This window comes from Halichoerus grypus, chromosome 2 (assembly GCF_964656455.1).
Source record: "Halichoerus grypus chromosome 2, mHalGry1.hap1.1, whole genome shotgun sequence".
NCBI classification, from domain to species: domain Eukaryota; kingdom Metazoa; phylum Chordata; class Mammalia; order Carnivora; family Phocidae; genus Halichoerus; species Halichoerus grypus.
The window spans coordinates 121,067,529-121,355,886 of record NC_135713.1 but is presented as its reverse complement, the minus strand read 5'-3'; the positions used below and the strand labels follow the sequence as shown (position 1 = coordinate 121,355,886).

At 40.0% G+C, this 288,358-nt stretch overlaps 4 protein-coding genes, 1 long non-coding RNA gene and 3 pseudogenes across 15 annotated transcripts; 7 read left to right on the top strand and 1 right to left on the bottom strand.

The window, feature by feature from the left end:
• The first annotated feature begins 9,823 nt into the window (after positions 1–9,823).
• On the top strand, positions 9,824–10,708 carry LOC118530436 (folate receptor alpha pseudogene; annotated as a pseudogene).
• Positions 10,709–47,237: 36,529 nt separating this feature from the next.
• On the top strand, positions 47,238–48,497 carry LOC118530423 (glyceraldehyde-3-phosphate dehydrogenase pseudogene; annotated as a pseudogene).
• A 26,825-nt stretch (positions 48,498–75,322) lies between these two features.
• Positions 75,323–76,846, top strand: LOC144380983 (uncharacterized). The gene is made up of 3 exons (XR_013445367.1): positions 75,323–75,376; positions 75,769–75,886; positions 76,790–76,846. It is a non-coding gene; the product is annotated as an uncharacterized LOC144380983 (long non-coding RNA).
• A 1,542-nt stretch (positions 76,847–78,388) lies between these two features.
• Positions 78,389–103,549, top strand: MYOT (myotilin). Of its 3 annotated transcripts, none has more exons than XM_078067470.1 (13): positions 78,389–78,526; positions 79,718–79,741; positions 80,716–80,835; positions 80,930–81,167; positions 88,387–88,953; positions 93,762–93,936; positions 95,048–95,152; positions 97,770–97,816; positions 98,391–98,523; positions 99,754–99,961; positions 102,024–102,189; positions 102,612–102,745; positions 102,928–103,549. In XM_078067470.1, the coding sequence occupies exons 4-13, from the start codon at positions 80,974–80,976 to the stop codon at positions 103,098–103,100; spliced, it is 1,902 nt and encodes a 633-aa protein (XP_077923596.1). In that variant the 5' UTR covers positions 78,389–78,526; positions 79,718–79,741; positions 80,716–80,835; positions 80,930–80,973; the 3' UTR covers positions 103,101–103,549. The 3 variants fall into 3 exon arrangements, with proteins under 3 accessions (XP_077923596.1, XP_077923595.1, XP_077923597.1); XM_078067469.1 differs by having other exon boundaries at positions 97,767–97,816; XM_078067471.1 differs by having other exon boundaries at positions 97,767–97,816; positions 102,612–103,064.
• On the top strand, positions 100,978–101,401 carry LOC118530497 (mitochondrial import inner membrane translocase subunit TIM14 pseudogene; annotated as a pseudogene).
• Positions 103,550–105,128: 1,579 nt separating the features above from the next.
• On the top strand, positions 105,129–145,884 carry PKD2L2 (polycystin 2 like 2, transient receptor potential cation channel). Of its 3 annotated transcripts, none has more exons than XM_078067477.1 (14): positions 105,129–105,159; positions 105,886–105,987; positions 106,938–107,071; positions 109,530–109,786; positions 112,121–112,342; positions 117,644–117,872; positions 119,774–119,944; positions 120,245–120,426; positions 127,189–127,309; positions 128,003–128,104; positions 129,575–129,639; positions 130,247–130,301; positions 141,825–141,937; positions 145,833–145,884. In XM_078067477.1, exons 1-14 carry the CDS (start codon positions 105,129–105,131, stop codon positions 145,882–145,884), a joined length of 1,836 nt encoding a protein of 611 aa, XP_077923603.1. The 3 variants fall into 3 exon arrangements, with proteins under 3 accessions (XP_077923603.1, XP_077923604.1, XP_077923602.1); XM_078067478.1 differs by lacking the exon at positions 145,833–145,884 and adding an exon at positions 142,368–142,471 and having other exon boundaries at positions 117,644–117,871; positions 119,839–119,944; XM_078067476.1 differs by lacking the exon at positions 145,833–145,884 and adding an exon at positions 142,368–142,471.
• FAM13B (family with sequence similarity 13 member B) lies at positions 142,722–287,357 on the bottom strand. Of its 7 annotated transcripts, none has more exons than XM_036083623.2 (25): positions 287,228–287,357; positions 205,314–205,480; positions 203,866–204,057; positions 203,234–203,446; positions 202,068–202,245; positions 201,621–201,762; positions 197,897–197,992; positions 195,335–195,495; positions 177,694–177,735; positions 176,832–176,987; positions 174,913–175,045; positions 164,957–165,021; positions 162,713–162,761; positions 162,149–162,299; positions 159,289–159,354; positions 157,676–157,886; positions 156,825–156,954; positions 155,906–155,987; positions 153,969–154,198; positions 152,126–152,209; positions 151,798–151,893; positions 149,022–149,105; positions 148,777–148,940; positions 147,422–147,523; positions 142,722–146,089 (listed from the first exon to the last, which is right to left on the bottom strand). In XM_036083623.2, the coding sequence occupies exons 3-25, from the start codon at positions 204,020–204,022 to the stop codon at positions 145,966–145,968; spliced, it is 2,916 nt and encodes a 971-aa protein (XP_035939516.1). In that variant the 5' UTR covers positions 204,023–204,057; positions 205,314–205,480; positions 287,228–287,357; the 3' UTR covers positions 142,722–145,965. The 7 variants fall into 7 exon arrangements, with proteins under 7 accessions (XP_035939516.1, XP_035939512.1, XP_035939539.1 ...); XM_036083619.2 differs by lacking the exon at positions 287,228–287,357 and adding an exon at positions 223,173–223,489; XM_036083646.2 differs by lacking the exons at positions 159,289–159,354; positions 287,228–287,357 and adding an exon at positions 223,173–223,489.
• WNT8A (Wnt family member 8A) lies at positions 263,046–268,616 on the top strand. The gene is made up of 6 exons (XM_036083871.2): positions 263,046–263,113; positions 263,213–263,246; positions 263,478–263,616; positions 264,780–264,905; positions 265,901–266,043; positions 267,160–268,616. Exons 1-6 carry the CDS (start codon positions 263,046–263,048, stop codon positions 267,703–267,705), a joined length of 1,056 nt encoding a protein of 351 aa, XP_035939764.2. The 3' UTR covers positions 267,706–268,616.
• Positions 287,358–288,358: the final 1,001 nt, after the last annotated feature.

The window sequence follows — 288,358 nt, the reverse complement described above, 5'->3', positions numbered from 1 at the left end:
ACATGATGTAATATCTTAAAATTTAAAAGATGACTGGCTGCTCTATGAATCGTGGACTGCAGGATCGAGGCAAGGAAACGAACAGAGGTCTACCATAGTAGTCCAGGAAACAGATAATGATGTCGAGAACTAAGCTCGTAGAAATGAGAGAAAGTAGATAAACTCAAATACACTAGGGTGGCAAGGGACTTGCTCAGGGACTTGATACAGGGTATAAGAGAACAGGAGGAATCAAGAATGCCTCCCAGGCTTCCGACTTGAGCAACGAGGTGGACAGCAATTCCATTTACTGAAATTTGTAAGACTGGGAGAGGAGGCAGGTCTCCATGGGTGAAAACCACAAGTTTTGTTTTGGACATGTTAAGTCTAAAATCCCTATCAGACATCTAGGAAGAGTGATTAAGTAAACAATTGGATAGAGGGGTATGGACATAAGTGAAGTGTCAGAGCTAAAGATAGAAATTTGGAAGCAATTTTCACATAGTATTTAAAGACGTAAGACAAGATGACATGGTAAGAGTGTATAGAGAAGATATCTCAAGAAAGAGCCCTGGGGCTTTCCAACATTTAATACCCTGATGAAAGAAAAGGAGAATGAAGGGGAAGATGAGGTAAACACACAAAAGAGACTGAGAAAGAGCAACAAGTGAGATAGAAAAGAAAGCAGGAAAGTATAATGTCTTAGAAGCCAAAACAGGAAAGTGTTTCAAAAATGAGGGCTGCTGTGGGGTGCCTGAGTGGCTCAGTCGTTAAGCGTCTGCCTTCAGCTCAGGTCATGTTCCTGGGGTCCTGGGATCGAGCCCCACATTGGGCTCTCTGCTCGGCGGGAGGTCTGCTTCTCTCTCTCCCACTCCCCCTGCTTGTGTTCCCTCTCTCGCTGTGTCTCTCTCTGTCAGATAAATAAATAAAAAAATCTTTAAAAAAAAAAAAAAACCAACAGAAATTTATTTCTCAGAGTTCTGGAGGCTAGAATTCTGAGATCACATGGCTGAGAAAGAGAGAGCCCTGATCTCTTCATCCTCTCATAAGAGAACCAAGCCCATCATGCGGGCTCCACCCTCATGACCAATACAAATCCTAATTACCTCCAAAGGCCCCACCTCCAAATGCCATCACACTGGGAATTAGGGTTTCCATATATGAATTTGAGGGATGATATAAACATTCAGTCTATAGGAAATTGCTACAATATAAAAGATAATCAAATGTTAGTAAGGATGTGGAAAAATTGGAGCCTTCGTACATTGCTGGTGGAAGTGTGAAATGGTGCACCACTTTGGAAAACAGTCTGGGGTTTCTTTAAAAAGCTAAACATAGAGTTACCATATGACCCAGCAATCCCACTCCTAGGGATTTTTTCAAGAGAAATGAAAACATGTCCATGTAAAGTTAAACACAAAATGTTCAGAGCAGCATTATTATCATAAGAACCCAAAAGTGTAAACAACCTAAATGTCTGTTAACTGATGAATGGATAAATAAAATGTGGCATATAATGAGATATTATTTGGCAATAAAAAGGAATGAAATACTGGCACATGGTACAACATGGATGGATTTTGAAAACATTTTCCTAAGTGAAAGAAGTCAGACACAAAAGACCAGATATTATAGGACTCCATTTATAGGACATGTCCAGAAGAGGCAAATCTACAGAAACAGAAAGTAGATTAGTGGTTGCGTAGGGCTGGGACAGACAAGGAGGGGGAAATAAGGAGTGACTGCTAATAAGTACATCGTTTCTTTTAGGGGGGACAAAAATGTGCTAACATTAGACAGTAGTGATGGCTGCACAACCCTGTGAACATACTAAAAACACTGTATTGTACGATTTAAACTGGTGAACCGTACAGTATGTAAATTATATTTCAATAAAGCCATTAAAAAAATAAGGGAGACATTACCTAAAGCAAATACTGCTGAGAGATCAGCTAAGATTAGAAAGAGACCACTGGGTTGGGTAGGAGGAAGGTGATTTGTGATGCGGACCAACAAATATTTAGCGGAATGATGGAGACAGAAGACAAAAGGGGAGGACTGAAAGGGAATGACAAATGAAGTAGCATCAAAGAAGTTTTCTTGTGGGGCGCCTGGGTGGCTCAGTCTTTTAAGCATCTGCCTTCACCTCGGGTCATGATCCCATGGGATTGAGCCCCGCATGGGGCTCCCTGCTCCGCGGGAAGCCTACTTCTCCCTCTCCCACTCCCCCTGCTTGTGTTCCTTCTCTTGCTGTGTCTCTTTCTGTCAAATACATAAATAAAATGTTAAAAAAAAAAAAAAAAGAAGTTTTCTTGTAAAGGGCTGCAGAGATGGGGTGATGGCGAGAGAGGGATATAGAATAAAAAGAGGGTTTGTTTTCATAAGATGACAGATAATAGCTCATGTTTGTTGATGCGAAGGAATCAATACAGTGGGAGAAACTGACAATGAAAGAGAGAGAAGGTCTGCTGTTGAATTAAAGTCCTCGAAATGCGGACGGATGAAAAAGCACTAATGGAAAGGCTGGTACGTGTTCACTTCACCAGGAAGGAGGCAGAGCGCCCAGGCACCAACTCCGGCACACCGCACACAGCGTTAGGAAGATGAGAAAGGGCTGCTATTTTCTCCACGGAGTCTCAAGCAAGGTGATCAGCTTCAAGTAAGGACGATGGAGTCTATCAATCACATTGCTATAAAACAAAATCATCCCCCCAAACCTTAGCAGCTCATGAGATCCTGTTTTCCTCACAGTTTCTCGGATTTTCATCTTTGCCCAGAAGCCAGTTCTTAAACTTAGCCTTGTTTGCTTTCTGAAGATGCCAGGAAATTTTTAGACTGATAATTCCTGGTTCTTTTGTGTTTAAACATCTTTTCTTTAACAGGTCTCTCTCTTCCCTCAACATTTTACCATAAGCAGAAACTATAAGAAGAAGCCAGGCAGCATCTTTACCATTCCGCCTGGCGATTTCCTTAGCTAAACCACCCAGTTCTTTATGGACATTTGCTACTTTCCACATGAACACAGCTGACAGACAGTGTTGCTAAACTTTCCACTTCTGCACAAAAAGGATCCCTTTTCCTTCCATTTCCAGTAGTATGTTACTTTCCTTTAAGCCTTCCACCCACAGTCTCCTGAAAAGCCAGGAAGCTTCTTCTCACAGACTCTTCAGGATGCTTCAATTTTTCTCTAACATTTTCCTCAAAGTCCTTTCAGCTTCTGCCTACTGCTTCGTTCCAAAATTTTTGGAATTTTTTAGGTTTGTTATAGACGAATTCCACTTTCAAGTGCCAAGATCTATAGTAGTTACCTATGACAAATCACCCCCAAACTCGGCAGCTTGAAACAACAAACAGTTATTATCTCATAGTTTCAGTGAATCAGGTATTTGCAGAAGGCTTACCTGGGTGACTGGGGTTCGGGGTTTGCCAGAGGTTGTCATCAAGATGTCAGCCAGGGCTGGAGGATCTGCTTCCAAGACTGCTCACCCACAAGGCTTTTGGCGTTTGACCTCGTCCTTCCCACGAGGCCCTCTCCATAGAGATGCTTTTTACATGGCAGTTGAATTCCTTCAGGGTGAGTGATCCAAGAGGGACAGAGAGCAAGGGAAGCCACAATGCTTTTTATGACCTAGTCTCAGAAGTCCTACGTAGTCACTTCTTTTTTTTCCAGTTTTGTTAAGGTATAACTGACAAATAAAATTACAATATATTTAAAGCATACAACGTGATGATTTCATATATATATGGTCACTTCTGCCATATTAGTTTGTTTGAAATGAGTCACCAGGTCCAGCCCATATTCAAGGGAGAGGGGACTTAAACTCCACCTCTTGAAAGGAAGATTATTAAAGAATTTGTGGACATATTTTAAACCACCATAAAGAGGAATGAAGAAGGCCTGTGGAGAGAGATGAGAAACAGCTGTTTCTGAGAGTGGTGAAATGAATGTAAGATTGCTAGAAAATTTAGGAGTATTTAAAGAAAATTTGGAGTTCCCAGTTACGATCTGTGATAATGAATTAAAAGGATCAGTCAAGCCCCCTGAATTTGTTAGCCAGATTAGATGCCTCTATCCCATGCTCACTCCTATTGCTTTTATCAGACAGATTTGCAGTATTTGTTTACTTGTCAGTTTCCCCCACTAAATTATGAGACTTTCATTGTCAAGGACTGTGAACTCGCCCTCACATGACAGACATTTAATGAATATTTGTAAAATCATTAAATCTGTTTCAAACTCCTGCCTTTAGTCAAGAAAAGAGGAGGGACAAGATGGAAAAGGAAGCTGCAACACAGCCCAGAAACAGAGGAGGGTGGAAACAGTAAGGTAGATGGGCACTTGCAGGGTCACAACATAACCTGGAAAGAGAAGAGCATCATTAAACTTGCCAAAGAAACTAGGTTATTACTAACCAGTTCTCTAGGTTTGCCACTAGATAGAATTCAAGCTAACTCTGCACTCCTCCCAATCCAGGCTTCGAGACCCAATTCTAATAAAATATGGAGTGTTTTCTATCATAGTCATAACAAATTACCTCAAACCCAGTGGCTTAAAACAACACAAATGAATTATCTTCCAGTTTTGTATGTAAGAAGTCTGATGCCAGTTTCACTGGGCTAAAATTAAGCTATTGACAAGGCTGCATTCTTGTCTCAAGGCTATAGCGGAAAGATGGTTTCCTTCTAGAAGCCACTCACATTCCCTGGCTCATGGCCTCCTCCCTCCATCTACAAAGCCAGTCTAGTTTCTTTCACACTTCAAATTTCTGTTCCTTTTTTCACTCCCATCTATCAATCTCTCTCCCCACTCCCCTTTCTCTGACTCTGACTGCAACCAGAAGAGGGGCCCTTATAATTAGAACGTACCCACCCAGATAGTCCGAAATAGTCTCCCTCTCTCAAGGTCTTGGCCTTAATCCTATCTAAAAGCACTTTATGCCACATAAGGTACCAATTCACAGGTCTGGGGATTAAGACATGGGCATCTCTGTGGAGGTTGTTATTCTGCCTAGCACACGGCTACAGAGATAGAAGAGGAGATGATGCCCAGATGGGAACTAAAGGACACCATACACTCATACAGGTCATAAAACCAACAAGGATTTAATTAAGTGCAGAAGGAAATTTTTAACTTTGATTACTCAGTTTACTTAGCACTACACAGGAGGTCAAAAATTCTAGATGGTGAAGCAAGGCACAGGAGGTAAAGAGAAGAGTGGGTACCAAATCCGGAAAATACCACAGACAGACAAATTTCTGTGCCCCAAAACTATTGCTGCGATTTGGTGGTTTCAAAGTTAAACACAGACAACCATATATTGCTTCTCTTCAGTAAGTTACATATCTCAAAATAGCTCAAATTCCTTGTTTTCCTGCCAAATGCAATGTTCCATTCACAAGCCACCAGATGGCAGAGAAGAGTAGAAAAATAAATTCTTAAATCCAATAATTTTTTAAAAAACCAAAAAACAACTTTTCTTATACTTGGAAAAATCCAGCCCTCTGGAGGTGGGGGGGGGGGGGCAAACGCAAACATTTTAAGGTAGAAAGGCATCTTACTTTTTTTAAAGGCTTCCAGAGACATCAATTTCACAATTTTCCTCCAGGTGATACTGGAAAAATCTGTTAAAAATGTGTAATCAAGACAGTGTAGCCAAGATTAGCTCAAAGTAGTTAAGCAAATGTGTAAGTTCAGAAAAAAACTAAGAATCACTTTAAACTTAAGAAGAAGCTCGCAAAACCAAACAAACAAAAAGGTCAAAAAAAAAATAAATAAAAATAAAAATAAAAAAATAAAACCCACTGCCTTGGCCACGCGTCTCCCTGAGGAAACTCAACAGCTGACCCCTGGTCATCCCCACTCAGTTATCCTTCAGACACCTCACATTCAACTTGTCCCACACAGGGAACTCACCATCCTCCTTCCACACTTCCTCTTCCTCCTGTTGCCTACTTCAGTGAAGAGCATTATCACCCACCTGGTTGCCAAATTCAGAAACCTGTAGGTCATCCTTCTTGCTTTGATAAACTTCCACCTGCAAACAGTGAGTATTTTATCATTCCTTTTTCTTCATCTACTGGAAATAATCCACTGGTTTTCCTCTTTCAGTAGTTATCCCAGAAATGACTGTGTGCATACTTACTTTAGGAAAGCCAGTATCTTTACCCTATCTTCAGGTGATACGAGGATCTTTTAAAATGCATTGTCCCCCTCCTGGATTAAATTATGGCTGTTGTTACTGTTGTGTATTTTACTTATTTAACCATCCTGGGACATTATTATTGCTGTTTTATAAAATCAGTGTTTACCCATACATTTGCCACCTTCTTTGCTCTTCTTTCCTTCTTGTACCTCAGCTCCTCCCTCAAGAATCACTTTTGTTCTGTCTCAAGTACATCCTTTAGAATTTCCTATAGGTAGCATCTGCTAGAGATCAATTCTCTCTGCTTTTTGTTTGTCTGAAAAAAAAAGTCTTTCTTTCACCCTCATTCTTGAAAGATATTTTTAGGGGCGCCTGGGTGGCTCAGTTCGTTGGGCGGCTGCCTTCGGCTCAGGTCATGATCCTGGAGGCCCTGGATCGAGTCCCGCATCGGGCTCCCTGCTCGGCAGGGAGTCTGCTTCTCCCTCTGACCCTAACCCCTCTCATGTGCTCTCTCTCATTCTCTCAAATAAATAAATAAAATCTTTAAAAAAAAAAAAAAAAAGAAAGATATTTTTAATCCCAGTTCTACACTGGCAGGTATTTTACGTGAGCCCTTTAAAGATACCATTCCACGGGGCGCCTGGGTGGCTCAGTCGGTTAAGCGTCTGCCTTCGGCTCAGGTCATGATCCCAGGGTCCTGGGATCGAGCCTCGCATCGGGCTCCCTGCCCAGCGGGAAGCCTGCTTCTCCCTCTCCCACTCTCCCTGCTTGTGTTCCCTCTCTCGCTGTGTCTCTCTCTGTCAAATAAATAAACAAAATCTCAAAAAAAAAAAAAAAAAAAGAATTTAAAGATACCATTCCACAATCACCTGATTTATATTGTTGCTGTTAGGAAGTTAACTATTAACCCAACTACTGCTCCTTCGAAAGTCATCCACTCTGTTCCTCTGATACTTCCGAGATTTTGTTTTGAGTTTCTATAATATGTCTTGGGTGGATTTCTTTTTATTGACCCTATTCGGGATTATTGAGCTTCTTTAATTCATTCTAAAAGAGTTTCAGTCATTACATCTTCAAATATTGCCTCTGCACCATTCTTTCTCAAGTTTTCTTATGTAACCCCAAATAAATCCTCTTACTCTACCCACCACACATCTTAATTCCACTTCCATGTTTTCCATCTTTTTTGTCTCTCTTGAAAGCATTCCTGATAGTATCTACAGATCTATCCTCTAGTTCATTAATTCTCTCTTTAGCTTTGATCAATCTTCTGTCAAACTGTTAAACTGAATTTTTATTAGGTTATATATTTATCATTTCTAGAAGCTCTATTTGGTTCTTTTTCAAATATTTTCTGCTCCTTTTTATAATTTTCTATTTCCTGAAGATAATTTTAGGCTTGTATTTTATCTTTTTAAATATTGTAAGCATGGTTGTATTAGCCATGGAAGACTAAGTTATGTGGCAACAATAAATGACTCAAATATCTCAGTAGCTTACAACTACAAACATTTGTTTTGTGCTTTCTGTGCTCACTTTGGGTCAGCTGCAGTGCTGACCCACATCTTCTTTGCTATGGGACCAAGAATAACAGATAAGCCATTATCTGAAACATTAATGCCTGTCATGGGAGAAAGCAAAGAGACCTATGACCAAGCATAATGTAACCCTTAAATCTTCTGAAAGAAGCAATATACGTCACCTCTGCTTATTTTGAGTACAATTCTCTTGTAAAGATGGGCACCAAATTCCATGAATAATATTAAAAAAAAAAAAACCATCACAGCCCATGCTTCTTATTATTAAATATTAAATATTCAGTTCCCACCCCATCACATACAAAATACTTACCTCCTCCCCAAGGGAAAAGACCAGTCCCACAAAGTCACTGCTTTGAGCTCAAAGTCCAAGATCTCTGATATGTGTTCATTTCGACATCAGATCTAGAAGAGGTTCATTTTAACCTAGATACCTGTTAACTAGTAATCCAAGTTATCTGTTCCACCCCACTCCAAAATATATACATGATAGTAGAACAGCGTCCGGCTAATGACAATAAACCCTCTCATTTGGAAAGGAGAAAGATGGAAGACACAATTCTAAATCCCACTGGGCAGACAATTATAAGCGTTCCTACTCTAGGAAAGTGGACTATTTCTTGAATGGGTCTTGTTTTCTCTATAGAGTGACTCCCTAAAACACTGCTCACTGTGGCCCTTGGTTCTGCCCTCTGGCAAGGTGTTCCTTTTCAATTATTATTAGTCATTCTGAAGAGAGCCCTGGAAAATATGCCCTGCTTGAGGACTTAGCAGCTTTCTCTACATGTTTCCTTCCCATAGAATTATGGGGCCAACAATTGCAGACTCTTTGAATGCAGGCTGGTGGTACTTTTGATGAAAAATTCTTTCTCAAAAACATACTTGATTTTTTATTTTATTTTAATCAGCTCCCTATATTAATAGCCATACCCATAAGTCCTTTTTTTTTTTAAGATTTTATTTATGGGGGCACCTGGATGGCTCAGTTGGTTAAGTGACTCCCTTCGGCTTGGGTCATGATCCCAGGGCCCTGGGATCAAGCCCCACATCAGGCTCCCTGCTCAGCGGGAAGCCTGCTTCTCCCTCTCGCACTCCCCCTGCTTGTGTTCCCTCTCTCGCTGTGTCTCTCTGTGTGAAATAAATAAATAAAATCTTAAAAAAAAAAAAGGCGGGGGAGTAAAAAAATAAAAAAATAAATATATATATACATATGTAAGCGCTTGATAAATGACAGAGATGCCACTGCAAAGTAGTGGGAGAAGATGGTCTTTTCAATAAAAGGTTCTGGGATAATCAAGTATCTATGAGAACAAAATGAAATTATACTTCTAACTTACACCATAAAAATATCAATTTCAAATAGATTATAAACCTAAATGTGAAAGTCAAAACTGAAAACCTTTTGGGGCCGCTGGGAGGGTGGTGCGCCGTGATCGTATAGTGGTTAGTACTCTGCGTTGTGAAAACCTTTTGGGGATCCTGGGTGACTCAAGTCACTTAAGCGTCCGACTCTTGATTTCAGCTCAGGTCATGATCTCAGTGTCGTGAGATCAAGCCCCATGTCGGGCTCCATGCTCAGTGCAGAATCTGCTTGGGAGTCTCTCTCCCTTTGCCCCTCCCTCCACCATGCATGTGCACGTTCTCTCTCTCTCTCTCTCCCAAATAAATAAATCTTAAAAAAAAAAAAAAAAAGCTGAAAAGCTTTTAAAAGACTGTACAGCAGAATATCTTCATGAATTCAGGACAGGGAAGAATTTCTTAAGCAAGATGCAAAAAGCACTAAAGATCGATCAGTTCAACTGCATTAATGTTTGTTGAACTTAGAGGTGAGAAAGAATATAATGAACCGAATCAGAAAATTACAGCAAAATAAAAGGTTAAAGGGGTACACCTAATTGGACTGAAATTCCACAAAGTTGGAAAAGTGATCTGAAATGGCAATGGGGAACTTGAGATAGATAGATAGATAGATAGATAGATAGATAGATAGACAGACAGACAGACAGCTATAGCTAAAGCCAATTCCATTAAGTGCAATAGTTATGCTCTACATATTTGCCATGAACAGTGAATTAGTGAACACTAGGAAAAACAGTTGGATTCTTGTGAGTCTCTAGTCACGTTTTTAACATCAATCAATACATAACCTTGTTTTGAATTTTTGTTTAAAGATACTTCTGTTTAGCTTATAAAGCCAGAAGAGAGCTCTGAGGGGTCCAGTGGTCCTTTACCTGCTGAGGTCTTTGGAGGGCTTAACCCTCCCTGGTTGTCACAGGATTCAGAGACTGACATGGCCCAGCTGGTGATAACACAGCTGCTACTCCTTCGGGTGGGGGTAGCCGCAGTATGGGCAACCCAGCCCAGGACTGAGCTTCTCAATGTCTGTATGGATGCCAAGCCCAGCAAGGAAAAGCCAAGCCCAGAGGACAAGCTGCACAAGCAGTGCAGCGCCTGGAAGAAGAATTCCTGCTGCTTTGCCAACACCAGCTGGGAAATCCATAAGGATATTTCCCACCTGTACAGATTCAACTGGGACCACTGTGGACAGACGGCACCTGCTTGCAAACAGCACCTCATCCAGGACACCTGCCGGTATGAGTACTCCCCCAACCTGGGGGCCCTGGGGCCAGCAGGTGAGCCACAGCTGGCACGAAGAGCGTGACCTGAACGTGCCCCTGTGCAAAGAGGACTGTCCGCACTGGTGGGAAGGCGGCCACACTTCCTACACCTACAAGAACAACTGGCACAAGGGCTGGGACGGACATCAGGGTATAACCGGTGCCCAGTGGGAGCTGCCTGCTACCCCTTCCATCTCTACTTCCCCGCACCTGCCGCTCTGTGCAGTGAGACCTGGAGCCACTCCTACAAACTCAGCAACTACAGCTGAGGGAGCGGTCGCTGCATCCAGATGTGGCTTGACCCAGCCCAGCACGACCCCAACAAGGACGTGGCGAGGTTCTATGCTGAGGCCATGAGTGGGGCTGGGCTCTGTGGGGCTGGCCTCTCCTGCTCAGCCTGGCCCTGATGCTGCTCTGGCTGCTCAGCTGAGCTCCTTTTACCTTCTGATACCTGCTCAGCCCTGCCCTGTTCAGCCCCATAGCTCCCAGCTCACTTCCTGTTCCTTGGGGGCGGGGCTCTGACTGACAGTTTGAATAAACCGGACACCCAACATGTAAAAGACAAAAACAAAACAAAACAAAAAAATAAATAAAGAGACTTCTGTTTAAAGATACTTATTTAAGGGGCGCCTGGGTGGCTCAGTCGTTAAGCGTCTGCCTTCGGCTCAGGTCACGATCCCAGAGTCCTGGGATCGAGTCCCACATCGGGCTCCCTGCTCCGCGGGAAGCCTGCTTCTCCCTCTGCCGCTCCCTGCCACTCTGCCTGCTTGTGATTCCTCTCTCTCTCTCTGTGTCAAATAAATAAATAAAATCTTTAAAAAAAAAAAAAAAGATACTTATTTAATACACTCATGCAACAGCCGTATAACTCACGCCCGAATGAAGCTTATCTAACGCAGATACTTAATCTGTAAGGCACATTACAGCCTTCCTGCACTTGGGAATACTGGACAGCACTCCAGCACTATAGATGGGGGACTATTTTAAACAGGGAAATCACCAACAAAAAGCATAAAAATGTGAAAAATATGGCACTAAATAGACCACAAAAAGGACACTTGAATACAGTATGAGAGCTGAAACAGAGAGTCAGAATAGTTACCTTGTTCAGCGTGGTGCTCACTGGGTGATCTGAAGTTTTCACCACTCCGCATATGTCCACGAACAGCCACTAAAGCAGGGTATTGGATTTGGGGGTTACAAATAAATTTTAGTGAACAAGTGAATTCACAATATGGAATCTTTGAGGATCAACTGAATGTACACGATCTGTGAGAAGGACCATGTGAAGTTCTGAATGAAATGGGCAAGAGGGTCTAAGAGGGGAACAGTACCTGCAAGGCCTTGCATTGTGAGGAATACCCAAGGACGAAAGAGATGAAAGGAATATTTGGAATTAACTGACCCCAACATTTCAAATAAAATTCTAGTGAAAGTTCTTTTGGAGGTTTTCATGCTTTGCACATTTATCCGCCATACCATCACAGTACACTGTTTAGGCCTGGATATGAGGGTGTACCCAACATGTCCAAACATCACTGTGTCCCAGACTGTCACTTCCCTAGGATAATTCCTAGAAATGAATGTGGGTTAATACTGACTCACAAATGAGGTTGTTGTTGATAATGTGATACTGTTTGTAATGGGGGTAGACCATCAAGAGGAAATTTGTTAAATTATGTTTTATCCGTAAGTTATTATTATCAAAGGAGTAGTTTCTTTGAAATATCTCCTGGCTAATATTACCAATTCCCACCTCTACTTCTACCCTCCCTCACCAAACCTGATCAGCCATCATGAAAGAGAGGTAAGAGAAGGTGAGATCCGATCCTAAGACAGGTATAAAAGTGAGCCACCAGCTCAGAGTTCCTGTAGAGTAAAGAGGATCCCACTGCTCCCTACTAACACTTCTCTCGAAAACTGGAGTTGGGAGGGGTGCCTGGGTGGCTCAGTCGTTAAGCATCTGCCTTTGGCTCAGGTCATGATCCCGGGGTCCTGGGATCGAGCCCCGCATTGGGCTCCCTGCTCTGCGGGGAGCCTGCTTCTCCCTCTCCCATTCCCCCTGCTTGTGTTCCCTCTCTTGCTGTGTCTCTCTCTGTCAAATAAATAAAATCTTTAAAAAAATAAAATTAAAAAATTAAAAAAAAAACTGGAGTTGGGAAGAACTTGATAGGTCGTGGGGAAGGGGAGAGACACAGAGATATGAAATAAAGTTGGAGAAGTGTTTAATCTATATACCTTGAAAAAAATTTTTTTAAAAAAGTGTAGAGCTATGATTTTTATATGACTAAAAGTTGACAAAATATCAAAGACAACTGAATTTAAGTATTATTGCACATGTCTGGATATAATGTTGATAAGCTGGCAATGAATGGATAAATAATAAAAATAAAGACACACATAATGCATAAATTATGGTATGTTCCAAAAAATGTATTTTTCTTAACTTAATTTCATTAAAATCACTAGTTATGTTGTTATAAACAAGATTTTCTCATGATTTGTGTCATATTGCCAGTAAGTATCTAAAGGATTAAAAATAAAATATAATTTATTCAAAGTATACAAAATTTGAACATACTGTCATCGAAATATATATATTAATTGTGCAAAATCAAAAACTAAAATTATTTTTTTAAAGATTTATTTGTTTGAGAGAGAGAGAGCACGAATGGGAGGGGCAGACGGAGAGAATCTCAAGCAGACTCCACACTGAGCACAGAGCCAGACGTGGGGCTCTCCATCTCACAACCCTGAGATCACGACCTGAGCCAGAACCAGGAGTGGGATGCGTTTAACTCAATGCACCACCCAGGAGCCCCTAAAATTATTTTTATATTTGTTTTCAAATGTAATCTTTTTTTCTAAACTGCCAAAAATTACCTATAAAATTAAAAGGCAATATACAAATTATAATTAACAAATAGCAAATTTAAATAAAATTATTATAATAAAGTTGAATTTTTTACGTAATTTAAAAAAAAACATATTATAATCCTATTATGTATTTTTCTTTCTTTTTTTTTTTAAGATTTTATTTATTTTTTTGACAGAGAGAGAGACAGCAAGAGAGGGAACACAAACGGGAAGTGGGAGAGGGAGAAGCAGGCTTCCCACAGAGCAGGGAGCCTGATGCGGGCGGGGCTCAATCCCAGGAGCCCAGGATCATGACCTGAGCCAAAGGCAGATGCTTAATGACTGAGCCACCCAGGTGCCCCTATGTATTATGTGTTTTTCAAAAATAGAGCTACTCACAAGTCTATCAAGTTTCATCCATTGCTAATGTCAACAACACATGTTTTATCTGGACTTTCATATATAAAGTTTAAGAGTAATATGAATTGCTTAATATTGCAAAATATTCCTCAGCTGCCATGGACCACTGTTAAAAATATCAACCTAATTTTTAAGTAGAAACACAACCTGGAATACAAAGAGAAACAAGAAAATGGATGGTTAGCAGTACTGGAAAGTGATTAATTCATTAAGCAGGAATTTACCGCATTTATGTTAATTAATTTGTCCTTTCACCTAAGAACTTCTGCCACTCTGACTCCTCGCTACATACCAAAGCAGCGTCCATAACCAGCATCAAAGCCCATAACTTTCATGACATTTGTTTCAAGGGCATCAGGGCAAGTGATGAAGAGAAGTGTATCTGGGGGCCTGACAGGTGTTAGTCACTAGAGTAAATGTTTGGATTACAAATTGCTCTACCAGTGCTGAGTGCTGGATCCCAAATGACACTTACTTTTTTAAAGTTTGTGATATCTGGGTCGTCTACATACAAGATCCAGGAGAGAGAATCCTCTCGCTCAGGTCTTAAGAGAATACTGTAAGCTTCAGGGAGTAAACAGGTCATCTAGGATCTACTGAAATCAAAGGAAAAATCAATTACTTCAACTTATCATAATGAGAGAGCAGTTAACAGAGAGTCCTTGAAAGAGGTAAAGATAGCTGCAGCAGGGTGAGGAAAAAAAAGGAAGCCTTTCTTTACCAAGCTTCTGTTATAATATTTGTAACACAGATGACTGGGACTCTGAGTTTAGATTCTGCTCCTTTTATTTTTCAAGATACTCCTCAATCTTGAGTTCCCCTAAGCTGGTGAAAGTACGGGGTCAGAGAAACACCTACTATATTAATTAATGCTTATCAAGGTATAAAGACAATAAAACATGTTTTATAACTAAAAATAAAGTATATAATATAACAAGAATGCAAATATCAAGGCTGCAGGGCTCTAGAGAGATGGGAGAAATCAGAGGCTTAGTTCTTTCTTTGGATACTTCTATCAACTTTAATGCCTGCTGTCCAAGGCTATTAGTCTATAAACTAGCTTCTGCAATTAAAACAATGAATTTTAACTGAGGCAAACAAAACTCTAATGCTCACTAAATTTTCATCACCAGTAAGGACAGGTTTATACCAAATAGCCCCTTAAAAATTAAAAAATAAATAAATAACAACAACTCTGGTTTCACCATTTCTCAATCTCTCACACTCATTCTACTCTTTCTTTGGAAAGGGGTGTGGGAATAAAAAACAATTAACTCTGCTCTTAACCTGGATCATATACTTGTACTAAGAAATACTATAGAAAACAATAATATAAACTACCACTTACTGAATATCTACTATGCAACAAAATAATCCTGCCAGATAGACGGTAATGTTCACCTTACAGAAAAGGACTCAAAAGCTCAGAGAGAAGCTCAAGGTGACTCAGCTAGGGAATACAGGAGAATCCGGGTTCAGAGACAGGTCTGTCCAACTCAAACTGCTTTATCTTCACCAATATCACAGACAACTGTGAATTAAGATGATCTCTTAGTTTCTACCAACCGTGTGGACACTGTTAGTTTTTGCCAGTATTCTATGCATGGAAAAGATACTTGTTTCTGAATAAGCCTTACACTCTTCCAAAGTTTGCTACTCTCTCAAGTATAAACAGGTAAGTAAGTACCAGAATACCACTAAAAAGTGACTGGGAAAATAAGAGGGATGCGCCTTGAACCACTGTGACCACATCTGCTTTTCAAATTCCTACAGAGGAGGAGACTGGCTTCCACTTCTGTCGTGGACATCCCACTCCCTGCCACCTACTCCAACCATCCAGTGACCTGGCGGGGTTCTATAAAAAACAGATACACAATATCAAGGCTGTTAACCACTTGGGAATTTCAAGTTTCATGAATTCGGTGAGGAAACAGAATTGATTGGCATAGCTTGGTTTTAAAATTTGGGGCTCCACTGGGAGAAGATATTTGCTAATGACATATCCGATAAAGGGTTAGTATCCAAAATATATAAAGAACTTATAAAACTCAACACCCAAGAAACAAATAACCCAATTTAAAAATGGGCAGAAGGAAAAAAAAATGGGCAGAAGATGTGAACAGACATCCCTCCAAAGAAGACATCCAGATGACCAACAGACACATGAAAAGATGCGCATCATCACTCACCATCAGGGAAATGCAAATCAAAACTACAATGAGCTACCACCTCACACCTGTCAGAATGGCTAAACTCAACAACACAAGAAACAACAGGTGTTGGTGAGGATGTGTAGAAAAAGGATCACTCATGCTATTGATCACTCATCAACTCACTGTTGGTAGGAATGCAAACTGGTATAGACACTGTGGAAAACAGTATGGAGGTGCCTTAAAAAGTTAAAAACAGGGCAACCCTTTCGGGTCCCCTCCCTCTTCAGGAGCTTTGTACTATCACTTTACTATCGCTCAATAAACCTTGCTTTGCTGCCCAGCACTCTGTCTGGTCTACCTCTTCATTCTTCTAAGTGGCGTGACCAAGAACCGCGGGCACTGAAGGAGGAGGAAATCCTGTAACATTGCCAGTCTCCGTAACTGCAGGAGCTAATCCTTTATATTACATCTCTTATATATATATATATATATATATATATATATATATATATATATATATATATATACATACACACACATATATATGATATGTTTATTAAATATGTACTATATATATAATATCCAAATGGCTCTGTTTCTGTGGAGAACTCTGACTCATACACTGTCCTTTACCTATGAGAAATATATATTGCTGTTGTTTCTAAGATTTGTAGAAACAGATACCTTCTTTCTTTTTGACTTTGTCTTCTCTGGTTTTGGCCTTTCAACTATATTGTGGTCTGGGAAAAAAAAAAGTTAAAAACAGAACTACCCTTTGATCCAGCAATCACACTACTATGTATTTACCCAAAGAATACAAAAAAACATGAATTCAAAGGGATACATGTACCCCTATGTTTATTGCAGCATTATTTACAATAGCCAAATTACAGAAGAAGCCCAAGTGTCCATCAGTTGATGAATGGATGAAGAGGGTGTAGTGTACATATATACAATAGAATATTACTCAGTCCTACAAAAGAATGAAATCTTGCCATTTGCAGTGACATGGATGGAGCTAGAGAGCATGATGCTAAGTGAAATAAGCTCATCAGAGAAAGACAAATACCATATGATTTCAGTCATATGTGGAATTTAAGAAACAAATAAGCCAAGAAGGGAAGAGGGGGTGTTTGGCTTGGAGAGGCAGCTCACCAGGCATCTTGTGACAGAGAAACAAACATAGAAAAATAATCATGGAAATGAAGAAGGAAAACCTGTACAAGATGAAAAGAACAGCAATAGCACTAGAAATTTCCAACAGGTAAGAAACTGGGAAACAAACCTCTAAAGTGCCAAAGAAAAATCTTGCAAATGTGTTTTTCAAATGTTCATTTCGTGTTAAAATAATCCAGTTTTAAAATGTGAAGATCATTAAAAATTAGAACTGTCATGCTTTGAGGCCTAATTATACCAGATGTCTTCTTGCTTATGTGATCTTAAAAACAACCCCACAGCTTTAGAATGCACCACTGTAAGAAAATTATCAAAAGAAATCACTTAACGGTAGTACTGGCACAATGCAGTTTCAATTACTTTCTGTTTATCTGTTTGTATTAAAAACCTGGTACACATACCTTTATTGGCAGAGTGTAGCTCTCCTTTCTTGATACATTTAATATACTGTTATTTTAAAAAATTAAAAACCTCAACATCCCTATAATGACAATCCAGTCATTAACCTTCACAGAAAATTAAAGCCAATTCAGACAATCTGTGTTGGCTTGACTTTAAAAGTAACTGTTAGGCTTTGGGAAATGAAATGTGTATGTTTTCCAATTACACTTTATATGGACTCAGGCAATTGTCAAGTTTCAGGAAAAACAGATAAACCATTTCCAGCAGAGAAAATCAAAATACATGTAATAAAAGAATGGACGAGTCAAATGTTATCCCCAAATCTTAAAACACAGCACACATTTCTGCAATAGACAGATGTGAAATTTTATTTTTTGGAATGGGTGAATAGTCGAATAGGAGTTTGCATGGTCTAGAATAAGCAGGCCAATTACTTTTTTTTTTAAGATTTTATTTATTCATTTGAGAGAGAGCGCACGTGCAAGAGAACACAAGCAGGGGAAGCAGCAGAGGGAGAGGGTGAAGCAGGCTCCCCACTGAGCAGGGAGCCCGACAACAGGGCTCCATCCCAGTATTGCAGGGACCACGACGCAAGCTGAAGGCCAATGCTTAACCGACTGAGCCATCCAGGCACCCCCCAATTATACTTTTTAATAAGGCTGTGAAAGAGTAGGCATTTGTTTCTTGATGCTTCTTGTGGTTGGTTAATACGGTACTTTGTTCTTAGGGAGAGCTCTAAGACGTGTCTTTACAGAGCTTCTAGTTCTATTTGTTTTCATGGAATGCAAATGATTAATTTGATTGATTTTCTTTAAAATGAAATGACCAGTAAACTAGAAATATTGCTTTGGGTATGGTTTAGAAAGTAGAAGTCTTCCTCCTGACTCTGCCACTAACTATGCAACCATGAGCAAGTCCCTGGGTCTTGGCTGCCATGTTTTTAAATCAGAATTAAAGTATCATTCCTATCTAGAGTACATGACTGCTACAGAGCTCAAATAAGACAGCCCACTTTGTCAACACTTAAATTCTTGAATAAATTAATGAGTGCGGTAGTACTTTAAAATCGTCAAGCCCTAAACAAATGCAAGATGTTATCTGCACCAACACAGCAGCACAATCTGTATTCCTAAAGGTTTAAGGAAAAAGAGAAAGAGTTCTACGGGGGAGATGCTGGCAGTGTGGCCCTGACCTATTCTGGGACCCCCACATAAACACTTGGGGTGTGCAGGTGTGTGCAAAACTTCACTTTGCCCAAGGCCACACGCTCCCTGAAGTTACATTAAGGAAACTGTTTGAATATAAAAGAATTAGAAATGTTCTACTCATTTACTTTTAAAATTAAAAATAAGAAAAACAGAAATTTATTCAAGAAATATGAAACAGGGGCACCTGGGTGGCTCAGTCGGTTAAGCGTCCAACTGTTGATCTCAGCTCAGGTCCTGATCTCAGGGTTGTGAGTTCAAGCCCCACAGTGAGCGGGGAACCTACTTAAAAAAATAAATAAATAAATATAAAACAGGAGGCAGCAGAAAATAGTGGAAAGAGCATGGAAATCTGAGAGCCAGAAGACTTGGGCTCTGGTCCCTGTTCTCCCAGTAATTAATTGCAAAACTGCAACCAACAAGTGTCAAATGAGAGGGGTCTATTAGAATACCTGTAGTGTCTTCTCCAGGTCAAGACACCATAGCACCAAATGAAATATAACACATAGTCTAAAATACGCTTCAATTTTTCTGTGTTATGGACAATTAAGGGAAAGGGGGAAACAGAGGAGACAATGCGACAGGTATCACAAGAGGAAGACAATGAAAGGTAAGGAAAAAGCACAGAGACCAAGGGGCAGTCACACACGAATTCTGCTCCCAAACCCCCACCAAAAAATAAGAGTTGCATGAAGAGAGAAAAAGAGAAAGACACACTAATTTAAAAAAAAAAAGTAGATACAGAAATGAAGGTGCATAGAGATACTTTGGCAGAATAACGCTCTTATTTTGTTCATCCTAAAACCTTTAAACACAAAACTATCAAAAATGTGTAATGTTGTACTTCTGCATGAAAAGGCACACATGGCGCCAGTTCAAGGCATGTGCTCCACAAACCAAATACAGTCAAGTTAGAGACTGAAGATTACCTACCTCTGCCATGGCCTACTCATATTTTTGGGCAAAATGTGACTCGGTAATTTGAGATTTCACATCTCTGGGTCACTTCCAACCAAACAAACCAAAGATGAACTTTCCTAAAATAGAAATGTATCCCAAGAATTTGTTTATGCATCAAAGCTTAGCTTTGATCCTGCTTCCAGATATGCAGGATTTAAATACTTTAACTTAATAGTTACCAATTATGTAAAGTGTAAGCCCCACATTGCCATTTAACATCCATACTGGGGATTTTCCTGTTAATCTTCTCTGTCTTGTGTAGAGGGCAATGGATAATGTAACTCCAGCACTCCCCTTTGAATTCCTCCCAGATGAGGCCCATCTGACCTTCTTCTGGCTTTTCTGAGCTTCAAGCCTCTATAGGAACTTATAGACTGGGGAGTTAATTTGTACTTTGCTACTAATCAACACAGGAGCATAGACGGACCTCTGCTAAGCTTCAGACCAGCTGTTGCAGGGTGGTGAGTAACCCACCATTCACTCGGCCCAGACAACCCAGATCAAACAGAACAGGCAACACAACAGGTTCCCAATGTGTATTCCCATCTCTGTTACCAATCTGCTAGGAACTCTACAAAATTGTATGAATTTCCACATAAGTAAAGAGGAAACTGTTATTCACACCTTTCTCTGAAGGATTCATAGGAAGCTTTCCTTTCTTGTGGACAAAAAGAACTGGGAAGAAAACAAGCACAAGATTTTGCTGGTCTTGTTTGGCTTTAGCTAAGCCCTTAGACCCTTCTGTAGTTTGATTTCCATCTATGAAATGGAAATATAACAATCCCACCTCTTTCCAGCAACCGTGATACTGGAGAAATAAATAGTACAGTGGATAGGAAAGCACTTACAGCTCTCTAGAGGATGGGGGTTAGATCAATTCTGTCTGAAACATTCAACAAGTATAACAGCAACAACAATAACAAGCATGTGGATTTGTACAGTGTTTAATAGTTCATAGGATGTTTTAAATATATTATTTCATTAGCCCTGGAGGCCATTTTTTTGTTTCATTTGGCAAATGAAGAAACTGAGGCCCAGAGTAACCGAGTGACTTGCCCAAGATCAAAGAGCTAGTTGGCAGCAGAACATGTCTCCTGATAGGAAGTCTAGCACTCACTCCAGCAGATGTGCACCTGTGTATGAAGTTATCGCCTACTTCCTTTTCATGCCTTTCCTCCTCCAAGTAAAGCTTGCTTAGGAGAAGGTATCTTAATCAAAGCCTTCTAGGTCTCATTTACAGTTCTAGTCTGTTATAAAGAGCTTAAATCTGTCTTCACATTCCCCTTCAGCCAATATCTGTGAACTCTAGGTCTGCTGAACCCCTGAATCATGCAAGCCTTAAAACATGTCAATACCACTGTTGATCAATTTCACTCTCTCTACTTGCCACCACATCATATCTGAGCCACAGGTCAGTTCCTTGGGTCTTTTACAAAATATACTGTCTTAGTCCACAGTTGCTATCCATCCATGACATTTTTATGGTGTTCCTCATTGAAATATCTATTGTTAAAACCACGACAGACGTAACAAGTATTCTTAAGGTGATTTCTTTCCAGTAAGAATCTGCTAAGGCTTTGAACTCAGACAGATGTGAGAGCAGGCCAGGGTAACTTCAAACAGCAAACAAACATCTGTTCTCTTTTTTTTCCTACTGCTCAGCTTCCTTTATCAATGTTATTTATGCTGTTTTCCTCAAATTCCTAAAGAATAAACCAAGATGAAGGGTATTTTTTTCCCTTTGCTTTCTTTCAATTTATCCTCCTTGGGTCAGAAATCTCAGCACTTAAAATGGTGGGGAGTTCATCATGCCTGTTGTATATTCTGGTCTGAGTAATTCCACTGAATATAACCACCCTAGGCCATGCTGAACCACAGGATCAGGGCTCCCCTTTCCTCTGGAAGTCAGAGGAAGGGACCCAGAGGAAGGGAGAATGCTTCTTAAATAAAGTTAATTCTGAGGAGTGGCTCACTAGGCAAATCTGGAGATACTCGCCTGGATCTCCAGAATCTGAGCATCATACCCAGAAACTCCCTGTGCGGAGTATGGGTTCAGTCCCAGAGAATATAACTAGTACAAAGAGGAGACAGCATGTGCTACTCCACAGCAGGCATGATTTATGATTCTAGCCTCCAGACTAAAGGCTGTAGACTAGCTCTGGGCAGTGGAGCTGACAAATTTTATTCAGGACATAAATACTGAACACTACTATGCTCTATGTTGGGGCTAAGGGACAAATCCAGTTGCATGATCTCATTTAATCCTCACAACAACTCAGACACTGTTTATTCCCATTTTACAGATAAGAAAACTGAGCAGGAAGAGGCACCTGGGTGGCTCAGTTAGTTAAGCATCTGACTCTTGGTCTCAGCTCAGGACTTGATCTCATGGTCATGAATTCAAGCCCTGTGTTGGGCTCCACACTGGGCATAGAGCCTACTTAAAAAAAAAAAAAAAAAAAAAAAAAAAAACCCTAAGCAGGAAGGGCAAGTGACTTGTGTCAAAGTCACACAGACACCAAATAGTGATGCTCCAAATTGAAACTCAACTCCAAACCAAACATAGTACTCTGGCCTTCATAGCTGGCATACACACACATTGACACACACACCCACACAAAACACAGGAGGTGACAGGAATGGAAACATATTTGGGCAACCTTATATAGTTAACAGGATGCTATCACATTCCCTTCCTTATTAGCTCTAAAGACTAACGGCTGGGACAAATAAAGCACCCTGAGATGAAAAGAGGGCAAGGGCAGAGAGATCCATCTCTCTATGTCCTCTCAGGGACCCTGTTCCACTACAGACTTGTCCAGGTTGTTAAGAACTTGCACTAATATTCTGGGTTCTCTTTAATTTTTTAGGATCTCAGGCTGATACTCAAGTCATTGGTGCATTTCCACTGAGCACAGATAAAAATCAAGGAAGATTAAACCCTACTAATTACTCACTGGTAGCCTCAGAGTCAAGTGCTTCCCGAGAACTGATGGCCAAAATAAGCTTAGAAAAAGCTCTTCTTACAATACTAACAAAATGGAACTTTCTCTAAACTATCCAGCATCTAATAAAACCAATGCCAGAAAGCAACAACTCTGCATTTCTCTACGTTGAGGCCTACTGACCCCCTTCTCTAGCCTTGCTCCTATTCCTCATAGTCTATAGTGTGGTCTTAAGAGTGAGCCTTTTTGGGGCACCTGGGTGGCTCAGTCGTTAAGCGTCTGCCTTCGGCTCAGGTCATGATCCCAGGGTCCTGGGATCGAGCCCCACATCGGGCTCCCTACTCAGTGGGAAGCCTGCTTCTCCCTCTCCCACTCCCCCTGCTTGTGTTCCTGCTCTCGCTGTGTCTCTCTCTGTCAAATAAATAAATAAAGTCTTTAAAAAAAAAAAAAAAAGAGTGAGCCCTTTTTGTAAACCTTTCTCTCACCATTACACTGACTGCCTCCTCTGACATCTTCCTATATGTAATGTGCATACCTTTTACTGTCATCTACACTCTGATGGGCCACTGGATATTTGGGGATACCATGTGCAAACTCAGCAGAGTGTCTCCATCCCTATCCATAATTCTCATTTGTATTAATTGCTGTTGAAAGGTATCCACTGGTGTGCCTGGGTAGCTCAGTCAATTACACATCCAACTCTTGATTTCAGCCCAGATCATGATCTCAGGGTTGTGAGATCAAGCCCCACATCAGGTACCCCACTCAGCAAGGGCAGAGTCTACTTGAGATTCTCACTCTCCCTTTCCCTCTGCCCCTACTCTCTCTCTCTCTCTCTCTCGAATAAATAAATAAATAATCTTTTTTTTTTTTTTGCATTTATTTTTTTTAAAGATTTTATTTATTTATTTTGACAGAGAGAGAGACAGCAAGAGAGGGAACACAAACAGGGGGAGTGGGAGCGGGAGAAGCAGACTTTCCACTGAGCAGAGAGCCCAACTCGATCCCAGGACCCTGGGATCATGACCTGAGCTGAAGACAGACACTTAACGACTGAGCCACCCAGGCGCCCCTCGCATTTATTTTTTTATTTAAATTCAATTAGCCAACATAATAAATAAATCTTAAAAAAAAAAAAAGGTTTCAGATGACTGTGAACCCCTATGGCTGGAAACCCAGTGTACCTCATGCCTACTGGGGTATTACATTGATCTGGCTGTTTTCTCTTCTGTTGTCTATGCCCTTCTTCCTGTACTACCACCCACCAATGAGCCTTTTCAGAACCTCTCTCTCCCCAGTGACCTCTACACCCACGGTGTGGCCTGCATAGAGAACTGGCCCTCCAAAATGAAGCAGCTCATCTTTACCACCTTCATGTTTATGGCCCAGTACTGTGTCCCTCTGAGCTTCATCCTCATCTGCTATTTGAAGACTATTATCTGCCTCCACAGGAGAAATGAGAAGGAAGACAGAAAGAGGGAAACTGAGAGCCCGCTCAGTGAGAACAAGAGGATCAACACAATGTTGATGTCCATTGTAGTGACCTTTGAAGCCTGCTGGTTGCCCCTGAACATCTTCAACGTTATTTTTGATTGGTGTCATGAGGTGCTGATGAGCTGTCACCATGACTTGGTATTTATAATTTGCCACTTGATTGCTATAGTTTCCACATGCATAAATCCTCTATTTTATGGCCTTCTCAACAAAAATTTCCAGAAGGACCTGGTAGTGCTTATTCAACAATGCTGGTGCTTTCCACCTCAGGAAAGATATAGAAAATGCTGCCATCTCCACTATGCACACAGATGAATCCAAGGGATCATTAAGGTTGGCTCTTGCATCAACAGGTATATAAAAATTGTTAACAATGCTAAAAATGTTCCTGAATGAAAGATTGAGAGGCAATGGCTGGCAATAGGACAAAATGCACAAAAAAGAAACCAGAACCAAAAAAAGAGAGCAACTTTATACTACTGAGTTTTGCTTTAGGCCAGACCTGTCTATGCCATATATCTGCCCAAAACACAGACACAGACACACACACACATGCGCGTGCGCACACACACACACCAGCCCTTTTCTCTTAGGAGAGTAACTCTTAATAACTCAACCTCGGGGCGCCTGGGTGGCTCAGTCGTTAGGCGTCTGCCTTCGGCTCAGGTCATGATCTCAGGGTCCTGGGATCGAGCCCCACATCGGGCTCTCTGCTCCGCGGGAAGCCTGCTTCTCCCTCTCCCACTCCCCCGCTTGTGTTCCCTCTCTCGCTGTGGGTCTTTCTCTGTCAAATAAATAAAATCTTTAAAAATATATATATATATAAAAAAAAAAAAAACAACTCAACCTCGCTGCTTAGGATAAAGAATAACAGCGAGAAAGCCACAGAAGTAAGCAGTGCTGCTGGCTGGGGAACAAGGTCCCAGATGCTGCTGTTCAATGGGACACCCACAAAAGTTATTACTGACCATATGCCTAGTAAAAGCACTGCTATCCCGCTTTAGTGTTAAAGAAATTTCTTTTTCATATTTGGGAACTGTAACTTTCAATCAAGTAACCATTCAATTAATTAGCAAAATCAGAAAGCCCGCATCATAATTTATTAATTACCCAACAAAATAAGTTTGGACTGGAAGTTGAAGGAATAGTTTTAACTTCACATTAAAACCAAGTATTGTAGGGGCACCTGGGTGGCTCAGTCGGTTAAGCGTCTGCCTTCAGCTCAGGTCATGATCCCAGGGTCCTGGGATTGAGCCCCGAATCGGGCTCCCTGCTCAGCGGGAAGCCTGCTTCTCCCTCTCCTTCTGCTGCTCCCCCTACTTGTGCTCTCTTGTTCTCTCTCTGTCAAATAAATAAAAATAAAATCTTTTAAATAAATAAATAAATAAATAAATAAAAGTATTGTAATTATAATTACCTCCCATGCTTGAATCTGATTCTGTAGTTTATGGTAACATACGTTTTCTTCTCTAACAATGCTATTAGCACCACTAGAAATGACCACAAACTCTTTAGCACTCCAATGATGTCAGAAATCACATTAACTTATTTTTTTTAAGATTTAGTTATTTATTTGAGAGACAAAGAGAGTGGGCAGAGAGAGAGAAAGAAAATCTCAGGCAGACTCCCCACTGAGCATGAAGCCCACACAGAGCTCAATCCCACAACCCTGAGATCATGACCTGAGCCAAAACCAAAAGTTGGACACTCAACCGACTAAGCCACCCTGGCGCCCCCACATTAACTAACTTATTAATGGCCAATGTATATAGACCTTTAATTATGAAATGGCTTTTTCATCCCAAATTCTCTACGTGTATTAAATAGGGGTTATGATGCATCTATTATTGAGTCTGAGGGACTTCATCAGTAGCACTTTTATAATTAGCTCCAGATTTTTTAAACCTCTCATAAATCTTATGAGTTTTAAGTTTATGACTTAAATTTTAAAAAATACTGCTCATCCCCACAGTGTCACATAGAAGAATCAGACCGTTTTCAAAAAGAATACTAAGCTAGTGTTCAATCACCATTAGCTCAGGGATTTCTACTAAATCATGACCAGCTTTATCTCTTCCTTGGATAAATCTCCTTTATACTATCACATTTGAGCTACAGCTTATGTATCTGTTAAAAATGTAACTGTATCTTCTTTCTTTTGAATAAAAGGTAATATTTCTCTGAATACCTGTGATTTTCCTATTGTATTTTTTTTTCTTGCACATTAGCCTTTATGTTTTCCCCTCCTGAAAAATGTCTCCCTTCTCTCTACCTCTTCCTCTCCCTCCCTCCCTCTCCCTATCTTTTCCTTCCCCTTAGGATTTCTATTCTATCATTTGAAAAAAAAATGAACAACAAAAGCACTGCAGGACACCCAAATGGAAAAAAAAAATGTAACAGTTTCACAGAATCAGCTGCAAGTAAAAGCTCTTGTCTAAAAACCAACTTCAGGGGCACCTGGGTGGCTCAGCCGTTGGGCGGGCGTCTGCCTTCAGCTCAGGTCATGATCCCAGGGTCCTGGGATCGAGCCCCACATTGGGCTCTCTGCTCCGCGGGAAGCCTGCTTCTCCCTCTCCCAGTCCCCCTGCTTGTGTTCCCTCTCTCGCTATGTTTCTCTCTGTCAAATAAATAAAATCTTTAAAAATAAATAAATAAAAATAAAATAAATAAAAACCAACTTCAAATGGTACAGCTTAGAATTTTAAAGGTACAGGACTGTGACCTCTTGGCCCAGAAAATAGTCAACTCTACCTAGATAACCCCTTCTATCTCTCCTGACAGATAGTGGTTAGTCCTATAATTAAGATCTAATAGGTTATTTTACTTACTTGGTAAAGACACACTAATTCTAGTTTCCATTACTAAAATGATTCTGACCAAACCACTAAAAGCAAAAAAAGGCTTTCATCAACTCTGGTATCACCCCATCCACTCATCCACACACATGCACTCAGGCTCCTCTAACCTTGACCCCCACCACACTGAGCATTCAAAAGAGATCTCCAATCTATGATTAAATATTATGGTGGTATTTCTGGCTCCATGCTAAGAGCTATTTCCTTCTATTAAACTGTTTTGTCTTTCTTCTAAATTTACCTTGAGCTTTAATGAAACGAAAGTCACTAATGTATAACTGTCAATAATAGTTTTTCCTGCGGTTATTTTTACCTCAAAAAAGTAGTGAATTAAATGTACTTTTTAATGCATGCCTTTCCCCTTAAGGGCCTTACATTCTGCAAGTAGGACAGGACAGGTCTATAAGCAATTACTTAAGAAGGTATGATGGACAGGGAAATGCAAATCAAAACCATAATGAGATATCACCTCATACCTATCAGAATGGCTAGAATCAAAAAGACAAGAAATATCAAGTGTTGGTGAGGATGTAGAGAAAAAGGAACCCTCTTGCATTGTTAGCTGAAATGCAACTTGGTGCAGCCATTGTGGAAAACAGTACGGAAGTTCCTCCAAAAATTAAAAAGAGAATTACCATATAATACAGTAATTCCACTACTGGGTATTCACCCAAGGAAAACAAAAATGCTAATTCAAAAAGACACACGCACCCCTATGTTTATTGCAGCATTATGTACAATAGCCAGGATATGGAAGCAACCCAAGTATCTGTCTATAGATGAACAGATAAAGATGTGGTATATATGCACCATGGAATATTACTCAGCCATAAAAAAGAACGAGCTCTTTGGGCACCTGGGTAGCTCAGTCAGTTAGGCGTCTGCCTTGGGTTCAGGTCATGATCTCCGGGTCCTGGGATTGAGCCCCGCATTGGGCTCTCCGCTCAGTGGTGAGTCTGCTTCTCCCTCTCCCTCTGTGATCTCTCTCATTTTCGCTCTCTCTCAAATAAATAAATAAAATCTTAAAAAAAAAAAAATGAGATCTTGCCATTTGCAACATGGATGGACCTAGAGGTTATATATAATGCTAAGTGAAATAAGCCAGAGAAAGACAAATACCATATGATTTCACTCACATGTGGAATTTAAGAAACAAATGAACAAAGAATAAAACAGCTAAACAAACAAACAAAAAAACAGACTCCTACATACAGAGAATAAATTATTGGTTGCCAGAGGGGAGGTGGGTGGGGAGATGAGTGAAATAAATAAAGGGGATTAAGAGTACGCTTATCATAATAAGCACTGAGTAATGTACAGAATTCTTGAATCACTGTATTATACATTTGAAACTAATGTAATAGTATATATTAATTATACTGGAATTTAAAAATAAATGAAATTATTTATTATTTATAAAATTTAAAATATACATATATATGTAAGTAATTTAGATAATTCCAACAATTACGTGAAAGCAAATGGTTCATCCTTCAATAAATGTATTTCTGGCTTCTTTGTACTATGAAAAAAAAGAGTATACCTATCATAATAAGCACTAAGTAATCTATAGAACTGTTAAATCATTATATTGTACACCTGAAACTAATATAACACTGCATATTAATTATATTTCAATAAAAAATACATTTTAAAAAAGTAAAATGTCCAAGTTATAACGTGTTACTGAATAAAAAATAGTAAGAAATAAAAAATAAAGACAAAAGAAAGTATGATGGAAGTATAAACCAAGAGTTGTGGGGGCCCAACAGAGGTAAAAATTGTTTTTGAGAGGAAACAAGGAAAGATTTCAAGAAAGTCAACTTCCTGTTTTGTAGTATTTGTAGATCTGGTCCATCAGTCTGGTCTATTGTTGAGCCACTTGGTGAATGAAATAAGGCTTTCTTTTCTCACATGCCTGATGGGCCTGTATTCTCCCTTCTAGGAATCTGAGACTGGAACCTCATGATGTTTGCCAGACAGCCTTGGAAACACAATGTCCTCTGGTCGATGATCCAAAAATCCGCTCCTCCATCTCCTGACCGCAAATCATTCTGGACTGAGAGTAATGTTTCATATCTTTAATTGTTTCCAGAAAAGATGACTATCAGTGAGATGAATACTTATGCCCTCAATTACTAAATTAACTATTCTGAATGTGTCTGTCCAGTTCACCAGAGTTGAATGGAAAAATGCTAAAACATCCTTATAACAAGTCCCCTAAGTTTTCTCTCTGCCTATTTCTAAAGATTACCCCAGGAATAATACCCAAACAATCTCTAACAGAGAGAATCAACAATATAAATAACTCAAAATAAAGAATACCCCAATGTGGTTTAAATGTGTATGGTGTGTACTTCTCTGCAATGGAAAATATGATATTCTGAAAAAGGTATAAATAACGTGACAGAGCAACATGCATGAGGCTTCAACTCAAAGAAGCTGCTTCCCCTCCCACTCCATGCTGAAGAGTGTATATATATATATATATATATATATATACACTCACACACACACAATGGAAAGTCCTTACTATATACTTAGCACTGTGTTAGATATAAAAAGAAAGTGTAAGAAACAGCTTTAAAGAGTTTACAATCTAGTTGAACTGTCAGAGTTCAGAATACAACAGAGGGGTAATTTGGTGTCTTGGTTCTGAAGGCTTTCCTTCTGGCTAAGGTGAAAGCTGCCTAAAGGAAAGTAGAGAGTCACTGAAGGCAGACTTAATAATAACGGAGCCCTCGATTTATCTCTATACCCCTAGTGAGAATATACTGGGCAAGAGAAGAGTAAGGATCCCCCGTGAAGGGAAGGGGGGAGTATGTCAAGGCTGAGATTCTCAGGAATTCCTACAATCCTCCCTGAAGTCATCTATGCCATAGATGTGCTTGTGCAATAAACTGGAGAATGAAGATGACAGATAATTCCAGTGGGCCAATGAAGGCAAGCAGGTCTCTTTCCGCTGTTTCTATGCCCAAATCAAACTCCTTCTTGAAGCTGGGATGGTGTTTCCCCTGCTGGACAAGTGAAAGGATGCTGGTGACAGGAACACATCCATCTGACATCTGGTTGTGGACTGTTTGCTGGGATTCTCTATTTTAAATCTGTTCTTCTAACTGGATTGGGAACATTCACAGACCTTGGCCTACATCCATTATTCCTCCTGTACCAGCAGTCTACTGCCACCTCAGTATTTAAGATAGGACTAGGCAAGAAAAAAACATTTAATACGTATAGATTTTATTCATATTTTTTAAGATTCGATTTATCCACTTGTCAGAGAGAGAGAGAGAGAGAGAGCGCACGCGCACAAGCAGGGTGAGGGGCAGGCAGACGCAGAGAGAGAAGCAGGCCTCCTGCTGAGCAAGGAGGGTGGGACTTGCTCCCAGGACCCTGGGATCATGACATGAGCTGAAGGCAGACAATTAATCAGCTGAGCCACCCAGGCATCCCTAATACATACAGATTTTAAAAGTTCTTTCTTAAAAAACCAGCTAGGCAGTAATTACTCACTTAATGAATACCTGAATATTTTCAAACCTATGTTTTATTAATTATCCAATGAGAGTAGAAAGACATAATCCTAATTACACAGAGATTATGGTAATATCAAAGAACTGCAAAATCCTGAGTCCTTCGGGACTCCGTTTAAAATGTTAGGGTTGTGAGGATCCCCTAGTCACTGTTCTCATGGCACCCCATGCATCTCTACCATGCAGAAGCCTGAAGGCCTATTTACATGTGTGCCTGCTCCACAGGACATGAACTCCCTGAAGGCAGGGACCAGGTCTTATTCACTGTAGTAGCTCCAGTGTCAACTAGAGCATCTGGCACCAAGTGGGGAATCAATTAATATTTGCAAACGGTAGGAAGAGAATAAATCTGAGGATAATAAATCTTTGCTTGGAAGTGGTATGTGGATCTGAATGGTATATGGGGCCTGTACTCCCTGGACTCAGTACCTGGAGAAGCAGAATGCAAAACTTCCATATGAACTATAATAGCCAGTGCTCAGAACTATGCAATGGCAAGAGGACAAATACAAACACACCTTGGTTCCAGGGGAGGCTCAAGGGCAAAGTGTACTTATTCGTGGCTCAAATGTTATTTGCCAATAACAGTTATGCCAGTAAGAGTCAGCTAACTAGGCAGATGCTAGGACTGAAAGAAAATGTTCTATTAACTTCCAATTAACTAAGTTGACAGGTTCTAGGAGCAAACACTTTTAAGAAATCAAAGGCCAGGCTTCCGGGGCAACCAGGCTCTTGGATAGTAGGCCCCATTATGACTCTATCAGAAGAAAAAAACAGACTCTCTATAAAAGGCCAAGGCAGGACAGAACTTTGTCTTTTTCAGTGAGTCAAATTCTTCTTCTCCATTAAGGGAACATAGAATCTAAAAACAAAAGCTACTGAGTTATTGATTTGGAGGCAGTCTTCCTCATCCAGACACCTTCTGGTTTTCTACAGCAGGAGTCCTTGACTCCCAGACACTGTTACAAGACAGCTATCTCCTGGTAATTCAAGTTTTACACCTTTCTACTTCCTGCAAAGTTTCTCAGTTTAAAAACAAAGACAAACGTGTGTGTGTGTGTGTGCACACATTTATGCATGCACCTAGAAAAATGTCTGAAATATTCCAAAATGTTAACAGTGTTGTTGCCCAGGTGACAGGACTTTGGGGTGACCTATCTCTACTTCTTTCTTCCTTGTCTCATCTTGCCTTCTAACCTCTCTTCCTCTCTCATTCTTTTTGCCTATTTGCTTATCTATATTTTCTAAATATTCTACAAGAAACATGTATTATTTTTATAATGTTTTCAAATGGGAGATAAAAAAACAAGCAAAAACCAAAACACAAGACAAACAAAAAACCTACGAATCCAAATCCAAAGTGCTTGACCATGAGGCAGCTGTTGTACAAGAAGTCAAGAAACAAGGGTCTACTGTGTCAGTAAATACAAGAGTGAGAAAGACTGGCATAATTCCCTGCCTTTGTGGCAGTCTATTAGAGATGATACTTTTTTAATTTTTTATTTAAATTCAAGTTAGTTAACATAGAGTGTATTATTAGTTTCAGTGATAGAATTTAGTGATTCATCAGTTGCATATGACACCCAGTGCTCATTATAGCACATGCCCTCCTTAATGCCCATCATCCAGTTACCCCATCCCTTCACCCACCTCCCCTCCAGCAACCCTCAGTTTCCTATAGTTGAGTCTCTTGTGATTTGCCTCCCTGTTTTCATCTTATTGTATTTTTCCTTCCCTTGCCCTATGTTCACCTGTTTTGCTTCTTAAATTCCAATATATAAGTGAAATCATGTATTTGTCTTTCTCTAACTGACTTATTTTGCTTAGCATAATACCCTCTAGGTCCATCCACATCATTGCAAATGGCAAGATTTCTTTCTTTCTTTTTTTATTTTTAAAGATTTTACTTATTTATTTGACAGAGAGAGACACAACGAGAGAGGGAACACAAGCAGGAGGAGTGGGAGAGGGAGAAGCACACTCCCCGCAGAGCAGGGAGCCCGATGTGGGGCTCAATCCCAGGACCCCGGGATCATGACCTGAGCCAAAGGCAGACGCTTAACGACTGAGCCACGCAGGCACCCCAAGATTTATTTCTTTTTGATGGCTGAGTAATATTGATACTTTTCTAAAAAGTAAATTATGGCAAGTAACAGAAAAAAATACAATATTACGAAGGCATTTAGCAGAAGAAACTAATGTCACCTGGGAAGAATGGGGACAGAAAGAAGATAAGGGAATCTTCCTGGAAGAAATAGTTTTTAAACTGAGATCTAAAGGATGATTAGGATTTAGCCAGGGAGAGATGAGGCTGGTTATGCCCTTAAGTGTTTTGTGATTCTGTGATTCTGTGTTCTAAGCTGTGTTACTGAATCACAGAGTCCAAAGGACCATCTGCCACTCATCTTGTCTCTCTACTCATTAACTCACTTACTCCTAAAAACATTCTTGTGGCTAGATAATGCTACTTCAGTTTACAAGTGAGGAAAGTATTAGTTAAGCAAGTTGCCTGAAGCTACACAGTGGTAAATCCTCATCTATCTAATCTAAAATCCCATCCTCCTTCATTCATCATTCAATTATCATTTACTAAGTACCGCCAAGTTCCCTGCTAGACACTGGAGATGAATAGAACAGTAAGACTAAATCCTTGCTCTTGAGGAATGCACTGTTTGAGGGGGGACTGTAAGTCGCCAATTACAACATCGTGATGTGTTTAGAAAGAGGCAGAGTGGGACTATGCCTTTTCAACAGAATCAAGTTCCCTAGCTCCCCTAGGAAACCCAGGAGGTACATGATCACTGACAAACACTATACAAATTGGGAAATTTGCAAAGCTGTAGCTGAAGCCCAGCATCCCTGACTGGCACTGACCCACAGCTCTGTCTGCTGTACCATTAGGCCCTGCCACTCTGTTTAGTTGTAAATCTTCCAGGGGAATGCATGTCCAAATGGTATCCAGTCATCTTACTATGAAGAATAAGCATGCTCTCAGGCATCCCAAACTGATGAAGAACTTCAGCAGTAGCATCACAGGCTCCTAAAAAAGACATGCATAAGCTAAATAATGCCTGCTGTAACCATGGGACACTTCCTGAAAATTTTCAGACAAAACCTCCTTACCCCAATGTCATCTGAAGAACACCCCTCTCTCTGATTTCTGGGAATTCAGAAAAGAAGTACAAAACCAAAATTTCAGAGTTGCTCCTGGAAAAGCTTCAACCAGGAGCTCTCAGAAACAGAGAAACATTTTATAATGTTTTCAAATGGGAGATAAAAAAACAAGCAAAAACCAAACATTATAGAAACATTATAGAAAATTATATCTAATTTTGTAATCTAACAAAAATGCAAGGTATCTAGCTTGCTAGAATTACTCTGGGATATATCTTAGAATAATTCAGTAGAACCTAGACCTACAGCACTGTGTAGAGGAACCTCAATTCCTCCACAGAGCAAAAGAGAGAAAGAGCTCAAAGATCTCAGGTGTTTACTCATCCCTCTGAGAGGCCACAAGACACATCCACTTGCTCATACGTTCAGACCTACAATAACATTGCCTCTGTGTTGGTGGGACATGGATTGTGAAACAATGTCCCTGGAAGCCAGGAGTCTTGGGACTTTCATCTCAATTCTTTCATGGACTTATTTTGTAACCCTAAGCATGTGCACTCTTCTGTGCCTCAGTTTTGCCATCTATGAAAAGGGATTCCCGCTATCCTCCTTTCTGGAAGAGATGTAGAGATGATACTGGAACAGCATTCCCTCTGTACCCCCATGTTCCAATAGTTACCTCATGATATTGCTTGTAGGTGGGGAGAGATGGGCAGGAAAGGGAAACACATTATCCAAGCATAGTGGGAAAAGTTCAGGTTTTGAGCCATCCAGTGTTGGGCTTGAATCTTGGCCCTACCAGATACTAGCTGTGTGAACACAGGCAAACTTCATTAACATCTGTGGCCCTAAAGTTATATCCATAAGAGAGAGAGTAATCCCTGCCCTGCAGGACCATTGTGAAAACTGAAGATAATGTATGTACAGCAGCTGGACCAAGAAGGGACTAAAGAAATAGCAGCAATATTAAAATCTCTGACACCAACATAAACCTTGAGGAGATTGCTCTTCTATAAATTTACATGCATTAGACCCAGCCCACAGATCAGAGTTAGGCTGAAAATCTATGGAAAACTCTAAGTTCCTAAAGATAATAGGAGAAAAACATGAGATGATTTCAAATGCTTTCAGCATCCTTCCTCAATCCTGGTCATGTAGAAAAATATTCTCCAGCTTCACTCAGCCAAAGCCTTGGTATCGTTCTGACAGGAAATCTCTTGTCACCCCCATGGGACCTGGCTTCACAACCTGACTACAAAATACTATGGGGAAGGGGGATGTGGATGGTTGGAGGAAGGGCTTGCAATTTTTTTTTTAAGATTGTATTTATTTATTTGTCAGGAGATAGAGCACAAGTAGGCAGAGCGGCAGGCAGAGGGAGAGAGAGAAGTAGACTCCCCACTGAGCAGGGAGCCTGATGCAGGGCTCGATCCCAGGACCCTGGGATCATGACCTGAGCCAAAGGCAGACGCTTAACTGACCGAGCCACCCAGGCGCCCCAGGGCTTGCAATTTTAAATGTGTGGTTCAGGTGGGTTTCCCTGAGGTGACAGTTGATCCAAGACTTGAAGGAGGTAAGGAAACAAGACATGAGGACAGCTGAGAGAAAAGAGTCTAGGGAGAAGGTACAGTAAGTTCAAGGGCCCTGACGTAGGAGTGAGCCTGGTGGATTCAAGGAATAGCAGGGAGACTGACACAGTGGGAGTGAGGGGAGAATAGAGGATGAGGTCCTAGAGGTGAGAGACCTCACAATATGGTCTCTAAAGTGATGGTCCTCTCTTAGGCCTCAGTTCTTCCTTCTAAAAACTAGGCAGAACTACTGAGTATTTACCCCAAAGATACAAATGTAGGGATCCGAAGGGGTACGTGCACCCCGATGTTTATAGCAGCAATGTCCACAATAGCCAAACTGTGGAAAGAGCCAAGATGTCCATTGACAGAGGAATGGATAAAGAAGATGTGGTATATATATACATTGGAATATTATGCAGCCATCAAACGGAATGAGATCTTGCCATTTGCAATGACGTGGATGGAACTGGAGGGTATTATGCTGAGCGAAATAAGTCAGAGAAAGACATGTATCATATGACCTCAATGATATGAGGAATTCTTAATCTCAGGAAACAAACTGAGGGTTGCTGGGGGCGGGGGAGGGATGGGGTGGCTGGGTGATAGACATTGGGGAGGATATGTGCTATGGTGAGTGCTGTGAAGTGTGCAAGACTGTTGAATCACAGATCTGTACCTCTGAAACAAATAATGCAATATATGTTAAGGAAAAAAAAAAAGAAGAAGATAGCAGGAGGGGAAGAATGAAGGGGGGGAAATCGGGAGGGGAAGACGAACCATGAGAGATGATGGACTCTGAAAAACAAACTGAGGGTTCTAGAGGGGAGGGGTGTGGGAGGATGGGTTAGCCTGGTGATGGGTATTAAAGAGGGCACGTTCTGCATGGAGCACTGGGTGTTATGCACAAACAATGAAGCATGGAACACTACATCAAAAACTAATGATGTAATGTATGGTGATTAACATAACAATAAAAATTTTTTTAAAAATAAATAAAAATAAAAACTAGGCAGAAAGAGAATACTCAAGAACAAGGTACTTGAAAAGGGTAAAACAAAAAGACGACACAGTGAACAAATTAATGGACTGGGAATTGGAAGACATGAGTTCGAGGCCTGGATCTAACACAAATGAGCTATGTAGCCTTGCAAAAGTCACTTCACTTCTCCAAGCCTGTTTTCTTACCTGTAAAATGGAAGGATCCAGGCTAACAGAGATTTTTTTAATCTGAAAAATTATATATAAAGTATTCTTCAACAAATAGCTGGACCAACTGGATATCCATATGAAAAAAAGGGGGGGGTTCATTCATACCTCATACAATATAAAAACTGAAATGGATCATAAACCTATATGTAAATTTTAAAGTCATAAAACTAAAAAAAAGAAGACCAATAGACTTGCTTGAAAATGCACTATGAAGCACAATAAAGCAAAGTGCAATTAAACGAGGAAAAAAAATAAAGTTATAAAACTTACAGAAGAAAATACAGGGCAAAAAACACTGCGACCTTGGGTTACACAAAGATTTCTCAGATATAACACCAAGAGTATAGGCCTTTAAGGAGGAAATTGATAATATGGACTTCATCAAAATTTAAAACTTCTGCTCTTGAAAGACACTAATAAGAGAATGAAAAGACAAGCCAAACAGGGACAAAATATTTGCAAAGCATATATCTGATACAGGACTTGTAATCCAAGGGGCGCCTGGGTGGCTCAGTCAGTCAAGTGTCTGCCTTCGACTCAGGTCATGATCCCAGGGTCCTGGGGTCAAGCCCTGAATCAGGCTCCCTGCTCATCTAGGAGTCTGTTCCTCCCTCTGCCTCTGCCCCACCTCGACTTGTGCTCTCTCAAATAAATAAATAAAATCTTTAAAAAAAAAAAAAAAAAAAGGATTTGTGTCCAAAATATATAAAGAACTTTCAAAACTCAGTAACAAGAAAACAACCCAATTTTTTAATGGGCAAACAACTGAAAAGACATTTCACCAAAAAAGACCTGCAGATGGCAAATAAGCACATGAAAAGATGCTCAGGCTCATTAGTCACTAGGGAAATCTAAATGAAAACCACAAGATACTAACTACTACACATTTTATTAGAGTGGCTAAAATTAAAAAGATTGACACATACCAAGAGTTGGCGAGGATGTGGATGAATTGAATCCTCATAAGATGCTGATGGGATCAGAAATAACACAACCACTTTACAAAACAGTTTGACATGTTCTTACAAATTAAAAAGACACCTACTATTTGATCCAGTTACTCCACTCCTAGGTGTTTACCTGCCCAAAATAAAAGCATATGCCCACACAAAGACTTGTACATGAATGTTCATAACAGCTTTATGTGTAATAGCAAAAACCAGAGCAATCCAAGGTCCATCAACAGGCAAATGAATAAATAAACCATGGTATATTTATATAATGTAATACTACTCAGGAATAAAACAGAATGAGCTATAGATACTACAACATGGATGACTCTCAAAATAATTATGCTGAGTAAAAGAAGCCAGACACCCCCCCCTCCAAAGAAAATGAAGTACAAACTGCATGTGTCACTTTTATAGAATTCTAGAGAATGCAAATTAATCTCTAGGGACAGAAAGCAAATCTGAGGTTGTCTGAAGACAAGGGTGGGAGGATATAAGAGAGGTATTACATAGGGACATGAGAAAACTGGGAGTAATGGATATGTTGATTATCTTGATTTTGGTAATGGCTTCATAAGTACATATACATGTCAAAACTTAATTATACACTTTAAAATATGCAGTTTATTGTATGTCAACATACCACAATAAAGCTGTAAAAAAATTTTTTTCAGATTGATTGATTTGAGAGAGTACACAGGGAAGAGGGGCAGAGGGGGAAGGAGAGAGAATCTTTTTTTTTTTTTTTTTTTTTTAAAGATTTTTTTATTTATTTATTTGAGAGAGAGAGAATGAGAGAGCAAGCACATGAGAGGGGGGAGGGTCAGAGGGAGAAGCAGACTCCCTGCCGAGCAGGGAGCCCGATGCGGGACTCGATCCAGGGACTCCAGGATCATGACCTGAGCCGAAGGCAGTCGCTTAACCAACTGAGCCACCCAGGCGCCCAAGGAGAGAGAATCTTAAGCAGACTTGATCTCAATGCGCAATGCAGGGCTTGATCTCGAGACCCCAAAATCATAACCCAAGCTGAAACCAAGAATCAGATACTTAACTGACTGCACCACCCAGGTGCCCCTATAAAAACTTTTTTAAGAAACACAAAGTATTTACTCCAACTCAAGTCAGCAAACTTTACTAAGCATCTACCCTGCAGCAAGAGCTTTGCCAGGTACATGAGAGGCAGAGACAAATGAGACCAGGTTATTGACCTCAAGGCACTGACAGCCTCGAGGGAGGAAGCTTTAAAGCAATTTCCCATGCACCCTGCACTATCACCATCCTATGTGGAAGGGAACAAGAACAGCCTCTGTGAGTGTTAAACACGGATCAGAGTTAACTCTCTTCCCTCTCTCACCCTAGAATCTTCAACCCACAAATTGAGAACATTCTTACTCTCCCCTCTCAGAACTTTAGAATGTCAGGGCTAGAACAGTTTACAGAGAGGACTGAGGCTCAGGGGGAAAGAGACTTGCTATCTACCACAAAGCTAGTCAGTAGCAGAATTAAATGAGAAGGCCGGTGAGAAGTATTTTTAGAATACGTTACATTAAGACAATATGTATTCTCTAACTGAACTGACAGTGATTAATGGCTGACGATTCTCAAATTCACACAGAGGCCTCAAATGAAATGAAGCTGCATGAGCTGACTTCTTCCTACGTAGTGAGTCTTCAAAGAAATTCTATGAACAATCAGCCTCAGAGCACGTGAAACTTCAGCCTTTAAAGCTGACCATGGATTTAACTGTCAAGCTTTCCAGAACACTTTCCTTTCAGCTCGGTCACCACTCAAAGCCTTCTCAGGGGAAGGCCTCTGCAGGTAGGTCAAGGGATAAACATGGGCAAATCTGTGCAGACAGCATTTGTGGCTCGTGATCTCCCCAAGACAGACCATAATACCCACAGAGATGATGAACAAACAACAGATCTCTCAGTTTATCCCTTTTTTCCTCCTTCTCCTGCCCTCATGACACATACCAGCAATTCTATAATCACTATTTCCAGCTAAATCCACGCTCTTCTCCACTCCCTCCCAAACATACCTATACAACTCATTCACCCCACTCCCTAGGAGTGAATACATGCATCTTCTAAGTCCCAAGAATGGAGAAAAGAATAATAAGAGAAATGAGCAGGAATGGTTATTTTGTCCACATAGGCTAGTACTTGCTATGGTAATAAACAACACCCAATCTCTTAGGACTGGGCCTGGGATTCGGGGGAGATGGGGAGGGGTCTGCTATAATTACTCAAGGATCCAAGATATTGAGCCTCTGCCATCTTGTAGTTATACCATCTGGAATACACAACCCTTTCAGTTACTAAGGCAAGGATAGGAGGAGCTGAAGAGTCTCACAGCAGCAGTTGCTTAGGCCTGGGGCACCTGGGTGGCTCAGCCGTTGGGTGTCTGCCTTCAGCTCAGGTCATGATCCCAGGGTCCTGGGATCGAGCCCCACATCGGGCTCCCTGCTCAGCGACAAGCCTGCTTCTCCCTCTCAGACTCCCCCCTGCTTGTGTTCCCTCTCTTGCTGTGTCTCTCTCTGTCAAATAAATATATAAAATCTTAAAAAAATAATAAAAATAAAAATAAATGCTTTGGCCTGAAAGTGACATACACACCATTTCTGCTCACAACTCATTGGCCAGAAATATTCCTATGTGCTTACCTAAATGCAAGAAATGGGAAAAATACAACCCAGTAGTGTGCCTAGAAGAAGAGAAGCAGATATGGGTGAACACCAGAAGTCTCTACCACAAAGAATCTGAAATGTTTAGTATCTTGATTCAGACAAGTCAGCTCAGAGCCTTTACAAGGGACCGTGAAGGGCTTTACAATACCTCATGATTATCATTCTTCATTTTCTAAGAGAAAATGATTATCACTCTATCATTATCTGAGTATCATTCTATCATTTTTCATTTTCTAAAATTCCAGGGATGACAGGTTTGTTGTTCAGTCCTTAAGCCTTGACTCTTCTCATAAATATGTTTGTTCCAAGTGACTCCCACTCTGGTGCCCATAGGACCACCAATTAACTGACCAAAAGCATTCCCTTACAGCTTCTTCCTAACATAATGAAAAAGCTTCTTTCTATCCTATTATTCCTCTTTGTCCTCCTACCTTCCCAGCACAGCAATACCACAATCACACACTCCTAAAAATGGTCAAGAAAAAGATAACTAAAAATAAAATTCACTATCCTTGAATCTGGGCCAGAAAGCCAGAACAAGATGATCAGGAACTATGTGTTTTTAATGGTCTACACTATGTGTGTGTTAATGATCTTGTATTTTTAAAAAACAAAGCAAAGCTCACCCCTTGCCCTTCCTAAGGTGGCCCTTCCACTCCAGTTAAGACAGTCATTTATTTTGTCCACAACATATGGTCACTGCAGTCTCTGGGCCTTTGCCCACCATCTCTTCCTCTGGTCTGGAAAGCAACCAGTTTTGATCCATAATTTCCTTCGTCCAAGACTCACCTTCCCTAGAGAGCCTTTCCTTGGCAGCCCTGACTCACACTGTGTCTCCAGTCCTGGGCCTGCTCAGCACATGTGCACAAAGTCATCTATTCCCGCTGCCCACCCCTTCTCCATTTCTACACATACTACTGTACTTCCAGGCCACCATCCTGTCCCCAACAAAACTGTGAGCACCTCACTCACAGACTCAGGCCTTTACATCTCGCCTCTCGCTGAGTGACCAGCACAGGGCCAAATCTACTTAATGAGTAAAGATAAGATTACTGAGAGACTTTCTATCAGCTAGAGAAAATTAACCTTCAGAAACTACCCAAATACCTCAAATCATAATATATAACAGGAATGAGGGGCACCTGGGTGGCTCAGTCAGTTAAGTGGCTGCCTTTAGCTCGGGTCATATTCTCAGGGTCCTGGGATGAAGCCCCGAGTTGAGCTCTCTGTTCAGCGGGGAGTCTGTTTCTCCCTCTCCCTCTGCCTCTCTCTCGCTCTAATAAAATAGATAAATACACACACACACACACACACACACACACATATATATATATAAAAAAACAGGATTGAGAATCCCTTTGTCCTATGAATCTTGCCAGAGTGAAGAAATTGAAGATTAGTAACCAAGAAGAAAACAAGAAAATAGGTGTTATTTATTTATCTTCTCGTGAGTTTACATACAGCATCTGTTTTCTTACACATTTCCAAACAGGATCGCATCTTACTGGCTCACATCATCACAGGATAGCCCGCCTACCTACTGCAACTGACATTGTTAACCACTGCACCAAGCCACTCACTGTGTGAATTGTTTTAAGTGCATTATCTCGAATAATCAACGTAACACTAGGAGAAAGCTCCCTGCTGCTTTTCTAACCATACCTAGGCACAGAGCGCATGGTTGGACCTTCATGGAATATATGACAGCCCCTTTCTGGCTCAATTTCCTGATCAGCAGAATGACAGCTATGCTCCCACACTCTGCAGGTCTTGTCTGATGAAATGAGACAGGGCCCTGACAAAAGACTGTCTCCTGGATGTAAGAGCAGCTGAGAGCAACAGCACCCTATGCAGTTCACACTCGGGAAAGCCTTCCAGAAAATCTTGCAGAGCAGAGAAAGAAGGAGACAGATCATTTTCAGCCTTCCCAAAGCCTCCCAGATTTATCCTGAGGGGCTTCAGGTGGCTTCATCAGACACCTTCAAAACGGCACCAGGCAGGGGGTCCCAGCTCCTCCAAGAGTATAGGACATTTATCCTTGAAATCCATCCACCCAGTTGTGAGGAAGCTCAAGCCACATGGAGAAGCCACATCAAAGTGTTTTGGCCTTAGCTAAACCCCATCTCACAGTCACTGTCAACAGGACAGGAGGAGAAGAGGAGTGTCCTTGTGTCCCACCCAGGCTTGCAGGTGGTCTGTGGGGGAGGTAAAGGATTTATGGCTCAAGGCTGCCCACCAAGGTGAATACCAGCTCTCCACTTTCTCTGTCAGCCTGGACCAGGCACCCCACTCTGACCCTTTTACCTTTGTACACCAAGAGGAAGGGATTGGTCATGGTCAAGGGCCTTTAATGAGCCCCTAGCTCCACAACATGGAACCCAACTGGGACCAGAACCCAGAATCTCACAGAAAGTGGTAGCCCATGTCACCTACTTCAGAAGCTAGAACAAAACAGGTTGAGGGCCTTTGAGTGTTGGAAAACTTCCTTGCAAGTTCATCAAGGAGATTCACACAAGAAAGTCATATATATTAGTTGACCAAGGAAAACCATGCTGTTAGAAAGGAAGGCCCTGGAGGTGATGGCTGGCTCAGTCAGTAAAGCATGTGACTCTTGATCTCAGGGTTGTAAGTTCAAGTCCCACTTTGGATTACTTTAAAGTAAAATTTTTAAAAAGAAAAGAAAGGAAGGCCCTGGAGAAAAATAGCCCAAATGTCTTTGCACCAAAAATTAACTGACTGATTAATTAATTCCAAAAAGCATCACTATTTACACTTAGTAAAAACTAAAACCTAAACTAAAACTAAAACTAAAAATCAAGTAGATATACAATATTTTTACTAATCATTTCTGTAGTTAGATGTTTAGATTGCCTCAAAGTTTTCCATATTATAAGTACACTGTGATAAAATGACACTGTGATAAAACTTTGTACTTTGGATTATTTCTTTATGCCAGATTCCTAAAAGTGGATCTGTCAGGTCAAAGGTTATAAACATTTTTACTATGCCTGATATTCTTGATGAATTCTTCAGTATCTTTTGGCTCTGGGGTATTAGAATTCTACTGCTAAAAATGGAATCCCCTCCTTGTAAACATTTTTTAAGGCAGATAGATTAGTAAGAAATAGTCAAGAAAGCACACTCCAGAAATCCCAGTTCTATCACTTGCTTACTGTGTAGACATAAACAAGTTACTGAACCCTTCTGAGACAATGTACATAAAGCACTGGGTCTGGCACAAAGTGAGGGCTCAAAAATGCTAATCACTATTGCCTTTAGATTACTAAAAAGGAGATGAATCATAATTCAAAAAGCCAAGCATTATCCTCAAATAACAGAGTAAGAATAAACATAAAACAAATGACGAAATAATATTCTTTTACCTAGATTATAAGTAAGCAGGTTCATTTACTGTGAATACTATTCACATCACTGTGGTTATTACATATAAATAAAAATAAATACCATTTTAATGAGTGCTTATTCTCTTTAAAAGCTTTACATACATGGTCCCATTTAAGACTCACAACAACCCTATATGGTGGTAATAACAATAACAACAACAGCTAATACTTTCCAACTGCTTACTATGTGTCATGCATGGTTCTAGGTAATAACATTAATCCTTATACAACCTGTGAAAAGGGACTTCTCATTTTACTATTATTCTCATTTTACAGACAATATAATCAAGGTACACAAAGATTAAATAACCTGTCCAAGGTTATATAGCTAATAAGGTAGGTATCATTATGCCCATTTTATAGATAAGAAAACTGAGACTTATGATAATTACCTGTAAAGGTAAGTAACTAGGCCAGGCTTTGAACCAATATCTGTCAGACCATCAAGTCACAAGCTCTTATTCTGCCACCTTTATATGGATTCCCTTGTACAGAGAACGCCCTGCACAAGATAGCAAATGTTTAAGGTTGGCTTCCCTCATTCCCGCCTTCTTTTGCCTTCAGCCGTGGTAGACTAGGAATGGCCTCATTTGAACATTGCCTCTGAGAAGAATATAATTGGGAAGACAACCCTCATGCAAAAGCCCATATAATGAAATGTGTCCTTTAAGCGGATTCTTTCCCTCTCCTGACACATTATCTGCTGCAGTCCTAGCATGCATCCCTCAGTTTCTAATGCCTACCTTTCGGATACTTGGCGATTCCTAATGAGGTTCTTCTGGCAAAGCTGCTTCAAAAGATTTTTGGAGTGGATGCTAGAGGGTCTCATGTTTCCCTCTGCCTCAGAAAGCCCTCAAAATTCTCACCAGTGGGAGAAACAAAGCTGTTTCAAGCCTCCCAAAACACCTTGAAAATATTCACATTTGCAAAAGGACTGAACCCACAGGAAGAAAGCTGGATTAAAGTCCTAACTCTTGAATGAACTAATTGTTTAATCATGAACAAATTATTTCCCTTCCCTGTGCCTCAGTTTCCTCTCCTGTGATGAGAAGTTGGATTAGCTGGTTTTCCAGGGTCACTAGAGCTCTGATTCAAGGAAGAAAACAAACGTGAACTTGGAGTTTACAGCAGTGAAATCCCAGGAGGGCAAGAGTTATATGAAAGCCCAAAGCTCAGAATAGATTTGCAACCATTAACCAAGACCTGCCAGGGCTGGATTAACTCCCACAGTAGGGGAAGTGCCCTGAGATTCAGATTTAAGAATGTGAGTCCTTTGAGAAATTATTTAATGGGGAGTTGAAGGATTCGGTGGAGTGAGAAATGCAGGCAGTGGCAAAGGAATAAATCCTGTTCACCTTTGCAGAGCAGAGCTAAGCAGCATCCAAATCCCTTTCCTATTTTTTCCCCCTATGCTAAAGACAGGAGCAAAGACAGGATCCTGCTGCCACCTTGTGGCACACTGGGCAGTTTAGAAAGAAGGGTTTACTTAATCTGGGTCCCCCAGTCTAAATGCCCCTCAGGAGACCACATCCTCCTCCTCCCTTACAATTACACAGAGCTTGATAACTCATGGAAACACTTTCAACCCTATTATCTCATTTCATTCTCCCAACAACTATGTGGAATAGCGGAAAGGAGGTAAAGCTCCATTTTAAGAAAGAAGAAACTACATCACTTGCCTAAAGTCACACAGTTACTAACAGGTAGTCAGAATTTGCACCCACGCCTCCTGACTCTGAATCAGGCGATTTGTTGACTCCATTGTACAGGGTGGGGATGAAACAGGTTTAGGTATGCTCTCTCTAGGACTAGGAATTTGAGAGAGGGAGGTTTACAAAGAGGAAAGCTCAATTTCTTCCACAGACAAAACTGGCCAAAGACCATAATTAGGCTGCATGTCTATAGAAAAAGGCATCCAAATAAGCCTGGATTCCTGCCTTCCTTCCTAGTTAGCACATTCTTGGCTAACATCTCTAGGCCTCTCCAGCTGCTCTGCCTTCCTCGGCTCCCCAGCCCAGACCAGCCATGGCGGCTCAAGACTTATTTATAGCTAAAAGCTGAACACCAAATGGATCCCAGTCAAGGAAGCCACAACACCCAGAAATCCACAAGAACTACTGGGAGTGCTGTTCTGTTCCTGTGTTAGAGCTCATAATATTGGTGGCTCAGTTCAAATTTTCTTGTAAGTTTCAGAGGGAAGCCAAATTGGCTCGTCCCATAATGGTGTCATGCTCACTGAAACCTGAAGGGCAAAGTTGGGGTTGTAGGATTCATCAACTGGCATATAGGTATGGCCTCAAATTAATCTGAGACTTTCCAATTTCTCCAAGGCAACCATAACTTCTTTGATATAGAATTGCAAAGCCCAGGGGCGCCTGGGTGGCTCAGTCGTTAAGCGTCTGCCTTCGGCTCAGGTCATGATCCCAGGGTCCTGGGATCGAGCCCCGCATCAGGCTCCCTGCTCGGCGGGAAGCCTGCTTCTCCCTCTTCCACTCCCCCTACTTGTGTTCCCTCTCTAGCTGTGTCTCTCTCTGTCAAACAAATAAATAAAATCTTTAAAAAAAAAAAAAAAAAAAGAATTGCAAAGCCCAGTGCCTGAACTTCCCACCACCATAGATATTCCTTTAGTTTCACTCATTTATTCATTCACTGAGTAGAGCACATTCACTAAATGAAAAGGACACTGTGACAAACCCTTTAAGACTTTGTTGCCTAGTGGTGAAAAGAGGGAAATAAGGAAAGAAAATCATTATAACTGCATGTGAGATGTAAATATTAAGTGTTTGAGGGGCACATGGGTGGCTCAGTCAGTTAATTGTCTGACTCTTGGTTTCGGCTCAGGTCATGATCTCATGGGTCCTGGGATCAAGCCTGGTGTCCCGCTCCGCACTCACTGGGGAGTCCGTTTAAAGATTATCTCCATCTGCCTCTCCCCCACCTCCCTAATAGATGAATCTTTTTTTTTAAAAAAAAAGGGGGGGGTTGTGAGAGTCAAGTGATAGAAATGTATGCAAAGAACCTGGCTTTGTGCCCAACACATAGTAAAGACCTAATAAATAGCCACTGATATTCTTATCTCTATGCCTTTGATCATGTTTCCTTTGCCAGACATTCCCTTCACCTTCTCAAACTGTTTTACCCCAATTTCTCCTTTAGAGCCATCACAAGTCTCTTCACTTGAGTGCCGCAGGTTATGCTAGCCGTCTCCCTGTGAGTGCTCAGAACTTTTGTTCACATCTCCTTTACTGTATTTATGTGATATCAATTTGTATTTGTTTGTAAGTCTGTCTTTCAGGTCTGAGAGACTCCAGAGGACAGAAGCTAGGCCTTACTCATTCTTCCCTAGCACCTAACAATAGTATATGACTCAGTATATGAAATTACTATTAAATAAAAAATTGTATTTGAGCTAAACCTTAAATCAATAAATAGCAATTAAAGTATATCTTTGGATGGCTTTCTGAATGTGAATACTAACTTATTAATGTTGTACATGAAATTACTGGAACCCATGAGGATTGATTATCAAGGATTAACCTCTAATATGAACTGACTGGACCAAAGTGGGTCAAAATTTCATTACAGGAGGCTGGGGGTGGATGTGTGGATAAATGAAAGGATCCCGGAACCCAGGTGACAGCTCAGGAAATGGGTGCAGGACTTCTTTGGGTAGCCAGGGACATTTTGGGAGCATTCAGTGGGGAAGTGAAAGGAATCACTTTAAGAGTAGATAAGAGACACAGGGCACCTGGGTGGCTCAGTCGGTTAAGTGTCTGCCTTCGGTTCAGGTCATGATCCCAGGGTTCTGGGATCAAGCCCTTCATTGGGCTCCCTGCACAGTGGAGAGCCTGCTTCTCCCTCTCCTTCTGCTGCTCCCCCTGCTTGTTCTCTCCCTCTCTCTCTGTCAAATAAATAAATAAAATATTTTTTTAAAAAAGAGTAGATAAGAGAGGCTCTCTGCTCCTCCCCATTCAAAGACAGCTACATCTTCTGGTGTAGAGCCAACCACATCCCTAAGACACAATGGTGGAGGCTGGAGTGAGGGGATTTAACTGTATTGGGCACCTGGTCACCAGGGCTAGTTTTAATTCTGGCAAAGTGGGTACTGTCACCATCAATGACCCATTCATTGTCATCAACTACATGGTCTACATGTTCCAGTATGATTCCACCCACAGGAAATTCAATGGCACAGTCAAGGCTGAGAACAGGAAACCTGTCATCAATGGGAAGCCCATCTCCATCTTCCAGAATCGAGATCCCACCAACATCAAATGGGGTGATGCTGGTTCTGAGTATGTTGTGGAGTCCACTGGGGTCTTCACCATCATGGAGAAGGCTGGGCTCACTTGAAGGGTGGGGCTAAGAGGGTTATCATCTCTGCCCCTTCTGCTGATGCCCCCATGTCAGTGAAGGGTGTGAACCATGAGAAGTATGACAACTCCCTCAAGATGAGCAGCAACGCCTCTTGCACCACCAACTTCTTGGTCCCCTCTGGCTCCCCATCTATGACAACTCTGGCATCATGGAGGAACTCATGACCACAGTCCAAGCTATCAATGTCACCCAGAAGACCGGGGATGATCCCTCTGGGAAGCTGTGGTATGATGTCTGAGGGGCTGCCCAGAACATCATTCCTGCTTCTACTGGTGCTGCCAAGGCTGGGGCAAAGGTCATCTCTCAACTGAATGGGAAGCTCACTGGCATGGTGTTCAATGTCCCATCCTCACCATGTCAGTAGTGGATCTGACCTGCCACCCGGATGAAGCTGCCAAATATGATGACATCAAGACGGTGGTGAAGCAAGGACTGGAGGGCCCCCTCAAGGGCATCCTGGGCTACACTGAGGACCAGGTTGTCTCCTGTAACTTTAACAGTGACACCCACTCTTCCACCTTTGATGCTGGAGCTGGCATTACTCTCAATGACTACTCTGTCAAGCTCATTTCCTGGTATGACAATGAATTTGACTACAGCAACCAGGCGGTGGACCCTATGGTCCACATGGCCTCCAAGGATTAAGAGCCCCCGGACCACCAGCCTCAGCGAGAACAAGAGGAAGAGAGAGGCCCTCAGCTGCTGGAGAGTTCTTGCTCCAATTTATCCCCTAACACACTGAGAACCTCCCAACCTCTACCCAGTTTCCATCCCAGACACCCTGAAGAAGGGGAGTGGCCTGAGGGGCCCTAACTTGTCATGTATCATCAATAAAATATACTGCACCCAGACCAAAAAAAAAAAAAAAAAAGAGTGGGTGAGAGAGATCGAAGGATGGAAAAAAAGAGGAAGATAAAAGAGAAACATCACAATTTTTCCATTAAGGTCCTAAAAGGAAGGCAATACAACCTCTCATGTAGAAGGTCATCATGTACTCTAAAAGGGTCAATCTAGATTAGAGCTTTCTGCCTGCTGGTGATGAAACCATTCTTTATCTGCTGAGAAGCAATTTTATCTTTCACCACAACAGAAAAAGAAGTCTCCAGATCCTTTTAAGGTACCTTTATTCCTTCAAATATTTTTCTGGTGTCACTGACCTTCTCCAGCTCCAATTACATGATATCGTCCCACAGCTTACTAATGCTCTATTCATTGCTTTGCTTTGCCTTTTTTCAGTCTTTTTTTTCTATGCTTTATTTTGGATAGCTTCTATTGTTATGCCTTCAAGTATCTAATCTGTTTTTCTACTGTGTCTAATCTATTAATCCCATCCAACATACTTCTCATCTCAAATATTTTTATTTCCTAAATTTGGGTCTTTGTTTTATAGCTTCCATTTTTTCTCTTTGTTATGCTCACCTTTTCTTCCACCTCTTTAACAAGTGAAGCATTATTTATAATAGCTGTTTTAATATCTTTGTCTACTAATTCTATGCTCTAATCTCTGGAATTCTGTTTCTATTAATGGAATTTTATCCATGTTATGAATATATGATCCTGTTTCTTGGCATGTCCTGTAATTTTTCATTAGAAGCCAGACATTATGTCATTTCCTTTCCTTTAGAGATCACAATCATGTGATACCTGTTGTCCAATGTCTAAAATATTGTTTTATATATCTTCTTGGGTTTTTTTTGGTCATTTAAGGTGAGAAGTAAATTCTCTTCCTGATACTCTGTCATGGCTGGAATTGGAAGGCCTTGCAACCCTAAATAAATTAATGCATTAAGCATCAATGACTGCTAATATCACAATAAATTAGATAATCAGAAATCTTGTGCCTCCTGATGACACATCATTTATGAAGTAGTTTTGCAAAAAAAGTATATATCAAATTTGAATCTTATCAAGCCTCTAGATATAACTACCAATTTATAGGATATACAGAAGACAGAGGAATATCTTAAACTACACCACAATGATACAATCAACAAAATCAAAATTGCAGGAAACTCTGTAGAACAACCAACCAGGTTTTTTTCAGCAATTTAAATTCTAAGAAAACTTAAAAGGTGGAAATAAAGCTATAGGTTAAAAGAGACTTAACATATCAATGTAATGTGTGGACCTCATGTGGATCCTGATTCAAGCAAATGAACTCTGAGAAAAAATTAGGACACTTATGAAACAACTGGAAATTCATATTCAAACCAGACAAGCTAGTTGATGGTATTAAAGAATCATTATTAATTTGTGGTAATGGTATTCTGATTTTTTTTATTATTTTCTCTCTTAGAGAAACATTCTGGCATATTTATAGATGAAATAATATGATGTTTAAAAAGCAGGTCATATATGGTAATCATAGAAGCTGACTGATACATACATTTGAAATTTTCTATTATAAAAGAATTTAAAAATTATTCAGGAGTTATAAAATTGAGGTATGGATTTTAAATTTGGCTCTGACACCACTCTACTCTGTGCCTATGGACTACTCACTTCTCTCTAGGCTTCAGGTCTCTCTATAAAATATGACATATAAAACCCATCCCAATATACTTTCCATTATATCCACTTATGACCTATGCGATAGGGGAAAGTTACTTAACCTTTTTAAGCTTCAGTTTCCTTACCTATAAAAAACAATGAAAGTGGTAGCAAATTTTTAGGGCTACTATGTGGGTTAAGTTAGGTAATGTATGTTAAAGCCCTCATCATAGTGCCTGGTACAAAATAAGCACTCAGTAATTATCATCTATTATCATTATTAGTATTATTATTATCTTGCTGCGTCTAAAAGATACTAATGGTTGAATTCTGTACACTTTTTTAAATTACTCTATATTTTACTTTCTTATCCCTTCCTTCTCCATATCTTCTTTCTGAAACTTTCCCTCTAAAATTCTATAGAACAATGTGCCCAATGGCACAAGCCAGGAGAGAAAGAGCTTGGCTCTCCTTCCCAGGGAGAGTCACTGCTGTGGGTCTGGAAAAACGGAGGCGCCACTTTCATCATATTCAGAATATAGTATGCAGCTGCTCTTCTGGTATGGCACACATCCTGAGGTTGCTCCCAAGGGCTAAAAACAGAGCTCAGGCGATCAGCTCATTGCAGCCAAGATCATTCTTTTTCAAGGTGGCCCCATTTCAAATAAAATGGGCACTTTATATGTATCCCTTTTCTAACTAAGAGTTGGTCTTCCCTCCCAGTCTGTGGCCTACTTGAGGACAAGGACTGTGTCTAGTTTATCTTTAGAGCTTATGCTCCTAGCAAAGTATCTGGGACAGACCAGGTACTCAGTTCTTGCTGCATGAGGAAATTACTTGTCTTTTATTTGGAGTGGGGCAGAAATGGGAAAGGAACATGGATAGACATGCAGAAAACCAATGTTGGGTGGATCTTTCTAATAGTCTTTATCAGGGGGTACAAACTTGTTCACAACTTCCAATTCATTTCTTCTCTTTATTTCCCACTACTCATCTTCTCATAACTTTCCTCCACTCCCATGAACTACTTATAGTTCCCCAAATATATGCCAAATATTCTTCCTTCTGATGGTGTGTTCAAATTATTCCCTCCACCTATTAATATCCCTCCCCCAACTCCCTTACCTTCACTCTTAACATGTACATCCTTCAACACTTGGTTTCAGCATCCCCTCTCCCATGAAGCTTTCTCAACCACTGTAGCTGAAAGGTTATCTTCTTGATTTCCTTTAACACTTTACATTTAGCTTGAGGTATTTATAATATTCTATCAGACGGTGTGTTGGTTTATAGGTTTCACAACTTTTACAAGGTTGAGGGCAAGAATCATATTTGAATTTCTTTGGCATCCAGCAGAGTGCTTTGTAACCACCAGGCAACTAATGAGTGTTCGTGCACTTATTGGCTAAACCTGGCAGAATAAGAAGTATAATCATTCAACCAAATTTAAAATATAAAATAAGTGAGCCTTTAAAAGTGTGTTTTACCTGTAAGATTTTTTCCTCAAAAAATTAACATATTGTTTTGAAGTTTCGCTATTATTATCTGTTTTATTAGACAATATCCCCTACTCCTAGAAACCTAAGGAAAAACTGTCATGAGGCATATGTATTTTTTTAATGAAATGAATTCAAGAGAAAAATACACAATATTAAAAAAATAGTAATTTGACGTTTTCTTCAAATTCCAGGGTAAGACAGACTGGGGTATTAAAAAAAAAAGATCAAGACTCACTAGACAATTGTATTAATATTGGCCAAGCCCTTGGTTTTTCCAAATATCCCCAAACTACTTCTCAGCAGACTTACAGGACACGAAGGAGAGGGAAGTGTTGAGAAACCATAAAATATTAAATAACTTCAGGCTACTATACTTCTCAAAAGTAAGGGCCAGGATAGAAGTAAATCTCATTTCTTAAAATTAAAGATGAGCTGAGGCTTCCTTGCTACTTGGATAATTGCTTTATTTTCCCTTCTAGATGATACACTCTAGCACCGTCATCGTATATTTACCACTTTGTGGCCCTTTCCTCTTCTTCATTCCTTCTAGATCAAAGATTAAGATATATAAACCAATGACATCTCTCACCACCCACCACCCCATCCCCAGCAAACAAGTTCAAGGTGGCCTTATCCATGCCATTTCTTAAAGTTATCATATTTTATTGCCGGAACTCAGTTAGATCATCTAGCCCAACCTTTCCATTTTACGCATGAGAAGGACAGTCTAGAGAGAGTGTATTACTTGTTCAAGGTCACCCAGATAGTGTCAGACCCCATAAAAGAATCTCCTTTTCTTAACTCCCAGTTCTCAACATTATACCCAACAAATGTCTGGGCACACAGATGGCCATTAACAAATATTTTCTTGAAGTGAAGTGTATTTAATTTCTTCTTCTTTGACAGAACTACCTGGCCACTCCGCATAATGTGGAAGGAAGGGGTTAAAGTGCTGTTCTGAATGCTATGGCTTAAAAGGCAGTGTGGTGTGGACTCTGGAGTAGGCATCTTGAGTTCTGATTTGGGCTCTGCCATTGCCCATCCTTTTTTATTTATTTATTTATTTATTTATTTATTTGACAGAGAGACAGTGAGAGAGGGAACACAAGCAGGGGGAGTGGGAGAGGGAGAAGCAGGCTTCCCGCTGAGCAGGGAGCCCAATGCAGGGCTGGATCCCAGGACCCTGGGATCATGACCTGAGCCGAAGGCAGACGCTCAACAACTGAGCCACCCAGGCGCCCCTGCCATTGCCCATCCTTATGACCTTGGGAAAATTGCTTTACATTTCTTAGTCTCAGCTTCCTCATTCGTAAAATGAAGGTAATCACAGAAACCACCTCAAAGGGTTTTTTATTCTTTCAGTAACATTGGTTCAACGCTTGCTCTTAAGCAGGTACTGTGTTAGATGCTGGGGATATAACAACAGACAAGAAATAAAAGATCATACCCCGAGGAGCTAACATTCTATTAGGTTAAAGGATATATCCAAATAAAATGCCCGGTACAGAGTCTGGCACCTAAGAAATGTTCAATAAATGCTACTTGTTATTATCATTATTATTAAAAATGTATCGTATATCCACATTTAAAAAGCAAATCAGCAAATAAATCTTACAAACTGAAAGCTCCAAGCAAGATTTGAGGGTATAAAACAGCTCACATGGCAGTGTTTCACAAGGACAGATACTATCACCATGGCAATATTTTTCTGAGTTCCTTAAGAACACTTGCGGGATGCTGTGGAAGGTTCAGGCATGGTCTTGAAAACACCGTGTAAAGGGCATCATATAACAGGTGGAGAAAATCCTCTCCAGTTTATGTCCGAAAAAGATAACTTCCTCTATAGAATCATTTGATAAAACTTAATGTACAAAATCTTAAATCAAGAAACATAAACTAGGAGATAATTACTTTTATTACAATGGGAGTCATCTTTTCTTTTCAATGGCCAGCTTTCCTAACATATTAAAAAAATGATGTACCACATGATTAACAAGCACATGAAAAGATACTCAATATCCTTAGTCATGAGGGAAATGCAAATCAAAACCAAAAGGAGGTACCACTTCACACCTACTAGGATGGCAAACAATTTTTTACATGGAAAGTAACAAGGTTAGAGAGGAGGTAGAGAAATTGGAACCCTCGTATGTTGCTGATAGGCACATAAAATAGTTGAGTCTCTGTGGAAAACAATTTGGCAGTTCTTCAAATGTTAAACACAGAATTACCATATAAGGTTGCAATTCCACTTCTAGATATAAACCAAAAAGAACTGAAAACAGGTACTTCAACAAGCAAGATGTACATGTATGTTCAAGGAAACACTATTCACAGTAGCCAAAAAGTGGAAATATCCATTAATGGGTGGCCCAGTGTCCATTAATGGGTGAATGATAAAGAAGATGTGGTATATACATACAATGTAGTATTACCCAGCCATAAAAAGAAATGGATTACTGATATATGCTACAACATGGATAGATCTCCAATATGTTACACTAAGAAGCCAGATACAAAAGATCACACGTACTGTAAGAGTACATTTATATGAACTATGTAGAATAGATAAATGCATAGAAAAAGAAAGCAGGGCGCCTGGGTGGCTCAGTTGGTTGAGCGACTGCCTTCGGCTCAGGTCATGATCCTGGAGTCCCAGGATCGAGTCCCACATCGGGCTCCCTGCTCAGCAGGGAGTCTGTTTTCCCTCTGACCCTCCCCCCTCTCATGTGCTCTCTCTCTCTCTCATTCCCTCTCTCAAAAAAATAAATAAAACCTTTAAAAAAAAAAAAAAGAAAAAGAAAGCAGATGGGGTAAAGGCCAGGGGCTTCGGGGAGGGCAGAATAAGGAGAAACTGCTTAACAGATAAAGGGTTTTACTTTGAAGTGATAGAAATGTTTTAGAACCAGACAGAGATGTAGTTGTTCAACATTGTGAATGTGGTAAATGCCACTGCATTGTTCACTTCAGAACAGTTTTATAACCAACCTTCCAAAAAAATAAAAGGTTAGTTTTAGGTTACATGAAATTAATCTCAGTAAGTTTAAAAAAAAAAAAAAAGATACTGTCCACGTGTCCTATAAACATATAAAAGTATATGGGGGACCTGGGTGGCTCAGTCAGTTAAGCATCCAACTCTTGATCTCAGCTTAGGTCATGATCTCAGGGTCATGAGATTGAGACCCATGCCCTGCGTGGAGCCTGCTTAAGATTCTGTCTCTCTCCCTCTCCCTCTGCCCCTGCTTGCTCTCACTCTCTCTAAAGAATAAAATAAAAAATAAATGTTTTTTAAAAAGCATAAGAAAAATATTATAAGTGATTGTTTAACTGTCTCAGAAATCCATGTAAATAGGGCCTCTATTTATTCACATTGAAGGAAGGAAGAGACTGTTCTTACTAAAATCCTGGCTTCTTCCTGTTAAAGAGTAATTTTTTAAGGTAAAACTATGACTGTCATACACATATAAAATGAACACATGTCAAAGATTTTTACTTAACTAATTAATTTAAGACAGAACCAGTAAGACATTAAAAACTGGTTCAAGAGGCAAGGAGAAACACTGAAGTATATTTGTTAATAGATAGAAAACTAGCTTCTTAGGGTGGAGGCTGGGGGATGATCAACCGCATCTCCGCAAAACAAAATTTGACAGCTTTTCTACAGACAAGAATAGTCTGCATTACTCCCAGTTTTCTACAACTTTACAGAGTTTTCAATAGCTCAAAGATAATGAAAGATAAACCAGATAACTTGGAAGGATGCACTAGTCAATGCCTCGTGTTCTAAAAGATACCTAGTGATTTCTTCCCCCTAGATTTCACAATTTTTCCTGACATTCTTCTGGCATTCAAGGTAATTCACTACCTTAGCAAATGGCTTCTCTTTCTTGGACTTCAGGTCCTTGCCTTATTTAAAAAAAAAAAAAAAAAAAAAAGAATTGGCTTGGATGACCTAATGCCTGTCTTGATCCTTGACAGCTTGATAACAACCAACTTCTAAAGGCCAGATGCTGAGTCAGAGATTCCTACAGGTAACAGAGCCCTTTAAGCCATCAGCACTCAGAATCACATCGCATAAATTACTTCTCTTCTTATGGGACATGCCATTCCTCCATGAAGGAGACCATATTTCTAATGAACCACTCCAGGACAATTTGCCTTTTTACACTATTACTGGAAACACGATTATACTGAATTCCCCCAGGTTCTGTCATGACCAACGAGCATCATTTAATTTTTAAACAAATGACTGAAACCAGAGTGAGAAGTAGTCTGGACCTATGAAACAAAACAAAATAGTTGACCTACATGAGATGTCAAAAAAAAAAAAAAATACTGGTTGAGTTGAATGGCTTTTAAAATTTTTCTGTCACTGGCGGGGAGGAGGGACTGTGATCACTTACACTTAGTTTACTGTATTACAGCAATGGTGCATTACTTACTTAGGAATTACTGACTCAGGGAAACTAAGGATTACTAAGAATTACACTGATGACACACTTAGTTTACTGTAAATGCAGTATGACACGTCTCTTTTGCAGCACTATCCAGCTGCCCAGTACTAGGCACACAGTAGGTCCTCAAAGCTTGCTTAATCATAAAGTTAATTACAGAGAGTGGAAGTCTATACTTGTCACAGAAATATTCTGCTTACTCATGATAACATCAAGTTTCTCTATTCATTGGACTAAATTATTTTTACTATATTTAAATGTATTGATCAATGTAGCACAAAGAAAGCACATCTACCAACAGTGTGTAAAACAGAAGTCTTAAGCTTCCAAGAAAAAAAATGTGCTGTTCCACATAATTTTCCATAAAGATCTACAATCCTGCACAGATCTTCTACCAAAGCCAATGCCAAGATTAATATTAGATTTCTGAAATCAGTAAAACTGTAATCCTGACCCAAGCAACTGTGAGCTACTTCCTGTCTTCTGGATTGAGAGAAAGGGCAGCTTGAATTTCCCTGAAATGCCCATACCAAAATTCTTTACATTCCAGCTAAAAATGCCTTGCTTACCATAAGACTTTGGCTTCTGCCCTGCCTTTTTCTCCTCATTTTCATTTAGATTCAATGTGTAATTATTAGTGGTTAGCTCAGGGTCATGTAATTTTTGTCCTTCTGCTGGGAGGACGCGCATAAGCATGCGCACTCCCCAAGTGTGGTTAATTGAAAGCCAGGGCTGCACCAAATAGAGCGGAATAGGGAGACCCTTCCCCATCCCTTCCAGTTGATAGCCTAGCCTCTTTGCACACAGCTGTCATTCCAGTTTATGCCCCTCCTTGCCAGAGAGCAGGGATCTACCTCAAACAAACCCAGCCTCGAGGGGCGTTTTCTGTGAGGACCTCAGGACCTGGAAAGCCGACAGACAACGTGGAAGCTGTGAGTACCTTTCACACCAACGCTGCTGGTTGGCTGGGTTTTCTCATAGCATGGTGACCCTACAGATAAGGAAAACCAAAATTCTTTGGGTGCAGGACAGAGAATACACTCCTGGTGCTTTTAATTTATAGGAAGTGAGTACAGTGGCTTCGCACCTCTACTCTCAGGACCAAATACACTCACTCACATAAACACACTCATCAGTTAACACTTACCTAATGTCAATTATTAAAGCACTAAACAAAATGCAGGAGGGGATTTAAAGATACACTGTTATTTACTATTTCCTGGATCCAAATATCTGGAGCTGCTAACGTGCCTGCACTTGGCAACACTCTTCTCTTTGGTCAGATGTACCTTCTGAGTGCCAAGCTGGGTACATGGGAGACTCGAGAAAGAGCAGGCCTTTCATTCTCCTCCGTGTTCTCTGAGCCCTTGACTCTGCACAAGGGAAGCCGAGCAGAATTTGAAGAAAGATCTGCAGGAAGTGCTGCTGGTGATTTTAAGACAGGAAATGACATGTTGCAGGGAAAAAATCAAGAGAAACTATACTGAAAGAGCCACAAGGAAAGGAAATAAGCTTTGTGGGGGGAAAAAAGAGTAACAGAAGAACAGTGAAGAGCTGACCTCTAGCAGGGATGGCAGTGGGATTTTGGTTCAGCTTTTAGAGCTCAGCTAGGAAGGTCCAGAGTCAATGCCAAGCTACCTGTGAAGTATCCCCTAGAGGAGGCTAGACTGAACTATCTATGATACACATTATGCTAAATGCAGGGAAACAGAGAGAGACAAAATAAGCATTACTGAAGACCTATTTGATCTCTCCTTCCATCTCACAGATACAGTTAATAACCTAAGTAAACCCAAGGAATTTGTTTTTGAGTACTTAGATCTGTGGCTGATTTTTTGCTCTCACCTCTCTGCCATATTTTCCAACTTTTCTGTAGTTCGAATGTACTTTTATAGATATATTTAAATAAATTATCTTATAAAAATAAAACAAACCTCCAGATTTGGGAGAGAGGGCCCTGGTCAGTTAGACATTGCTGAGTGGACCAAGAAATCCCAGAGCTCCCAGGGCTTAACACCAACTGCTGCCAAAGTCTAAATCTGTTGGCTTTTCTGAGTCCAGCATTTAGCAAGGGGATAATAACATCTGCCTTCCTTAGAGACTAGTTCTGAAGGTCACAAGATAAATGTGTGAAAGTGTTTTGTGAGTATCACGCACTTAATCAGTATGAGACAGTATTATTCCAGTTAAAGGCAACTTTCTAGAAAACTAAAAAAGGGTAGGGATAGACATAAAGAAGGTAGGTATTTAAATGTATTTCCCCTCCATTCAAGTTCCAATGAGATCCATAGATTAATTGTGACTGGCAAAGGCACTCTGCTCAGGACAGATTCTAAAGCAACAACAGAAACTGAAATTCAGCAGTAAGAATCTTTACTCCATATCAGGTTAACTTCTATCGTTGTGAAATCTTCAGGTCCTAGAAATGAGCTCCTGAGAGATCTTCCTACCTTTCCAGTTCTGGTAAAATCTGACCTCCTGGGGGAAACACTGAAACCCAACTGATGTGAAAAGACCTAGCAAAGATATATTTGAAACTAGAAGATATCAAATGACTTCCCCTGAGGTTGGTCCCAAGTTTGGTTTCAAGTTCTCACCTTGATGTGTTTAGCTACTTCCTAGAGGAGCTGGAGGAATTAATTACCTGAGCCTGACAAGAACCAACAATAAGTATATCCGGACAAGGCTACAAACTTTTGCCGACAATAGTTCATGGCCAAACCTGTTTCTCACTCTGGCTCTCATTTGCACAGAGCATTAGGAGAACAGATGATGTCAACACCAGTCGAGAAGACAAGTTATCTCAATACTCAACCCTGGCAGGAGAACTTGTGCCCTGATTTATTTTTAGTGCTTTTTTACCTCAGTAATCCAGTAAGCTGACGAAAAGCCAGCAACCTGACTATTCTCTGAGCTCACCACCCTTATTTATCTCTTAGCAATCAGCAAGACATTTAGTCATCTGGGGGAGAACCTACTAGGAGCTTGGGGTCCCATCATTTGCAAACTTTCAGAGACCACACAGGATTATTTTCCCAACCCAAGTAGAAGCATGGTAGTAATCATTGGTGGCAATCTTTGACTCAAGGGAGAAAGACAAAGAGAGGTTGCTAAAAAAATAGGTCTATCTACAGTCTACCATTTTTATCAGCAGGGTAGAGGATAGGGTAAAAAGCAAGAATTCAGCTTTACCTTTCATGAAATGTTAGATCTTAAATTAAGGCACACATTCTGCTTATCTTAAGCTTCAGATAGGACTGTTGCAAGGAATTCACAATGAATAGAGAGTATTTTCACCCAGATGCAGAAAGTGAAATATCAAAATATTCATCAGACATTTCCACATTTTTGCATTTGGATTTAACCCCAAATATTTAATTTTATTTCAACCTCATACAGCTTGTGAGGACAGATTTATCCAACACCAGCTGTCCTCATAGTTAAAAGCTACACCACAAAGATAAAATTAGAATCGAGTCAGGATCATATTTCTCTGCAAGAATTCTGCTCTATGTCCCACTGATGCCCTGAGCCACAACTGACAAACCAAATACCAGCATTATTCTTGTTTTTCTTGAACAATTCCTAAGCAGCCACAGTGTGGTGGAAACTGCATATATCACAAAAAAAAAAAAAAAAAAAAAAGGCATGAACCCTAAACATATAGAATTATACCCATGGGTACAAACTTATTTCCAAGATTATTTCTCACCCAAATGGGAGGAAAAGTATGTACTGTTTCAACAGAGCAAGGAGTAAGTGAAGTCAACTATCACAACTCTACCACCACCCTTTTATTCTGGAATTTTCCACCATAGGAATTTTCCAAACACACATGAGACTCAAATTAGACTGAAGTCTGGATAAGGTATGTTCATTAAATCAAACAGTAAAGACCAAATGTCATCATTTCAGTGTGAGATATTTGGGATGACAATGTGTTACGTAAAAAAAATAATAATAATAAGGAAGAATAATCTCAAGATTCTAAAAGATTATTTGTCAAATACTCACCTTGACTGAAATCTAACTGTAACAGTGTAGCTGTAAAAATACATTGCTAACATTCTATGTTCAGTTTAGAAGATCGTACTTCTCAACAGGCATTTTATAAGAGGAAAAAGCAAAAGTGATCAATAAACACACAAAAGATGTACAACCTCATTTATGAATAAAGAAATACAAGTCTATAAAATAATGAGATACTATATTATGAGGATTATAAGGAAGTTATTTTCAAATAACTATTGAGAATGTACTATTTCACGAAAGGGCAATTAGGCTGTTTAACTATTAAAATATAAAATGTATGTGCTTTATTCTCCCTTATAATTCCACTGCTACAGATATACTTATAAGAAGATGCAAAGGTGTATTTATAAAGATGCTCATTTAAGTATTGTTTTTAACAACTCCCATATTCAACAGTGAACTGATAAATTATTATAAACCATATAAAAAATTCTATGTAGAAATTTAGAAGAATAAATTAGATTTTTATGTGCTGTTATCAAATGATGACCCAGATATATTAAGTGCAAAAGCAAGGTATAATATATATAGTATGGTTGCATTTATGAAATAATAAAATTATATACAGAGCTATACATGTATATAACTATATATCCGGAAGGATATTAAGAAATTGTTAATAGTAGAAATTGGAGACTGGAAAGGGCCAACTTTGACTTTCACTTCATACCTTCCTTACCCTCTGAATTTTTAGAATTTTTGCCTTAAACATCTGCTACTTTTATTTCTAAAAATCTCTGGCAAAAAACAAAAATCCTGTGGCATTCATAAATTTGTTTCAATTTTCTGGAAAATTCATTTGCATGGAACATCCCAAGTCCCTAAAAGTACTTTATGAATCAAAAGAATTAAATTATACTCAGAGTAGTTTATAACACTGACTGTATTTTATTGTATTTTGTTTCTCTGAAAACTGGTAATTGGCCAGAATTTGGTTTGGTTAAATTGGCCAGAATTCCATTCACTTACTATGACAGATAACAAAAAGGAAACTGCTTTCACACATCTCTTTTATTTTGAAAATAGATTTGACTTTCCAGGATATATTTCTTCATACCTGGGTGTCATTTCAATGATTTGGAAAGATTTAATGCCATACGATCTAATGTTGGAAGAATATTAAGTATGACAATACTCTGAGAACATTAAATTCCTCCGAGACATTCATAAAAAGGACCTCTGTGGCAATAATCAATTTGTTCTCTGTATTTACAGGTCTGATCATGCTTTTTGATAATTTTTTTAGATTCCATTTATGAGTGGAATTATATGGTATTTGTCTTTTTCAGTCTGACTTATTTCATTAAGCATAATACCCGCTAGGTCCATCCATGTTGTCTCAGATGGCACAATCTCATCCTTTTTATGGCCGTATAATATTCCTCTGCGTGTGTGTGTGTGTGTGTGTGTGTGTGTGTGTGTGTCACATTTTCCTTATCCATTCGTCTATTAATAGACACTTAGGTTGCTTCCATGTTTTGGCTATTGTAAATAATGCTGCAGTAAACATAGGAGTACATGTATCTTTTTTAGTCAGTGTTAGTGTTTTCACTTTCTCTGGGTAAATACCCAATAGTGGAATTACTTGATCATATGATATTTTTATTTTTAATTTTTTGAGGAACTCCTATACTGTTTTCCACAGTGGCTGTACCAATTTACATTTCCACCAACAGTGTATGAGGGTTCCTTTTTCTCCACATCCTCGCCAACATTTGTTGTTTCTTGTCTTTTGGATTTGAGCCATTCTAACAGGTATGAGGTGATGGTTGCCGGAGGGGAAGGTGGTAAGAAGTTGGGCAAAATGGGTGAAGGAAAAAGGGAGATACAGGCCTCCAGTTATAGAGTAAGGAAGTCATGGGAATAAAAGGCAGAGCATAAGGAATACAGTAATGATACTGTAATAGCAAAATAATGAGACAGATGGTAGCTACACTTGTGGTAAACATAATGTATAAACTTGTCAAATCCTAAGTTGTATACCTGAAACTAATGTAACATGTCAACTATATGCAAATGAATGAATGAATGAATGAATGAATGAACATAGGAACAAACAAAGACCTCTGACCTCAGGTTCAAGAATCCAAGGAACTAAGACTGAGTAAATGACAAGCAAGCATGTTCTGATGTGGGAAAATACTCTGTAATGGATGAGAAATTTAGCTTAGTAGAACATCAGTATATTTGCTAGGACTACGACCTCACCTGATCTCACCAAACCTCAGGCTGGAGATAACTACTCAAATTATCTGCATTCTGACATACCGCATAGAAAAGCCTTCCACAGATGTAGGCTGAGGTGGTGATTTTAATTTCCTTCTCTTAGGATGGATTCTCCATGATACTACTTTTGAGTATTTTAAGTTTGCACATGTAGATTTTTTTTTAAAGGGACCTCAGCTGCATGACACATATAATAATTTACATTATGAATGGTACCTGATCGTCCTCTACTTTATTTCCTGCTTCATTTCCTTATTTATTTTAAAAAAATAAAATGAATCCTGTGAACCCATCACTCAACCCAAGAACTGGAACAATACCAATAACTGACAGTATCTATGTGTTCCTCCCCTAAATCTAACCCCTACCGGCCTTCCCTCAATTTTAACCACAATCCTTTATTTTGTGTTTTATCATATCCTTGTTTTTTTTTTTTACATAGTTTTATCAAGGGTAGACTATGTTAACTATCTTATGTTAAAATGCCAGAATTAAACAGGATGAACATTACAATGATGTTGATGAAGGGCAGGACCCTGCATCAGACACTGGGAAAAACAAAGATACCTGAGAGAGCAAAGCACTGTACCTGGCACTCAATACATTTTGGATGAACTGAATCTAGCAAAAAAAATTTACCAAGGACACAGTTTATGACTGCATCCTTAAATAACAAGGGATTTCTTAGAATTTGAGCAGACTAAAGAGATTTGTGATCTAAACAACTCCCCCAGCTCCCACCCAAGGGCCACTCTGTAAAACAGGTCACTTCCTGGTTGCCAGCCCCCTCCTCTCTCTCCTTTCTGCAACTTCTTCTCATTTGGCATTAAGGACCAGAAGTAGAGTCTCTGCTACTTGATAGTTAATACAAAACTTCTAACCCACCTGTCCTACACATGATGACAGATAAATCTCCCTTAAGTACAGGTCCTGTCATGTCATTCTATACCCAGTACGGAAACCCGCAATGATTCCTTAACACATATATCATCTAAATCCTTAACCTGGTGCTCAAGGCTGTTTGAGATCTGATCCTAACCAATCTTTCCAACCTTCTCTCTCCTGTCAAACTGACTTACTTGCTATTCCCTATGCATGCCTCACATTTTAGCCAATGTTAAGACTCTGCCCGTGCTATTTATCAAAGTGTAGTCTGTAGACAGGCAGCATCAGTCTTATCTGGGAGTTTGTGAGAAATGAAGGATCGCAGGCCCCAACCCAGACCTACTGAGTCAGAATCTGCATTTCAACAAGATTCTCAGGTGATGCAAATGCATGTTAAATTTTGAGAACCACTATAAAGCTATCAAATGCTTTTCCATGGTGCTTGAAACTGTTATCATTATTTATCTCCCTACAGAACACGTGAGCACCTAGAAAGCAAGGGGCCATCCAAAGTATGTACCTAAGATATGCTACTGAACCCTCAGAAACAAAGGAATATACTAAGTGGATACTCAACAAAGTTCTACAGATTGACTAATTTAGTTTCAGTTCTGCAGCTAAAAAGATAACTAAAACCAGCAGCCTTCACTCTATGGTCTGACAAATCAGAGCAAACATAGACATCATACCCACACAAGCATACATGGGCTTACACAGTCTTTTATGGATAGGATTCTTAACAGGAAAGAAAATTGTAAAAGAAAGTGATGTTCAGGGTGCCTGGGTGGTTCAGTCGGTTAAGTGTCTGCCTTCAGCAGGGTCCTGGGATCAAGTCCCGCACTGAGCTCCCCACTCAGTGGAGAGTCTGCTTCTCCCTCTCCTGCTGCCCCTCCCCATTGCTCATGTTCACTCTCTCAAATAAATAAATAAATAAATAAAATCTTTAAAAAAAAAGAAAGTGATGTTCATGCCTGACATAACGATCCAAACTATTTTTGGGTCAACCAGACAATCACTCTAAGTTCTTTTGAACTAAAACTGAAGGCCTAGCTTTACTTGATGGGCTCTGATATTTTGGACTCTAGTATTTTGGACTTTGGACTCTAATTTTTGGACTCTAATATTTAAGGATTCTCTGACTCGAAGGGATATCACTTCTGCACTGTCCCAGAAGCGACTGGACGGACCAGGGAGAGCCCTGAGATTAAGTCTGAAGCTGCAAAGCCTGACTTCCTCTCTCCGTTCTCTCTAAACCCCAGCTTCTCCGTAACCTCCCTGAAAAGCTCCTGCTCTGCACATGTGTCTGCTATCATGACCCCTGCCCCCCCCACCTCCTGGCACTTCAAACTGCCCCTTGCCTCCATGAGCTTGTCACTGTCACACTTCTCTCCCCTAGTCTGTACTTAGCTTCTAAGTCTTTCACACTGCCAAAGTGACAGTGAGCTAAATTAAACTGTGCTAAAAGAAGAAAAGACAGAAAGATGTCCCGCTAACCTGTCTTAACCATCCTCTTCTCCTTCCCGTGCGTAATTCCTTAGGAACTTTCTGGAAAGAAGTGTAGTGGGGTATCATTATATCATACTCTAGAGTGAAGGGGCGGGACCTAGTAAGAATCTGCCCTTTGGATCTGTTATTTTCTCACTGAACACACTTTCAGTTCTGCCTCTGCCAAGGTCTTTGATGTGGGTCTTGGAGGCTTTGACCCAAAGTTATTTCACATCTCAAAAATGCAATCAATATAGTTACCACACATCTCTCTCACATTTTACAGAGATTTTTGTACACTGTCCAGTTCAATTTATTTCAACACCACATATATTTTCTAATACATCTAAGCAATAAACAGAAACCACTGTCAGAGTTACGTTTTTGACCCAATGTCCAGGGTATGAGAAGATTATTCGTGAACATTTCGGTTCATATCCTTATAAGGTCCCTCCTGAACCCAAAAGCTAGTTATAAAGTTAACTTCAGGCTTTCCCTTAGAACCTGGGTACCCTTTCCTCTGATTTCCCAAGAAATACACAGGTCAAGGAAGTATATTTCTTATAACAGAGGTAAAAGGCTCTCTGCTCTAGAGATGGACTATGTGGATTTTATTCCTGGCTCCACCACTTACTAGCTATGTGACTCTGGGCAATTTGGGTCACCTTTGTAAGCTTATGTTTCCTCATTTGTAAAATGAGAAAAACAGTATCTCTACATCTTGGGGTTTTTTGAAGAATCAATGACAAAATGCATATAAAGTGGTTAATACAGTGCCTGGGTATTAATCTCATTTTATGGTTGTTAAAAATCAAAGCTCAGAGAGGACTGTACGTGGTCTTTTTTGTTTTCTTTAATTTGCAAAGCCTGCTTAATGCTACAAATTCTCCTCTCTAGGACTCTTCTAGCTACAGAGAGCTCTAGCACATGCTGCTGTCCATGTGGTGGGTAACCTGACTCCCAGCTAATGACAGTGTGTGGTCTTAGCTGTCCTGTGCACACAGTATTCCTCTCGGCAATAACTCTACATGTACGCGCAGGGCAAATAGAAACGGAACACTTCTAAAAATCAAGCATGATCTTATAACATAAAAACTCACATACTCAAGCCAGTGGCATCAAAAAAGACAAATATCCTCTATTTTAGGGTAAATACCAAAAGGGAATGAAAGTTTTAGGGTTAAATACCAGTCTCTTCTGAACTTAGCAGGATGTGAAAGAGATTAAGAGGAATCTCATCTCCCCTACCTCCTAGACGGCTTGCCAACGTGCTTCAGAGTGCCCCCACCAGAAAGTGCGTCATCTGGGTTGAAGTAATGGCTCTTACTGTTTAAAGACAAAAGAAGGGGCGGAATACATCCATGGACAAATTGGTGTCTTTGTCTGAACCACTCTTTCAGAGGACTAACATATATAAAACAAGCCAGTTTTGATGTGGGCTTGAGGACGTGATAGCTTTTGAGGGTTCAATCTAAACAAAGAAAACACCGTACCTACGGGAAAGGTTTCTGGAGAGCAAGAGGGTGACAGAGGTGGGGAGAGCTTACAAAATACAAACTTTCATCAATTTGGCGGTTCTGCCTAAAGTTGGAATGAAGGTGGTTTATTGCTTCCAAGACAGTTAACTTTTCTCCTGGCATCTCTCATTAGCACAGTCACTGCCAGGGCTGCAGAATGAGACCGGGAAGGAGTAAAGAGTATTTTCCTAGAGTCTAGGCCTCTGCCACCACTGCTCCTTTGCCACAGGGCTAGTTCAAGTTCAATATCTTAAGCGCAGGTCAGAAAAAAAATCTGCTAAACCCGATCCTGAGCTAAATTCGAAAATTCTCTAAAAAAAACAAAGTAAAAAGTAGCTTGCCACAGGATTCAAACCAAACAGCTGTTTATCTTGGTATTTGAGCCCTAAGACCTGAATTTTTTATAAGAAGAACTGTATCAATTGGGTCTTTGGCAGGTAGTTCCTGTACTGCCATAGCTGAGGGTCCAAGAATCACAACAGAACAAAGTAAGAGAAGTTTTCCTTTATTTTTTTTTTTATTTTTTTATTTTTTTTAAAGATTTTATTTATTTATTTGACAGAGAGAGAGACAGCAAGAGGGAACACAAGCAGGGGGAGTGGGAGAGGGAGAAGCAGGCTTCCCGCCGAGCAGGGAGCCCGATGCGGGGCTCGATCCCAGGACCCTGGGATCATGACCTGAGCCGAAGGCAGACGCTTAACGACTGAGCCACCCAGGCGCCCCGAGAAGTTTTCCTTTAAAAGAGAAAGAATATTATTGGAATACTTGCTCTTCGAGCCCTAGGCCTCAGGGTGAGAAATCCAACTACCCTGAGGCCACTGTGGTACAAAAAACGAAGCCACATGGAGAGGCCCTGGAGAATGAGATACCATGTGGAGAGAGAAAAATAAAGACAGATGAACACCAAGCAGCATCAAGATGTCAGGCATGTTGGTAAGCAAACCATCTTGGAAAAATGCACTTTCTAGGCCCAGTTACCCCAGATGATCAGAAATGAATTAAGAGCTCCTAGATATGTCCCGCTTTTTTCCAAGCCCACTAGGATCTCAGCATCAGGGAGAGGAAATAGTGACATTCCTAATCAAGACCAGGCATCCTATCTTTTGACAGAGAGGCATCCTGAGAAAGGCCATGCCCAATGTGGACTGTGACAACAGGAAAACCAGTCAGTAAAGGTTGAGACACATAGATACCCAAACAGAAATCTGTATGCCACTTAGAATATAGCAGTTATCTTTTAAAATAGCTTTGTAGATAGATGAATGGATAAAGAAGATATGGCACGCGTGCGCGTGCGCGCGCGCACACACACACACACACACACACACACACACATCACACATGATGGAATATTACACAGCCATAAAAATGGATGGGATCTTGCCATTTGTGGCAACATGCATAGACCTACGGGGTATTATGCTAAGTGAAATAAGACTGAGAAAGACAAATACCATATGATTTCACTCATAAATATATATATAAATATAAAAAAAACAAACAAAAAGCAGAATCAGACCTACAAATATAGAGAACTTCCCTCTGACTGCCAAAGGGAAGGGGGGTGAGGAAATGGGCAAAATGGATGAAGGGGAGTGGGAGATACAGGCTTTCAGTTATAAATTAATTAAGTCATGGGAATATAAGGGACAGCATAGGAAATACAGTCAACGATATTGTAATAACATTATATGGTGACAGATGGTAAATACATTTGTGATGAGAATAGTATAACATATAGAGATGTTATATAGATGAATCACTATGTTATACCCTTTAAGCTAATGTAACATTCATTATATGTCAGCTATAGTCAAATAACAGTGAGTATTTTATTCTAACATAGAGAGACATGACTGATAATGTCCTTGATACAGATCTCCTGCTTGGCACTGTGTAAAATCAAGAAATTTGACAAACTCTGGGGAAGAAGCAAAACATTAAGTATGATCAAATAAATTTTCTAGTCATATAGAAAACAGTAGTCCACCTATCACAATAGTTTAACTTGTTGAAAATAAGAACAGGTTATTTCTTTTTTCTGAAAAGCAAGAGAAAGAAGGAAAGAGAGAGCCAAACATGAAGGTAGTATGGTAAAGCATAAAGACACCTGGGAAAAATAAAAATCCACTGTTGCTAGAAAATGGTCTAGGGATGCCTGGGTGGCTCAGTCAGTTAAGCGTCTGCCTTCGGCTCAGGTCATGATCCCAAGGTCCTGGGATCGAGCTCCGCATCAGGCTCCTTGCTCAGCGGGGAGCCTGTTTCTCCCTCTGCCTGCCACTCCCCCTGCTTGTGCTCTCTCTCTCTCTCAAGTTCTGACAAATAAATGAAAGAAAATAAAATAAAATCCTTAAAACAAAACCAAAAAAAAGTGGTCTAGAAAAACTGGGGAAGAAATGATATGGTGCATTTGTAGAACTCCCTATATACTAAAACTTCCTTAAGAACTTTTCAAAACCATCATCAAAATACTCAGTTGGAGTACCTGGGTGGCTCCGGTGGTTGGGCGTCTGACTCTTGGTTTCAGCTTGGGTCATGATCTCAGGGTCATGAGATCCAGCCCTGCTTGAGCTCCATGCTGGGCATGGAGCCTGCTTGAGATTCTCTCTCTCCCTCGCCCTCTACATCCCCCAACCAGCTCATGCACATACTCATTCTCTCTATAAAAGAAAAAAAAAATTACTCAGTGGATGTCATATATCATCTTCTCTTAAAATCTGAGTATGTTCACAAGTCAAATTCATTCATTTTCAAAGGGACTGACACTGGTGGGCCATAGAGAGCAGAAGCTCTTGCCTTGTTCAAAAAGTGATAGAAATCATCACACATACGTGCAACCCACAACTCTTTTTCTGACTGAACTCATGTACTTCTTTCCTCAACTAGTTCTTCTTCCTCTTGCTGTGTTAGGTATAATGCGAAAACAGTGTCTTCCACAGTATCTCGTGCTTTGTGGACAATGCGAATTAATTAGCTTTCTGTGAATATAGGTTATTTAGTATGGCATTTGTTATCAAGCAAGAGATAAATATTTAAAACAAACACTAAATCATAAAATAGGCAAACAAAAGAAAGCACAATAAACTTTCCCATCAACTCAAATAAGTAACACTTAATAAGGATGCACCAACTTTAGCTTATTGTGTGAATTTTCTTAAGTTTTCTCACTATAATGTGACATTTAAAACATTTGAGGGGCACCTTGGTAGCTCAGTTGGTTAAGCATCTGACTCTTGATTTAGGCTCAGGTCATGATCTCAGGGTTGTGAGATCGAACCCCTTTTTGGGCTCTACACTGGGCATAGAGCCTGCTTAAGAATCTCTCTCTCCCTCTGCCCCTCCCCCACAACTCACATTTTATGTTGCTAACCTGCCTTACATCGCTTCTCGTTCCCCAATTTTTGCCTAATGGAGCTACTACCAGATTCTTCAGTTGTTCACTTTTAAATAGCTCTAATGTTCTATTTTGCAGACCACTGAACCTATATTATATCCATGAAGCTAGTATAACGCTGCAGACATCCTAGCCATCCAGGCAATGTTATAAGGACATCAGCACTGTTCATTTGTGTGATCTCTATGTATCTTGTAATCTTTCCAGGGTAAGACTGCCAAGGTCTTGGACTCTTCATTTGGTGCAGTCTAATTCTGTTCTCTTTACAAAGAGCTAGGGTTACACTCAGCAAAGGTTACCATTTACGTGAGCCATGAAGCCTGCTAGCATAACTCATCATGAAAGTAAAATCCCTAGCTATTTTTTCTCTCAAGGACATCCCGAGTGCTACCTAAAATCAAGAAGGAACACTTCAGGACAGGTCACATTTTCATTCTGATACTTTGGAGTGTAGAATTATTTCACAGCAGTCAAGCTAAGGGTTATTGTTGTTGTTGTTGTTTTTCCTTTGAAAACCTCCTTTTCTATCCCCTAAAAAAAATACATGAGAATTGAATGTAAAGAGTAGAGTAGCTTCAGCAAGAGAAGTCAATATTCTAAAATGAACTTTTTTTTAGAAATTCTTCCCTTTCTTAGAATCATGAGAGACGATGGACTCTGAAAAACAAACTGAGGGTTCTAGAGGGGAAGGGGTTGGGAGGATGGGTTAGCCTGGTGATGGGTATTGAGGAGGGCACGTTCTGCATGGAGCACTGGGTGTTATGCACAAACAATGAATCATGGAACACTATATCTAAAACTAATGATGTAATGTATGGGGATTAACATAACAATAAAAAAAATTAAATTAAAAAAAAAAAAAAAAAAAAGAAATTCTTCCCTTTCTTAAAGTGGGGAAGAAGTAGTGGTTCTCACCTTTGGTTTTGTTTTACCACTGAACCAATGTGAGCTCTAAAAGGTTTGCTTTCCTAAATAAATAACATTTTAAACTGTTTAAGTAATTTCTAAAGCTCAATTCATCTTTCAAACGTCAGGGTGCTAGAGCAGCCTAAGCACTGACCACTTTTGCTTTTAGGTCCAATGTCCATCTTTCTTTCTCTTATCCTCTGAATTTCATCTGCTCTGGAAATTACAGAAATCAGAGATTTTTAAAGCACAGACTCTGAGAATTTAAAAATATTTAAAAAGAGCTAACAGACCTAGAAGAAATCTTAGGGACCATCTCCCTTCTCACTTCTCATTAGATATGCGATAACTGAGACCCTAAAGGATCTTCCCCAAGGTCATATAACAAATTAATGACCGATCTAGCATCAAAATCTAGATTTTCTCAATCCTGAATTAGCACTCTCTCTCCCAAACTACCTGGCCTGTCTATATTTTCATCCTTTTCTTTATGATCTTCAGACATAGATTGTTTAATTCATGCTAACCAGTGGCATGTCCAAAGTAAGATGCAGGGTACTTCTTGGTTCCATTAGTTACCACTATCTCCTTTCATTGGCTGGAAGATCAGGGACAGGACAGAGGAAGTCCTGCCAGGCCTCCTCACTCCATGGATTAAGTGACAATATGAGCTGTCTGGCGCCTTGCCCAGGAAATTTGATTGTTCCTACTTACAACAGGAGGCATCTGGAATTTAGAAGGCCCAGTATTACCTTTCCTTTATAAGGACTGGATCTTCTCTTTTTTGTTCTCATCAGCCTCAGGATATCAGGCAGTTTCAAGGTGGGCAAAAACCAAATCTCATCCACCACCAAAACTATTCTGTTGATATTTTCCGGCTTCTCCTTTGACACACGCCAAGGGGCTTAGAGGAAACTCTAGCCTCTTGAACCAACTGACCTTATATTTATTTATAAGGTATGTTTCTTCCAAGAAGTTCCAAAAGTTTCATACATACTCTCTCACTTGATCCTTCTCTTCCCATGAGGGGAAGCATTTCATTTTTATCTTCCTACCACAGCCAGAGTGTCCCTGATGTATACAGGGTTTCTCTCCAGGGTCTAACACTCCAAGGTTAGAATCTCTAGAAGCCACACAAACATTCTCAACTGAAGTCTCAGCCGACTCCACTATACTAGGCACTAGGGATACAAGAGTGAACAAAACAGACTAGCTCTGACCTCATGGAGCTTACATACAAAGTAAAAGGACTGTTTCATTACCCACTGAATTCAGAACCATAAATACAATGTATCCTGATAAAAGAAAAAAATTACTACAGTCTCAACTACTCAGACTAATATCCACAGTTTTACATTTATCTGGTAATACAGAATCCATTTGCTAGAAGTATATATGGATTGCAGTAGAAGAAAGGAGATCTGTATTCTAATCCTGACTCTTGTACCAACAGACTGCATGATCTTGAGCAAATAATAGTTTTGTTCTTTGAAGATGTTAGACAAGAATTCCCAAGTCTCTTCTTGGTCTTCAGTGATGGGTGATTGGTTAACACCACCTAAGATGGCTGGTGTGGTATGAGGACTTCCTGCCAACATCAAAAGAGGAGGAATCTATTTCAATTGCTTTTATTTGTAGGATGGGATTGAAGGAAACAGCACAAAACAACACACATCTCCTAAGCATTAATCTATGAAATCAATCATCTCCACACCTACTATGTGTTGGACACTAGACTAGATACTTTGAGGATGGGACACTTTTGAAAAGATCCTTAAACTTAAGGAGCTTCCAAATGAAAGTACACAATAATAAATAATTAAAAGCCTATGAAAGAGGTTTTAAGTGCAAAAGAGAAGAAAGTCAAAGAGAGCTAAATTAGAAATCTCTGAGGTGGGGTGCTTGGGTGGTTCAGTCAGTTAAGCATCTGCCTTCAGCTGAGGTCATGATCTCAGGGTCATGGGATCGAGCCCCACATCAGGCTCCCTGCTAAGGGGGGAGTCTGCTTCTCTCCCTCCCTCTGCCCCTCCCCCTGCTTGTACTCTCTCTTCCTCTCTCTCTCTCCCTCTGAAATAAATAAAATCTTTAAAAAAAAAAAAAAAAGGGAAGGAATGAACCAACCAACCAACCAACCTCTGAGGAAAGGTGGAAATTCACCTGGATCTATATATAACAACCACAATCACAATAATAATAGCAGCTAACATTTACTGAGTGCTTGATACATGGCACATGCATGCATTAAGTGCTTCTGTGGACTATCTCGCATAAACCTCAAAACAACCCTAGAAATAAATACTATTATTGTGCCTATTTTACAGAATGGGACATGTGATGCTTAGAGGGAAGTCTAATATACTTAATAAATGGTAAATTCGGACATTCTGATTCCAGGGTGTTCCTCACCATTGAATGACTATGGGATGCTTTCCCCACGTGTGATATAAAGAGATCAGCATAGTATCTGGCACACAGCTTAATGTTCCCTAAATGTTATTTACTTCCTTTTTCTATCCATGCCCCACCACTATTCACCCCACCACTAATAACTCCCATCCCCAACTCACAAACCTACACACCTCTGAATTTTCCAATTTTAACATTGTTCTAAGTTCAGCTGAAGGTCAACTGTGGGCAGGAAGTTTTCCTAGACCAGTCAAGCTTCTGTCTCCTTCGGTCATAGCACTTATTTCTGACAGCCTATTGGGTGATGATGTGCTGTCTTGTGATGTCCCTGGCACTATTTAATGTCTATGATGTTAAAGTTTCTGATGTTTTACAACACTGTTGAAGTAGTTTCTATATTATTATTATGTGTCTTTTGCACAACTCATCTGTTCATATGGTTTCATTTTGTCAGCTAACTCTAAAACCCTTTGTGTTGCTCCTGAGGACCTGGCAAAGGAGACATCAGGAAGTGTTCAACAGTTCAAAAGCTGAGGTATTTGTGAAGTTTTCATTCATTAGAAAAATGATTCAAGTCAACACTTCCAAGTTTGATTCTACCCAGTTTAGAGAGTCTGTAGGTATAGACTCTCTGCCCAATTTTGGACATAAAGGTAATCTATGCATGTTTGCAATTCCTTTAGCATATGTACACTGACAGAACCTATCTTCTTCTGAACTACCGAAGAATAATTCTATCTGTACTTTGAAAATAAAAAATACAACTACCCTTAAAAAGGGGGGGCAGTTCCAGTTCACAGATTTTTTTAATCTTACAAATTATGAAATACTATACACATAGACATGAGTAAATATAATGTATTTGGGCATTTTATTTTTTTTAAAGATTTATTTGAGAGAGTGTGTGTGTGCACACATGCAAGCACATGTGAGGGGAGGGGCAGAGGGAGAGAATCTTCAAGCAGACGCCCGCTCAGTGTGGAGCCAGATGTGGGGCTCAATCTCACGACTCAGGAGATCATGACCTGAGTATTTGGACATTTTAAATAAATAAAACATACATTCTGTAGCCACTGTCCACCTTAAGAAATGAAGCATGAAATAGTATTAGCAAATCTTTTACATGGCTGAAATTTTAGCCTAAGGCAAATTAAGCACAAAATGGTTATGAAACTTCAAGGTAAGGAAGTTTTTAAAGACTGAAAAAGCCACTAAGAATTATGAGATTATATACTAAGATTAAAAGATTAGATAAATCTAATCCAAAAGCATGGTATCAAACACTGTATGTAAAAGATTTAAGTAGGAAATAATTTTTTTTTCATTAAAGCATTGTAGTATAAAGTGACGCTAGAGACTGGGTTTCCTGGAATATTTACAATTTCAAATACTCTATTTCCATAAGACAATGGCTTTCTGAAAATTATAGTATTTTGTTATTCAGGCTAATCTATATCTTCCAATCTATCTCTTCTACCTGGAAATAACATAAAAGTTTTTCATGGGGTCATGTGATCTAAATGTTGGTTTGGGTAAATAAATCATCACAGACATAATGTGGAAAAAATATCAGGTTACAAATTTAGGAGATCCTGACTCCAAACTCTGTTGAATTTCTGGCTATATAATGAGGACTAGACTTTCAAATACCTAACATAGAGGAAATATAATCAATACTAAGATTTGTAGTATCTGTGAGGAAAAACTAAAGTTGTAACACAGAAGCCCGATTATTCTTTTTTTTTTTTAAGGTTTTATTTACTTATTCAAGAGAGAGAGTGTGTGTGTGCACAGACCTGCATAGGTGTAGGAAGGGGGAGAGAGAGAACCTCAAGCAGACTCCACATTGAGCGTAGAGCAAAACGTGGGGCTTGATCTTACAATCCTGAGATCATGACCTGAGCAGAAGCCAAGAGTCGGACGCTTAACTGACTGAGCCACCCAGGCGCCCCCTGATTATTCTTGATACTAAGAACTGAGATAGACTTCTCTACTAAGTACTCATAGAGATAATATGAAGATTGACAACATCCTTCAACACATCCCTGGGTCCTGATCCCGGGGTCCTGGGATTGAGGCAATGTGTCAAAAGATTTTTTATTATAACAAATATGCTGAAGACTTCCGACCAAAACACAAATTCACAAGACAACAATATCGGCCCTATAAAGTATTGTTTTTGGGAAATGACTCAATAGCTCTTCTGGGTGCAACCACTATAGCTCTGTAAAGGTAAACGTCTGGATTTTTTAAACTGAGAATATTAAAGTAGTTCCACGCTTAGTCAAAAATTCAGATGTTCTGGATTGACCTGTTGCCCATAACTAACTAATTTGCTAGTCCTACTGTGCATACAATACAGGCGAACTAAATTTTATTAAATGCCAGTGAGATCTAGACAGAACTTCTTTTTTCTCTTTCTTACAAGGGAAGAGGAAAGAAAACATTTCTCTCTGTGATTGTGCTTGGAATATGCTACAGAAATGTCAGAGTAAGTACAGAATGTGCATGTGAATGTGCATTTGTTGCCATATGAATATAGGGGAAATTCTACTTTAAAAAATACACCAAAAAAAAACCCCTAAAATGTTCCAAATTTTAAAGTGATTATTTGCTTTATAAATTATTTCTTCTGCATAAGTGTTTAGTAACAGCTCACTGATTATCAGACAAGACAAAGGAAATTTAAAGCAAAACTATCAGGAGCCATAATCCACTAACTGATCAAAAGGAAAAAACTGAAATTATTATGCAAATCAAGAAAAAATAAGGTTTAGAAGTAAAAATGTGATTCATGCCAAATGAATACAGTGAGGCATTTCTATCAAAGCTGACTCTAATCTTTCTTTCACTGGACTGTGTTTGGTTTTGTTTCCACAACAGGATAAAGAAGAAAACCACTAGAGTTTCTTTGACCATCAGTTCCCTGGTTAACGAAACCTCCAACATCAGATCAAGTTACTCTACCTTAGTTCAACCATTGTGTATTGACCCCCAAAGGGTATGTTCAGTCTTAAAAGCCTTCTTAGGGGCTCCAGTGTGGAGACACAGGCCCAGAGAAAAAGAATCAATGCAACTTTCTTGAAAGTATACATGAGGAGAGCCTACAATTGCATAACCTCAAATAGAACAAGAAAAGAAATCCATGGGTCTCAGAAATAACTCCATGGTAGTTCTGTGGGTTGGCCATTTGTCTGTGTGCCAAACCATAGCCACAGTTGGCTTCTAGGAGTTCAGGCCCATAACAGAGTATTCCAACTATCCACGGAATGAATTCCCTTTTAATTAAAAAGGGGGGGGGGGGAGATGCTTTTACAAAAACCTAACAGACAAGAGCAACTGTATAGAGAAGGGAAAAAAAAATCTAGTCAGTAAAATTTACAAGTTATTTATGCGTTTTATATACAGTCTCTAAATAAGTGTCAAAATTCATCTCTCAAGTGTAATTGCTTGGTGCTGTATTTCACCATCTCAGCTGATGGAATGCTGGAGGACAGAGGAAAAAAAAGGGTGGCATTGGAGCAGATACCCAAAATGACATTTAAATTAGAAGCATTAACCTTTTTAAAGAGGACACTTGGGGTGTGGTTGGTAGCACCTAAAACTGATTGTTGGTTCACGGGCACCATGCTTCTAGGTTTCAGGGCCTTGGCAGTATGGATGAGAGTGTCTCTTCTAGTTTTTTTTTTTTTTAAGATTTTATTTGAGTGAGTGAGAGAGAGCACGTGTGCAAGAGAGAGCATGAGTCAGGGGGAGGGGCAGAGGGAGAAGCAGACTTCTCGGACATGGGGCTCAATCCCAGGACCCCGGGATCAGGACCCGGGGATCATGACCCAAGCCGAAGGCGGACGCTCAACCGACTGAGCCACCCAGGCGACCCTGTCTCTTCTATTTCTTAAACCAGATGCAGAGTCCCTGCAGCAGCCTGTCCAGACCCACCTGTGTTGTAGCCCCTGTGTTCACCAAGGTAACCTATCCATACTGCATGGTAGAGTTAGGATTTTATAGATAAATTGTAGATGTCATCATAGGGGTGAGAAGGAAAAGGGGAAACTAAAAAGAACCTCAGAAATTATTATTTTATGTATGAGAAAAGTGAGTCCCAGAAGGGGTGAAATTACTGTTCAATGTCACAGAGCAACTCAGGGTTTCCTATACTCTTTAGACTTTTGCTCTACACCAATCTCCAGCTCTCAAGGGCAATGCTCAGACTGTCCTGTCCAAGTAGACTATGCTCTACCTGACCTCAAGGTTCATCTGATTCTCCTAACTAGTCATAAGATGCCCTTCTGACTAAGCCAATAAGCAAAACAATATCTATTTCCTGCTTGGGTAACAGAGAGTGATCAGGATTAAGAAGGCTCCCGTATTATCCACTGGAGAGAGCAGGAATCAATCAACTAGGTCAAACCAAACTAAGGTTGAAATCTCTGGGCTCATTGTCGCCCAGTTTCCAAACCTGAGAGAACTGGAACCACTGCTTCTTGCTGGCCCAAAGTATGAGAAGCAGGACAAAGATTTAACCTGTACCAAGTACAGGATGGGAGTCAGGAAAAAATGTCATTAAGAATAAGGAGCCCTGCTATAGATTCCAAAAGCTTGCTTGCAGCCCAGGCTGTCGGCTACATGGGTCTATTATTTCTACAAGTTTCCTGTTGCATTCCTTCCCGAAGATATGTAGCCCTGGGCATCAGGCCGCAAGGGCTGGGCTGGTGGTCACTGTGTCTCACCTGATAGAAGGACCTCAGATACTCCCTCTCAGCCAAGTTATAACTTGAAATGTAATTCTAGATTCTAGAGGACTCTAGCTGAAAACAGGAGAGAAGGGAGATCAGGGTTTAAGGGGGATATTTACTACAAATGCCACCGATTCATCAATGCATGGTGACACCAAACCACCTATTTTTATGCTTTTGATATAACATTATAACTCTTCACTCTTTAAATGTTCAATTTATCGGAAATGAGCCTCAAAACCTAAAAAAAGGCTGAGCATTTTGCTAGCCCTATTTCACAGATAAAGTACCTGAGTTCCACAGAGGTTAAGAGTTTCCAAGTTCCTACGATCAGCTTCAACCAGTTAGTGGCAGAGTTGAGATTCTGGTCCAAGTCCTCTAAGTCATGATTCAGAATCCTTAAAAAATACAATGCTGCCCACACTATCTGACTGATAATAAAGATTAAATCTATTGACTTTCCATGTACTCAACAAAATCATATAACAAAGATAAGAGTTTTCAACTACTCTGTTTCCTATTTTGAACATGGCTCTTGGCGAAGTGAGCAACAACTTTATGAAATTAAGATAAAAATAACTAACACATGACTGTAAAGCACACTATAAAGCACAGAAGAATCCCAGCAACTCCTCGTTTTGATTAAAGTACAGTCAGTTGTCAATAATTATGACGAAAAGCATACTTACTACCAATGGCATCCCAAATCATTGCATATGGTGAAAGTTTCTTCCATTCTGTGAATTCTGTATTTGTTCTTCAGCATCTTCAAGACATTTCGACAACCAGCGGTCAGTTTGTCGCATTTGAATGCCGAGTCCAGGCAACAACCACAGTTCAAATTCACTGGTACAGAGAGAAAGAGCAGATAGCAGACTCTGAGGACTTCCAGATTCTGAGGAGAAGTATTGTGATAAGCTTTTCGATTTGCTTTGTATTTCAATTAACCTTGAAATCTAATACATGTTTCAAAGTTTAATAGCTGACTTGTTACAGGCTCAGAAATTTTTATTGTTAAACAATTATGATTTCAAATTCAAATGATTCCTCGAAACAAACAAAAAAGAAAAGATAGCTGTTTTTCTCTGATGAAACAATAGTTTTAATAGCTGTGAAAAGACTGGTTTGTTTTCATAAATTATCTTGCTAATGAGTTCTTGGCATACAAACAAGAAAAAAATGTGAGAATAAACATATTTTTTAAAGAATAAAACAAATTAATAATGATGTACAGCTTTCTAAATACTTTATTATTTGTTTCCTACCAAATAATAAACTCAGGGAAGGGTAACAAGTATGATGATCTACTTCATGCTAAACACTGAGTTTATAAGCAACCTTTCATTTAATCCTCACGTCAACATTTTGAAGTGTGCATTGTTATTTCCATTTTATAAGAAAACTGAAATCAGAAATACTAAATGCCTTGCCCAAGGTTACAACGTTAATAAATGCCGCAGCCAGAGTCCAAGCCCAAAATAGTTCTTGCCCCAAGCAAAGAAAATATATTTAAATATTGATGCAGCACAAATGAACACTTGCACATCACATCCAGGAAGAAAAACCTCTATTACATAACGTGGCATTAGCATAAAGAAGAAATTTTAAATCACCCATATCCGCACCACCCAAACTATTATCCTTTTATGTGTTTTTCTACAATAATACTATAGTATGTTTATAATGTAATATTCAACTTTATTTTCATTAGAGAGACTAAAAGAAAAAGACTTTCTTGGGAGAAAGAGAGCACCACAGGACCAGGGGTTCAGTAATGGTTCCCATTCAGAGAACAGATACTTTCTTCATGTTAGAGATGAAGAACTAAAGCCCAGAGAAGAATTTTCACAAAATCACAGAGCAATTCAGGGCTAAAGAGAACAAAAATACAGTTCTTCTGGCCCCCTGCCAAGTGTTCATTCCATCATGTATCTTTTCTGGGATTCTACAGAGTTTATAGTCTGTGACTCCACATTACAGTCAACCTTGTATGTGCTTTATTTATTTAAGTTACTTATCATATACACATGGCCCCTTCTCCCAATTAAATTAACCGTCATCTTTTAAATTCTCTATTCCCTTGTTTTATCTTCCAGAAGCTTCTTTATCATCCATTCCCGGTAAGCACAATTTTTCAACATCTTTATTTTTAAGATTTTATTTATTTATTTGAGAGAGAGAGAGAGCTCAAGCGGGGGGAAGGGGGCAGAGAGAGAAGCAGACTCCCCGATGAGCAGGGAACCCAAAGCAGGGCTCGATCCCAGGACCCTGAGATCGTGACTTGAGCCGAAGGCAGATGCTTAACTGACTAAGCCACCCAGGCACCCCCAATTTTTCAACATCTTGGTAATAAACGATTAAATCAAGATTACCATCAGAAGACTGTCTCCTAAATCACTTTTGCCATCATGAGCGGTTTTGAGGCTACCGTGTAACAACTCGAACTGACAGAACAAAAGCAGCAAGATAACTGGGATTTGTCAGTGTGTTTATTCACCTATTCATTCACTCAACATAGTACAGACAATGGCCACGTTCCATTCTGGGCACTAAGGAGGTCCCTGCCCTCACAGAGCATGCATCCATCCTCTGATCTATGACTCGTGAGCTCTACAGAGAGGCAGTAAGGAGGCGTGCTGACATCGAACATCCAAGTTGTTGACTGTCCAAGAAGTAGGTGTAGTGCCCGTCACAATGTGGCTATCACTGCACTATTGAACTATCCTGGCAATGGTAACTTTTAGGTCAGCTCAGAAAATCTGTCTATAGGAACCTGATGCTAAGCACTAAAGCTACAGAAATCTAGAAGTCAAGGAATAAAGTGTAATCCCTGCTTTCAAGGAACTCACATTATAGCAAAGAGATGTGTCAAAGAGACAGGTGATAGGGACTCTGCTGGGATTATTTTAGGTTGCATTTTTTATTTATCTTCAGGAGCCCGCTCAAAGACAAAAAGTCTAATCTGATGGATTGTTTAAAAATCTCAGAAATACTCTTTATTCCTAGTACCGACTTTCCCTGACATCCTCCCACACTATTTGTTAATTTGGGATCTCCCAAAACTCTGGTCAAGTTGAATCTCTTGCCTTTCCAGAGGAAGTCTGCACCTTGATTATCACAGAAGTATTTCCTGAAGACTCTGGGGAATTCAAGTGCATTGCAGAAAATGAGGCTGGGACTGCAGTCTCCATAGCAAGACTCTTTGTTTCCCCAGGTAATTCTTTTCGGGATCTCCCTGCTCCAGTTCAGCCAAGAGGAGGAGGAAGATTCTGTTTCTATCTGAGGTGGTAAATAATTATATTTTTCAGGAGGAAAAGAAGTGGAGAAGTCAGAGAGTTCTCCAAAGTTACCCATGAGTAAACTTTCTCCAAAACTGGCCACCTTTCCCTGGAGCAGTGATAGCCACACAAAGGACAAAAATCCAGATGACACCCCAATGAACGTTATTTCAACTATTCCCGAACCAGCCCGTCACAATGAACATGAGATCCAGGTTCCAAAGGAGGATTTCTGCAATGAAAATTCCTCTGAGCTACAACCACAATGGTAAGGGCAGACAGACTTAACACTTGCTCATTCAACAAATGTTCTTGGTCCTGCACACAGAACAGTGAACATGACAAAGTTCCTGCCCTTAGGGAACTTGCATTCTGAGGTGAGTCACTTAATTCTGTCACTTCTCCCTTGCCCTCCATCATATCTTTCACCAGAGCTGAAACAGTAAACCAAGCGCTTAGATCCACATCTAAAGGTTTGTTAGAGACATTGAAAAAAAAAAAAAATCAACAATGCTGAAATGGCACAAGATTTTGAAGAAGCAGAATCTTTTCCACAGAAGAATTCAGGGTCTGATCTCAATGTAAATATAAAAAACATTGTGATACAGGTTTCTTCTTGTTGTCTTAGAATACAGACAGAATTTTCCTTGCATTTAGAAGGCAAGTGTATAAATGGAAAGATAACTCATTAGGTGAATTTGCCAACCAGGCTATACTCAAAACAAAATCTGCCATCATCCCCCAACCCCCAAACACAAACCTCAAACTAAAATAGTCATGGGGGGGGGGGGACTAAAAACTGATACTTAAGGTCATTTAAATTTTTTTACTTTACTAATATCTAACAGAGTCCACTAAATATTTTACAAACCTAAAGTTACCTTTAGGTTAAATTTAGGTTAAACACCTTTAATAAAACTTAATAAATGAACATTCTTGACTATTTTCTAGTTTAAGTAGCCTCTGTTAATTACAAAATAAAAGATATTGAAATCTCTTTTAAGAAGAGATTTCTTGAGTAGTATTTGGGTCTATCAAGTGAATAAATTTATCATATTAGAGATGGAAGGAATCAGAGGTCACCTACATGAAGTTCCTCATTCTACAAATGACTGAGATTGTAGATGACTGACCGATATTGTTGAGGGCTGCTTCCTCATGCTTCTATGACCCTGGGATAGGTACTTCTCCAAGAGTTTCTTACAATGAAGACAGTGAAGGAAAGAGTTTAAACGTATATATTAACAGACCTGGAACAACATATGTCAAGTACATAATAGGAATTCATAATAGTGGCTATTACTTCACTGCATTGTTTTTTCTTAGAATCAATGTATCTTCAATAACAGTCTATGACTGTAATTTCTCAATTAGTCTTCTGGAACCCCTTTAGCTTCTGGGATCTCTAGTTACCTGGATACAGCTACCCTTATAAAGATTTCTCATGAGGTCAAAGAACGGGTGTGTGGGACAAAAGACTGCAATTTATTCAACAAACATTTATTAAGTACATCCTATGTGTTTATGTCGGTTTCTGTGGGAGACTTCCCTGGGGAGACAGCCAATACAGATATCTAAAACTTTTCTCCATGAGTACCTATGTTTAGCAGTGAGCCTTTAAGACTTAAAAAGGTACTGAATTTATAATACAGTATCTTTCACAGGAGATTACCATCTTTTTCATTTAAAAAATCATCTTTGAGAAAAATTATTCAATGAAAGTTCCACAAAAGTTAACAAGTTTTTACTGAATGTCAACTATAAGCCACAATGTCCCAAAGATAAAAAATAAACAGTCCCTCCCTCAGAAAACATTTAACTTGGTTGAGGAGATAAATGATACCATGTAAGAGTCCATCATATGATTTCCTCTGATTAGGTTAGTAAAACAGATACTATCTTCGTTTTTCAGTTAATTATTAAAGCTCAGAGAGATTAAGCAACTTGTCTAAGGTTACACAGCAAGTATATGGCAGAGTGGGCACTCACACTCAGGTCTCCAAAACAGATAATAAGAAGGTTAATGTGTCTACAAAGCTATAGAACATTAACCAAATTAATGTTATCATTTTTACTATTTGACTCCAAACCTAGTGGAATGTCCATTATTACTACTCTCTTGAAAAGAATATAAGACCGAATTAAGCACTCAAAAGGAGATTTCAAATTACAAGTGCTACAGTGGGACAGAACTTCAGTAATCATTGTGAATTATGCATAACCTGAAAATAAATGAAATGTTCTTCACTCGTTAGTCCTTCCATCCTCAATGTGGCATTTGCCTTCTCAGTTGATACAGCAGAAATTAGCTTCATCACATACATCTGACATCAGATTTTAGACAAAGCTCACAGCACCATTTTACAACAGTATACATAGTTTACATTTTTAAAAAATACAAGAGCTATAAATGAAGAAAGGATGAATGAGTGACAGCTAAATAGCCAAGTCACCCTTCCACTGACGACAGGACAAGAAAGAATTCCCCTAACGTGCAGCAGGAAATGGTTCAGTGACATAGTGGGAAGTTACCCTCATACTGTGAGGCACTAGAACGATTCACCAGAGGCCCTTACTGATAATTTAGAGAAATAATTGGAAAAGCTGTCTTTGGGGACAGGTTGGAATATAGTTCACTCACCTGCCATCTTATGGATTCTTCCAGTTTTAGGAAAATTTTTTTCAAATAAGCAACTAAACCATTTGAATAGCTATATGTGTGAGGAAACAAAAAACACCATTCAAAAAAGCAAACCAAACATTTAAAAGTAGAAAAGTAGATTCATAATAGATTATTAAATATAGACTATTAACTTGTGACAATGGGGCCAGGAAAGAAGACCTTCCTTTCCTTTCCAAAATCAGCCCTTAATCCCCTTACTGGGGCAAGAACCTTTGCCTTGATGTACCACGGAACTACTACACTGTAACCAATGTTACATCTTACAAAGGCATAGGAGAGAAAAGAGATAAAGCTTAAAGGATAAAAAATAAATGGAACTAAAATTCCTCCTCAACTATGGTATGTTTAGAATCTGCCCTAGGCAAAATTGGGGACTTCATAGTTTGTCCTGGGCATCTTCCCTACTTTCCTGGTAGGATAACAACTTAAACTTTTAGGTATTAAGAGACCTCAAATCTAGTATCTCCTTTTCCTTGCCCTAATCAAACCCTGTTCTCTGGAAGAACCAAGTATCAGTCACATATACCACAAATTTAAAGTGCTTAGAATAGAGCCCTACTCATAGTAAATGCTATACTTGTTGGTTATTCTTGCTACTTTTATTGTCACTTGCATTTATATTTTAAGTCTCCATAATTTGGATTAAAAGGCTTTGTCCCTATTAATGGAAAGTGAAATATCAGTGAGCAGATGTAGAGAAATACTTTGGGAAATTCCTGAAATAAGACTTGGTAGGCAAACACCTACTCATCCAGTCTAGTATGCCTTTTCCACCAAGTAATGGCTGTGTGCCCAGGAAGCAATTATCAAACTTTCTCTGAACACCAAAGGAAGATACATGTACATGGTCAGCTGTGAAGACTTTTATATGGCTCATATGTGCTCAAACATCTATTGGATGGACCCTCATGTATATGGTAATTAAATCAATATTGGAGCACCCATGAAGGAGGGTAATAAATAGATACGCTTTAAACAGGAGAAACATATCAATACTGAAACCACTAAATGGTGGTAATTCCACTCAATTGACCTGATCCTCAGGCCACCTACCCCTCTTTATTACTTCTGTTGTTGATTTGAAGGTTTCTTCCTCTGTAATTATTTAGTTCCCTGCACAAAAATGGAAACCTAAATACCAAGACAGTCTCCTTAGTGAAGAGAAAGGAAACTGTGTAACCGCTAAGAGTTAAGGGAGATGAAGGAAAGAGTTGACAGTATAAAGCCCTAAATGTACAGAATGTTTATTTGTCTGGTAATTTCTTAAGTGTTTCAAAACTCTTGAAGAATAAAAGAACAAGATCAAAGAGGCATATGCCATACATATTCAGAAAACTTGCTAAGAAATCAAATCATGTTTTTCCACCTCCCCACCTTCCCAGTGACACGTCACCATCACCCTGCTCTCCTGCCTTTGCTGAGACCACACCCTGTCTCCTGAAACAAACTGCTTGGACTCTGCTCCACCCCTACTTGTATTTGGCAAGAGGAGGAAAGAAAAAAAAAAAAAAAAAAAAAAGCTTCAGAGAACAACTATCCAATACAAATCAGTTTGGAACCATCAATCACTGGTCTTATTTCTGGAGAATTTTTATTGGATAGAACATCAGTCTCAGAATACAGTTTCCCTTTTAGTCCTTTCTTAAACAGGAAAAGATTCCAAGCCCCCACCTCGATAAAGAAATTGAGTTTTCTATATACTTTTTTCCATTTCCCAACTCTTTGCCCTTCCTCCTGCATGAGCTTACAAAAGCTTACAGTCAAAATTCACATCTAAAATAAAGAGGCCTGTAAGAGAAGCTCATGTAATCCCACTCCTTAAATATCACTAAGACATCTGAGATATTGTTTAGATTGTAGACTCTTACTTTGACATGCCAGCATAGGTAGATGGACAGGCAAGCACATCAGATGTCACTGTTTGGCAGCTGATAAAAGTCAGTGGTGCTATAATACTAAGCACAGAGCCACTAGATTAGTCTGTGAGGGAAGGGGATGCCTTTTCCTTCCCTTCAATAGTGGGTTAAACCCAGCTGGCACCCTCTGGAACGACGGGTAAGTCCCATCTTTATTTCTGCTACAGTTTTGGGTTTTGTTTTTGTTTTTTGTCCAAATCAGAGGAACGTGTACAAAGATGATCTTCACATAAAAACTTTGAAAGTCATATCATCATGTTATTATACCAAGATACGACGAGAAAGTAACTTACTTGTTCCACTGAAACTGGAAGGCATTAGAGAAAGGGTACAAGGAAAGATGGCTGTGTGTCAATATTTTTAAATCATCATTTTTCCTTGAAAAGGCACACTTGATCTGATTGTAATTGTGGTAATGTCCTAGAGCTTCAAAATATCCTCAATCAGTTTTTTGTGCAAGTCTGTGCTATGTTAGAGACAGAAAGAAAAAAGTTAAGATTTTTTAAATAGGAACCTGCATAGTATTTTACTTATAAAATCTTTGTAAATTATTTAACATTATTTGGAATAAAATATTAGTGTCACATAAAAGAATCTATTATAGAATTAAACTGTTGGACAGTAACTACAAACACGAAGAAAAACTTTTCAGAGTTCTCTATTTGAATAACTGTATAAAATTTTGTTGAGACATGAGAACAATGAAACTTGAAAGAACATATTTTCAATTGAGCTTTGAAAAATAACAGTAGTTGTTAACCATGTAGGCTGATACCAAAATGTACAAGATAGTTGATATTTTGAAAACATATGTAAAGAAAAACAGAACGTTTTGGAAAATATCTACTGGCTATTTGTTAAACAGTTTATTCCTTGCTATATTAAATGAATCTGAATAATTTGCCTTCCTAAAAAGGAATTTAAGAACGAAATTTGGATTCAATTCTGCAATGGAATGAATAAGCCCATAACTACAAAACTACTTGCCTTGAAATAGAGTCCTTTTTTGAGAAGATCTAATTAAAGCTCCTTCTGGATGTTTTCCTCCAACAATTTAAAGGCCTAATATAGTTAATTACTAAAATGCACTCTAGTTGAACAAGCTTGTGTTCATAAACTTGAAATTAAGGAATACGTGGCTTTTTAAGTGTCCTTTTTCAACAGAATCTTTCTCTTGGCTGTTTAGTAGTATTTGTTCTTTCCTAAAACTGCTAGAGGTTTGTGTGTATGTGTGTGTTTTAAGATTTTATTTGTCAGAGGAAGAGAGAGAGCACAAATAGGGGTGAGCGGCAGGCAGAGGGAGAAGCAGGCTCTCCGCTGAGCAGAGAGCCCGATGCGGGACTCGATCCCAGGACCCTGGGATCACAATCTGGGCCGAAGGCAGACTTTTAACCAACTGAGCCACCCAGGCGTCCCTTTTAACTCTAAACTACATGCACAGCCTTGGGATAAAGTTATTTGGTCTGAAATTTTTTCATTAAAAATGATACATTCTTTAAGATAGGAAATTAAACAATTTTAAGATTTCATTTTGATGATGACAGTTTGGGTAACTTTATCAATTAATAGTTTGATTTATCATTAACTCAGAGCTGGCTTATACTAAGTAAAATTAAATATATTTTGAACTAAATTACCTGACATTTTGAATAAAGACAGAACCAATGCCACAATTCATAGGGCTAGTCTGTGTGTAAATGTCTGTATATAGTTCTGCTTAGATTTACCATACTAATGGGAGAATCAGAGGCAAATATAACCCTTCAAGGCTGATTTTAGGGGCAAAAGATTCATCTATGGAAAACTGGGATCTATTATAGGAAGTCAGAAGAACCAGTGCAGAGCTAAGTAAGAGAAATGGCAACCATCTTTTCTGGTAAGGCATAACTAGCTTCATACTGCCTTACTTCCTTCTGTACATCCTTGTCTGCCATTTCAAAAGAAAAAGAGAGAAGCTAAAACAGTTTCAAATTAATCCAAAATGCATATGAAATATGAAAAATAATAAAAAGTAAAACTCTAAGAGAATATCAACACCAATAACTAGATAGTATAATCTAAAAATAACAAAAAATTTATATATCACTCTGGAATACAGTCAGTAACATATATACACACAGAAAGACACATATACTTCTTAATTATCATCTGGTTTGATACTATGGTGAATTTGGAATCAAGGGGAAAAAAAGAGACAGTGCATTGAAAGGTTAAAAAAAATACACTCACAGTTGACAACAATGATTTATACATGTTCCCTCTACTTTACGAAATTCTGAAAGGTTGAAGGAGTAAATGCAGATGTTCACGTTCTTTATTAAAAAGCATAGTGTACCCCTTGATTTACCAAGATATCATTCATCACCTATCACCAGGACATTAATTAACTGATGTATATTAGCCATTCATTGGTTTTTATTAGCAATGGGAAGAATTCAGATAGAATGGGAGCTGACATGTTAGATATTTAACTGCTAATAATTTAAATCATTAAATCTCTCTGGTTAATGAAACTGTACCCTCTGGGCAAAAGCTAATCTTAAAACCATTAAATTTTCACACTGAGCAACATCACAGAATTTCTTTTCATAAGTAACTACTTGGCAAACTCAAACTTCCCACTCCTGTATCTTGAAGCCCCTGGGCATGCCTTAAGAATCACCCAGAGGCAAACAAACACTAATGAATCCTTTTTTCTTGTTCTCAGGAGAAAAGTCATTTACACAAAGACAGAGATAAAGGAAGAAATCTAGAAGCCAGGAAAGTTCCACCTTGAGGTGACCTTGAAAGCATATAAGGCCAAAAAAAAAGCATATACACTCCTAAAGATGTTAAACAATACTGTTTTTTATGCAAATATTGTAACTGAATCATTTTCTCGTTTGAAGGAACAATATTCTTCAAGAGAAGGCCACTCCATCAAAGACAGAAGCAAAGTATTCCCAAGATCTCAACAAGGAGGGGCAGACCAAGGTTGCTTCTGATTCCTTTGGACCTTCTGTGATTCCAGGCTTGCCACCCCAAATTCAGGACCCCACCCTTCCAGGAGCAAATCATTATAGTAATAAATTGCCTCCATCTTCCATATACCAGCTAAGCATGTTTAACTACGAACGTCCAAAACACTTCCTTCAATCCCAAAATCCATGTGGCTCCAGACTGCAGCCTCCCGGACCGGAAACCTCCAGCTATTCTAGCCAGACCAAACAGTCTTCCATTATCATCCAGCCCCGCCAATGCACGGAGGAAAGATTTTCTGCCTCCTCAACAGTGAGCTCTCACATCACCATGTCCTCCTCTGCTTTCCCTGCTTCTCCCCAGCAGCATGCTGGCTCCAACCCAGGCCAAAGGGTTACAGCCACCTATAACCAGTCCCCAGCCAGCTTCCTCAGTTCCATATTACCATCACAGCCTGATTATAGTAGCAGTAAAATCCCTTCCAATGTGGACTCCAAGTAAGTGAATTTTTTATATGTATAACTATATACTGTATATACACTGAGCTTTATCTGAGGAGTGGGGGGGGGTATGTCCTAGTTCACTATTTACTATCTAAACAGGCAATGTGACCTCAGGGTCTCTTCATAATTCTAAAACACCTTGAACATGGGTGCTGGCAGTAAGAAGTCATCTGACCCATTCTCTAGTGTCCACACTAAGAGAGACTCAAATCACCTTTTATCACATACAATTACTTACCTATTTTTTTCCATCTTCAAAAAAAGATATCTAACATACCCAAGAACAATGAACTATTCTCCCAGTTCTAAGTTAAGGTCCTCATGCTATAAATTTAATTGCTCTGGTTCTGGGCTCAGCTGAGATGAAGAGCAGCTGTCTGCTCTTCCTCAGATAGGATTTCCTCTCATATAAGCAGAGGCTATTAAATGTCTTCTCAGTCTTAGTCTTTTCTTCCTATCCATTTTCCCCTCTTACCCTGAATATCCATTTGGCTAAAAACAAAACAAAACCAAAAAAACTTTTTTTTTAATAAAAACCTGGGATTCAGATGCTGAAGTGTATGAATTTTCCTTACTATGATCAGAAGAAAGGCTTGAATAAATAAATGACCTTAGGGTTCCCTTTAGTAATTAAAACCCCACACTTTCTCCAAATTGGTTGAGCTGATTGTTCTGTCTAAATAAAGAGAATACCTGGAGCCTTATGCAAGCATGTACTATTTCCAAAGTCCTAAAACTATCCTAGGAGAACCTGATATGAATAAGGACACAGTGGTTGCGCTTTTTTTAAAACATGAACTGAATACTTTGTGCTTATGCAAGCCTAGAGCTATCAATTTTCCTATCCGTTGGCTGGCTAAAACACCAGAGAATTAAATCAGAGGCATCTGAAAAACTGTCTGATGGAATACGTTTTGTTGCAGGCCTACCAACAGATTTGCTAAGATTGTCGATAATTTCTCTCAGTCTTCTCTGGAGGCTACTTTTTCTAGGGATTCCTATTGTTGGTGACAACTCTGGACACTTAGTTGAACTGACTACAGCAATTCAACCTGCAAAGAGTACTTTTCAACATTTTAAAAAAATCAAAATAAAGCCAAAAACACATGTTAGAATCCTATATATACTAGGTTGAACCACTTGAAATGGCTGATAGTCAACTATTTTTCACCTATGAAAATGGCATTCATAAGTTTGACCTAGTATTTTTTAAAGATGCCGTTAAGAATTAAGAGCCCTCTCTCTCTTCCCTCCAAAATTCCCATTATACCCATTATCACACATTATAGATTTTTCTTGTTACATTTTACCCAGATGATCATTTTCCATCTAGCTTTCCATTATTTTCAGGTTTCCTATATGAGCATTTTTAAATCTAAAATAACCTTTTCTGGGAGCCCCAGGCCAAGAACAAATATAGTAAGTAAAATAAAATAAAATAACCTTTTCTGACTATACTACTTTTCTTGGTCTTTCAACCCTATTCCAAATATCTGACCAGAAAAGAAAGCCACAAATAAATATTAAAGAACCTCAACCATGTTCCTGGCTCTGTGCACAGAACTAAGAGAAAAAGGCAAAAATGGAGAGTATAAGAAATAAGCATAGGAGGTCCCCAAACCAGAGATCAAAGATCCAGCTTTAGCTGTTCCATTTGCAGCAACCATAGATAACTCTTTTAATCTTCCCACAGCCACTTGATACCCATTCGGTGTCCAGCTGCACAGGGTGGAAAACTGTCCCTTTGAACATTTGTGCCCAACTCCCTCATTGTTATGGTGGGCTTAAGTTTGCCCTGCCTTCGAAAATAATCCCTTGGATTCTGACCTAGATTGCTTTGAAAGCTTTATTTAGCTTTTCATCAGTAGGAAACCCTTAAGCAAACATGTTACTCAGTCGATCAAACCACAGACTGGAAATTGAGAACTCTAATTTTAATTATTCCATTCAAAAAGTCTGCTGTGTGACATTCAGCATGTGTGCCTTACCTGCTCAGGGATTCAATTTTATGATCTGTAACAAAATTAAGGATTTGGGTGATTAATGATGGGGGGGAAAAAAGACCTATAAAGCAGAGTGCAAGAAGAATATTAGCTTATAAATATGAGCACGTATCTAGTCTTAACACTTAGGCCATCTAAACTGAGAAGGGAATTCAGTGAATAAATTGACTAGGTCACATACATATCAGTGATTCTCAGGCTTGGTTTTGATAATCCTTCAGGATTTCTCAGATATATTACATTATGACAGTCTAAAAACAAAATTATTTAATTCTAATTCACTTTAACAGGTGACTTTTATAAAGATGGTAGGCTAACATTAAAAAAAAAAAAAAAAAAAGGCTATGGGGTGCCTGAGTGGCTTAGTGGGTTAAACATCCAACTCTTGGTTTTGGCTCAGGTCATGATCTCAGGGTCATGGTCTCAGGGTCGTAAGATCGAGCCCCACATCAGTGCAGAGTCTGCTTAAGATTCTCTCCCTCTCCCTCTTCCCTCTGTCCTTCCCCTCACTCACTCTCACCCTCTAAAATAAATAAAATTAAAAATAAAATTAAAAAAAATAGGCTATTAAACTTCATATAGTTAGAATAATAGGAGATCCATAAGACCAAAGGAATTTTACCACTTTGACATGAGAATTCAATCGTAAAAAAAAAACAGAAACAAAAACAAAAAACACACATACAACTCACTATTTATTTAAACACTTGGTCTGGCTATTTACTTAACTGAATAAATCAGACTTTAGTGAAGCATTAATATAGACAACCCTGAATACCTGAAATGTAAGGGGGAGAAATGTGTACCATCAAGTTTCAATACAGAGCATCTTGAATACAAATAAAAACAGTCATTCATTCAGCTGATAGAGTAATGCCTATACCAAAACTCCATGTTAGTGAAAATAAGTATTACAATGGTGAGTAATAAGCCATCTTTTTTACTTCAGAATGTTTATAATCTACAGATTACTAACCAAGTCCCCAAAGTCTACAAGAATTGAAACTCTGGCTCCTTTCAGAGGAGATACATTTCCACTCAGCTTATAAATTCTTTTAGTGACCCTTGAGAATATCTGAACAGGAACAGGTCAGAAAAGAGATCCAGGGGCGCCTGGGTGGCTCAGTCGGTTAAGCGTCTGCCTTCGGCTCAGGTCATGATCCTGGAGTCCTGGGATCGAGCCCCACATCGGGCTCCCTGCTCAGCAGGGAGCCTGCTTCTCCCTCTCCCTCTGCTGCTCCCCCTGCTTGTACTCTCTCTCTCTTTCTCAAATAAATAAAATCTTTAAAAAAAAAAAAAAGAAAAAAAGAAAAGAGATCCAGCCTGCCTCATCTTGATAACTGGAGAACGTTTATTATGATAATGCTAAAATACTCACTGAGGGCAGTGACCAGTTATCCTGCATTAAACAGATATAAGCGTGTACCTACAGGGCCCTAAATGAATAAATTAGGTGAAATCTGAACAAACAGCTGTGAAAGTGCGAGCTACCTAACAAATGTAATAATACAGGAATCCCTAAATACTACACCTACACTCTGTCACAATCAACAGGGGAACATGGGGAGCGGTAAGAACATTTTTCAAGATAATTTAGGATTAGAACTTGAAGTACGGATTTAAACCAAACTCTTCAACTACTATTCAAATTTGCTTTCTTTTTTTCCCCCAGACCCCCCTTTGCATTCTAGTTACATTCTCTTTCCTCCTCTAAATCATTCCTTTCTTTCTCTAAAAATCACGTCAGCAATGGTAAAGAAACGACTGTTACTGTAAAAGCTATTTATTACATAGTACCACACTTGAATTGTGTAAAACAGGAAATTAAAAGGAAAGCCAGACTATGTCAACTGTAGATTCCATTCAAAGCAATAGAATATTCACTAAATCCTAGTGGTTATAGTAGTAAATGTTTAACAATCAGCTCTAGAGAAAGCAGCGAGGATTTGTGGTATTTACCAACTTCCCTGGTGTACATATTCCCATCACCACCAATTTCAAACTATCAACATGAGATCACAGGGCACTGAGAACGGTATCCACCCATAAAACAAACTTACCAAATTCAATCATAAGACTGGAAGAACTCTCAAGCTGCCAGTAACTAGACTTACTCTCTTTCACTTCTTTAGGAAGATCTTTGAGGAAGGACATCCTCCTTATGCCTAATCTAATTTGTTCCTCCAGCCACTAAATTTTAATTTGCCAAGAGTTAAAAAAAAAAAAAAAAAAGCTGGTAACCATTCTTATTAAATTCCTCTTCATTGTTACCAGGAAATTTTTAATATTAATGTTTTTAATAACACTAATAGTACTAAGTTTAAGCAATAATACTATTATTAATCTACTAGATGGGTAGATTCAACCTATCTAAAGGTGACTGACAGAATGAGGTCAATTCTATTTTAGTACCACATCTTTCTCTGAAGATCTTTTTTTTTTTTTTTAAAGATTTTATTTATTTATTTGAGAGAGAAAGAATGAGACAGAGAGAGAGCATGAAAGGGGGGAGGGTCAGAGGGAGAAGCAGACTCCCTGCCGAGCAGGGAGCCCGATGCGGGACTCGATCCCGGGACTCCAGGATCATGACCTGAGCTGAAGGCAGTCGCTTAACCAACTGAGCCACCCAGGCACCCTGAAGATCTTTTTTAAAAATCTTTTTTCTGGGGTGCCTGGCTGGCTCAGTCAGAAGATCATGTGACTCTTGATATCAGGGTCCTGAGTTCGAGCCCCACATTGGGTGTAGAGATTACTTAAATAAATAAAACCTTTTTTAAAAAATCTTTTTTCTTTTTAAAGCTATCAACAACCTTCATTTGGCCAACCTGTAAATGCTAGACCATCCCAAAGTGCAAATGCTAAGCCCACCCCAAGGACTCCTGACCACGAAATACAAGGATCAAAAGAAGCTCTGATTCAAGATTTGGAGAAAAAGCTAAAATGCAAGGACAGCCTTCTTCATAATGGAAATCAAGTAAGCAAAAAGTCTATTTTGCACAAAAAGCCAATTAAACTATAAAATCTCAGTAAGAAAGTTCTTTCTGTCTCACAGATCTATGTCCATAAAATCTGCAAGGGATAGGATTATCTAAAAAGAGGGACTATTTGGATCCAATACCAAATACTCTGCATGAAAACACCTTGTGGTTTTCAGTAGCAAAAGAATGACACAAAAGAAGTAAAGAATGTAAAACAAAGTAAAAGAATGAAGCAAGAAAAGAAAAAGAAATTTGAATAATTTAATGAAAATTTTGTTTTAAGCATTACTCCTCATAAAATATGTCTGATGATCAAATAACCAATAAGAAATACTCTCAGTCAACTTTTTCACATACTTTGGTATATACTACTGATGGATACATAGCTATGAGATTTATGACATAACTCTTCTGTACCCACTGTATTAGTCACTTATCTCTTAAACAGCACCATATGCCTTAAATCCAAATACATTTAAATACCAGTTGCACGGCTTTCAACCAGAAATTAAATATGATATTCAATGTTCATTTAATAAAAGTTATTTCTCCATGGGAGATTATGCAGTACTATATTCAAAGACGGAGCCAATGAGAACATGCAGAACAAATAGGAAGGTGAAGAATTTCCCCTTACTTGGGATAGCCTTACATAAGGGTGATTATGCCTTCCTTTCCCAGGAGCAAGAGGAAAACAGATGAGGGAAGTGGCACTAGAATGGAAGGGAAATGCTTTGAATAAAAATTAAAACATAGTATATGGGGCGCCTAGGTGACTCAGTCAGTTAAACGTCTGCCTTCAGCTCAGGTCATGATCCCAGGGTCCTGGGATTGAGCCCCACATGGGGCTCCCTGCTCAGCACGGGAGCCTGCCTTTCCTTCTCACACTCCCCTTGCTTGTGCGCTCACACACACCCTCTCTCTCTCCTGTCAAATAAATAATAAAATCTTTAAAAAAAATAAAACATAAAACATAGCATATACCTGTAATTCAATAGGCAGAACCATACTTCTTTGGTATAATTCTTGGTGGTTTTAAGGTAAAGGTATACAAACAACTTTTATTAAATCTCATTACTATCTCCCTAATGAATGACTTCTTTAAAGCGGCTAACATATGAGGAGAAGATGGCCCGCAGACTGCTAGGACCACAGAACGCAGCTGCTGTATTTCAAGCTCAAAATGACAGTGAGGCACAAGACTCACAACAGGTAAATTATAGTAATCTTTACCTAACTGGAATATTTTTCTCTCATGTGATTTACAAATGTGTTTTTCCAAATGCTGATAAATACAGCTTGAGGCAAAAGTCAATCACTTCCATGCTCCATTAGGTATAAAAAGGAGAGGCCACGATGAGCTAAAATATATAGAGAGAAACTTAAAATTTTACCCCATTTTCTGGTGTTGTAATATCAGCATATGAAATGTCACAAAGACAAAACACCAGAAGACTAACAGTGTCACTTTTCATCTGGACATTTAGGGGTCCGTTACACCTAGAACTCTTTTTCCAATGTCAGAAGGGATAGAGAATTTTGAGTTGTAAATCTTTAATAGGACAGAAGTTAAAACTTTAAGCCAAAGTAATTATAACTTTTTCTCAGAAGCTGTTAATCATTTCAATGTTTTAAAATATAATTGTGGGACTAATAAAACATCCAATTCCCTTTGTTTCTGTATTCAAAAATGCTTATTAAAAACAAAACAACAATAAAAAAGCCTGAGTAATGGCTCTAACATTAACAAAAGGACCCTTTCCAAGAACGGATAAACTTTATGGAGGGCATAAAGTGAATATCCCACAGGCTTGTTTCTGGTCAACTTCATTCTAACAAGTAAACTTAACCCTGAAGAGAAATACAGAGTTGGAGAAACACACTGAACTGTTAGAACTGTCTTCCTTCTGTAGTTACCTCTCGTATCTTTTCAAAAATTCCAAAAGAAACTGGAAGCCAATGGGATGAAACTGGACACCCAAGAACTCTAAGCTCCTAAGCACAGGAAGCTGAAAATAGGATTTTTGTCTCTGGTAATGCAACTACTAAAAAGATGGAGCAGGGTCTAAAGGTGCAACTAATTAGAAAATTAAAACAGAATTTGAATCTCTCTTTGGCTACTCAACAGTTCATACATTCATTCAATGAATTATTTTATATGGAGCACCTACTGTGTGTTGGGCTCTGGACTGGTACAGATTACAGCAAGAAGAAGATGCGAAACTACCTCTATTAGTAGAAGTAACTCAAAACAGTGTTATAGTGATGGTTTATGTTATAAATTCAGTGTATGATTTTGAGGGCAAAGATCTAACAGTTTTCTCATTCCTCCTTTAAAAACATTAAAATGAAGGTCATGGCACCAAGAAAAAAGAGAGCAGCAAAACATACCATTATGAAATCAGAAAAGATAAATCCTAGGTTTTTTTTGTATGCTTCAAATACTCTAATAATCCAAATGTCATCAGATTACATAAAACTGAAATATTACACCTCTGAATATGAATATATACATACTCAAACCACTACTACAGGAAAAGTTAAAAACTTAATTTGGATATTTGGGGTTTAATCGGATTATTTTTATTTTTTACCAAAAAGTTAGTTGATTTAATAAATCAATTTTTTTTGACATGTGGCTAAGAGAACCTTAGGACTAGCCAAAAATTGTTACAGTTGTAAGAATTTTAAAATGACCAAATACATTAAACATATTCATCCCAAAATAAATTATTTGTACTCAGATTTGCTGCATTGCTATATAGATGTTTTCCAGATATTTGGATACAGATATATTTTTCACTAGTCTCCCCTACTGTGCCAAACACTAAAATACACAAAATAAGCACTAAGTATTTGATCAGTTAATTATGACTTCCATCAATTTCTGGTTTTATTCTCAAATGGAAATAATTTTCTGGTGCTCAAATATAAATCCTAAAAGATGTTTGCTTAAATATATCTTTATTAAGCAGGAAGTAATTAATGTTGTTTTTCAAACCTTCTCATAGCTCTACACATATCTTCCATGGTGTCCATCATGATTTTGTGCCATGAGCTAAAAAGAGAAGTATTTTCCAGTCTAGTATGTGTTAATTGCTGTTGGTGCACTTTTGAGCAGTGGGCATAATACCCTTTATCAACTGCCAACACAAGTGACTTCATGTCTATTCCTGATTTACTAAAGGACAATCTGTACTATGTGTTCCCATTTCAAATACACCAGGCGGACACATCACCCTTTGTTGTAATACAGTCATATGAAAAATGAACCACCAGGAATTCTAAGGCTAGCTAGTTTTCATATATTATACCTGTTGAATAGTCCTACTAATTCTGGGGATTTTTTGCTTAAGTATTAGAAGGTCAGTGCACTATATTTTAGTTGCTTAAAACAGTTAACCCTTGAACAACGCAGGAGTTAAGGGTGCTGAGCCCCCCCATAGAGTTCAAATCTACATATAACTTCTGACTCCCCAACTTTACTATTAGCCTACTGTTGACCAGAAGCCTTACCAACAAGTAGATTAACACATATTTTGTACACTATATGTATTACATACTATATTCTTAAAATAATTTAGAGGAAAAAGATGCTGAGAAAATACATTTAAAGTACTGTACTGTATTTATCTTTAAAAAAAAACTCATATATAAGTGAACCTGTGCAGTTCAAACCAGTGTTGTTCAAGGATCAAATGTATATGGAATTAACCATGAGTGCACAAATACAGTCAACAAAGGAATGTTCAACTACGACTACTTAATTCTGCTTCATTTCAAGCTAACAACCACGTTAACATTCTCACTTTGTTTTAATTTCAAGCAGCACAGCTCAGAACATGCACGACTGCAAGTTCCTACATCACAAGTAAGGTAAAAAAAAAAATTCTCAATCTTAAAGAAACATTTTGCTACCAAAAATATTTTCAGCTTAAAAATGTAATATTTATAAAGCCTTCAAGCCTCCTATACCTTTTATAAAAAACAATGTGAATTTTCTAAAGTCTGAGAGGATGGTAAAAATTTTTATCTATTAACTATCAGAACTATCTCAGAGGAAGTTTTTTATATGCTTTCATCAAATAAGCCAGGACCACATGTCCATGTTAAGCAACTTTCTCATAACTGAAACCCAATTCCAATTACTAAATCATTGTACATGATAAGAACTGTCCATGAGGTACTCTGCATTTTAATCAGTTTCTTCATCAATTTATAGCATTGTACAAAAGACACAAAGATGTAAAATTTGTACCAGATGTTTTTAAATTGCTACCATTTCTAATAGTCATTAAATATGCCATGTCCTAAGGTCTCTTTGTTATTACACTAACACATAAAACAGTATAGACTCTGGGGATTCCAATACAATGGCTTAACTATATTTGTGTAAAAGGAAGAACAATGACAACCTTCCTGCAGAGTAATTATTAAAATATTTTTGTAGAAGTAGATCGTCTTCAAGGGGAGATGTAAATGATCAGGATGCAATCCAGGAGAAATTTTACCCACCTCGTTTCATTCAAGTGCCAGAGAACATGTCAATTGAAGAAGGAAGATTCTGCAGAATGGATTTCAAAGTAAGAGTTCAAAAATATTGGCGGAAAATTAACAAGATACTATGTTTTGAAAAATGTCCTCTTCCTCTTCATAACTTGCTGCACACCTGGGGTACCTGGGTGGTTCAGTCGGTTAAGTGTCCAACTTTTGATTTTGGCTCAGGTTGTGATCTCAGGGTTGTGAGACTAAGCCCCATGTCGTGCTCTGCGTTGGGCATGAAGCCTGTTTAAGCGCCTCTCTCCCCGTGTGCCCCTCCCTGCTCCTCTAACAAAATAAATAAAGAAGTAACTTGCTGTACACCTTAACAAGCAACATGGATAGTGGATAAGAACAAAAATTCTGGAGCTAAGCTTACCTGGGTTTGAATCCTGGCTCTGCCACTATCCAGCTGTGTAACCTTAGATAAGGCAGTTAACCTCTGTGCTTTCTGTCTCATCTGTAAAATGGAGTAACAAATGTACCTACCTCATAAAGTTGTTACGGGGATTAACTGAGTAAACAGGCGTAAGGTACTCGCAATAGTGCCCACCCCCTAACAAAGACATAAGTGAAGCTACCAAAACAATAGGATTTCTAAAGCAAAATACCTCTTTTAATTCTTCTCCATTAAGAAATTCAAGCCAACCTGCTCACTTGGCCTAGAAGAGTTCTTCAAGCTCGAAGAGATCTTTAGAAAGACCTACATTTTTATTATCCTCATTTTGGAATCCTTTTTTTATAAAATGTTTTTCTGGATTCCTTATGAATGAAAGTATATGGATTTAACTGTTGAGGGTTATAGAAAAACACTTAACAAACTGGCATTTAAATAGAATTACAGCTCAAGAGCACTCTGTTTTGGTAAAGCCATTCATTAGATCTGCAATCATGACATGTATGTCCCTCTGGGACTTCATCTGCAGTCACCATTATCGAAAAAACCCACAGGACTTCATATTTCTTGTGGAAACGTATATAACATAATGTTCTAAATATAGTAACTGAGAGATCTTAAGGAGCCTGAGGTTACATGCGAAAGGGCTAGATGTGGTTTGAGGCAGTCTGAAAATATTAATTTCAAGAGTTTTAATTTCCACTGTTTTTGTTAAAAAATTGTTGAAACCAAATACCTTTTTAAGCTCTTCCTTTGCATTTTGAATCACAAACCCACTCAGATACTGGAATTGTTAAAATTTGCAAACGGACAAATAGGTTCCAGTGATGATATAATTTAAAATTCTGTTATCTCCTTCTTGTGTTTTCCTTCCCAGGTAAGCGGACTGCCAGCTCCTGATGTGTCATGGTATCTGAATGGAAGACCAGTTCAATCAGATGATTATCACAAAATGATAGTGTCTGAAAAGGGTTTTCATTCACTCATCTTTGAAGTGGTCAGAACTTCAGATGCAGGTGCTTATGTGTGTGTTGCCAAGAATAGAGCAGGAGAAGCCACCTTTACTGTGCAGATGGATGTCCTGGGTAAGCCTTCAAAGAGATCTTGAAGAGTTCCTTAATATCCAGCAGTATTTTTAAAAGCAAGTGTTAGAAAAGCCCAGATGACTTCATATTTAAGGGTAATGTCTACACAACCCACTAGAATGCCAATTTTTATCTAAAAGTCACAGGATGGTGGGGAGAAGGGGAGGGAGCATTTTTGAGGGAAACTCAGTGAAACTTCAAGGACAGACCTACAACCAAAGCTTTTCAGTAAAGGAAATAAAGAAATGATGCAATTTTGGGCAAAACAAATAAGGCAGTACAGGTGACCCTTGAACAACATGGGTTTGAACACCACACGTCCACTTACATGCAGATTTTTTACAACACAGTACTGCATGTTATTTTCACTTCCTTATGATGTTTTAAATAATGTTTTTTCTCTGGTTTACTTCACTTGAAGAATATAGTATATAATACATGTAACATACAAAATATGTGTTAATTGTCTGTTTATATTATCAGTAAAGTTTCCAGTCAAGAGTATGCTATTAGTAGTTAAGTTTTGGAGAGTCAAAAGTTACATACAGATTTCTGACTGCATGTGGTGTGGTAGGAGTGCTCCAACGCCCCACATTGTTCAAGGGTAAACTATATAACCATTTCTAGATGTAACTGAAGGATCTTAAAGTGGAAAACGTTAGTCTAATCATATCTCTGATCTATAATCCAAAATAATCTGATTCTTATTTTTACAGAATTGTCATTATCACACATAATTTAAAATGGAGGAATAAATGTTAACTTTTAGCCTTAGATCATGATCTGGGAATCAAAAAAAAATCTAATTCAGGTGATTAAGCTCTGGGCAAATCTTTTTGTGTCAATAGCTCGAGAAATACTCTACTGTTAGAACTAAAAGAGGCCTTGGAAGGCATCTGTCCAATTTCATTTCTCCTTGAGAAAAGCTAGGGTTAGAGTAGTGTATCATTTCCTCTTTTCCTTCAGGTAATTAAAGAAATGACATAACAGGCTGTCTGGTAGAGGAGTGGGAGTTGGTAGCTGCGGCCTTTGGGCTGGGATGACCCGCGCTCTGGCGGAGGCCAGGGAGCCGAGCCAGAGCCATGGCCAGTACAGTGGTAGCAGCTGGACTGACCATTGCTGCTGCAGGACTTGCAGGCCGTTATGTTTTGCAAGCCATGAAACATATGGAGCCGCAAGTAAAACCAAGTTTTTCAGAGTCTACCAAAATCTCCCTACTGCCAATAAAGGAAAAATAAGAGATGCTCATCAACGAATTATGCTTTGAAACCACCCAGACAAGGGAGGATCTCCGTATATAGCAGCCAAAATCAATGAAGCTAAAGATTTACTAGAAGGTCAAGCTAAAAAATGAAGTAAATGTGTGATGAATTTTAAGTTCTTGTTAGTTTATGTATACAAGTGCTAGCTTTTTATAATAAAATGCCTCAAAGCTACAAATTTTAAAAATGATTTGGCACAAACTAAAAAAAAAAAAAGGAAAAAAGAAATGACATAACAATTACAGATATTTGTATACTATTTTACAGTTTACAAAATGCTTCTTCATTCATTATCTTCAACTACTGATCCTCACAGTAGTTTTGAGTAGTAGTGGTAGGTAGAGCAGTCACTATTACCTGTATTTATTTTATAATGGATTTTCTATTTATCTATTTTACGATAGATAAAACTGAGCCTCAGAGAAACTAAACAAATTTTTCCCAATTTGGCATGGCTGGTGGGGCAAATAGACAATTTGAACCTAAGTTGTCTAGTCTTGCCACCACTCATGATGCCTCCTTATTGAAGAGACATAAATGAGAATATAACTTAAATTCTTTGAATGAAACATGATATAAATTCAATGCCACATAACATTACTGTTTTAGAACTCTAATTGGCATAATACAAAATAGTACTACTGTATGTTGTTTTAACTAATGGTAAAACATAAAGCTTCTAATCATCTTGAGTGTTTTTTGAAACTTTTTTATCAACATACAAATTTCATAATACCTTGGTTTGACTTATTTTCTTTTTATAAAATCTCAAATACTTGATTTTTTTTATTAATATGTAGCAAAAGAACATAGAAGAGCACCAATGTTTATCTACAAACCACAAAGCAAAAAAGTTTTTGAGGGAGACTCAGTGAAGCTAGAATGCCAAATCTCAGCTGTACCTCCACCAAAGCTTTTCTGGAAAAGAAATAATGAAATGGTACAATTCAACACTGATCGAATAAGGTAGGATAAGTATTTTTAGACATAACTGTAGTTTATTTGGGTGAAGCCAGCTGTACTTGAAATGCATTATAAATGGCATGCGTTTGTAATCTCAGTTTGTCTAGTTTTTAAAACATGTATAGAAACACAATAAACCTCATTAACCCCGATTCCACTAATCAAAAATTTAAGGCATTAAGCTAGGATTTACCTTTTTACTAACAATAAAGAAAGATGGCTCAAGGAAATGATGACACAAAAAATTAAAGGGGAGGAATTAAACTCAATAAAACCAATAGCTATTTGGCATTAACTAGGTACAGTCTCGGAATTTCCAAATGCTTCGTTTTCTTACAGTCTGACCCTCTGGGTCAGAGGCATCATAAAGTTTCACAGGAAAATTAATATCTACCCTTCATTTTTTTATTATTGTTTCTTTTCAGTTTGTATCATGATAACTCTGGAAGAGTTACTTTACTGATAAAAGATGTAAACAAGAAAGATGCTGGGTGGTATACTGTGTCTGCAGTTAATGAAGCTGGAGTGACGACATGTAACACAAGATTAGATGTTGCGGGTATGTCACACTATCAACCCAAGGACTTAATCAGAAAGATTTAGTAAGAAACACAAATCCCAGAGTAATATAAAAATAATCAGTTCTGACTTTTTTTTTTTTTCCTGTCTGATACTAAATACCTAGGGCAACCCATTTGTTTAGAACAGCTTTTCTGAATTAATCTTTTTTATCTATTTCAGTCCGTCAACACCAAACTCTTCCAGCTCCTAAGCTGTTACGTGTTCGACCAACTTTCAGCAAATACTTAGCACTTAATGGTAAAGGTCTGGATGTGAAACAAGCTTTTAACCCTGAAGGAGAATTTCAGCGTCTGGCAGCTCAATCTGGACTTTACGAAAGTGAAGAACTTTAATGAGGTTACCAACATTGAAAAACACAACTACATTATTAGTAATATGTTCAATTAAATTTTTAAAATAAATCCATAGCTGTATTAACAGATTATGGTTTTAATTAGGTAATATAACTAATATATATTTGTAATATTTATCCTTTGACTCTTGCACATTCTGTCTTCTCTGGTTTGCGAAGCCCATGGAAAATCTGGGCATATGGGTTTGTAATTGTAGAAGACTATCTTAAAATGTGAGATTTTAACATTTAAGTCATACACATTTAACAATTACAGGTTATGAATATCAACTTTTTAAGCACATCTAATGCTTGTAATAAGGTTTACTGGTACTGCTTTCTAAATACTGTTTTACCCATTTTCTCTTATAGGAATACTAACATGGTATAGATTATCTGAGTGTTCCATAGTTCAATGTCAAAAGAGAATAAAAGTTCAAATATTTAAAACAGACTGTCTTCTCTTCACAAAAGTCTAGATCTTTAAAATAAAACTTCTGGTTTTTATATACAACACTTAGCAAAACCTAAGAATAACAAGTTCCAAAAAAGCAACAATATTATGTTCTAGAACTGTCTCAATGAAGCTCACTTACAGCTCAGTCAATTCCTCCGGAAATTAAGCTAGACTTTCCATGGTTTGCACTTCAAAAGCAAGCAACAATAACTAAATCCTGACAGAATCTCTCCTGAAATGGTGATTTTGTTTTAACCGAAAAAGTCCCTAAGTCTTCAAGACCTTTGAGTCTACTGAGCTCAATGGAATATGAATAGTCTGTAAAGTCATCTGCTTAATTCTTACATTTCATATAAATTTGAACGCGGGGGGGGGGCGGGCCTCCTACATTTCAAGTTCAGATAACCTATTACGTTAGAAAGCCAATTTTGTGAGCATCTGAGGGTCTAAGTACGGGAAAGGGAAAATCCTTTTAATTACACTATTCCTTAAGCTAGGACACTAGCCCTTTCTTCTCAGGCCTCCTGTCCACTGGCCATGGCCTTTTCCTAGGCCTCTCCTGTATCTTTTATCCTTGGTAGTCTTTGACCCTCGCTGCTGTGTGGCCTCGGCTTGTTTTTTATCTACACATAAAATAGCATTTATCAACATCACTCGACATCTCTTTCAGGGAAATAACAAAAGCGGCTTTATTTTTTACTTCCCCAACAGTTTGATGGTTTTCTTTGCTGGCTGCCCTGGGGCCTTTCTACTGAATTCCGTTTCATTTTCCTTTTTTCCAACATGAGACTCTCTCCTGTCTCATATCCTGGCAGGGTTTTGGATGCCTTAATTTACAGCCAAATGTCTTTGGTTTACAAACCTTCCCATCTTTGCAAAGCTTCTGGGCCAGATGTGAATCTGGGTTCCCAAGGTCTGTTTGGCCCACTCTTCCAAATAATCACTTCAGAGCTGGATTTTTTTAATTCTACTTTATCGTTTTCTTTAGCCACATTGGGTGGCAAGAGGGGTGGAAGCTATTTCTAGCAGCAGCTCTCGGTTAACGAGAACCGATGTCTGCCAAGCAGCAGCGGCAGAGTGGGCGCTTGGTTAGGCACTCGGGCTCTGGCGTCCAGCAGACCTGCCCCGACCACCTGTGCACTTCGGTAAGTCACTGACCCTCTCAGCGCCTCGGCGTCTCCAGACCTAAAATGAGGATAAAACACCTACCTTTCGAGAAGGGGGGATGTGAAGACTAAACAAGCCAATAAATGTAAAAGGTGTTCAAGACACAGTAGCCCGTTATTATTAATTACTATGATTTTTACGACCAACCCCAGGCCCCAAACCAAGTTCGCCCGAGAGGCCGGCCCTCCGCCAGACAAACGCCGCAATTCCCAGCCCCGCCTCAGCCGCCGGCTTTCCAGAGCGTCCGCGGTGCGCACGCGCGCTGGCCACCTGTAGCACGGCTTGCGCCGGTGCAGGACCGTGAAGACTTGCGCAGGCGCAGGAGCCAGGTGGCGCGCGTCGCAAAGTTACGCGCAGGCGCGGCAGACCGGGGAGGTCGAACGGGCGTCGTTGTCCAGGTCGGCCATGGCTGAGGCGTCACGGTGGCACCGAGGCGGTGAGGGGTCATCCTAGGGAGTTGTGGGCAGGGCCGATTTGGAATTTACAAGTACCGTGGAAGGAACTGTGTAGGCCCATATCTGTTCATGAAAGACAGCACGTTTAGCCCTCACAGTCTCCCCTTGAGAAGGGGTGGATAGGGGTCCCTTTTCACAGATGGGAAAACTGAAGCCTTAAGGCGATATGGCACCCGCCCCTTGCCCGAGGCTCGAGCCGGGGTTGTTAACTTGATGCACAGATACCGTCACTAGGCCATTCTGCGAAGCCCATAGTTGACCTAGGGAGTCTTACCTCGACAGAACCCCAGGCCGAGTCATTTTCCCCCTCCAGCGGAAGCCAGTCTTCCCAAGAAGCAATATAGAAGGTAGAGAAAACGGTTAGGGACAGATGAGTGATTTTTTTTTTCTTCTCTCTTTTTTTTTTTTTCTTTTTTGTATTTTGCTTTTTCACTTTCAGACGGGATTTCTGAGGAAACGTCCGTGTAATATATAAAATTCACTAGTGTTCAGTCAAAATGACTGCCCGCTCACCCCCCCCGCCCATGGGAAGTGTTAGTAATTATTCCTCCTTCGCAAGAGTGAGAATAAAAAAATAACCAGAAGCCATTGGAACTTTCCTTCACACAGTGTATCAGCTAAAAGTGGCTGTTTTCCCATCATCGTTATTTATATACATTATAAATGGCATAATAATGTAAGGAAACAATTTGTTTTGTGTCTCACAGGGGCTCCGAAACATAGCCTGCATTACAGTAAGGAAGTAGAAATTAGAACCACACTTCAGGAGTTGGCACTCTACTTTATTTTTTTAATAAACCTATGTATATGTAAGTACACAGATGTAGATGAAGACACTGTTTGAACTAAGAAGTTATGTGGAGGTGAAAAAAAACGTACTTTATAAACCATAGGCTCTGGGACTACTAAGACCTCTAAAAAATAGTGACACATTTTAGACTTATCTTAAATTCATTTAGATCGACACTATTTCCATTTCTTAAAGGGCAAAGCTTTAGGTCACAGGTGTAATGAAAAGCTTTCATAGTCAACATTGATTGAATCAGTATATCCAGTGAAATACATCATTGGTATATACAGTGAAATAATATGGAACGTTAAAGCATGGCATAGGCTCATGTGCCCTAGAATCATGTTGAAGGTAGATAATTGGTAAACACTAAAAGTCTGCTAGCAAAAAAAAAAAAGAGAAACATGTTTAGTCATATTAAAGAAAGACCCTTCTCTAAAATCTATCCACCCACCCTAGAAAGAGAACAAATACCAGTTAATATTTTTAAAAATTCTTATCGTGTGCCAAAACATGGATTTAAATGTTCCACATGCATTATCTCACTTCTGCTAACAAAACTGTGAGGTAGGAGATGTTATCCCTATGACGGGACTCAAATCGTTACTTGTTTGAATTCAAAATCCATAGCTTTATTCACTATATTATATTGCCTACTCTCAAAATAGAGAAAAAGCTTGCAGAATAGTATGCATAATATGTTCTCATTTTTGTAAAAATAATTTTCTTTATAAATGTGTAGGCCTATAGAAAAATCTGAAGAATATGTGCTAAACCTAATTCTAGCAGTGGAATTACAGGAAACTTCTTCCTGTTTTGTATATTTCTATTTTCTTTTTTTTTTAATTTTATAATTAGTCAAGAAAAAATTTGAATTTTCAAAACAAAATTGGGAATAAAATTTAACTGTTAATCCTGATAAACTGAGTTTTTAAAAATAAATTTTTAAACAAAAATTCTTCTCCTTAGTGACTTTTGGGATGGTAAACCCACATATGTATTACTTAAACAAAGTTATGTCATCTCTATTTTTGGACACTTCTGTGCCTGGTGACGAAAGAACCAACTTTAAGTCTATTCGCAGCATAACTGATTTTTGGAAGGTAAGGCATCGTGATTGAGAATGAAGTAGCTTTTGGTATTGCATAAACAAACTCATGGCACACATAATAGGCACTGGAGACATATTTGTTGAAGGAAAGAGTAAAAGTGAATATTTCTTTAAACTTTTAGAATCAACCCATCAGTAAGTGTATATTGAGAACCTATGCTCTCAGTGTGATAGAGTTCTTAGAACTTTAAAAAAAATTATACTTTTTTAAAAGATTTTATTTATTAGAGAGAGAGAGAGTAAGCAGAGGGAGAAGCAGACTCCCCGCTGAACAAGGAGCCTGATGTGGGGCTTGATCCCAGGACCCTGAGATCATGACCTGAGCCGAAGGCAGCCACTTAACCAATTGAGCCACTGAGGCACCCCAAAATTACACTTTTTTAAATTTTTTTTTAAAGATTTATTTATTTATTTATTTATTTGGCAGAGAGAGAGACAGCGAGAGAGGGAACACAAGCAGGGTGAGTGGGAGAGGGAGAAGCAGGCTTCCCACCAAGCAGGGAGCCCGATGCGGGGCTTGATCCCAGGACCCTGAGATCATGACCTGAGCCGAAGGCAGACGCTTAGTGACTGAGCCACCCAGGCGCCCCAAAATTATACTTTTTTTAAAAAACATTATCATTGCATTTGGAAAATAGTAGACTTGCTGCTTATGTGGGGTTAGGATCCATGTCAAACTGTAATTTCGTATAATGAAAATTATTCTTAAAAAATCCTTAAATGGGGGTGCCTGGGTGGCTCAGATGGTTAAGCGTCTGCCTTCGGCTCAGGTCATGATCCCAGGGTCCTGGGATTGAGTCCCACATCGGGCTCCTGACTCAGCGGGGAGTCTGCTTCTTCCTCTCCCTCTGCCTCTCCCACTGCTCATGCTCTCTCTCTCTCTCTGTATCTCTGTGTCTCAAATGAATAAAATCTTTAATAAAAAAAAAATCCTTAAATGGGGGCGCCTGGGTGGCTCAGTTGGTTGAGCAACTGCCTTCGGCTCGGGTCATGATCCTGGAGTCCCGGGATCGAGTCCCCCATCTGGCTCCCTGCTCAGCGGTTGAGTCTGCTTCTCCCTCTGATCCTCCCCCTCTCATGCTCTCTGTCTCCCATTCTCTCTCTCAGATAAATAAATAAAATCTTAAAAAAAAAAAAAAATCCTTAAATGGGGGTGCCTCGCTGGCTCAGTTGGAAGAGCATGCAACTCTTGATCTTGGGGTTATGGATTTGAGCCCCACTTTGGGTGTAGAGATTACTAAAAAAATTTTTAAAAATCCTCAAATGGCCCATAAAGTGAAATATATATAATTTTGGTATACAGCCTTGTACTGTGTGTATTACAGTAATGTACAGTATATAATCAAGTAAATAATAAAAAGTACATATGCAAAATATAACTTTATAGTGTTTTTAATTATGTGAGAGTACCATTCCTTCAGCTTTGGAACAGATTTGTTTTTTTCCATTACATTTAACTTATCAAGATGCTCACATTATTAGGAAAGAACAATTAAGAGAACAGAAGTTTCAGGTATCCCAAGTCACAAACATTGGGGCATATAAGGAAGGTTTTCCAGAGGTGATGACAGTTCACTTGCATTTTAAAGGATGAGTAACAGGAGGGCATTCTAGGAAGGATAAACAATATGTGCTATAAGTAATTCTACATATGGAGCTATGTTTGGCATTATAGGAATATAGAAGATGAGGTGGAAAAGGCCAAACTCTGAATTGAACAGAGGTCAATCATGAATACCATGCTAGGAAACTGAAATTTATGGAAAGGAGACAGGGTCACTTCCCGAGAGAGAGGGGAAGTTTGAGATGAGAGCAGATGATTAGAGGTCATTGGTATAGTCCAGGTGAAATATAAAAGAAAAAGGAGATCTTCCCTGAGACTAGAAGTGCAGTTCACCCTATTTTTTTATTGTGCTATCTTGAAGTATACATGGCCAATGGCAAAGAAGACAAAAGCAGGAAAGGAAACACCAAACCCAGGCTTGGGGATCTCAGAATGGCAGAGCCAGGAAGTAGTAGCAGTCAACACTGCTGGAACTGGTGGGGAAGGAGAACACAGACAAATTCGAGGGCAAGTGATGAGTTGTGGCTGTAACAACCATAAGTGTGTGGCTATGGGTTTATATACTCATGTATTAGGGGACAGTTTTCAATATACCCCTCATATAAGAAAGGGAAAAGAAAAGTTGTAGAATTAAATGAATTAATATTTGTAAAGTGCTAGAGCAGTGCATAGTACATAGTAAGGGCTCAGTAAATATTAACCATCTTCATTATCATCATCGACATCATCATCATATCTTTAATATTAATGGTGGCTTGGTTAGTAATTTTCATACTCCTCAAAATCACTGATTTTTATGTTCTTAAGGTAACATTATGAACGTAGATTCTGTTACACAACTGACATGAAAATATTTTTCCCATAACATTTATCTTTCTATATGAAGTTTATGGAAGGACCCCTTTTGGAAGGTCTGTACTGGGACGCATGGTACACTAACAAGACGTTGTATGATTTAAAGAACACCAGTCGCATCTACTATGAGAACATACTTTTAGGAGTCCCCAGAGTCCGTCAACTAAAAGTCCGCAACAACACATGCAAGGTCTATTCATCCCTTCAGTCTTTGATGAATGAATGTTATGACAGATACACTTCTAAAAATGAAGACCTGGCTGATTTTGGCCTTAAAGTGGAAACTGAGTAAGTAATATAAAATTACATGTAACTTTTCCTAGCATCTTACCATTGTATCTTTAAAAAATTAGGAAAATATGTATATTTTCCAAATAATACCAACAGTGGTCTGGCAGGTAAGGAGACTATTTCAATAATAGTAACAAAGGAAGGAGCAGTGTTTAGAAAAGTAAGAGTGAACCTGTTATTTTGTTTACCAAAGGATATAAAGAGTATTCTTTTTTTCTAACTGGGGTATATGAAGTGCTAAGTCATTTTGAACATAAGGTAAAACATCCATTTCTGCTTTTACGGTACTCAAATCAGCTTTTCTGTCTCTGACCAGACTCCCTCAAACACATCCCAAAAGCTTCTTGGGACCCTTAGGGAGTGTGTTAGGTGTGCTCTGTCACTTTCCTCCTTTCTCACTCTTACTTCAGTGATATCTTCTGTTATTGCCAATATGGAAAAGGAGCAGTTATGCTCTGGAGGCACCGCATCTGATGATGCCTGCCAGAGATATTATAGCAGTGTTCTCCAGATTGGCTGAGGCTAACGCTGGTGTACACTCATGTCTATACTGAAGACAGGACACCCAAAGCCAGAAGCTGCTGGTGTCATTGCTTTTACAGTCCTATGAAAATCACAGGGGGCAGAGAACACATTTTTCATTTAATATTTATCAAAATGATACAAATACAATTCTCCAGAAGCAGCCTCTTTGAGCTCTTTTAGTTGTTTCTTCTGGTGTACTTTCTAAATAATGTGCTTGTACTGCTATTACTTGATTTTACGGTTTTATGTATCTGTTGTGTCTGTCATGTGTCCCTCCCTCTACACACACACTTCCCATTTCCCTTAGCCTGTTGTTAGATCATAATTTTTGTTAATCATTAGTCAGTGTTTATATTATAAATATGAGCAATGATTACATTTCTTTTTTTCAACAACCTCTCCTGTAGCATTAAGATTAATCACTGCTTTACAGTTTTTGTTGACTTTTTTCTTTGTGTAAGTTTTTGGTTATACTTTAGGATAGCAAAGTGCTCGTATAATTCTTAGAAATCTGATGAACTCATAAGTATGGTGACACAGTCTCTTAGATATTACTGAACTGTATACTACTTTTCTTTAAATGAAAAATTACAAAATAAATCAGTTAATCAATTGCACATTTTAAATTGGAATCTAAAAACTAATCTGTTAGGTATTCTATTATTCCAAATTCTCATAACAACTAAAAGTAAGTTAAATACCAAAATTAACACTACAGACTTGGAATTATAATACTTGTTATTCCCTAACAAAATAAGAATCAATCTGTGCTTGCTTATCTATCTAAAATGTAATATTCACTAATTAAAAACATCATAAAAAATTGGAAGTAGGAGAGGATTGGTGTAACAAATGTTCTTGTTTCAGTTTAACAACCATGTGGAAAACACTCAAAAATACAACAATGGAATTTTCATTAAATCTGAGTATTTTTTCTTAGTGGTATCACTTTTCCCCCCTCCTGAAAACAAACAGTATTACTAACAGAAAAACAACTCTAAGCAGTATACCTTTGGATAATCATTCAAATCTGTCTGGGGAGGCTGAACAGGGACTGAAATGAGGAGTCAAAACTTTATTTTTTGATATTCCATAATTAAAAGTTGAAAGGATGGGGGTGCTTGGGTGGCTCAGTTGGTTGCGCGTAGGACTCTTGATACCGGCTCAGGTCATGATTTCAGAGTCGTGGGATCGGTCCCCACGTCCCGCTCCATGCTGAGCATGGAGCCTGCTTGGGATTCTCTCTCTCCTTCTGCCCTTCCCCCCACCTTACATGTGCTTGCTCGCTCTCTCTGTCTCTCAAAAAAAGTAGAAAGGATGGAAACAAAATTCAGTTAAGCACATTTTACTTTGATTTATAAACTTTTGTAAAATAAGATACCTACTGGGGCACCTGGGTGGCTCAGTCGGTTAAGCGTCTGCCTTCAGCTCAGGTCATGATCCAGGGGTCCTGGGATTGAGTCCCACATCAGGCTCCTTGCTCAGCGGGGAATCTGCTTCTCCCTCTGCCCCTCCCCCTCCCCTTTGCTTGTGCTTTCTTTCTCTGACAAATAAATAAAATAAAATCTTTAAAAAAAAACCTTTTCTCATTGCATCTAGTCCAGTATGTTGCCCACACTAAACACTAAAAAATGAAAACATACTAAATCTTTGTCCTTTTAATCCTTAACTCATTGTCTTGCTTCAAAGTTACTATAAAACTTATGAACTTAATACTGCTTTTTTTTTTTAATGTTAGCTTAAATTCTTAGAATACATCTTGGTCAGGCTTTCTCATCTCTTCATTATTCTTTTTATACCTAACAGATGGAAGTACGCTACTCCTGATAGTACCTCCCCTTGGCACTGGGGATTTGTTGGTGTTTACCGAAATGGGGGATTTATTTTCACTTTATCAAAATCAAAATCTGAAACAAAAAACAAGTTTATTAACCTTCAACTGAACAGCTGGATCACAAGAGGGACTAGAGTTATTTTTATTGATTTTTCATTATACAATGCTAATGTAAACCTGTTTTGCATAATCAGGTAAGTGACTCAAAACCTCTTTATTAGTGTCTTGAATTTAAAAAGCCTTCAGAGGGGCACTTGGCTGGCTCACTCAGTGGAGCATGGGACTCTTGGTCTCAGGGTCATGAGTTTGGGTCCTACATTGGGCATGGAGCCTGCTTAAAATGTATACATACATACATACATGGCATCCAGAGCCCTCATTAGGGTTTCCAGTTTGTGCGTGTTTATACTGAGATTAAAATCATAAGCCTCGGGGCACCTGGGTGGCTCGGTCAGTTAAGCATCTGACTCTTGATCTCATCTCAGGCCTTGATCTCACACTTGTGAGTTCAAGCCCCACGTTGGGCTCCACGCTGGGCCTGGAGCCTACTTAAAAAAAAAATCATAGGGTTACCTGGGTGGCTCAGTTGGTTAAGCATCTGCCTTCAGCTCAGGTCATGATCCCAGCATCCTGGGATCAAGCCCCACATTGGACTCCTTGCTACTTGGGAGCTTCTCCCTCTGCCTGCCGCTCCCCCTGCTTGTGCTCTCTCGCTCTTGCTCTCTGTCAGATAAATCTTTAAAAAAAAAAAACAGGCCTCAAAATAAATATAAAGTAGTTATGCCAATAATGAATAAGATGGTAAAGAAGCATCATATTCATTGTTTCATTGTTTTGGAATATATTCAAGAACATGGAGAATTACTTAACATACAATATGTTTTATATTAAGGATATATAGTCTTATTCTGCAGCTGCACAGATCTCACGTTTAGTCTTGATTTCTACCTCTAAATCAGATCATTTAAATCTGTTGATTTCTTTTCAGAATGAGCTTCTTTATTAAGTTACTAATTTTTGTCTCAAGAATGAAAAATTTATATTTCAAACAATATATATCTGTAGCCAGCATCCTAGAAATGATTAGAGCCTGTGGTGATTTGCAAAAATGGCCCCAATTCTTCACATCTTTGCCATGTAAGCTTGCAGCGCTCTGCCACCCAGGGTTGCGTGCATTACCCAGCTCCTGATGTTAGGCTCAGCCTTGGTTTTTTTTTGTTGTTTTGTGGTTGTTGTTTTAATTTGTTTAATTTAAATTTAATTAATTAACAATGCATTATTAGTTTCAGAGGTAGAGTTCAGTGATTTCATCAGTTTTATATAGTACCCAGTGCTCGTTACATCACATGCCCTCCTTAATGTCCATCACCCAGTTTCCCCATCCTCCCAACCCCCTCCGTCCAGCAGTCCTCAGTTTCTTATGATTAAGAGTCTCTTATGGTTTGTCTCCCTCTCTGATTTCATCTTGTTTTATTTTTTCCTCTCTTCTCCTATGATCTATTTTATTTCTTAAATTCCACATATGAGTGAGATCATATGATAATTGTCTCTCTCTGATTGACTTATTTCGCTTAGCATAATACCCTCTAGTTCCATCCACATTATTGCAAATGGCAAGATTTCATTCTTTTTGATGGCTGAATAGTATTCCATTGTAGATATACACACCACATCTTCTTTATCCATTCATCTGTCAATGGACATCTGGGCTCTTTCCATACTTGGCTATTGTGAACATTGCTGCTATAAACATTGGGGTGCAGGTGCCCCTTTTGAGGACTACATTTGTATCTTTGGGGTTAATCCCGAGTAGTGCAGTTGCTGGGTCCTAGGGTAGCTCTATTTTCAACTTCTTGAGGAACCTCCATACCGTTTTCCAGAATGGCTGCACCAGCTTGCATTCCCCACCAAGAGTGTAAGAGGGTTCCCCTTCTCCGCATCCTCGCCAACATTTGCTGTTTCCTGACTTGTTCATTTTAGCCATTCTGACTGGTGTGAGATGGTATCTCAATGTGGTTTTGATTTGTATTTCCCGAATGCTGAGTGATGTTGAGCATTTTTTATGTCTGTTGGCCATTTGGATGTCTTCTTTGTAGAAATGTCTGTTCATGTCTTCTGCCCATTTCTTGATTGGATCATTTGTTCTTTGGGTGTTGAGTTTGATAAAGTCTTTATAGATTTTGGATACTGGCCCTTTATCTGATAAGACATCTGCAAATATCTTCTCCCATTCTGTAGGGTGTCTTTTGGTTTTGTTGACTGTTTCCTTTGCTGTGCAAAAGGTTTTTATCTTGTTGAAGTCCCAGTAGTTCATTTTTGCCTTTGTTTCCCTTGCTTTGGAGATGTGTCTAGTGAGAAATTGCTGCGGCCAAGGTCACAGAGGTTGCTGCCTATGTTCTCCTCTAGGATTTTGGTGGATTCCTGTCTCACATTTAGGTCTTTCATCCATTTTGAGTCTATTTTTGTGTATGGTGCAGGAAAATGGTCCAGTTTCATTCTTCTGCATGTGGCTGTCCAATTTTCCCAACACCATTTGTTGAAGAGACTGTCCTTTTTCCATGGGATATTCTTTCCTGCTTTGTCGAAGATTAGTTGACCATAGAGTTGAGGGTCCATTTCTGGGTTCTCTATTCTGTTCCATTGATCTACGTGTCTGTTTTTGTGCCAATACCATACTGTCTTGAAGATTACAGCTTTGTAATAGAGCTTGAAGTCCGGAATTGTGATGCCACCAGCTTTGCTTTTCTTTTTCAACATTCCTCTGGGTATTTGGGGTCTTTTCTGGTTCCATACAAATTTTAGGATTATTTGTTCCAGCTCTGTGAAGAACGTTGATGGCATTTTGATAGGGATTGCATTGAATGTATAGATTGCTCTAGGTAGCATAGACATTTTAACATTATTTGTTCTTCCAGTTCATGAGCATGGAACATTTTTTCCATTTCTTTGTGTCTTCCCCAATTTCTTTAATGAGTGTTCTATAGTTTTCTGAGTACAGATCCTTTGCCTTTTGGTTAGGTTTATTCCTAGGAATCTTACAGTTTTTGGTGCAATTGTAAATGGGATTGAATCCTTAATTTCTCTTTGGGCTTAGCCTTGTGACTTGCTTTGGTCAATGGAATGGGAGCAGGTAAGATACAAGCAGAAGTTTGAAATGAGTTTGCCTATTAAAACTTGTTCTCTAGGGGCGCCTGGGTGGCTCAGTCGTTAAGCGTCTGCCTTCGGCTCAGGTCATGATCCCGGGGTCCTGGGTTCGAGCCCCAAATCGGGCTCCCTGCTCGGCGGGAAGTCTGCTTCTCCCTCTCCCACTCCCCCTGCTTTGTGTTCCTGCTCTCACTGTGTCTCTCTCTGTCAAATAAATAAATAAAATCTTTAAAAAAAAAAAACTTGTTCTCTGGCATTTCTGCCATTACATGAGAAGGACATGTCTGGGTTGATGTGGACCCAGAAGGATGGTAAGAGACATTCCCTTATAAGGAAGAAGAGGAGGCGAAGGAGGAGGAGGAGAAGGGGAAAGAATCAGCAGGCAGGGGAGAGAACCCTCTAAAGAGAAAAAATTCTTTCCATTATTCTGATGACCTTAGTGCATTTGCCTAACCTGGACCATGCTAATTGGCTTTAGGCTTGTGTTCTAGAATCACACACTGACAAAGAAACAGGATTACCGTGATTGAATCTGTCTGGGGATTGAATCAGCTTCCTCTGAGTGATCTGGGAATGAGTGGATGCCTGGTACAATCAGGGTTCTATTAGAAAGGAGGAATGGAATAATGACCACAGACAAGCAAAGAGTAGTATCCACTAAAATCTCAGTGAATCTTAAATCTCTCTCATGAGTCTTACTTTTCTACCCTAAATGGAATACAGAATTGGTGTCTACTCTGACTAGGGGATTTTGCCCTTGTGCAACAGTGACAGTGAAACCAACCATGGCCTTTAAAATCTGGAAAAATGAATAAAACAAATCTATTGTCTTAAGTAGCATGGACATTACACCATTTCTTTCATAGTTTTTTTCTCTTCTTTCAGGGAATCAGAGCTTTTTACCAACATTAATCACTCTTTCCAACAGTTCTGATCAGGATAAAGAATACAAATAATTTTTATGCCTTAAACACGAGGAGAAACATTGGGATAACTGGCTTAAAATCATAAGGAGAACTCCTTGTTACACTAGACTAAGTCCAGATTTCCTGTCCCTGGGGTTTATGCTTATTCTGTTACCTTTTAAAATGTTACTTTTTAGAAACTAACAAATTTTATTTTTTAAAAAAAGATTTTATTTTTTGACAGATACAGGGAGAGAGGGAATACAAGCAGGGGGAGTGGGAGAGGGAAGAAGCAGGCTTCCCATGGAGCAGAGAGCTCGATGTGGGGCTCGATCCCAGGACCCCGGGATCATGACCTGAGCCAAAGGCAGATGCTTAATGACTGAGCCACCCAGGCGCCCCAAAAACTAGCAGATTTTAAAACTTTAAAATGGTGGTATATCTAATCAGTAGTTGTATGGGAGCACATTACTTAAGACCTTACCCATGTACTTTCCTTTTGTAAACATATCTGGCAAACTAAACTGAATACTGTTCTTTTTTCCCTTTTTACTAGTGTACACTTCAGATCAAAATATTGAGTTTCTTTCACTTCACTCACTTATCCAACATTGCACACCTACTACATGCAAGGCAAAACAAACAGTTCTGTTTTCTGTTTAACTGGTTTTGGGTTTTATTTTGGCAGCACCTTATTCCAGTAGCAATAATATTTGCTAATATATCTAAGTAGGAATAATTACATTATGATAGAGATACTGGGTTCCTTAAATTATTGCGAATTCTTAATTATCTGAAGTTGTAGAGAGCAGTAGAAATACAGTGAACAACCTCAAAATCTTTATTTAGTGTTGGAATTAATTTTTGTACTTCTCTTTGCATATAAATCCTTGTATCCAACATCCTGTGCCTAAAGTAAACAGGAAACATTTGTTTTAGTAGACCACGTAATCTTGACATTTAGAAGCAAGAAGTATCTCTGATAATCTAAAGGGGGAGAGTGTATTTTCCTTCTCTGAAACATTCAAGAATTATGTATTCTGGGGGGAGTACTGATTAATAACAGTAACTAACAGTATAGCATTTCTTGAACATCATCTCATTCTCTTGTGGAGATAAAGTGGTATTCCCAGTGATGATCAAGAAATCTAAACACAAAATAGAAAGAATGTCTGGCTAACATCATATCTTACTTTCTCAATGACATTGGTCTTTGACCACTGTGAATATCAGAGTACAAAAAAAGTGAAGCCATTAAAAAATAAGTAAATCCACTAGAATTTCTTTTAAATTGAACACATGACCCCAAGAAAACATATTTTCTATAAAATAACTGATTATTAAAGTACACATCATCACAAATTAGAAACTTCACATTGAGTTAGGTACTGAAATATAAATGCTTGAAATAAATGAACAGTTACTTTCACTAACCTAATTTTACAGATTGGTGGCAGAATTCCCTGCAACTGGAGGAATAATTACTTCATGGCAGTTTAACTCTGTGAAGCTCCTCAGATATGTTAGCTACTATGATTATATTATTGCTTCCTGTGAAATCACATTTTGTATTTTTCTTATTGTCTTCACAACACAAGAAGTCCAAAAAGTTAGAGAATTTAAGTCTGCCTATTTCAAAAGTGTTTGGAACTGGCTAGAATTACTACTTCTGGTGGTAAGTATACATTCATATGTATTGTTGGAGGGAATCAAATCTGAATGCACCAATGAGGGAGGTGTAAAAAGCAAACTTTTCATCTGGCAACTAGCTAAGGGGCAGCTCCGTCTCTCCCTCCCCCGTCCCCAAGTCCCAAACCCCCACCCCAACCCCTCAGCTCTTCAGGAGCCCAGCTGGTACAATTTCAAAGCTGCAAGTATCAATTATAAAAGGAACTGTCATAGGGCATACTAACGGTGGGCCTCCAAAAGTAAGAAGTCTATTTTTGGGGGCGCCTGGGTGGCTCAGCTGGTTAAGCATCTGCCTTCAGCTGGGGTCATGATTTCGGGGTCCTGGGATCGAGCCCTGGTGTCGGGCTCCCTGCTCAGCGGGGAGTCTGCTTCTCCCACTCTATCTCTGTGCTCTCTCTCTCTCTTGCTCACTCTCTCTAAAAAAAAGAGATTTTTTTTTTTCTCTGATTTGGTCCTTGAGAAAACCAGCATAAACTTAGAATAGGTGATTTTATAGGTATTATTATTTAATGCACACAGTAGGTCTCCCCTCACTCAAAAAAAATGTGTTTCTTATAAGGCGTCATGTTGAAAATCATGGTTATTTTTGTACATGTACTCTTCTATGGTGCCTCTCTGCTTTCCTCCTCACACTGAATTTTGAAAGAATATGCAAAATCAAGCCTAGGAAGAATACTGAAAGGGGGGGCCGGGGAGAGTGAGCAGCCAGAGGGTAGCTTGTGGGCACAGAGAATACCAGGATTGGGACTATAGTCTCTGAAAGAAATTCCAAAAACTGCCAGTTCTTGTCAATGGAATGGACTAAAACAAAGAGGTGGGCAGGGCGGGACAAATGGTAAGAACTTGGTCTTAGAAACAATGAACAAACATTTCTGGCTTATACACCCTTACTGACCCTTAGTTATAGCCAATCCAGGATATAATCCTTGTTTCCCAAAACCAGATTAAAAGTTTCTCAGAGTCAGGAAATGTACCACCTACCTCTCTGGTATCCCCGATAATACTTAACATACAGCATAACATTGAATATTTAACTATCTGAGCATTTCAGGCAAAGGAAGTCAAAGGAAGATTTTCATGACAGTTCGAAAGCTGTGATACCTGATACAACCTGGTTCCGAAATCCTCCTCTAGACGAGCTGTCAGAGGGCTCTCAAGGCTTATTTTTGTGTCACTGAAAAATTTTTTCTTTCAGTGTTATGTGGTAGAAAATACTAAACTTTTGGGCGCCTGGGTGGCTCAGTTGGTTAAGCGACTGCCTTCGGCTCAGGTCATGATCCTGGAGTCCCTGGATCGAGTCCCGCATCGGGCTCCCTGCTCGGCAGGGAGCCTGCTTCTCCCTCTGACCCTCCCCCCCTCATGTGCTCTCTCTCTCATTCTCTCTGTCTCAAATAAATAAATAAAATCTTTAAAAAAAAAAAAAAAAAGAAAATACTAAACTTTTAAGGATCATGTGTATGGAAGTGTTGAACTACTATACTGTACACATGAAACTAATATAACACTGTATGTTAACTACACTGGAATTATAAATAAATACATAAACACATAAATAAAAATAAACTTCTAGGTATCACGTAGTTACATGGAGCAGAAATGCAGCCTTGTCAGAATAACATAATCATTTTAGACATTTGTGCTTTATGACTCAAAGAAACAGGCAGATAGATTAGGATGGTCAGGTGACCAGTATTTCTGCACTTCTGTGATCGTCTTGCTATCTTAAACTTCTGTAAGTTGCTTCCATTCACGTAAAAGCCTACGTCTTAATTCCCCTCCCTTTTTGTTAAACTTCTGATGAACTTTTTCCTGTGTCTGTTCGTAGGCTGCAGGAAATTCAGAAGTAGAAATTGTCTCTAATTTAACATTTCTTATTTTCCCATTTAGTTGTGTTTTGTGACTGTTTCCTTCAACATATACTGTAATATACAAATTTTTCTCTTACTTGGAAACCTGTTAAAAAATACCGAAAAATATTCAGACTTCTATTTTCTTGCATACTGGCACACTTACTACAACAATATAATTGCTGTCACCATCTTTTTTGCATGGATAAAGGTATTTATACTTTATTATATTAAATGGAACAGATTAGATAAGTGGTTTTTTTAGATAGCAAAATGGGAACTAAAGCGGCAAAGTTATGAAAAAAAAAAAGGATTTTCTTAACTATAAAGTAACTTTAAAAAGTAGGTTGGCCTTGCAATGATTGCGGGCAAATCCTCAGACACTCCTAACTATCACTATTAAGCACTTCCTTTAATTTGAAGCAAATTTTTTCTGAAATTAATTTAACTTACTGTAAGTAAGTATGATATTAGATATTCTTCTGTTTCAATTAACTTTGTTCTTTTTCAGATATTCAAATTCATAAGTTTTAATAAGACAATGTCTCAGCTGTCATCAACCTTGTCCCGCTGTCTCAAAGACATAGTAGGATTTGCCATCATGTTTTTTATAATATTCTTTGCTTATGCTCAGTTAGGATTTCTTGTTTTTGGATCACAAGTTGACGACTTTTCCACTTTTCAAAATGCCATGTAAGCTGTTAGAGTAAATGTAATCATATTTACTAACTTATAAGAAAACAAATCATGGAAAGGCCTATAATAAGTAGTAATATATGTTTTAATACATTTAAACTTGGTTTTATATTTTCACTGATAGAAAAATACCTGGTCACACTCAAAGTAGTATTTAGCATTAAAAGATCCCAATGGATAGTGCAGTCCATTTTTTAAATGTTAAGAGGTCAAGTTAGAAAAATAATTTTTCATTTTTCATTGGTAAAAAGCTTACCAAATATAACAGAAATTGACCTCTATGTCTCTGTAATATTTATTGTCTGGAGAAAAGAAAGTTTAAATGTTTCTCTTTAAGGCCTCTACCTTTAGAATCCTTTTATTGATATTCACCTGATTGTCCTTTGCTGATCTGGCAAACCTGTGTTTTAAAAATATTTTTATATGCATAAAGCAATCAGCAGGCAACAAACTTATACAACTGATCAGGTAGAATCCTTAGAAAAGTATTCAGATTTTTTTTAAGTGAATAATTTAAATAAATTCACTCTCCTTTTTGGGTAAGTAAAATAAGTTCTGTGTGTGTAAGAAAATTATGATAGTCTGAAATATAATTTCTCAAAATATGTTCTGTGTAACTTAGACCAAGATTGGTGGGAAATGGCTTCATATTTAAGTAAGTTTTTGAAATTTTGCATCACTCTTTTGAAAATTTGCAGTGCATGTTAACATATGGCCCTGAGAAAAACTGCAATAACTTTTTTAACTTTAGTCAAGAATTCCCCAAACTTACTTGTCCTTTTACTTGACTTTGGGGGAGTTCTGGTCTAAGGAAATGTCTTAAATTGCTCTCTTTTCACCATCTACGTGGATATATTTGAAGTGCCAATTCTAAGAAATTTCATAATATTTGCTGAAATAACCCTTTATTAATTAGTCAGAGAAAGAAGAGTGGACTAGGAAGCAAGAGGATATAGTTCTACTTTCGACTTCTGCACTAGCTATTCAACTTTTATAGACCTTTATTTCTTTATCTACAAATGAAGGGACTGGACTAAGTTACTCCCAAAGATTCGTTCCGATGTCAAACAGCCTACAATTTGAGAAGTCTAATTAGCTTTCTTTTGAGTGAATTATGTTTGCAGTTCCAACAACTTCTTGGTCCTTTCCTAGGATCTTAATTCAAGTGTCACTAATAAAACTTAGTAGTATTAGACATTGAATATAAATGTAGTAATTTACAGAACTTGGAAATTGGTCTTACCCTAGATAGTGGAGAAGAAAGGAAGTATACGGCACAGAATAAACAGGTAGACAACTTTGGAATACATTAATGAGGGGACCTCTGCTTTTGGTAATGATGTGCTAGGTTATTCAGATCAACCTCCTCTTCAGGACAATTTAAAAAGCTAGATGAAATACAGGTAACATTGAAGAACTGACCATAAAATAGATAATAAGTGGACCAAAACCCAAAGGCAAGAACCCAGAGAAGTAAGCTCAGCATCCAAGGCTTCTTTTGCCCTGAAGCCTTCTTTTTAAGTTTATAAGGATTTTTTTTTATTGTGTTAAGATATACATAAAATTTACCATCTTAACCATTTCTGATTATACAATTCAGTGAGATTAAGTACATTCATACTGTGCAACCATCACCACCATCCATCTCCAGAACTCTTTTCATCTTGTAAAACTGAAACTATGCCCATTAATCAAGAATTTTCCACTTTCCCCCTTTCCCAGTCTCTGGCAACCACCATTCTACTTTTTCTCTCTCTCTCTCTTTTGATTTTCATTAACTCTAGGTGTTTAGTGGGATCATACAGTATTTGCCTATTTGTGACTGATTTATTTCACTTAGCATGCCTTCAGGATTCATCAATGTCATGCAATATGTCGGAATTTCCTCCCTTTTCTTGACTTTCTCCATGTCTTTTAGTTCTTTGAGCATCTCTAAGATGGTTGTTTTAAAGTCTTTGTCTAGTAGCTTTGCTATCTGGTCTTTCTCAGGGATATTTCTGTTGGTTTATTTTTTTCCTTTGATTGGGTCATACTTTCCTGCTTCTTTGTATGTCCTGTCTTTTCTTGTTGTTGTTGAAACCTGGACATTTGAATGTAGAATGTGATAACCCTGGAAATGACATTCTTGCCCTTCACCAGGGTTTCCTGTTTTTTGTTTTGTTTTGTTTATTATTGGGTACTGTCTTCATGCTAAGGGGTAGCCTGAAGTGTAAAGGTCTTCTTAGGTCTTTTCTGAGCCTGCACCTTTCCTTGGGGATGCATGGTGACTTTCTAATTTCCTCCATATATGCAGTTGTTACTTTTGATGTCTTTAATGTCTGGCTCCCAAAAGGGGAAAAAGAGAAAAATGAAGGAGGAGGGGAGGGCACCAGCTCTTTAATCCCAAGGACATTAATTCAGCAAGAGGGAGAGGGACTTGAAAAAGACAGGGGAACATGCCCACCTCTTTCTGCATCCTTGTGATCAGAAGGAGCAATCAGCAATCAGAACACAGACCCCTAATGTTTGGAGAACAGTGTCCTGAATGCCCACCCTCGTTCCCACAGGTTGCATGCAAGCTGCTTCAGGAATATATGCATGGCTCCCTGCCATGGGCTGGGGGGTGGCAGATGGGTAGCTTTTACCAAACTAAAACCTGAAATTGACCAAAATTGTCTAAGCCTTCCCCTGGAAGTTGTAAGCCTTAAATAGACTCCAGAATTCCAAAACAGTTACATCAGATAAATTCTGCCTATGTCATTATTGTCTAGGTGGGGAGACATATTCCTAATGTTTCCTACTCCACCACCCTCCCCAAACCCTCCACCATGAAGGCATTTTTGATAATCCAGAGAAATAGTCAAGAAAATGTGTTTCTGGCCACCTCTCCAGGAGAAGGAGACAGAAGACAAAGTCCAGGGCTTGCATGGGGGGAGAGGCAGGGAGGGCTTGTCTGATAACCTCTCCACACATCAGGCAAGGAAACTGAAGTGCTAAAGTCTCAAGTTAAAGGTGAATCAATCCCTCATAATTACCGAAATATCCAGGGAATTTCATGTCTTAAACTTGGATTAAGATGGTCCTGGGTTAGAATGCCTGTGTGCATCTGCAGACACAAACAAAAAACCTCTCTGGAGAAAGTTTATTCATCCTCAGCCTCAAATTACTTCTACAAGCAATTTTTCAAATATAACTTACTGCTCATAGTCAAAGGCAACCTGGTACAGAAGGGGTAAGAAATCATAAGCAAGAACTAGCAGATAACAAACAACAGACTCAAAGACTTCCAATATTAGAATAATCACAAAATACTTACTATATTTAGAGAAATATAAGTCAGAAAACATCTTTAGAGAACAGGACAGTATAAAAAGTGACATCTTTGAAAAAGTTAGAATTCCAGAACTGAAAATTGCAGTAACTGAGAATAAAAACCTAGTTGACATGGGGCGCCTTGGTGGCTCAGTTGGTTGAGCGTCAGAGTCTTGATCTCGGCTCAGGTCTTAATCTCAGGGTTGTGGATTTGAGCCCCACAGTGGGCTCCACAAAAAACAAAACACCTAGTTGACAGGTTTGACCGCAAATAAGAGATGAAGAGAGAATGAGTAAAGTGAAAAATAGGCCAGCAAAAATTACTGAAAATGTGGCATAGAGATACAGAAAGGAGAAGGTAGGAGGTATGAAGACTGGAACAAGAAGGCCTAACATGTTTAACCTGAGTTACAGAAGACAGTGGACCAGGCAATATTTGGAGAATGCTGAAGAATAGCTAAATATCCAGTCATGTGAAGTCATATTAACCACAGTGGTATATTATGATAGAACAATCTGTTACGAATTTTAATTTATAAGAGAGAACTCTAGAAAGTTAGCAGGGGTATGAGGAGGCTACAAAACAGTATTTTCATTCAATATAACCCTGTATTTTAAGCAGTCATGGTGTTCCTTTTAGGTTGGGGGGGAGGGTAGATAAACTAAACTCAGATAAACTAAACTCCAATTAGGAGAAAAATGACAATTACATTGCGTTTGAAGTCTCCATTTCCTATGTGATTATAACCATTCAGCAAATTGGTTAGGTTTTGTTATTCACATTACTTACACAACAGAGGTATCTGGACCTCAGTCAGAAGGTCTGAATAGAAGCTTTAGTTAACAAGCTAATTTCTGGAAAGGAGAAATGGTGCCTTTAACTTATCTTTTCTCCTGTAAATACAACTCAAGGATTACAGATCAAGTTTGATCAAAACTGAAACAGAGCCTCTCGTTCTCCTATACCAGAGAGGAAAACGTATTTGTTGAGAGATTTTGGTCTCCTTCCAGTTCAGCTTTTCTTTCTGTATCTTGTGTAGAAGAACATTGTAAACCAGTATTAAAAGCTGAATAAATGGGGTGCCTGGGTGGCTCAGTTGGTTAAGCGACCGACTCTTGGTTTCAGCTCAGGTCATGATCTGAATCATGAGATCCAGCCCTGCGTCGGGCTCCACACTCAGCACAGAGTTTGTTAGACTCTCCCTCTGCCCTCCCTGCTGTGCACTCTCTCTCTCTCAAATAAAATATTTATTTGAGAGAGAGAGAGGCAGAGGAAGAAGCAGGGTCCCTGCTGAGCAGGGAGCCCAATGTGGGGCTTGATCCCAGGACCCTGGGATCATGACCTGAGCCGAAGGCAGACGCTTAACTGGCTGAGCCAGCCAGGCGCCCCTAAATAAATAAGCCTTAAAAAAAAAAAAAAAAAAGAAAGGCTAAATACTTTAAGTATGAATGATTTAACCATGTCTTAAGTACCCAAGATGGAATTCCAGCTAACTCTTGAGTCCTAGGACTCCAAGTAGCCCATTTCTTTGAATATATTTTCTTCCTTCATTGTTTACAGCTGTATGTTCCCTTTACATGCTGGGGAAAAGCAACCAGGAACAAGAAGCCTTCTTCTTTTTGACTGACTAACCAATCATGCAAAGTATCTACATACTATTAAAAATTCCATCCCAGACTTCCCCTTAAAATAACTCATTTTAAGCATCTAACAGCAGTAACCATGGCATCAAAATATATCAAACATAAATCCAAATAAGCCCAAAGTATCAACTGTGGTTTTTCCTAATTAGCTTACGAATTTTTAAAACTTTTTTAGTACCTCCTAAAATTTCTCCCATGAACGTGCATTATTATTATAATCAGAAAAACTGGAGTGCTGCCTTTTTCTTTTAATTGTCCAATATTAGAGCTCTGACTATCCATAAGGAACATAAAATAGATGTTATCCATTCCAGAAAACAAAATATGAGTAATAAAGTAACATGCTACTGTTGCAAAACAAGAACAACAGAGATTATTTTCCTATATACTGTTCACATAAAGAAAAAAGATTAATTTCATCTAATTATTAATAATCTTTAAATTATTATTTTAAAATGATCAATTCAGGAACCTGGGTTTTAAAAATGGAAACTATAATAAATCTTTTTCTAACCCAATACCAATTGACCCACTGACCTCCTTTGGAATTTAGGTTAAATCTGATATCACAGGTATTTCTGGGACTGTTGGATCTATTAACATTAATTAAAAGTAATGCTGAAATTTAATTGACGGGTATAATACAGAACTCAAGCAACAATCCTTAATAATGTTTATCACCATTTATGAAAATTTCTAACTTGCTTCTTCTACAGACTGCTCAGTGTTTATATTATAGCTAAAAAGATAATTATTCCTAAAAAAACAATTTTAACTTGTAAAGAAAGATCCAAATACTTTTTAAATTAATTGTTTAATCTATGAGTAAAGATGAAATTAAACAGTTCTCAAGTTAAAAAAAAATAGAAATCACCTACATAATTGATAACATATCCCTGGTGTGTCTGGCAATGCCATTGCAACTAATGATGAGAGAATGAGATATCATGTTAAGTACTCCTAATTCCACCTCTGCTACTACTATGCTCATTCAAAGCCTTAATTTCCACCTTTAATATTAATAAAATGAAGATCTGTAATATTTTAAATGTTATTTTACATCAAATCCAAGATTTATAGTTATTGAAGAGAATAAAGTAAACCTCAGCGGGCGCCTGGGTAGCTCAGTCAGTTGAGTGCCCAACCCTTGATTTCGGCTCAGGTCATGATATCAGGGTCTTGAGGCTGAGCCCTGAGTTGGGCTCTGCGCTCAGCAGGGAGTCTGCTTCTCTCCCTCTTCCCCTGCTTCCTCCCCACCCTGCTCTCTCACATGCACGCTCTCTCTCTCTCCCTAAAAATTACAAACAAAAAAAACACCCCACCTCTGGATCATGTTTGAGGATCATTACCAGCACTTGTTTGAGACTCAGCAAGTGACAAATTGTTGGCATCTTATTTTAGCAGAGGAGGTGTACACATTACACATATTATTAGAAATTTTAGGGTTCTTGGGTCTAGGTACGAGTTGAAAATCCTTATTGGACAAGGTCAGGTGTTCTACGTTTTAGAAGGGCACAAGAAAGGCTAAGAAGGCCATTGCCAAGACTAGTTGGTAAGCAGGTATCTCAAGGGTCAAAGCTTGTAGTATTCAGTAAGCGGAAGCCCATCATTTCCTGAATCACTGTTGAGCAACTGAAGTCCTTGTCTGGCCTTGAGGGGGCTATTCCACACCTAGTTTTATAGAACTCGGAGCTAACATGACTAAAGCCAGAGAACCTATGCCACATGCAGCTGGATGGATACGTTCCTAGACGTAGTGCTTACCCCCATCAGTTGTCACGTATGTGTGAGGGGATATAATGTTTTCCTTTCTTCCCATCAAAGATTTGCACAATTTCGAATTGTTCTTGGAGATTTTAATTTTGCTGGCATTCAGCAAGCCAATCGTATCCTGGGACCCATTTACTTCATCACTTTCATCTTTTTTGTGTTCTTTGTCCTGCTGGTAAGTATGACCATATATGTTCCCTTTTTTGCTTCTATTTTTTTAGAATAAAAAATGAAATTAATTTAGAAGAAATTATAGTATCACTGCTTAGCTGTCAGAGCTTTTTACATTTATTAGGAACTGTGTGGATTCCTAGAAATCCAGGCTAAGTCGTGTCTAAATGTTTGCAGTTCGTCTCAGTGTGTGACGTGCGCCAGGAATGTGCCCACTCTTCTCCGAACAGAACTTGAATATCCCAGGTCTCTCCAGCTGGGACATTCCGTACTGGCAGGGATGAAAATATTCTGCCCATACTGCAATGGCTTCTAGCCCTTACGGCTAAAAGCTCATACCTTTGTGATTTTTTAGGAGTCCCCAGGATGTGCTTTCTCTGTTACTGAGCATATGGGCTACTTTTAAAATTTAAATCTAATTTACAAATCCCAGCACTCAGGGTGCCTGGGTGGCTCAGTCGGTTAAACATCTGCCTTCGGCTCAGGTCATGATGCCAGGGGCCTGGGATTGAGCCCCGCATCAGGCTTCCTGCTCGGCGGGGATTCTGCTTCTCCCTCTCCCTCTGCCCCTCCCCTCTGCTGGGCTCTCTCTCTCTCAAAATAAATAAATAAAATCTTAAAAAAAAAAAAAATCCCAGCACTCATCAGAGGCACTAACATTTAAACTAAATTTTTACTAATTATTATTTCTCCCCAGAACATGTTCTTGGCAATTATTAATGATACTTATTCTGAAGTGAAAGCTGATTATTCAATAGGCAGAAGGCCAGATTTTGAACTTGGTAAAATGATTAAAAAGGTATGTCTAATTCTTTTCCTAATTTGAATTCTAAGACAAATCTTGTTCAGTTTATACTCTTGTCCTTTGAATAGCACTTAAACCCCAAGTAGTGGTGGGGGTTTTTTGTTTTGGTCCAATCTTGCTCTTATTTGTATTATTTCACTGCCAGGGAAGTGAGATTTCTTTCTGGCTTTAAAAAAGGTGACCAAAATTATTTCTGATTTCAATATATCAAATAGCAATTGAGCTGTTTACTAAATGCAAAGCATGTTGGGTTTTATAATAAAACTATCCCTTCCCTCCAGAAAAATTTTAACTTAGATGCTAGTAAAATTCTATGAACAATCTTATCTTGCTCACTTTCATGTTTCTGTTAATGGCAACACTCTTCTCAGTCACTCCAGGCTTAAAAACCTTGAATTTTTTATTCCCTGTCCCTCATATGGTCTGTTGCCAAGGCTTCTGTGTCAAGTTCATCTCTGTAGTTTTTGTTCACATTTGTGAGATTCAAAGACATGTTGAATTCTAACCACCACCACTGGGTTAGGGCCCTCGGTACTTTTCACCTGGCCTTCTGTCTGGTAACCACTTCTGGCCTCTTCCCTGTGCCAGTCCAGCTCTGATATCACTTCTCTGGTCACAATTCTTCAGAGCTTCTCTGGGCCTGTCAAAGTAAGTCCAAGTTCTTTATCTAAACCCAAGGACCTTCTCAAGTCTCACGGTCCCAACCGGTCTTTATTCCCGATCACTGAACTATGTAGCATGTCTACCTTCCATGCCTCCGTGGACAGCACGGTATGTCCCAGCCAGTGTTTGAGCACAGAGCTGTGCACCATAACTTGCCATCCCTCTCCCCTCTGGGCCCTGTTCATGTCACTCACTGACCCCAGCAGTGTTCCCTCCATTCCCTCGATGACCTGCTAATCTCCCAGAGTGGCATCTTCCCTGTCCTCTTAACACCTTCCTCACTGGGGTTGTTAGTAGACGCACGTCTGTACCTCTTGCTCATCTCTGCATGGCCATGGCTCTAACCACAGCACTTCACACAGGAAAAGTCCTAAGAGCCATGAGGTCAGTGGAGTTTAAAAACTCTGTCCAAGAACTCACCTGTAAAAGGAAACTATTAATATATCCCCCAGTGAGCTGAAGTGTAGGTTTTTTCGTCTTTTATCTCTTGATTATGATGCTGGTTACATGCATTAAAGTGTTAACATCCTTAAATGCAATATATGTTAATAAAAGTTTTCAAAGATTTTTTTTTTCCCAAGTTCAAGTGTGATGCCCACAAGAGAACCCTTTCCTTTTTCACTAGCAGGCAGAAAACACAAGCAGTGACAAAGTGAAAGACAGATAATCAAAGCATTGCCTCTGTATTTCTTTAGGGTAGTAGTCCCTGGAGACAGGCATTCCATATTTCTTATTCCTTGATCAAAATTAATACAGGATATATATTTTTTCTAATTTTAAACTATTTTTAATTATGCCCAGAGTTACAACAATGCTCTTGAAAAACTCAGACTAAAGAAACCTGAAGAGGGAGAAGACGAAAAAAGGTAAGATGACTTAAATTTTTAACTTGCCATTTCAAACTGTATGTTGTATTAGAAACTCACAATGAGAGTAAGGTTTTGATTGCAAAACAATCACCATCCAATGTGCTGATTCTAAATACGTGTCAATACATCATCCAGTAGAACCTCCCAATTCTGTGAGCGCCATGAGACTCTAAGCTAAGCTAATTAAAAATTAATATAACACATGCTATGCCACTCAGAAAAAGCTTTAACAGAAAGCTGGACAGAATACAGACCCCCTAAAAAGGTAGGAAAAAATTTTAGTCTACTTTAAGTGCATTCACTTAGCTATCAAAATAACATTTTTACACAAAATATTTAAGGATACCTTTATATCTACTGAATCATTTTGGTGTCAAAATGCTTCCGAAACCCAGGCCTCTGGCAGTGGGACATAATATAAACATTTTTTTAATAGCTAGAGATGTGACACTCTGGAGAATTTATTAATGACCACATTTTCCAAATGTTATCAGAAAGACCAAAAATGCAATTCAGATCCTTACTATATAGAGCCGGTCTTATTTAATGCTGGCATTTCCCTTTCTACTGTCATATGCCTCTGATTTTTATTTTATATTCTTAGTGCGAAAAGCGGAGATTTAGTTGAGCGAGCCAGAAGAGAAGGCTTTGATGAAAATGTAAGATTTTAACTTTCTCATAAAGATAGCTTTATTAGAAATATGCCTACAAAAGGGTTCAGATTAAGAATTGAAATGATTTGCTTTCTTTAGAGCAGTAGTTTCCACCTCCAAAAATTTTCTCCCAGAATCCAGCGGTTTTGTTGTTTAGAACAAGTCATTTCACTCCTACACACTACCTCTCTTACTGTTGGGCTCAGCCGGATGCCCTGAGGCTCCAGCTGTAGTTACCGTGGGATCATCACACGGGGTAGTGAGTATGCTCTATTGACACGATCATGTAATTTTTCTCTTGTAATCATTAATGTGATGAATCACTTTAATGTTTTATACAGCTGACCTTTGAACAATGAAAATGTTATGTTTACAGTGCTGTAAACAAAATCCGTATGTACGTGGACCCACGTAGTTCAAACCTGTGTTGTTCAAGAACCATGTTGTTGAACAAAAGTTTGAACTTCGCAGGTCCAGTTATATGTGGGTCTTTTTTTTTTTAATAAATACAGTGCAGTATTTACTGTAAATGTATTTTCTCTGCCTTATGATTTTATCAGTAACATTTTCTCTCTAGCTTACTTTATTGTAACAATACAGTATATAATACATATAATATACAGAATATGTTTTAATCAACCGCTTATGATATTGGTAAGTCTTCAATCAACAGTAGGCTATTAGCTGTTAGGTGGTTTTTTTTTTTTAAAAGATTTTATTTATTTGACAGAGAGAGACACAGCGAGAGAGGGAACACAAGCAGGGGGAGTGGGAGAGGGAGAAGCAGGCTTCCCGCCGAGCAGGGAGCCCGATGCGGGGCTCGATCCCACGACCCTGGGATCAGGACCTGAGCCGAAGGCAGACGCTTAATGACTGAGCCACCCAGGCGCCCCAGCTGTTAAGTTTTTAGGGAGTCAAAAGTTGCACACACGTTTTTGACTGCATAAGGGTCGGCACCCCCTAGCCCCTGTGTTGTTCAGGGTCAGCTATACATGGAGTGGAGCTAAGTTTCTCACTGTGAGGTAAGGGAGTTACAAAAAGGAAAGGTTGAAGGTTAAAATGAACTTTGTGGTGTTGGATTAGAATTGTAGATGTGTATATGTGTGTTTGTGTGTGTGTATGTATTCTATAGCTCTGTCTATCCACTGAGAAGTCTAGAAGTAATAACACAGTTAGTTGCCCAGACCTTGGTTTCCAAATACCATTCTCTTCTAAAAGGAATCAGGGCCCCTTGGAGATATGGCTAAATTCCGGGGCTGGAAAATACAACATGAGTCTGGAATATCTTGTTGAGCCAGAAAGTAAAAGTGCTCAAAGAATGATCTGTTAAAAGGACACAAGAGTCAAGGTCGAGGGCTCCCGCTAGCCAAATCTGGGAATATTCAAGTACTTTAATGACTAATAATGTATAACCCATTGAATAACATCAGATTCCATGAGTTTATACTGACCTGAACATATACATGGATAAAAGTTGGAGGAAGAATGGAACTTTTCCATACCACTCCATAAAATGCATATTAATTACAAAAAGAAAGGGAGTTATGTCAGGGTGGAGGAATCTGGCAGACATTGCCTAATCAGTATGGGAAAAAACTGAAATCATATGCCAGCTGATAAGATGCTAAGAGAACACAGCAACACTTCGGTAACACTCCTGCCAAAGATGTGTAACATCGCAAAACACAAAACTAAACTACTGAGGGACGTTCTACAAAATAACTGGCCTGTATTCTTCAAAAGGATCAAGAAACCCAAGGTAAAGCTGAGGAACTATACCAGCCTGAATGAGATTAAAAGACGAGTAAATGTAACTAATCCTGGACTCTAGATCCTTTTACTATAAAGGGCATCATTGGGACAAGTGGCAAATTCTAATGGGGGACTCAGCATCAGAGAATAATGATGTATCAATATCAGTTTTCTGATTCTGATGGTTATGCTGTGATTATAATAAAGGAGAATGTCCTTGTATGCAGCAAATATATACTGACATGCTCAGGGACAATGGGACAATTGTGTCGGCAACTCCAAATACTTCAAAGGAAAAAAAAATATTTGTACTGTTCTTCTAAGTTTTATACAAGTTTGAGATTCTTTTAAAAACAAAATTAAAATTCAGTAAACCATTTCTGAAATAAAAGATGATATAATTGAAAAACACACTGTGTACCTAGGGGAAATCACCTAGAATGAACATGATACTCATCCAAGTAAAGTATGGACTTACAAGAAAAAGAAAACCAGGTTAGCATGACAACATTCAACACCATAAATCAACAGAAAAATACCTACAAATTATGCAAGGAAAGAAGATGTAAGCCAAGCATATTTATATCCAGCAGACTTGTGCTGCACGTTTGTAAAGGCTCAAATAGTTTTGAACACGCAAGAACCCAGAGAATACTGTTGTATCCCTGAGGATTCTACGAGAATGATTAGAGAAATTTTGGAAAAAGCAAGAGGGGAGAGGGAAGGTATAAAGTAGAAAAAGTTGACTGGTTTGAATATATAGCTAAAAGTTAAAGAATTATCATTTAGAGTTAATAATCAGTAAGAGTAAATTTTAGCATATTTAATAATACAAAAATAAATTGTTTCAATGATTTTAAAACACATTTTCTTTTCACATTTTAACATTGTTAAAATCAAGATGTGCCTTATGGTTGACAGGGTGTCATATGGTAATTGGCAGCCTTTCTTTCTTAAGTGGTCCATAAACAATGGTGTGTCTTACACTAGACTCCATCTCTCAGATACAATGAAACATAGTAATAAGACTAAATATATTGGGATGCCTGGGTGGCTCAGTCGGTTAAGCGTCTGCCTTCGGCTCAGGTCATGATCCCAGGGTCCTGGGATCGAGTCCCACATCGGGCTCCTTGCTTGGCAAGGAGTCTGCTTCTCCCTCTCCCTCTGCTGCTCCCCCTGCTTGTGCTTTCTCTCTCTCTGACAAATAAATAAAATCTTAAAAAAAAAAAAAAGACTAAATATAGTTGGGTAATGGAGAGGAAGATGATGAGGAGGAAAAAACCACAAGCTCATTTTCTTGTTGAACTTGTTTGATTCCTTGTTGAGAGAACCAAAGCAAGAAGAGAGGACCCAAGTTGCATAAAAGGATACATGAATAAAAACAAACCACTAAAACAAAAATATATACCATCCTAAGGGTAGAAGAACCAAAACAAAAACAAAAAGCAAAATATGCCATGTGGTAAAAAAATTTCAAACATACCATAAAACAGTGTAACTGTGCCCAGTTATGTCTGACATATCAGTAGAAGCAACTACACTTAATTTACTTAAAAAGAAAAATTTTCAGATTGAATCACAAAGCAACACCCAGTTCTATGCTATATCCTAAAGTATACACCTAAAACAAAGTGATTCAGAAAAGTTCAATATAAAAGAGCAAGCAAAGGTGTCAACAGGTAAGCAAAAGATTTAGAGGACACAACTGAATAAGGTAGAATTCTAGACCTACAGCAAAAAAAAAAAAAAAGAAAAAGACCTACAGCTCTAAATGAGATGAAGGGCACTTTATAGTGCTAACATCAACTTTAATAGTTATGATTATCTATGCACCAAATAATACAGCCTCAAATTCCATCAAGTATGGCCTACTAAACTTATAAAATGAGAAATAGACAGGAACACTAAAAATAGAGATCAGGAAAAATGAAAGGATAAGAACTACAAAACAATATACTGAATACGGTGATCTTATAGTTACGTATTTAACTTTGTACTCTCAGAAGATAGATCTGCTTTTCAAAAACCCATTCATAACAAATGATCATATAGAGGCACCTGGGTGGCTCAGTTAAGCGTCTGCCTTCAGCTCAGATCATGATCCCAGGGTCCTGGGATTGAGCCCCACATCAGGCTCCCTCTGCCCCTCCCCCCACCCCCGCTCGTCCTCACTCTCTATCTCAAATAAATAAATAAAATCTTTTTAAAAAAATGACCATCTATTGGGCCACAAAGAAACTCAATAAATTCCAAAAATTGGTTAATATAGGAAAAATTATTTAAAAGCAACGTAGTAAAAATGTTTTAACAAAATCAGAAAAAAAAGATTATTTAACCAAGACTTTAAACTATTAAACAATTCTTGGGGTGCCTGGGTGGTTCAGATGGTTAAGCACTGGACTCTTGATTTCCGCTGGGGTTATGATCTCAGGGTGGTGAGAATGAGTCCCTTCTGGGAGTCCACACTCAATGGGGAGTCTGCTTCTCTCCCTCTTCCTCTGCCCCCCCGCGCTGCCCTGCTCACGCTTGCATGCACTCTCTCTCTCTAAAAATAAATAAAATCCTTGGGGCGCCTGGGTGGCTCAGTCAGTTAGGTATCCCACTCTTGATTTCAGCTCAGGTCATGATCTCAGTGTTGTGAGATCAAGCCCGGCATCAGGCTCCACATTCAGTAAAGAGTCTGCTTGAGATTCTCTCCCTCTGCCCCTCCCCCCCAGCTTGCATTCTCTCTTTCCTTCCAAGTAAATACTTAAAAATAAATAAAATCTTTAAAAAAAACTATTAAACAATTATTGAATCAAATAGGAAATACAAAATGAAATTGCAGAATTCTTATAAAAAAACAATAAAAACACTATAGACCAGAATCTATGAGATAAGGTCAAATGCCAGAGGGAAATCAACAGCCTTAAATTTATCAATAAAAATCAAGACTGAAAAACTGTATGTAACTCAAAAAGTTAGAAAAGAACAATAAATAGAAAAAACAGAAATAAGAAAGATAAAAACAATTAACGAGTGGCAAATACAAAGTTGTATAAATAAATAAAATGGCTGGTTCTTTGAAAAGATCAGTGGGAAGAAACTACTAGCCAACAAACATGGACTAAGAGGGAGAAAGCATAAACCTGCATAGTAAGAAATTGCAATGGGAGAAATAATGAAAAAACACCACTGAAACTGAAGAAACACAAACAAAGGGAAGGATATTCCATGCTCATGGATTAGAAGCCTTAGTACTGTTAAAATATTCATACTACCTGGAGCAATATACAGATTGAATGCAATCCCTATCAAAATTCCAATGGCATTTTGCACAGAAAAAGAACGAAGAATCCTAAAATATGCATGGAACTACAAAGACCTCAAATAGTCAAAGCCATCTTGAGAAGAGTAACTGGAGAAAGAAGAAAGCTGGAGGCGTAATACACCCTGATTTCAAATTATATTACAAAGCTTTTGGGGCACCTGGGTGGCTCAGTCAGTTAAGCATCTGCTCAGGTCATGATCTCAGGGTTGTGAGATCAAGCCCTGCATCGGGCTCTGCGCTGGGTGTGGAGCCTCCTTAATATTCTCTCTCTCCTTCTCCCTCTGCTCCTCTCTTGCCCTTGCTTGCGCATTTTCTCTAGAAAACAAGAAAAAAAAAAAAAAAAACCCAGAGCTTTGGCAATCTAAATATTCTGGTATTTGCATAAGAAGAGACACAAAAACCAATGGAATAAAATAGAGAGTCCAGAAATAAACCCTCGCATATATGACCAATTAATTTATGACAAAAGCGCCAAGACTATACAATGGGGGAGGGACAATCTCTTCAATAAATGGTGCTGGGGAAACTAGACAGGCACATGCAAAAGAGCAAAACTGGACCAATATCTTACATGAAATTTAAATAAAATTAGCACAAAATGGATTAAAGACTTGAACGTTAAGACAGGAAACCATAAAACTCTTAGAAGACAACATAGGCAGTAAGTTCCTTGTCATCAGTCTCAGTGATGATTTTTTGGATCTGACACCAAAAACAAAGACAGCAAAGGCAAAAACAAAACAAGGTGGACTAGAGCAAGCTAAAAAGCCTCTGGGCAGCAAAGGAAACAATTAACAAAATGAAAAGGCAACCTACTGCATAGAAGAAAATATTTGCAAATTATATATCTGATAAGGAGTTAATATCCAAAATATAAAAAGAACTCATACAACTCAATAACAAACTGAAAACAATCCAACTGGAAAATGAGCAGAGGATCTGAATAGACATTTGTCCAAAGAAGACATAGAGGTGGTCAACAGGTACATGAAAAGGTGCTCAACATTCCTAATCATCAGGGAAATGCAAATCAAAACCGCAATGAGCTATCACCTCACACTAGTCAAAATGTCTGTCATCAAAAAGACAAGAGATATCAAGTACTGACAAGGATGTGGAGAAAAGGGAACTCTTGTGCACTGTGGGTGGGAATGAAAACTGGTGCAGCCACTGTGGAAAACAATATGGAGGTTCCTCAAAAAATTAAAACTAGAACATATAATTACCAGTAATTCCACTTCTGGGTATTTATCTGAAGGGAATAAAAACACTTAATTCTAAAAGATATCCACACCGTGTTCATTGCAGCATTATTTAGAATAGCCAAGACGTGGAAATAACCTAAGCGTCCATCAATGAATGAATGGATAAAGAAATGGATATATGTACAAAGGAATACTACTCAGCCATTTAAAAAAAAAAAAGGAGAGTGCCTGGGTGGCTCAGTTGGTTAAGCGACTGCCTTCGGCTCAGGTCATGATCCCGGAGTACCGGGATCGAGTCCCGCATCAGGCTCCCTGCTCAGCGGGGAGTCTGCTTCTCCCTCTGACCCTACCCCCTCCTGTGCTCTCTCTCTCTCAAATAAATTTAAAAAAAAACAAAAAAACCTCAGCATTTAAAAAAAAAAAAAGGAAATGCTGCCAACTTGCAACAATATGGATATACCTTGAGAGAATTATTTTAAGTGAAATAAGTTAGAGAAAGACAAATACTGTATGATCTCATCTGTCGAATCGAAAAACAACAAAAAACAAAATAAAAAACTGAACTCCTAAATACAGAGAACAGATTGGTGGTTCAAGAGGGGGAAGGGTGGGAGTTGGTAAAATGGGTGAAGGTGATCAAAAGGTACAAACTTCCAATTATAAAATAAGTTCTGGGGATGCATGTATAGCATGATGACTACAATTAATAATACCATATTGTATATTTGAAAGTTACTAAGTTCCAATCACAAGAAAAAAATCTATAACTGTAGTGATGGATGTTAACTATTAACTACACTTACTATAGTGACCATTTCACAATATATACATAGATGAAATCATTATGTTGTACACCTGAAAAAATCACTAAGAGACTTTTTTGTATAACTCTTTGCAAATAACATTTGAAAAACTGAATGCAGTGGGTAATTTTTCTCTGAAAATAAATTTACCAAAACTGAACCCAGAATAGAGCTTACAAAGACTAAACAAATCCACTCTGTAGAATATTATGAAGTCATCAGAGCTACCTGAAAAATAAATCAGGCCCAGATGGCTTCACAAAGGAATTTTATCAGATTTGTAAGGAACAAATAGTTTCAATCTATTTAAGCTGTTCCAGAAAAAAAGAGAAAATGGAAAGCTTCCAAATTATTTTTATAAAATGGCTATATAGTCATTATGTAAAGTGACTATATATACATATACACACACTATATATATACACATACACACACATATAAAATAACAATATATATACACACACACATACACATACCACTTACAAATTTTGATCAAAAATCCTAAATAAAATATTAGCAACAGAACCTAACAGAACACAGTAATATATCATGATTCAATAGGGTTTATTCTAAGAATGGAAAGACGGTTTAAAATTGGTAATCAACTAATTAACAAAATTCATTCTATTAATAGATCCAAAAGGAAAGTTGCATGATCATTTTCCACAGATGCTGGGTATTTGATAAGATTCAGCATCCAATCTTAGGGGGACAAAAAAACAACAAAAAACAGAAATCAATGGACACTTCCTTGATATGGTAAAAACATACTTAATCTCACGCCTAAGCTAGCACCTTACTTAACAGGGAAACACTGGACATGTCGGGAACAAGAAAGGATGTACTGGAGGAATCAGCCAAAAACAATTAAGTAAGAAAAATAAATTAGAAGTGTAAGAATTGGGAGAGAAGAGATATAAACTACCTTTACTTGACATATGATTCTCTTAAGTTTCCTTATGCAAATCGGTATGCATGTTTCCTAGGTATGCAAGTACCAGAATTCAATATAGCAATAATAAAAAAATAATTTACATAGTTATGTCATATATGCAAACACCAACCAGTTCATTAAAAATTATAACATAATACTCTCTAATAGCAACAAAGCAGAAAATGCCCAAGATTTTTTAATAAAAAGTATTTAAAACCAAGATAAGGAAAATTAAAGCATGCCTTAAAGACACAAAATACACTTGATCAAATATGAATATATACTTTCAGTCAGGACCTAATCAGGAAAATGGAGTACACATTATATATATATATATTTTTTTTTTCTTTTTTAAGATTTTATTTATTTATTTGATAGAGAGAGCACAAAGGGGGTGTGAGAGGGAGAAGCAGGCTTCCCGCTGAGCAGAGAGCCTGATGCGGGACTCGAACCCCAGACCCTGGAATCATGACCTGAGCTGAAGGCAGCTTAACTGAGCCACCCAGGTGTCCCCACATTATATATTTTAAACAGAAAAAATTTACTACAGGGAACTGGTTACATGGGTCCTGGAAGGCAGAAAAAGTAAAAACACTGACGCAACTCATACTCTAGGAAGATGCTACCACTCCCAAGGCTAAGGTTACAAAAGGTGAAGTTATCTGAACCTCCTCTTAGAGAAGGAGCCTACAGAGCTATTGTTCAGACCTCTGAGGTAACCCCCATCCCACTCCTGCTGTTACTGTTTCTGAGGGAGTATGGTGAGCCTGGTTCTGGGTGTGCCGACGGGCTCTGGCATGCTGCAGCCAGGAGCCAGCCCCGGCTGCTGGAGGGGACTACCATCAGCAGAAGCAATGCTGACAGATAAAAACCCAGATCCTTCACCCCACCATCCTTCACGAAGGCAGAACCCAACAAGCCAGCAGCAAGAGTCTGGGGAATGAGGTTTGTAAAACCTGAGACCTAGCACCAGAGAGCATAAAAGGGTAAATTTTGAGTTGAGAGAAATCAGCTAAATAGTAGGTCCAGGTGACCCTTTTGGCTATTTAGTATATACATATGTAAATATACACACATGTGTATATTTAGTATACACATACAACTTGCATATAATGACATTAACTATTTTTCATGGTTCCCTCCAATAAGGTGGAACTATCCTTTATACAAATGAAGGCACTTTTATCCTCTCCCCCAAAAGGGAGAAGCAAAGTCCCAAGAATAATTCTATCTCTGGGTGATGTTAAGACCTTTCCTAATATCACAATTCCTTAAGAACTTAATGTTTAAACTACAAAGTTTGTTTTTTTTAGTAAACTCTACCCACCACACGGGGCCTGAACTCACAACCCCGAGATCAAGAGTTGCATGCTCATACTGACTACACCAACTAGGCATCCCTAAACTACAAAGTTTATTTTTGGACATAAAACAGGCATACCCCAGAGAATTCCCTGGGTTCCAAATATAGCCCTCTCTGCACCTGTTTTGTAGCAGCAACCAATTTCCCCTTGGTACTCAGTCCATTGAGTACCCACTTCTTTGCTTGCTGGTTCAGTAGCCTGAGGAATCCCAAATGGCCAGGTGATAGTCTCTTATTCTTATAGTCAGTTATCATGTCCCTTGGTGGAAGCACATCATCTATGAAGGTCTGATTCTTTGGAGTTCCCCTGCTACCAAATACTCGTTAGTCCAGTCAGAAAAACAAACACACACAAGGCAGTCAAAAAAGAGGGCATTTACTACAGAGAATTCCTTCCTGAGGTATTAGAGGACTAGAAGAGCCAGTGTTGAACACTAAATGAATGCAGGGACAACAATAAGTGACAGCTACCATCTACAGGGAAGAGGTGAGGCGATTAGAACCTTGAAACTTGGAGAAAATGCCCCCAGAATTGCCACTCTGCTTGTGAGGAAAGACGCCACTTTCCTGTGAACGTCAAGGCAGGCTTCAAGAAGTAGTGATGGTTGAGATGGGTTTTTTTGAAGGATGAGTCAAGTTTACTAGGCAGTCTTAACCCATACTACTACCACATCCATATTATTACAGGCCTGGTCATTTACAAATATTGCATGGCCTACCACTTTAACACCATATTAAAAGTGTAAGTGAATATGTCAAAATGTGAATGCTATAATGTGGCCAAAATAAAACTGCTATAGCAAGATTGAAAGCCATCCTTTCCTACTTATGCTATGTTGGTTTAAAAGCAGACAACGTCTGATAGTTTCTCTGACCAGAACAGCACACATTTATCAAGTAAACAGTGTACAAACTTAGGCATCACCATCCTCTCTGGGCAAAGTAATCAGAATTCTCATAAAGGGATCAACTTTGGTACTTCAAATCATTGCTGGAGCAGGGCAGTATCATACTGATTTACTGAGAAGACTTTGGATCTGGGGCGCCTGGGTGGCTCAGGGGGCGCCTGGGTGGCTCAGTCATTAAGCGTCTGCCTTCGGCTCAGGTCATGATCCCGGGGTCCTGGGATTGAGCCCTGCATTGGGCTCCCTGCTCCGCTGGAAGCCGGCTTCTCCCTCTCCCACCTCCCCTGCTTGTGTTCCCTCTCTCGCTGTGCCTCTGTCAAATAAATAAATAAAATCTTAAAAAAAAAAGAAAAAAAGACTTTGGATCATATCAGATGCAAAATCTCTCTTTTTTTTTTTAAAGGTATATTTATTTATTTACTTATTTGAGAGAGAGAGCACAAGCAGGGGGAGTGGCTGGCAGAGGGAGAAGCAGAAGCAGGCTCCCCAACTGAGCAAGGAGCCCAATGCGGGACTCGATCCCAGGACCCTGGAATCATGACCTGAGCAGAAGGCAGATGCTTAACCGACTCAGTCACCCAGGCGCCCCTCCTCTTTTTTTTTTTTTTTTTTTTAAGTGCTGTCCCTATTTTCTACATTACGTAAGAGTGCATTTTTTCTAAAGTTGGGAAAAAGTTATTTGGACACTAAAAGGGGAAGCGGGTGGTAGTGAGGACAAAACACAGGGACTCTTTAGGAGCAGAGACAAACGTAGCAACAATTTTCTGTTATGAGGAACTTATTTTGGGGTCTGTGGGCAGATTGGAGTGCACACATTGATGCAGTAATCCTGAAAAGGGGACCAGGGACTGTTAGGTAAGACTGCAGTGGTCTGGCTTTGAAGCAGCTGGGAGGGCAAATACCCACAGATGTACTTGAAGTACATCTGCTTCATTACACAACAGAAGTACAGAAAAGAACAGCTCAGCTTTAGCCTAGTGAAGAACAGAGAATGTAAGAAATTCAGCTGGAGAGGCAGAGGGGAAGATGGCAGTGAAACGAGAATAAGCTGATGATTTTTAATTTAAAAAACCCCTAACTCTGGTGAACAGTTCTAACACCAAGTCCTCTCAAATGAATCTGCTGATGCATAGATCTTAAAGCCAGGAAGGGCAAAACTCCAGTGGGGCTCAAAACCACAGCCCTGGAGAGACTAGTTTAAGATTTTCAACCCCATGATGCTCGAGTGCCAACGATGCTTGTCCTGTGACTTGACAGGAGATTCAAAGTGCAAAGCAGATGAAAAAGTGGAAAGAGAGGCTTGAGAAAAAGTATTATTCTGCAGAAATTCAAGATGACTACCAGCCTGTTACTCAACAGGAATTTCGAGAGTAAGTATGTGTTCTAACCAGGGCACTGTGGGATATCATGATATGGGGACCGGGGCCATGAGTTCCATTATTTTCCTGAAACCAGACCTTATTCTGTTGAATATGGTCATCTTTTTAACCCAACTTTGAAATTAAACAGAAAGCACAAGACTCTATTTGTTTAAATGTAAGGTGAGAGTGGAACCAATTGCTTTTATCCTTACATCTCCAAATAGGAACTGCCATTTATATTTGATATGCATAGCAGCAAACACTGTTCTCCAGTTTTAGATTATAAGATCCAAACTTGGCCACACTAGGCATGTTTTAGAAGCTTAAAATACTATCTTCCCACTCCCAAGTACTTAACAATAGGTACTAATAATCTGCTGACTCTTTATGCACAAAGGTATGTTACTCATTCTCTGCTTCCTTCTAAATTATCCTCTAGACTCTTTTTATATGCCGTGGAGCTGGAGAAAGAATTACACTATGTCAGTCTAAAACTAAACCGAGTGATGAGAAAGATTTCAACTCTACAACCTTGAGAGATGTGCAGGTGAGAACCTATGATACGATCATTGAGTATTTCTAACAAAGATTTATCCTTGTACTGAATTATTTCCTAAACATGTCCCCATTACAGGTACACTTTGAAAACACTACACCACCTATCAGCAAACTATCGTCAGTCAATGATAATCTCAAAAGATTTCCAGAAATTAAGTGCCCCTGAATGGGACCTACTGTACAATCCATGTGTATTACAGCACGCATCCAGAGTATACACGCAGTTACACATAAAGGATTTTATGACATTTATTAAATTCTAGCAATGTGAAGATAAAGTACAAAATAATGCTGCTTATGGTTCATGGGGAAGGTCTTTAATAGGTCACTAAGTAGGTAAAGTCAGTTTTCTCAGTGCTACCTAGAGTATAAAAACTGTTGGTGCTTTCATCATATACCATGTTCTAACTTCTTCTGGCCATAGATAAATTAATAAATACTTAGGATTTTGGAAAACCATTATATAAGACCCCAAATAAAATAATCTCACCTCCATTCTTTCCAGTTTGAGGTCACCCAGAAAAAGCTAAAATGTAGAAGAACAAACTTCCCAATCATCTACAGAAATTTCACTAATATTTTCAAACTGGAAATTCATCTAAAAAGTTCCTAAAGTAACACATTTAAAGTTTCCTTAAAGTGTTTCCTCACCAATCTAAAAGCAAAATATACTTTAAAAAACAAAGAGCAAGGTAGGAGTATCAGGGTTATGAGAAGTCAACTTAATGTATGAGAAGTAGGAATGAGGGCACTGCAAAAGCCCTGTCTGGGTGGTTGGAAAGTTGTGTGTAGTAGTAACTCTTTTAATTTCTTTAGTGGGTTACATAAGCCCTCCTAGAAGAGCCATATGTTCTCTTGGCACAAACACCATCATCTGACCATAGTACTCGACTTCCACATTGATGCTCAATAGATTTTAAATCTACCCGCCTCCCTGAGGCCAACCTCTTCTCTCAGAAAACAGTACCTCAAGTTTGCTTAGGATAATTCACTGCAACAAGGAATGCTGACTGTTCTCCTGCATCTTCTCCCTACATTCCCACAAGGCAATCAACAACATGGCCTTTCCTTGTCTTACCAATCCCCAGAGCTGTAGCCAGCCAAGTGGTTTAGCAACCCTGTTGTCCCCCAACATGGTCCCTCATTGAGGTAACTCAAACAAAGCCTAAGAACATTAAGGCAAGGAAACACTTAAGGTCTTTTTCTTTTCGAGTATCTAGTGAAAACAAAACAAAAAACATTTATATTGACTTGGAACATTCAAGTTATTTTATTACAAAAGTCTATACAATGAAGTGCCAGACACAGCAATGCAATTATATTGGTGGTCATATATATCTATATATTATTTGTATATAGATATACAGTTTTTACTTGTACCAAAGTAAAACTATCACAGACTGCCTAATTTTCCGCCTACTGCTCAACTCTGACACACAGTACTGTCACAGCGTGCTAAGTGCTGCCATGCCACTTGTATCTATTCTACCTGCAGCCAAACATGAACAGTGAGTAACCAACACCATGAAGCAGCTGTTAATTCTAAAATGAAACCAGTCAGGCCACTGACTTATAAAAATATGGTACTCATATAGATTTAGCATTATAAAGAAGGAATATATTATTTAAAACATTTAAATAGTGCATATGGACATTTTTGCATGTGGTATATAAAACATTCATATAAAACAATATACAGTGCACATTAAATTAGATGTTTGGATATACTCCCTCCCATCTGGAGACTGAAAGAAATTAAATGCACACTGCATGCTGCATTCAAATCAAAGTGTTACTTCTTTTGGCATTTTCAATTTCATTTTTCTAGGTATACATTATGAATAACCTAGCCGTATCAAAAGGAAACCACACGAGAAGGGCTGGATTTAGTGCTTTATTCCCCAACTACATGTTCACCACCAATGAACATTCCCTCCCCCCAAAAAAGGCATTGCACACACAGGTGAAATGTGAAATCCTAGAAACACTACTTATTATCAAGCTACTTCATGTGCTTACTATGTAATAGTGCCAGAAGTCTGAGGTTCATGCTTCCCTCACTTGGTTAAAGAATGTTGCAGAAGTCCCATTTTTATATGGAACTGTTAATATCAGCTAGTTAAGAAAACCATGCATGAATCAATGCATGCAAAACATGGGCACAAAGTGAGACACTCATCAATCCAAAAAAGCACCAGGAAAAAAATTAACACTTACATTAAGCCTGACCAGAATATGCTGTTATTGACTATATTCTTAGCTCAAATAAAGTCACCAATCTGTGAAAATGATTAGCAGAATGATACCGGAAGAGTACTTGAAGAAAAGCCATGCAAAGCCAAAGAATAAAAGATAAGCTTAGATTATATGACAAGGGGCATACCACCACACAACTGCTTTAAACAGCATGTGACTGAGGAAAAGGGCTCCTGTTAGAGGATGTTTTATGGATTTTGCTGATTTAAAAAAAAAAAAATGATGCAACCCCCAGAAGGTACACGTAAAAGTGCAGTGGTATAGCCCTTGTGAAGAAAAGATTTAATTCAGGCGTAATGATTCTTTTGCCAACTTAGGCCCATCTGACTGAACACACAAATCTGAGCACCATCAGTGTTCCTACATAGACATGGCTATTTTCTCACATTATCTGGAGGTGGGTAGGGGGAAAAAATACAGGATCTGATCCAGACAAACCACATCATCACCAGCTAATAAACAGTAACTGAGGAAACAAACAGTAACTTATGTCCCGTAGGCAGCATGTGATATGATTCAGTTCTGTGTATGATGTGTGGTGTGTGTTTTCACTATACTAATAAACAAGGTCACTTTTTGGTCTACCCTCTGTTATCTTCATCCAGGAGCTGTGTGACCACTGAATTGCAAAATTTTTCTAACATACTACCTGTGAGAAAGTGTCACTTTGGAAATTAAACAGAAATGTGTTCCACAGTAGGACTTGAAATTTCAGTTGATTTTGGTTTTCTAAGAAAACATAGGACATAGTTGCATATGTGCACATTTATAGGCTTTTCTTTGAAATTTTCAGTCATTCTGTAAGAAAAAGGCAACCGAAGAATTCAATGTGAAGATGTTCCTCTCAATTTTCTTCAGTAATTAAAAAAATAATAATAAAAATAAAGTTGGTGATAACAAAAAGCTTGTATCTCCAAAGTTCTTGAAGTTGAAAGAATAAAGTACTAGTCTTTTGCTAACAGGATGTATCTGTAGTACAAAACAATGAAGAAAACTGGATGTTTGCTAAAGGTGGAGAGGACAGTCTGTGGTTAATATGGAACACCACGCTCCCTAGAGAGGGTCTACTTACCCTCCCGTCTTTCTCTAGTGGCACCACAACCAAGTACAAAATGATACTCTCGGAGTGCCTGACAAAATGAACTCAAGTACCAGCCAAGTACACACGATGACAGCTTCAGGGAATACAACTGATTTTTATGATGTTTTCAAGGAGCATATTTTTATATGGATTTTGAAGAATCTTGTTTGCTGATAAGAACTTCAAGAAGCCTGAGTTTGGCTTTAATTTTCTTGTACTCCTTGTACTCCTCAAGCACTGGAACACGATCCTCTTTCTGGGCATTCCTAGGGTAGAAAATAAAATCTGTAATATTCTAGAGATCATCTGAAAAATAAAGTCCCAGAAGATGTCCTAATGTGAGACACAAGGTTACCAAATATAAATTCAAATAAAAAATTCCTCTGCAAGAAAAAAGATTACTGGACTAGTTCCCCCCATCCCCAAGAACATTCCTAAAATACTTCTATTTTTGATGAATTTCTCTATTGACAGATTAAATAATGCTATACTTAACAATGATCATTGCAGAAAACTAGGAAGTAACCAAACATTTTAGTAAGACATGCAGTGCTAGACTCTGTCAGGTCTGTGAGTGTATATTAAGTGCCAGAGGGTTACAACCAGTCATTTCATACATTTAGAAGGTACTTGAAAAATGCATTCTTACACTTAGGTTTTTTTTTAACCATTTTGCCAACTATATAGAAGACTCTCAAAGTAAACACATTTTGGAATTTGTAATATAGCTACTGGCTTGGTAAGACTACCCAGTTACATATATGGAAAAACTTTTCTGAGGCCTGAGATAATGCTCATTTCTGGCCACCATCTGAATTAGAATGTATTTTCCTTTAACAAACAAACAAAAAAAAAAGGTGTTACTTTAAAAGAGTTCCACTGGGTCACCTGTGTCTCAGTTAGATAAAAGCATATGCCATACTGTATCCTAGAAGCCCACTGTTGATTGGCACCATTACATGTTAGAAATGGGAATGGCCCAACATGCAGCCCAAGCAGCAACAGTCTCAGTCTTAAGAATCCACACTGAGAATACCAGTCATGTTACAGGACCCTTTCTAAAAGGAAAAACAGGGGCGCCTGGGTGGCTCAGTCAGTTAAGCATCCGACTCTTGATTTCAGCTCAGGTCATGATCTCAGGGTCGTGAGATGGAGCCCCACATTGGGCTCCATGCTCAGCGGGGAGTCTGCTTGAGAGTCTCTCTCCCTCCCTCTGCCCCTCCCCCTTCTCTCTCTCTAAAATAAATAAATCTTTAAAAAGAATTAAAAATAAAAATAAAACATCTTATTTCACAAAACACTTCCAAAAAGATGAGAATGTAGAATTCAAAAACACAATGTAACTGCCACTCAACCAAGCCTCCTAGGACAACTCTGAAATATTCTATCAGATGTTGCTTATTCTACCTCTGACTTTTTCTTGCCGTTAATAGATTACAGGCCTTCAAACTAAAAGGTATGTTTTCTACTTTTATTTTCAATGGTAATATCCTTACATGCACAATTTATTTCTACTCCTATACATTCCTTTAATTTAGCATATGGGCACCTGTAAGTTCAAGGAGAAAGAAGACTTAATTTTGTGATGTTCAACAAACCTTCCATTCTTTTGATAAAATGCTTCTTCAAATTCCCGTAACGTTTTGCGTAGTTTCTTTTTTTCAGCTCTGGCTTTCCAAAGTTGTTCCAGTAATTCAGGCCTAAAATTTAAATGGGAAGAAAACATTACTGAAAGAGCACTGTGGTTCTTAGCAGGGGTTCAAACCCTGGCTGCAAACTAAAGTCAGCTGGGGAGCATTTAGAATCTACCAATGCCTAATCTGCAGCCCAGACCAACTAAATGTACCAATAGCTACAGGTAGGGCTCTACATCAGTATTGGGGGGGGGGGGGCGGTTTCCCCAGGTGACCTTAAAGTGAAGCCAAGGCTACTGTGGAAAACAATATGGAGGTGGCTCAAAAAATTAAAAACCATATGATCCAGTATTTCCACTACTGGGTATCTACCCAAAGAAAACAAAAACATTAATTCGAAAAGATATATGTACCCCTATGTTTACTGCATCATTATTTACAACAGCCAAGATATGGAAGCAGCCCAAGTGTCCATCAACAGATGAATGGATAAAGAAGATGTGGTGTCACATACACACACACACAATTATGGAATATTACTTGGCCATAAAAAAAAAAAAAATGAAATCTTGCCATTTCCAACAACATGGATGAACCTAGAGGGTATAGTGGTAAATGATTTAAGCCAGAGAGAAAAAAAATCTGTATGATTTCACTTACATGTGGAATTCAGAAAACAAAACAAACAGTCTCATTAAAACAGGGAACACACTGGGTGGCTGTGAGGGAGGGAGCTGGATGGGGGGCTAGGTAAAATAAGTGAAAGGGATAAAGAGGCACAAACTTCCAGTTATAAAGTAAAGAAGTCACAGAGGTGAAAAGTACAGCACAGGGAATATAGTCAATAATACTGTAGTAACATTGTATGTGATTACATTTATTGTGGTGAGCAATGGGTAATATATAGAATTGTTGAATCAACAATGCTGTATACCTGAAACTAATATAACACTATATGTTAATTATACTTTAAAAAAAAAAAGTGAAGCCAGGGCTGAAGACCACCATCATACACCGTTATCAGGGAAAGAAGCTGATAGAGAATAAACGTAACTCTCAGCTGGTTCCAGCATTCTGTTACGAAACAAATGTCGGATTTTAGTTTCTTTAATTTTTAAAACACACTAATGTTTAATAAAGAAAATGTGAATGACAACATTTGTAAATCACACCCTTTAAGAAAGGTGTATCTCTTGAGCACATATTAATTCCCTCCAAGTGCTTGATTATTTAACACTGAACTTCTCAGCATGTAAATTTCATTACACAAATAGATTAAAAAAAAAAAAAAAAAAAAAAACACAAACCAGCATACATACATAGAAGCTGCTCGAGTACTTGACAATCGAAGATCCAGAGCCAGTTTTTCTTGATTTTCTTCAACATCAGATTCAGAGTTTTCCAATGAAGACTGTGCCTGTACAGCAGTTTTCAAGATATCAGTTAGCTCAGAGGACAGGGTAACACCATCTTCTTCTTCTTCCTAAAAAGATACCAAACAGGAATCAAATAGGCCATGACTCTCAACTTTTTCTTTCAGAGAATGATTTCTCTTAAGGATTACCTTGATTTCTTCAAAAAAATGGGCAGTTTCTCCTTCTATGATTGGTTGTAACATCTGACCCCTTCGCTTGGAAGATGGAGATCCCTGTAACAATCAACATGGTTTCTGCTTTATTTAAAGCATTCAAAGAAAGCTTCATTCACTATGGAACAGCTACTAAACTTCATTTTCAAAATCTTAACCATACCATTTAAAATTTTTTAGGAATTCCTTAGTAAATTCATTTTTGCTTATGTTTTCTTGTTATGTATGCACACGAATGCTAAATGATCATTTATGTCTGGATAGTCTAAAAGAGCTCATTCAATGAATAAAAAATAAAGTATTACATGTAATTTTATTCGGAACATTTTTCTTTTTAACAAGAGCTGTCAACTTTTTTAGTCTCAGGACACCTTTAAACTCCTTTTTAAAAAAACCATATAGTTCACTCCTTTAAAGTGTACAATTTAGCGGTTTTTAGTATATTTACAAAGTTGTGCAACCATCACCTCTAATTCCAAAATAGCTCATCACCCCAAAAGAAACTCTGTACTTATTAGCTATTAACTCATTTGCCCTCTCCCCCTACCCCTTGGCCAACTAATCTACTCTGTCTTAATGGGCTGGCCTATTCTAGGTATTTCATAAATGGAATCATACAATATGTGGCCTTTTATATTTTGCTTCTCTCGCTTAGCATGTTTTTAAGGTTTACCCATGTTGTAGCATATATTGGTACCTTCATTCCTTTCTTAAGGCTAATATTCCATTATATGAATATACCACATTTTGTTTATCCATCAGTTGCTGCACATTTGGGGTTTTTTCTACTTTTTAGCCATTATGAATGATGCTGCTACGAATATTTGTAAGTTTTCATGTAAACATGTTTTCAGTTCTCTCAGGCATATACCTAGGAGGAGAACTGCAAGGTCAGATGAGAACCCTATGTTTAATCCTTTGAAGAACCGTCAAACTATTTATCAAAGCGGCTGCACCATTTTACATTCATCAGCAGCGTGTAATGTAAGCATTCCAATTTCTCCACATACTGTCAACACTGTTATCTTTTCTCATTAAAGCTATCCTAGTGGATATAAAGTGGTATCTGAATGTTTTTGTTTTTTTTTTAAGATTTATTTATTTATTTGAAAGCGCGAGAATGAGAGAGAGAGAGAGTACTTGAGAGGGGGGAGGGTTAGAGGGAGAAGCAGGCTCCTCGCTGAGCAGGGAGCCCGATGCGGGACTCGATCCAGGGACTCCAGGATCATGACCTGAGCCGAAGGCAGTCGCTTAACCAACTGAGCCACCCAGGCGCCCCTCAATGTGGTTTTTATTTGCATTTCCTAATAACTCATGTTGTTGATCATCTTTTCATATATTTAATGGCCATTTATATATCTTCTCTGGAGAAATGTGTATCAAATCCTTTGCCCAATTTTTTTATATATATATATATTTTTAAAGATTTCATTTATTGGGGCGCCTGGGTGGCTCAGTTGGTTAAGCGACTGCCTTCAGCTCAGGTCATGATCCTGGAGTCCCAGGATCGAGTCCTACATCGGGCTCCCTGCTTAGCAGGGAGTCTGCTTCTCCCTCTGACCCTCCCCCCTCTTGTGCTCTCTCTCTCTCATTCTCTCTCTCAAATAAATAAATAAAATATTTAAAAAAAAAAAAGATTTCATTTATTTATTTGACAGCGAGAGACACAGCGAGAGAGGGAACACAAGCAGGGGGAATGGGAGAGGGAGAAGCAGGCTTCCCGCCAAGCAGGGAGCCCGATGCGGGGCTCGATCCCAGGACCCCGGGATCATGACCTGAGCCGAAGGCAGATGCCCAACGACTGAGCCACCCAGGTCCCCCTGCCCAATTTTTTTTTTTTTTAATTTATTTATTTTAGAGAGAGAGCACAAGCAAGCAAGTGGGGGTGGAGAGGCAGAGGAAAAGAGAATCCTGAAGCTAAGTGCAGAGCCTGAAGTGGGGCTTGATCCCAGGACCCTGAGATCATGACTTGAGCTGAAATCAAGAGGCAGCTGCTTAACAACTGAGCCACTCAGGCATCCCAGTGGCTGTCAATTTAAAAATGACCTTGCATGCCTAAGCGAACCTCCAGTGAATTAATACCTACAAAATGACTCAGAACGGGCTACATGCTGTTTTCTATTTGAGCCTGAGAGAAATCTAGAGTCCTACTATCTACTGGTTAATTTGGAGACAACACTTAATTTGCACCTAAGAATTAGTTTTCATTTTTCTCTAAAAATGTACACAAATGTAAATAAGCATTATTTTGATACTTCTTCATTAAAAAAGATGAACTTAAAAAAAATCAGTTTATTCCATTGTGCAATTAAATTATCGTGACAGCCATCACAAAACTGTTATGTTTTCAAACACAAGAATTTAAATCGAAAGAAACTATGCCAGGGTCTGAAATATGTCTTGTTTTTGTTTTTAAATTCCACAACGTAGATGAGCCTGGACATATCACTCCTTAGCCCCAGTGTCATCATCTGTGAAATGAGGCTATCATCTGCTACCTGTTGTGACTTGTCAGGATTTAATGACATCTTCATTTAATGACATACATAAAATGCTTTTACAAGTGCCTGGGAGATGGTAGGCAGGCACTGATTATTAACTGCCTATTCTTTTAAAAGCAGTAACCTCACCTTACAAATACAATTCTTGCTACCTTAGCTGTCTATTTCTCCAATATACCACCACAATACTATTTTTTAAAGGGTCGGTCTTGGTAAAATGAACTAGAGAAATCTTTCTGTGTTTTACTCACAAGAACAGGAGTGATGCTAGCTCTCGTCAGCATCTGTTTCACAAGTCTGTATCTCTCATAGAGAGGTTTCACAATGTGCCTCTCTTCTCTGGTCACCTAAAGTAAGACAAATGGAAATTACCTAGTCATCAGAAATTTTAAATGTCCAAAACATGAAGCAATATGACTTTCTCCCAATTTTTAAGAAGTTATCTTAAATAAATAGACAATCTCCTAAATGCAGGAAACAATGCTCTACAAACCAGCTCTGAAGATGTGGGCCACAAAAGAAATTTGTGCTCTTTTTTAAGGTAGAATATTAAATCTCTTTAGCAAGAGAGACATTTACCGGCCTTCCATGTTGACTTTCATAGTAAAGAAGACTTTTTTGGAGAGAAGTTTTCTCTTCTATCAAATGATCTTTTGTCATTTTCTAGAATTTAAAAGAAAAAAAAACAAAACACTCTCATTGGCACCATCATTATCTTCCTCAATCCCACAATGTAAATAATTAGGGCGAAAAGGCAGCCCATCACCACTCCAGCCTAGGCTAACAAGAATACAGCCTTTTCTTACAAATTCACAGACAACAGTTTTCAGTCTCCTGTAAAATCTGGTCTCCCAGTAAATAGATATCCATTCTCTTTGGTGGCGTACTTATATTTTATCTGAACAAATTATGAATACCAGCTTAGTAACCTTGGATAAGTTACTTAAATTCTTTTTGTCCTATAAACCAGTATTTCTACTAAACAACTAAGAAAATCTGGCAGTAGTATAGTGGAAAGATCCTGAAAAAGTACAACACTGCCAATGTGTGACCTAGACTTCTAATCTATGAGCTCAGTTTCCCTTCCTATGACACTTTCTTTACACTGCCAATACTCACCTCCTACCTTTTAGTACTCTAAATTACAGAGGAGGAAGGACATCCCAAATTACTTCCCACTTTGTTCCACTGGACCACCTTTTAACATCCCAATGAACCAATGTTCCACAGAATACCCTTTTGAATCTAGACCAAATAAACTCTCTACTTATTCCCAAGATCAGATAATACTGCCTTGTTTCTCACCATATGGAATAGAGGTTAAAAAAAAAAATTCACTGGATGGTATCTTCCTAAAACAAATATAACTTTAGATTATGTACATCCAGTAGAGGATAGATAGGGGTGAACTGTAAAACACTGTGATTTCAACCTCAAGCCTGCACCTTAAACCTAGGACAATGAATCTGAATAAAGCTAACCCAGATCAAAATCATTTCTAGAAAAAGGGATGGAGAGAGGGGAAAGGAGGTTGGTTGATCCAACACAAAATTGAAAAACAAGAAAAGCTGAGGGAAGGGAATGATTAAAATTTCGAATCCAGCCCTGTTCAAGGGAGACAAACACTCCCAATATTTAAATCATGAAAGAGGTGTACTCTGTTGTCAAGACAGGAATGAGCATCAGGGTTCATCAATGCCTACACAAAAGTTCACATGAGACCATCTCTGTATTCTCCCAACAAACCTCATCTGATAAATATTTTGGGTTGCCAAGTGCTTTGACCAGGACTGCGCTAGGCACAGGCTTTGAGTAATGGTTCTTCAAAAATATTCATTTACTCAATCCTCACAACAACCACATTGTCTTAGTATTTTAATGGACATAATCATATCCATATAAGTCATAGGACGGTTGAAGGGACTCAGGGGCAGAATTCAAATAATATGAGTCAGGGCCTGGCAAAAGCTAAGAGCTCAATACATGTAACTATTAAGATACAAGGCCAAGTCAAGCTCAGTTATGTTTAGGCTCTTTACACATTCATCTTGCCAACTGTCTCCAATATAAATGAACAGATCAAGATTCTAGTTTTTTTTCTTTTTCTTTTTTTTTTTTTTAAGATTTTATTTCTAAGTAATCTCTACACCCAACGTGGGCTCAGAACTCACAACCCTGAGATCAAGAGTCGCAAGCTCTCCAACTGAGCTAGCCAGGTGCTCCTTAGTTTTACTATTGTGACTCACTCCCAGAAAGACTGGCCATTTCTGGGGTGCAGATAAAAACATGCTGTTTACCTACAAACTTGGGAGAGCAGACTCAAGCCAATAAGACTACCCACACATCTCTATGCCACTGGGGTAATTATTTTGTTTCAGGGACTCTAAAGGCTAGTCTGGCAAAAAGCATAGCTCAAAGTTACTTTGATATCTTCTGGAAGACACCGTTCAACACGTTTTTCTTTCAGTCTTTTCAGAATAAGTTCAAGTGTTGCTTCCTTAGATGGCTTCTTCTCCTTCTGAATGACCCTGGATTCATCTTCATTCTCTTCATCTTCATGGTCTAGAGAAGAGCCAAAGCTTTTTGGAAGAGTGTTACTACGTGGGCGTGTCTGAGGTACAAATTCTCCATCAGAGCTTTTGTGTTTTGCATCTACATTTCAGAACCAAGAGGACAGACAGATCAGTAATAATGATTTTGCTAAAGATGCAAAAGAGTAATAAGCAAGATATATAACAAGAAAGTAAACATTAACAGCACACAGGCTCAGATATTTCAAGGTTATATGAAATACTGAAATTCTATATAAGGCAAGCTATACCATTCATTCTTTCAATGATAATTCATAGAAAGCCTTACCATAAAGTAAGATTCTCTGGTAAGCATTAGTAAACAAAGAAACATGGTCCCTGTTCTCATGGAGCATATATTCAAGGAAGTAACCAGATTCATAAAATAATTTCAAAAAATGCTAAGTGCTATAAAGAAGAGAACACAGGATGGTGTCACAGTGCTAAAAAGAATGTACTTTAGGAAAGAGCAACAATATTTAATGGACTGAAGAAGGACTTTTTGAGAAGGGGACATCCTAGGTAAACATGGAAGAAAGAGCAGCTAACGGAGCTTAGAAGATTTAGGGGAAGAGCATTCCTCCCCAGTTGAAGCAATAGCCAGGCATGACATGTTTAAGGAACAGAGAATGAGAGTGGAATGTGAGAAAATGGGCTAAGGGCACAGTAGGCAAGGAAATGAGGCAGCTAAGGATCTATATAATCTCAGATCTACACGATCACTACTTCTCTCCATTGTAAGGCATTTATTCTAACTTAAAAGGGAAGCTCACTGAGGGCTTTAAAGATAGTTAACAGAGTTTTTAAAAAGATAATTCTGGCTGCTATGCAGAGAAAGAACTTTGAGACAATAACAGCGCAAGAAAATTGGAAAATCAGTTAAGTGACTAATGTTTGTCAATTTAATACACCCATCAGTAACACATTCAAGGTAATGATTTTCACAGATGGTTGGAAACTGGCATTAAATAAGGAAATGCTTAATAGAATTGTAGGGGAAAATTCTAAGAGTAAGGAAACTTACTTTAACCACAGGGATGTAAACTCAATGACAACAGGGACAGTCTTATCCACCAATATAGGCTCAGATGTCTACAAGTACTCGGTACTCAATGATAGTAAAAATTTTGTTGAATAAATTCAAATGAACATACCAAAATGTGATGCTCCAGATTATAAGCCCATAGTTGGTACAGATAATTTTTTAAGTATTAACAATTACTAAAAAGCATGCTGATTAAACACCCATAAAGTAAATATAACTTAGCAGCTGCTATACTGGGCCAATACCCAGTAACACAGACCTAGTTTTTATTTAAAGAAGACTTATAATTTTGAGTCTCTGTAGCATAAACAGTTTATTATGATAGTCTTAAATACCCATCAAAAATTCTTAATGAAATACCTACCAAAAACCAAAACTGCTTAATATTTGAACTGTTTTTCAGATAAACTTTTTAATATCACCTATGAATATATAATCTAGGGCACTTTTGAAAAGAATATTACTAATAGTAACACCAGAGGGACATATGGAAGAATATAGTACTACAACTTTGACCATAACTAATAAAAGAACAAAAGGAAATTTTTATTTTTGCCAAACAGCATCTCAGATTTAAAATTATCAAAAATTATAACCGTAATTCTCATAGAATATAATAATTCTATTAATTAATGTCATAGAATTATTAATTCATACAATTCTCATGTACTGAGAATACTATAATAATGAGAATTAAAAGTACTGTTTAAAGCAAACATATTATAAAAATGATATATTTTCTACCTTTAATTTGCTTCCGCAGTTTGGTAAGCTCTGTCATCCATTTTAATACCTTTGGATTGGCTGCAATATCACTGTAGGAGGGCTAAAAAATTAAGGAACACTGACACCTCTGTGGTAAGCCATAATTGTTAACTGATGCTCAAATAATACTTTACAGTCCCCACAGCAGAAATTTCACTCAATCCTTATTTCATCTTATCTTATCTGAAGTAGATAGAAGGGGATGTCAAGAAAAGCTCTCTCAGAGCAAAATCTAGCAAATGACGAAAGCCAGATTTGAATACAGGTCTTCTGACTCAAAGTATAGGATTCTTTCCACTTCACATGTTCTAATCATTAAATATCTTTCACCCTCCCTACCACCTCCTCCCTCCTGTCCCCACTTGCTATTTGTGGTTTTTGAGGAAGCAGAAATAGCATTAATGTGATTTGTCAATGTAAAGTATTTCCTTTAAAAATTATACAAGCTTGGGGCGCCTGGGTGGCTCAGTCGTTAAGCGTCTGCCTTCGGCTCGGGTCATGATCTCAGGGTCCTGGGATCGAGCCCCGCATCGGGCTCCCTGCTCTGCGGGAGGCCTGCTTCTCCCTCTCCCACTCCCCCTCCTTGTGTTCCCTCTCTCGCTGTGTCTCTCTCTGTCAAATAAATAAAATCTTAAAAAAATAAAAAAAATTAAAAAAATTAAAAAATAAAAATTATACAAGCTTTTTTTGCCAATTGAAATATAAAGATGCACTGGTAAGAATACTGGCCTGGAAATGAGGCAGCTATGGATCTATACAATCTCAGATCTACATGATCACTATTTCTCTGTACACCTTAACTTCATTATCTAAGAAAAGAGATAGACTAATGCTCTCCAAAGAACCTCCTCCCAATTCCAATAGATCTGCCAAACCCTGGACAATGCTACAAACTTACCTTGCTATTTCTTTCCCTTTCAAACTGTTCCTCAAATTGTCTAATTTTTTTCTGAAGTTTCTTGACCAACTGATATGGTGTTCTGTCTTCTCTTTTCTCATCTTTTGAACTGAAGGATGATCTTCGAATCCTGAATTAAAACAAGAGTGTTAGTTAAAATTTCAAGTTATTACAGATGGTAGCTAGACCTATCATGGGGTTCATTTCAATGTACAAAACTATCAAATTACTATGATGTACACCTGAAACCAACAGAATTTTTTTTAATTTTATTTTTAAGTTATCTCTATACCCATAGTGGGGCTTGAACACTAAAGGTCAGGTAGTGTAAAACAAACAAACAAACAAACAAAAAACACCAAAAAAACCTTACACTATAGTTTTAGAGACCACACCAGTAGCCAACACAAGTGCTGTTGAAAACAACGTATAAACCACTCAAAAGTTGTTTGGACAAAGGCAGAAAAGAAACAAAGATGCCTAGCAGCTCAGAGTTCATTTTGTGTTCAAACTGCAAAGGAAAGGTTTTGACATTCAGAATCAATTTAAAGTCTTGACAATAAAAACATTAGGGATTGGTGAGTTCCACTTGCTGGTTCCCTTCCAAAGTTCTGTATTTCAGTCATAGGTGAAAAAATGAGTATGTACACTATGAGGAAATGTCTATGAGAAAGCAAACCTCTATACCTCAATGAACTCAGAATTTACGAGCCCCCTCCAAAAAATTACAAAAAACGTTTTTCATGATACAGGGGGAAAGCTTTGAACTCTAAGTCTGGAGGATTAAATCTTTCAAAGGATCTGGTGACATAATAAGAATCGCCTCTCATAAGTATATAAAAATAATGTACCTAGTAAAAGAAAGTGCCTTAGATGAGGAATCCAATGTTTCTGGATCATGTAGGAAACGCTGGCTTTGCCCAAAATCTAAACTACGATGTGATAATACCGGAGGACAGTCCTCTTCCAGGGGGTGATGATTCATTCTTCCAGCTTGTGGAGAGAGCTGAGCTTCTCCAGACTCAGAGTCTTCCTGCCAAGACTTAAAAGCAGGAAACGGCTCTGTAAAACAAACACAAAGAATAGTACCATGGGTCTCTTGGTTCCACATGGAAAAAAAAGTCACACAATTATCAGCTGTATTTTCTTTAAATCATATCATTATGTAGTGGTTCATATAATATTTGTTATATACTTTAAAAAAAAAAAAAGGGATATATAGGATCTTCATAAAGCCTACTACAGTTTCTAATTTTCTACGCTTTTTTTTTTTTTAGCTCAGAGTTTTATTTTCCCATAAAGAGTTATACCTTAAATTTCTGAACCCAGTCACAAAGCAAAGAAGGACACTGTCAAGCTCTTTAAAGTTATATTAGATATTAAGTTTCAAGTGCTGTTTTACAAACAGAAACAGTCCTCAATAGCTGCCAGGTGAATAAGCTATCACTCACTGTCAAGTGACTATCTTAAAAGTGGAAGGAAGCTATTCCCCATGCTATTCACAACACTCACCAAATGGAGCTCTCTGACTCCAAAAGAATTCTTAACATTTCCAAATGAGCAGCTAACTCTACCTGACAGCACCTGGCCTCTAACATTAAGTTGTGGTTGTTATTTTCTATTACAAGATTTCTATGTTTAATACATATCTTAGTAATTAAACACTTAACAGTATTATCAAGACAAAATTTAACAGCACTAGACCTTAAGCACATTTATCTTACTGGAGTTATCCTGTATGTTCTCAAATGAACCCACGTCGATATATTTGATGTCTGTGCCCATGTAAGGTTTGATTACATACAGAACACATACAGATAAACATACAATCCACAAATATACTCCAAATACAAAAATACAAGTATCACTGGAATCCAGAAGAGGGGAAAAACTTTTCCATCTATACACTAACTTTATTTATAACTACAATTTAAAACTTTGATATATGACTATTAACAATAGCAAAAGTGAGTTTTTAAGTATTTCTGGATGCAAAGATGGCCTGACAGTGTCAAAAATTAGACTGATGTTTTCTTTTTCTTCACACAATAGCTAAGGATTACTACTTTAGTAATTTAGTTTAACTTTACATATTAGCAATTTAAAGCATTACATAATTTTTCCAGGGTAATAAGAACATAATTTAGTTAGTTTTTAAAGCCCAGATCAATCTGATAACTAAAAATTGAGTACAAAGCGTGCAATCCCACAATAAACCCAGCAATAAAGTGATTTTCAAAGCAACCCTTGTACCTGCTTCCCAGCAAATAACTGGTAATAAACATTTTGTGAGAAATCACCTGTTTTAAGAGGGAAGTAACAAAAACAATTATTTCTGGGTATCATTTTTAACCCAGAACAGTTTTCCTAATATACGGGGACAGCAGGAGAAGGGCTTATAAAAAGGCAAACAAAGTGAACCATCAAAAGGCAAAAAAACTAAACTATGGTGAACCATACTTACCCTCCCCATCTCTCTGCAGATGCATTGTTTTGAAATCAATGAGGGGAAAAGTGATAGGGCATGACGCTAATAAAATGGAAAAAATGGCAAAAAATACTAAAGTGAACACACAGCACAGTCAGAACAAACCATACACATAACTAACACAAAGCCAAAGATACCAAAAACATTTCCCTAAAACCAGTTAGGCATTCTGCTCAAAAACTTTATTCAAAGAAATTACTACTAACCAAACTTTAAAAACAAACACAACATACATTTCCATTTCAGCAAGCAAGGCAAAAAAATCAAAGTAGTGCTGTTTTATTAAAACTCAAACATAAAACTGAAGAAATAGAAACTCTTAACCAAGTACTGTTTGAAGCTTTTCAATTTAATTGATTTGACAGAAAAATATCTCCTTAGTTTGCTCTTTGGAAAGACCCTACTTGTATTTCATTCAAGAGTTTTAGCAGGAGAAAGTCTGAAGGAAAGATACTGCCCACTTGTATTAAAAGCCAAAACCTTCTGACCGGCTGCTACAAATTCATACTGCTGGTGGACATGTGCTACCTGCTTGCCAACTGCATTCTGCTGACTATCCTTTGAGCAATACAAAACACAAAACCCACATACTAAGGAAGAGGGAGGTGGGCTTCTATTTGGAGTGACCCCACTTCTCTTTTAAGAGGCACATCAAACAAAGTAGGTCTCTGATTCCAAGGTATCTAGGGTCTAAAGTAATTTGGCCTCTTAAGGAACCTTGACTTTCATTAGAACATCCTAATTCCTAGATACAGAAAATCAATCTTTGTATTGGTGGCAAAGTTGGAAGGAACAACATAGTCTGCTAACAGCCACTCTTCCAAGCACATGCAGGGTTCATGGCTGAGAAGTTCACTCAAATGTCTACTACCACTGGCTCTCTGAAAGTCACTAACCCCTATTCCTGTAAAAGCCAGCAGGTGGTCTATGTGGATTTGTCACAGCTGTTGAGCCAGGTTTATAGCAGGTGAGCTGAGGCACTGAAAATCAGAGGTCTACAATTACTTTCTTTCCGTACCACAAGCTGTAAGGGGAGGATTCTGACAGGGAAACAGTGAGCTGAGCTCGGCATTAAATTCGCTTTAGGGAGGCATCCAGAAAGCGAGGCTGAACACAGAAAGTTCTATCTCCTCAGACAATGGAAAACAAGTGCTCTTCTATGCTTAAAACTTAAGATCAGAGTGCCCAGGCCAAAGATTATGAAGAGCTATTAATCTGCGTCCTCCAAAACGGAGAAGCATCAGCCCTCTGTCAGAATCCCAGCCTCAACGTTCAGAGACCCCTCTCCTACTTCGGCTGGCTCCATGGTTGCTCTGTTGACCATCACTTCTTTTCAGTGACTATGTCAGGATAAATAAATGAAAGGGACGGTTGATCTTTACTGCCACCAGGATGCTAACATATCCCCTAATTCTGGGGAGCATCTTCATAAATTCCAAACATCCTAAATAACCCAGAACAAAGCAAAATAAAGACAACTTCCTGATTTAGTCGAAGTTAAGACACATAATATGCCACTAGGCATGCCAAACATCTAGAACAAAAAAAAAAAAAAAAAAAAAGGAAGGGGGGTGGAGAGACAGCAATAAAGATTGGCACAGACAATGACTTGGTTGGGGCTTTAAAAAAAAAAATTGGCTATACCTTAAAAAATAAATAAATAAAAACTCCCAACTGTGATCAAATGAATAGACCTGAGGTAGCAAAAGGAGCCTGCAGTATTAGCCCTGCGGCTCTCGGTATGACCACTCTATGTCGTCAGCTAACTTGCCAAAGGGGAGGTAACCAAGGGAACTTCAGCCAAGTGAACAAATAAGTAACTTGGAAGAATCCCGAGTTGTCTCAATGTCTCTTTACCTAGGAAGGTGTATGATACAGGACTCCTAAATTCAAATTTGTTGCTGGCTTCCACTCCCCCACCCCCAACATTTGAAAGTTTATAAATATACAATAAACTTGAAAAAATTTTACAGTGAACATCGATACACCAATCATCTAGATTCAACCATTAATATTTTACTATACCTGCTTTTTAATATTTCTCCATCCCATTAACCATCTTATTTTTTTCATGGATTTCAAAGTAAACTGCAGGTAATGATATACTTCCCTATAAACACTTCAGCATGCAAGTCATTCACTGGAGTTCAGTATTTATTTAGGTTTTGCATCATTTGATTAAAAAAAGAAAAACTTATACAATGAAATACAAGTCTTAAGTACACATTTACTGAGTTCTGACATATATACACACACACACACACACACACACACACACAGGTGGCTTGCTTTTTAAATTTAAACTTTTTCTCCTTTGTAAAAACTGTTAGGACCGTTCCCATGCTTATATAATCTAATACACAGATGTGGGGATATGGTACAGTATTTGCTTAGAAATGCCTTCAAAGATCATTTTGGGGGAAAAAAAAAAGGCTTCCTGATGATCATTAAGGAAACATAGTTACATATAAGCCCTCTGTTTAAAGTGGTGAGATCTCCAAGCCCTAACGTGAGATTTTCAAAGAATGGGAAATAGCACCTGGTTTAACAATGAACAAAAGCCTATCCTGGGGGATTTTATTTTTTCAATCAGTTCTAACTTCATCTTCAAAGCTAATGGATCAGATAAGAACTTCAAGTTCATATGCGATAGTTGCCCTACAATCTCATTAATGCATCTGAGTAACAACATTCACTCACTCCTCTTACATGAAAGAGAGAACAGAAAGTCAAAATGAGTAAGATTGTCCAGAAAAGAGCAGTAGTCTCATTATTGCTTTAGGTAATTTCAGTTACAAATAACAGTATCAGGAAAATAACGTGTGGCTAAAATTACCTTCCCATTTATCACCATCAGAAACGTTCTTCAGATCTAAATGTGGAATTTGGGTTCCACATGCTGCTTCCCCTTGAACACCAACACTTTGACCTCCTGGCACTTCTGATTCAGTGTTGGCATTCAAATCACATATCTTGCTACTAGAATCCTGTATTTTAAAATAAAGAATACATTTCACAACCACAAAGCTTTTCTCACTCAGCTTAAAAACAAGCAGCGTATATCCTTGTATGGTCTCCATTAGTGTACTACTGTGCCTCTATACTCAGCTGTCCCACTCCCACCATCCAAACTATTTTCAAACACACATCTGCCGTTTTATAATATGTACTACTAGAAGACAAAGTTTGGATCCCAAATTCAGGAAAATGTTTTTATAACCAAGTTACCTGTAACCAAAAGTGACAAATTAAGTCGCTGCTTAACTGTAAAATATCTGGTAAGAGAATCTGTATTTACATCTCCTTTAAACCTATTCAACCCAAGCGTTAAAGGCCAGGTATAATAATTGGTAGGTTAAACCTAGTCAAATTTGTAAGAACCACAAGAAAAAAATCTTACCAGAATCAAGTGTGATAATGTATCACTGTCAAATGACACATATTCTTTCCTAAAAATACAAGTACAGTTATTAGTCTTTTAGGAATAAGTAGGTTACTATCATTGTACAATTCTTACCTAGATTCCTCTCTTCCCCAAATAGTTAGCATTTATAATATGAGAGAAGAAAATGACAACTGGACATATGCCCATTCTTTGGAGCCCTATATCTGAAAATCACACACTACTGAAAAGATCCACAGAATTACTTCAGATTTAGAAAAATTAAGTAACATTCTCCACCCTCCCACACAACCACCCCCCCAAAAGAAAAACATTTTAAAAGTAAAATTAAAATCCACAATAAATAGAAACCAAAAGGGTTGAATGTATAATGGAAAAGATTTTGTAAAGTAAATATTACTTTTAACCAAATAGCTTTATTATCCCCCACTCTGGGACTTTTTTTTATTTTAAAGAAGATTTTTTTTTTTAAAGTACAGTGATGGTCCTATATACATGTATTTTCTTATGGTCCTGTATTTTAAATCTGATTGTGTTCTATCACAATCAGAACAAGATTACTACTTCTAAACCTCTCCTTGCTCAAAACATAATGGTAACATGTAAAAAAAGAAATGTTTAAAAATTTCAATTCACCTCTTATACCCCCCATAAAAATGAACCCCTATTTAGAACAAATATTAGAGCGAGCTGTCACAAATGATCTCTCCCTATCTGACCAGTCAACAGAGCATCTGGTATTATAGTAGGTTAGCAATATACCTACTGTGGGAAATTTCTTCTCCCCCAAAATATGGTGGCAATTTACAATGGTACACACAGATGCTGCTTGTACCCTGCCTTAACAGTGTGTACCCAGATGACAGGTCTTGATCTAACTATGGCAAGTCATCTCCTCATATGCATAATTACCTTATTCTTGCTGAGCATAAGAAATGAACTAAATTCCCTGGCAAGCTCAAAGGCCTTCCCTTGCTTAGAGTGGGAACAAATGGTGGAATGAGCTACATTCTACCTTGAGACTACAAAAGACCCAATCATCTAAATTTGAGAAACATGAGTGTTAAGCATGCAAAATGTAATCCATCTAACCAAGAAACTCTTTGGATCTAAAAACAAGTTTGCTAACCTATACACAAGTTGAAGAGGAAAGAGCTTTTCCAAAAAGATTGAGTCCTCACTAAATGGATCCTTATTGTTCTACCAAATCCAGATGTCATCATTCTGGGGATGCCTGTTTATCTTATATCTTCAGCCCATAGCTCCAATACTCCCTGGGCTGGAAGAGGATCATTCCTGCCTCCTGAAAGGAAGCACAAGGAACTGCTGTAAGCAGGAAATCTGTGGACCTTCAGAGTATGGAGACACTCCAGAGACATGGCTCCAAAGAATTTACTTACCCTCAGAGAACAGGATTCCTACTCACAATTAAGAGAGACAATGGCATTAACACAAGTTTACCCTTGCCAACAAGCTATCACCAAATCAGTAATGTTTGAGAATCCTCAGTATTTACAATCTAGTCTGCATTCATTACAAATCTGTTTTCTGAATATCAAATCATCTTTCCTAGGCAAGTTGTAATATACACTGCTTGACAAGGTCTCAAAGAATCAGAAAAAGGGTAACAGGACCCAAAACCTATTCAGTGACTTAAAACATTCTAGAAAGCTTCTGCTCAAAAGGACTGTATCTATCGAGTATCTATGGTGACTATATATGGCTGAAATACTCATTGCCTCAGTATCTCCCTCCCATTTTTGCTGGCCAAGGATGTAAACAAGCACAACCTGCGTAAGACTATACTGGGATACACCAAGGAGAAGCTGGAAAGGAACAAAAATATCCTGTACAAATGTGGTAAAGCAAATATGCTATAATCTTTCAGTTAGTTATCCACAGTTCTAAGACTATGAATTAACTCAATGAAAGGTATATTCAGAATATCAATAAATTCCCAGTTGTTCTACAAATCAACTGAAAGTTTGGAGTGTCTCCAAGAAGGCTCTGTTCTTCCCTCAGAATGTTTTCCAAGTTATAACTAATGTCTGTCTGAACCTGTAGCCCCTCTGAATATTTATAAGTATGTTTTATGCTTACCATTAAAACAAGAAGTTGGTTTTTTAGATTATCAAAAATGTATGTCATAACAGATAAATTCAGCTAAAAATTCTCACCCCCAAATCTGTCAAGGGCTCCAATTCTCAAAATGATTAATGAGTAATGAGAGAAAATGCTTACCCCTCCAGACAGCCATCTTCACCATCACCACGGTCACCGCACGGCTCTAACAGTACACCTACAGACTGACAACAAACAACACCACCGCTGTGTCAACGGAACTCCCAACACTCATGTACTACAGGAAGTCTCCAACCTCAACTACGGTATTAGACTACAAGTTAGTCAAATGCCCCCTTTTAATTCTTCATAACAGTCTATAGGTGTTGGCACCTCTTTTTAAAGACAGTAATTTATCTTCCTCAAAACCTGAGGCATGTGCGTGTGTATGAAATGCAGACCCTGCATTCTCACTACACTGTTAGGTAAGGGGTACTACTCTTACTATCACATTCCTTTTCCGTCCTTAGAATTCCTTCCTCCAAAAAGGACAGCCATGTGGTCCCACCTGACAAATCCTCCTTCTCTTTCTTCTCAGCCACAAACAGGTTAAGTTGGTAACTTCTTAGCAGGTAACAGAGGAATCATTTGGTTCACCAGATCCCTTTATTACACACATTCGAAATAACAACTGTAAACCTCAGAAACACATATGAACACTCCCCCTATTTTCTAATGAGTTTAGTGACACCATCCCATTCCTATTCCTTCCCCAAATAGATACTCACTGAGTCTAATACAAATATCCTGTCCATTACTACAAATTAGGTAAACTTCTCAATGTTTCTGATGATCACCTCTGAAATCAACAGATAGTTGGATTCTTAAGAAACTACCACTTGTCCAGTTTTAATATGAAAGACAGTTCATAATTATCTGGAAAAAGCTATTCAATTACTTCTTCCTTTTCCAACTATGTATCTCTGTGAGGCTGAACTGTCTTCACGCACTTCAAACAAAAGAACCTACAGCAATAGGGTGTCTGGGTGGCTCAGTCATTAAGCGTCTGCCTTCGGCTCAGGTCATGATCCCAGGGTCCTGGGATCGAGCCCCACATCGCGCTCCCTGCTTCTCCCTCTCCCACTCCCCCTGGTTGTGTTCCTGCTCTTGCTATCTCTCTGTCAAATAAATAAAATCTTAAAAAAAAAAAAAAAAAGAACCTATAGCAATAGATTGAATGCAGAAGCAGGTATGAGAATCCAACTTGACTTTTATTAAGTCAGACAAACATTAATGGTATTTGTAAATATGTAAAACAATACCATTCCTCGAGTACAAAATGTTTTATATAGTTTATTAAGTTTAAAAAAAACCATATTTATAGTACCTTGAGTGAATTAATAAACATTTTCTAATTTTCAATTTTAATTTCTAATGTGGTAAATACTGATAGATATACCCATGTAAACAAAACCCTTCTGGGATACTCACTATCTTTTAAGAGTATCAAGAGGTCCTGAGACTCAAACTTGAGAACCACTGACATCAGACTTCAGCAACCTTTCTGTCTAGAATATAACTTTGCATTCTTAAATATGGGCCCATGAAATAATCATTACTAGACCCAATATTTAAAATAAGCCTTGGTGTTTTATTCAAAGAACCAGGTTCAAGTCCCAGCTCTACCTTTGCTATCACAAATATGAGAATAACAATCATTTACTTGCCTATCTTACAGTTACTATGAGAGAATCAAAAGAAATAGCTTAGAAGAAAAAATTATAAAGTTCTATTATAAAAGCATACTATTACATCACCAACTCCAACATACTTTTTAAAATTTTATTTCTTTATTGGAGAGAGAGAGAGACAGCATGCGAGCCTGAGTGGGGGAGGGAAGGCCAGGGGGAGAGGGAGAAGCAGATGCCCCGCTCAGCAGGGAGCCCGATGCAGGGCTCCATCCCAAGACCCTGAGATCACGACCTGAGCTGAAGGCAGACGCTTAACCGACTGACCCACCCAGGCGCCCCTAGGCAACATAATTCTTTAAATGAATACTGAAAAGTAGTTAAAAAAAAAAAAAAAGCAATTGGAGTCAACATAAAAGAAGCAGTAACAGAAGACAAAAGCTGATACACTGATAACACCAGCAGTGTAGAAGGAGATGAAATTCAGAGTAAGGTGCAGAGTTATCTTCTACATTATGCCCCAAGACAAAAAAAAAAAAAAGAGGTATTAGGGTCAGGTTAAAGTATATCTAGACTTCAATTTAACAGACACAGAAATATACAATACTTTTTTGAGAAACTAAAATATTTTACTTCCTCAGAATTCACTCTATACAAAACATTTATTCCTTTGTACATGGGGAGAAAGAGCTTGTTTTTTCTAAATTATCAGCTGGCAAAACAGCCCATACTCTTCCGCCAAACCATCAGGGTCCTCAAAAGAAAGTCTAAGGTGCTCTGGCCCCCATTAAGGTAAGCTAGAGAGCTCTGGTGGTGGTGCTGGTGGGGGTGGGGGTGGTGGGGTTGGGGGTGGTGGGGGTGGGGTGGGGGTGGGGATGGTGGGGGTGGGGTGGGGGTGGGGGTGGTGGGGGTGGGGTGGGGGTGGGGGTGGTGGGGTGGGGGTGGGGGTGGTGGGGGTGGGGTGGGGGTGGGGGTGGTGGGGGTGGGGTGGGGGTGGTGGGGGTGGGGTGGGGGTGGTGGTGGTGGTGGCGGCGGCAGCGGCAGCGGCAGCAGCGGAGGCCACACTCATGGGAGCAGCGGCTGCAGCATAATCATATTGCCAATGTTTAGGGGCTGTCAGGACTAAATGCCAGGAGCTAATTAAAGCCTAATGGGCATTTCCAGTAATTTCTGTGGCCTCCCCCCATTCCTTATCCATTCATTATTGATACTTCCACACTGTTTAGTTCTGTATCTCCCCATCTCCACCCACCTAGTTTTCCTCAAGCACGCTAGTTACTTCTTTTAAATAAGCTAAATATCCCCACTCCATTCCACATTTCATTTGCTTTGTAAACTCTTACTAAACAGTTTATTAAGTAAGAAAAGTTCTTCCATTGATCAATGTGTAAGTAAGTCTCTACCGCAAAGGAAACCATCAACAAAATGAAAAGGCAACCTACCAAATGGGAAAATATTGGCAAACAATGTATCTGACAGGGGTGCTTGAGTGGCTCAGTCGGTTAAGCATCCAACTCTTGAATTCAGCTCAGGTCACGATCTCAGGATCATGAGATTGAGCCCCACGTCAGACTCTGCCTGGGCATGGAGCCTGCTTGCGATTCTCTCTCCCCGTGTCCCTCTGCCCCGCCCCCAGATCGAGTACATGCACTCATGCTCTCTCAAAAAACAAAACAAAACAAAACAAAAAACAAAAAACCCACAATATATCTGACAATGAGTTAATATGTATAAAAGATGTATAAAATGTATAAAAGAAAAAGACCTCATACAACTCAATAGGAAAAAACAATCAGATTTAAAAATGGGCAGAGGGGGAAAAAAATGGGCAGAAGACCTGAATAGACATTTGCCCGACATATACAGATCATCAAAGGTACATGAAAGGTGCTCAACATCACTAATCATCACAGAAATGCAAATCAAAACCACAATGAGATAGCACCTCATACCTGTCAGAAAGGCTATTATCAAAAAGACTAGAAATAACAAGTGCTGGCGAACATGTAGAGAAAGGGAATCACAGTACACTGTTGGTAGGAATGTAAACTGATCCGGCCACTATGGAAACCAGTATGGAGGTTCCTCAAAAAATGAAAACTAGAACATGTGATTATCAGCAATTCCACTTCTGGATATTTATCCAAAGGAAACAAAAACACTACTTCAAAAAGATAACGTCATGGCCAGGTTCATTGTAGCATTATTTTCAATAACCAAAACATGATAACAACCTAAGTGTCCATCAATGGATGAATGGATAAAGAAAATGTAGTGCATATATTTATACAATGGAGTATTATTTTGCCATAAAAGAGAAGGAAATTCTGCCATTGGTCACAACATGGATGGACCACGAGTGCATTATGCTAAGTGAATTAAGTCAGACAGAGAAAGACAAATGTCACATGATCTCACATGTGACATCTAAATAAACAAAACAAAAACAACCTCATAGATACAGAGAACAGATTGGTTGTTGCCAGAGATAGGGACTTGGGAGTGGGCAAAATGGGTCAAAGTACTCAAAAGGTACAAACTTCCAATTACAAAACAAGTAAGACATAGGAATATAATGTATAGCTTAGTGACTACATTTAATAATACTGTATTGTAGGGGCGCCTGGGTGGCTCAGTGGTTAAGCGTCTGCCTTCGGCTCAGGTCATGATCCCAGGGTCCTGGGATCGAGCCCCGCATCGGGCTCCCTGCTCCGTGGGAAGCCTGCTTCTCCCTCTCCCACTCCCCCTGCTTGTGTTCCCTCTCTCAATGTGTCTGTCAAATAAAATCTTTAAAAAAATAATAATAATACTGTATTGTATATATGAACATTACTGAGAGGAGATCTTACAAATCTCAACACAAGAAAAAAAGCTTTTTAACTGTGTGGTGATGGATGTTAACTACCTATTGTGATCATTTCACAATATATACACACATAAAATCATTACGTTGTACACTTGAAACTAATATAATGTTGGGGTGCGTGGGTGGCTCAATTGGTTGAGCATCTGTCTTCAGCTTGGGTCGTGATCCCAGAGTCCTGGGATCAAGCCCCGCATCAGGCTCCCTGCTCCACGGGGAGCCTGCTTCTCCCTCTCCCTCTGCCTGCCACTCCCCCTGCTTGTGCATGTGCACTCTCTCGCTCTCTCTCTCTGTCAGATAAATAACTAGAAACTGGGCGCCTGGGTGGCTCAGTTGGTTAAGTGACTGCCTTCGGCTCAGATCATGATCCTGGAGTCCCTGGATGGAGTCCCGCATCGGGCTCCCTGCTCGGCAGGGAGTCTGCCTCTCCCTCTGACCCTCCCCCCTCTCATGTGCTCTCTCTCTCTCATTCTGTCTCAAATAAATAAATAAAATAAAATAAAATAAAATAAAAAAACTAGAAACTAATACAATGTTATATGACAATTATTTCTCAATTTTTAAAAATAAAAAGAGAAAGAAGAGAGAGATTGGGATTTAAAAACAACCAAACAAACATGTTACTGAGTGGCTGTTTCCTGGGAGAGGTTTTATATATTTTTTTAACTGTTAAGAAAAAATAAAAAACCTGGGGCACGTGGGTGACTCAGTCAGTTAAGCGTCAGACTCGGTTTTGGCTCAGATCTTCATCTCAGGTTGTGATATAGAGCCCCACACCAGGCTTCCAGGCCAGCAGTCTGCTTAAGACTCACTCTCCCTCTCCCCCTGCCCCGCCCACACTGGGAACGCTCAGGGGCGCCCACCCACTCTCTTTCACAAATAAATAAATAAATCGGGGCGCCTGGGTGGCTCAGTTGGTTAAGCGACTGCCTTCGGCTCAGGTCATGATCCTGGAGTCCCTGGATCGAGTCCCGCATCGGGCTCCCTGCTCGGCAGGGAGTCTGCTTCGTCCTCTGACCCTATCCCCTCTCATGTGTTCTCTCTCTCTCATTCTCTCTCTCTCAAATAAATAAATAAAATCTTAAAAAAAAAAAAAAAAAAACAAATAAATAAATAAATCTTTAAAAAAAAACAACAAAAAAAAACAAAACCTAGTAAGATCTCATAATAGCACAAGTCAAACTGACAATCATCTATCGCTTCTTCTTGGCTGTCTGCTAGAGCTTCCCAAATACTTCTGGCCTCCACTTCTGAAAAAAGATTACATTCCACTAATTGCTCAGTGTTTGGAAGATATAAATAACTGTAAGTCTGTTAGGTACCAACAATAAAAGCTTGTGAATCTTGAAATGAATTGATTTTATGATAAGTTTACTGATAATAAGTATTTTTTTTTTTTTTAAAGATTTTATTTATTTATTCATGAGAGACAGAGAGAGAGAGAGGCAGAGGGAGAAGCAGGCTCCCAAGGAGCAGAGAGCCCGATGCAGGACTCGATCCCAGGACCCTGGGATCATGACCTGAGCCGAAGGCAGACGCTTAACTATCTGAGCCACCCAGGTGCCCGATAATAAGTATTTTGATGTGAGCTCTGATCAGGCTACTGATTTTCAGTTTTAACCCCTCAAAAATAGTCCAAATTACCCTACCAACTATTGTACCTATTTAAAAATGTATAGATCTAGGGTGCCTGGATGGTGCAGTCAGTTAAGCAAGTCAGTTAAGCAACCAAGATGTCCTTCATTAGACGAATGGATAAATAAATTGTGGTACACTGAAACAATGGAATATGATTCAGTACTAAAAAGAAATGAGCTATCAAACCATGAAGAAAACACGAAGGAACCTTAAATGCATTATTATTAAGTAAAAGAAGCCAATATGAAAAGACTACATACTACACAATTCCAACTATATGATATTCCTTTTTTTTTTAAGATTTTTATTTATTTATTTGACAGAGAGAGAGAGAGAGACAGCGAGAGAGGGAACACAAGCAGGGGGAGTGGGAGAGGGAGAAGCAGGCTCCCCGCTGAGCAGGGAGCCCGATGCGGGGCTCGATCCCAGGACCCTGGGATCATGACCTGAGCCGAAGGCAGACACTTAACGACTGAGCCACCCAGGCGCCCCCAACTATATGATATTCTGGAAAAGGCAAAACTATGCAGACAATAAAAAGATCAGTGGTTGCAAGGGTGGTGGGAGAAATGAACAGAGCACAGAGGATTTTTAGGACAGTTTAAAAACCAGAGTACGATATTATAATGAATACATGTCATTCAAACCACTGAAATATACATCAAGAATAAACTTTAAGATAAACTAGACTTTGAGTGATTATGATGTGTCAGTGCAGGTTCATTCCTGGTAAAATATGTACCATTCAGGTGAGTGACGGTGCTAATGGGGGAGGCTGTGCATGTGTCAGGGCAGGGAACATATGGGAAATCACTGTACCGCCCTGTCAATTTTGTTGTAAACCTAAAGCTGCTCTAAAAAATAAAGTTTTTGGGGGCGCCTGGGTGGCTCAGTTGGTTAAGCGACTGCCTTCGGCTCAGCTCATGATCCTGGAGTCCCTGGATCGAGTCCCACATCAGGCTCCCTGCTCGGCGGGGAGTCTGCTTCTCCCTCTGACCCTCCCCCCTCTCATGTGCTCTCTCTCATTCTCTCTCTCTCAAATAAATAAATAAAATCTTTAAAAAAAATAAAAATAAAAAATAAAGTTTTTGGAAAAAAAATAATTCTTGCATTCTTTACAAAGTAATTCATACACCAATTTCATTCAACACATTTACTTAGGGGGCACCTGGCTGGCTCAGTCGGTAGAGCACAACTCTCACATTGGGTATGGAGCCTACTGATAGGGGAGGGAAGGGGAGGAGAGGAAAACAGAGAGGAAGAGAAGAGAGAGAAAGAGACAAGACGAGACAGGAAGAACAAGAACAAATTTACTTAGATGCCCACACTAAGTGTCAGATGTTATTCATTTGTTTGGTCACATATTCCACAAATACTTAATGAATACCTATGTGTTTTAGATAATGGGGATGCAATAATGAACAAAACATAAAAATTTCAACATTCATGAAGGTTGAGGATTTACAGTCTAAAGGTGGGAGAAAGACAATAACAGTAACAATAAACTAATAATTTAAAAGATATGTGCAACAGTGATAACACTATCAAGGACAAGGGGGAGAAGGACAGGAACTTCAGGGACTAGATAGGAGTGGGTCAATGGGAACACCTGCTAATACTAAAACGGAGTGATGAGGAGATCTGGCCATACTGAAAAGGTCAAAGTGAGGAAACATCTGCAGGATCAGAGGAAGAAGCAAACCAGGGGACACCTGGGAAAACAGCAATCCCGACAGAACCTTAATACTGAGATGTCTGTTAGTGTTTCTGTAGTGCCTACTCCCATATTTTTATACCCAGATGGCACTGGAAGGTTCTAAGAAGAGAACTGACATTATACAATTTTCCTTTTAAAAGAATCACTCTGGCTGCTGTGCTGAGAATAGACCACAGGGAGGCCAAGTATCAGGTAGGAGCCCATATTAATCTATTAATCTATAGGTGAAATAATGTTGGGTTTGCACCTACATGGTGGCAGAAGAAAAGGTAAAAAGTGGTCAGATTCCAGATAAACTTTCAAGGTATAGCAAACAGGACTCTGTAAAAGACTGGATGTGCAGTGAAAGAAACCAAGGATGACCCAAAAGGCTTTTGGCTTATGCATATGGAAGGAGAAATTGTCCTTTATTGAGATTTTAAAGACAAAAAGAAGATCAGATATGTGGACAAGATTGTAAGTTCAGTTTGGTGCCTGTAAAGTTCAAAATGCTTTTAAGATTTTCAAGTGTAAATGTTAAGTAAAACAACTCGATATAAGGAATTAAGTTCAAGAGAAAGATCTCATCTAGAGATACAATTTTGGAATCTTTAGCATGTAGATGGTATTTTAAAATCATTAGTCTAAATGAGATTACCAAGGGAGTGAATGAAAATAAGCAATCTGAGAACTGGGTACTGAGCCACTCCAAATTTCAAAGGTTCAGAACATGAAAAGCAATCAACAAAGAAACAGAGCAGCCAGTCAAGTAGGAAAAAACCCAGAGGAGTGAGAGATCCTGAAAGCCAAGAAAAAAACCGTATCAAGGTAGTGGGAGTAATTAATTGAATCATATTGTACTCATAGATCAAGTAAAATGTGCAAATGACATCATTGTTAACTTGCAAAAGCAATTTCAGAGGAATGATGGGGCAAAAGGTTACCTGAAGGGGGTTCAAGAGAGAGTGGGAAGAGAAGAATTAAAAGAGACAACACATTCAAGTTATTTTATTACGGGGGAAGCAAAAAATAGGGGTTTAACTACAGTGGGGTGAAGAGTCAAGAGAAAGTTATTTCCTAAATGTGGGAAAGTAACATTTTACACTGATGGAAATGATCCAGTAGACAGGCAGAAAAGGGCAAGGAGACAACTACAGAAGCAATTAATGATGAAGAGATGAAAAGGGATTAATCTAATATACCAGTAGAAGTAAAAGCATTAATATACAAGTAATAAACAAATGCAGTGAAAATAGCGAAACAGCTTAACTTCTGTGAAATGTTTCCTAGCTTATAAAAATAACTGTATACTTCCACTTCCTTGGATATTATAATAATCCTCTAATATAAGTATTACTCCCCACCTAAGGAAAAGCAAAGAGCAGATAAGAAAAGTTAGGTAAGGTGGCCAAAGTCACAGTTCTATTAAGAGGCAAAGCCAGAATACAAATCTCAGTCAACAGATCCTGAATTCTTTATTATATCTTTATCTTAGAGTTTATGGTTTAGTATGAAAACATGTTGAAGAAAACTTCCTTATCCATTAAGAATCTTATTTTAAAAAGTGTTACCAAAACTGAACTTTGAAACATGTCTTAGAAGGATACTGCTTTGTATATTTATTGACATTATTTTAAAAACATTACCACTGATAATTAAGACACTGAAAACAATTTAGTGACTTCTAAAGGGATGTTCATGGGGGCGCCTGGGTGGCTCAGTCGTTAAGCATCTGCCTTCGGCTCAGGTCATGATCCCAGGGTCCTGGGATTGAGCCCCACATCAGGCTCCCTGCTCGGCAGAGAGCCTGCTTCTCCCTCTCCCACTCCCCCTGCTTGTGTTCCCTCTCTGTCTCTCTCTCTGTCGAACAAATAAATAAAATCTTTAAAAATAATAATAATAAAGTGATGTTCATGGATTTTCTCTGTGAAAAGATCCCACGTTCTTCAGAAAAAAATTGGGAAATAGGAAAAAAGCTTTTAAAAAGAACAAAATTCAACCATAATACCACCAACCACCTCAGCTAACATCGTCATTTGTTTCCTTCCAGGCAAATATTCTTAAATATTTTATATCTAATTCCCTACCCAATGATGGTTCTTGATCTTTACTGATAGGGTGTATGTTCTGGGAATTTATAATCAAGACAAGTATGTGTCAGCCTCTGGTATCAAAGGAACACATAAAGCAATCAGCGCTGTACGTCTAGCATACCTAACACAAAGATTTTTTTAGTCTTTGCATTTCTTACCTGGTTATTTTCTTCATCCTCAAATACAAAATCTTGCTGCATAACTTCATTGTCTAAATTAGTGCTAGCCACAGGTTCTGAACAGTCTCTGTTACTTTCACTGGCATTAATAATATCATCAGCAATATCAACCCTAGTAATGAAGATTAAAAAATCAGATCAGGCCAAATGTTGAGTATGTAATGCCTTTAAAATAAATAAATATCAATAATGATCTGAAACTTTCACTTGTTATAGAAAATGTGTCCTTTTCATAAAACTTCACACTTTCTTTATTTTGCCAAATTAGATTATTAAACACACTAAGTTTATTTTTGCCTCTCCAGGTAATGTTATAAGAAAACCACCTTGTTTGTTACTCCCTTTGAAAATTTTCAAAAGCAAATGAATGGCTGAAAGAACAATTTGTGTGTCAAAATAATTTCCCTTACAAATGCATACTCTCAATTATAATGATCTGTTCCAATTAAAATACAAGTCTAGCACTAGATACGATAATGTCCAACACCTTATCAAGCATGATAGGAATAGCTTCCTACTGCAGATTTTTCATGTTACATAATTTAGAATATGCAAAATACTGCAGCAGGCTTTTGTTTACAAATACAATACCACCATCAATGACAGAACATGAATTCCTTCCCCAGAGATAAAAATAAGAAGATTGTCTGAGCATGGGCATGGGTTTCAGGATCTCTAGCTAAGCTAAAGACAAACACCAAGGAATCTACTTATATTAATTATAGCCTTTGAAAGAGTTCTCCACGATTTCCAACTTCTAGTTACTGTTTTGTTTCAGACACTGCTTTTTTCCTTCATATTCAGCCCAAACAGTCCCTAGATCAATCCAGTTTTATCAGTTCTAGTCATGCCTTCAAAGCACGACAAATCAGGGCCACAGAGCTGCACTGGCTGGTCATGCCATCTATTCAGACACATAGCACACCTGCAGTTGTACAATATGGTATTCCAAAAATAAACATATTGCAACCACTGGTTTTCAGATCCATTAATTTTTTCAGTTTCAGTTCATATTCAATAGCTATTCTAGTGTACTACACATACTCGGCCTTTTGAAAATCTAATTCTTCAAAAAAAAAGAAAAGAAAAGAAGAAACACTTTACCCAATTATCTTTTTTTTTTTTAACCTGCTATGAACCCTCCAAATTTGGGTACATCTTTCTCATCTGTCCTCCAAATAAAATCTGGTAAATGAAAACTATGAAATCATTATATTATGGTCTCAAAGAAAGGCACCTATATATCCCTCAAGTGCAGGGCTGAGGAAACAGGAAAGGAGATGAGGCATTTCATCCATTTAAAGGTAATCAGATGAAGAGTGGAATAAAATCACAAATCACATAGCACACAGAGGTACTTTTAACTGATACAAAATTCAACTAGTAACAGCTAAACTATTTTTTAAAAGTATGTAGGGAGGGCAGCAGGGTAGTAGCTGATGACAGGGGATAAAATTTAAATAGCAAAGGATGATTCTGCTCACCGTTGCACTCAATGACTATATACAACATGAGTGATGCCAATCTGCTATCCCTGCACCTAGCTGTCTAGATCACTTCATGTCTCTCATGGTGTGACCATTTGTTGCACATAGTATGGGTCTAATTTTTTTTAACATTATTTTTTCATACAACATAGTGAGGTAAAAGCACACTACTTCATCTGACGTTCAGGGAGGAAAATCTGGCAGTGCTGGACTTAATGTCGACTACCATAATGGAAGATTTCAATTTTCAATCTTAAGTGAGTATATGCAACTTACAAAGTCACTTTACACACACACTTTTGGAAATCCCCGAGATCCCATTATTTAAGTAAAGTATGGTTTTTGAAAGATAAATTAAAACAATTTTATAACTCTAAAAAATAATAGTGAAATGTTATAAAAGTTTCTTACTGGTTATTAGATCCTTCCCCATCACAATTAAAACTTTCTGCTTCATTATTACACACCAGACTTTGCTGTTGTAAATTCTTAAGATCATGATCTATGCTGCTCTGCAGATCAAAAAGGTGCTGTTCCACAGCTGCTCTAATTGTTCTTTCTAAAATGCTACAAAACAGAACACATTTTAGTGAGAAGCAGTCACCCTAACTGGGCATTTGGCCACATAAATACAAACATTAAAACGTGACTAGTAAGATAAATTACCAGCGTATTTAAATGGGTAAACTAGAGTATAAAAAGAAACACATAAAAGGAATACATGAAAATGGGTTAAATTTTTAAAAGAAATTATTATACAAATCAATCATAATATCACTATTACTACTGAGGTGGGAAAGATCAGTTGTCCCAGTAATTCATTCCCTGCTCATATATGGAAAAAACATTTAAATAGATTCTTTAAAGCTACATTTATAAGGCAAAATAATTTATCAACACTCAGCTAAATCAAAGAAACTGTAAGGGTCCTGTCCATATTTTTTACATGAAGTCTACTTCTTAAAGAAAACTTAATAAAAAGAGATCTACTGACATTGCTCAATCATATCAGAAGATCAAAAAAATCATCTGAAGAAAGTTCAATCTTTATTTTATATATTAGGCAATGCATTCCTTCTTTATTTGTTCCCATTGCAGTGTATAAAATATTTAGTTTCACTGCCTTATGTACAATCCTTCCTCTAAAGTAAACACAATACATGATTTTCTTTTTATAAACATTTCTTATTTAATAAATACATGATTTTCATTTCTACAGTTAAGTAATATTTTTAAATTTTATAAAAAGGTCTTCTACAAATATATTACTTACTCCGCAGAGGCTGGTAAGATGCTGATGGGAGATAAATGGGCACTGTAATCAAAGAAAGACATTAGCTATAAAACTTTTCTTTTTTTTTTTTAAAGATTTATTTATTTATTTGACAGAGAGAGAGACAGCGAGAGCAGGAACACAAGCAGATGGGAATGGGAGAGGGAGAAGCAGGCCTCCCGCGGAGCAGAGAGCCGGATGCGGGGCTCGATCCCAGGACGCTGGGATCATGACCTGAGCCGAAGGCAGACGCTTAATGACTGAGCCACCCAGGCGCCCAACTATAAAACTTTTCAATACTAAGTAACTACAAAAAGAGTTGCACTACCTTGACACAATCAGGAACGCAAGCACCAAGTTTTACATTCATTTCTGGAAGAGTAGGATTCTAATTTTCTAAAGAATTTATTTTTCAGGGGCACCTGGGTGGCTCAGTCAGTTAAGCATCTGCCTTCCACTCAGGTCATGATCCCAGGGTCCTGGGATCGAGCCCTGCGTCGGGCTACCTGCTCAGTGGGGAGTCTGCTTCTCCCTCTCCCTCTGCCTCTCCCTCTGTGCTCGTGCTCGCTCTCTCTCAAATAAGTAAAATCTTTTTTAAAAATTATTTTAAAAAATTTATTTTTCACACAAAAAACTAAATATACATACCTGTGTGTGTGTGTATGTATGTGTGTGTGTGTGTGTATGTGTGTGTGTGTGTGTAGCTGACTATTTCATCTGGTGCTCACTTGGAGAAACACTGACCTATATTCCAAGGCTGAAGGGGAAAAAAGTGGACTACTATCCCAACAAAACCACCTCATCTAGGATAGTACAAGGCCTCAATGCTTACTCTGTACTCCTTGCCAGAATTAACAGCATATGCTACTACTCAGAGGATGTTCTCAAGTTACGAAAAAGGCAAAATCGATACTAAAATCATACTACCTCATTCACTGTACCATTAACAGGCATTCCTTAGCAAATTTTGCACCACAGTATCTACTGATACTTATAAAAATATAGATAACATCTTCATTTTGACCATAGTTAAAAGTTTAACTGAAACCCACAAGGAGATGTGGATACCAGTAAAATGTTTAAAATTAATACAAAGTGCTGGTAAGGATGTGAAGCAACTAGAACTTTCCTATATTGTTGCTGGAAATTTAAAATGTCCCAACCACTATGGAAACCAGCTTGGCACTTCCTTATACAACTTACCAAATGAGCCAGCAATTGTACTCCTGGGTATTTACTCAAGAGAAGTGAAAGCATAATTCCTTTAGAAGACTAGCACAAAGGGCGCCTGGGTGGCTCAGTTGGTTAAGCAACTGCCTTTGGCTCAGGTCATGATCCTGGAGTCCCGGGATCAAGTCCCGCATCAGGCTCCCTGCTCGGCGGGGAGTCTGCTTCTCCCTATGACCCCCCCCCCATCTCATGCTCTCTCTCTCTCTCAAATAAATAAAACCTTTAAAAAAAAAAAAAAAGACGAATAGCACAAGCATAGAGGCTTTATTCACAACAGCCAAACAAAGGTATCAAACCAAATGGGTGAAAGCAGACACAAGGTGTGGGACATCCCTACAATGGAATATGCTCAGTATTTTTTTAAATAAAAGGTACAAACAGGGGCGCCTGGGTGGCTCAGTCGGTTAAGCGCTGCCTTCGGCTCAGGTCTTGGTCCTGGGATCATGCCCCACATCAGGCTCCCCGCTAGACTGAGAGCCTGCTTCTCCCTCTCCCTCTGCTGCTCTCCCTGCTTGTGCTCTCTCTCCCTCTGTCAAATAAAGAAAGAAAATCTTAAAAAAAAAAAAATTAATTAATTTTTTAAAATGAATAAATGAATGGTACAAACATCTGAAATACACAACAACATGAATCTCAACATTATGTCAAGCAATGATGACAGACACAAAAGAGTACCCACTGTAGGAGATTCCATTTACATGAATTTCTAAAACAGGCTAAACTTATCTATACAATGACAGAAAGCAGATGAATGGCGGTCTGGGGCCAGACTGTTGGGTGATTGAAAGTCTGTCTTGACTGTGGTGGTTCTTAACAGGTATATATGTGTACGTGTGCATTTATAAAATGAGTGCATGTTATTGCGTAAAAGTTGTAACCTCAAAGTTGATTTTTAAAGGAAAAAAATCACTAACAGGAAAAAAAAATCTACAAAAGCCATATAGCAGCTACTTTTGGCAAACAGGGACATGGAGCACTTGAGAAGGAACAAGTAACCCAAGTGGTGCTTATACAAGTTTAGTGTTTGGTAATTCAATGACTTTATGATTTCTGAACTTTTCTGTATGTATGTGACTCTTCAATAAAAAGTTATTTTTAAAAAGTAAATGTAGGGGCGCCTGGGTGGCTCAGTCGTTAAGCGTCTGCCTTCGGCTCAGGTCATGATCCCAGGGTCCTGGGATCGAGCCCCGCATCAGGCTCCCTGCTCGGCGGGAAGCCTGTTTCTCCCTCTCCCACTCCCCCTGCTTTGTGTTCCCTCTCTCGCTGTGTCTCTGTCAAATAAATAAATAAAATCTTTAAAAAAAAAAAAAGTAAATGTAATTAGTTTTATGAAGATCCCCTATAAATGTGCCAACACAAACACTAACCAACATAAGGAACAGAGTCTATCAGATTAATATTCTCAGGATTCACTCTGGAAAACAGTATGGAGGTTCCTCAAAAAGTTGAAAATAGAACTATCCTACAACACAGCAAATGTACTACTAGAGATTTACCCCAAAGATACAAATGTAGTGATCCGAAGGGGCACGTGTACCCCAATGTTTATAACAGCAATGTCCACAATAGCCAAACTATGAAAAGAGCCCAGATGTCCATCGACGGGATGAATGGATAAAGAAGATGTGGTATAAATTACTAGAACTCATACAGCAATTCAGTAAAGTGCCAGGATACAAAATCAATGCACAGAAATCAGTTGCTTTCTTATACACTAACAACACAACTGTAGAAAAAGAAATTAAAGAAACTATTCCATTTACAATAGCACCAAAAACCATAAGATACCTCAGAAGAAACCTAACCAAAGAGGTAAAGGATCTATACTCTAGGAACTACAGAACACTCATGAAAGAAACTGAAGAAGACACAAAAAGATGGAAAAATATCCCATGCTCATGGACTGGAAGAATAAATATTGTTAAAATGTCTATGCTACCCAGAGCAATCTATAACTTCAATGCCATCCCGATCAAAATTCCAATGATATTTTTCAAAGTGCTGGAACAAACAATCCTAAAATTTGTATGGAATCAGAAAAGACCCCAAATCGCCAAGGAGATGTTGAAAAAGAAAAACAAAGCTGGGGGCATCACACTGCCCGATTTCAAGCTATATTACAAAGAAGTGATCACCAAGACAGCATGGTACTGGCACAAAAATAGAAATGAAACAGAATAGAGAGCCCAGATATGGACCCTCAACTCTATGGTCAAATAATCTCTGACAAAGCAGGAAAAAACATGCAACGGAAAAAAGTCTCTTCAATAAATGGTGCTGGGAAAATTGGACAGCCACATGCAGAAGAATGAAACTCGACCATTCTCTAACACCATTCACAAAGATAAACTCAAAGTGGACGAAAGACCTCCATGTGAGACAGGAATCCATCAAAATCCAGAACATAGGCAATAACCTCTTTGACACAGCAACTTCCTTCAAGATACATCTCCAAAAGCTAATGAAACAAAAACAAAAATGAACTTTTGGGGACTTCATCAAGATAAAAAGCTTCTGCACAGCCAAGGGAACAGTCAACAAAACAAAGAGGCAACCCACAGAATGGGAGAAGATATTTGCAAATGACACTACAGATAAAGGACTGGTATCTAAGATCTATAAAGAACTTCTCAAACTCAACACCCAAAAAACAAATAATCAAGTCAAAAAGTGGGCAGAAGTTATAAAAAGACACTTCTCTGAAGAAGAGATACAAATGGCTAACAGACACATGAAAAAATGTTCATCATCATTAGCCATCAGAGAAATTCAAATTAAAACCGCACTGAGATACCACCTTACACCAGTGAGAATGGCAAAAATTGACAGGGCAAGAAACAACAAATGTTGGAGAGGTTGTGGAGAAAGGGGAACCCTCCTACACTGTTGGTGGGAATGCAAGTTGGTACAGCCACTTTGGAAAACAGTGTGGAGGTGCCTCAAAAAATTAAAAATAGAGCTACCCTATGACTCAGCAATTGCGCTCCTGGGTATCTACCCCAAAGACACAGATGTAGTGAAAAGAAGGGCCATATGCACCCCAATGTTCATAGTGGCAATGTCCACAATAGCCAAACTGTGGAAAGAGCCGAGATGACCTTCAGCAGATGAATGGATAAAGAAGATGTGGTCCATATATACAATGGAGTATTACTCAGCCATCAGAAAGGATGAATACCCAACTTTTACATCAACATGGATGGGACTGGAGGAGATTATGCTAAGTGAAATAAGTCAAGCAGAGAAAGTCAATTATCATATGGTTTCACTTATTTGTGAAACATAAGGAATAGCATGGAGGACATTAGGAGAAGGAAGGGAAAAATGGGGAGGGGGGAAATCGGAGGGAGAGATGAACCATGAGAGACTATGGACTCTGAGAGAGAAACTGAGGTTTTAGAGGGGAAGGGGGTGCAGGGATGGGTTAGCCCGGTGATGGGTATTAAGGAGGGCACGTACTGCATGGGGCACTGGCTGTTATACGAAAACAATGGATCGTGGATCACCACATCAAAAACCAATGATGTATTGTATGGTGACTAACATAACATAATAAAATAAAATTAAAAATAAAAAAGAAGATGTGGTATATATATATACACACAATGGAATATTACTCAGCCATCAAAAAAATGAAATCTTGCCATTTGCAATGACACGGATGGAACTAGAGGGTATTATGCTAACCAAACTAAGTCAATCAGAGAAAGACAATTATCATACGATCTCACTCATATGTGGAATTTAAGAAACAAACTGAGGAGCATAGGGGAAAGGGGGGCAATAAAACAAGATGAAATCAGAGAGGGAGACAAACCATGAGAGAGTCTTTTTTTTTTTTTTTTTTTTTTTACAGATTTGATTTATTTGACAGAGACACAGCGAGAGAGGGAACACAAAGCAGGGGGAGTGGGAGAGGGAGAAGCAGGCTTCCCACCGAGCAGGGAGCCCAATGCGGGGCTCGATCCCCGGACCCTGGGACCATGACCTGAGCCGAAGGCAGACGCTTAATGACTGAGCCACCCAGGTGCCCCACCATAAGAGATTCTTAATCATTGGAAACAAACTGAGGGTTGCTGGAGGGGAGCTGGGTGGGGAGATGGGGTAACTGGGTGATGGGCATTAAGGAAAACATGTGATGTAATGAGCGCTGGGTGTTATATAATACTAATGAATCACTGAGCCCTACGCCTCTGAAACTAATAATACACTATATGTTAATTAATTGAATTTAAATTAAAAAAAGAAAAAAAGAAAAATATTCTCAAGGTCCTCTATAGGAAACCAAATAAACATCATTTACCATTCATGCAGTAACCTTCAGGTCTCCCTCACAGCAAACACATGAATGGCAAATTGCACAACTGCTTTATCAGACAACAGTAAGTCATCCTGGTTTGGCACACTTAACATTAACATCTCTCAGCTTTATTAAAAAAAATTAACTGCCAATATTATGCTAGTTTTCATGAATGGATTATTCTTAGTTCAAAATGCTTTCATGCTGATACCCTCAAGGTAAGTACTTAAAAACATTTTCAAACTTAAGTAACATTTTTGAACTTCATTTCTGAAGGAAACAGTGGGGAGAAAAATCACATATATGTGCACAAAGAAGAGTTTAGCCAGGGCCCATTTCTAGTAGTTTCAGGTGAAAGTTAGTATTTACTGACTTCTGCAGAAAAAAACAAAAAAAGATAAATGAAGCTCTTTCTACAGAGTGCTTAAATGTCAATTAAGGTTAGATCTTTTTCTGTTATTTTGCTACAATGATTTGTTGTTTACATATAGGGTTGCCTATTTAATTTTAAAAGTTAAATCTCTACATGGTCTGATCAGTTATATTTTACTCAGTAATACTTGCAATTTCTAAGCTTAGATATAGTACATATTTATATGATTAAAAATATTTTTAATAACTAACTGTAATCCACTGCCAGTGTAGTATGTTGAATGGTGTGAAGAAAATTTATAAATCCAACATCCTTCCCTTCAACATTTAATTTGTGATTTCTGGTGCGCTTTGACTTCACCTTACACCAAAATCTCAAGAAGTTCTAAAAAAAAAAAAATCCGTGGAAACAAATGAAAATGAAAACACACCTGTTCAAAACCTCTGGGATGCAGCAAAGGAGGACCTAAGAGGGAAGTATATAGCAATACAAGCCTTTCTCAAGAAACAGGAAAGTTCTGAAATATACAACGAACCTTAGACCTAAAGGAGCTGGAGAAAGAACAGCAAATAAAGCCTAAACCTAGCAGAAGATAATTAATAAAAATTAGAGCAGAAATCAATGAAATAGAAACCAAAAGAACAGCAGAACAGATCAATGAAACGAGGAACTGGTTCTTTGAAAGAATAAGATTGATAAGCCCCAGGCCAGACCTATCAAAAAGAAAAGAGAAAGGACCCAAATTAATAAAATCATGAATGAAAGAGGAGAGATCATAACCAACACCAAGGAAATACAAACAATATTAAGAACATATCTTGAGCAACTATATGCCAAAAAATTAGGCAATCTGGAAGAAATGGATGCATTTCTGGAAACTTATAAAATACCAAAACTGAAACAGGAATAAATAGAAAACCTGAAGAGACCCAAAGCCAGCAAGGAAACCGAAGCAGTAACCAAAAATCTCTCAACAAACAAAAGTCCAGGGCTGGACGGCTTCCCAGGGGAATTCTACCACACGTTTATTTATTTTTTTTTTAAGATTTTATTTATTTGACAGAGACAGAGAGAGGGAGCAAGGGAGCACAAGCAGGAGGAGTGGAAGAGAGTGAGAAGTAGGCTCCCCGCTGAGCAGGGAGCCCGAGGCAGGGCTCAATCCCAGGACTCTGAGATCACGATGACCTGAGCCGAAGGCAAACGCTTAACCAACTGAGCCACCCAGATGCCCCTCTACCACACATTTAAAGAAGAATTAATACCTATTTCTTCTTAAGCTGTGTCAAAAAAAAAAAAGAAGTGGAAGGAAAACTTCCAAACTCTTTCTATGAGGCCAGCATTACCTTGATCCCAAAATGAGACAAAGACCCCACGATAAAGGAGAATTACAGACCAGTATCTCTGATGAGCATGGATGCAAAAATTCAAGATACTAGCCAATAGGATCCAACAGTACATTAAATGGATTATTCACCACCACCAAGTGGGGTTTATTCCTGGGCTGCAAGGTTGGTTCAACATCCATAAATCAATCAATGCGATACACTACATTAATAAAAGGATAAAAACCATAGGATTCTCTCAAAAGATGCAGAAAAAGCATTTGACAAAGTATAGCATCCTTTCTTGATTAAAACTCTCCAGAGTGTAGGGATAGAAGGAACATACCTCAATATCATAAAAGCCATATACAAAAAGCCCACAGCGAATATCATTCTCAACAGGGAAAAACTGAGAGTTTTTCCCCTAAGGTCAGGAACATAGCAGGGATGTCCACTATCACCACTGTTGTTCAACACAGTACTAGGAGTCCGAGCCTCAGCAATCAGACAACAAAAAGAAAAAGCATCCGAAATGGCAAAGAAGAAGTCAAACTCTCACTATTCACAGGTGACATGATACTTTATATGGAAAACCCAAAAGACTCCACCCCGAAATTGCTAGAACTCATACAGGAATTCAGCAAAGTGGCAGGATACAAAATCGATACACAGAAATCAGTTGCATTTCTATACACCAACAACGAGACAGAAGAAAGAGAAACTAAGGAGTCGATCCCATTTACAACTGCACCAAAAACCGTAAGATACCTAGGAATAGGGGCGCCTGACTCAGTCGTTAAGCACCTGCCTTCGGCTCAGATCATGTTCCCAGAGTCCTGGGATCGAGCCCCGCATTGGGCTCCCTGCTCCACCAGGAGCCTGCTTCTCCCTCTCCCACTCCCCCTGCTTGTGTTCCCTCTCTCACTGTGTCTCTCTCTGTCAAATAAATCAATAAGATCTTTAAAAAAAAAAAAAAAAAACCTAGGAATAAACCTAACCAAAAGGCAAAGGATCTCAGAAAACTATAGAACACTCATTAAAGAAATTGAGGAAGACACAAAGAAAGGGAAAAACGTTCCATGCTCATGGACTGGAAGAACAAATATTGTTAAATGTCTATGCTACCTAGAGCAATCTATACATTCAATGCAATCCCTAACAAAATACCATCAACTTTTTCACGGAGCTGGAACAAATAATCCTAAAATTTGTATGGAACCAGCAAAGACCCCAAATACCCAGAGGAATGTTGAAAAAGAAAAGCAAAGCTGGTGGCATCACAATTCCGGACTTCCAGCTCTATTACAAAGCTGTAATCTTCAAGACAGTATGGTACTGGCACAAAAACAGACACGTAGATCAACGGAACAGAATAGAGAACCCAGAAATGGACCCTCAACTCTATGGTCAACTAATCTTCGACAAAGCAGGAAAGAATATCCCATGGAAAAAGGACAGTCTCTTCAACAAATGGTGTTGGGAAAATTAGACAGCCACATGCAGAAGAATGAAACTGAACCATTCTCTTACACCATACACAAAAATAGACTCAAAATGGATGAAAGACCTAAATGTGAGACAGGAATCAAAATCCTAGAGAACAGAGGCAGGAACCTCTGTGACCTCGGCCACAGCAACTTCTCATTAGACACATCTCCAAAGGCAAGGGAAACAAAGGCAAAAATGAACTACTGGGACTTCAGCAAGATAAAAAGCTTTTGCGCAGCAAAGGAAACAGTCAACAAAACCAAAAGACACCCTATAGAATGGGAGAAGGTATTTACAAATGTCTTATCAGATAAAGGGCTAGTATCCAAGATCTATAAAGAACTTATCAAACTCAACACCCAAAGAACAAATAATCCAATCAAGAAATGGGCAGAAGACATGAACAGACATTTCTACAAAGACGACATCCAAATGGCCAACATCATTGCTCAACACATGCTCAACATAATTCAGCATCAGGGAAATATAAATCAAAACCACATTGAGATACCATCTCACACCAGTCAGAATGGCTAAAATTAGCAAGTCAGGAAACAACAAATATTGGCAAGGATGCAGAGAAGGGTAACCCTCTTACACTCTTGGTGGGAATGCAAGCTGGTACAGCCTTACTCTGGAAAACAGTATGGAGGTTCCTCAAGAAGTTAAAAACAGAGCTACCCTAGGACCCAACAATTGCAATACCAGGAATTTACCCCAAAGATACAAATGTAATGATCCAAAGGGGCACCTGCACCCCAATGTTTATAGCAGCAATGTCCATAATAGCCAAGTATGGAAAGAGCCCAGATGTCCATCGACAGATAAATGGATGAAGAAGATGTGGTGTGTATATGTATACATACACATACACAATGGAATAGTACTCAGCCATCAAAAAAAGAAATCTTGGGGCACCTGGGTGGCTCAGTGGGTTAAGCATCTGCCTTCAACTTAGGTCATGATCCCAGGATTCTGGGATCGAGCCCCACATCAGGCTCTCTGCTCAGTGGAGAGCCTGCTTCTCCCTCTCCCACTGCCCCTCCCCCCAGCTCATGCTCTCTCGCTCTACCTCAAATAAATTAAAAAAATCTTAAAAAAAATAAAATTTTATTTAATTTAAAAAAAGGAAATCTTACCACTTGCAATGACGCAAATGGAACTATAGGGTATAATGCTAAGCAAAAGAAGCCAATCAGAGAAAGACAATTATCATATGATCTCACTCATATGTGGAATTTAAGAAACAAAACAGAGGAGCATAGGGGAAGAGGGGGAAAAAATAAAACAAGATGAAATCAGAGGGAGACAAACCATAAGAGACTCTTAATCACTGGAAACAAACTGGGGGTTGCTCAAGGGGAGGAGGGTTGGGGGATGGGATAACTGAGTGATGGACATCATGTGTAATGAGCACTGGGTGTTATACACAACTGATGAATCACTGAACTCTACCTCTGAAACTAATAATATACTATATGTCAACTGAATTTAAACAATAAGAAAAAAAATTTTTTAAGGCTATGTATTGACCAAAAAAAAGTCAACATAGTGGTTTCCTTTAGTGGGTGAGGTGGCTGGAGATCAGGATTGTGAGAACTACTGGGGTGCTATCAGTGTTTATTTCTAGATCTGGTTGGTGGTTACAAAGGTAGACAGATGCTTTGACTAACTTGGTTTTGTTATACGTTTGTTTTATGCCTATTTCTGTATATATGATTTATTTTCCAATTTTTTAAAAAAGCTTTTAAAAAATAGATTTCTGGGGCCCTCCCCAAATCTCTGAGGTAGGGCCCAAAAGTCTACATTTTTTATAAGCACCAGTGATGACTCTTACCCATACTAATAAGTTAAAGAAGTTAAAGTTGCTAGATCAATTTCCACCCTTCAAAATGACTAAACTTTAATAAAATGTTCCAGTTATCCAAAAGAGCCAAAAAGGGGAAAAGTTCTAATGGTCTTATATTGGATGGATAGGCAGAGGAATTAATCATTTTGTTTTCTATCCCCTTTTCTTTTTAAAGATTTTATTTGTCAGAGAGAGAGGGAGAGAGCGAGAGCACACAAGCAGGGGGAGCAGCAAGCAGAGGGAGAAGCAGGCTTCCCGCTGAGCAGGAAGCCGGATGTGGGACTTGATCCCAGGACTGGGATCACGACCTGAGCCGAAGGCAGACGCTTAACTGACTGAGCCACCCAGGCGTCCCTGTTTTCTACCCCTTTTTAATGATATTGTAACAATAAAGGTTCTTTAGCCCCAAAGAATATACAGGGACAATCAAATAAACAGCTTTCAATAAACCCTCTTCCCACCCCAAAAAGCCATAGTAAATAAATCCAATAAATAGATTTTGTACTTTTAAGTCAGACTGTCACTCATAAGGATACAAACTTGACTGTACAACTTCACTCTCCGAGCTTGTAAAGGACAAAGGAATGATTTGGTTTTCAGATTTCAAAGAATTTAATTATTCTATATTTTCAGACTGTAGCCAATTTCTTTGGGTAGAAAGCATTTATGCACAAACCATGGCTAACACTTATCTATGGCTGTAAAAACTATCAGTACAGCTATGCCATCTGTATCAGCAACAAAATAGCAGTGGTATCATAAGGATGTGAGTTCTGATTAATAAAGACACAAGAAAAATAATCGCAGACAAATTTAAGGTCAAATTACTTACGTACTATATAGACAAATGCCATAAAGACCACCTTTATGGTAACTGTTTTCACTAAACCCCCCAAAAAAGACCAGACTAAAAGAGCCAACAATAAATTACAAGGGTCATGCGTATTTTAAAGTCCTCAGTCAAGTATAATGCTAAAAGATTATAGTCATTCTCTGACCTTTTTCTCCCTTCTGTTAACTTTACTTTTAAATCTGCCTACAATCACATAATCTTCTTGAGAACATTACATAAAATCGATCTTGCAGCCATTTATTCCAATTACGAGATTCTGTAATTCAAATACAGTGATCATAGGGAAATATTATTATTTCAGTTTCCCAATTACAAATATTTAATGTTACAAATAACACTTCAATAAAAGTACTGTAACTCTGCTTCAATTAAATCTGATACAGATCATTTTCCCTGTGCAACAGAGCTCTGCAAGCCATTCTGAATCCATGGCATCTCCCAACAAAAACATCAGATAAAGAGACTTCAAACACCATGAAGGATGGTGATGGGCTTATAAAAACTGCCGAGCAATTATCAGAGCTGCAGTCTAAATGGACGCAGGCTGCAACATGAGGTCACTACTCACAAGGCGAGACCTAATCAAGAGTCCACAAATTTCTTCCCAAGTCTGTGCAATTTTGCAGGACACAGGAAAAAGGGGACAAAATTTTGAACATGGGTAGAAGTTCTATAAGAATATTTAAGCCTAATCCAATGTAAAGCAGAAAAACCAATCTGTTTGTTTTCATAAGCCATACTACACTATTCAAGGATATGTTATGACAAATAAGAAATTGATAAAACAGATGTACAATAGGTACAGTACTACTACTGTTCACTTATTATCTATATTTGGAAAAGCATTAGTGGTTAATTTTTCTAATCTAAAATTAGGATGATTTCCATATAATTTATGCTAAAACCACACCAAAATTATCATTTTAAAAAATGGTGATTTCAAAAAGTAAATATATGTTTAAAAAAACAAAAATCATATATCCCTTTCAAGCCAAAAGCAAAAAACCCTTTCTTCACTTTCCCCATCAACTTGGGAATATCCTATACCTATGACAAGAATAAAATGAAAGAAAGATTCCTGACTATTAGAAAGTCGGTTAAGTTATAATAACCACAAGTCCTTAAAATATTAAATGCAGGCAACCCTCTCGGGTCCCCTCCCTCTTTGGGAGCTTTGTATTTATCACTCAATAAACTTTACCATTGCTCAATAAACTTTGCTTTGCTGACCACCAAAAAAAAATAATAATAAAATAAAAATAAAATAAAATATTAAATGCATCATTTATAGGGCAAGGGCACAGAGAAGAAAGAGAAACTATCAGTATCTATTATGCTCTGGTACTTTAAAGGAACGTTCACTTTAATAAACCTTTCTTATGGGGGCACCTGGGTGGCTCAGTCGTTAAGCCTCTGCCTTCGGCTCAGATCATGATCCCAGGGTCCTGGGATCGAGCCCCGAATCAGGCTCCCTACTCAGCGGGAAGCCTGCCTCTCCCTCTCCCACTACCCTTGCTTGTGTTCCCTCTCTTGCTGTCTCTCTCTGTCAAATAAATAAATAAAATCTTTAAAAAAAAAATAAAAATAAAAAAATAAACCTTTCTTATGAACTAGAGTATAAATTCTACTTTTTTCCACCCAATATTTCTGATACTTCCACCAAAGTACATTCTCCTCCTAAGTGGAACCCAGCTAGTGAAAACATGGTGAATTGGAGTGCCTGGGTGGCTCAGTTGTTAAGCGTCTGCCTTAGGCTCAGGTCATGATCCCAGGGTCCTAGGATCGAGCCCCGCATCGGGCTCCCCACTCCGTGGGAAGCCTGCTTCTCCCTCTCCCACTCCCCCTGCTTGTGTTCCCTCCCTCACTGTGTCTCTGTCAAATAAATAAATAATCTTTAAAAAAGAAAACATGGTGAATTGATAAAAATCTGCCAAATGAATATTCTGCAAACTATCTGATTCAATGGATGAAAGAAAAGGGAAAAAGTTATGACTACTTTTTGCACCCATCTGTAGTCAGGTGAAGGTCCATTTCCTCAGCAATAAGGCATCCACAGAATGAAGTTGGAAAGACTAATCTCAAAACCCTAAACTCAGAACTCTTCCTCAATCACTACACCTTCTTTTCTGCATTCTTTCAAAAAGAACAAACCATCAGAAACCAATGAACTCACAAAAATGAAGCCTTAGTGGGGCACTTCGGTGGTTCAGTTGGTTAAGCATTTGCCTTCAGCTCAGGTTATGATCTCTGGGTCCTGGGATCGAGTCCCGCATCAGGATTCCTGCTCACCGGGGCGGCTGTTTCTCTCTCTCTCTCTCTCCCCCCTCCCTCTGCCCCACCCAACCGCTCATTCTCTCTCTCTCTCTCTCTCTCAAATAAAGTCTTAAAAAAAAAGAAGAAGAAGCCCCAGCACCAATAGCCCATAAAAACAATACTGAAATTTCCATTTCTAAATTCCAAGTTTTAGCAAAGCATTAAAAGCACAACTGTGGGGATGCCTGGATGATTCAGTCAGTTAAGCATCCCACTTTTGATTTCAGCTCAGGTCATGATCTCGGGGTCATGGGATCCAGCCCCGCGTCAGGTTCCTCTGGGTGTGGAGCCTGCTTCGGATTCTCTCTCCCCCTCTGCTCCCCAACCCACACGCACTCTTTCTCTCTCAAAGAAAAAAAAGGGGGGGGGCACAACTATAAATGAATGCCAATTAACTTTTTGATGTGTAGTTCTGTAAACACGAGCATAAATTAAAATTTGCCTACACCTCAAGCCTACCTAAAAGATTATGAGGCACAAATTTAAGAAAAGTTGAGAACTTTTTCAAAACGCTCCCACCTCTCTTTAAATTTTTTAAAGGTCGGGGCGCCTGGGTGGCTCAGTCAGTGAAGTGTCTGCCTTCGGCTCAGGTCATGATCCCAGGGTCCTGGGATCGAGTCCCACATTGGGCTCCCTACTCAGCAGGGAGTCTGCTTGTCCCTCTCCCTCTTCCCCTCCCCCCCACCTCATGCTTTCTAATAAAATCTTTTTTTTTAATATTTTATTTATTTATTTGACAGAGAGAGAGAGAGCACAAGCAGGGGGACTGGCAGGCAGAGGGAGAGGGAGAGGGAGAAGCAGGCTCCCCGCTGATCAAGGAGTCTGACGCAGGGCCTGATCCCAGGACCCTGAGATTATGACCTGAGCCAAAGACAGACACCCAACCAACTGAGCCACCCAGGTGCCCCAAATAAATAAAATCTTTAAAAAAAATTTTTAAAAGGTAAAAATTCCCCTAAAATCTGTACATTTAAATAGCAAAGCTAAATAACAGATAAATATGTGGATAAAAAACAATTCTTTATCTATGGATAAAAGGTACTTTGAAATTGATCTTGAGATTTCCATGGAACTCATGGACAGACTGATGCTTTTTGTGTACTCTAAAGTACTTAAACCTAAACCCCACCATTTTTTTCTCTCTGCAGTCAGGTCAAACTGTCACAAAATATGACTAATAGCAAACAATATAAAGAAATAACAGATGTTGGGGTGTGGCTCAGTCAGTTAAGTATCTATCTGCCTTTGGCTCAGGTCATGATCCCAGGATCCTGGGATCTGAGCCCTGTGTTGGGGCTCCCTGCTCAGCAGGGAGCCTGCTTCTCCCTCTTCCTCTGCCCCTTCCCTCCACTTGGGCACATGCACACATGCTCTCTCAAATAAATAAAATCTTAAGAAAGAAAGAAAGAAAGAGGGGTGTCTGTGTGGCTCAGTCGTTAAGCATCTGCTCGGCTCAGGTCATGATCCCAGGGTCCTGGGATCGAGCCCTGCATCGGGCTCCCTGCTCCGCGGAAGCCTGCTTCTCCCTCCCCCTCCCCCCTGCTTGTGTTCCCTCTCTCGCTGTCTCTCTCTCTGTCAAATAAATAAAAATTTAAAAATCTTTTTAAAAAAATTAAAAAAAAAAAAAAGAGAAAAGAGAGAAAGAATGAACAGATGCATAAACAGACCAATCAATACCACCGCTACATAAATATTTAAACCACTGGTTGTCAAAGGATGGTCTGTGAACCAAAGACCAAAACTATTTTCATAATATTTGCCTTTTTCACTGTGCTGACATTTGCATGATGATACAAAATCAATGGTAGAAAAAAATGCTTGAGGTCTTATCATAAATCCAGGCAAGTGGTACCAGACTATACCATGGCCACTGCATTCTTTACCAGAAAACCACCTGTAATTTTTTTTTTTTAAGATTTTATTTATTTGACAGAGAGATAGCGAGAGCAGGAACACAAGCAGAGGGAGTGGGAGAAGGAAAAGCAGGCTTCAAGCCATGCACGGAGCCCGATGTGGGGCTCGATCCCAGGATGCTGGGATCCTGACCTGAGCTGAAGGCAGGCACTTAACAACTAAGCCACCCAGGTGCCCCGCCACCTGTAATTTTTTTAAAAGGGGACAAGTCCTTGATGAAGAAGCAGTAAAAATTATTAATTTTACTCAGCCTGAATACACTTCATTTCAGTATTTGGTGTGACAAAATGGGAAGCACACATAAAACACTTCAGCTGCATAGTATATAGTACAATGCTTGTCTTGTCTGAACTGCGAGCTGAAGTTTTATCATGGAACTTTCAACTGAAAGACAGGCTGACAAAAACTATGGTTATTCCAACCTAAGTATCTGGCAGTCTGAGCAAGACTGAGACTTCAAGAAAAAGCAAGTGACAGTACTGATAAAATATGAGTTTTCAAGCAAAAATTTGAATTCTGGAAAATCTTATTTTTACCGTGAACTCATTAATGTCCCAGTACTTAAAAGATGTTTTTGATATAATCAGTGTTGATATTAAAGAATGTGAACTGTTGATATTATGTAACAAAATGTATCATCATTTGGAAGAACTGAATAACTCCCTGAAGCCGCATTTTCTAAATGCCCAATATACCATGTTACAAAATCAAGCATGAATAAAATAATCACAGCACCAGAGAGACTAAAAGATCAGAGCTGAAAAATTCACAGATAATGGTTTCAGGTTTGTAATACAAATAACTTTGAAGAAGCTGCTACTTACTATGTTTTGGCCTATTATCAAAGAAGAATGGACACAATTATCTGGAAAGCCTATAAATGTTCTATTTCCAACTACCTACTGGTGTGATGGCAAATTTTCTTCACATACTTTAACCAAAATAACATAAAGCAAGGAACGCAATACAGAGGAAAATGCAAGAATTCAGCTGTCTTCTACTAAGCCAGACATTAAAGACATTTCTACCGTAAAAATATAAAACAAGCCACTAAAAAATTTTTCACTAAAAAGTTTTTTGGAGATTTTGGAAAACAGAGTTACATTTAAAAATTTTACATTAACAGGGCCCCCAGGTGCCTCAGATGGTTAAGCGTCTGCCTTCGGCACTGCCTCGTGATCTCGAGGTCCTAGGATCGAGCCCCATGTCCTGCTCCCGGCTCAGCGGGGAGTCAGCTTCTCCCACTCCCTCTGCTTCTACACCTACTTGTGCTCTCTCTCTCAAATGAATAAATAAAATCTTTAAAAAAAATAAAAAAATAAAAATTTTACATTAACATGTAATGGGTTTATTGCTACTTTAAAAATATAAATTTCTCAGTTTTAATTCCTAATATAGTAAATGCCAATAGTTATAATCCACAGAAACAAAAGTTCTTTGGGTCCTAAATAATTTTTAAGTGTGTAAGGGGGTTATAAGATCAGAAAGTTTGAGAACTGCTGACCTAAAACTAATAAAGGAGGAGGAATTTTTCAATCAAAAAACTGTTAGGTTAATAAAAGAAAAAAACAAGGGGCGCCTGGATGGCTCAGTCGGTTAAGCGTCTGCCTTCGGCTCAGGTCATGATCCCAGGGTCCTGGGATCGAGTCCCACATCCGGCTCCCTGCTTGGTGGGTAGCCTGCTTCTCCCTCTCCCCCTGCTCATGTGCTCTCTCTTTCTCTCTCTCTCTCACTCTTTCTCTCACACAAGCAGGGGAAGGGGCAGAGGGAGAAGCAGACTCCCCACCGAGCAGGGAGCCCGATGTGGGGCTCCATCCCAGGACCCTGGGATCATGACCTGAGCCAAAGGCAGACGCTTAACTGACTGAGCCACCCAGGAGCCCCCATACACAAATCAATCTTTCACACATTGTTACAATTTGCATGATTTAGTGTTTCAGTGTATCTACATCTAGAATAAAATGTTCAAAAGCTAAGGTTCTTTCAACTGAAATACCACCTTGCTGACGCTGTAACACTATTTGGTTCCAGGATGTTTTCAGTCATCCTTAATTGTACCACCTCTGCCATGTCACTTGATTTTTCTGCACCCTCTTCTGGAAGTTCTTCTATATGTTCCAGCTTTTCATCTTCCTCTTCTTCCTCAGAAAGTTCATTAACCTATATAAATAAGAGAAAATTGAAAATCAAAATTTAATACAACGGTTAATTGACATTATCTAAGATACACTATTCTAAGAAAATTTTAACACAAACAACTCATTTTTTACTTCATTTCCTAGGACCAATTTTCCTAATGGAATAAATAATTGCCAACTCTCCCATATTAGAAGAAAACGAAACCAAACTTAACATTTTAAAGCACAAAGCGATGATTACCTTAGTATATCACTAAGAATATGAGTAAGAATGTAAACAACGAAAAGCCTGCACACTGTAGTTAGTTAACATTAAAAAATCTTCATTTCTTAACCAATCAGTTTTACAAACTGATAGTTATAAAGACTTATAACTGACCTCTCCAATTTCCAGGTGCATTTAACAAGTGATTTTAATATAGGATAAGCGCTGGAAAAGGGCAGAGAAATTTTGCCTTAAGGTGTTAACTATGTTTTAGAAAATGTCAGCTAACTTCTAAATGATTCAGATGGAGTTTTTCATGAAGAGACTGGACCTTACAAGGGGGAACTCATTGCTTTGGTCAGTAGCACAACTCAAGGCTATAATTCTCTTTCTGGCAGGGGCTATAAAATGTCTTCCATTATCAAGCTGGCTACATAAGTGAACAATCACTCTAATAAAAAGACAATGAATAATATCAGAGAAGGAAAACCAACAAAATATTTCCAAATGAGAAATAACTTTTCAAGCTACCCCAAAGAAGAAACTAGCCATAAATTGTCTTAACATCTTTTATAATTTAATATTAAGTCATTAAAAACACTGAGCAGTAAAAGTATACCTTTATCCATTCTAGCCAAATGCATTGGAAATACCTAAAGTAAATTTACCACTATGTGTAAGAGTGGTGCTCTTTCCAGACAGTCAAACATAGTTGCTAGAATACCCTCAGAAAGTAAACTTTAACCAGAAGATAGGTAATTTGTCTGTGGCATTCTACCACACTCATAATCAGCAAGTACAGACTGCCTGCTTTCAAGTGTAATACAGTAAGTACTTAAAAGCCAGACTCTGAAGGCAGAAAGATATATGTTCACATTCCTACTGTGCCCTTTACCACACCTCAACTTACTTAACTTCTCCAGGCCTATGAATAAAATGGAGATGCTGTACATACTGCCTACCTCATAAGGCTAGTTGAAAGGATTAAATAATATATGCAAACTCTTCTAAAGTGTCTACACATACTAAGCAATAAATAGCTATCATTATAACTGGAATTGTTATTTCTATATAGCACAGAGCCTAGTTTCTACATGTAACATCACTTTTTTTTTTTTTTTTTTTTAGAAAACCAGACAGTATTTGCCACCCAAACTAAAGCAGGAGCTCTCAACCACTGGTGTATCAAGGTCACTAGTTATCTGGGTTACTAAAAATTCATTATTAACAATAATACTTAAAGACCTCAATTTGTGAACCACTTACTTCATATATATAAACCATATGCAGCAGATTCAGCTGAATTTGTTGTGCTTCTAAATGCTAACCCTCGTCTATCCCCTATCATGTTGAACAATGATGAAAATACTAAAAATCATTAAATGATTAACTGAAAGGTAAGATTTATACACAAAGGTAAAAATTTCATATGGTAAATCAGTTTTTAAACTGAATCAAATGGAAAATAACCCTCATTTTCCTTGTATGTATTTAATAAATTAATGAAATTCAAGAATATACTTAACATCCACCTGGTAACTCAAGCAAGAAAAAATAACGGCAAGAAGATATTGTTTTCAGAGATATTAAATGGGAATTACTGTGGCTGATCAATAAAGGTTTGGGCACCACAGTAGAATATTAAAAAAAAAATTTTTTTTTAAGATGGTCATTTAAACTGAGAATAAATATTTATTCACTCCACAAATTTCTAGTACAGAGTACTGCTATTTTTAACATGCTACAGCATGTTTTAAAAACTAGTTTGTGCCTACAGTCAATAGCTCTTAGGAACTACAAATACCTTATACTCAATTACACTGAGTATATTATATTCAATTCAATAAGCTTTATGTAAACTAATTGACATTGTCCAGTATTTTCACCAATAATCATCCAGTAAGATAGGACATGAAAAGTAGCCTAATAGGATTTTCTTTGCCCCCATCCCATCTCCCAGGCCTCCCAATATAACTTCCTGCAGTAAGAAATGACTAAATTAGTTTGGGTAAGAGTAAGTATTAAAAACTTAAAAATGCCATCTCTCACCCCACACTTCAAAAGTTCTTAATCCTCTCCTTGTCAACCTGACCTTCTGCTTATCAATGCTATATCTGTTCCTAAGTTATTCTGAACCTGCCCTATATATGCAACTGCCTCAACTCCATTCATGGAAAATCACTCACTCCACTTATGGAAAACCCTCATCCATACTTACATCTCTTCTTTCTTTGACTGCTGTAATTCCCTTCTCTAGGGCCTCGTGAAATGCCTGCTCTCCAGACTCCAGCTTGTGGAGAACGCTGCTACCTGCCTTCTCAAATGTATAAAGAAACATAATTATCACCTACATCTTCAAACCACTCTACTGAATTTGCATTCATGTAGGGATCCCATACAAAGAACCTGTCCACCAACTCTGGGTCATTTCTCAAACATTCCCTAGTCATCATCGCCAGTCATCTCTCTCACACTATTAATAGAAATATCTACCACCTTGAAAAGGTCTAGCAGCCAAATACTTGCATTAATGGGATGAAACTCCAAGAGAAGAGAGCACGAGATTAACTTTGCTTCCTTCAAATATCACAATCAGAAGAAAAATAATCAAAGCACTGCAAAGATGGACCAGGTCTACCCATATCTTTAAATATGGGGATAAGAAATTAGCAGTATTTAAATTAGGCCAATTTGAAAATACAACCAAAATGTGCTAAGTTTGAGGAAATTTTACTTTCAACTCAATAAATTATCACTTCAGCCTCACAAGTCAAATTGAAGTTATTACATCTGCTTCAAAGAAAGCAAGCTTTCAGATATCTGTTCTACTATTGTAACCTATAGTTCAGAAATGTGATTAAAATAGATAAGAAACCAGATTCAGGTAATTAGCAATATGGGCCAAAATAATGAAATATACATCCCTGTCTCCTACAACTCACAGCACTACTCCATTTATTGAGTATATTCTACTCAATATGCTAACATCCTCTTTTCTTTTTTAAAGATTTTGTTTATTTATTTGAGAGAGGGGGGGTGAGAGCAGGGGGAGGAGCAGAGAGAAAGGGCTGCAATGAACACGGAGCCCAACATGGGGTTCAATCTCATGACACTGAGATCAAGACCTGAGCCGAAATCAAGAATTGGACACTCAACTGACTGAGGCACCCAGGCACCCCTAACATCCTCTTTTCTATCCACAGGCAAATCTATAGAATTCAACATTATGTCCTGGTATTAATTAACCACTATTCTATTTAATGTAAAGCACAACATATGTTAAGTTTTCTTAACATTTTCTAGTGTTTAAAGAAATATAAAAATACAAATGCATTACATGTGAGTTATTCCACTGTACGTAAGGAAGCTGAAGGTAGCAGAAATATCAGAGAATTACACCACAACATAAAACATAGTCAAGGCATACCCTGAAGACTTCAGTCATCAAGATATAAATATTAGGGCAAACTGGCATCATCATTTTCTTACAAGTCAAATCATCTTAGAAATGTAGAAAATGAGTAACACACGTATGCATATTATTTCATTTTGAGCAGCCATTAATTTTAACTAAAGAAATCACTAAACTAAAACATAATTTAAGATTTTTTTTTTTTTTTTAAATAACCTCTACACCCAACTTAGGGCTTGAGCTTACAACCCTAAGATCAAGACTCGCATGCTCTACTAAATGAGCCAGCCAGGCACCCCTCAACTAAAACTTAATTTAAAGAAAAGAAGTGGCACACAAGTCCCCAAAGATGGGATTTCTTGCAGGCATCAAGAGACATTAATGATTTAAGGAATATCTACCTCCTTGCCCTCTTCTTGTCATCTTCTTTATTTTTTTTTAAGTTTTTTTAAGATTTTATTTATTTATTTGAGAGAGAGAATGAGATAGAGAGAGCGTGAGAGGGGGGAGGGTCAGAGGGGGAAGGAGACTCCCTGCTGAGCAGGGAGCCCGATGCAGGACTCGATCCTGGGACTCCAGGATCATGACCTGAGCCAAAGGCAGTCGCTTAACCAACTGAGCCACCCAGGCGTCCTTGTCATTTTCTTTAAAGCAAGAATAATTTTGAAGAGATGTGTCAATTCTTTATTCTAACTAAGTTTTTAAGTCAGGAACTGTATATGATAGTTAGAAGTTCAAAAAATATGCGAAAAGTTCCATGGATCACTGATTCTGGCTACACATTCTACCCACCCACTTGGTTTACTTCACAAATGTATACATATGCACACTGTTTTCATCCTCAGTTTACACATCACAAACTGCATGTTACAGTTTCCTTAAAGTTCCTGGCACTTGAAAAGAAAGTGGGGGGAGGAAAGGAAGGAAAAAGGGAAAAAGGGAAAGAAGGAGGGAAAATCAGACAATGATATGAATGCTTACATAAAGAAAACATGGAAAACTAAGGAAGGTCTCAACTCCAAATATTAAAAAGACTTATCCATTGAAGTTCACAACAGTACAGAAACTCTTAAAAAAAAAAGATGGGCTACCCAGAAAATAAAACTCCTAAATTCACATTATCAGAACCAAGACCTGTAAGAACTAATGAAAATCTGTATGATAAACTACTTTTAGTAGTTGCTGCCTCCTAATCTAAAAACAAATGAAGAGAAGCCATCCAATGTGCATCAATAAATAATTACCATATAATTAATCATCAAAACCTGGATACACACGAGAGTGAAAAGAAGAACTACTAATAATTACATGAGAAGGAGATATAAACCAGGACTCTTCTGAAAAAATGGGGTATACTATCACCTTTTCAAGTGGAGATCAGTACAATAAATCAAATAAATCATAATGTTGCATCCATACAATAGAGATCTATGCAGTGGAAACAAAAGAATATGCTCTCTATATTCCAGTAAGAAAAGACTTCCCAATACACTATTAACTGACTTAAAAAAAAAAAACCCATGTTGCAAAACAGTGTGTGCAGTATGCTACTTTCCTGTTAAAAAACTAAGCAAATATTTACTTACGTTTGCATAACAAAACTCTGGAACAAACAGAGAAAACCAACATGGGGGCAAAGGAGCAGATATGGGTAAAAGCAAGAAATTTTACTGAATATTTTTTTTTTTTAATCAGGTGAATGATTTACTCATTAAAAAAGTAGCAACCACACCCCATGCCCAAAATATAAGTAACTTCATAGGTTTTAAACTAATAAAAGTTTGTTGGACAAATTATTTCACTTCAGTGCAAAAGAAAAACCTCCACATAGACCTAAATTATAAATTCTAAACATGAAAAGTCTGAATTAATGTGGCTTTACAATAAATTACTGTGCATCAATATTCTCATTTCATGAAGGAGAAAGTACCAGGTTCTTGTACTATCTCAACCATCAAGGCATAGAACAACAAAATATAATGTAGCCAGAAATTGGATGTTAATTTTCCAAAGTCACAAAAGTTAAAAAACTACCGTGATGCTTCCCAGTACAATGACTGCACCAGTCTACTGACTTGTGACTTTCATCAAGAAAAACTTCCTATTTTTTAAAGTTTGTGTGAACTTTGTATTGAATCTATCCCTCCACCTTCTATTTCTCACCCTTTGCCTACATTCTTATATGCTAAGTTTCTTTGCAAAAGCAAAAAAAACAAAAAACAAAAAACACCACCCTATTCTTACAAAATAAACAATGCTTAAATTAGAAAGAAAACATGCAAACCCCACAAAATATCTAACATATACTCTGCCTTCAATACCCTTGCCTTATTACTCAAATTGAGAACAACTTATTCAGAAAAAAATACCATTCATACATTACATGGATGTGTCACCCATGATTACATATAATAACCAAGAGAACTCCTTTGTTTAGCACTTAAAAGTTCCACCTGAGTTTGTGCCAAGCCCGAAAGAGCATATTCTTTAAAAATTCTCCCTCCAAGTAGAGTATTTAAAATATTCTCACCTGTTCGGTAATTGAACTCAAATCATTAGATGAGAAATCTTCCTCTTCATTCTCAAAAAACTCATAGTAATTTTCCAGAAGTCCAGCCATTATCCTGCTCACTATTTCTTGCTCTTTCAGATCTTCCACATCTGTGTAAATGCTAAGAATAAAAGTCTAAACTGAATTGAGAGTCCTTAAATCAAATACAGGTAAAATTAGAAGACAACCAATGAGTCACTCAATAAACCTGAGCAATTTATGTCATCATTCTGTGCCTCAGTTTTCCCATCTGTAAAGCCTACCTAATTTGTACCCTCTTCACAGAAATGCTGGGAGGATTAATCAGATCTACTATAAAAAATAATGGTTCACCAAGCAACCTATGATCCTTGGCAGATAGTATAATAACTCTATTTCACAAATTCAATTTTTTTTGATTACATAAAAATTTGTGGAAAAACTTACTGGAAGACATCTGGACCAAAGACAGCAGCCAAAGAGTTTGCAGACCAAATTTCTTCATGATGTGATGCTACATTGGCTAAAAATCTACACAGAAACTTTAACAAACTGTAATTAACAGGTGGAAGCTGCTGTAAAAGGAACCTCAACTTTCTTCCAAATTCATCTTCATTATTATAATCTATAAAACATAATGACAGGTTTTTTTTAATGAAGTAAAAGCAAAGCTCAGATATTTTGCCAGGTTCACATTACCCCACCCACATCACCTTTTTACTATTAACAATTCAAAATCTCTTCACTTCCTCTACCAGAGGCCAAATGCCTCAGAGCTTCACATTTCACTTATTAAGTGGAAGAGAAGAGTTGGAGAAGAAGAAACTCAACCCCCCAATTGCTGAAGGATGTTTTCCTCATCTATTACTCATCGGCCCAAATTCTCTAATTTATTTTTTTTTTAATTCTCATCATACTGTCTCTTGCATGACTGTACCTGTATTTCCAAAGCACTGCCAACTATAAGAAGTCAGAATGCACTGACCAATGCTAGTCAACAACTATGATTGAACAAAGAAGATTTAACCCACACCACTGAAAACCTAACCCAACAAATACAAATCAGCCTTTTTTTTCTTTATTTGGCTTAAAGTCTGATGTCCAAATTGATATTTTATTTCCTTCAGGCAGGAATCCAAGAACAAGCTCCAAGTATATTCTGAACCTGGAATCAAAGCTGTCTTCTGGTTTTTGCTAGGACATTCTATCAAACCAGGGATAAATAATATCTAATAGCAACATCACCACTAAGGAACAGCACTATTACTGGATATTATGCCACACATACCACTTTATATGTATTTCTCTTCTTTCCCAACCCTCCTATTCCTTGTTCTTGTCTCCTGCCTTTGCCTCCTCCTCCTCCTCCTCACCCTGTAGCTTAGGCTTCCTAAGACCAATCATAAAAGTAAACAGGACTACAGGGATCTAAGAAGTTGCCATTCCCTTGACTAGACCATAGAGACCCAAAAAGCATACGTCCCCAAATGGGAACATGAGAAATGAATCTCAGAACTACAACAATTACTGTTTACATGTCAAAATGTCTACAAGATAAAAAGACTTTGAAATTAATGGTAAATGACTGATTGGTAAGAATTAAATTATACTACCTTGAGAAAGCTGCATCAAGTGAATATGCAAACTGCCAGGGATAACAGGTTCAGGAAGTTCTTGAAGGAAAAACCTAAGAAGACTAATAGCTGAGGGTACATCTGCTTCCTTAACCAAGTCCACCTCTTCTCCACTGTCGTATCTCTGCCGAAGCCACTCCACTGTCTCAGCATTTCCATTGACTTGAAAAAGTCCTTGTTGCTCCAGACCTCCTATATTAGTTCAAAGTAAAAATTAAATAAGCTTCAACTTAGACTACTTGGCCGTATATACTCATTTTCCAATCAACTTAAAATACTCACTTTTGAAAAGCCCTTCTTGGCTCTCCTTACTGGGCTAAACACCTTCAAATCACACATTTAGAAACATACTATCTCTGTCCTGAGGGATAATCTATTTTATCCACCCCACCTCCATTAAAAATATTCCTATTACCACCCCACTAAAAAATGCTATATGCTGGGCATTTCTAAGTATATGACTTTACATAAGAAATTTCTATCATTTTTCCTTACTATATTTTGGACTTTCCACACTGGAAAAAAAAAAAAAGGAAAAAAATCCAAGGTCAAAAGGGATAAGTTGTGTTTATTAAAACAAAGGCTAGCCCTCAAGGTAAGGAAATGTATACCATGTTCCTCAATATAGTCCACAACGTGGCGGACTATGAACGGAACCTCATTGTCTGGATGTCCTCCCTGCTGCAGCTCATCAAGTGGAATTCCAAATATTTTGTTAGCAAGAACGGAGTTGCAGTTACTCAAGGAAGGGGAGGAGCTCTTCCTCATATCTTTTTTGCAGCCAGAAATCAAAGCTGTCTTTTCTGCCAAATGAAAGACAAAAACAAAAACAAAAACAAAAACAAAAAAAAGACTAATAATCAACAGGTGACAATATGATTAAATACATTACAAAAAATGCTTTACACCTGAATGTTTTTTTTTTTTTTATCATTACGTATGTTCCAGTTTTCAGGCTCACAATGTATTCTATAAATAAAGCTCAATACAATCATCCATTTTCTCTACTAGTTTGTGCATTTATCAAACAATGGCAAATTCATCATTAAACTTAACAAAGGACATTAATGTCCCAAAGACAAATTAAGGGGCAAATATGGCTCCAAGAGGACCTTTACTGACCAAGCTTAATGACACAGGTAAAAAGCCAAACCCAATCATTTCTGGACTGTGCTATATATGAAGCACATCTAACCTCTTGATTTATAAGCACCCAAAACAGGAGAGAATCACTTTTTATAAAGTACTGGGCTAATAATCACTTTTTATCAATGATGGGCTAGTAAGAACAAGATCAACCAGCTCTTATTTCTACATGACAGAGCAGCCAAAATGTTTTTATAAATGAAGGAATTTTTCAGTTCTAGACATCAACTTTCAAATGGGAATGTTCATCAATCCTGCTGTTTCATTAATTATTGCAAAGAAAAATTTCCACAGCCAGTCTCGCTCAGAAGAAATAAGTTATTTGTCTTAATTTTGTAGGAATAGTGATCAGTAAAGCAGTGAGAGAAAACAGTGTTTCAAATATCTTAAGTATCAGAGAACAAGTATTCCCAAGAAAAATTTGTTTCCTAAAATACTTATTACTTTATGTGGGAAATTAGTATTTTCAAAAGAAAAACTTTTTTTTGAAAAAAAGTTGTTAATGAACGAAATGACACCAACTGGGCTTTTTTTCACCACACCAGAGAAACAATTCCTTTCTCACTACAAGAGAGAACAGAGTAAAACAATAAATCTACTCAATATTCTAAAGTTTGCAAAAATAACTTCTATATAAGTTACATAATAGCTGTACCCCAGTTGATCAAGAGTGTCGCAATGTGACTGGGAAACAATCCACTCAACTTACAGAAACAACAGAAATCAACTCAGGGGAAGCAAAAATGCCATAAATTTATACAATTTAGACAAGCAAAATCCATTCTTCAACATATCTGGTGCCAGCTAATAACTACAAAACCTCAAGTTAAAAATCAAATAGCAGCAACAGGAGATAAATTCCAAAATTCCTGTGGATTTATACAGCATGGGAGTTACCATTTTGAAAACTTACCTTTGAGTACTTAAACACCTAAGTTTAAAAAATGGCTTCTGCACCAGCTACCCTCACTGAGCAAGCATCCTTTTGTCATTTATGGCTGTTTGAGATTATGGCAGAAGATCAGCCTGTAGTTCCTCATTGAAGAAACGCAGAACTCGATCAGTACTTCAGCAGTTAATCTAGAAGAAAAAAAACAATCCTTTTCATTTCCTAAACCATCTCATACTATGAGAAGCAACTAGAGGGCGCCTGGGTGGCTCAGTTGGTTAAGCGACTGCCTTCGGCTCAGGTCATGATCCTGGAGTCCCTGGATCGAGTCCCGCATCGGGCTCCCTGCTTGGCAGGGAGTCTGCTTCTCCCTCTGACCCTCCCCCCTCTCATGTGCTCTCTCTGTCTCATTCTCTCTGTCTCAAATAAATAAATAAAATCTTTAAAAAAAAAAAAAAAAAGAAGCAACTAGAATAAGCAGTGAAGTCCATTTAGGAGGGTAACTATACTGAAAACCATTCTTCTGCCTGAAAATTTGCCTGTGACCTAGTTAGAGGCAAAATCTTGCACAAGGTTTCAAATTATGATGGCCAACCTGGACAAGAATCTTTCTGGTAAAAACAAATAAAGCATTACAAAGGAGAATCTTTAACAGTACAGATCTTCAGAGATTACACCACTCAAATAATCCATTTTCTTCAATGGATCCTTCATTTGAACACACACACACCCCGCCCACCTGCACTGGGTCCTCATATACTTAGAACAAAACACAGAAACATTTTCACATCAAAGAAATGAAGACATAATTTTAAGCTTGGAAAAGCACTTACGTACTTTATTCTTTTCTTTGTATACAGCAAATATTTTTTTAGCAAGAATGCAGTTGTCTGAGCTTTCTGGTTTGGAGAGACAATAGCACATGTTGGAAAAAAGCACTTAACAGAACCAGAAAAGCTAACATTCAAATATTAACTCCACCATCCTATACATGTGACCCTGAACAACTCCCATGTCTTCATGTCTCTAATCTCAGGTTTCCTTTATATAAGAGTAATAACTATACAGCTGTTTAACTGAGGTAATACATGAAGGTAGTAGAGAACCAGTTTTCTTTCCTCCTTGTATTAAACGTTAAAAGACCAGCAAACAGGCTGGGGAGAGAGGAGACCTGCTTGACAATGCGTTTAATATTTGGTCTCATCTGTGAACTATTATTTCATCACCCCCTGTGAATTCCAGTAATCTACTTTAAAAACCTTTTAATAAGCTCAGGAAACTGTGCTACAGCACTCTGCTCAAGAGAGTCCAGGTAAGCAGAAGAGTATTATCATTCAGTGTGGTTTTCAAAAATGTCTTATTAGTAACATATACCTCCAGGAGGAACATGAAAAATGGAGGGGAAGGAAAACCACATTCCCACAACAAATCTTCGGTAGATGATTACTTCCCAAACATCCTGAAATGCCTGTTAAAACATGTAGCCTATTCATCTGAAACACAACTTCAAAGTTAAGTTACAGATCTTTTAGAGAGGTTAACTCCAGGGATAAAATGTTTAATGAACTTATAGTAAAAGTCAGGTTGATACCTTCATGACATAAAGAAAAAGGGGATTTGCTTGATGTACAATAAATGAACACTCATTAGAAGAGTTTTGTCAGAGGCAAGTTCTATGTTCACTAAAATGGGTACTCAGTGTTTCTGTGCCTTGTTAATGAAACCAGGAATCAGCACAGTGCAAAAGCATTTAGACTGGAGAGTGGCCCAAAATAACATTCCTGCAAAATGCAAAGTAGTTTTGACATTATTTAATCCTGTTCCCCACTCCTTGTCAGAGCTTAAATCGTGTAAATATTCCCTTTCTATCTGTAGTGGGTCCAACAGTGTTCCCCAAAAAACTCATGTTCACCCAGGAATTCAAAATGTGAACTTACTTGGAAATAGGGTCTTTGCATATGCAATTAGTTAAGGATCTCAAGACGAAATCATCCTGAGGGCACCTGGGTGGCTTGGTTGGTTAGGCCTCTGCCCAGGGCCCTGGTATCGAGCCCCATGTTGCGCTCCCTGCTCAATGGGGAGCCTGCTTCTCCCTCTCCCTCTGATGCTCCCCCTGCTTGTGCTCTCTCTCTGGCTCTCTCTCTCAAATAAAATCTTCCAAAAAAAAAAAAAAATCATCCTGGTTTTTGGGTGAGTCCTAAATCCAGTGACTGGTGTTCTAATAAGGAGAAGATAGAACACATAGCTGGAGGAGGCAAAGGAAGATTCCTCCCCAAAACCCCTGGAGGGAATATGGCCCTGCCCACACCTTGATTTTAGCTTTCTGGCCTCTCTAGATCTGTGAGGAAAAAATTTCTATTGTTTTAGAGTTATCCTGTTTGTAGTAATTTCATTACTACAGAAAATTCATGTGACATCTAAACTACAAAATCTAATTCTCAAAGAAAATAGTATCAGGTACCATAGAAAAATGTCCCAAAGAGATCTGATGAAATGTCTTAGAATCAATAAAAGCAAAGAAAGCAGTTAATCAATAAAAGGCTTGACACAAGAGAATACAATGTTCAGACTTTCAAAATAACCAACGATTTCCAAAAGCATGATTTTATTATAAATCAGAACAGCAAAATCATTTTAAGATTTTTTTTAAGTACAATACTGCCCCCCCCAACATGGGACTCAAATTCACAACCCCAAGATCAAGAGTTGCATGCTCTACTGACTGAGCCAGCCAGGCACCCCTAAAACAGTAAAATCATTTTATATACAAATGACTGTTGCCTCCTATAGTGGTACTGACAACAAATAAGAAATCATTTTGAATTTTACATCATGAGACAAGAGTGATTTAAAAAAAAAGGCAATTAAATACCAATTTTCAATAACGGTGGGTGATAAGTACATTCAGGAAAGTGTACCTTCATCTACCAGGCTATCAACTTGAGTTCTGCTGAAGATCAAGGTATTTCTGCATTCCATTCAGTTCCACTTATATATACATATATATGATAGCAACATACACATTTAATAGCACAGAATCTTTTTTTTAATTAACATATAATGTATTACTTGTTTCAGGGGTACAGGTCTGTGATTCATCAGTCTTATATGTAATATCCAGTGCTCATTACAACACATACCCTCCCTAATGTCCATCACCCAGTTACCCCATCCCCCCACCCAGCTCCCCTCCAGCAACCCTGTTTGTTTCCTAAGATTAAGAGTCTCTTATGGTTTGTCTCCCTCTCTGATTTCATCTTGTTTCATTTTTTCCTCTCTTCCCTATGATCCTCTGCCTTGTTTCTTAAATTCCACATATCAGTGAGATCATATGATAATTGTCTTTCTCTGATTGACTTATTTCACTTAGGATAATATACCCTCTAGTTCCATCCATATCATTGCAAATGGCAAGATTTCAGGTTTTTTGATGGCTTAGTACAGAATCTTTTAAGTTTTAAATACCTAATAAAATTTGTAGAGAGGAGCTTTTTAAAAAAGGTAGAGAACACCAACATCAATACAATGGACAAATAACTGAGCTCTCACAATATGCCAGGAACCGGGCGCTTGGGTGGCTCAGTCGGTTAAGCGACTGCCTTTGGCTCAGGTCATGATCCTGGATCGAGTCCCACATCGGGCTCCCTGCTCAGTGGGGAGTGTGTTTCTCCCTCTGACCCTCCCCCGTCTTGTGCTCTCTCTCAAATAAATAAAATCTTAAAAAAAAAAAAAAATATGCCAGGAACTATTTTAAGGGCTTTATTATTTTTCTTAAAGATTTTATTTATATATTTGAGACAGAGTGAGAGACAGCGCAGAGGGAGAGGGAGAAGCAGACTTCCCACAGAGCAAAGAGCCAGATGTGGGCCTCGATCTCAGGACCCTGATGTCATGACCTGAGCTGAAGACAGACGCTTAACCGACTGAGCCACCCAGTACCCCTTAAGGGCTTTAAATGTATGAATTCATTTATCCTTACAACAATTCTATGGATGCAGATACTTTCACTATATCCATTTCACTGACAAGAAAACCAAAAAGCATTGAGAACTTTCTGGGGTGATAGAAATGTTCTGTCATGAATATGGTAGTGGTTTCATGCTTAACACACATGTCAAACTTACTGAACTGGACATTTAATTGGTGAACGTTATTGTATATAAATTATTACTGCATGTAAATTATACTTCAAAAAAACTGAAAAAATTAAAAAGAAACCATACAAATAAAGACATAACATCACTTTAATAGGTTATCTAATACCAAACTATTTTCATTATAGAGTATGTCATTTTTAAAATATACTTCTCTATCCAAAAAAGAAAAATAAAAGATCTCTTTCAACCACATTTCAAGAACCTATCCTATTCGCCCTAGTATGTTATCCAGCACATTTAGAAACTACTACATTTTCTATATAGCAATAAAAAAGAAATTAAAGTTGGACTGAAGATTAAGTCTTTTCAAAGCCAACAATTTAACAAAACAATGTAACAGTATTAAGATTCGATCTGTGATATACTAATAAAGTTTTATCGTTTTGCAAATAAACCATCTGTGGTTAAGAGCAGCATCTGCCAAGATGAACTGTCATTTTCATGTGAAAAAGTTCTACTTTCGGGGCGCCTGGGTGGCTCAGTAGTTGAGCATCTGCCTTCAGCTCAGGTTATGATCCCAGGGTCCTGGGATCAAGCCCCACATCAGGCTCCCTGCTCTGCAAGAAGCCTGCTTCTCCCTCTCCCACTCCCCCTGCTTGTGTTCCCTCTCTCGCTGTGTCTCTGTCAAATCAATAAAAAAAATCTTAAAAAAAAAAAAAGTTCTACTTTCAAGATGAATAGAAAGGAATGAGAAAATTCACTTTTGCCCTAAATGCTTTTTGATAAAATAGGATACAATTCACACAGAAAAATTTAAAAGAGCTACCTCAATAACTGCTAAAGCCAAAAAGAAAAACAAATCCCTATCACTAGTTTACTATGAGGAAAAAGTCAACAGGCAGCTGGGCCTCAATAAAGATGGTAAACTTTGGGAAAAGAGATTTACATTTGTAGACAATTACACTATCTGAATCTAAGTCAATGAACCAAAGTTTAAGGCAAATAAATTTACCCCTGCTCCTTATATTTAGGTTTTCATTAGCAAGCTCTAAACATTTCATCAAAGCAAAGGAAAAGGCACCTCTTCATTCAGAAGGCACCATCTTCATTCAAACTGAACAAAGATAGCTCTATGAAGGTTCCCAAAATGCTAAATTAGTGATTCCTTCCTGATCTGAAAAACTGACAAGGCATTAATTTGTCTGAAACCCTTAACACTACACCAAACAAACAGGCTGAACAAATGTCTCAAGAGCACATAAAGTTACCTGTGATATGTCCATAGATGCTATTTTGATCAAGGAAAACACCAAGTCAATTAAATCTATTATTAAATTCATACTGACTGTGCCATTAAGTATTATAGGATAAAACAGAATTCAGGATTAGAAGTATTTTAAATTAAAGAGCTATAACACTCAAAAGTTTAGGAACTTCTTTACCTTAAAAAAAAACAGAAAAAAGAGTATGAAGTACACCTTGTGACAATTTTTACCCCTATGCCTGAGGACTTGTTCATCTGAGTGCACTTTAACATACTACTTGCGAGTACAATCTTCCTCCATGGTCATTCCACAAAACCACAATGAACAATGGAATTAAGCCTATTTTGTAGGACTACAGTTGCCAAACTAAGATACTAGATATAGCACATATATTTCAAAGACTAAAACACACTAAATGTAAACCATTTTACCTTGAAACAACTGATTATTCCTCTCTTATTTAACATATTCAGGCAAAAACTGGTTGTCCCTGTAGATTCAAGCTACTGGTAAACAGCCTGGTTCATTTTGAAAAACTCTCAAAAGGGTTTCATGACCACGGTCAGTTATTTTATAACCTCCAAACATGATTTCAAGCTATTCCAATCAAAACAAAGTAATAAAGCCAGAGGGAGATGAAACCCCTGTAACTAAGTCCCCTCATCTACTGTCCTCACTAATCTCCTCAAAACTAAAATCTAACCCAAATCCGCCCCTGAACAAAATTCCTCAATTGTTTTCCACTGCCTAGAGTCCCGGACTCCAAATTTTTGATCAGGAAAAAAATTATGAATCCACCCTTTATTTTTGCATTGTATGCATATTTCTAAACTAGAGTAGTAAATAATATACTAATATATTATACATAATAAACATACATAAAAATAATTTTAATACATAAAAACAAATTGTGGGGCACCTTGGGTGGCTCAGTCGGTTAAGCATTAGACTCTTGGTCTCAGCTCAGGTCATGATCTCAGGGTTGTGAGATCCAGCCCCGTCAGTGCAGAGTCAGCCTGGGATTCTTTCTATCTTCCTCCCTCCCCATTTCTCCCCTCCCTCCCCCTCGGGCTCTCTCTCTCAAATAAATAAAATCTTTAAAAAGTCAAAAAAAAATTTTTTACTACTACTGCTACACACACACACACACACTTTAATAGATCATCTTGTCCTTCCAAAGTGTGAGCATCTCATGACACCAAAAAGCAAACCGATTAAAAAAATAGGGAGGGGACCTGAATAGACATTTTACAACAAAGGCATACTGATGGCCAACAGACATGTAACATCAGTCTAACCAGGGAAATGTAAATCAAAACCACAATGAGATATCACCTCACACCTGTCAGAACGGCTAGTATCAAAAAGAAATACAAGTGTTGGCAAGTATATAGAGAAAAGGGAACCTTCTTGCACTGTTGGTGGGAAAGTAAACTTGTGCAGCCGCTATGGGAAACAGTATAGAAGTACCTCAAAAAATTAAATACAGAAATACTGGGGTGCCTGGATAGCTCAGTCGTTAAGTGTCTGCCTGCCTTTGGCTCAGGCCATGATCCCAGGGTCCTGGGATCGAGCCCCGCATCGGGCTCCCTGCTCGGCGGGAAGCCTGCTTCTCCCTCTCCCACTCCCCCTGCTTGTGTTCCCTCTCTCACTGTGTCTCTCTCTGTCCAATAAATAAATAAAATCTTTTAAAAATAAATAAATACAGAAAAGCATACAATCCAGTAATTCCACTTATGAGTATTTACCCAAAGAAAATGAAAACACTATTCTGAAAAGATACATGCACCCCAATGCTTACTGCAGCATTATATACAGTAGCCAAGATATGGAAGCAAACTAAGCATCCATCAATGAATGAATGAATAAAGAAGAATGTTATATACAGACAATGAGATATTACTCAGCCATAAAAAAGAATGAGATCTTGCCATTTGCAACATGTATGGACCTAGAGGATATTACACTAAGTGAAATAAATCAGAGAGAAAGACAAATCCACACAATTTCACTTGTATGTGGAATCTAAGAAACGAAACAAAAACCAGAAAGACTCAAACACAGAGAATAAAATGGTAGTTGCCAGAGGGGAGGGGAGTGGGGAGAGGGGCAAATAGATGAAAGGTATTAAGAGGTACAAAATTCCAGTAATAAAATAAGTAAGTCACAGAGATGAAAAGTACACCACAGGGAATACAGTCAATAATAATGTGGTAACTTTGTATGGTGACAGATGGTAACTGTACTTATTGCAGTGAGCATTTCCTAATGTATATAAATGTCAAATCACTATGTTGTACACCTGGAACTAATACAATATTATATGTCAACTATACTTATATTTAAAAATTTAAAAAAAACAAGTGCCAGTACCTCACTTCTGAGACCAGTGGCCTAAAGCACTGTTTCTCTAACTTCGTCTGGGGATGGGGAGGGGTTTGTTCAATATACAGAGTACAAAGCCACCACCCCAATCCAGCATCCATGAGAACATGGCCTGGACCTCATGTTTAATAAGCTCTTCAGGTGATAACAATGCATAGAAAGATTTAAGAACCTCCAGCATACAAACTAAACCCTAAACTCCATTGCATGGCCTACAAGTACTTTACCTACCAGTAAAATCTCCCTTCCTGCCACTCTTTCACCTCACTCTACTCTCCAGCAATACTTAAGTTACTTGAAGTCCATAATCCACAGCTCTCAGGCTCTACACATACCATTTTCTGTGCTTGAAGTGGTAACTCAACACCATAACCAACCACTACCCTAACCAATCCCATCCAGTTCACCAAACTTCTATTGATACTTGAGTCCAATTCTAATTTCCTATCAAACCTTGCCTAATTTTCCAAAGCACACAGTTCTTCTTTGCTCCTAATATACCATGACCTTTTTAGCAATTATCTCACAGAATTTAAGTATGTCTATCTCTCAATGGAGAGGATCCGTGAAGGTAGGAACCCTGTCGTTTCATCTTTGTAACGCTAAAGGCCTCACCCAATACCTGACACATAATTTAGTTTTTTAAATATATGTTGAATAAAGACATAAAGAAGAAACAATACTGTCTATTCGAAGTTAAGATTAACAAGAAGGGGCATCTCCTTAAGTGATTAAAAACTAAATAAAAGATCAAAAATGGCTGCCACATCTACTTTCCACAATAACAATAACCGAAGATAATCAAATCATGAAGGAAAAGTAACTATTACTTACGAAAATATCTGAAGCACTTTACAAGTTATTTCTCACACCTAGAATAATGCTGTGAATCAGACACTTTCATATATATATAAAAACTGAAAGTGGGGCACCTGGGTGGCTCAGTCGGTTGGACTCCTGGTTTCAGCTCAGGTGGTGATCTCAGGATCTGAGGATCGTGAGACCCAGCCCTGAGTGGGCCTCCACTGTGGGCAAAGAGTCTGCTTAAGACTCTCTCTCCCTCTGCCCCTCCCTGCCCCGTGCTCGCTCACTCACTCTTTCTCTCAAATAAATAAATAAAAAGTATTATGAGCCTCAAGCTACTCAGCTTAACTTTAAAATTTGTAAATGATGATGCTAAAATATACTGGTGGATCTAACTGCAAATCTTTCTAATCTAAATGTTTTAAGTCTTAAGAAACCAGAACATTAAAATGAGTACTACTGGGGGCACCTGGCTGGCTCAATCAGTAGAGAATGTGACTCTTGATCTCGGGGTTATAAGTTTGAGCCCCACACTGGGAGTAGAGATTACGAAAGAAGAAAAGAAAAGAAAAGAAAAGAAAGGAAAGAGGAAGAAAGGTAGATTAAAAAATAAAACGAGCATGGTACCTGGCTCAGTTGGCTAAGTGTCTGACACTTGGAAAGCAGCCTCAATTCTGATTCAAAAAGCCAAGGAGACCACGAGGTACCTCCCCCTATGCACATTCGCTCTCTCTCTCTCAAATAAATAAATAAATTTTAAAAAAAATATCTACATGAGGAAAGGTAACACTTTCTTTTTTTTTTAAAGATTTTATTTATTTGACAAAGAGAGACACAGTGAGAAAGGGAACACCAGCAGGGGTAGTGGGGGAGGGAGAAGCAGGCTCCCCGCTGAGCAGGGAGCCTGATACGGGGCTTGATCCCAGGACCCTAGGACCATGACCTGAGCCGAAGGCAGACATTTAACGACTGAGCCACCCAGGCGCCCTGGAAAGGTAACACTTTAAATGCCTGTCTCCTGATTAAAAGGTAAGCCTGAATGTGCTAGAAGAAGATGCCTCCCGATAGGTTCCCTTTTCCCACAAGCACTCCAGCGTCACTGGTCCACTAACGTAGCATGATTTTCCATTAAGTCAAAGTGACTTATCAGCTAAATTAGGTCTTCACACTAAATACTAGCACAATGAGTGAGTGATCCTTTTTTAATAGCACTACAATTTAGAAGGTGACCAAAAATACCTGAGAAAGCATATATGCATTATAGAGAACACACACTGTAGACAGTTAAATGTGTGCATGTAATCTCAATTTGGACAAATTTTGACTCTTCCAGACTCCTCTATTCTAGTAACCTTTCACCTCTTTTCCATTGAAAACATGCACACCCAGCACCTAACACAAACTAATGAGCAAGGTTTTAAGAAGACTAGTTTATCACTTCTTATTGCACATTAATACAAAACTATAACACTTTATTTTTTTCATGTAAGGGGTACTATGGGTAATCCTACAACCTGTTCTTGGGTCCCTTGAAATCAGGACATTTCTCTTTTGAACAAACTTGTATAGAAACTGCTCTGGGGGGAAAAAAGAAAGAAAGAAAGAAAAGAAAGCTAGCACATGAACAAAAAAAGCACTTAATATACTTATTTTTGTATGTGTCCTCCCCACTAGATTGTGAAGTTTGAAAGCAAAAGATAGGACTTCTCCTTTGTTTCCTCAGTGGTGAACACTAAACAAAAGTAGGACTCCAGGGGTGCCTGGGTGGCTCAGATGGTTGGGCATCTGCCTTCGCCTCAGGTCGTGATCTCCTGGTCCTAGGATGGAGCCCCATCCCCGTATCAGGCTCCCGGATCAGCGGGGAGCCTGCTTCTCCCTCTCCCTCTGCCCCTACCCCCACTCCTGCTGTCTCCTTCTGTCTCAAACAAATAAATAAAATCTTTATTTAAAAAAAAAAAAAGTAGAACTCCAATATCTGACCTGATGCTATCATCTTTAGTGTACTTTCCAGTTCACTATCCAAATGAATCCTCACAACCATCCTATGTGAGATAAGCAGGACAGATCACCATTCCCTCTCTCAGAATAGGAACAAAAAAAATCTCAGGAAGCTGAAGAAACTGGTTGAAAGCCACTGAACTAGTGACTAGAACTCTATGACTGTTACCTTTTAAGTGGATGTTCTTTCAGGCAACAATGACTACAATCATCACTGAAAACTTTAAAATTTCAGTGAAATATATGATATATTCCTAATTTATAAAACACTTAAACATTCTGTTCCTGCTACTCAAAAATCAATATTCAAACACTACAATATTCCTTAGTAGAAAAAAGTTTATCTTTTGAAATTATAAGTTTCTTTTTTTTTTTTAAAGATTTTATTTATTTATTTGACAGTGAGAGACACAGTGAGAGAGGGAACACAAGCAGGGGGAGTGGTAGAGGGAGAAGCAGGCTTCCCGCTGAGCAGGGAGGCCGATGCGGGGCTCGATCCCAGGACCCCAGGATCATGACCCGAGCCGAAGGCAGATGCCTAATGACTGAGCCACCCAGGCGCCCCTGAAATTGTAAGTTTCAAAAGTTACTCTACAATCAACCATAATATGGTCTGCTTTTCCTATAAAAACTCTCTCATCTTATCTGATTCTAAATTTGAGTTCCTTTGCCTTTCCAAATTTTTTTTAAAGAGGCTCTTGCCTAATGTGGAGCCCAACAAAGGGCTTGAACTCACAACCCTGAGATCAAGAACTGAGCGGAGATCAGGAGTTGGACGTTTAACCAACTGAGCCACCCAGGCGTGCCCCTCAATTTTCTTTAAGGATTTTAAGTAATCTGTACACTCAACATGGGGCTCAAACTCACAACCCCAAAATCAAGAGTCTCATGCTCCACTAACAGAGCTAGCTAGGCACCCCTGCCTTTCTGAATTTTTAATTCACTGTGACTAGTGTTTTTTTCCCAAATTAGGACCACAAAGCACCTACCCTCCCACCGCCCGCTTCCCTGCCAATCAACTAAGCACCCACTGTATCAATCAATAAGTGGTTTTCACACTACTGGGTACTAATCCAAAGAAAATGAAAACACTAATTCAAAACGACAGATGCACCCCTACGTTTACTGCAGCATTATTCACAACAGCCAAGATATAAAAGCTACCCAAATGTCCCATGAATGGTTAAAGATGATGTGGTACACACACACACACAATGGAGTATTACTCAGATATAAAAAAGAATGAGGGCGCCTGGGTGGCTCAGTTGGTTAAGCGACTGCCTTCGGCTCAGGTCAGGATCCTGGAGTCCCGGGATCAAATCCCACATGGGGCTCCCTGCTCAGTGGGGGGTCTGCTTCTCCCTCTGACCCTCTTCCCTCTCGTGCTGTCTCTCATTCTCTCTTTCAAATAAATAAATAAAATCTTTAAAAAAATAAAAAAGAATGAGATCTTGCCATTTGCCACAACATGGATGGATGAAGATACTATGCTAAGAGAAGTAAATTAGAGAAAGACAAATACCATATGATTTAACTTATATTCATATACTGATAGAATAAACAATAACAGACTCATAAATACAGAGGAATGGGTAAGATAGATGAAGGGGATTAAGAGGTATAAACTTCCAGTTATAAGTCATGGAGATGAAAAGTACAGCAAAGGGAATGTATTAACAATACTGTAATAATGTTTTGACATATGGTAACCACAATTACTGTGGTGAGCGCTGAATAATGTATAGAACTGGCTGAGTCACTGTGATACACACCTGAAACTAATTTAACATTACAATGTCAAATATACTTCAACAATAAAAAAATTTTTTTGTTTCTTTTTACTTTTCCTCTCCAAATGTATGGAACAGCAGCTTGATAAAAGCAAAAATATTTTAAGAATAAGTAAATGGCTCAGGCGGTTAAGCACCTGCCTTCGGCTCAGGTCATGATCCCAGGGTCCTGGGATCGAGCCCCACATCAGGCTCCCTGCTCAGTGGGGAGTCTGCTTCTCCCTCTGACCCTCCCCTCTCTCATGCTCTGTCTCTCTCTCTCTCTCACTCTCTCAAATAAAATCTTTAAAAAAAAAAAAGAATATAACATAATAATAAAAAAAAAGAGTAAACAGCTCAACATTTTCTGTTTTTCTATTCCTAAAAAGGACAATAATAAACTTGAGAGACATTCCTCTGAAAATTGTTTAAAATCAAAGAGATACGAATTATCATGCATCATATACAAAAGGAAAAGAAAATATACACTAGAGCGTGCCTGGGTGGTTTAGTTGGTTGAGCTTCTGCCTTTGGTTCAGATCATGATCCCTGGATCCCGGGATCGATCTGCCATCAGGCTCCCCGCTCCGCAAGGAGCCTGCTTTTCCCTCTGCCTGCCACTCCCCTTGCTTGTGTGCTCTCCCTCCCACTCTCTCTCTCTCTCTCTGGCAAATAAATAATACAATCTTTAAAAAAAGAAAATACACACTATAGCTAAGTAATAATTTGGCAGAAAAGATTGGAGTATTTCCCTCTAACAGAAATCCAGTAAATTTCATTAAGTTATCCTCTAAATCCACCTCATTTTCCTCAACCTAAGACTTTTACACATCCTGGTTCATCTATCTAAAACACTCTCCCCACTTCATCCTACTCATCTTCAGCTCTTACTCAAGTACTATTCTTGGAGGGGCTTTCTCCAACCTATTCAATCTAATGATCTCTCCCTGTTAAATTCTCTCGAGGCATATCATTCCTTGGCTCCAAAACATTCATCGTAAGTTTTATTATATACTTCTTTCTATGTTTAATGTCTTATTCTCCCAAAACAGCATAAGCTCCATGAAGTCTGCTGGTGTTTTTGTTTAAAAAAACAAAAAACAGCTTTATTAAGGTATAATTTTACATACCACAAAATTCACTCTTTTCAAGTGTACAATTCAATGATGCCTAGTAAATTTACAAAGTTATACAACTGTCACCAAGTGACTGCTTGTTAAGTTTGGAATTTAGGAGATAAATATTTGGTGAATGAATAAATGAATGAGTTACTCTTGTAATCCCATTACTACTACTATGTATTTGGTGTACCACATGATTTTGTGGCAAAATTGCCTTATTCCATTCCATTCCAAATATCCTTCCTTATTTCCATTTCCAATCAAAGTCAGCTCTTCTACAAGGCCCCAAATTGAACCTATTCACATATTAGCTTACTGCCTCGCTTGGGCAACAGTGACTCAGGTCAAGTTCATGTGTGCATACTACAATTCCTTTTTCTCTACCAAGTAATCTCCTCCTCTGCCCCTAGCCATGTTAATAAAACACTCAATAAAACAAAGGAAAGTTTAGAAGCAGTAATGTTACTCACTGGTGAAGACAGGGCCTTTATTTAATGGATGTACCTTTGTAATATTGAAGTGATGGAAGTAAGTTCTTGGTACTGACATACATCTAGTTGGGTTCTAAATATAGAGTGACCTACCATATAATTGGAAACCTTTTTCAGATATCATCAGTCCCTCTGTTGTTTATCCATGTATAAAACATAAATTTTCTAGTTCAATTTTTTAAATAGTTTTTTAAATAGTTCACTTTTGGAACAGCTTTTCAGATAAAAGATTTAATTCATGTATAAAATAACTTTAAAAAGCTATTGTGGTGCAGCCGTTAAGCGTCTGCTTTCAGCTCAGGTCATGAGCCCTCATTGGGCTCCCTGCTCGGCGGAAAGCCTGCTTCTCCGTCTCCCGCTCCCCCTGCTTGTGTTCCCTCTCTCGCTTTGTCTCTCTCTGTCAAATAAATAAATAAAATCTTAAAGAAAAAGAAAAAGAAAAATATTTTAAAAATTAAATTAAAATTTTAATATTAAAAATATTTAAATTTTTTTTTTAAAGTAACAACAAAGAGGGGCGCCTGGGTGGCTCAGTCATTAAGCGTCTGCCTTCGGCTCAGGTCATGATCCCAGGGTCCTTGGATAGAGCCCCGCATTGGGCTCCCTGCTCAGCGGCAAGCCTGCTTCTTCCTCTCCCACTCCCCCTGCTGGTGTTCCCTCTCTCACTGTGTCTCTGTCAAATGTCTTTAAATAAATAAATAAATAAAACAGAAAAAAAAAAATCCAAAAATGAGCAAAGGACGTGAACAGACATTTCTCCAAAGATACACAAATGAAGGGGCGCCTGGGTGGCTCAGTTGGTTAAGCGACTGCCTTCGGCTCAGGTCATGATCCTGGAGTCCCAGGATCGAGTCCCGCATCGGGCTCCCTGCTGAACAGGGAGCCTGCTTCTCCCTCTGACCCTCCCCCCTCTCATGCTCTCTCTATCTCATTCTCTCTCTCAAATAAATAAATAAAATCCTTAAAAAAAAAAAAAAAGATACACAAATGAAAAGACGTTCAACATCTTCATCTCTTTTTTTTTTTTTTAAAGATTTTTATTTAGTTTTTGACAGAGAGACACAGTTGAGAGAGGGAACACAAGCAGAGGGAGTGGGAGAGGGAGAAGCAGGCTTCCCGCCGAGCAGGGAGCCCGATGCAGGGCTCCATCCCAGGACCCTGGGATCATGACCCGAGCCGAAGGCAGACGCTTAACTGAGCCACCCAGGTGCCCCTAACATCTTTATCTCTTAAGGAAATGAAAAGCAAAACCACAATGAAATACCAGCTCACCCCCATTAAGATGGCTACTATCAAACAAATCAACCAACCAAACCAACCACAAGGAAAAAAAAAAAAAGAAAGTAACAACTGTTAGGAGAGGATGTGGAGAAAATGGAACCCTTGTGCTTTGCTAACAGGAATGCAAAATGGTGCAGCAGCCCTGGAAAACAGTTTGGATGTTCCCCAAAAAGTTAAACATAGAATTACCATATGATGCAGCAATTCCACTGCTAGATACATACTCAAAAGAATGAAAAGCAGGGACTCAAAGAGACATTTGTACAGAAACATTCACAGCAGCATTATTAACAACAGGCAAAACACGTGTTAAAAAAGAGACAACAGGGGGCACCTGGCTGGCTCAGTGAGTAGAACATGTAACTCTTGACCTTGAGAGTGTGAGTTCAAGCCCCACATTGAGCATGAAGCCTACTTAAAAAAAAAGAAAAAAAAGAGAGAGAGAAACAGACAGACAATGGGTCCAAAATGGAGTCACCCAGGCTAAACCTAAATCACCAAACTAAAACTTAATATCTACCTAACTGCCTCCCCCAAGAATGTAATCTTAACCAGTCAGTCTGGAATTTCCTGGTCAGCACTAGTGAGGTAAACTGCCTGATAAGACTCAGGCTGTCCACCAAAGTATGGTGACCTGCCTGAAACAACCCACTCTTTGCTAGTAACTTCCTTGTCCCGCCTCCTTCTGCCTATAAAAGCCTTCCATTTTGTACAGCTCCTCAGAGCTCCTTTCGATCTGCTGGATGGGATGCCGCCTGATTCATGAATAGTTGAATAAAGCCAGTAAGACTGTTAAATTCAATTGAATTCCGTTTTTTTAACAGGGAGAAACAATCCAAATGTCCATCAACAGATGAATAAACAAAATGTTGCATACACATACAATGGAATTCAGCCTTAAAAAGGAAGTAAATTCTAATAACACAGATGAACCATGAAAACATGCTAAATGAAATAAGCCAAACACAAAAGGACAAACACATTCCACCTACTTGAGGTACCAAGAACAGGCAAATTTATAGAGACAGAGGATAGAATAAAGGTTACCAGAGGTTAAGGGTAAAAGGGAATGAGGAATTACTGTCTACAGAGTCTCTGTTTGGGATGATAAAAAAAGTTCCTTAAATATTAGATAGTGGTAATGGTTGCACAACATTGAAACTGTACTTAATGCCGTAACTTGTTCATTTAAAAATTGTTAAAATCGTAAATTTTGTTATGAATTATTTAACCACAATTTTTTTCAAGCATAGCTACAGTAATTTCTACTATTATATCCTCCAATATTAGTGTACAATGAAGAAGCCATGCACAGACGAGAGATTATTCATAAACGATAATAAAAATAGCTGTCATTTTACTGGTGAGGGAGGAGTGACAAGTCACAATGCATTTATTTCAGCCATTTTCTGTCCTAAAACAATGGCATTCTAATAAAAAACATACTGTAACATTTACTTCATTCAGTGAAGAATTTTATGACACTGTGATATGCCTTTCTACATCTTTCTAAGGACTTAAGTTGTGTCAAAAATCCCTACTTGGTGACACAACTAAACTGGAGAAAATACTGCCCTAATTTTAAAAGCAGCATAGATTAATAAAGGAGGAGCTCCCAATGGAGACACAAATAGAGCCTGTCCAATTTCATCAAGTAATTAGTAAATGCACAGTACGCATGAGAAACCCAGGCCAACAAGTATGGCTACTGTACTTGGAAAAAGGAAAGTTGAAGACACAGCCTCACGTTAACTCAGAAAGTCATTACCTCAAACTATCATTTAATGTCTGCCTTTAAAAGTGCATCCCAGTTATTTAATGTCCATAGTATGCATTACCGTGGTTCCGACTGTCATTTTTAGATTATCAGCTCCTTGAAAAGAAGGTAAATGTCGAACTTGAGGTACTTTTCTCGATGATTAAATGGCATAATGCGGAACCGAATGAAATTCTACAACTGCCTTTCTAAAACTCAGTTTGATTTTTAATTAATTACAAACAAAGTCTACCAGTTTCTCACTTGTCAAGTGTGCCAACCGATTCAATTTCCTATAGCCTTATCTCGGAAAGCAGTCGCCCCATCTGAAACTTAATGCTGTACCCCCTCTGGCCTGCGTATTCAAAGTGCACTCTAGACAAGCCCCGAATGTACCAATTTTGGCTATATTCTCCGAGCGATTTAAGGAAGTCAGCAACCACTCATCTCACGTGATCTTAAAAAGGGGCGCAGTTGAGCCCAGATTAAACCACACTTTTTTTTTTTTTGCACCAACTTCACCGACCAGCATCAAGGAAGTGGGCAGGGAGGTGGCGCAGTCTGGTGTTCAGCGGAGACTAGCAAACGCGTGGGTTGCTGTGCCTTGGACTTTGGGGGAGCTAGGAGGTAAGAAGGCACACCCGCTCACGCGCATTGCAGCGGCTGAAAAATCGAAGACTGCCACACCCCTCAGCAGCCCGGGCACGGCTTCATCTCCTCAAGCTCGAGCAGAAAGGGGGCCCGCTCTACGTACTAGCCCATCTTCAGGGCACTGCCCCCAACCCGGGCACCCCGACGTGCAACGCCCTTGAGCACCGCGCGGGTGGGACTAGGCGCTGGGGGGCGCAGAGGGGGAGAGCCGCGGGGCTGGGCGACCGGCGCATGCGCAAATAAGGGTACCCGCCCGTTCACCTACCGTTGGAACCGCGACGCCCCGTTCCCCGGCCGCGGCCGCTTCTCCAGGACCTGCGGCGACGGCAATAGAGCGAGAACTGAGGCCCCAGGTGGCTCCGCGGCCGGCGAGCCTCCTCCTGCGGCGGCCGCTGGCAGGACGCTAAAGCGACGGCTGTGGCGCGGGGCCAGCCCGGTAAGCAACCCCCGGATGCCCCCGGCGGTGGCGGCGGCGAAGACGCGGAAGAGGGGGCAGGAGCGGCGACTGAAGCAGCGACTGAAGCAGTGGCTGAAGCGCAGACCCTCCCTAACGGCGAGCGGGAGGAGAGCGGAGGGCGGAGGGCGGAGGGCGGGCGGAGGCCGGGCCGGACGTGACGTGCGTGGGAGGGGGCGGGGCAGGCCCGCGGGCGGAGGCGGGGCGTACCCGCCCCAATGGGGCGGGGGGTCCCCAAAGCCCCTCGCCGCAGCCTAGCAGCCTGTGGGCTTTAGAACCCACCCTGCTTTTCCCGCCCCAAACGTGGGCACCTGAGTTAGAGTGCGAGAAGCCCGGCGCGGGCCAAAAGGAGGTGTTGGGGTTCCTCAGCCAGAGGCGTTTGGAAAGAAGATAGAGAAAACTCGGGAGGGGACGTAGGAGGGATAAAGAATAAATCTGGAAGACCGAGGTCTCCTGGTCTCTGCAGAGTGGGCCGTGCCCTCCTGCAGAAGGCCCGGGAAACCCGGGCGCCCTTATCCAGGTGAGGAGCACGGAGACCAAAAGCCACCAGACAGGCCGAAGCGATGACTCACGTTCCCATTCCCAGCGTTGGGGGTCAGATCGGGGACCCTGCCCGCCCTCCACCCTTCCTCTTCACCTAAGGACAAGACCTACACTCCAGAGAGAACATACATGTCTCTAGTGTGGAAACCGTCTGGGAATGACAGTTGATAGGCTACATGTTCACAGGGAGTTACCTATACTAAACCAGAGGTTCAAAGGCAGAGCTGAAAGGAGGCATAAAGAATAAGGCGCCCTCTGAGCCTAGGGAGTTGGTACTTGCTTGCATGGCCACCCAGACCGACCCTGCGGCTCCCACGCGCTCACAGAGGTGTGAATATTCAGCCAATCTCTTCTTTCCTTTAGCGTGTTAAGGGCTTTGAGATATTCCATTGACTAAAACGCAGTGTTCTGTTTTTGGACTCCTTGATGGCTGGTAGACCCACACCCGCACAAAGAACTCTGGGTGTCTGTAAAAATATAAATGGCCACAATTCGGTGTCTCCTGCCTGCCTGAGGTGCAAGTCAGAAAAAATGCCAAACAAGAACCCTCACAGAACTTGGGACGAGATTTTTTTAAAAAAAGAAAAGAAAAAGGCACCCTGTGAGATGATCTGTAAATGTGTTGCAGAGGCTGGGGTAGCTCCCAATTTTCATCAGAGAGTAAAATAAATCATCTGTAACTTCAGTGTCACATGCCCAGTTGATGCTGTCATAAAAGAAGGGTGGGGTCCATCAAGAGCCTAGAACCAGCAGAATCTGAATAAGAATGTAGTGTGGGCTCCCACTCTGTCCAGGAGAGAGGCTACTGATTGCAATGACCAGGATCAATAGCTATTATCAGGACAGGTAAAAATGAATTCAAATTCAATCCCTCACTCAGCAAATAGTCACTGAATGCTTACTGTGTTCTATTCTCTCTGTACTGATCAGCAAATAAGATCTCTGCCTTTATTGAATTTATATACTAGCAAACTTAAATTCTGGATATCCTTTAAGAACATGCAAAGACCCATGCTCTGGTTCCATACCCATGAAGTAGTCTTCCCATCACTTAAGGGGTCTCAAGTAAATAAACCCACTAAGAAGCAATTGTCCAAGGCACATGACTAGTACTGGTTAAACTAGCTATACACTCTTTCTCAATAAATTCACGTCAGGGTTATAAATCAGCTTCTGTTCACTGGGTTGAATTATCAAGGCGTTATATCAAAAAAAAATTGTTTTATCCATATTAATTTCACAGAGCCTGATTAAGCTTAAGTGAGGTAATCTTGCCAAACCGAGGACCAGCAGGCCTCGGTTTCGTAGCAGCCCAATCAAGATGCAGCCTACGCGTTCAGCCTTGTATCTTTCTTTAAACATCTTAAATGGAAGCTTTACCTGTGGTTCCACACTTGAAGAACAGGGGGGACACGATTGCTTCTAAAGCTTAATCATAAGCTAGTGAAACTTAGAGTAAAAACCTTCCTGTCCCTTCACCACCTATGTAACACAGGCTCTTGTTGACATAACTGACTGTAATAGATACATTACTCTGAGTATGAAACCCAAGACTGTAAGCTCCCAGAGGACAGAGATTGCCTAGCATTTATGGCCCCACTCCCAACATATGGGCTCCCAAAAACAAATGAATCAATTTAATGACCATTTTCCCCTGTAAAACTCAAGAACATGTCCTTGGAAGATATCTTTTCCAGATCCCACTTCATAATATGTAACCAGTGTGATACGTGACCAATATGAATCCATGCAAGATTCAGGAGTATCATTTTAAAAAACAAAAACAAACCAAAAACTCTTTATTTTTTTATCTTTCACCATCCCTTTAAACCTGGGTAGTGGGAGTACACCTGTTATACCCTTGATTCAGGCAGGTTTCATGAGTTCCATGGTCGCCCTTAGGAATAGAAAATTCCTAGGGTGTTTGAGAGGTGCCTGGCTGGCTCAGTCAATAGAGCTTATGACTCTTGATCTCGGGGTCGTGAGTTTAAGCCCCATGTTGATCCGAGCAAAAGCACTCTGTTTTGGCTGTTCTTTTACTCTTTCAGCCCCTTGGAATCTGGAGGCCTACCTCCAACTTCTTGTGTGCTGAAACTTGTTTTTCTCTGTAAGGACCCTGTCAGATAAGATCTAAGACCGCTCTCCCACTGGCCCGTTTGCAAGTGACCCTGGGGCCACCCTGTCTAGTTGTGCGTGGTGATGCACTCCACACCCTAGGGAGTGCTGTTCTCATCATCCTTGTTGTAGATTTGTATCTTTATTTTGACAGTTTTCCAGCAGGTGGCAGTAGAGTGTTTTGTGCAAAGTAAATTAGTGTGACTGTTTTCCAATAGACGTCGTCAAGCGTCTGGATGAGAGAACTTCTTTCTCATCGTGCTGTTTAGGCTAGTGGTAGTGCTCTATGGTCCACACCTGGTCTACGTGAATCTCTCGTGCACTTTTTGCCCAAACAAACTGGGGAGTACAGGCCAACCCAGTGCGGTTTCAGCATTCCTCTGCTCTTTTGCCAAAACAGTTGCCAGCCCTTCTCTTGTCCTCCGTATTTTCCAGGCAGGAATCAGACACAGGTCCACTGTGCCCCTCTAACTACAAGAGGCACATCTGAAGTACTCTGAGTAGTTCCACTGAAGGTTCCTCTCCCTCAGCTTGTGGTAAAACTAAGGGAGGCGTCTAGTAAGAATTCACGCATTGCAGCAAAGTCTCCAAAGAAATAATATTCTCACTTGACCTTTTGAAACTTGTTGTAAGCATTTTAGTTATCTACCTGAGTCTGTCTAAATTTCTAGGGGGAGTCCATTTCAGAACTCACTTTAGTGAGTTTTTTGGAGGGTGGGGGCATTTGTTAGATTTTTTTTTTTTTTTTTTTTTTGGTAATATCCTGGTGCTTCAGTTAAAAACAGTAGTTCTCAACCAAGGATAATTTTTATGGCCATGTCTAAAGACACTTCTATGAGCTTTTGGTGCTATTGGCACCCAGCGGGGGAAGTGCTATTGGCATCTAGCAGGTAGAGGTCAAGGACACTGCTAAACTTCCTATGATGCATGGGACAGCCTTCCCCACAAGAAAGAATTATCTAGCTGAAAATGTAACATCTTGTGACAAAAAGAATTTCTACACTTTGCAGTCACTGTAAGTAAGAAGGCTCCTCAAAATTACATCACTTTTTTTCTTCCTTTTGCCTCCAAATGTTTCACCTCTAGATGTAGAAGTTACATTTTAATATATAATTAGTGTCAAAACCAGCATTTCAGATAGCTGTTTGGCCAGGATGAGAAGTGACTAGTGTGTTGCTAAGACTTCCTCTGAAGGTGAGGCCTGCCAGAAAAATTATTATTTCAGGTGAAATTTTTTAGGTATTTCTTTGCAAGGTGACTTTTATAGCCTAGGAAAACAAACACCTTACCCAGCTTCTCTGAGCAGAGGCTTTCGGCCCCCCAGAAGTAAAGTCGGGGTGCCTGGGTGGCTCAGTCGTTAAACATCTGCCTTCAGCTCAGGTCATGATCCTGGGGTGCTGGATCGAGCCCCGCATCAGGCTCCCTGCTCAGTGGAAAGCCTGCTCCTCCCTCTCAACTCCCCCTGCTTGTGTTCCCTCTCTCGCTGTGTCTCTCTCTGTCAAATAAATAAACAAAATCTTTAAAAAAAAAAAAAAGAATGTGAAGTCATGAGTCAAATCACTATAGAAGAAATATCTATTTGCTGCAACCCCAAAACACATTCTACATGCCAGGGAGGACTTCAGCATGTCTGCCTCCCCAGGGTTACCTGTGTCACGGGGATGAGACTGAAGTTAGGGAGCAGCTCTCTGTCTCTGTAGTGCTTTACAGCGGACACCCTCATTATTCAAGGAGGATGCAAATGGACCTCCCCCTCAGCCCTACCCCTCGAATACTTTGATTGAATTCAGCTCTTCTAGATGCAGCAGGATGTTGAGCCCTTCTCTTGTGCCTTCAGTAAGGAACCTTTGATTATTTAAGTGTCCACCTCACCCTTACTGATCTCATATCTGGCCAAAGCTATTAGAGGACCGGCACAGAGATTAACTTTTGTTCACTCAAGGCTGCTATTATCTTTTTTAATACAGCGTTCCTAAGAAACTGGAGCCATAGTAGCCAGCAAAAGCGAAAAAGACATATCCCACCCCCACCAATCCTATCACTTAAAAAGTAAAATAGGGCGCCTGGGTGGCTCAGTCGTTAAGCGTCTGCCTTCGGCTCAGGTCATGATCCCAGGGTCCTGGGACCAAGCCCCGCTTCGGGCTCCCTGCTCCGCGGGAACCTGCTTCTCCCTCTCCCACTCCCCCTGCTTGTGTTCCCTCTCTCGCTGTGTCTCTCTCTGTCAAATAAATAAATAAAATCTTTAAAAAAAAAAAAAGTAAAATAGCCACAATAAACATTCAATACTTATGAATGTCGAACCTGGAATAAGAACATTGAACTTATAATAAGAAAACCTGGGGGCGCCTGGGTGGCTCAGTCGGTTAAGCATCTGCCTTCGGCTCAGGTCATGATCTTGGGGTCCTGGGATCGAACCCAGAGATCGGGCTCTCTGCTCAGCGGGGAGCCTGCTTCTCTGTCTCCCTCTGCTGCTCCCCCTGCTTGTATTCTCTCTCTCTCTCTCTGTGTCAAATAAATAAATAAAATCTTAAAAAAAAAAAAAAGGAAGAAAACCTGTATTTGTGTTCTAGCCCTTTCACTTAGTAGCCATGTGACTCTGATCAAGGTACTTAACCTAAATGCACCTTAGAGTCCCCATTGGTAAAATAGGAAAAATGATAGTGAAATGAATTGGTATGCTTAAAAGTGTTTTATAAGCAGTATACATTTTTTTTTTCACTCTTCTCTCCTATGCCGCTTTCAGAAACCTAAAGAAGTCTCTGGAGATGTTTTGCCACCATCTGGGTTTTTATTACTAGCAATGAGCCCCATGTGGAAGTCTTTCTTGGCAGAAGTTACTAAATACTTGTAAATTTATTTTTAAGTGAAAACCAACAGCCACTAAGAACCCCAAACTCTCGGTGCTATTTTTAAGATATTCTGAACCCTGTGAATTGTAATACATAGGAGCGTGCCTCCTCCCTAATTAGGAAGCATATTTACACTGCCCACTTATAGAAGAAGATATACCTATAGATAAGTATGGGAAACATGCAGTTTTGTGTGCAAGAAAAACTGCACAGGACACGATGTTGTAACTACCTGGACTCCCACAAAGCAGTAAAACGCTATCGAAGTCAGTCAAACTCAACTAATTTTTTTTCCTGAAGTATTCGTGTATACTGGGAAAAAAGAAAGGACTAAAAACTCCACAAAATTAAAATTTTCTCATAAAGAAGGAACTCACCATGAGAGAGTGGTATTGCTGGCTCTTCTGAGGAATGCAGTGGAATCTGCCTGGGCCACTTTCCCCAGGACCATTGTGCCAGCATGCGAGAATGCATGTTCTTCATAAACAAAAAAAAAAAAAAAAATATTTCTCGCTGCAAAGAGAAGAAACTGTTCCAGGGTGTACAAATCCCACGCCAACATCCAAAATAATGGCAAATACTGTTCTGATCTTAGCAAACCCAAGTAACCTTTGAGCCATTTATTTATTCAACACATATTTCTTGAGCAACTATTATGGGTCCAGCACTGTGTTAGGGCATATAATAGTGATCTCTGCCCTGAAAAAGCTTCATCTTACATATCTCTGGAATAGAATGTTTCTGGAATAGAACCAAAGCTCACATAATGTTTATTTCTTCTTCCATATTCACTCACACAGCTACTGGTACCATCCAGTTTGGAGAGCTACAACAATTGACAGTAATGCTCATCTTTGCCAAGTCCACATTTTTGGCCTGATCGCTCAGAATTCACTGTATGACAATAATATAAGCCAATGAGATCATTAGCTATAAGACTAAGTTGTTTTGGGGGCACCTGGGTGGCTCAGTCAGTTAAGCGTCTGCCTTCGGCTCAGGTTATGATCCCAGGGTCCTGGGATTGAGCCCTGCATCAGGCTTCCTGGGAGCCTGCTTCTCCCTCTCCCTCTGCCCCTCCCCCTGCTTGTGCTCTCTCCCTCTCTCTCTCTCTCAAATAAATAAAATCTTTATTTAAAAAAAAAGACTAAGTTGTTTTGGCTTCTTGATTAAATTCCCATAGTCAATCCACAATCAGAACTTTTATTGTTTAAAAAAGAGGGGATGGTGCCTGGCCGGCTCATTTGATAGAGCATGTGACTCTCGCTCTCAGGGTCGTGGGTTTGAGCCCCACATCGGAGGTGGAGTTTACAAAAAAAAAAAAAGATATCTTTTTCTCTTCTCCCCTCTCCCTATATCCATGTAAGGGAAATTTAAAAAGTGCTCAAAGATTCAATGAGATTATGACCCTCACAAAACCATGGGCATTCTGCTACCCAGGTAGGAAAAAGAAATCCAGAAATCCAGGCCGGAGTATCTTGCCATTCTGTGTACCCTTCCTCTCCCTCAGAAGGTTTAGGCTCTTGGATCTTCCTACCATTTGACCAGCCAGACTCCTCAAACTCCTTTCATTAGGGCCACACCTTCTCTGGCAAACTAACAGCCCAAATACTTGCATATTGCAATCTAAATGCAACCATATTTACGCCAAATATTTTCACCTGACTGTTCTTTTTCACTAAAGACAGGGTATATAATGATTTACAGAAGCATCTAGTGTTTTTCCAGTCCCCAAGCTCATCAGAGAGAAACTCTGAAGTATGAAGGCTTACTTTCTTTTTTAAGATTTTATTTATTTATTTGACAGAGACACAGCAAGAAAGGGAACACAAGCAGGGGGAGTGGGAGAGGGAGAAGCAGGCTCCTCAATGAGCAGGGAGCCCGATGCGGGGCTCGATCCCAGGACCCTGGGATCATGACCTGAGCTGAAGGCAGATGCTTAACGACTGAGCCACCCAGGCGCCCCTGAAGGCTTACGTTCTTATTTCAGTCTGATAGTGACGGAAACCAAACTGTACACAGGGGAGAAGTATTACAGTTATTACGCATGTCTTATCACCCTTTCAGAGCATGGCACTGCCTGTATGCTACATGAGCGTCTTACCAAAAATAAGCACCATAAAAACACTTGTTGAAAAAGAAATGGCCCTTAGCATAACCAAATTTGTCGTCTTTTTTTTTTTTTTTAAGATTTATTTCTTTACTTGAGAGAGAAAAAGGGAGGAGCAGAGGGGGAGGGAGAGTCTTTTTAAAGATTTTATTAATTTATATGACAGAGAAAGAGAGAGCACAAGTAGGCAGAGTGGCAGGCAGAGGGAGAGGGAGAAGCAGGCTCTCCGCTGAGCAGGGAGCCCGACGTGGGGCTCGATCCCAGGGATCACGACCTGAGCCGAAGGCAGACGCTTAACCAACTGAGCCACCCAGGCACCCCAAATTTGTTGTCTTTTAACAAGGTTTTGCTAGTGGTTTCTTCTTGTTTGCTTTATGTGTATTGTTTTCCTCCACCTGGAATACTTGGATACTTCTTACTCATTGATGCACTTAAAAATATTTATTGAGCTCCTAGAATGTACCAGGTACTGTGCCAAGTGCTGGTGACATAGCAGTGAGCACAGTAGATATGTTCCTGCCTTGTGGAGAACACAGTGTGATTATGTCAGTAAGCCTAAGTCCAGTTTAAGTGTCCTAAGTATCACTTTATCTGGGCAGCCGCTGTGACCTCATGTAGGTTGGATAAGGAATCTGTTTTCTCTGGGCCTCAGACATCTTGCCCATATTTCACACTGGAGACTTCCCCCAAACTCACATCCCTAAAGGAGAACACACAAAAAAGCCTGACCTACCAAAGGAAAGGGTAAGGAAACCTGAATGTCTCCACCTTAATTGAGGATGGAGTAGAGAAAAAGAAAACTCTCCTCTGAGATTTCCTAAACAAGTTTTACAAGCATATTGAGGCAAGCAGAATTTCATACTACCTGTGGGAACCAGAAAACCCTGAGCTGAAAATTATAAAGGTGATCACTTTAGTGCCCCCAGTCACCTTGCATAAGCAAAAGTAAAAATCCTCTCTGGAGGGTCAACTGGGTGGCTCAGTAGGTTAAGTGTCTGCCTTGGGCTCAGGTCATGATCGCAGGGGTATGTTTCTCCCTCTCCCTCTGCCCCCCGCCCCCCCGCTCGGTGCTCGCTCGCTCTCTATCTCACTCTCTCTCTCAAATAAATCTTAAAAAAAAAAAAAAAAAGGAAATAATGAGCTTCAGAATAATACCAGCAATGACTGCAAGTGTTCTAGTTATCAAATAAAGTATATGTGTGACACTGTGATATAATAAGAAATACATATTTGGTCTTTTTCTCTAGTTCTTGGCACAGAGCTGCTTAAACACTTGTCATTTCCTGAGTAATAGGGGTAAAAGGAGTGTATTTCGTTATTCATAATACATCCCTTTTTCCATCACACCTGAGCTTATGCTAATAAGTTGACTTAGAGTGGGGCCCTAGATAGCCTCAGCTGGGGCTGATGCCAGAAAAACCAAATGATGAGGGTTAGAACTTGGCAACCCCCCCCACCCCCCTCCCCTCCCGGCCCGACCTCCTGGGAAGGAAAGAGGAAGTTGGAGATGATAAGCTCTATAAAAACTTGAACAACAGGGACGCCCAAGTGGCTCAGTCGTTAAGCGTCTGCCTTGGCTCAGGTCATGGTCCCAAGGTCCTGGGATCGAGCCCCGCATCGGGCTCCCTGCTCCGCGGGAGGCCTGCTTCTCCCTCTCCCACTCCCCCTGCTTGTGTTCCCTCTCTCGCTGTGTCTCTCTCTGTCAAATAAATAAAATCTGAAAAAAAAAAAAAAAAAAACTGGGGCACTTGGGTGACTCAGTTGGTTAAGTGACTGCCTTCGGCTCAGGTCATGATCCTGGAGTGCCGGGATTGAGTCCCGCATCGGGCTCCCTGCTTGGCAGGGAGTCTGCTTCTCCCTCTGACCCTCCCCCCTCTCATGTGCTCTCTCTCTCTCTCTCTCTCTCTCTCAAATAAATGAATAAATAGAATCTTAAAAAAAAAAACTTGAACAACAAGAGTTGATGAGCTTCTGGGTTGGTAAATGCATCCATGAGCTGTGACAGTGGTAACCCACATTCCTCAGGGACAGAGTTTCTTAGGCTTAGGACCCTTCTGCACCTCGCCCTAAATACCTCTTCATCTGACTATTCATTTGTATCCATTATAATATCCTTTATAGTAAACCAGTTACAGAAAGTGAAGTGTCTCCCTGGGTTCTGTGAGCCATTATAGGGAATTACTGAACCTGAGGAGAAGGTCATGGGAACACCCCTGATTTGTAGCCAAGTCAGTCAGGAGTGGGGGTAACCTGGGGACCCTCTGAAGTGGGGGAGCAGTCCTGTGTTTGTTTTGGAGTGATTAGATGTGAGATCCACTCAACCAGCATTGCTGGCTTGGAAGAGGTAGGGGGACTGAGCCACTCAGGCGCCCCCTAAAATCTTTAATAAAAATAAAAAGTTGCAGGAGTACCTGGATGGCTCAGCTGGTTAAGCGTCTGCCTTCAGCTTAGGTCATGGTCCCAGGGTCCTGGGGTCGAGTCCCACATCGGGCTTCCTGCTCATCGGGGAGCCTGCTTCTCCTTCTCCCACTCCCCCTGCTTGTGCTCTCTTTCTCTCTCTCCCTCTCAAATAAATAAATAAGATCTCTAAAAAAAAGCTGCAAATATCACACAGAGAGCTCCCAGTTTCTCTGAATGCTAGTACCTAATGCCTTTTTCTAAAAAACAAGGACATTAGAGCAGTTTTAGGTTCACAGCAAAATTGAGCAGAAGGTAGAGACTTTGTAGATACTCTCTGCCCCCACATATGAATCTGTATTTTTAAGCCACTAAGTTTGTGGCAGTTTGGTAGAGCAATAGTAAAAAATAAATACAAAAGCAAGTGGCATTTTGAGAAGGAAAAAAAGAGAGATGTAGGCATATATACACATACTGTAAAATGCTGTTAAAAAAAATTGGCGGGACGCCTGGGTGGCTCGGTCAGTTAGGCGTCTGCCTTCGGCTCAGGTCATGATCCCAGGGTCCTGGGATGGAGCCCCGCATCGGGCTCCCTGCTCCGCGGGAAGCCTGCTTCTCCCTCTGCCACTCCCCCTGCTTGCGCTCTCTCTTTCTCTCTCAAATAAATAAATATTTTTTTTAAATTGGCTTTATTGAACAATTCATGAATCGGGCAGCATCCCATCTAGCAAATAGAGGGGAGCCCTGAGTTCAAAATGGAAAGTTTTTATAGGTAGAAGCAGGATGGGACAAGGAAGTTAAAAGCATGGGGGTTTTATCAGACAGATTACCTCACTAGTACTGACCAGGAAATGCCAGATTGACTGTTTTAAAATTCCACTCCTGGGAGAGGCTGAAATTGCAATTATGTTAGGTATTAAGTCTTGGTGGGGCTAGCACAGGTGACTCCATGGGCCTGTTGTTTCTTTTTAACTATGCTAAAGAAAAATGAGAGAATAATTAATCTAAAATTCAGTATAATTGTTACTTCTAGTGGAGGGTGTGGAGCATAAATGGAACCCCCCCCCCCAAGAACAGGGCTGCACTAGCCTGTAAGTGACTTCTATGGGAACTAGAAAAAAGACTGTTCTTTGGGCAGATGAATTAGAAAACTTTGTACCCAAGGAAAAGGTCCCATCATCCTCCAGGAGATCGCCCTCCCCTTGACTAGGACCTTTGTGGAGTGCCCAGTTTATACCACAGTGCTGGCAGCCCCACCAAGGAAAATATTCTACTTTTCAAGCTGGGTAGAGGGTACATGGGGTTTGTTTTTCATAATTATCCTTCAAACTATATACACATACACACACACACATATAAAATATACTCTTCTATTGGTATTGATCACAGTTTTTTAAAATGTTAAAATATTCAGTGATGTGTTGGGGCGCCTGGGTGGCTCAGTCGTTAAGCGTCTGCCTTCGGCTCAGGTCATGATCCCAGGGTCCTGGGATCGAGCCCCGCATCGGGCTCCCTGCTCCGCGGGAAGCCTGTTTCTCCCTCTCCCTCTCCCCCTGCTTGTGATCCTGCTCTCACTGTGTCTCTCTGTCAAATAAATAAAATCTTTAAAAAAAAAAAAATAAAAAAATAAAATAAAATATTCAGTGATGTGATGAAATGTGTACCATTCCATCCCGTGCAGAGCTTTGCCAGTAGACGGGCACCATTCGTGCTCTGTGTACAATCTAAAAAGCAGGGAGATTTGAAGGATATCGGAGTGATGTTTTTTTTTTTAACATATTTTTTTTTAATTTTCAGGTATATTTTATTTTTATTATTATTATTTTTTAAGTAATCTCTACACCCAATATGAGGTTTGAACTCACCACCCGGAGATCGAGAGTTGTATGCTCTGCTGACTGAGCCAGCCAGGCGCCCCTAGAGTGATATGTTTCTTAACTCCATGTAAGCTCTTTCCAGAGTTGGGGCAAATTATCCACAAGCAGGAAAACAGGATTCCCCTTCTTTCAGCCCTTATCTCTGTCTTAAATAAGAGGTTTTGTCTGTGTTCTCACCTGGATATTTTACACAGTGGTAGGAGCTGAATGTACAAACCACAGAGAAGTTAGTGGGCACCTATAATCCAAGAACACTCCCTGAGACCTAAAGAGAAATTTCATTATTAGAGATCTAGTATGTCTGATAAAATCTGACCTGCTGACCTGAGAGGAAGCAAACAGACAGATGAACTTAGAAGGTTCTATCCCAGCCTAGGAGTCTTGGATTCTGAGATACTGCAACTCTAGGATTGCCTTGACTCTTCCAAAGAAGCCCAGGACCTTTTCTTTTCTCTTCTTTTCTTTGTTCTTTTCTTTTCTCTTCTCTTCTTTTCTTTTCCCTTTTCCTTTTCCTTTCCTTTTCCCTTTCCTTTTCCTTTTTAACAGAGCACCTTGGAAAAGAGAGGGGGCTACTGAAACACCTCTCCTTCATTCCCATGCAGTCCTGCTATTTTCAGAAGGGGTCATTTGGGTTCACTGGTCCATTAGTCCAAGCCTCAAACCAGGGAGAGGAAGTTTTGCTACTTAAATACAAGCTTTTCCCATCCTTCCAGACCTAAGAAATGTATGGCTTTACTCAACTGTAGACAACTACTCAACTAGTCAGCTGAAAGATAGTCTAATTCACACTGCCATCCTTTTTTTAAAATTGTTTTTTCGGGGTGCCTGGGTGGCTCAGTCAGTTAAGCATCTGCCTTTGGCTCAAGTCATGATCCCAGGGTCCTGGGATCGAGCCCCACGTTGGGCTCCCTGCTCAGCTGGGAGTCTGCTTCTCCCTCTTCTTCTGCCCACCCCCACTCATGCTCTCTCTCTCACTCGTGCTCTCTCTCTCTCAAATAAATAAATAAAATCTTTTAAAATAAAAAATAAAAATAAATAAAATTGTTTTTCCAAATATAAAAATAATACATAATCACTGGGAAAATTCCAAAAATTTAGAAGAATAAAGAATAAAAAGCAAAATTCTCTCTTTACCCTCTAATCTTACTCCCCTCCCCACAAGTAAATTTTATGAAGCATATCCTCCCAGACCTCTTTCCATACATTTACATAATGCACACACTCACACAATTGCTTTTCTTGACATAAATGGGATCATACTATAATATTCTATAGTATGCTTTTTACACACAATATTCCATGGAAATTTACCCATTTTAGTAAAATTTAGGTTGTTTCCAGTTTTCTCCATTAACAGTAGTGAAAAAATTCTTTTACAAAAAAAAAAAAAGTAGACTGCGAAGACCTACATAAACCACACAGTAAAATTCTTTTACAAAGGAAAAAAAAAGCAGTGCAATAAATGTTTGTATACTCATGTATATATTTGTGTATAAGAGATTCCCGGAAACAAAACTGCTGATTAGAAGAGTAACACATTTGGGGCGCCTGGGTGGCTCAGTCGTTAAGCGTCTGCCTTCGGCTCAGGTCATGATCCCAGAGTCCTGGGATCGAGCCCCACGTCGGGCTCCCTGCTCTGGGGGAAGCCTGCTTCTCCCTCTCCCACTCCCCCTGCTTGTGTTCCTGCTCTCGTTGTGTCTCTCTCTGTCAAATAAATAAAATCTTAAAAAAAAAAAAAAAAAGAAGAGTAACACATTTAAATTTGGTAGATACTACCAAATCTCCCTCAGAAGAAAATTTCTAGGAGATGCCGATTTGCTTAAACTTTCCCCAACAATGGATATTATGTGTATTTCTATTTTTTGCCAATTTGTTGCCAAAACAATGGTACACATTATTTAACTTGCATTTCCCTAATTACAAGTAGAGTTATACATATGCTTCCTTGCCTGTCGTATTTCTTATTCAGTGAATTATCTATCCAACTCCATGGCCTATTTTTCTGTTTACAACTTCCTCATTTTGATCATAAGCATAGCTAATATATTTCAAGCACTTGGCTGTGTGCCAGACACTGCACTAGATGCTTGAAAATAAAGTTTGTCTTAAAACAACCCACGTTGCAGATGGGAAATATGAGAAACATACAGAGATGCAATTCATAGCCTGGTCTTTTTTACTCTTGAGGCTGCCCTTTCTCTACTATGTCACTTTATCAAAAAGCCTCATTTTAGAGGCACCTGGCTGGTTCATTTGGTACAGCATGCAACTCTTGATCTCAGGGTTCTCACAAGCCCCACATTGGGTGGGGAGCCTACTTAAAAAAAAAAAAAAAAGCCTCATTTTACCCAAATGTGGAAACCCAAAGGGAAGTGACTCACCCAAACACAGCCTTGTAGCTAGATGCCCATCTCAATGTAGACCACCAGAGGGCTTTTCACCACCCTGGTCTTCCCAGAAAACAGTGTTGAAAAATGCCAAAGGCGCTTTAGGCAAACATTTCAGATTTGCCTGCTCATTAGCTGTGTTCTTAGAACTAAAGAACCAACACGAAGTACAAGGGGTCAAAGATAAAGAGAAACACAAAGAAACACGGAGACTTTGGCCCCATTCCATCCATATCAAAGTCAAAGAAGAGGACTGATGGCCCTTCAAGTCAGCTTTAGGGAGTAAAATGGTTTCTACTTACTTCCCAACACCCACCTGCCAAACTACAAATTTTTTTTATTCTATTTTTTTTTAAGATTTTATTTATTTATTTATTTAAGAGAGAGAGAGGCGGGAGGGCCAGAGGGAGAGAGAGAGAATCCCAAGTAGACACCATGCTGAGCATGGAGCCTGGTGCGGGGCTTGATCCCTCAACCCTGAGATCATGACCTGAGCCAAAACCAAGAGTCCAATGCTCAACCAACTGTGCCAACCAGGCACCCCTTCAGCTTCAGAGGTTTATTTGTTTGTTTTTAAGATTTTATTTATTTGTCAGAGAGAGAGAGCACAAGCAGGGGGAGCGGCAGGCAGAGGGAGAAGCAGGCTCCCCACTGAGCAAGAAGCCCAACACGGGACTTGATCCCAGGACCCTGAGCCATGACCTTAACTGACTGAGCCACTCGGGCGTCCCTCAGCTTCAGAGTTTAAAAAAAACTTGGGGGTGCCTGGGTGGTGCAGTGGTTTAAGTGTCCAACTCTTAACTTTGGCTCAGGTCCTGATTTCAGGGTCCTGATCTCAGGGTTGGGAGATAGAGCCCTACACTGGGCTCCAGGCTCAGTGTGGAGTCTGCTAAAGTTTCTCTCTCCCTCTGCCCCACCCCCCGGATGCTCACGTTCTCTCTCCCTCTCTCTAAAATAAATAAATCTTTAAAAAAAAAAAAACCTCTGAAACTGAATGAATTATTAATCACAGACATGAGTAGCAAACAGTTTGAGGTTCTGCTCTTTATAAAATCAAGATGTTTATTTTACGGTTCCTTATTTAATAACCCAGAATTCCAAGAATTCCACCTTTTTTTTTTTTTCTCAAATGTGATTAACCTGGGGCGCCTGGGTGGCTCAGTCGTTAAGCGTCTGCCTTCAGCTCAGGTCATGAATCTAGGGTCCTGGGATAAGCCCCACTTCAGCAGGCTCCCTGCTCAGCCGGAGTCTGCTTCTCCCTCTCCCACTCCCCCGGCTTGTGTTCCCTCTCTCGCTGTGTCTCTCTCTGTCGAATAAGTAAAATCTTTATAAAAGAAAAATGTGATTAACCCAATGAGAAATATAGGAGGGGCGCCTGGGTGGCTCAGTTAAGCGTCTGCTTTTGATCCTGGCTCAGGTCTTTATCTTAGGGTTGTTCATATATATATATATATATATATATATATATGAAATATGATTTTCTGATATTCTCGTTCATATTGATCATAATCTTCTAAAGAAGGAGGATGGGGTAAATTATTTCTAAGAAACTGCTACACTCCCTTCTAAAAGCATTAATTAAATGCCTATAGAATGAGTTGATAACAGTTCGAAGCTGGGTTCATGGAGGTGCATTAAAGTATTTTTTCTACCTTCATATAATTAAAAATTTCCAATGATAAAAAGTTAAAAAAGAAATGTCCTACATGCCAGACCCTTGATTGGACACTGGAGGTCCAGTGACAAATAGAACAGAGTTCCTGATCTTTTGAGGAGCAAAAATCCCTCTTGTTATCACGTTAACATGTTACATGTTACAAAGCACTTTCAAATGTATTTTGAACACACATTATGACTGCAAATTTAACTGGGAAGCCACCCACTTTTTATTTTTCCCAGTCTTTCTTTGTTTTCTGTGATAAATCCAGATCTCTAACAACCTGGATCATGGTTTCAGGTTGGACGGGTGGGTTAGACCGGGATGGGGAGAAGATCTTCCTTTCCTCTACAAGTGGGACACTGGTAGGAGTGAGTTTCAGGACGTTTCAGACGGTATTATCAGAATCTTAAATGGCAATGTCACCCCCTTTTTTTTTAAGACATCTCCACCCTTTTAAATACTTAGAGTGAGCCTTTCACTCACAAAATCTTCTTTGAATTCAAGGTAATTCTCCTGTTTCAAGACAGTTAAACTGGGTCACAAAAAAAAGAGCCACTTTCCCAGGATTAGATAGCAAAATGGAGTAAAATTTCATTACCTTCAACTCCCAGCGTCTCATTCCGTGAAGCCCAACCATGCAGGGCAGAGGACTGATGCTTACAACTAAATTATGTTTCAGATCAGATCACCTGCTCCACAGAACTGCCAGATTAACCCATTAACCTTTGGAATGCTGTCACCCTCAAGTCTCAGAGTCCACAAGAATAGGTTCTGCTGCAATTTCTACCTCCTGGGGCACCTGGCTGGCTCAGTCGGTAAAGCACGAGACTCTTTGATCTTGCAGTTTTAAGTTTGAGCCCCATATTGGGTGTACAGATTACTTAAAAATAAAATCTTAAAAATAAAATATTTTAGAGGCGCTTGGGTGACTCAGTTGGTTAAGCGTCTGACTCTTGATTTCGGCTCAGGTCATGATCTCAGGGTTGTGAGATGGAGCCCCAGGTCAGGCTCTGTGCTCAGTGCAGAGCCTGCTTGAGATAACCCTCTCCCTCTCCCTTTGTCTATCGCTCCACCTCTTTCTCTCTAAAACAAAGAAGTAAAATACAAAATCTTTTTAAAAAATAAAATATTTGTTAAAAAAATTTTTTTACATAAAAGAAGTTTCTACCTACCAATTTTCTCCCCTGAAGTTATAGGATCCTTTACTGTTTACAAATGTCCACCTCTTAACCAGTTAGTCATGAAGAACTTCAGAGAGACCAGCCAGATTGGGTGTGCCATCTTGCTTCTTTGTTAATTCTTTTTTTTTTTTAAGATTTTGAAGTAATCTCTACTCCCAACATGGGGCTCGAACTCATAACTCTGAGATCAAGAGTCACATGCTCCACCAACTGAGCCAGCCAGGATTTTTTTTTTTAATTTGAGAGAGAGAAGAGAGTGAGAGAGAGCAGGGGAAGGGAGAGGGAGAGAACCTCCAGCAGACTCCTAGCTCTGCATGGAGCCCATCACGAGGCTCAATCCCACGATCCCAAGATCACGACCTGTGCCGAAAATCAAGAGTCGGCCTAACTGACTGAGCCACCCAGGCACCCCTGTTGTCTAATTCTTACGTGTGTGAAAAGGAGCATGAGTTTATGCACATAGACTAGCCAGATTGTCAGAGATAAGCACTCACCTATTATTCCCACCTCATCCATAATTACTTCATTCTTCTTGCTTCAGTTTCCCTATTTGCAACCTAGAATCAGATGCTTCCTCCCTCCTTCCCAGGAAAAGCAGGGCCAAGAGCTCTCCAAGTTCTTTCAGAGACACAGCTAAATGATTGTTTCCTTGTCAAAAGATCTATACCAGTCACTGTAGTGTAGATTTCCCAGAACAGAGGAAGACAAAGTAAAAGATAATGGACAGAGTGAGATGAGTGATAAGAAGCCCCAGTTCCCCTAATCATCCCCTCCAGTTTTGTTGGGGGACTATCAGGACTACCAGCCTGACTCACAGCCATCGCTACCGCTCCCAGGTCACAGAGGGTCAAAAAGTGAAACACTGCTGGGCCCCTAGGTCCACTGGATGACAAGCATTATGGGGAACATTCATCCCAGGACTGACTGGTTCCTTTCTCGCCTCCTCAGAGTTTAGCATCAGCCTCATCTCACTTGTGTTCTCACTGCTGAGAATCCTAGTCACTGACACAAAGACAGAGATAAAGGTCCAGACTAGAAGACACCCTTAGAGGCCCAGAGAGAAGAGCTGGCTCAAGTTGAGGACATCTATGTGCTCCTCCAGGGGCTGTAAGCACCACCTGTTTTCAGCAACTCCCTGCACCAGCCATGCTACCAAAGATTAAAGACTGAATAGTGCCTTGAGAGTGGCCAGAGAGGGAAAAAAGCTATTATCCCTAAAAGAAGCCCACTTCACTTCCCAGCCTCTGGGAGAACACCAGGTAAGGAAGGGCAACCAATGAAGCATGGGCTGAAAGCATTACCTCATCAGAGTGAGCCCCCATTGGCTGAAATTACTCTGGGCAAGGCTTTTCGGAATAAATTAACCCTTGTTAGGAACACAGATCCCAGGGGGGACCCCTCTGCTCCTCTATTGCTCCTTATTTTCAAATTAAGAAAAGAGGTGGATGGAGATCAAGAGTCCTTTCCCTAACACTTTTCTTAAGCATACAGAGTTATACAGTGGTTATGAGGAGGTTTAGATCTCTTTTCCCCAAAACTTATTTTTCGGTAACTTTTGGACAGAAAAGGAGTCACCGGCCACAGACTGATGATGGAAAGTTGGAGAGGAGGAGGCAGAGAAACTGAATTATCAGTCTTGATCTAAACCTGCAGTGGAATGGCCAGAGGTGCAAAGACCAAAAAGAATAATAAAATTCAAAATGTCTTGGGGCCAATTAATAAGAAACTGACCTTGTTTTTGCAATTTTTTTTTTTAGTAAAATCTACCAATGTGGGGCTGGAACTCACAACCCCAACATCAGGACTTTCGTGCTCTTCCAACTGAGCCAGCCAGATGCCCTGCAAGTTACTTTAAGTTACTTTTTTAAAGTTATCTCCAGGGCGCCCAGGTGGCTCAGTCGTTAAGCGTCTGCCTTTGGCTCAGGTCATGATCCCAGTGTCCTGGGATCGAGTCCCACATTGGACTCCTTGCTCACTGGGGATTCCGGTTCTCCCTCTCCCTCTGCCCCTGCCCCTGCTTGTGTTCCCTCTCTCGCCGTGTCTCTCTCAGTCGAATAAATAAATAAAATCTTTAAAAATAAAAATAAAAATAAAGTTATCTCCATAGGGGAAGCCCGGATGGCTCAGTTGGTTAAGCTCAAGTGCCTGCCTTCCACTCAGGTCATGATCGCAGAGTCCTGGGATCCAGTCCACATTGGCATGGGGGGGGTCCCCTGCTCAGCTGGGCATCTGCTTCTCCCTCTCCCTCTGCCCCTCCTCCCCCTCGTGCTCTCTCTCTCTCTCTCAAATAAATAAAATCTTTTAAAAAATAATAAAGTTATCTCCATAGCTACAGCCTCCATTTTTAGTGAAAACTGCCAAAATATGTCCTGTTTTTTAAAAAAGCAAATATCAGCAGACATTCCATTAGACGTAAATCCTATAAGGAATAAAGCTCTCAGTAAACCTGTCTTTCTGCTATCAAAGCCCCATTATTTGACAGAACCAAGAACAAAAGATTGTTTTATGTATGCTTCAAAAACTGTTTGCATTTAGTGATTAAAGTCAAGGGAAAGAAAGGCACAACTCCTAAGACAGACTTGTTTCCATCAGGTAGTTCATTCTCACCTAAGAGCTGATTTACAAACAAGGCATGAAAACCACTCTAATTTCAAATATTGAGAGCTAAGTATTTGAGAAGAGAGCCCTGTTTCCACACTCCAGGCAGAGGCTATTTGGGAAAATAATTATACATTTTATTCTAAATGGATTTAAACTTAAAACTGACAGACTGTAGAGGGCTGGACTGTTGCATGTTGTTATTTCCCTAAGGGCTTAAAAACAGCTGTTTTCTAGGGGAGGAGGCTAAACCAAGGACTAGCTCATTTTGGCACAATGTAACTCCCACACAAGACTCCTTCCGCTCTGTGGCCAGCCCTATTTTGAACCCAGCCCAGAAAGCACCTAACAAGTTCCAAACATCTCGTCAAACTGGAATTCTACAAAAGAGCAATTTTACCACATTGAAACAGGACTAAAGGGGCGCCTGGGTGGCTCAGTCGTTAAGCGTCTGCCTTCGGCTCAGGTCATGATCCCAGGGTCCTGGGATCGAGCCCCGTGTCGGGCTCCCTGCTCAGCGGGAAGCCTGCTTCTCCCTCTCCCACTCCCCCTGCTTGTGTTCCCTCTCTCGCTGTGTCTCTCTCTGTCAAATAAATAAATAAAATCTTAAAAAAAAAAAAAAAGGAAACAGGACTAAAGACCAAAATCCTCTAGAGAGAAAGGATTCATATTTAGGGATGTTCTTAGGAAATACACTGTGCAAATTATAAGATGTGAGGAAGAGACAAAGGGACCCCCAAAAAATTATTATTCACCTTGGTGGTCATGTCCCAGGTGCCTTATAAAACCTTTTATCTGGGGGCACCTGAGTGGCTCAGTTGGTTGGGCGACTGCCTTCAGCTCAGGTCGTGAGCCCAGAGTCCCAGGATGGAGCCCCAAGTTGGGCTCCCTGCTCAGTGGGGAGCATGCTTCTCCCTCTGACGCTCCCCCCTCTCATGCGGTCTCTCTCGGTCACTCTCTCTCTAATAAATAAATAAAATCTTTAAAATAAAATAAAATAAAAAATAAATAAAAAATGAAACCTTTTATCTGTGACACCTTCCCTCATTCAGGTGGCCTTCATGCAGCACCTCTATGTGCCCGGTACTATTATTATAAAGATGTGTCAAACTCCTCGTGATTCATGCTCAGCTCCCACCACTACAAGAAATAAGCCATAAGAGATAGCTCTCTGCTCCCTTTTGCAAGCTTCCTTAATAATTTTTACATTTGGAGCACATGGGTGGCTCAGTTGGCCAAATGTCTGCCTTCAGCTCAGGTCATGATCTCAGGGTCCTGGGATCAAGTCCCACATCGGGCTTCCTACTCAGCCGGGAGCCTGCTTCTCCCTCTCCCTCTGCCCCTCCCCCCGCACTTGTGTGCGCTCTCTCTCAAATAAATAAATAAAATCTTTAAAAAAAATCATTTTTCCCATTCTTGGAGCACCTACTGTGTGCCAAGTACTTTCCATATATCAGACGTTCCCAAATTCTCTGTTCACAGGGCCCACAAGAAAACTCAGTAAGTTTGCCACCATTCCCTTGGGCCATTTATTAAATTATTAGATCCAAACACATTAAGATGCATTAATATACTAACACCTTAGTAGTTGTTTGTGAAAAAAAATTATGCATAAAAATTGAAAGACAAATATTTTTATTCTCTTCTTAAATAACCACAAGTACTTGCTAATGGGATGTGTGTCCCTATTGCACACTGCTCAACTTCTTAATCAGATTAGAGACCACCACCCTCCTTTTGTGTTCCATGTTGATTTTCATGTGGTGCTTGCCTTTTATCACACTGAAAACCCCGCTTTGTGAAGATACAACAACACAAGCCATCATGGAATGTAGCGCAATCTAATGTTGAAACTACGAACTACCTCTGCACCATCGTGTTTCCCTCAGAAATTTGAGAATCCCATGGTGGTCCCGTGTGAGTTCACTGCAGAGCCTTAGGGTGCCTCAACATGCAGTTTGAGAACCATGGATATACAGTTTCCCTTCCAACTTCAAAACAGACCTGCTTTGTAGGTACAACCTATAAATTTATAGATCTGGGAACCGAGCCTGAGGACAGGTAAATAATTCACAAAGTCCACATAGCTTGTAAGTGGTGGTGCTGGGATCTAAACCTTGGTCTGCTGGACTCAGCACCCACATGCTCTTCCTGTTAACTGTGCTACCTCTCTCACCAGCTTTGCAGGACATCAGAATCACAGACTCTCAGATCTGGAAAGGATGTCAGGGATGATGTAGTCCCAGCACTCGGAAAACTGATGCCCGAAAACTGAAATGATCTGAACAAGGTGCACAAGCTGGAGCCCAGGCTTCCAGAATTCTAGTCTAGAGCTCTCGCCATTCCAACAGCCTACTTCCCCCTTACGTGAGTTTAAGAGGAGGGGGAAAGTGTCCCCAAGAAGAATCTGCCCCATAAGAACCCATATGGGGGCTCATGTGGTCCTCAGAGGCAAAGAAGGGCTGCCCTCCAAAGATCAGAGGCTCCTGTTGGGGCACAGACGGTAACTCTGCTTCCCTCCCTCTAGTATCTTCCATTTGGAACTAACCCTCAAGCTAACTACTGCTCTCATTGCTCTTCTCGGGCATCTGGTCACCACCAGGGAAAGCCCCACCTCCTGAGTCCCCTCTGCTCTTGATCTTCCTCCAGTAGTTCAAGGCAGGGCCTCGGAAATGCCTAGGAGATTGATGGTTCTTCTTCTCCTTGGTGGTGTTTGCAATTCTGTTGCAACAAAGAACCATTTGTGCAAGAAATGTATCTGCAGTTTTAGAATGACTAAAACAAGCACACAGCAAACAGGTTAGGTCATGCAAAGGTATATCTGAAATTTCCGAAGGAATTTTAGAGTTAAAATTTTTCACGAGAACAATAGCTCTCAGATAACATCTTCCGGGGTTCCAGGCTCCCACTGAGTTATTCATAAATATCAACTGCAGGTAAGAAAGGGGACATGGGATAGCAGATCTTCCCATCCCACTGTCCACATGACAGCTATAGAAGAGAAACAGGAAAAATAGAAAATCCCTTAATTTTCTCTCTGCAGTGACATGTTCTGGATTCAATTTTTTTTCTTTTAAGATTTTATTTATTTGTCAGAGAGAGAGAGAGAGAGAGCACAGCAGGGGGAGCAGCAGGCAGAGGGAGAGAAGCAGATTCCCGCTGACCAAGGAGGCCAATGTGGGGCTCAATCCCAGGACCCCGGGATCATGACCTGAGCCGAAGGCAGACACTCAACCATCTGAGCCACCCAGGCGTCCCTGGATTCAATATTTTGTCTGTGCAAACATAAAACTATTTCCTGGCTGAGTATTAATCCTCCCCTGTTTTTGCACACTCCTCTGGAAGACACCCCATACGCTTCCTCTATAGAAGCCAAGAGCTGAAAGCACTTGGTCAGGAATGGATGGCAGGGTCAGGATGATGATGATGATGATGATGATGATGATGATGATGATGATGATGATATTCAACTAACTCTGGACATGTACTGGGTGCCGGGCACCCCGACCCCTAGGATCTTTATGCAGGATCTGGATTTGGGGAGGGATGGACGCTGTGCTGCACCACCCAGATCCCCCTTCAGGAATGCAGGACTTATCTCCCCCAGCTTTTGGGAATGCTGCCATGACCCTCAGCTGCCAGTCCTCTTTGGAGAATGCTTTGGCTGAAGAAAACCTCCGGGACATCCTGTACCGCATAAGTGACAACGTGGGAGTGTGAAAGACCCAGCTCCCTCACCTCAGTTGGCACCAGTTCTGAAGGCTCATCCCAGCTCTACAGCTCCTTGTGGGAGACCAGCTGAGGTCTTCCCTGGGCCTACACCACAACCCACTTCTTCCTCTGCCCAGTCTTGTTTCCTTCTCTTTCTTTCTACAAGTATTGACCCCAAGAGCACTCTCTCATAGACGCCCTGCCTGCTACTCTCCATCTCAGAGTTTGCTTCCCGGACTACCCAACTTGAAACTACAACATGCCTTGCTTTGGGTCTTTTTGCATTCATCATGTTGAACAATCAGTTGGCCCCATATTATTAGCTAATGTTTACCTTTACTGGGAGTATGACGGCATGGTGCCCACCTTAGAGATGCACAAACTCAAGCCGTGGAAGCACAAAAACTCGTACAACAAGGTCACACAGGTAGTAAGTAGCAGAAGTGGGATTTGAAACCAGGTCTGGGGGTGCCTGGGTGGCTCAGTCGGTTAAGCAGCTGTCTTCGGCTCAGGTCATGATCCCAGGGTCCTGGGATCGAGCCCCGCATCGGGCTCCCTGCTCAGCAGGAAGCCTGCTTCTCCCTCTGCCTCTGCCTGCCGCTCTGCCTACTTGTGCTTCCTCTCTCTCTGTCAAATAAATAAATAAATAAAATCTTTAAAAAAAAAAAATGAAACCAGGTCTGCCTCAGTGCAGAATCAGTGCAGTGGTCATTTCTGGAGTGGCTGTGGGAGTTTTAGCAGCGCACACAGACAGGGTCCCAGGCTTTCTGAGGAACGAAAGAGGAGTAGGCCTCAGCATGAGTGGAAACACAGGAGTCAAGGACACAGCATGAACACAGTTATCCGTCTTCTTTCAGGGCAAGGCATTTTGTTCCCGTGGGCGAACACTGACTCTGCCTGGTACAATGGGTGCTGGCCATCAGGGAGGACGGCATCCACTCAGATGAAAGCTGAGTGTTTCTATGTGAGAAGTTCTGATAAACATTGGACTGGTGAAAAAGAAGCATAAAGTGGGGAAACAGAGGTTCCATCTAGTGATCTTCTCCTCTGACAAAGATTTGATATTTAATTTTATTGCCAGTCAAGTTCATGCAGGATTGGAAAGATGCTTTCTGGACCTCAATTTTTCTTTTGTAAAAATTAAAAGGTAAAGGGGGGCACCTGGGTGGCTCAGACGGTTAAGCGTCTGCCTTCAGCTCAGGTCGTGATCCCAGTATCCTGGGATCGAGCCCCGCATCGGGCTCCTTGCTCAGCTGGAAGCCTGCTTCTCCCTCTCCTACTCCCCCTGCTTGTGTTCCCTGTCTCTATGTCAAACAAATAAAATTAAAAAAAAAAATTAAAAGGTAAAGGGGCACCTGGGTGCCTCAGTTGGTTAGGCGTCTGCCTTCAGCTCAGGTCATGATCCCAGGGTCCTGGATCAAGTCCCGCGTCAGGCTCCCTGCTCAGTGGGGAGCCTGCTCCTCCCTCTGCCTGCCGCTCCCCCTGCTGTGCTCTCTCTCTCAAATAAATATATAGAATCTTTTTAAAAAATTTAAAATTAAAAAAAATTAAAAGGTGAAAATAGATAAATCCCATGGGCTTTAAAAACTTCAAGAATAATCACATGTTACATTGAACATCTATTCCCAAATCTTAGACGTTCATTCAGAAATATTTACTGAACGCCTGCTATGAGCTGGCAAAGTTCTAGGCACTGGGGATATGTAAGTGAACAAAATAAATGAAAATCCCCATGCTGAAGGGCAAGCAGAGGTCTGAACACTTCAGACATGACAACTTTGGGGCACCTGGCTGGCTCAGTTGGTGGAGCATGTGACTCTTAATCTCAGGGTCATGAGTTCAAGCCCCATGTTGGGTGTGGAGCCTACTTAAAAAAATAATAATAATCTTCATGATGTCTCAATGAGGTAGGTACTATTATCATCATCCCCGTTTTACAGATAAAAACAGAAGTACAGAAACACCAAGCAATACTATTCGGTTACAGAGCTGAGATGTGAACCCAGGCAGGAGGGCTTCAGGGTCTAGGCTCTTATGTGATTACTAACTCTGGAAAAGTCCAGTGAAACGACTTTATTTATTTTATTTTTTTTTTTTTAAAGATTTTTATTTATTTATTTGACAGAGAGAGAGAGAGACAGCGAGAGAGGGAACACAAGCAGGGGGAGTGGGAGAGGGAGAAGCAGGCTCCCCGCTGAGCAGGGAGCCTGATGCGGGGCTCGATCCCAGGACCCTGGGATCATGACCTGAGCCGAAGGCAGCCGCTTAACCGACTGAGCCACCCAGGCGCCCCCAGTGAAACGACTTTAAAAAATTCATTGGTTTTCGGGGTGCCTGGGTGGCTCAGTCGTTAAGTGTCTGCCTTTGGCTCAGGTCATGATCCCAGGGTCTTGGGATCGAGCCCCGTGTCGGGCTCCCTGCTCCACGGGAAGCCTGCTTCTCTCTCTCCCACTCCCCCTGCTTGTGTTCCCTCTCTCGCTGTGTCTCTCTCTGTCAAATAAATAAATAAAAATTTTTTTTAAAATTCATTGGTTTTCAAATTCTTGCCACAAAATGATGACCTGGTAAAGCTGACATAAAAGGCCATTTTGGGAACAGTAAGTACTTAAAAGATTTTTAAGAGAAAGAAAAATTTTCTACTTGATGTTAATAGAAACTGAGAGACAGAAATCATTCTTTTACTAGCCAAGGAAAATTCTAAATAGAAATGATAACCACACATCATTCCAATACAACTGTATAATTTAAATGAATAATTTAAATTTAAATGAATTTAGTGCCAGCAGGGAGCTCTGAGAAATTTATTTTTCTTGCTATATTTCTTCTTTCTGGTTTATATATTCCTTCAAACAATCTGACAACTGGGAATAATTATCTTCACTTCATTTTGTAGGTGACAACTAATAATTATAATAAACTATTGGCTGGTATTGACTCATGTCACTTGCAGAAAGCTCTATCTGTAGGAAAGGAGGGTGCTGGTCCTCTAGCCCTTGGGTGCGCCCTCTGGTGGTGACATTGGTTCTGCCCAAGCTCCGGGCAAGCTCCAAGAGAAAGTGGGTATCAGGGCAGCCTGGGCAAATTTCCAGATTGTTCCATTAGTGCTGGAAGGGCTCTTTGATATCACCTTGTCCAGGTACCATACTTTACCAAATGAGGGGGAAACTCAGGCTCAAGGAAAGGGAGGTAATGGCAGGTGCAGAGATAGAGCTCAGGCCTCGATGGGATGATCAACTGTCTCAGTTTTCCCAGAATATGGAACTTTAGGTGTCGAACTTGGGCAAGTTCAGAGAAAAACAGGATGAACTGGTCACTCTGCCTCCTGGTTCTGCTTGTCCAGTGCTTTTTATAAATATCTTCAGGAACCGGCATCATTCCCTGCTGATCCCAAGCTCAAGAAGAAATTTTGTCTGTTTCCTTTGACTTCCTTTTCAAGTTTTACACATAATTTTTGAGACTGTATGCTTGTGCCTATTGCCTATTTCTCTTCATTTCCTTTCTTTTGTTTTCTCTAGGAAAGTTGAGTCTGCAGGGCAAGCCGGGTGACAGTCACTTAGGAATCAGAAGGGAATGATTTCATCTCTAGAAAACCAAGAAGTCCTACATCTGCTTCTCAATGGTCAAAATGATGTCCAGAGAGGGGGGAACATGATGTCCCGAGAGTGAAGCAGCACCTGTCATATCACATGCAAGGTAAGAGCTGATCTCTGAGTAGGTAGACAGTGCCAGAAAAGGTGTTGTTTCAGAGCCCGGGGTGGTTCTGACTGCCCTCTCTCCAACAAATACCTCTTCTTCCTACTGACTCAAGCCAGTAATTCTTTTTTTTTTTTTTTTTAAGATTTTATTTATTTATTCGAGACAGAGAGAATGAGAGAGGGAGAGCACATGAGAGGGGGGAGGGTCAGAGGGAGAAGCAGGCTCCTTGCTGAGCAGGGAGCCCGATGCGGGACTCGATCCAGGGACTCCAGGATCATGACCTGAGCCGAAGGCAGTCGCTTAACCAACTGAGCCACCCAGGCGCCCTCAAGCCAGTAATTCTATCATCAGAGTTTAATGCTGCCAAACAAAGGCTTTACTCTTATTAAATGCAAATTTCCCTTGCAAAGGTTAATGAATCAGCCGTCAATCGCTCCAAAGAAAAGACTTTCTCGGAAATTCCAGCCACTTCCCTGCCTTTCCAGTGCACCTGACCTAGTCTATGTGTACACCGGTCATGCTCACAAGCTCATGCAGACCCTTCACCAGCCTGCATTTCCTCTGCCTACACTCCCTTCCATGTCCCCCACAGGCTAGGGACAGTCCTCCACCCAGCTCCCATTATAGGGTCACATGAGAGCAGCATCTCATAGAATAAAGTCTAAATTCCTCTGCTTGCTTGTGAAGACCTGTCTGATTTGCTAACGGGTATGCTCTGAAGTACAGGGCCTCGGTCTCTTGGTTCACAGATATATTCCCAGAACCTAACCTGGTGCACAGGATGCAGGGGTGCTCAAAAAATGTACATGTTGATCAACTAACTGATTCAGCTCTTCCGGCACACATTCATCACCCAAGATTTCCTGACCAAAGCCTCGTCTCACAAACTCCCAACAATTCCTGACCTTGCACACACACTCAATGGTCAGAACTTTCTGGTATACCTTGATTCTTGGGCTTTTTGGTCTGGAAATCCCTGCTTTCATCCCCATCAACCTAGTCTACCTGTCCTTCAAGGTCCATTCAAGTCCTGTTTCTGCCACAAGTCTTCCTGGGTACTCCAACCTGCCGTAACTGCTCCTTTTGCAGCTTAAATTGTCCTGGATTTCTGCACTGCCCTGGGGCTGAATCCTTACACTCTTCATCCCCCTGCTTCCTTTGCTGGTGTTGCTTTGCTGAGTATCTGTCTTTGGCCCTCTGCTCTTTCCTCTGAATTCCCTCTCTCAGATGCCTCATACAATCTCACAGCTTCAACTATTTCTTCTCCATAGTAGATCTGAAATCTAGGCATTCAAAATTCTGTCCTTTCTCCCCAGCTCCTGAGCCAAATTTCCAACTACCAACCAAACATTTCCATTGGACTTTGCTGCCATCACATTTCTCACCCAATGAAGCTCTGATTTCTCACCCTTCCTCCCAGTCACACAGGCTGGAAAAATGCTAGGACTGAGGAGGGATCAGGGATGAGAGAGAAAGGTAAATTAAGTACCAAAACCTGGTCAGTTCTTCTTGAGAGAGATCTGTCAATGTCTTCGGCGCTCTCCCTCCACACCAGTTCATTGTCCACACAGCAGCCAGAGTGATCTTTTAAAAAATGTGAGTCAGGGTGGGGCACCTGCGTGGCTCAGTCGCTTAAGCATCCAACTCTTGATTTCTGCTCCGATAGTGATCTCACTTACCAACTGAGCCACCCAGGCACTCCAGAATACTATTTTTTTAAAGGATTATTCAGAGAATAAGAGAAAACTCTTAGGTATTATAGATTTGATGCATAAATAAAAAGAATTTAATCTAAAGGTTGGAAGATAGGGGTGCCAGGTGGCTCAGTCAGTTAACAGCCAACACTTTTTTTTTTTTAAGATTTTATTTATTTATTTGAGAGAGAGAGAGAGCACGAGAGGGGGTAGGGTCGGAGGGAGAAGCAGACTACACTGGGCATGGAGCCTGCTTAAGATTCTCTCTCTCCCTCTCCCTCTGCTCCTCCCCCTACCTTCACCCCCAGCACACACACTCTCTCTCTCTCTCAAAAAAAAAAAAAAAAAGAAAGAAAATAAATAATAAAACAATAAAACAAAACAAAAAAAGATGGAAAGCAGAAAAGAAGAGGTAAAATGAGAAAATGAGAGGATCAGTCAAGGAGGTCTGATATCTTCACACAAACACACAAAAATAATTGTAGAAAAAGAGAACACAGAAAATGAAGGGAAAGAAACTATCAACAAAATAATACAAGAAATTTAACCCAAACAAAAAGACATATGTTTACAGACTGAAAGAATCCATGAGTACTAAACACAAGAAATGAAAAAGCTATAAACCAAAGCCACATCATTGTGGAATTTCAGTACGCTGAGGATAAAGAAAAGCTTCTACAAGCTTCCAACGGGAGTAGCAGAAAGAAGCACAAGTAACCTACAAAAGACTAGCATTCAAAATGGCATAAGTTTCTCAACAGCAATACTGAAAACCAGAAGATACTGCAACAATGACCTCAACATTCTGCGGGAACTACAATTCTATACCCTACCAAAACATTACTCTAAGAAAAAATTTAAATATCAACCAAGTGAGAATAGAATAAAGATTTTCAGACATGTGAGGTCTTAAAAAGTGTGCTTCCTATGCACCCATTCTCAGGAAGCTACTAAAATATGTTACCCACCAAAATGAGGGGAGTAAACAGAGATAAAAAGACATAATATTGGGGCGCCTGGGTGGCTCAGTCGTTAAGCATCTGCCTTCAGCTCAGGTCATGATCCCAGGGTCCTGGGATCGAGCCCCGCATTGGGCTCCCTGCTCAGCAGGAAGCCTGCCACTCCCTCTCCCACTCCTCCTGCTTGTGTTCCTGCTCTATCTCGCACTATGTCTCTCTCTGTCAAATAAATAAATAAAATCTTAAAAAAAAAAAAGACATAATATTTAAGAAACAGGATGTACCACAAAGTGGAGAAGGAAAGTGAAACCCTATCCTGATGGTGAAAGAGATACTAAAATGATAACTGTGCAGTATGCAGAGAAGTAGCTCAACCAGATGAGAGTAAGTCTGAGAGCTAAATGTCTTGAGAGATGTTTTAGATGAGTGGCACAGTTAGGGCTTGATGTGGTGATAACTACATAGAAAAGAAGCAAATAACAAAAAAAAAAAAAGAAAGAAAGAAAATTATTCATCCTAGGGAAAACAGAAAGGCTTATAGGGAAAGAAACATAAGGCTGGCTTACCACATGACCCTCCTCTAAATAGTATTTATATAATCATACTGTAAACACTGAACACTGTCTTAAGTAAAATTATAATTTATCTTGGGAGATGGGAGGATGAGAAAGATGGATTTGTTTTTTTAAAGATTTTATTTATTTATTTGTTTGAGAGAGAGAGAAACAGCATGAGAGGGTAGAGGGCCAGAGGGAGAAGCAGGCTCCCCGCTGAGCCGGGAGCCCGATGTGGGACTCGATCCCAGGACCCTGGGATCATGACCTGAGCTGAAGGCAGTCGCTTAACCAACTGAGCCACCCAGGCACCCTGAGAAAGATGGATTTGTATTCGGTAGGTGGGGAGAGAAAAGAGAGGCAAATTCTCATCCTTCATGATGGGAAGTAACCAGATAATAACTAAAATTGAAAAATACATAGGATTCAAATAGGTAGGTTTTTGTTGTTGTTGTTGTTGTTATTGTTGTTGTTGTTGTTGTTTTAGAAATACAGAAGTAGAGGCACCTGGCTGGCTCAGTCGGTGGAGCATATGACTCTTGATCTTGAGGTTCTGAGTTCAAGCCCCACAATGGGTGTAGCGATTACTTAAAAACAAAATCTTAAAAAATAAATAAAATAAAATAAAATCTTAAAAAAAGAAATACTGAAGTAATACTAATAGCATCAAATAAAAAAAGTGAAAGTTGTTGTTTCTTGAGAGGAGAAAGGGGGTATAGTTGCAGAAGGCTGTGGCTTTTCTTAACAAATCCTATGGAACTTTTAACTTTTAGGAGCATGTTTTTTTTTTTTTAATGTTTTATTTATTTATTCATGAGAGTCAGAGAGAGAGAGGGAGAGGCAGAGGCAGAGGCAGAGGGAGAAGCAGGCTCCCCGCCTAGCAGGGAGCCCGATGCGGGACTCGATCCCAGGACCCTGGGATCATGACCTGAGCTGAAGGCAGACGCTTAACCATCTTAGTCACCCAGGCGCCCCAAGGAGCATGTTTTTTATTTAATATAAAAATTAAGAAAAAAAAAGGGTAGATTGTTTTGTAGTGTCACAGAAAGGGGTCTCTGAGGTAAAAATTTAAAAACCAAGTTGAGGAAAAAACAAAAAAACAAACAAAACAAAATAAAACCAAGTTGAGGAATAATAACACAGTTCTATTTTTTAAATTACATATGTATAAGGGCACCTGGCTGGCTCAGTTGGTAGAGCATGTGACTCTTGGTCTCAGGGTTGTGAGTTCAAGCCCCACATTGGGTGTGGAACCTACTTAAAAAATTACATTACGTTACATTACATTACATTAAAATGACATGTATAGGGGCGCCTGGGTGGCTCAGTCAGTTAAGCGTCTGTCTTCGGCTCAGGTCATGATCCCAGGGTCCTGGGATCCAGCCTCACATCAGGCTCCCTGATCAGCGGGGAGCCTGCTTCTCCCTCTCCCTCTTGCACTCCCCCTGCTTGTGCTCTCTCTCTGTCAAGTAAATAAATAAAATCTTTTTTAAAAAAGTAAAATATATATATGAACATTTGTGTATACAGAGAAAAAAATCCATACTAAATTGTTCAAAATGGTTACCTAAAGGGAGTGGATGGGGGAGATCAATTTTTACATTATGTATTTCCATTTTATTTATTGTTTTTGGTAATGAGCATGAATCACATATACAAAATTTTTTAAAACTCATTTGTTCATGCATGCACATCAAATATTTGGTTGATAACTTATTTAATTATGCTTTATGTTCACAAGTACACTACAAGTTTTTCAAGCACAGAGATCATTTTAGAAGCTTTATATGCACAATGGGTACCTGGGTGGCTCAGTCCGTTAAGCTTCTGCCTTTGGCTCTAGTCATGAACCCGGGGTCCTGGGATTGAGCCCCACATTGAGCTTCCTGCTCAGCGGGGAGTCTGCTTCTCCCTCTGTCCCTCACCCTGCTCGCTCCTGCTCTCTCTCTCTCAAATAAATAAATAAAATCCTTAAAAAATATATATAATAAGAGAAATGAAGTATACTGACTGGAGGAGGAGGAGGAGGAGGAGAAGAAGAAGAAGAAGAAGAAGAAGAAGCAGCAGCTTTATATGCACCACAGTGCCAACCACTGAGCTGGCTACCCATTAGGCAGGTGCTCATACAGGCTGAAATTGCAGTAGTGAAGCTTCCATCAGAACAAGGAGCCTGTTGTACCATTTTCTGCCACTAGATGGCAGCTCTCTATCAGAAGTCCTATTTCTATGGTGGGTTTTTTTTTTTTTTTTTTTCCCCCTTCCTTAATCTCATTTCCGGCTCCAACAGAGTACTTTACCTCACTGTATTATTATAAATTGTTTACACTTCTCTCTGAGACCAGACTGAGAGCTTGTTCAGGATAAAAATATCAACTAAGGGTAATTCATATTAAACTCGTAAGTGTTGAGTACTGGCCTGAACTCAGTAGATAAATATTTCTTAGAATGAATAAATGGATAGATGGATGAATATTTCCCTGAAATTAATAAATCCCACAATCATCTCCATACTTTCTTCCCCAACAATCAATTGAGAAACATTAATTGGGAATTTCTGTGTCCTATCCAGGGCCTAGAGATGGGAGTTCATAACGGTGAGAGAATAAAAAACAGAATAAAAGGGTTTTAACCACTTGAAATGTCTCCTTGGAGAAGCCCCTCCAACTCCAAACCTTCCTAGGCTAATAGTGAAGATGTAGCTTCTGCCATCTGACCACCTCAATCCAATCGGAGAAAGATGCTGCTATCCTATGAGAGATCCCCCTATGGTTGGGATTGAGAAGGCCTAGCCCTAAGGAGCTTCCAGAATGATGAAGGAAGCATCTTCAAATATGAAACAGATCTAGTCATGGCTTGCAGATTTATCCCCTCTAATGTACCCCAACCCTCACAGGCCCATGTGTTCAACAGACAACCAACTGCTCCCATTTTCCACACAGAAGGGCCTCTTTTTTTTCTTCCCCTCACCTGGAACTCTGGGTCTGAAAGGGAGAACTTAAAAGTATTCTCCTCTTCCTTCCTTGGACATATTGTTGAGGAGTTTTGCAAGTCACTGAAGCTAAATTAGGGGGCCAAAGGGAGGGCCAGGAGCTCAAGCAGCTGTGGCATTTGGACTGGGAGTCAAGGATCCCCAGGGGGCGGGAAAAGACCAGTTTCCAAGGAGAAGGGGTGGAGACAAGAGATTGAAAATCCCTGAGCTCTGCTCAGTGTCACAGTTTAGAAGAATATGCATGGAGGCTCATTCTCTCCCCCCCTTACCTACCCCCCTTATCTAATTAGCAGAGGAGTGTAAAAAGTCAGAAATCCTATCTCTTTCTCTTCTGGCATTTTCAGCTACCTCCACCCTCTCTCCACCCTCTCACTCCACTGCCCCCACCCCAACTTGCTCCACAGTCTAAGAAGTGCTAGCAGGGTCAGAACCCTGGAAGAAGCCTGGGAAAAGAAATGTAGGGGAACCAGGGATTTGGGAGTTTAGTGAGAGTGCAGATTTGGAAAGAAACATTGGCCTAGGATGCACACCATCATCATTGTAGGGTGACCAACCACCTGGTTTGCCCAACACTGCCCCGGTTTAAGCACTGAGAGTCCCACTCCATGGGAAATCCCTCAATTCAGAGCAAACCAAGATGGTAGGATCCAAGCAAGTTTTCTTGGCCTCAACTCGATGTGTGACCCTGAGTAAGTCCCCTGTCTCTGGGCCTCATGTATCTCATAAAATGGGACCCTCTAGCTCAGACACTTTTGGTTCCATGAATGGCCTCCAGATTTTCTTTTCTTTTTTTTTTTTTTTTTTTAGATTTTTTCTTTATTTATTTGAGAGAGAGAGAATGAGATAGAGAGAGCATGGGGGGGGGAGGGTCAGAGGGTGAAGCAGGCTCCCCGCTGAGCAGGGAGTCCGATGCGGGACTCGATTCTGGGACTCCGGGATCATGACCTGAGCCGAAGGCAGTGGCTTAACCAACTGAGCCACCCAGGCGCCCCCGGCCTCCAGATTTTCTGAAGCTGGGCACAACAAGGGTTGACTCTGGCTTATTCCTCATTGATTATAATCCCCAGAGCTTCCCCTAGGACTCTTGAAACCTCAACATCCCTGAACAGTAAAGGTAGAAGGGGCCTTCTGATCCTACGTTCTTACTAGCTCTATGAATACCTTTCCAGAGGTACATGCATTTATTCATTGTATTCCTCTTTCTGCCCTACATTATAGTTAAATACACACCTTAGCCTCTATTTACTACATACTAAGCCCCTTGAGGGCAGGTAGCAAGACTATGGCTCAACAAGAGTTAAAGCCTTGCACATAACTGGAATTGACAAACGGTGTTCAATTCCACATAGAAATCTTTTGTACTATATCTCCCAGGGGCCTACAGGGAGGACACAGGGCTCCAATGGTATGCTTTTGGGGGGGGGGGGGTGGCTGTCTGTCCCAGCTCAGAAAGCTGATGGGTAAATTTTCAGGAATTTTGCAAACTGGTGGTTAAACACAGCCATTATTAAAAATTAAATTACATAGGGGCACCTGGCTGGCTCAGTTGGTAGACTGTCTCTTGATCTCGGGGTCATGAGTTTGAGCCCCATGTCAGGGGTAGAGATTACTTAAAAATCAAATCTTAGGAGCACCTGGGTGGCTCAGTCAGTTGAGCATCTGCTTTCAGCCCAGGTCATGATCCCAGGGTCCTGGGATCGAGCCCCGAATCGGGCTCCCTGCTCCACGGGGAGCCTGCTTCTCCCTCTCCCTCTGCTGCTCCCCCTGCTTGTGCTCTCTCTCTCTGTCAAATAAATAAATAAAATCTTTTTAAAAAATTACAAATAAATAAAAAATAATAAATAAAATCTTAAAAAATTAAATTACATAACCAATTAAATTATATTAAAAACAAAGGTAACAAGTACTGAAAATTCATCTTGTCCCAATTATTTTCTGACATTTTACTATTATCTATACTCTTAATGTTATTTACATCTATTATATCTATACGATAGAATATTATATAATGATGTGGTACTGTTCATTTCTTCCCAAATCCAAGTTGGTAGTTTAGAAAAAGGCCACGGTGGGAATAATTTACACCATGGAAATCAGCAAACACTACCAATCATGGCTCCTGTCACACCAGAGCTGGTTGTTAAACACCTGTCTACCAGCCCACCCCTGGTTCAGAGACACTATTGATTTGTGATGGGCCCACTCTACCTCCCTGTCATTGTCTGCTCTGGTTTTCAGATCCAGATTTCCCTTCCTGGGAAAGAAAAACCAAGAGTTGGATCACACACTTAATAACCAAAGAGACCGAGGCATGTGGCTGGCTTAGTCCACAGAGTACACAACTCTTAATCTCAGGGTTGTGAGTTCAAGCTCCATGTTGGGTGTGGAGCCTTTTTTTTTTTTTTTTTTTAAGATTTTATTGATTTGTTTGACAGAGAGAGACACAACGAGAGAGGGAACACAAGCAGGGGGAATGGGAGAGGGAGAAGCAAACTTCCCGCGGAGCAGGGAGCCCGATGTGGGGCTCGATCCCAGGACCCTGGGATCATGACCTGAGCTGAAGGCAGACGCTTAACGACTGAGCCCCTGTGGAGCCTATTTTTAAAAAAAGGAAGGGAGCATCTGAGTGGCTCAGTTGGTTAAGGGTTCGACTCTTGACTTCTGCTCAAGTCATGATCTCATGATTGTGAGAACAAGCCCCACATCAGGCTCTTCGCTGGGTGTGGAGCCTGCTTAAGATTCTTCCTCTATGTTTGCCCCTCCCCCCTTCTCTAAAAAAAAAAAATTAATGAGATAATGGAGCTGGGGTTAAGGAAATGGATGCACAATGACTGCAAATAATTTGCAGACTCCAACATGGAGTACCTGTCTCTGATTTGCCTCTCCTTCCAGGGGCCCCTCTGTCCACATGAAGGACTTTGGTCAGTCCAGCACAGGGGTCTTATGTAGACATAGCCCCAAAGCACTCCAAAGAAAACACTTGTGGTCCTCTAGGTATCTGTCTTACAGGTCTACCCTGACAGGATTCAAAGATAAAAAAGATGATTCCATTCAAACAGCTGGGGAAAACAAGACTTCCCCATTTCTGGTCTATAATTACCTCAGGGATTAGTAAATTCTGTAAACCTTAAAAATAGGATTACAGCATGTAGAAAACTGGGAAAGTCTTCAGAGGTGATTCAATGTTCAACATTTCCCCCATTCCTTCATTTTACAGATGAAAAACCTGAGTCCATGTGGTAGTAAATAGCTTACCCAAGGTCACACAACAAATTAGTGGCCAAAGCCCAGGCCTCCTAATACCTGGGAGTAAAGTCCTTTCCTCAACATTCTAAATTCTTATCTGATAGAGAGAGAGAATACAAGCAGGGGGAGCAGCAGAGGGAGAAGCAGTCTCCCCGCTGAGCAGGGAACCCCCTGGGATCATGACCTGAGCCAAAGGCAGACACTTAACTGACTGAGCCACCCAGGCGCCCCATCCTAAATTCTTTTTAGAGAAATTATGAAAACTTTATAGAATCTGAGCAGAAGCATACACAAAATTTGCACACAAAAATCCTACTACCTTTCCCTCTGCTTCCTAGGAAAAAAAAGAATATTTTTATAGAGTACCAACTTAAATGCCGGGTGCTATGGGGGACATAGACTAGTAAGAACCAGTTGCTCATACACAGGAAGCGAATGTGGGATCATTCCTAAAACTCCTTCAAGGGGCACAGGGGGACTACCTCAGAGCTAATGCCAACCCTGTTCTGACCAGACAGCAAGCGGCATGGAAATCAACCCTGCTGTTTTAAGAAGGAAAAGTTAAACATTAGATTCTTGACTGGGGAAAATAGGAAGCAAACTCAGTGGGCTTTTCCTAAATGACTCAAGTCTCAGACACTTTTTGTTTTGTTTTGTTTTGTTTTGAGAGAGAGAGACACAGCAAGAGAGGGAACACAAGCAGGGGGCGTGGGAGAGGGAGAAGCAGGCTTCCCGCGGAGCAGGGAGCCCAATGTGGGGCTCGATGTGGGGCTCAATCCCAGGACCCTGGGATCATGACCTGAGCAGAAGGCAGACGCTTAACGACTGAGCCACTCAGGCGCCCACTGTCTCAGACACTTCTTTTCCCCAAGGAGAAAAGGTCACAAGCAAGCAGAGGAAGACAACTTCTCAGGGGACTGAGAGGCAGACCTTTAGTCCATTAAAGACATTTCGCATTTGTGACATTTGCACCAATCCTCTTAGAAAAATGAAACAGAAAAAATATATACAAAATAGGAGCCCCCTGGGGCTCCTCGGTCAGTTAAGCACAGGAAGCGAATGTGGGATGGGCTCAGGTCATGATCTCAGGGTCCTGGGATCGAGTCTTGGATCGGGCTCCCTGCTCGGTGGGGAGCCTGCTTCTCCCTCTCCCACTCTCCCTGCTTGTGTTCCCTCTCTCGCTGTCTGTCTCTGTCAAATAAATGAATAAAGTCTTTAAAAAAAAGAAATAAAAAAATAAGAGAATAAAATTACTACATCAGGGCTCCTGAGTGGCTCAGTTGGTTAAACGTCCAACTCTTGATTTCAGCTCAGGTCTTGATCTCAGGGTTGTGAGTTCAAGCCCTGTGCTGGGCTCCATGCTGGGTGTGGAGCCGACTTAAATAAATAAATAAATAAATAAATAAATAAATAAATAAATAAATAAAACAAAACTGCATTTTAAAAATTAATAAAATAAAATTACTGTATCAAATTAGTATAAAAATTTCTAAATACTTTCATTTCTGTACTTAGGTAACAGGTAACAGTTTACAGACTGACACAAATCCTAGTCAAACCTTTGAGTGCACTGCTCTAAAAAGTAAAAAAGCCTGAGGACTCCTTGGCCCCTGGAACTCCTTCAGTGGGGGGATGTCTCAGCTCCCTTTCTCACCCAAGTCAGGCTCTAGGGGGCTGGGATATGATCTGGATATCCACGGCCACAAGGTAATGAGTCACGATGGTGATCTACTGTTTGTACTTTCCTCTGAGTCTCTCTGGGCTGCCTCCCCCCCACCCCGGCCCCCGCCCAAGGAAAGAGCTCCACCAACGAAGGAAGATCTCCACCCCTTCGCGGCAGTCCCAAAACCTACCTAAATGGTGTCTCGGTCCCTAATAGGGGTCACAATTTCTTTTATTCATTTGTTCGTTTATGCAGGCATCTTCTGAAGCACTTAAGTGAACCTAAAAGAGAGATTCCTGGGGTTCCTGTCTGGCTCAGTTGGTAGAACACGAGACTTGATCTCAGGGTCATGAGTTCGAGCCCCAAGTTGGGTGTAGAGATTACTTAAAAATAATAATTATAGGGCGCCTGGGTGGCTCAGTTGGTTAAGCGACTGCCTTCAGCTCAGGTCATGATCCTGGAGTCCCTGGATCGAGTCCCGCATCGGGCTCCCTGCTCAGCAGGGAGTCTGCTTCTCCCTCTGACCCTCCCCCCTCTCATGTGCTTGCTCTCTCTCATTCTCTCTCTTTCAAATAAATAAATAAAATCTTAAAAAAATAATAATAATAATAATAATTATAACAAAAAAATAAAGGAAAAAGAAAGAGTCCTGCCTAAGGAGCTGATGTCCTGGCAACAAAGCAGTGTCAGAAAGGCATTAATTTTTTCAAATACAGCCCTGGGTGGCCCAAAGGTTGATTCTCACACATGAAATGATAGACCTACGAGGCATGAAGGAAACTTACCAGAACTAACTTTAGTAGAATGTGGTAGAAGGGTGTATTACAGAGATGGCCTCTGAAGTGTTTCTGTCCCATGGTCCCATGATTCCATGACTTTACAGTCACCAAGGAAGGAGGCAGGAAAGGTGTATTCACTTACTTTGGTAAAATGAGTAGGAGGGGTGCCCCAAATAGGCTTCCTCTATAATTACTAATGTCTTGGGGAAGAAGGCAGGACAAAGAGTGAGGTCTCAGTGACAGATGAGGACACTGTAGCTCTGAGGAACTGGTGACCTACCTTCAGGGTTGGGAACCTCATCTGCTCCAGGCTACAAGATTCTGAGAAATGAGCCACCCAGCAGGAAGAGACAAGTCTGATTTATAGAGGAAAGAAACCTCAAGGGTAGGGAAAGGCTTCAGCCCCTCTGTCAGCCTGGGAGGGAAGAAGGGCTGGTGGGGCGGGGTGGGGCGGGGCTTTCCTTGGAGGCTTTGGGCTGAGTCCTTCCTTCCTGGTCCCCCATTGGGTCAGGGGCTCCTGCAGCCCTGCCAGTGAGGGACAAATGAGAAGGGCTGTTGATTTTTCCCCCTTGGTTATTCAGAATTTCCCCCACATAAATACTGAGAAAGACCCTGCCCTCTCCTCACTTCTCTGGAGTTGGCCCTGGGCTGGACTGGTGCCCTGGGGGTGAGCCAGGCCATGGGGGACCTGTTTATGCTCAGGGTAGCTGTGGGCATATGCTTTGCCACCTTCACTGTCTCCGCCTGGTAAGTCCTTCCCCTGCTGCACCTTCCCCACTCCCTACTGAGGGACCCCCAGTATCTCAGCCCCATTCACCACTGCCTCACTTTTTCTCTTTTTGATAGGTCAGTGAACAATTTCCTGGTAACAGGTCCCAAGGTAGGATGGTCTCTGGCTCCTGTTTTTACCCATCCGGGTTCCTAAGGGAACTCTTTTGGCGAAAGAAAGGAGGGGAGGGGAGACAGTGCCAGAGGTCCCCCACCCAGAGGAACCCACAATTGTTTCTCCCTGGAGAGCTAACCCATTTGAGTCCTGCCTGCTAACCCCCCCAACCTCAGACGACCTGAGCGGAGCCAGGGCTGACCTTCATAGCCCTTTTCCCTTTGCCAGGCCTATCTGACCTACACGACCAGCGTGGCCCTGGGAGCCCAGAGTGGCATTGAGGAGTGTAAGTTCCAATTTGCTTGGGAACGCTGGAACTGCCCGGAAAATGCTCTCCAGCTCTCCACTCACAACAGGCTGAGAAGTGGTAGGTTTGTGCACCTACACAAAGGGGTACATGTGCATGGAGGTGGGCTTTCAGTATGTGTACATGTTGCACATATGACATCTCTATGCACAGTGAAATGGAAAGGGTATCAGTGATCTGCTGATCTGCCACTTCCTTGCTGTGAAACCCTGAGTGAGTTACATCCTCTCTCAAACCCCAGTTTTGTCACTGGGTCAATAAGGCTAGCTCTACTCAGCTCACCAGGAGAACTGTAAGGGTTGAAGGAGGTGAATACAAAGGTATTTCCATACAAATGTAATAATTTCTCTGTTTTTTAAAATGCATGCCTATATTTGTGTGTTTGTATACACTTATCTTGCACTGAGTTGCATGAAATAAAAACAGGGAAAGGGCTCTGTGTTTGCAGCCCCTGAGGAGTTTCCCATCTGCCCAGCTGTCGTAAAATCCCAACAACAGAGAAGCTGAAAGATCACACTGAGCTGTGTCGTGTGTGTGTGTCGTGTGTTCGCGTGCATGCGTGCACACCTGTGCAGCTCTTTACAACTGTATGTAGTAATTTACATAAAGGTCATTTATATACAAACAATAGAGAGTTGCCTGAGAAGAGGTGGGGGAAGGGAGTAAAGATGATGTGGACGAAGAGAAGTATTTTCCCGTGGGGTATATAGGCAGAATGGGAAGTGTGTGGAAATGAAACGGGACAATGTTTTTTAAAGAGTTTAGTAAGATACGAGCTCAGTAAATGGTAGCCACGATCATTGTAAGTATTACATAGTTCCTGCTTCATGTCAGAAGGAAGAAAAGGCCCTTCTCTCTTTCCTAAGCCAGCTACATGGCCCTGAGTCTTTATAGCCCAAGGACCAGAAGCAGTGGCTAATGAACAGAAGGCCAGGCTGGATTTCAGGAGAGCAGGGTCTTGGTCCCAATACAAATGGTGAGGAGAGTGGCCTTGGTCCCATCACTCTCTGTCTGGGTTTTACTATCCCACCCCCATGGGGATACTCATGTCTGCCTGAAAGACATAAGGGTGCTGGAAAGACATGCCCTGTTGTCTCAAGGAGAAGAGCCTCCTCTTAAACCCAAAAGGGGCAGGGGCCAGGGGAGAGAGATCATTGCTTTTCCAAAGCCTCTGCTTTGGGTCATCAGGGTCCAAGTTTCCAGTCCCCTCTTTCTCTCCAAAGCCACCAGGGAGACTTCCTTCATTCATGCCATCAGCTCTGCGGGAGTCATGTACACCATCACCAAGAACTGTAGCATGGGCGACTTTGAAAACTGTGGCTGTGATGAGTCAAAAAATGGAAAAACAGGTAAGTTGTGCTCTCTGATGTGGGTGGGAAGAAGTGAGGGATGCAGAGCTACATGCAGGCTAAGGTCTTCCAGGGAAAGGCTAAGGGACACAGGTCCCTCAAACCCCTAGATGCTACCAGCAACTTCTTGGAGCTGAGGGAGCTCCTGGACCTATACCCTATACCCTTCCAAGAGTTGAGCCTGGGTCCATGATTTTAGGATCACCAAGTAGCACCAAGCTCTAAAAGCAACAAGACATCTAGGAATGAGAAGGCCAAAGAGAGCTTAAAGCTAACCCTCATATTTCAGGCCAAGAACAGCTTGGCCACAATCCAGAGCTACTCAATTATTTGTAGACCATCTAAGAGACTCAGATTTGTCATTAAAGAGGGAGAAGTTCTGAAGTTGTTCTGAAGTTCTGTGTTCTCAGAAACCTGCCTGTGGAAGGGGCTAGAACTTCTACAGGCAGGTTTCTGAGAACACAGAACAATAGAGTACCAAAGCCTTGCTCTCATGACTTAAAATTTTAACCACCTCCACTGTGTGTTGTAGGAAATTAATGGGGGGTTATCAGCTAACCTGTATCCTAAGATACAGGTCTGGACTTCAGAACTCTCCCTCTTTAACTTGGCTCTAACAAGACTTCAGAACTCTCCCTCTTTAACTTGGCTCTAACAAGACTACTGTAGGGTAACAGTGCAGAATTCCAGAATGTTTGAGCTGCAATGAACCTCTAAGATCATCTAGGCCAGGCTCAGTACGGCTACCTTTACTGAGGGTATAGAGACTAATTGCCTAGAGATGGAATGTACCTGAACGGTGGGCAGTTGGTTTTGTGAAAAGGACCTCACCCACCCACCCTGAGCACCTCTACTTCCTGGTCTCACCTGCCGCTTTATACGCTTCTAGAGCTCTTGGGGGATGGTTTGGCTATGTTAGCCAAAGTGACCTTGACTCTTCTCCTGAAACTTAGCAGGGAAATGGTGTGCAGAACTTACTCTTTCCTTACGTGCAGGAGGTCATGGCTGGATCTGGGGAGGCTGCAGCGACAATGTGGAATTTGGGGAAAGGATCTCCAAACTCTTTGTGGACAGCCTGGAAAAGGGAAAGGATGCTAGAGCCCTGATGAATCTTCACAACAACAGGGCAGGCAGGCTGGTAGGTATAGGAGTCCACGGGCGAAGCATCAGGATCAGTGCTGGTCAGAGCCTCGCATCTGTACAGCCCTTACGACTTAACAAGAGCTGTCTCACACCCATGTGTCATCCTCACACCACCTATCAAGACTGGGATGGCTACCCCCATTCTCTGGATGACAGAGCCAGTTTAGGCTGAGCCAAGTGGCTTAGCCAAGGCAATACAACTAATAAGCATCAGAACCAGGCGATAAACTCAGATCTTCTACTTTAGTCTTATTACTAATCATTATGGTCTAGCCCCTTCCACAGGCAGGTTTCTGAGAACACAGAACAATAGAGTACCAAAGCCTTGCTCTCATGACTTAAAATTTTAACCACCTCCACTGTGTGTTGTAGGAAATTAATGGGGGGTTATCAGCTAACCTGTATCCTAAGATACAGGTCTGGACTTCGAGGGATTGGGACTGATCTAGGCTTCTCTGGAGGGTCTATTTTCCCCCCAAGACTTCTGGAGAGTTCTGAACTCAAATCTGGAAGCAAGTTGGATTTAAAGCTAAGAGCATAAAAATTTCCCTTTGAACCTATACCCAGACGACCTGGTTGCCCAGAGCAAGGCGAAGAGGTTTTCAAGGCAATTACACACATGAGTAATTGCTTCGGTGGTAGGGGTTCAGACTGCATGAGCTCCCTTCCCTCTGGGAGAGAACAAATCCAAACCCTCACCAATATTCTAGCCCCTACCTTGAAAACAATAATAGTGCCAATGATCATATCTTCTTCTTTAATTGACACAGTACCCTCTTGATCAGTATTATTCCAATGAGAGAGGGAAACAAGCTCAACAAGTGATGGAGTTGGGCCTACAGCCTAGGTTTCCTGATGCCTCAACATTTGCCTGAGTTCCCCAAAGAATACCCAAGGGCGCTTTAAAACTACCCTTACCAAGGCGCTTCCACCCCTGAACACTCCAGCTGAGAAGATCTGAGGTGGGGCCCAGGAATAGCGTTTTTCACAGGCCTCCCCCGTAATTCTGATGCTCCTCCAAAGTTAAGCAGCACAACTTTAAAATATCCCATTTGGTTGCTAGCCTTCGGTCTTCCCTACCCAGAATCCTTCTCTCTTTCTCTCCCTGAAGGCAGTGAGAGCCATCATGAGAAGGACCTGCAAATGCCATGGCATCTCCGGGAGTTGCAGCATCCAGACATGCTGGCTGCAGCTGGCTGACTTCCGGGAGATGGGGGACTACCTGAAGGCCAAGTATGACCGGGCCCTGAAAATTGAGATGGATAAGCGGCAGCTGAGGGTGGGCAACAGCGCTGAGGGCCGCTGGGCACCCACGGAGGCCTTCCTTCCCAGCGCAGAGGCTGAGCTGATCTTTTTAGAGGAATCGCCAGACTACTGTACCCGCAACTCCAGCCTGGGCGTCTCTGGCACAGAAGGTCGGGAGTGTCTGCAGAACAACCACACCGCGTCTCGGTGGGAGCAACGCAGCTGCGGGCGCTTGTGCACCGAGTGTGGCCTGCAGGTGGAGGAGAGAAGAGCCGAGGCTCTCAGCAGCTGCAACTGCAAATTCCAGTGGTGCTGCACGGTCCGGTGTGAGCAGTGCAGGCACGTGGTGAACAAGTACTACTGCTCACGCCCCGCAGGCAGCGCGTGGTCCGGGGGCGGAGCCAGGGCCTGACAGCACCCCGCGCAGATTCACTTGCTCGGCTGCATGACAAAGGAGGGGGGCACGGTTTCTCTCTCAGAGACAGTGAATTCGAAAACAACTGGAAAATCACAGGGTTGGGCTGCAGCCCTCTTCATATCTGCAGTTCGCGGGGGAAACGGAGGCCCAAGCTTATACAGCGCACTCTCTACAGAGTCAAAGTTGGAGCCCGGCCTTCCAACGTGGGCAGGCCCCATCTCCTCTCTCCTGCACGTTATTTCCTGGTTTTTGCGCCTGGCCTTTTGCAGCTTGCTAGAGGGGAGTTTGGTTTGGGGGTCTTATCCAGAGGGACCCTCAAAGTACTTGTCACTATAAGTTTCAGAGGGAATGGTAGCAAAAAACTAAGAGTTCAGTACGGACTTCTGAAGGAGCAACCTTCCCCGATGCTGGCTAGCTCCAGCAAGACCAACTATATGTCCATGCACATAAGTGGGGCAGAGACCACAGACCTACCTAGTGGGAGGTTTTTTAGGGTGTTGGGCTTTTCGTCTGAGTATGCACTTTTTAAAAAGTTCTCCGGGTGCCTCACTGGCTCAGTTGGTAGAGCATGTGACTCTTGATCTTGGGGTTGTGAGTTCAAGCCCCAACACTGGGTGCAGAGCTTACTTAAAAAAAAAAAGTTCTCCCCACAAAACCCTGGGGAAACAAGGACCCAACATAAGCTGAGGACTTTCCCAGCTCAGAAACCACCTCTGTAACCACGGAAAAAGAATGGTCACAGTAAGTGGGCAGGTGACCCCAACTTATCAAGAAAGGCTCCCCTCCACCACCCTGCCCAAAGAGGGATTTTTTTTTTCCCCCAAAGAGCTGTAAAATGACTCTGTCTTGTTATTTTCCCAGATTGGGAACTCAACTTTGTTTTGCAATAAATGCTAGAATATATATCCACCTGAGACCTTTTATTTCTCTCTTTAAAGGGAAACCTTAGTTTAAGAAAGGGAATGAGAAACCCTGCTTGTATATTCCAATTATGCACAAGGCTAAGAGAAAAACTGTAAATATCCAACCCCCTTGATATAAGTGTTTGAGAGATAATATAATTGAGAATCAGGAACTGGCCAATAGGAAAACAATCCAGACTCCCAGATTTAGAAGGTGTTATTTTAATGCAACCAAAGAAATTTGAGGGACAAGGAAGCCCTTTGAACTTGAACCATATTCAAAGTGTGTTTGCTCTCTTAACTTGGGCTTCCTGGGGTGTCTGTATGCCTCAGGGAGAACCTGGGCAAGAGACTAGGAAAGTTGTGGATTCTACCTTCCTCATTTGCACTTCTACATCTTCCACTGGCAATCTTGGGGTGGGGAGCCCCTGGGAGCTCAACAACTGGTCTCCTAAATCTGAGCATCCCAGCTTTGGGAGTCTCCCATCTGTGCAAAGGCCAAGCACCCTGCAGGGAGGAGGTATTTCAGATATGTTGAATAAACAAGTAAAATGATCACCAAGAGTGGGGAAACACTTTCAGCCTAACGTTTTAAATTATAAAACAATTTAAATGTTCAACAGTAGGGCAAACTAGTTAAATCATGGCCCCACAGTGGAATATCAACCATTAAAATAATATTCTGGAGAAACACTTAGCAACGTGAAAAACATACATGATATATTAAGTGAATAAAGTTAATTACAAAAACAGCATGTTCAGGAAAACCTAATTTTTTTAAAAGATTTTATTTATTTATTTGACACAGAAAGACAGCTAGAAAGGGAACACAAGCAGGGGGAGTGGGAGAGGGAGAAGCAGGCTCCCTGCTGAGCAGGGAGCCCGATGCGGGGCTTGATGCGGAGCTCGATTCCAGGACCCTGGGATCATGACCTGAGCAGAAGGCAGACGCTTAACGACTGAGCCACCCAGGCGCCCCACCAATTTTGTTTTTTGAAACAGGAAAATAATGGGGCACCTACTGGCTCAGTTAAGTCATGCCACTCTTGATCTCAGGGTCGTGAGTTCAAGTCCCACACTGGGCATATAGCTTACTTAAGAAAATATGAGGGGCGGGCGCCTGGGTGGCTCAGTTGGTTGAGCGACTGCCTTCAGCTCAGGTCATGATCCTGGAGTCCCGGGATCGAGTCCCACATCGGGCTCCCTGCTCAGCAGGGAGTCTGCTTCTCCCTCTGACCCTCCCCCCTCTCATGTGCTCTCTCTCTCTCTCTCTCTCTCTCATTCTCTCTCTCAAATAAATAAATAAAATCTTAAAAAAAAAGAAAATATGAGGGGCGCCTGGGTGGCTCAGTTGTTAGGCATCTGCCTTCGGCTCAGGTCATGATCCCGGGGGCCCTGCTCCATGGGAAGCCTGCTTCTCCCTCTCACACTCCCCCTCCTTCTGTTCCCTCTCTCACTATGTCTCTCTCTCTCAAATAAATAAATAAATAAAATCTTTAAAAAAAAAAAGAAAATATGAAAACATTTGCTGTCATGTAATACCAAATAGAGTAATTTGTTTTCCTTTTTGTGTTTTTCTGTATTTTTACATTTCTCTACAATAAACAAGTATTTTTCTTACCAAAAAGAATGAGTTAGTGGGGTACCTGGCTGGCTCAGTTAGTAGAGCATGTGACTCTTGATCTCAGGGTTGTGAGTTCGAGCCCCCTTAAAAATAAATAAATAAATAGATAGATACATACATACATACATACATAGGGGCGCCTGGGTGGCATCCGCCTTCAGCTCAGGTCATGATCCCAGGGTCCTGGGATGGAACCCTGCATTGTGATCCCTGCTCAGTGGGGAGCCTGCTTCTCTCTCTCCCTCTGCCTGCCCTCCCCCACTCTCTCTCTCTCTCTCTTATGGGTAAATAAAATCTTTAAAAAATAAATGGGGGCGCCTGGGTGGCTCAGATGGTTAAGCATCTGCCTTCGGCTCAGGTTGTGATCCCAGGGTCCTGGGATCGAGCCCCACATCAGGCTCCTGGCTCAGCGGGGAGCCTGCTTCTCCCTCTCCCTCTCCCTCTGCCTCTCCCCCTGCTCATGCTCTCTCTCTATCTCTGTGTCTCGAATGAATAAAATCTTTAAAAAATAAATTAATAAAATAAAATAATAAAAATTAAAAAAATACTTGTCATAAAATACTTTTAGAAAAAAGAATGAGTTATTTTTTAAAATGCCAACAGGAAATAACCCCTCTTTTTTTTTAGTGAAAAGGAAGGTGAAATATTCGTTAAGGAAGATGACATCTCAAGAGAAACCATAAGCAGGTACCTTGAAAGCTCACTGTGGTCTCTATTCCTTCTGGTGCATTTATAACTCTCACAGATGCCAGAGACAAGGAGAAATCCATTAAAGTGCAGCCTATGTCAAAAAAATGGAAGATTTCCTCTACCTCTCTCCTAAGGAAGTTTACAGAAAGACACCACAGTTAGTGACAGAGAAAGTGTCTGTGTGTGGTGGTAGTGGAAAGGAGAATGAGACACTACCTAAGCACAAGAATTATGGTGAAGAAATAGGCAACCAATGGGGCGCCTGGATGGCTTAGTGGGTTAAGCATCTACCTTCGGCTCAGGTCATGATCCTGGAGTCCCAGGATCAAGTCTGGGGCTCCCTGCTCAGCGGGGAGTCTGCTTCTCCCTCTGCCCCTCACCCCACTCATGTTCTCTCTCTCTTTCTCTCAAATAAATAAATAAAATCTTTAAGAAGAAGAAGAAGAAATAGGCAACCAAAAGAAAAGATTATTAACCTGGGGCTCAGAGAGAAACAAAAATCATAAAATTATGTGGCCTTGAAGTCAATCCTCCAGTAGACAAAGATGCCAAAGTGCCCATCATGAAACCTGAGTTGTGACACTGTGCTAAGGAAATGAACAAACTAGATTTTCTCCCTTCATTTCTAACTAAATCCCCATCCAAAGGACTCAGGTACTTGACGCTTTGACATTCCCCCCCCCCAACCCCCAGACCTTGCCGACATTCCCAAGTAATCCTAGGGGGGGATTTTCAGAAACAAAACTATCCCTGCTGCCCTGTACAAACATGATCATTCAAGAAGAGCATGCCTTATGTCTTCTGTGGGTTTATATCTGAGGTTTTCAACTAATGAAACCCAGAGCAATTGGGAATTCCATGAAAAGAATTCCTACTTCCCCAAAAAGCTCCTAGTCCCACTCCTTCCAAGTCTCTCTCATCCTCATTCATCTTACCTTCATGGGAATCAATCACATCAACCAACCTTCCTACATAGACCCTGAGCCAGAAAATAAAGGAATTTAGATTTCTCTACATCCATCACCTTCCTGTCAGGGATTCATTCCAAGGCATTGCAGTGTTATTCAGATTCACTAGTTACAACCCTACTCTCCTTCCCTTTTGGCTCATCCTTAACAAACTGGCTATCATTAAGGTGACAGAACAGTAAAACTCCTATATTCAATAGGTTCAGGGCCCAAGACAGGCAGATTGGCCACAATCTCTGGTGGATCCTGAAAACCTGTTGAAAAAAGAATCAACTCAATGAGGGAAACCTGTCCATGAGCCTGTCCACATATTTCAAATGCAGGCACTACTTCACATGGCCTGGAGAATAGAAGCCTGTACTTTCTCAGTCTAGATTAAAAGAAAAATATGCTTCTGCTGCTTGCCAGGCCCCTCCAAAGCTTTTTCTCCTCTCCCTCCCACCTCCTTTACTTCCTGTACTTTCTCCTCCTCCTCCTCCTTCCATCTGACCTTTGCCATGAGTAGAATTAGGGACTCCCAAGAAAACTGTGAGGTCTGTTCCTAGAGCTCCTATGGGCCCCCGCCATTCTCCTCAGGGCTTGCCAATGGGCAGTTGTAACAGCAAGGGGGAAAAGGAAGTAATGGAGCACCTACAAAGTGTCAAGTGCTTAATATATATTATATGCTTCAATCCTGGGAACAATCCAATTATAAAGAGTTACAATTATTCCCCTCTTATTACTGAGGAAACTGTGGCTTAGGTAAGTTAAGCACCCAACCTAAAATTAAACACAAGAAGGTGGATTTGAATTCAGGCTGCTATCACCCAAATCCATACTCTTTCTTGACGCCACTTAGGCTCTGGGAGCCCAGGGAATCTCTGGTGACATTCTTAACTGTCCTGACAGCTTTGCAGAATGACTACCATTCATATGCAGTGAAAGGTGTCCTCTTCCTCTCTCCTCTGCAAGCCGAAGAGTTAAATTTCTCAGCCCTTCTCCAGAATGGAGAAACCTAACTTTTGACTTGCAAAGGCCTTCCTTAGAATGATAAAGCAAGATAGCCTGACTCCTGCTGACTTGGGAGGGCAGAATCCTGGTTCGCTAGGGGGTACTCAAAGAAAAAGGCTAACAATTATGGTCTATAGTAGAGGTCAAAGTTTCAAAGGAATGTCAAAGGAGGAGTGTTTATTTTAGAGGGTAGAGGAAGGAAAAACAGGATCCAGAGAAAGACAAATTTCTAGCCCCAGATCACAAACTACTTATAATAATTGATCACAAAAGCCAGAGAGAGACTCAGGGCCCAGATACAGATGTTTGGGTTGGGGGAAATGAAATGAAAGCAAGAACCAGAGCAAAGCCTTCAGGAGAAGTTAAAGACCTTTGAGTACGACTACAGCTCTAAACCAGCTAATCCCGCTGCATTCCCTAACAAAAGGGGGGAAAAGTTGGTTTTAGAGGAGCAAAGCGCCCTGCCCGGTGTCACTAAAGGAGATGACTGAAGAGGTAATACTAGACTCCAAGGCCCTGAACATCGCCATGGCTGGTGCTCTGCGCACCCTGCCAGACTGCCCTTTTCATCAGAAAAGCGATGTTGGATGACCAATGCAAGTATTGAGGAAATTAGGCCAAGGCTTCAGGAAGCCTCAGATTGCACTTGGTCAGTGAGGGAGTACGGAGACTAGGGGTAAGGGAACTAGGCATGTGGGTAAGGGAAAAGGCCTGCTGGGGCACCAGAAGCCCAGATTCATTCCCACACTCCTCTCAGATTCTCAGGTACCTGCGCAGACCTATGTTGAGGTACTGAGGTCCCTTATCATTTCTTCACCAGAACCTTTCTGCAGTCCATAAGAGATCACTTGATTCAGCCACGTGCTTCTTAACAGAAGAGCTCCTAATCAAAAGCCTAAGGAAGAGGAGAACACTGTGTACTCTGTTTTGAAAGACCATCAAGAGAGGCGCTTGGGTGCCTCAGTCAGTTAAGCGTCTGCCTTGGGTTCACGATCCTGGGATGGAGCCCCACGTCATCAGGCTCCCTGCTCGGCGGGGAGCCTGCTTCTCCTCCTCCCTCTGCCCCTCCACCACCGATCCGGCGCGTGTGCTCTCTCTATCTCACAAATAAATGATTAAAAAAAAAAAAAACAAGGAAAGAAAGAAAGACCGTCAAGGGAGGGGCGCCTGGGTGGTTCAGTCAGTTAAGCGTCTGCCTTCTGCTCAGGTCATGATCCCAAGGTCCTGGAATCGAGTCCCGCATCGTGCTCCCTGCTCAGCAGGAAGCCTGCTTCTCCCTCTCCCACTCCCCCTGCTTGTGTTCCCACTCTCACTGTGTCTCTCTCTGTCAAATAAATAAAATGTTTTTTTTAAAAAAAAGTAGAGCAGAGGGAGGAGTCAGGGAAGATTCAGGAGTAAGCCTCAGTCACTCAAAGTTTCATTAGACCACAGAAGTCGTAAAAGAAAATCAATGTTGTCATCCCAGTAGAAATGGCTGGTGAAGCATTAGAGCTGTGGTGCCTAGAATTTGCACAGACATGGGGATTTAGCCATCATCAGCAGGGAAATTGAACTGGAATTTTGTAGTAGATAAGATCTCCAAGGGTGAGAGCAGAGAAGCAAGTGTGTCCCGGTTGTCAGTTTCATGTTCTTGCCCTTGCACCACTGCCGCTTTGACGGTTGTGGTCCCAGCTGATGGAGGCAGGAATCAAGGCTACCTCGCTGAAATGATGGGGGTTAGAAATGTCCGCAGGCCATGGGGAAATGCACGTAGGGCTTGATGAGGCCATCAAAGCTCTGTGACAGCAGAGAATAGTAAAAAAGAGTGTGAGGGAGAACTAGTGAGACACTGGAGTAATTAGGGTTCTGTCGCTTGGAGAAAAGGAGAGTTTGAAGGCCTGAATCCATAGTGAGAGGTCCTGGAGGATTTGGTAAGCCAAAAATATAGCAGTGCTGGTTCAGGTTAGACATGCAGCAAATGTCCTGATGAACACTGTATCACAAGGAAGGAAGGGCTGGCTCCCCCCTCTCCCTTGATGGCCTTTTTCTCTTCTCTTCTCTTCTCTTCTTTTCTTTTTAAGATTTTCTTTATTTATTTGTTAGAGAGAGAGAGAGAGAGAGAGGAGAGAGAGCTCGAGCAGGGGGAGGTGCAGAGGGAGAGGGACAAGCAGACTCTGCACTGAGCCAGGAGCCTGATGCGGGACTCTATCCCAGGACCTCGGGATCATGACCTGAGCAGAAGGCAGACGCTTAACTGACTGAACCACCCAGGTGCCCCTCCCTTGACAGTCTTTCTTTCTTTCCTTTTTTTTTTTTTTTTAAAGAGTTCATTTATTTGTGAGAGAGAAAGAGAGAGCGCACGCAGGATCGGTGGTGGAGGGGCAGAGGGAGGAGGAGAAGCAGGCTCCCCGCTGAGCAGGGAGCCCAATGACGCGGGGCTCCATCCCAGGATCATGAACCCAAGGCAGACGCTTAACGACTGAGCCACCCAGGCGCCCCCCTCTGCTCTACTTTTTATATTTAGTCATCTTCCTTTAGGTTTGGACTCCAAATCTGTACCCTCCTCTTCGTAACCTTTGCCTCCAGTCTTGACTAACACTGTTGTACCTTGTACCTGAATTTTGCACTAAATTTTGCACTCAATAATTGATATTTTGCCTCTCGACTCTCCACTTAACACATTGTTACCATATTTATCTTACTAATGTATCACATTCAATTCATCATCATTTGATTTAAAAACAAATAAATAGGGCACCTGGCTGGCTCAATTGGTAGAACATGTGACTCTTGATGTCTGGGTCAGGAGTTTGAGTCCCACGTTGAGGGGCAGATTGTACTTAAAATTTTTTAAATCCTTGAAAAAAAAAAACAAAACAAAACTTGCAATGTCCTAGAGAATAAAATCTCAATTCTTTGGTCTTGACATTTCAAGTCTCCTAAACTGCACAATATCCTGCAGTAAACATTAAAATATTTTTTCTATAAATATATTCTCATAAAAATTCAAACAATTTAGAAGTCAGTAGACCAAAAAGTGAATAATCAGCTTTACTCCCTTCTTCCTCCAGCCCACTGCCCTTCCCACAGGTAACTGCTCCTAACTCACTTTTCCAATTCCATCCTTTGTTTCCTCAGCCCTAGCTAGACCAAATTATGATAGTTCTTCACATATAGTATTCCCATTTAACTTCTGTGTCCCAGTGGAGACCATCTTCTTCCCTGAAATACTTTTGCCCTAACTACTGACTATCTAACTCAAACACTCTGTCCTTAAGGTTTATTGCCTGCTCCTTGAAATTGCCTGCCTTTTATTTGATGGAATCTAAATATCACTGCTTATGATATCTAGTCATTATGTATTTTTCTGTTTCAACAATAGAGCTGACAAGCCTCCCCCTTGGAGGTAGGACTGGGCTACCTCTCCATGCCTCCATAACTCTGCAAGTGGTGGGTGATTACTGCTCTTCTAACATTAAACAGCTCATGAAATCTCAGAGATGGAGAAGACCTTTGCCATCTCCTACAATCCTCTCAGCTCACAGATGAGGAAAGCTATTTGCCCAAGGTTATTTGGCTATAGGTAAAGGTCAAGCTGAAGATAGATCTCTGGTCTCCTAATTCCAAGTTTAAGCAACCGCTTGGTCCTTTGCTCTGGAAAAGATCCATACTATTCTCAGGAGCAACCAGCTGGGTAATAACTCAGATAGGTAACTGATTGGGGAGGGCTTAGATGTGCTACATGAAATTTTTAAAAATTACATACAAAGTTAGTTGCTTAACCAACTGAGCCACCCAGGCGCTGCCCCCTCACCCAAATTCTTCAGATAAAAAGAAAGAAGGAGGGGCACTTGGGTGGCTCAGCTGGTTAAGGGTCTGCCTTTGGCTCGGGTCATGATCCCAGGGTCCTGCAATCGAGTCCTGCATTGGGCTCCCTTCCCTGCTTCGTGGGGAATCTGCTTCTCCCTCTCCCTGACCCCCGACTCATGCTCTCTCTCTCTCTCACTCAGTCTCTCTCTCAAATAAATAAATAAAACCTTAAAAAAAAAAAAAAAAGGAGGAGGGGCGTCTGGGTGACTCAGTCAGTTAGGCGGTTGCCTTCAGCTCAGGTCATGATCCCAGGGTGCTGGGATCAAGCCCCACATCGGGCTCCCTGCTCAGCAGAGAGCCTGCTTCTCCCTCTCTCTCTGCCTGCCACTCTGCCTATTGTGCTCTCTATCTCTCGGTCAAATAAATAAATAAATAAATCTTAAAAAAAAAAAAAGAAGGAAGAAGAACATATGAAGTTTCCCAAACATACCATTGCCACTTACACCCAAGTGTAAGGGAAAGGTCATCCTGTTCCCCTTCTACACTACTTTTCATTGCATGTCCCTTTCTCTAGTAGTCCCCTTAACTTCGCTTCACCTGAATAAACATGTAGGGCACAGGGGCGCCTGGCTGGCTCAGTCAGAAGAGCACATGACTCTTTTTTTTTTTTTTTTTAAGATTTTATTTATCTATTTCACAGAGAGAGACACAGCAGGAGAGAGAGAGGGAACACAAGCAGGGGGAGTGGGAGAGGGAGAAGCAGACTCCCCCGCTGAGCAGGGAGCCCGACGTGGGGCTCGATCCCAGGACCCTGGGATCATAACCTGAGCTGAAGGCAGACGCTTAACGACTGAGCCACCCAGGCGCCCAAGCACATGACTCTTGATCTCAGGGTCATGGGTTTGAGCTCCACGTTGGGTGTAGAGATTATTTAAAAATAAATAAATAAATAAACTTTAAAAAATTGTTGTAGGGCACAAAGTCAGAGTCACCTTGGATTTCTGATATCTCTAGAAACCCAGTGCTCTTTCTATCATTTTATGGTTTATGTCTGTTGTCCCAAGTATAATTGTAAGTGTGTCTCCTTTCACATTAAAAAGTACCCTGGCTTGAGGATAGTTATATGTCGCTCCTATTTATAACCTATTTCATTCATTCACTTAATAAATATTCACTGAACACCTACTCTGTTATAGGCATAGCACAAATGCAGGGGATACAGAAGTTCATGACATTGACAGTTCTCTGCCCCCATGGAACTGACATACTAGTGGAGGGCACAAACAATGAGCAAATAAAAAAAATATTATTACACATTGAGATAACTGTCATGATAGAAATATGTACAGTTGTCATAATAAGGCAGCAACATCTTTAGAAAAAGGCACCTGGGTGGCTCAGTCGGTTAAGCAAGTGATCTCACTCAGGTCATGATCTTGCGGGATTGAACCCCATGGTGGGCTTTGCCCTCAGCCCCAAGCCTGCTTCAGATTCTCTCTCCCTGTCTCTCAAATAAATAAATAAAATCTTAAAAAGAAAAAAGAAAAGAAAAATTGGTCAGAGAAGGCTCTCTGTGAAGTTGAAATATAAGCTGATACCCAAAGGATGTACAGAATCTAATTATAAGAGCTTCAGGAAAGCATAATACAGAAAGAAGCATCATAAGCAATCAAGCCCAAAGCAGAAAAGAGCTTGAAAAATTCCAGGAGCTGATCAAAGTTTGATGATACAGGAGCATGGTTTGCATGTGGTGGCATGAGGTTAAATTAGAGAAGTAGGAAGAGGTCAGATCATCTAAGATCTAGGGGGTCCCAGTAAAAAGTCTGAATTTTGCTCCAGAGGAATGGGAAGCCACTAAAAGATTTTAAGTGAAGTGGTGATAGGATCCTAATTACTTCGTAAGAAAACTCATACAGGCTGCCAAATGGAAAATGGACTGGAGAGAGGCAAGCATGGAAGCCTGGAGACAAAAAGGGCAATTATATTAGGCCAGGCAAGAGCTGATGGTGGCTTGGATGAAGGTAGTGACAGAGTGAATAGAGAGAGAACAGGGAAGATGAGAAGTATGTATAAATGAAGTAGGACCAATAAAATTTGTTGATGGACTGAATGTGGTGTGTGGGAGAAGAGGCAGGATCTAGGATAACTCTGGTTTTCCAGTTTTAGTTAGTGAGTGGCAGATGATGCCACTTTCACACATAGGCAAAACAAGAGAGAGCCAGGTTAGGGCTGATGGGAAGATGGGAATCAAGAGTTCTTTTAACTTAATTTAATTTTATTTTATTTTATTTATTTAAAGTTGGCTCCACGGGACACCTGGGTGGCTCAGTCAGTTAAGCGTCTGCTTTTGGCTCAGGTCATGATCCCAGGGTTCTGGGATAGAGCCCGGCAGTGGGCTCCCTGTTCAGCGGGGAGTCTGCTTCTCCCTCTCCCTCTGCTGCTCCCCCTGCCTGTATTCTCTTTCTCTCTCTCTCTGTCAAATCAATCAATCAATCAATCAATCAATCTTTAAAAAAAAAAAAAGTAGGCTCCACACCCAATGTGGGGCTTGAACTCACAACCCCAAGATCAAGAGTCGCATGCTGTACCAACTGAGCCAGCCAGGCACCCCAAGAGTTCCATTTTAATTCAGTCAATACAGCATGGGACTCTTGATCTCGGAGTTGTGAGTTTAAGCCCCACTATGGGCATAGAGCTTATGTAAAGAAATAAAAATAAAAATAAATTGCAAAGAGTTCCATTTTAAGCATGTCAATTTGAAATTTTTCTGAGACATTCAAGTGGAGACATCAAGCAGGCAATTGACTATTAAATCTGGGAAAGCTGACTAAATAAATTAGGGAAGAAATTTAAGACGGAGGGGCGCCTGGGTGGCTCAGTCATTAAGCGTCTGCCTTTGGCTCAGGTCATGATCCCAGGTCCTGGGATTGAGCCCCACGACCGGGCTCCCTGCTTGGCAGGAAGCCTGCTTCTCCCTCTCCCACTCCCCCTGCTTGTGTTCCCTCTCTGGCTGTCTCTCTCTCTGTCAAATAAATAAATAAAATCTTTTAAAAAATTAAAAGAAAAGAAATTTAAGATGGAGATGCAAATTTGGAGACATAAATATAGAGATAGCTTTTGAAGCCATGGGAGTAAAAGAGACTTCCTAAGAAGAGGAGGTGAAGGGAAGAGGGTACAGGTTTAAGTCTAAAGAAACACCACGTCTCTCCCACTGATGTCCACAAGGAAGCTGAGCAACTGAACCTCTTGGAATCTGGGAATAGATAGGTACAGACTTGCTGGCAGGTAGGGAAATAGATGAGCTGAACTTTGTGGGTGGCCTCTTTCCATCTCTTCATTCAATGAATGCCTTCCGTGGGTCAAGGACATAAAAATGAAGGGACATAGTCCTTCCCAATCGAGAAGGAAAGCACATTTGTGCCCATAAAAATGTGTTATGGAAAGCATTCTAGAGGAGGTGTGTCCGGGGGCAGTGTGAATACAGGGAAGACAGCAAACCATATCTGCCTGGTCCAGAACAGGAGCAAAGCTCATCCAAGTAGTGAGAGGAGCTGAACATTACAAGGGAACTCTGAAGCCAGAATGGCTTTTTCCCCACCTCTGCTTGGTTGTTTGTTTCTGTTTTAAAGCAAATCTTGTCCTTCCTAGAATAAAGGTAAAATCCTGACAGGTTGGTGGGGGTAAAAAAACAAGGCTTTGGTTCTCTGACCACTGACAATAGAGAACAGTCCTTTCTGAGGAGCCTTAATCAGGTGTGGGGTGGGGGTGGGAGTTAGAGGAAAAAGTGGAAGATGAGAGTGGTTTATGGCTGTTCACAAAAAAAAGCAATAAAATAATTTGCCCTGAGCTGCATAAGGGTCATAATCGGTATGATAAGCTATCATTTAACATGAGGAGGAAATTGAAGTTTCATTTCCTTGCTTTTGTGGCACCTCTTGAATTGAGTTGATGACACCATTCAGTCAGTCAGCATGAGGCCTGCCTTACCAATTTTGTTTTGCAAAACAAAGCCAGTCACGGTCAAACTCAGTTGGTCAGTTCCATAGATTAACATGAGAGGCCCCAGGAAAGCAAGACAGCTGGGATAGCTCCGGCTGGGAAATGATGGGTTAATCCTAGGCCAGCTTGGCAGGAAACTTCATAAGATCTTTCAGGTCCCTGGCACCCTCCCACTCCTCACCCCTCCAAGAGCTTCCCACACTCACCAGTGTCCTGGGGTTGACTCTGAATAATCTTCAGAGTTTGAAGGACAGGGGTGGGCTGAGCGTATGGATGCAGTTCCCCACTGTGTCATATAATCCTCCTCCTCAGGTCTGATTTCTTTTTTTTTTTAAGATTTTATTTATTTGACAGAGAGAGACACAGCGAGAGAGGGAACACAAGCAGGGGGAGTGGGAGAGGGAGAAGCAGGCTTCCCGCGGAGCAGGGAGCCCGATGTGGGGCTCGATCCCAGGACCCTGGGACCATGACCTGAGCCGAAGTCAGACGCTTAACAACTGAGCCACCCAGGCGCCCCTCAGGTCTGATTTCTTTAGACGCAGTCAGGGTATAGTACGTTACAACAGAAAAAGCCTGACCTGAATCTATAGAACCGCAAACTAGGAAGAATGAAATTTTCTTGAAAATGAACAATATAAAATTTCTCCCAAATCCTGGGCTCTAATAGGTGTACCAACACAACCCACAACCTAAAGAAAACAGTGAAGATAAAAATATTGTTAAAGCTATACTGAACAGCGAGATATTTTTGTTGCCTCTATGGCTAAAACGTTAGAAAAGAATTGTTGATTTTCCTAGAGGATAACCCAAGCCCATCCCGATTCCTCTCCATGCCCAGAAGTTGTTAAAAACGGAGGCCACTTTAGAATAGATCACAATCTGGAGATTTACAAAGTTCCCATTTAGCTGAGATAATTCCATATTTCCCTCGTTCTGAATTTTGATATTTCTGGTGAACAAACGGTTCTGCCAGTAACACATAAGGACTATCAAAAAGCCAGGAAAACCTGTACATGCAGTGAAGTTGCCTGAATAATATGGGGGTTCATGTTCCAAGGGAGATTAAGGTAATGTTCGGTTTTAGTTCCCTGGTTATCTTTTATTTTTCCAAAAGGACTTATTCCTGCTATCTCTGTGACTATCAACACAATTTAATTTTAATTTTCAAGTAATCAAGGGAGGCAATTTGATATTATGGGAAGAGCACTGCTGATTCTGCCACAGATTTTACTCTAATGCCATGCAAATCACTTTCTGAGCTTCAAAATCGTTACTATAAAAAGAAGGGGATTGGATTCAAATGCATTAGATATGCACAAAACTTTTTTGAAATTCTAAAATTCTATTCTGAGCCCCTAAGTTTCTCTATCCTGACAGTTCTGCCTTCAGATGATATCCCATGCCAACTGCCATACAGAATAAATTAGAACTAGTTTTGGTTTCTAGAAACTTATAGCCTGTAAAACAGCAATGGTGAGATGTTCTTCAGATACATACAGTCTTATGATTAGATTTCAGTAATTTGAATTTTGTGCTGAAGGAAGCTTATTTGGATATTATATTTTAAAAGGGGTTACTATTAAATTACCGCCACAAAAAGGCTGCAGGTGGAAGTTGTTAACAGCTTCTGATAACAATCTTTTCAAGGGCTTCTTCTCAAGGGGCTCCTTGCATAATAAATAGCACCCTGGATGTGAGCCAGGAACCTGGATCATCAGGCCTTAGCTAGATTTGTGACCTTGGGCATGTCTCCGAGCCTCATCTGCTTCAACGATAAATGAAGGGGTTGTATTAGGTAGTTTAATATTCATTAGCAAAGCTGAGTAGTGGTTAAATGTAAATAAAGGCATTAATACCTTTGGTAATACGGAAAATGAAAAGGCATTTGGAGACACTTTTTAAGTAATAAAGGAAAAAACCTCTGTGATCGTAGGCCCCCAAAAGCACCAGCATAAACGCTAGTACAGCCCCAAGCTCCACTCACTGATTTATTCACAATAAATCCATCCAATGGATGAACTTGGTCTGCACACAACACTTAGCTGGACCTCTGAGAAAAAACAAGGTTTTCCATGTCTGTGAAAAAGCACCAGGAAGTAATGGAAAGGCTTTAGGGCCAAACATAATTGAGTTCAAAACCCTAGCTCTAAAAATTCCAAGATGACCTCTAGATCAAATCATTTAACCTCAAGATTGTTGTGAGAATTAAACAAGATAACAGATGAAAGTCCTTAGCGTAGTGCTTGGCACATAATAGGTCACAATAGATAGTTCTTTCACTAATGGTGGGAACATAAGGGCTCCTGGCTGACTCAGTCAGGAGAGCATGTGACCCTTGATCTCGGGGTCGTGAGTTCGAGCTTGACCTTGGGGGTAGAGATTACTTAAAAAAATTTTTTTTAATTAAAAAAAAAATACCTGAGGTAAGTGATGATCGCCAGCACTGACCGAGTGCTTACTCTGTGCCTCCAAGATACCGTTGGGTGCTTTTCCTTATCACATTTAATCCTACAACAACCCTGTCAGGTCAGTACTATCATTTTCCCAGTTTACAGATGAGGAAACAGACTCAGAGGGTAAGCAACTTCTCCCATGGTCGCAGAACTAGGAAGTCAAGGAGTTATGATACAAAACTGCTTCACTGTTTCCAAAAGCCAAATGCTAAACCATTTCACCATATTATCTACTACATGATGTCAAAGGAGTATATTATTAAGTGCCAGAAAAGTCAGAAACTAAGCATGAGTATTTCACAGGCACAAGAAATAAGCACGTTGTAGAGCAAAATTATAGGAAACTGCCTCCTAGGCTAGGAATTGTGTAACCATAAAAGAGTAGGAGAGTCATCCAGTATTTGTGAGGAGGGGGAGCAGGAGTAAAGGAAGAGATTGGCTTCAGCAAATGTAGAGAATTAGGAATGAACTAGGTGAGCCAATAGACCATTCTAAATAGAGCAACATCCATAAAGGCAGGTTCTGGAATAAGGTGGGAAAGATAAGCACTGGTCAGACTGTGGGAGCCCTGAATACCAGACTTAAAAAATAAATATTTTTTTACCATATTAGGTATACACGAGACACTCAATAAATATTTGTTGATTGTCACAAAATCGAGAGAATGAATTTCAAACCTAGTTCCCCAACGGAAGTAGGAAACCCATTTTCAGGGCGCCTGGGTGGCTTAGTCATTGGGCGTGTCTGCCTTCAGCTCTGGTCATGATGATTGAGCCCCGCATCTGGCTCCCTGCTCAGCAGGAGGCCTGCTTCTCCCTCTCCCACTCCCCCTGCTTGTGTTCCCTCTCTCTCTGTGTCTCTGTCAAATAAATAAATAAAATCTTCAAAAAAAAAAAGGAAACCCATTTTCAGTATGGGCAGTGTCTATTCAACCTGAGTCCCCAAGCCAGCTAGAACAGTAAGAAAGCATGCGGGCAAACTGTTTTTAACTCCTTCAGTCTGTGACGTGCTTCAAAATTTCAAACTCTGAGTTTTATTGAGATATAATTGACATACCCAAATCTTTATAGCAGCTTATGTTGAGGTCAGGAATACCAAGCTCACTGACAAAAATAGAGGGAAATGATGAAGATGATGGCAAGAAAAAAGATAAACAGACTTTGAAAATAATGGAGCTGTGAGAGGAAGAGAAGTCTAAGAAGATGCAAGGGCACAGAGCCCAGTGAAAAGGCCAGCCAGATGGCTTCAGAGAGCCCAGGACCAAGCCCTCAGAGTCAGGTAACTCCTGAAGAGTGGAGAGGAGAGGGCAGATAGGGAGCGCGGACCTATGGGAAGCTACACAAAAGGTCTGGCTTTCTACATACACCAGTGGATTCAGGTTGGGACCTACCATTTTAGCAATAGATAAGGGGATGTAACAATGTGATTTTACCAATGATAATATGTTATTTTTTTTTTTTTTTTTTTTTAAAGATTTTATTTGTTTATTTGACAGAGAGAGACGCAGTGAGAGAGGGAACACAAGCAAGGGGGTGTGGAAGAGGGAGAAGCAGGCTTCCTGCTGAGCAGGGAGCCCGATGTGGGGCTCGATCCCAGGACGCTGGGATCATGACCTGAGCCGAAGGCAGACGCTTAACGACTGAGCCACCCAGGCGCCTCGATAATATGTTATTTTTACTTAATTAGAGTATATTGTATTCTCAGCACAAAGCTAACAGTGGTTTCAAATATTACATTTTTTTGCATCCCTGAGAGGCATGAAGGACATTCATAATGGTTTGCCATTTGTGTGTTGAACTTGCATCTCTGAAAGATGTAAACAAGTTAAACTACACTAGAACTTGGGGGTCCTGTTAGATATAGGATTTTATTTTAATTGAACTTTGAATGGAAAGACTGAAACTTTAAAGCCTAAAAATTTTCAACTGGTGTCTATAGCCAGTCATCGGATGGTTGGAAGTTGGGCATGACTAATTCTTCACAGTCCATTTGCTAAATGACCCATTATAAAAGCAAGCACCACTGAAAAGGATGTGCTTGTTTCCAAAGCTTCAGCTTCATTGTAGACTGACTGTTTTATATTGGTCCTTGTCTAAGCATTTTATGGTGCAAGAGGCTCTAACCACATATATACGTTAAAGACTCCTTGAAATGTTCTCACATTGGCAAGGACCAGAAACACTAGATAAAGAAAGTCCAGAGAAGCTGTCATTCAGGCCGCAACATAAAGGCCACCTAGAAGGATGAGGATTTTATAATCCTGATATAAGTTATTAACCCCTGAGATATTTATTCTTGTAAAATAGCTTAACCCTGTCTATCCCACAATTATAAAACTTGTACTGAAAAGTAACCAGATCCTCATAGAACAGTTGAGAATGCTAATTAAGTAAGCTCCACATAGCTGCTTCATAATAAAAAGCTGAACACGGAGAGAGTAATAATAGAAAGTTTAAAGAAGGATCTAGTAATTGTAGTTCAGGTTGACACATTTTTGGTAATCTGTCTTTCAAGGGCCTTGTCTATTTCATCTAGTTTGTCGAATTTATTGGCATAAAATTATTCATAATATTCCCCCAGTGCCCTTTTATTTTTTTTAAAGATTTTATTTATTTGAGAGAGAGAGAGAAAGAGAGAGAGCAAGAGAGAGAGAGCACAAGCATGGGGAGGAGCAGAAAGAGAGAGAAGCAGACTCCCTGTTGAGCAGGGAGCCTGGCATGGGACTTGATCCCAGGACCCTGGGATCATGACCTGAGCCTAAATCAGACACTTAACCAACTGAGCCACCCAGGTGCCCCTGCCCTTTTAATATCTATAAGGTCTGTAGTGATCTGACAATATTGGGCTGAATAAGCAGAACCAGTTTAAGAAACAAAAAAGGTAAAAAAAAAATTTTGAGGCTGATCTGATAGACCATATTGAAGCCATAATTCTTCCAAGGAGCCTTCCACCCACCTCAGCTAAGAAATGTAGATGAGGCAAGTGGGGGGGGGGGGAGGAAGTTTTTTATGGTTCTAGTGATGGGGCTCTTGGTCAGATTAGCTGCCCATTTGTCTGCAAGCTGCTTTCTCCTCCCATTCCCTGCTCCTGGCCACCACTGAGCAGCTGTTGGCCAGGAAGCCCAAGGAAGGGGCTCCCTCTGGAGGGGATGGCAGTGGCACTTTGGAAAGTGCTGGTAGGGGGTGGGCTATAAAAAACAATTTGGTTTGGGAACAAAAGGCATCAATCAAAGCAGTGTCATCAACCCTTGATTTGGATGGGAGAGAACTTTTTGGGTCACCTTGGAAGCAGGAAAGGAACAGACAATATCATTTTATTTAGTCATCTTAGTCCAATGGACTCAAGGGTCTAATTTAATAGGAAAGCTATGCATGAATGCTCCACAGAGATTTTTCCTTTAGTCATGTCCTTTGGTGAGGTGGGAGAAAGCTATCTCACTTGCACTTTCTATCTGAAATTGCCAGAAATCACTGGATTCTACCTTTAGAAGTAAACTCTGTTAAAGGCTCTCAAGTCCAAGAGTTTGAGATTTTTTTTTAAATTTTATTTATTTGAGACAGAGAGCAGGAGTGGGAGGGGGAGGGGCAGAGGGAGAGGGAGAAGCAGGCTCCCCACTGAGCAGGGAGCCCAATGCGGGGCTCAATCCCAGGACCCCGAGATCATGACCTGAGCCCAAGGCAACCACTTAACTGACCGAACCAGCCAGGTGCCCCAGTTTCTGAGATTTAATTACCTTTTGGAAAGCAATTAGGTGTCTAAAATGAAAGGCATAAAGTTAAGATAGGGACTGTTGTTAGTGAGGGGACTAACAAAAATAATCCAGGAAAAGCATCTGCAGTCAGAGAAAGAGCAAAGAATTGAGCCATCTCTGAATCAAAAGTCAAAGCTTAATGTAAATAGTTCTTATAAACAGTTAACTGCATAAAAGAAGTGGCAGTATTTCTGAGCTACTTAAGTACTTGTCCAAAGTATCTGTGACACTTTCAAATCAAGCTAATCTGTGGCACCCTTCTGCCCTGGACTCTCTTCTCCAAGCAATAGTCTACTCTTCAGAATCCCCCAGAGGCTGAGGTAGGTGTGCCCAGGTGAGACATTACCTACCATGTTTCCTGGGTAACAGGCACGGGGAGCTTCTAGATGCCATCCCAGATCTAAACTTGTACAGAAGTAAAGAAACGTCTGAACTCTTTAGTTCCAAGTCTTAACAGAGCTGGGTGCTTGCTTGCTTTCTTCTTCGGTCTCTTTGAGTCCTGGAGAAAGGAAATAAATGAAGTGCTGTATCTTGTTTAATAAGGATACCGCACTATCATTCAGTGTGAGAGAAATGCATGAAATCACCAGCACTTAACGAAGACAAATGTGTGCATAGTAGTACTTTGGTATTACCTAAGAGGTTACATCAGAAGGTGGTCTTCTCCCCTCTCCCGTTACCTAGGAAGTAAACAAGAAGGCAGTCTTCCCGTTGCGACACTTTGCAGTTGTGGCTCATGAAATAATTACCTCAAATGTGTCTGAAATTAAAGACTCCTATAGCTAACTATAAATCTTCCCATTTGCATGTATTTTTGTCTATTCCATCTCCAAAATAATCTCAAATTACTCTGTTTTCTCTTCCCCCCCTTTTTAAAAAGATTTGAGAGAGCGCGTGCGTGTGCGTGGGTGTGCGTGGGTGTGCGTGCACGAGCATGAGTGGAGGGAGGGGCAGAAGGAGAGGGAGGAGAGAAGCAAATCCCACTCTAAGCAGGGACCCCGATGTGGGGCTCTGTCTCACCACCCATGAGATCATGACCTGGGCCAAAATCAAGAGTCGGACCCTAACGCTAACCAACAAGCCACCCAGGCGCCACCCCCTCCCCAGTCCATTTTTAAAAAAACAAATGGCAGGGGTGCCTGGGTGGCTCAGTCGTTAAGCGTCTGCCTTCAGCTCAGGTCATGATCCCAGGGTCCTGGGATCGAGCCCTGCTTCGGGCTCCCTGCTCCGCAGGAAGCCTGCTTCTCCCTCTCCCACTCCCCCTGCTTGTGTTCCCTCTCTCGCTGTGACTCTGTCAAATAAATAAATAAAATCTTAAAAATAAAAAATAAAAAAACAAATGGAGGTTTGGAGACTGGAGCTGACTTCAAGTGTGAAATTTTTCTGCCCTATACAATGCTGCCTCTTTTTTAGGCAAGAGTAGCCTCTTGTGGTGAAAATGACCTCCTGAAGCTGTCACACTGAAATCTCATTGTAAAAAC

Coding starts and splice junctions, on each gene's coding strand:
- MYOT (XM_078067469.1), top strand. CDS start 80,974: ATGAGTAAACTTTCTCCAAAACTGGCCACCTTTCCCTGGAGCAGTGAT. Junction 97,817..98,390: donor GTTCCTACATCACAAGTAAG/GTAAAAAAAAAA, acceptor ATATTTTTGTAG/AAGTAGATCGTCTTCAAGGG. Junction 102,746..102,927: donor CACAAGATTAGATGTTGCGG/GTATGTCACACT, acceptor TATCTATTTCAG/TCCGTCAACACCAAACTCTT.
- PKD2L2 (XM_078067476.1), top strand. CDS start 105,129: ATGGCTGAGGCGTCACGGTGGCACCGAGGCG. Junction 107,072..109,529: donor GCATAACTGATTTTTGGAAG/GTAAGGCATCGT, acceptor TTCTATATGAAG/TTTATGGAAGGACCCCTTTT. Junction 112,343..117,643: donor AACCTGTTTTGCATAATCAG/GTAAGTGACTCA, acceptor CTAATTTTACAG/ATTGGTGGCAGAATTCCCTG.
- FAM13B (XM_036083623.2), bottom strand. CDS start 204,022: ATGAGGAAGAGCTCCTCCCCTTCCTTGAGTAACTGCAACTCCGTTCTT. Junction 156,955..157,675: donor AAGGCACTTTCTTTTACTAG/GTACATTATTTT, acceptor GTTTTAATTCAG/GATTCGAAGATCATCCTTCA. Junction 147,524..148,776: donor AGTACTCGAGCAGCTTCTAT/GTATGTATGCTG, acceptor TTTAAATTTTAG/GCCTGAATTACTGGAACAAC.
- WNT8A (XM_036083871.2), top strand. CDS start 263,046: ATGGGGGACCTGTTTATGCTCAGGGTAGCTGTGGGCATATGCTTTGCC. Junction 263,247..263,477: donor TCCTGGTAACAGGTCCCAAG/GTAGGATGGTCT, acceptor TCCCTTTGCCAG/GCCTATCTGACCTACACGAC. Junction 264,906..265,900: donor GTCAAAAAATGGAAAAACAG/GTAAGTTGTGCT, acceptor CCTTACGTGCAG/GAGGTCATGGCTGGATCTGG.